The sequence below is a fragment of the Bubalus kerabau genome, chromosome 1 (assembly GCF_029407905.1).
Source record: "Bubalus kerabau isolate K-KA32 ecotype Philippines breed swamp buffalo chromosome 1, PCC_UOA_SB_1v2, whole genome shotgun sequence".
In the NCBI taxonomy this organism is placed as follows: Eukaryota; Metazoa; Chordata; class Mammalia; order Artiodactyla; family Bovidae; genus Bubalus; species Bubalus kerabau.
In genome coordinates, this window is record NC_073624.1 from 125,546,216 (window position 1) to 125,750,815 (window position 204,600).

Genomic DNA, 204,600 nt, shown 5'->3' on the forward strand with positions numbered 1-204,600 from the left:
CTGTCCACTGATCTCCAGTAGCATATTGGGCACCTATCGACCTGGGGAGTTCATCTTTCAGTGTCCTATCTTTTTGCCTTTTCATACTGTTCATGGGGTTCTCAAGGCAAGGATACTGAAGTGGTTTGCCATTCCCTTCTCCAGTGGACCTCATTTTGTCAGAACTCTCCACCATTACCCGTCTGTCTTGGGTGGCCCTACATGGCATGGCTCTTAGTTTCATTGAGTTAGACAAGGCTGTGGTCCATGTGATTAGATTGGTTACTTTTCTGTGACTGTGGTTTCATGCTGTCTGCCCCATGATGCCCTCTCTCAGCGCCTACCTTCTTATTGGGGTTTCTCTGACCTTGGACGTGGCATATCTCCTCTTTGCCACTGGCCACTCCAGTGCCAGGCAGCCACCACTCCGCTGCTCCAGTGCCTGAAATCAAGATTTCTGGGAGAAATATCAATAACCTCAGATATGCAAATGACACCACCCTTATGGCAGAAAGTGAAGAAGAACTAAAGAGCCTCTTGATGAAAATGAAAGAGGATAGTGAAAAAGTTGACTTAAAGCTCAACATTCAGAAAACTAAATCATGGCATCTGGTCCCATCACATCATGGGAAATATATGGGGAAACAGTGGAAGACTTTATTTTGGGGGGCTCCAAAATCACTGAAGATGGTGACTGCAGCCATGAAATTAAAAGATGCGCTTGCTCCTTGAAAGAAAATCTATGACCAACCTAGACAGCATATTAAAAAGCAGAGACATTAGTTTGCCAGCAAAGGTCTGTCTAGTCAAGGCTATGGTTTTTCCAGTAGTCATGTATGGATGTGAGGGTTGGACTATAAAGAAAACTGAGTGCTGAAGAATTGATGCTTCTGAACTGTGGTGTTGGAGAAGACTCTTGTGAGTCCCTTGGACTGCAAGGAGATCAAACCAGTCCATCCTAAAGGAGATCAATCCTACGTGTTCATTGGAAGGACTGATGTTGAAGCTGGAACTCCAATACTTTGGCCACCTGATGTGAAGAGCTGACTCATTGGAAAAGACCCTGATGCTGGGAAAGATTGAAGGTGGGGGGAGAAGGGGACGACAGAAGTTGCGATGGTTGAATGGCATCACCGACTCCACGGACATGAGTTTGAGTAAACTCTGGGAGTTGATGATGGACAGAGAGGCCTGGCATGCTGCAGTCTTTGGGGTCGCAAAGAGCCGGACACGACTGAATGACTGAACTGAACTGATGTTGTCATAGACTTGGTGTTAAAACACCTCTGTCCCTCAGGCTTCTTACAGTGAGAAGGATCAAAGGATGGTTCTTACAAGGCTGTCTGTAAAAGGCCAGGCACTTGGAAAACCACTCAGCAGACCTGAAACTAAGTAGAATGTCAGGTGCCTTCTAATTGTAGGAGAAAGAGAAGAGAATTACAAGGGGAAACACTCTTGTCAGGGGCCCCTTTGAATTTTCTGCAACTTCCCATTACTTCTCTATCTGCATTTGCAATAATCTTTTGTAAGCATTAATGTCAAAATTAATAATGCCTTTGGTTACAGTGAATGATTCAATTATCAAAAATACTTTAACATTTCTTCTAATTGCTAAAGCAGAAGAACTAACAGAATTTAGATTTTCAATAAGTTTTACACAAGAAGGATTTTTCACTTCATTCTAATTAGGCCAGCACAGATATCACTTTCCCATAGCATCCAAAGCTGTTGATATTTTTCAGAGATAACTTTGGTTCTTTTAGAAGGCTAAAGAAAATGGAGGTACATAAAAATGATAATCAACTCTGATGTGTGCCTTCTGTAAGCCAGGAACTGTGCTAAGGGGTTTGCCTGAGGATCTAATTTAATCCTCAGGACAAACCCTGTGAGGTCACCATTTTCATTTTTTATTAAAAAAATAATAGTTTACCCTTTAATGTACATTAAATGTACATTTACATGTACATTCCAGTTTATTAGCACAAAATAAGGCAGGCATTCTTTAGATGTTCAGTAATATTTAAAGTAGCACATTAATTCTATTTTTCTTACAAAATATCAGTACAGAGTATTTCTTTGAGTCACAAAATAATTTTTGTTATATCAGAAAAGACATATTGAATATATACAATGGAATATTATTCAACCATAAAAAGAAGGAAATCTTACCATTTGCAACAACATGAATGGATCCCAAAGGCACAGTCCTAACTGAAATAAGTCATATTGGGAAAGACAAATACTGTATGATCTCACTTATATGTGGAATCCTAAAAAACAAGCAACAAACAAAAAAAGCAAAAACAAAAACAGTAGCACCTGAATTTACAGAGACAGAGAACAGAGGCAGGGAGTTGGGAGTGGGTGAAACAGGTAAAGATGGAAGGTGGTCAAACGATGCTAACTTCCATTTATAAAGTAAATAAGTTCTGGAGACGCGATGTACAGCATGGTGACAGTAGTTAATAATACTATATTGTATATTTGAAAGTTTCCAAGAGAATAGTTCTTAAAATTTCTTGTAAAAATATTATAACTATGGAAGACACAGCTAATGCTAAGAGAGATGATTTTCCACAGCCATACAAGTAGTCTATCCATGATGAAATCAGAATTAGAACTCAGACCATCCAATTCCAGGCCAAACTAAGTTTTTTGACTGTCCCCTTCTTGAACCCCACTTCCATTTGGGGATAAGCAGCAGTATCTAAACCACAGTGGCTGTGCATGAGGGGGTGACTGCTGGCTTCAATTATTTATATCCAGGGCTGCCTCATATGTTCTGCTCAGCTCCTTTCTCTGCCCAGGAGAGTATCCATCCTCAAAACCATCAGTATCATTGTTCAGAAATGAATTAAGGTTTAGGGTCACACGCAGTGTACTGTGTCATCCATATTTCTTTCAGAAAACTTGAATAGTGTTTACTGTCAACAAGAGGAGTGATGAAAGGTAGGGAATGTTAAGGACTACTAGAGGGGCTACCGTAGTGGTCCAGTGACTAAGACCCCATGATCCCAATGCAGGGGGCCCTGGTTCAATCCCTCATTGGTAAACTAGATCCCACATGCCTCAACTAAGACCCTACACAGCCAAATAAATAAATAAGTTTTTAATAGAAGCACTCCCAGAAGTATTTCTGGACCAGTAAATGATCACTAGTCCTTATGTTATTCTTGTAGTCATTTTGCTGCTTCTTGAAATATATTAATTTTCACTTGGCCCCTCACAATAAAAGCTCTCAAGATGGATCAACATGTTAGCCCATATGCTGTGTTTCTGCAGCTTGAATGTATTTCTCAGGCCCTTTCCTGAACATACTGTTGTAAGAGTGACAACTGGGCAAACATGTGACAAGTGACAGTATGAGGTGGGAGGGCAACTAGGACACTGGCAGGAAGGAGAAGCCAGTGCTCCCTACCAACTCGAGCTTTTCCAAGGAATGACTGCACACTGCATGGCTGAGACCTCTGCTCTCAGACTCCTGACCAGCCAGGACCAACAGGGCTCTTTCTAAGGACCTTAAGTTTGGCCCAGGAAGAAACACCAGTCAAGACTACCCCTCTCTTCATCTTCTGGCTTTGTCTCCCTGGTCAGAGACTCACCCCAAGCACCCATCTGCACTTCTAGACTGAGGCAAGAGGCCATACACTGAGTGTATCATGTTAGGCAACTGATTGGACTTCACTGAACCTTGACTGTAACTTCTGAAAGATGGGGATGTATAAGGACTAATTAAGACAATGTCAAATTGTTATCATGGAGTTGAGAAAGATCTCTGGAATGCAGTGCATTCCATCTTATCAAAATAGAGGGAAAAATCATATTTTAAATGGAGCTTCCTGATGACTCAAGTGGTAAAGAATTTGCCTACAATTCAGGAGATGCAGGAGATGTGGGTTCAATCCCTGGGTTGGGAAGATCCTCTGGAGGAGGAAATGGCAACCCATTTCAGTATTCTTGCCTGGAAAATCCCTTCAACAGAGGAGCCTGGCAGGTTACAGTCCATAGGTCACAAATAGTCAGACATGACTGAACACACACATATTTTAAATAATATTTGTATTTTATATTTATATATGTAAATCATGAAATATGTATGGGGCTTCCCAGGTGGCATAAGTGGTAAAGAATCTGTCTGCCAATGCAGGAGACACAAGAGGCATGGGTTCAATCCCTGGGTCGGGAAGATCCCCTGGAGGAGGAAATGGCAACCCGCTCCAGTATTCTTGCCTGGAAAATACCAAGGACGGGGGAGCCTGGTGAGTTACAGTCCATGGGGTCACAAAGAGTCAGACACAACTGAGCGTGCACCCACCATAGTACTGTGTATATATGTAACTGAACATGTAAATATGCTATATATATATATATATATTTACCTTGAGATGCAGCGCTACCCTCTTGAGCAATGGAAGAGGGGTAGGCTTTTGTGGTGATTCACCAAACAGTTTGACTCAATAGAAAGCCAGCCTTACACCACATTTTAGGAGAAAGCCTGGGGGTTGGGAGGGCGCTGAAAACGCTTAGTGAAGAGAGTCAATGTGTTGGAAAAACACCACCGTAGCAGTAAAGCGTTAGGAAAACATTAGAAAAATACCAACCCACCAAAGCAGTAAAGCAGTAAAACATATTTCTTTAGTTCTGACTCTAGTCTGCAAAGCCTGAAGGTCCTTGGGGAGGGGCAACAGAGAGGAGGCAGCCTAGAATTCACAGTGGGAAATACTTGCGATTGCACATGGCCCCAGCTCCCAAAGACCCTATCCCCAGAAGGCCCCACCTTGGAAGACCCACCCTTGGAAGGGGCCGCACTAGACTCAGTGCTCTGCTGTCCCTTGAAATTCTTGGTAATTTTATTTTTGAACTTGTATTTTGTGAGTGAAGTGGATGGGACAGCAGAGCACATGCGTGAGCCACTGCCCTTGTTCTTGTCAGCGGTTACCTCATTAGCACAGAGTGGTCACCCTGCCCGTGAGCACAGCATTGAAGTGGACATGCCATGCTCAGTGAAACTCAAAGTGAGTCATGTCTATGAACACCCATGCTTTCCCTACCCTTACCCTGCAAACCAGAACTTTAAACACAGAAAGGAGACAAAGGCCTTCTTCGAACAACCAAGCACACTTCTCACTAGTGATATTCCTCTGGTGTTTGTGTTAGCCGCACAGTCATGTTAGACTCTTTGAGACCCCGTGGACAAGCCTGCCAGGCTCCTCTGTCCATGGAGTTCCCCAGGCAAGAGTACTGAAATGGGTAGCCATTCCCTTCTCCAGGGAATCTTTCCGATCCAGGGTTTGAACCTGTGATGCCCATGTTGCAGGCATATTCTTTACCATTTGAGCCAGCAGGGAAGCCCCAAGAATACTGGAGTGGGTAGCCACTATGGTAACCAACCACTAAAGCTGAAAACAGGGACCTGGTAGGAAAAGAAAAGAAAAGCAATCCCTTGTTCCTGACCATTCAGCTGCTCCTTATCCATCAGCAAGCTGAAGGTAGGAGGGTTGGTAGCAGATGTGTGTATCAAATGAAAACAATGGAGCTAGTCTTATGCAGAATTTCCACAGTTCTGAGAACAAGACACTTGTGCACCTACCAGGTATGAGATAGGAACCGTAAGTCCACATGCAAATGATTTAAAACTGGTATTACCCAATATAAAGATAAATAGTAAAACTCATGCTAATAATTAAATTTTTATTTATTTAGAATGACATTAAATAGCAAGAAACACCATCCACAACAAGTCAAGGAGAGACCATGAAGGACTGGAGCTTTATATTTTAGTAGTAGTATCTTTAACCAAAATCACTTTGGATGGTGACTGCAGCCATGAAATTAAAAGATGCTTGCTCCTTGGAAGAAAAGTTATGACCAACCTAGAGAGCATATTAAAAAGAAGAGACATTACTTTGTCAACAAAGGTCCATCTAGTCAAAGCTATGGTTTTTCCAGTAGTCATGTATGGATGTGAGTGTTGGACCATAAAGAAAGCTGAGCACCGAAGAATTGATGCTTTTGAACTGTGGTGTTGGAGAAGACTCTTGAGAGTCCCTAGGACTGCAAGGATATCAAACCATTCCATCCTAAAGGAAATCGGTCCTGAATATTCATTGGAAGGACTGATACTGAAACTGAAGCTCCAATACTTTGCCCACTTGATGCAAAGAACTGACTCACTGGAAAAGACCCTGATGCTGGGAAAGACTGAAGGCAGGAGGAGAAGGGGATGACAGAGGATGAGATGGTTGGATGGCAACACCAACTCGATGCACATGAGTTTGAGCAGACTCTGGGAGCTGCTGATGGGCTGGGAAGCCTGGCGTGCTGCAGTCCATGGGGTCGCAAAGAGTTGGACATGACTGAGTGACTGAACTGAACTGAACCTTTAACGAAGCTTTGTTTATGCTTTTGAATGAAAGAGCCAATATTTTCATGATGCACTGTGTCTGCAAATTATGTAGTCAGCCTTGGGAACAACTGTGCAGTGTCTGTAAAGGCACAGTGGGGAAATGTCATGAACTCCCTGCCCTGACACAAGCTCCCCAAAACTGAAGCCAAATTTTAGGGTAGGAAGGGGGAATCCTCAAATTGAAAGAGAGCATTTCTGAAACACAGCTGTATTTGTTTGCTCTGGCTCCCATAACAAAGACCAGAGACTGGGTGGCTTATATATTTATTTTCTCATAGCTCTGGAGGCCAGAATTCTAAGATGAAGGTGTGAGTAGGATTGATTTATTCTGAGGTTGCTCTCCTTGGCTGTTCCATGACCATCCTCTCACTGGGCTATCAGATGACTCTCTTGTGGACTATATTATCTGTATCCTAATATCTTCTTATCATATTGGATTAGGACCCACCCTAATGACTCCATTTTACATCAATCACCTCTTTAAAGGCCCTGTCTCCAAATGCAGTCACATTCTGAGCTCCTGGAGGTTAAGGCTTCAAACATGTGAAAGTGGAGTGACACAGCTGATCCCATGACAACTGGAAAAATTGGATTTAAAACAGAAATTTACACTTTTAAAAAGAAGCAAAATCATATTTTTTGTGCCCCTCGATTGATGGACTGAGATGTATTTGCAGCCTTGCAGGGTTCATACTTTGAATTGAACAATAGTGCTTTGATGTAATTCCACACATCTGCAGTTGAAACAGACCCAGAGGCTTCCTAATTTGGGATTTGGCCTCTTTCTGTTCAGTGGCAACAGAGACCTGGGGCTTTTCTTTTGTTCTAGCAGAAAATCAACAGGAAGAGGAATCGAGCACTGGTGTTTGTTTTTAATCAAACTCTGTTCAGCCGTCCAAACCTAATTAAGCTCTTGGCTTCATAGAGGAGGGATGACATGTCATTGGTCACAATGTGGTTTATTACTATTTGTGTTATTTTTAAACATAAGAGACAAGATTTATCTTAGCTCAGATTGGGTAGGTTAAACAACACACATATATTGCTGATAGTTTTGAAGACCGGGAAGTCCAAGATCAAGGTAGCAGCAGATTCCACGTCTGTCTGAAGGCTCGCAGCTGTTTCATAGTGGCCCTCTCCTTGCTGTAACCTCACCTGGTGGAAAAGGTGAGGGATATTTCTAGATTCTCTTTTATGAACACACTAATCCTTTGCAGGCAGGCTACACCCTCACGACACAAGCACCTCCCAAAAGTCCCCCTCCTAACACCATCACCTTGGGTGTTAGGTTTCAACTTAGGAATTCTAGTGGAACACAAGCATTCAATCTATAGAAGGATTAATACTACCTCATACTCTTTTAAACAGAGAGGATTTCTCTACTTTGTCTTCCTTGAGAACGTTTTTCCCAGGGAAAATCCTGAAAAATTTAGAAAGGATTCAGAAAAAACCCACTGACAACTGGCTGAATTTATCCTAAAACAGATTCATCTTGGGTATCTGGGCAGTAAGACTTTGTTTTAAAGTCATCTCAAATTATATTTTGTTATCATGAGTAATAACTGTTGTTTTTGTTTAGTTGCTCAGTCATATCCAACACTTTTGCAACTCCATGGACTGTAGCCCTCCAGGCTCCTCTGTCCATGGAATTTTTCAGGCAAGAATACTGGAGTGGGTTGTCATTTCCTTCTCCAGTGGATCATCCCCACCCAGGGAACCCGTGTCTTTTGCATTGCAGGGGGATTCTTTACTGTTGAGGCAGCAGGGAAGCCCAATAATGACTACAGTAGCAATATGGTACACCAGAGCCGCACAGTCTCAGCATCTTCATGGCAGCCCAGTGATGGTCTCAGTGTTCTCATCTACAGGCTAAGGATGAACTCTAAGTCCTGGGAGAAGTCACATGACTCTCCCTAAATCACATCCCTACCAAGGGACCTGCACTCACTTTAATTCCATAGCCTGTGTAAAGGGGGACAGCAAACCAGCAGGGCCACCCTTTCCCCCACACCGTGGCCATGAGTGCCTGAGTTAGGGATAAGGTCTGGATGTGGCATCAGGAGTGTTTAAGGAAACAAATATGGTGGCAAACGGGCTCAAATGACTCCAGAATGAACATAGGGAGCCAGGACTTCTACTGCTGCACTAAATTACTATGTGCATTATAAATAATATACAAAAGATAAACATTTAAAAGGATAACATGAAAATTAAGCACAAAATTTTAAAAACTTCTAATATTTTCTTCCTGCTGTGTACTAGACTATCTTTCAAACCTCACTTTGGAGAACACTTTGTAAAAGAGAGATAGGGCACTTTTATTTTTACCATAAAATCCAAGGATTAATATTGAAAGTCTGAAAAGAGCTTGCTTTTTAAAGAAACACACTGGTTGAATGTAGAGGGAAGCCAGTCAGTTCCTGGCCTGCCATTCATGATGCAGCATCCATCAGAGTCTCAAAGCTGCAGTTCTCTGACCAGACCGCTCCCTGCTGACTTGCCAACTCAAAGCTTTAAAAACTTATTTGGCCACAGCAATCAGAGCAGAAAAAGAAATAAAAGGAATCCAAATTGGAAAAGAAGAAGTAAAACTCTCACTGTTTGCAGATGACATGATCCTCTACATAGAAAACCCTAAAGACTCCATCAGAAAATTACTAGAGCTAATCAATGAACATAGTAAAGTTGCAGGATATAAAATCAACACACAGAAATCCCTTGCACTCCTATACACTAATAATGAGAAAATAGAAAGAGAAATTAAGGAAATAATCCCATTCACCATTGCAACAAAAAGAATAAAATACTTAGGAATATATCTACCTAAAGAAGCTAAAAACCTATATATAGAAAACTATAAAACACTGGTGAAATAAATCAAAGAGGACGCTAACAGATGGAGAAATATACCACGTTCATGGATTGGAAGAATCAATATAGTGAAAATGAGTATACTAACCAAAGCAATCTGTAGATCAATGCAATCCCTATCAAGCTACCAACAGTATTTTTCACAGAGCTAGAACAAATAATTTCACAATTTGTTTGGAAATACAAAAAACCTCAAATAGCCAAAGCAATCTTGAGAAAGAAGAATGGAACTGGAGGAATCAACCTACCTGACTTCAGGCTCTACTGCAAAGCCACAGTTATCAAAACAGTATGGTACTGGCACAAAGACAGAAATATAGATCAATGGAACAAAATAGAAAGCCCAGAGATAAACCCACGCACCTATGGACACCTTATCTTTGACAAAGGGGGCAAGAATATACAATGGAGAAAAGACAATCTCTTTAACAAATGGTGCTGGGAAAACTGGTCAACCAATTGTAAAAGAATGAAACTAGAACACTTTCTAACATCATACACAAAAATAAACTCAAAATGGATTAAAGATCTAAATGTAAGACCAGAAACTATAAAACTCTTAGAGAAGAACATAGGGAAAACACACTCCAACATAAATCACAGCAGGATCCTCTATGACCCACCTCCCAGAATATTGGAAATAAAAGCAAAAATAAACAAATGGGATCTAATTAAAATTAAAAACTTCTGCACAACAAAAGAAACTATAAGCAAGGTGAAAAGACAGCCTTCAGAATGGGAGGAAATAATAGCAAATGAAGCAACTGACAAAGAATTAATCTCAAAAATATACAAGCAACTCCTGCAGCTCAATTCCAGGAAAATAAACAACCCAATCAAAAAAATGGGCCAAAGAACCAAATAGACATTTCTCCAAAGAAGACATACAGATGGCTAACAAACAGGAAAATATGCTCAACATCACTCATTATCAGAGAAATGCAAATCAAAACCACAATGAGGTACCATTTCATGCCAGTCAGAATAACTGCAATTCAAAAGTCTACAAGCAATAAATGCTGGAGAGGATGTGGAGAAAAGGGAACCCTCTTACACTGTTGGTGGGAATGCAAACTAGTACAGCCACTATGGAGAACAGTGTGGAGATTCCTTTAAAAACTGGAAATAGAACTGCCATACAACCCAGCAATCCCACACCTGGGCATACACACCAAGGAAACCAGAATTGAAAGAGACTCATGTACCCCAGTGTCCACTGCAGCACTGTTTATAATAGCCAGGACATGGAAGCAACCTAGATGGCCATGAGCAGATGAATGGATAAGAAAGCTGTGGTACATATACACAATGGAGTATTACTCAGCCAAAGAATACATTTGAATCAGTTCTAATGAGGTAGATGAAACTGGAGCCTATTATACAGAGTGAAGTAAGCCAGAAAGAAAAACACCAATACAGTATATTAACACATATATATGGAATTTAGAAAGATGGTAACGATAACCCTGTATGCGAGACAGCAAAAGAGACACAGATGTATAGAACAGTCTTTTGGACTCTGTCGGGGGGCGGGGGATGATTTGGGAGAATGGCATTGAAACATGTATAATATCATATAAGAAACGAATCACCAGTCCAGGTTCGATGCAGGATACAAGATGCTTGGAGCTGGTGCACTGGAATGACCCAGAGGGATGGTATGGGGAGGGAGGTGGGAGAAGGGTTCAGGATTGGGAACACGTGTACACCCGTGGCAGATTCATGTTGATGTATGGCAAAACCAATACAATATTGTAAAGTAATTAACCTCTAATTAAAATAAATAAATTTATGAAGTGAGTTGCCAGTCCAGGTTCAATGCACGATACTGGATGCTTGGGGCTGGTGCACTGGGACGACCCAGAGGGATGGAATGGGGAGGGAGGAGGGAGGAGGGTTCAGGATGGGGAACACATGTATACCTGTGGCGGATTCATTTTGATATTTGGCAAAACTAATACAGTTATGTAAAGTTTAAAAATAAAATAAAATTAAAAAAAAATAATAATAATAAATTTAAATTAAAAAAAAAAAACAAAAACTTATTTCACTTAAAATCAATATCATCACAAAATTCTTTTAACCATAAGTGCTTCCAATATCAAAGTAAGTGTTTTTGTGCTCCTTCCAACAAAACAAAACTGACAAACCAACCTTCAGTAATTTTACATTACTTTGTAAAATTAAAACACTGTTAATATTAGATACTGGCTAAATTTAATGTTTTGAAGTAGATTTGTTGTTCATAGCTTCCAGAATTGGTTTGCAAAAAACAGAATGGTATTTTGAGTTCCCAATTTAAATCTGTAAGTATTTTTGTTGCAATACAAATAACTTTTAATAGCTAGTATTTGTTATAATTAAGAAGCCCCAAAATATTGCTTAAAATAAGAAATTATTACCAAATGGTCCACTAATTGTATTATAGCAGTTACTTTCAATGGTATGGAAATTTTGTTGGTCTATAAATTGCATATTTTTACATATATTAATATATTAAATAAATATATAAATAAATATATTATTATATAATAAGTATATTAAAAATATTAAACAATTATAAATATATTTTAACATATTTTACATATATTAATATATTAAATAAATTTATAAATATATTATTATATATTAAATATATTAATATAATAAATAACAATATATTAAATATACATTATATATTATACATTAATATATGTAAAAAATAGGCAACTTATAGACCAACAAAATTTCCATAGCATTGAAAGTAACTTCTATAATACAATAAGTGGACCATATGGTAATAATTTGGTCCACTAATTGTATTATAGCAGTTACTGTGGCCACAGGACTGGAAAAGGTCCATTTTCATTCCAATCCCAAAGAAAGGCAATGACAAAGAAAGCTCAAACTACCACACAATTGCACTCATCTCACACGCTAGTAAAGTAATGCTCAAAATTCTCCAAGCCAGGCTTCAGCAATATGTGAACCGTGAACTTCCTGATGTTCAAGATAGTTTTAGAAAAGGCAGAGGAACCAGAGATCAAATTGCCAACATCTTCTGGATCATCAAAAAAGCAAGAGTTCCAGAAAAACATCTATTTCTGCTTTATTGACTATGACAAAGCCTTTGACTGTGTGGATCAAAATAAACTGTGGAAAGTTCTGAAAGAGATGGAAATACCAGACCACCTGACCTGCCTCTTGAGAAACCTATATGAAGGTCAGGAAGCAACAGTTAGAAATGGACATGGAACAACAGACTGGTTCCAAATAGGAAAAGGAGTACGTCAAGGCTGTATATTGTCACCCTGCTTATTTAACTTACATGCAGAATACATCATGAGAAACGCTGGGCTGGAAGACACACAAGCTGGAATCAAGATTGCCAGGAGAAATATCAATAACCTCAGATATGCAGATGACACCATCCTTAAGGCAGAAAGTGAAGAGGAACTAAAAAGCCTCTTGATGAAAGTGAAAGTGGAGAGTGAAAAAGTTGGCTTAAAGCTCAACATTCAGAAAACGAAGATCATGGCATCTGGTCCCATCACTTCATGGCAAATAAATGGGGAAACAGTGGAAACAGTGTCAGACTTTATTTTTTTGGGCTCCAAAATTACTGCAGTTGGTGACTGCAGCCATGAAATTAAAAGATGCTTACTCCTTGGAAGGAAAGTTATGACCAACCTAGATAGCATTTTGAAAAGCAGAGACATTACTTGCCAACAAAGGTCCATCTAGTCAAGGCTATGGTTTTTCCTGTGGTCATGTATGGATGTGAGAGTTGGACTGTGAAGAAAGCTGAGTGCCGAAGAATTGATGCTTTTGAACTGTGGCATTGGAGAAGACTCCCGAGAGTCCCTTGGGCTACAAGGAGTTCCAACCAGTCCATTCTAAAGGAGATCAGCCCTGGGATTTCTTTGGAGGGAATGATGCTGAAGCTGAAACTCCAGTACTTTGGCCATCTCATGCAAATAGTTGACTCATTGGAAAAGACTCTGATGCTGGGAGGGATTGGGGGCAGGAGGAGAAGGGGATGACAGAGGATGAGATGGCTGGATGGCATCACCAACTCGATGGACGTGAGTTTGAGTGAACTCTGGGAGTTGGTGATGGACAGGGAGGCCTGGCGTGCTGTGATTCATGGGGTCGCAAAGAGTCGGACATGACTGAGCGACTGAACTGAACTGAACTGAATTGCTTTAAAGTTTTATGAACTCTAAGTTAACATGGTATCAAACACTTACAGAAGCCAAATCTAGGAAAAAATAAGGAGAAGGCAGTGGCATCCTACTCCAGTATTCTTACCTGGAAAATTCCTTGGACGGAGGAGCTGGTAGGCTACAGTCCATGGGGTCACAGAGTCGGACACGACTGAGCAACTTCACTTTCACTTTTCACTTTCATGCATTGGAGAAGGAAATGACAACCCACACCAGTGTTCTGGCCTGGAGAATCCCAGGGATGGTGGAGCCTGGTGGGCTGTTGTCTATGGGGTTGCACAGAGTCGGACACGACTGAAGTAATTTATCAGCAGCAGCAGCAGGAAAAAGTAACTTGAGCCAGGAATGCAATTATGCTGCAAATGTGCATGGAAAACACAATAATTTAAGGAAGCATACTTAAAATGTATTCTGGGACATTGCATATCCCTTCTGTACCTTATTTGTATTTTGAAACGGTACAAAAACTCAGGTAATCGCTAATCCATTTTCCGTAAACCATTTAAGAATTCATTGATGCACCATCAGTCTTGATGTACCATCACTTCTGAATACTTTATTATGTATTTCCTATAAATGAGAATATTGTCCCCCACAGCCACCACAAAAGCATCAAATTCAGGAAATTTGCATGGATACAAGACTACCATTTCATCCACAGACACCATTCATGCGTGTGTGCTCAGTCACTTCAGTCGTGTTCAACTCTTTGCAACCCTATGGACCATAGCCCACCAGACTCCTCTGTCCATGGGATTCTCCGGGCAAGAAGAGTGGAGTGGGCTGCCATGCCCTCCTCCAGGGGATCTTCCTAACCTAGGGATCGAACCTTCATCTCTTGCATCAGTTGTCCTGATAACCCACTACGGGATGCAGGTAGGTGTCAGTCTGTTTCCTTCAAACTGAAACAGTCCTCGGTCTTTCCTTCACTTTCAGGACCTTGATACTTCTGAAGTTTACAGGTCAGTTATGTCCTTGAATGTTCCTCAGTTTGGGTTTGTCTGATGTTTCCTCAAGATTGGATCCAGGTTATGTGTCTTTGGCAGGAATAACACAGAAGTGATGCTGTGCTTTTTCTCACTGCATCCTAGGAGGTGGCATAGGGTTTTGACTTGTCCCATTACAGGTAGTATCATCTTTGATCACTTGATTAAAGTAGAGCATACATTTTCCCCCTTTGGAATTCAGAATTATTTTAATATGATGAAAATATCTCATTCCTCATCAAGCATTTATTGTCTATTTTTTGTATTTGTATGGATGCACATTTTCCTGTTTGTTTAGTGGAATGCAATCTGTTACTATTTGATGTTCATGTTGTCCCCAATCTGACCAGCGGGGGGACCCTTCAAGCTGACTTCAGTGTTCTTTTGACATGTCCCATCATTCTTGCAGCATTTCTACACAGCAACATGTCCCAGGTTTGTACCTTCCCTGCCCAGTCTTAGAATCAGTTAACTTCTCCTGGAACCTTTAAATGGAGAAAGCAATAGAAGTCAAGATCTTCACCCTAGATGTGCTTGTTGGTATTGAGATGTCATTGTTTCTGAGCGATTTAGTGAACAGTTATATATGAAAGTGTTAGTCGCTGTGTCATGTGCGACTCTTTGCAACCCCATGGACTACAACCCTCCAGGCTCCTCTGTCCATGGAATTCTCCATGCAAGAATACTGGAGTGGGTTGCCATTTCTTTCTCCAAGGGATCTTCCCAACCTAGGGATAGAACTCAGGTCTCCTGCATTGCAGGCAGACTCTTTACCATCTGAGCCACAGGGGGCTCTGCTATGTACATATACGCATGTAAATATGTCAGTGTACACATGTTTCTCAGCATGCAAAAACATTTCCATTTGTAGCTACTTCTATATAGCTATACATTTTGAACTTGAGTTCATATAGTTCTTTCAATCCTGATTCGATACACAGGTTTAATTCTAGGTCTTTTTCCCTTTATGTATTTGTAACTACCTTCTCCAAATCTGAGAAATCTGAATTCCATTATTCTTAATATACTGACATGGTTTGATCAGTTCCCCTGTTAAGAGCCAATATTGCATCTCCCCTGCCTGACATCTTCCTCACCTTATGGTGGCTCACGTTCTCTGGGCTGTGCCTCCTCACTCACATGGACATCCTCTTTGGCCTATTCAGACTCTGAGAGCAGCCAGGCTTCCCTCCAAGGGGACTGTCTCTTTCCCTCGTGCACTGGGCTGCTACCCTGTCACACCCCATGTGGGTCAGAGGCCCCACGCCAGGCTGCCTCAACAGAGAGACACTGTCTTCACTCTGTTTGGGCTGCAATACCTCATGTCAGGTTCTCTACATTCTTTAAACTTGGTAGGAAATGCACATTTACCAAACATAAATTTGAAATATTGGATATGTGGTGGGAAAGTTGAGTTGATGCCTTCATGCCATGAAAAGTCAATTAGAAACTGTACATAATTTTGTTTTAGAAATTCTCAATATCCAATAAAGACTTAAACTCTGGATTTTAGCCAAAGGTATACTTTTTCAAACTACTTTTAAATTTATTTGTTTAGGACTAATTTGGTGTGGTGTCTGAAGAAAAATTAATGTAATTAGCATAGAGTTATAGGAACTAAAATTCCATGTACATTATGATCCTGAAAGCATTGCAGGAATTCAGAAATATTTTGAAGAAAAACAAAGAGGTGGCATTTATACATTTTTTTGAAGTATAGCTGATTTATGATTTACAATTTAGCAAGTTTATTCATATTTATGTATGTATGCACACACATAGATGCATATACTTTCCATTACATATACATGGATATATATATCATATATATATATCATTTCCATTTCATATTCTTTCCCATTATGCTTTATTATAAGATATTGAATATAGTTCCCTGTGCTATGTGGTAAGACCTTATTGCTTATCTCTTTTATATATAGTGGAGTGTATCTGCTAATCCCAAACTCCTAAATTATCTCTTCCCCACCCCCTTTCCCCTTTGCTAGTCATAATTTTTTTTTAATGTCTGTGAGTCTGTTTCATAAATATCAATAATTTATCTGTTTATCTGTTTCATAAATATCAATAATGTCATCTGTGTTATAGGTTATATTCCATATGTAAATAATATCATTTTTACTTAATAAAAATGATATTATTTTTTATTTAATATCAGTTTTCATTGTTCTCTTAATATGGTAATCTCTTGGTCCATCAATGTTGTTATAAATGGATTTTTTATGGCAGAGTATTATTCCATTGTATATATGTACCACATCTTTTTTTATTCATTCATCTGTCAATGGGCGTTAGGATTGCCTCCATGTTTGGATATTGTAAATAGTGCTGCTATGAACATATATCTTTTTGAAGTGTAGTTTTGTAGTTTTGTTTGGATATATGCCCAGGAGCAGAATTGCTAGATCATATGCAGCTCTATTTTTAGCTTTTTTGGGAACCTCCATACTGCTTTCCAAAGTGATTGCACCAATTTACATTCCCACCAACAGCATAGGAGGGTTCCTTTCTCTCCACACCTTCCCCAGCATTTATTATTTGTAGACTTTTTGATGGTGGCCATTCTGACTGATGTGAAGTGGTACCTCATTGTAGTTTTGATTTGCATTTCTCTAATAATTAATGATGTTGAACATCTTTTCATGTACCTGTTGGCCACCTGTGTATCTTCTTTGGAGAAATGTCTACTTAGGTTTTCTGCCAATTTTTTTATTTGGTTGTTTGGTTTTTCTTTGTTGTTGTTATTGAATCATATGAGATGTTTGTATATTTTGGAGATTAAGCCCTTGTCAGTCACATCATTTGGAAATATTTTCTCCCAGTCTATAGGTTGTTTTTTAATTTTGTTTATGGTTCCTTTTGCTGTACAGAAGTTTATAAGTTTGATTAGGTCCCACTTGTTTATTTTTTGGCTTCTATTTCTGTTGCCTTGGGAGACTGATCTAAGAAAACTTTGGTATGATTTATGTTGGAGAATGGTTAGCCTGTGTTTTCCTCTAAGAGTTTTATGGTGCATGTTTTTAAGCCATTTTTAGTTTGTTTTTGTGCATGATGTTAGGGTGTGTTCTAACTTCTTTGATTTACATGCAGCAGTCCAGCTTTTCCAGCACCACATGCTGAAGAGACTGTGTTACCTGCATTGTATATTCTTGCCTCCTTTGTCAAAGATTAATTGTCCGTAGGTATGTAGGTGTATTTCTGAACTTTCTCTTTTGATCCATTGATCCATGTGTATGTTTTTGGGTCAGTACCACAGTGTTTTGATTACTGTAGCTTTGTAGCATTGTCTGAAGTCTGGAAGGGTTATGCCTCCAATTTTGTTCATTTCCCTCAGGACTGCTTTGGCAGTTTTGGGTCTTTCATAGCTCCTTATAAAGTTCAGGATTATTTGTTCTTGTTATGTGAAAGATGTCATGGGTAATTTGGAACAGATAAAATTATATCTGTAGGTTGCTTTGGATAGTATTGTCATTTTAACAATATTAATTCTTCCAATCCAATACCATGGGATATCTTTTCATTTCTTTGAATCATTTTCAATTTCCTTTATCAATGTTTTATGGTTCTCAGCAAAAGGAGGTTTTCACCTCCTTGATAAGGTTTATTCCTCAGTATTTTTTAATATGATTTTAAGAGAAATTGTTTTTTCACTTTCTCTTTCTGATATTTCATTGTTAAGTGTAAAGAAATGCAACTGATTTCTGAATGTTAATCTTATATATTGTTACCTTGCTGAATTCATTTATCAGTTCTAGTAATTTTTGTATGGTGTCTTTAAGGTTTTCTATATATATGATATAATCTGCATATAATACAATTTTACCTCAAAGAGGTAGTATTTATAAAATATATATTATTTATGCTAAACAACTTACAGATCCCCTACACTGATGAAAGAAACATTAGAAAGGGTATAGTGAAAACTCATTTAATCACCAAATCCTGTAATCATCCCAACTATCAGTTCAGTTCAGTTCAGTTGCTCAGTAGTGTCCGATTCTTTGTGACCCCATAGACTGCAGCATGCCAGACCTCCATGTCTATCACCAACTCCCAGAGTGTACCCAAACTCATGTCCATTAAGTCGCTGATGCCATCCAACCATCTCATCCTCTGTTGTCCCCTTCTCCTCCTGCCTTCAATCTTTCCCAGCAACAGGGTCTTTTCAAATGAGTCAGTTCTTTGCATGAGGTGGCCAAAGTATTGGAGTTTCAGTTTCAACATCAGTCCTTCCAATGAACACTCAGGACTGATCTCCTTTAGGATGGACTGGTTGGATCTCCTTGCAGTCCAAGGGACTCTCAAGAATCCCAACTATATTATCCCCAACTATAATCCAAAATTAATTTGAAAGTGAAATTCTTTTTTTCCTATATTTACTACCACAGTGCTATCTTTCAAAGACAGGTTTACGACACTCAGTATCATGACCTTCTCAGTGATTCAGATGATATGTATTTGAGAATGATAGTGACTGTGTAGTACTGTACTATGTAATTTATGAAAAAATATGTTTGACATATATAAGCATTATGATATTGATGAATATCAACAAAAGAGCAGCTAAAAGCCTCAGGTTACTTTCTAAAATCTATATGGCATCTGTTAGTATATTTTAATATATTTGCAGCAATAGCTTATCAGATGCCTTTCTGCATGCTTCTGTAGCTTTCAGGATATATTTAACTCTGCCAATACAGTTTCTCAGAATTAAAGCTTATTTTAAAAGACTCAAAGCCTAAAATGTCACAAGACAGGCAGGCAAATGTAGCAACAATTTCCCCAGGTAACAAGGTATTGGGACAAGTAAGCATTACCATGAAAGCAAGATATTGAGTGTAATCATTTTATGGTCTGGTGACCTTGAGTTTCTAATCAACTATGATTACATTTTCCATAATTTTATATTCAATAAGTTTTTGTAACCATATAGGTTGACATTATTTCAATAATTATTAATACTGAGAAACTAATTTAGGAATTAGAAGTTTCTACCTATGAAAAAAAGCTCTTTTCTGATTTACTGAGAGGTGTCATGAGAGCCCACATCAGCCTGGTGGCCCCCAGCTCTGGATATTGTGACCTCCACAGGAGAGAGGGAACCTCCACTTCACCTCTTACTATCTTTAGGTCAGAGGGAGCTATATTTTGACCCCTGAGTTTCAATTTTCCCTCAGCTTATAGAAATTTCCCTCACCCACCTTAGCCTGGAAAATTACTGCTTAACCTGTGGGTCATGGATTCATGTGCTTCCCTTAGGGTCCTCCAAGACTTGGAGGCCAGTCTGCAGGTCTTGGTCTCTGCTCCCAGACCAACCTGTGCTTAGTTAGCAACTATAGGAGAACCTTCCCTAAATGTGCTCCAGGTCAGGGCTGTGGCCTGATACTTCTGAGGGCTGCTCAGAAGTATCTGAATTTCAGAAATGGAATGTAGTTATACCAACACACTGTTAATTGTGTATGTGGAATTCCAATTGAACTAGGCTCCCTCTTGTTTAGTTGCTGGTGTTTTTATTGTTGTTGTTTGCTAAATCTGGTGACTGGATTCTCCATGGCAGAGAGTAGTGTATGAGTGGCAGGGAGGCTTTGGAGATTCTTGGTAAACTTGCTAGATTCTGAGAGAACCTGCCTGAAAGATGGAAAAAAGATATGGAAATAATAAGGTGGTTTCCCCCTAACTCCTCGTAACAGGAAGCCTACTGTAATTTAGATGAAACCACTTTTAAATTAGTTTGGAGAGACCCCACCTCTTTTCTTCAGCCTTTAATTTCTTCATGTGTAAAATCAGGGGATTTGGGCTCTGTGGACCTCTCTCCACACACATGCACATAACAAAAACTAGGTACATTTTCAGTGGGTCACACTCCCTGCTTGAAGGCCTTCCTTGGCCCCTGGTCAGGGCTCCCCAGACCATCTGGACTAAACTCTATGGGCCTTCCAGCCATGAGATCATCATTCTGTGTCTCTCATCCTGCTTAAGGAATAAGAAACCAATGTGCAAAAACAGAAACCCATGAAGCTCCTTGCAGATGCCATCCTGGAATACTTTTGTCAGATGATGTCAAAGGTCTCACTAATGTTGACCTATTAGTTCCTGCACCTCTCCCCCTCTGATAGGTCAAAAGTGGTTCTCTGTAGGCTGCTTACAGATGAAACAGAGTCATCAGAGGAGAGGAGGACCTGTCGGGACTTCAGAAGAATTCTCTAAGCATCATATCCTACTGGACCCCTGTTTCCATCTCTTTTGAAGGGATATGAGACATAAGACAAAGCAAAATTCCCTGAAACAGTGGGCTCAGAAGTGTCTGTGCAAAATTCCCTTGGAGACAACTTGGCTGGACCATCCAACATGATATTGAAACTGGGAGAAAACACCGCCTGCAGACTCTCAGTGGGAGAGAGCAAGGTTGTGTGAAGTTGTTATGAGAGCAATGACACAGAGCAATAGTTGCTGCTTATTAAGCACTTGCTCTGAAGGCAATGTGCCAGGAACCAGCTTCATTTTTTCATTCAGTGAAGAAGACAACCTATCCTCACCCCCATTTGATGGAAGAGGAAGCTAAGGCTTAGAAAGAAAAACCTTTTTCAAGGCCACAGAGGCTTCATAATATTCACTTAAATCCATAAAATACTATATGTGGCACTGACGGGAAGGAGAGAAATTAGGGTCCTATATCTCTATTCTTTAATTCCAATAAGATTCCGTGATACCAAACCCCCAGGAAAACTTGAAGGCAAAAGGCAGATCTGGGGACCTGTCAGTTTCTGCAGGAGAGGGGACTCATCTCACAGCCTGAGACAGAGCTGCCATCCCACTAACCTGGCTGTGTCACCACGCCTCTCAGGGAAGTGAGTTGAGGGAGCCACATCAAAGATGTTTCAGCTACATAGGATCCCTGGAGCAATTCCCACTTCAGAGTGACAGAAATCATTACACAGGTCAATAATGCAGAATCAACCAAAAATTACTTTCATTTTTGACAATAGTAAAATGACAGCACCAACAAATTTCAAACCTTTAACAGACTTTGAAAATCAAAATGCCAGTTTTTAAAGGCTTTTGTCAATGAGCAGCTTCTATCATTCACCGCTTTAAGAAAAAATCTGAAGTTTAGGGAACAGATTTCAGAAATTAGTTTTAACCTTGCCATTATCTAAATCAATTTAATTTGACCCAGTTTTCCTTTGTGTCAAGGTCAAAAGCACTTGTGGTCTTATAGACTGAATTTTTCCATCTCTATTTTTCCTTCTGAACAGAGGTATGTTCAGAAAATTGCCAACAGACATAAAAGATGGCCAAAACCTTGCATGAGTTGGACAAAAGCAATTGGGATGAATAATTGTCTTATTTTTCATAGCAAGACAGAGAACTAAGATGCTGAGCATATTATATACTCTATCATACTTAATCTTGACAGAAATTTTGTCAGACAACCACTATGTTCTTTATATTGTGTATGTTTTTTTTTTAATTTTAGAAAAACAAACACCTCCAAATTGTTATACCATTGAATAAATATTAAGGCTCAATCAACAAATATTTATCAAGGACTACTAAATAGAACAAAATCTCTGCTGTTAGGAACAACTAGTTGGGGAAGACATAATAAACCAGTCAATAGTTAAATGCAAGATGTGAAATGATGATAAGAGCTGTAGAGAAAAATTAAGTTCCAAGGAGGGTTAAGAGCATCTGGCTTGTGCACAATTAATATTAACTATTCTCATTAAAATACAAAAAAAGCAACTGGGTTCTACTTCTTTTGTGACTCAGAAGACAGCTCTGTGGATTTTGCAACAGGGAGGTGGTTTAGTGGCCTCAACAACAAATCGAGTTTCAGTATCAGTGAGTCGTAAGACCTCTTAGTTATGAGTCATTCTGGCCAATGGACATAGAAAAAGTGTTATCAACCATCCCAGATGAGCTTTGGATTCTGGAGTCAGAGAGTCTGGGCTCAGATTCTGGCTTGTCCCTTACTGGGTGCTCTTGGATAAGTTATTACTTTCCAGTATCAATTTTCTTATTTGCAAATAAAGATGAGTGCTATCCTCACAGAATTATAAGGACAAAGGATACAATCTTGTCAATTGCTTGATACAAGACTGAGACATGGTAAACATTCAATTAACGTTGCTTGCCATTCATTTTAAAAAAGGTGATTTTTTGTTTCTTATGTACCTACTTGAGAATTTGATATATCCTATATTTCTCCAAAATGTCCAAATGTTCCCTGAAATTTGTATTTCTGTGTTCATGACTGGCTTTGAATCACTGCCTCTGTAGTAATTTGAGATCACTTCTGTTTTATCTCTTATGGTGTGTTTCTCTTCTCTGTGCTGACTCAGATATGAAATGCAGCCCCTATTTCTGGATTTCCCTCCAAAATCTTGATTTCACACAAAGCAATTAGGAATAGAAGATATAACTATTGGGATAGAAAAATGAAGTCAATTTATTTGCTAGCACCCAAAAGCCTTGAAATGGCCCAGACCACATGGAATTAGATATTTGGCTCTAGAGCATAGTCCCTCTGATGCATGCCATCTGCTCTGTCTTCTGTTTTCTTTTCCTTCCATTACTCTCCTCCCCTTTGTTCTTAGCATCCCTCCACCCCAAATCTCTGTTCATCTCTCCCCAGAGAAGTTTGATTGTCTCGTTTGTTTTCTGTTCTCTGAAACCCAGTCTCTTCCACCAAGCAGCTTTTCAATAGACTTTTCCCCCAGGAGAAAGTTTTATGGTAGTTGCACTTGGTAAACAACATTTGGCTAAAGGTATTTCATTCATGCTAGTTATCCTCAAGTGTGAGATGAGGTGTCTAATTTTTGATGGGGATTGGCACTTCCCCAGTCTGAGAGCCCATGCTTTCTCAGAAAAGGTGACTTCTCAGACCCTTGACTTGGCTTTCTGACCAGTGAAAGAGAGATTCAGGGTGTGTGGGGCCACACATGTACCTTTTCTTCCCTCTGTCTCCTCTTGCCTGGCTGGGGGCCATTCTCAGGGCATGGTGCAGGGCAGATGGTAAGGGCCCTGCTGGTTGTACAGTCTGTTCTGCAGAAAGCTGCTCCAGCCCTGAACTGTGTTCTTGGGCTCTCCTTGCAAATCTCAGCTTCTTTCCTGCATGTTCCTTTCAAAGGAAGACTTTGGGATTTTTTTCATGCCTTTTAGAAAATTGTATTCTGTTCTTTTGGTATTTTATAATTGGAATTAGGCCTTGCAGCTTAATTGTTCTTCTCTTACTTTAGTCCTCTGTAATTGCCATACTTTCTAATTTTATTTTCTTTTAAAATTACTTTTAAAAATTCTCTTTCCTTCAGTTCAGTTCAGTTCAGTCGCTCAGTCATGTCTGACTCTTTGTGACCCCATGAATCGCAGTACACCAGGCCTCCCTGTCCATTACCAACTCATGGAGTTCACTCAAACTCATGTCCATCGAGTCGGTGATGCCATCCAGCCATCTCATCCTCTGTCGTCCCCTTCTCCTCCTGCCCCCAATCCCTCCCAGCATCAGAGTCTTTTCCAATGAGTCAACTCTTCACATGAGGTGGCCAAAGTACTGGAGTTTCAGCTTCAGCATCATTCCCTTCAAAGAACACCCAGGGCTGATCTCCTTCAGAATGGACTGGTTGGATCTCCTTGAAGTCCAAGGGACTCTCAGGATTCCTCTCTAACACCACAGTTCAAAAGCATCAATTCTTCGGCTCTCAGCTTTCTTCACAGTCCAACTCTTATATCCATACATGACTACAGGAAAAACCATAGCCTTGACTGGATGGACCTTTCTGGCGAAGTAATGTCTCTGCTTTTGAATATGCTATCTAGGTTGGTCATAACTTTCCTTCCAAGGAGTAAGCGTCTTTTAATTTCATGGCTGCAGTCACCATCTGCAGTGATTTTTTAGCACCCCCCCCCCCAAAAAAAAACCTTAGTCACAAATATAACAAAATATGTACAAGATCTATATGGGGGAAGCTACAAAGCTCTGACAAAAGAAATCAAAGAATAACTAAATAAATGGAGAGACTCCATATAAGGTAACAAGGTGCCAGTTCTTCCCAAGTTGATCTATAAGCTCAATGCAATTCCAGTAAAAATTCCAGCAGGTTACTTTGTGGAAATCAACAAACTGATACTAACATTTAAAATTTACATGGAAAGGCAAACACCCAAAACAGCCAACACAGTATTAAAGGGGAGGAACAAAGTTGGAGGATTGACATTATTTGACTTCAAAACTCACTATAAGCTACAGTAGTCAAGACAGTATAGTACTGGCAAAAGAATAGGCAAATGGATCAATGGAACAGAAAAAAATAGCACAGAAATAGATCCACACAGGGATAGTCATTGATCTTTGACAAAAGAACAAAGCCAATTCAACAGATAAAGGATCATCTTTTCAACTAACAGTGCTGGAATAACAGGATATATATATACATGGAAATAAGTGAATTTAAACACAGATCTTATACCTTTCACAAAAATTAACTCAAAATGGATCACAGATTTAAATTTAAAATGAACAACTACGAAAGTCACAGAAGATAACACAGGAAAAAATGCAGTTGGCTTTGGGCTTGGCAATGTTTTTTAATATAAAAAAAGCCCTGTTGTGAATCAGTGAGCTAAAATGGATTGAAATGGGCAAATTTAATTCAGAGGACAATTATATCTACTACTGTGGGAAAGAATCCCTTAGAAGAAATGGAATAGCCCTCATAGTCAACAAGAGTCTGAAATGATGTACTTGGGTGCAGCCTCAAAAATGACAGAATGATCTCTATTCATTTCCAAGGCAAACCTTTCAATATCACAGTAATCCAAGTGTATGCCCCAACCTCTAATGCTGAAGAAGCTGAAGTTGAATGGTTCTATGATGATGCACAAGACCTTTAAGAACTAATACCCCAAAAAAGGTGTCCTTTTCCATCATAGGAATGCAAAAGTAGGAAGTCAAGAGATACCTGAAGTAACAGGGAAGTTTGGGCTTAGGGTACAAAATGAAGCAGGGCAAAGGCTAACAGAGTGTTGCCAAGATAATGCACTGGTCACAGCAAACACCCTCTTCCAACAACACAAGAGAAGACTCTACACATGGACATCACCAGATGGTCAACACTGAAATCAGATTGATTATATTCTTTGCAGCCGAAGATGCAGAAGCTCTATACAGTCAGCAAAAACAAGACTGGGAGCTGACTGTGGCTCAGATCATGAACTCCTTATTGCCATAGACTGAAATTGAAGAAAGTAGGGAAAACCACTAAACCATTCAGGTATGACCTAAATAAAATCCCTTACAATTATACAGTGGAAGTGACAAATAGATTCAAGGGATTAGATCTGATAGAATTCCTGAAGAACTATTGACAGAGGTTCGAGACATTGTACAGGAGGCAGTGATCAAGACCATCTCCAAGAGAAAGAAATGCAAAAAGGCAAAATGGTTGTCTGACAACACTTTACAAATAGCTGAGAAAAGAAGAGAAGCTAAAGGCAAAGGAGAAAAGGAAAGATATACCCATTTGAATGACAAGTTCCAAAGAATAGCAAGGAGAGAGAAGAAAGCCTCCTTAAGCGATCAATGCAAAGAAATAGAGGGAAAAAATAGAAAGGGAAAGACCAGAAATCTTTTCAAGAAAATTAGAGAGCAAGGGAAGATTTCATGCAAAGCTGGGCACAATAAAGGACAGAAACAGTATGACCTAACAGAAGTACACGATATTAAGAAAAGGTAGCAAGAATACATAGAAGAACTATATAAAAAAGATCTTCATGACCCAGATAAACATGATGGTGTCATCATTAACCTAGAGACAGATATCTTGGAGTGCAAAGTCAAGTGGGACTTAGGAAGCATCACTACAAACAAAGCTAGCAGAGGTGATGGAATTCCAGTGGAGCTATTTCAAATAGTAAAAGATGATGCAGTAAAAGTGCTGCGCTCAATATGCCAGCAAATTTGGAAAACTCTACAGTGGCCACAGGACTGGAAAATGTCAGTTTTCATTCCAATTCCAAAGAAAGGAAATGCCAAAGAATGCTCAAACTATCGCACAATTGCACTCATCTCACACACTAGCAAAGTATTGCTCAAAATTTTCCAAACAAGGCTTCAACAGCACATGAACTGAGAACTTCCTGATGTTCAATCTGGTTTTAAAATAGGCAGAAGAACCAGAGATCAAATTTCCAGCATCCATTGGATCATAGAAAAAGCAAGAGAGTTCCAGAAAAACATCTACTTCTGCTTTATTAAATACACCTAAACCTTGGATTGTGTGGATCACAACAAACTGGAAAATTTTTTTTTTAATTTTTAAGTTTTAAGTGGAGGCTAATTACTTTACAATATTGTGGTGGTTTTTGCCATGCATTCATATGAATCAGCCATGGGTGTAAATGTGTTCCCCATCCTGAACCCCCTCCCACCTCCCTCCCCATCCCATCCCTCTGGGTCATCCCAGTGCACCATCCCTGAGCACCCTGTCTCATGCATGGAACCTGGACTGGCAATCTACTTCACATATGATAATATACATGTTTCATTGCTATGCTCTCAAATCATCCCACCCTCGCCTTCTCCCACAGAGTTCAAAAGTCTGTTCTTTACATCTGTGTCTCTTTTGCTGTCTCGCATATAGGGTCATTGTTACCATCTTTCTCAATTCCATATATATGCGTTAATATATTGGTGTTTTTGGTGTTATTGGTGTATTGGTGTTTTTTGCTTACTTCACTCTGTATAATAGGCTCCAGTTTCATCCACCTCATTAGAACTGATTCAAATGCATTCTTTTTAATAGTTGAGTAATATTCCATTGTGTATATGTACCACAGATTTCTTATCCATTCATCTGCTGATGAACATCTAGGTTGCTTCCATGTCCTGGCTATTATAAACAGTGCTGCGATGAACACTGGGGTACATGTATCTCTTTAAATTCTGGTTTCCTCAGTGTGTATGCCCAGCAATGGGATTGCTGGGTCATATGGCAGTTCTATTTCCAGTTTTTTAAGGAATCTCCACACTGTTCTCCATAGTGGCTGTACTAGTTTGCATTCCCACCAACAGTGTAAGAGCGTTCCCTTTCTCCACACCCTCTCCAGCATTCATTGTTTGTAGACTTTTGGATAGCACTGATTCTGACTGGCAAGAGATGTACCTCATTGTGGTTTTGATTTGCATTTCTCTGAAAATGAGTGATGTTGAGCATCTTTTCATGTGCTTGTTAGCCATCTATATGTCTTCCTTGGAGAAATGTCTGTTTAGTTTTTTGGCCCATTTTTTGATTGGGTCACTTATTTTTCTGGAATTGAGCTGCGGGAGTTGCTTGTATATTTTTGAGATTAATTCTTTGTCAGTTGCTTCATTTGCTATTATTTTCTCCCATTCTGCAGGCTGTCTTTTCACCTTGCTTATAGTTTCCTTCGTTGTCTAAAAGCTTTTAAGTTTAATTAGGTCCCATTTGTTTATTTTTGCTTTTATTTCCATTACTCTGGGAGGTGGGTCATAGAGGATCCTGCTACAATTTACATCAGAGTGTGTTTTGCCTATGTTTTCCTCCAGGAGTTTTATAGTTTCTGGTCTTACATTTAGATCTTCAATCCATTTTGAGTTTATTTCTGTGTATGGTGTTAGAAAGTGTTTCTAGTTTCATTCTTTTGCAGGTGGTTGACCAGTTTTCCTAGCACCACTTGTTAAAGAGATTGTCTTTTCTCCATTGTATATTCTTGCCTCCTTTGTCAAAGATAAGGTGTCCATAGGTGCGTGGATTTATCTCTGGGCTTTCTATTTTGTTCCACTGATCTATGTTTCTGTCTTTGTGCCAGTACCATACCATCTTGATGACTGTAGCTTTGTAGTATAGCCTGAAGTCAGAATGGTTGATTCTTCCAGTTCCATTCTTCTTTCTCAAGATTGCTTTGGCTATTAGAGGCTTTTTATATTTCAATACAAATTGTGAAATTATTTGTTCTACTTCTCTGAAAAATACCATTGGTAGCTTGATAGGGATTGCATTGAAACCATAGATTGCTTTGGGTAGTATACTCATTTTCACTATATTGATTCTTCAGATCCATGAACATGGTATATTTCTCCATCTATTTGTGTCATCTTTGATTTCTTTCATCAGTGTTTTATAGTTTTCTATATTTAGGTCTTTTGTTTCTTTACGTACATTTATTCCTAAGTATTTTATTCTTTTCATTGCAATGGTAAATGGAATTTTTCCCCTAATTTCTCTTTCTGTTTTCTCACTGTTAGTGCATAGGAATGCAAGGGATTTCTCTGTGTTGATTTTATATCCTGCAACTTTACTGTATTCATTGATTCAGATTAGATGAGATCAGTCGCTCAGTCGTGTCCAACATTTTGCGACCCCATGAATCGCAGCACGCCAGGCCTCCCTGTCCATTACCAACTCCCAGAGTTCACCCAGACTCACGTCCATCAAGTCAGTGATGCCATCCAGCCATCTCATCCTCTGTCGTCCCCTTCTCCTCCTGCCCCCAATCCCTCCCAGCATCAGAGTCTTTTCCAATGAGTCAACTCTTAGCATGAGGTGGCCAAAGTACTGGAGTTTCAGCTTTAGCATCATTCCTTCCAAAGAAATCCCAGGGCTGATCTCCTTCAGAATGGACTGGTTGGATCTCCTTGCAGTCCAAGGGACTCTCAAGAGTCTTCTCCAACACCACAGTTCAAAAGCATCAATTCTTCGGCACTCAGCCTTCTTCACAATCCAACTCTCACATCCATACATGACCACAGGAAAAACCATAGCCTTGACTAGATGAACCTTTGTTGGCAAAGTAATGTCTCTGCTTTTGAATATGCTATCTAAGTTGGTCATAACTTTCCTTCCAAGGAGTAAGCGTCTTTTAATTTCATGGCTGCAGTCACCATCTGCAGTGATTTTGGAGCCCAGAAAAATAAAGTCTGACACTGTTTCCACTGTTTCCCCATCTATTTCCCATGCAGTGATGGGACCGGATGCCATGATCTTTGTTTTCTGAATGTTGAGCTTTAAGCCAACTTTTTCACTCTCCACTTTCACTTTCATCAAGAGGCTTTTTAGTTCCTCTTCACTTTCTGCCATAAAGATGGTGTCATCTGCATATCTGAGGTTATTGATATTTCTCCCGGCAATCTTGATTCCAGCTTGTGTTTCTTCCAGTCCAGCATTTCTCATGATGTACTCTGCATATAAGTTAAATAAACAGGGTGACAATATACAGCCTTGACGAACTCCTTTTCCTATTTGGAACCAGTCTGTTTTTCCATGTCCAGTTCTAACTGTTGCTTCCTGACCTGCATACAAATTTCTCAAGAGGCAGATCAGGTGGTCTGGTATTCCCATCTCTTTCAGAATTTTCCACAGTTTTTTTGTGATCCACAGAGCCAAAGGCTTTGGCAAAGTCAATAAAGCAGAAATAGATGGTTTTCTGGAACGCTCTTGCTTTTTCGATGATCCAGCGGATGTTGGCAATTTGATCTCTGGTTCGTCTGCCTTTTCTAAAACCAGCTTGAACATCAGGAAGTTCACGGTTCACATATTGCTGAAGCCTGGCTTGGAGAATATTGAGCATTACTTTACTAGTGTGTGAGATGAGTGCAATTGTGTGGTAGTTTGAGCATTCTTTGGCATTGCCTTTCTTTGGGATTGAAATGAAAACTTACCTTTTCCAGTCCTGTGGCCACAGCTGAGTTTTCCAAATTTGCTGGCATATTGAGTGCAGCACTTTCACAGCATCATCTTTCAGGATTTGAAATAGCTCAACTGGAATTCCATCACCTCCACTAGCTTTGTTCGTAGTGATGCTTTCTAAGGCCCACTTGATTAGCTCTAGTAATTTTCTGGTGGAGTCTTTAGCGTTTTCTATGTAGAAGATTATGTCATCTGCAAACAGTGAGTCTTCTTTTCCAACCTGGATTCCTTTTATTTCTTTTTCTGCTCTGATTGCTCTGGCCCAAACTCTCAAAACTATGTTGAATAGTAGTGGTGAAAATGGGCATGCTTATCTTGTTCCTGACTTTAGGGGAAATGCTTTCAATTTTTCACCATTGAGGATAATGTTTGCTGTGGGTTTGTCATATATACCTTTTATTATGTTGAGGTATGTTCCTTCTATGCCTGCTTTCTGGAGTGTTTTTATCATAAATAGATGTTGGATTTTGTCAAAAGCTTTCTCTGCATCTATTGAGATAATCATATGGCTTTTATCTTTCAATTTGTTAATGTGGTGTATCACATTGATTGATTTTTGAATATTGAAAAATCCTTGCATTCCTGGGGTAAAGCCCACTAGGTCATGATGTATGATCTTTTTAATATGTTGTTGGATTCTGTTTGCTAGAATTTTGTTAAGGATTTTTGCATCTATGTTCATCAGTGATATTGGCCTGTAGTTTTCTTTTTTTGTGGCATCTTTGTCAGGTTTTGGTATTAGGATGATGGTGGACTCATAGAATGAGTCTGGAATTTCCTGAAGAGTTTGAGTAAGGTAGGTGTTAGCTCTTCTCTAAATTTTCAATAGAATTCAGCTGTGAAACCAGCTGGTCCTGGGCTTTTGTTTGTTGGAAGATTTCTGATTACAGTTTCGATTTCTGTGCTTGTGATGGGTCTGTTAAGATTTTCTATTTCTTCCTGGTTCAGTTTTGGAAAGTTATACTTTTCTTAGAATTTGTCCACTTCTTCCAATTTGTTCATTTCATTGGGCATATAGTTGCTGAAGCTTAAACTCCAATACTTTGGCCACTTGATGTGAAGAACCGACTCATTGGGAAAGACCCTGATGCTGGGAAAGATTGAAGGCAGGAGTAGAAGGGGATGACAGAGGATGAGATGCTTTGAGTTTGAGCAAGCTACAGGAGTTGGTTATGGACAGGGAGGCCTAGTGTGCTGCAGTCTTTGGGGTCACAAATAGTCAGACATGACTGAGATACTGAACTGATTTGAACTCATTAAAATTAAAAACTGCTGTTTTTTGAAAGACCCTGTTAAGCAAATGAAAGACTACTGACTAGGAGAAAATATTTTCAAGATATGTATCTGAAATGGAATGGTATCCACAATACACAAACTGAACAGTAAGAAAACAATCCAACTTAAAAATGAGCAAAAGATCTAAGACTTTTGGAGTAGACTTCTGACAAAAGAATACATGCTTATGGCAGTATGCATATGGAAAGATGCTCCACATCTTATATCATATCCCAACAATGAGATACTGCTCAGTTCAATCGCTCAGACATGTCCGACTCTTTGCGACCCCATGGAGTGCAGCATGCCAGGCCTACCTGTCCATCACCAACTCCAGTAGTTTACTCAAACTCATGTCCATTGAGTCGGTGATGCCATCCAACCATCTCTACCTCCGTCAGACTGCCCCTAAATTACTCTGTTTTAAAGTCAATTAGAATAATCTTCTCTTTGTGGTTATGCCAACAGTTCAATATACAGTTAGACTTGAATTTCATTCTACTTTAGATTTTTAGGGATTCATATTTAAATTTGTTTCATAAAACATTAACATAGTTTCAAAATTCACTCTACAGAACAAGTTGTATTCAGAGAGGTGTAACTTTTATTTCTTTCTTTTCAATCCTATTTCTTTCTATCCCTTAGAAATAACCATTCTATTTTGTCTTTTAGTTTATCCTTTCATGTTTTATTTTAATATAAAGGGACATATTTAATATCCACCCAATGGTTACATAATATATAGATTTCCTTCACCTTGCTTTTAACAGGGTATGGGGACATATTTCACAGCAGGATACAAAGACATGTCTCATTCCTTTTTTAACTGAACTGCATGGATATATCATACACAATCACTGTATTCAATCAGTTTCCTGCTGTTGGACAACTGGGTTATTTCCATTCTTTTGGTATCACAAATAGTGCTACAGTGGATACTCCTGTGAGTTCTTCCTTTCATTTTGCTGTCTTTGAGATATATTAATAGGAACAGGATTGTTTTATCAAAGAGTAAGTGCACATGTAATTTTGCTTTCTTCCACTGGTGAATTTTGTATATTGATTTTATCTAGAAAGCTTGTTAAATTCTCTCATTAATTAAAATAACTTATTAAAATAACTTGTAACATTATAAAATTTCTATTTCTACAATAATATTGCTAGCAAATAATCACAGTTTTACTTCTCCTATTACATATTTATATCTTTTCTTTTTTGCTCATCCTAGCATATCCATTAAAATGTTGAATGGAATTGTTGAAAGCCAATTACTTTTGTTCTTAATTTTAAAATAAGTGCTTTCAATATTGTACCACTAGTTATGATGTGGTAAAAACTTTTAGATGCTCAACAATAAGTTATGGAACTTCCCTTCTCATTATAATTTGCTGAGATATTTTACCATGATTAGAAATGAAATTGTATCAACTGATTTTCTGTACTATCAAGATAATCATGTAGCTTTGTGTTCCTTAATTTATTATGATGAATCTAATAAATCAAATTTTCAATATTTTTAAAAATTTTGTTTATTTATTTTTATTTTCAGCTGTACTGGGTCTTCATTGCTTTTCTGTAGTTCCAGAGAGCAGGGGCTACTCCCTAGTTGCAGTGCACAGGCTTCTTATTAAGGTGGCTTCCATTGTTGTGGAGCATGGGCTCAGTAGTTTTGGCTCCTGACTCTAGAACACAGACTCAGTAATTGTGGTGCACAGGCTGAGTTGCTCTGCAGCATGTGGAATCTTCCCAGATCGGGGATCAAAGCCAGGTCTCCTGCACTGCAGGTGGATTCTCTACCACTGAGCCACCAGGAAAACTGCAATTTATTAATATTAAACTAACCTTTTACTCCCAAGATTAGACCTTTCTGGCCATTATTCTTATATATTGCTGAATTTCATTTGTTCTATTGAGGTTTTTTTGCATTTACACTTAGGAGTGAGATTGATCTACAGTTTTACTATCGAATATTATTCTTAATCAGGTTTTGGTACTAAAGTTGTGCCTCACAAGTGAATTGGGGATTTTTTTCCCCTCTTTATATTATATGGCAGTTTAAATAATTATTCCTGAATATTTGGTAAAACTGGTGGTGAAGCCAACTGGGACTGGTGTTTTCTTTGAGAGACTATCTTTAAGCCACTGATCCAATCATCTTAATCATTTTAAGACTGTTCATCTTTTCTATTTCTTTTTGATAAACTGCATTTTAAAGGAATTTATGCAATTCATTGATTTTTTAAAATATATTGGCATAAATTTTCTTATCTAGTTTATTTCAGCAACATGAATCCCCTTTTCTTTTCCAGTATAAATCCCTCAGGACTTTGTTCTCTCTTTCTTTTAGTAAATCTCAACAAGTGTTTTCTGTGCATTTAATTTTTTCAAAGAGGTAATCTTTGGTTTTATTGATCCTAAGGCAAGTTTGTTTACTTTATTGTTACCCTCTACTTTATGATTCCTCCCTTATACTTTCTCTGGATTAATTCTGTGTTCTTGAAGTTAAGTTGACTGTTTATCTCATTATTTTAGATACTTCCTTTGTTGTTGTTAACACCTAAGCTAATAGAGTACTATTTTGGCAGTCCCACAAATTTGGTATGGGCATTTTCATTATTTTTTTTTTTGTCTAAATATTCCTCATTTCCATTATAATTCTTCTTAGACCAATGAGTCATTAAAGTCTATTTTAAATGTCTAAATGTATAATTTTCTATAGATTTTTTGTTGTTACTATTGTTATTATTGTTCTTTAGCATACTGTCTGATGTCAACCCTTCTAAATTTGATGAAGGCAGCTTTATAACCTAGAAAAGTAAGTAAATTTTGTGAAGGCATTTTATATGTGCCTGAAAATATATATATTTTCAATAATTTTGAGATATAATATATTATTTACATCGGCTTCCCTGGTGGCTCAGATAGTAAAGAATTTGTGTGCAATGTAGGAGACCTGGGTTCAATCCCTGGGCCAGGAAGATTCCCTGGAAAAGGGAATGACTAACCATTCCAGTATTCTTGCCTAGAGAATTCCATGGACAGAGGAGCCTGGAGGGCTATAGTCCACGGGGTCACAAAGAGTAGGACATGATTGAATGACTAACATTGTCACTTTTTTCTTTATCTACATACTTATTAGTATTTGATTTGCTTAGTATATCAATTATAGCTTGTCAATTATGATTATCTACAGAGAGAAATATTAAAATCTCCCATTGTTAAGGGGCTTCCCTTGTGGCTCAGCTGGTAAAGAATCCACCTGCAATGTGGGAGACCTGGGTTTGATCCCTTCTGGGAAGATCCCCTGGAAAGGGGGAAAGGCTATCCACTCCAGTATTCTGGCCTGGAGAATTCCATGGACTGTATAGTCCATGGGCTCACAAAGAGTCAGACACAACTGAGCCCCTTTCACTTTGTCAAGATGAATTTTTATATTTGTTCTTTCAGGTAAGTCAATGTTTGATTTAGGTATTTTGATGTTAAATATGAATTTCATACAAATTCATTCTTAAGCATCGAAACTTTCAGCATCTTTAACACTAATAAATCTGTAGCAAAATTTATTTTTTTTAAGTCTACTTGTCAGCTTTTGGAGGGTTAATGTTTACCTGGTTCATGCTTTTTCACTCACAGACTATGAAACATTTAAATCCTTGTGTTTTAGGTATACCTGTTATAATCAGTATATGCATAGAGTTCTTTTTAACTCAGTCTCATACTCTCTGCTTCTCACTGCAGAGTTTAATCATTTTATCTTTATTACAGTTACTGATATACTAGACTTGGAGTCATTACTATAATCTTTTATGTGCTTTTATTAGTCTGCTTTTTCCTGTTTGTATTTTCCTCCATCTTTAAAAAAAATTTTTTGCCTTCTTTTGGAATGATGAAGGATTTTCTACCCTCTCATTCATTTTTTCTTTTTTTTTCCTGTCTACTTAATTTGCAAATTATATATTTTTATAGAACTCCACTGCATGGATGTATCATAGTTTATTCAACCAGTCAACACTGATGGTGACTTCAACCAGTCACCCACTGATGGGTTGTTTTCAGTCTTTTGCTTTTATATATAGTACTGCAATAAATAGCCTTTTACCATTTCTGTTTCTTTCTTTCTTTTTTTTAGAATGGTTTCTTGTCTTATGATAGCTGCCCTAGATCTTCAAATACATGTGCACAACTTACGAAGACTAAAATTAAACAGCATCTTTAACCTCCTCTTGAATAATACAAGGATTTTAAAAATCTTTAGTAACAATCAACATTCTTCCAAATTACATTTCATGTTATTCAGAACTTTAATACGCCACTGTTTTTGACCTATAAATCAAGTCTTATTAATATTATTTTGTATAATAAACACACATTAGATTTACCTACATATTCATCATTTTCTATACCATTTTTCCTTGTATAACAGCCCTACCATTTGCTTTTAAAACCCATTTCCATTTTAAAACCCATGAGTTTCCTTGAATTGAAATTTGGTGTCCTTCCACAATACTGGAAAATTTTTCATCCACAGTTTTTAAAAATATGGCCTAATTGCCTCTCTCTCATGCTGGCTCTCTGTTAAGACATGTTACACCCTATTAGCTTAGCCTGCCTATTTCCATCTCCTCTTCCAAATTTTGCTTCCTTTTCCCTACTAAGCTGCATTCTGGAAAGTGTCTTTAACCTATTTTCAAGTTCACTAAATTTCTCTATTTCAGTTCAGTTCAGTTCAGTTCACTTGCTCAGTCATGTCCGAATCTTTGCGACCCCCATGAATTGCAGCATGCCAGGCCTCCCTGTCCATCACCAACTTCCAGAGTTCACTCAAACTCATGTCCATCGAGTCGGTGATGCCATCCAGCCATCTCATCCTCTGTCATCCCCTTTTCCTCCTGCCCCCAATCCCTCCCAGCATCAGTCTTTTCCAATGAGTCAACTCTTCGCATGAGGTGGCCAACTATTGGAGTTTCAGCTTCAGCATCATTCCTTCCAAAGAACACCCAGGGATGATCTCCTTTAGAATGGACTGGTTGGATCTCCTTGCAGTCCAAGGGAATCTCAGGAGTTGTCTCCAACACCACAGTTCAAAAGCATCAATTCTTCAGCGCTCAGTTTTCTTCACAGTCCAAATCTCACATCCATACATGACCACTGGAAAAACCATAGCCTTGACTAGACGGACCTTTGTTGGCAAAGTAATGTCTCTGCTTTTCAATATGCTATCTAGGTTGGTCATAACTTTCCTTCCAAGGAGTAAGCATCTTTTAATTTCATGGCTGCGGTCACCATCTGCAGTGATTTTGGAGCCCAGAAAAATAAAGTCTGACACTGTTTCCACTGTTTCCCCATCTATTTCCCATGAAGTGATGGGACCAGATGCCATGATCTTCGTTTTCTGAATGTTGAGCTTTAAGCCAACCTTTTCACACTCCTCTTTCACTTTCATTAAGAGGCTTTTTAGTTCCTCTTCACTTTCTGCCATAAGGATGGTGTCATCTGCATTCTGAGGTTATTGATATTTCTCCTGGCAACCTTGATTCCAGCTTGTGCGTCTTCCAGTCAAGCGTTTCTCATGATGTACTCTGCATATAAGTTAAATAAGCAGGGTGACAATATACAACCTTGATGTACTCCTTTTCCTATTTGGAACCAGTCTGTTGTTCCATGTCCAGTTGTAACTGTTGCTTCCTGACCTGCACATAGGTTTCTCAAGAGGCAGATCAGGTGGTCTGGTATTCCCATCTCTTTCAGAATTTTCCAGTTTATTGCGATCCACACAGTCAAAGGCTTTGTCATAGTCAATAAAGCAGAAATAGATGTTTTTCTGGAACTCTCTTGCTTTTTTGATGATCCAGCAGATGTTTGCAATTTGATCTCTGGTTCCCCTGCCTTTTCTAAATCCAGCTTGCACATCTGGAAGTTTACGGTTCACGTATTGCTGAAGCCTGGCTTGGAGAATTTTGAGCATTACTTTACTAGCGTATGAGATGAGTGCAATTGTTCGGTAGTTTGAGCATTCTTTGGCATTGCCTTTCTTTGGGATTGGAATGAAAACTGACCTTTTCCAGTCCTGTGGCCACTAATGAGTTTTCCAAATTTGCTGGCATATTGAGTGCAGCACTTCCACAGCATCATCTTTCAGGATTTGAAATAGCTCCACTGGAATTCCATCACCTCCACTAGCTTTGTTCATAGAGATGCTTTCTAAGGCCCACTTGACTTCACATTCCAGGATGTCTGGCTCTAGGTGAGTGATCACACCATTGTGATTATCTTGGTCATGAAGCTCTTTTTTGTACAGTTCTTCTGTGTATTCTTGCCATCTCTTCTTAATATCTTCTGCTTCTGTTAGGTTCATACCATTTCTGTCCTTTATTGAGCCCATCTTCACATGAAATGGTCCCTTGGTATCTCTAATTTTCTTGAAGAGATCTCTAGTCTTTCCCATTCTGTTGTTTTCCTCTATTTCTTTGCATTGATTGCTGAGGAAGGCTTTCTTATCTCTTCTTGCTATTCTTTGGAACTCTGCATTCAGATGCTTATATCTTTCCTTTTCTCCTTTGCTTTTCACTTCTCTTCTTTTCACAGCTATTTGTAAGGCCTCCCCAGACAGCCATTTTGCTTTTTTTGCATTTCTTTTTTCTTCAGGATGGTCTTGATCCCTGTCTCCCATACAATGTCACGAACCTCATTCTATAGTTCATCAGGCACTCTGTCTATCAGATCTAGTCCCTTAAATCTAGTTGTCACTTCCACTGTATAATTATAAGGGATTTGATTTAGGTCATACCTGAATGGTCTAGTGGTTTTCCCCACTTTCTTCAATTTAAGTCTGAATTTGGCAATAAGGAGTTCATGATCTGAGCCACAGTCAGCTCCCAGTCTTGTTTTTGCTGACTGTATAGAGCTTCTCCATCTTTGGCTGCAAAGAATATAATCAATCTGATTTCAGTGTTGACCATCTGGTGATGTCCATGTGTAGAGTCTTCTCTTGTGTTGTTGGAAGAGGGTGTTTGCTATGACCAGTGCGTTCTCTTGATAAAACTCTATTAGCCTTTGCCCTGCTTCATTCTGTGTTCCAAGGCCAAATTTGCTTGTAACCCCAGGTGTTTCTTGACATCCTACTTTTGCATTCCAGTCCCCTATAATGAAAAGGACATCTTTTTTGGGTGTTAGTTCTAAAAGGTCTTGTAGGTCTTCATAGAACCGTTCAACTTCAGCTTCTTCAGCATTACTGGTTGGGGCATAGACTTGGATTACTGTGAGTGATATCAAATGGTTTGCCTTGGAAACGAACAGAGATCATTCTGTCATTTTTGAGATTGCATCCAAGTACTGCATTTCGGACTCTTTTGTTGACCATGATGGCTACTCCATATCTTCTAAGGGATTCCTGCCCACAGTAGTAGATATAATGGTCATCTGAGTTAAATTCACCCATTCCAGTCCATTTTAGTTCCCTGATTCCTAGAATGTCGACATTCACTCTTGTCATCTCCTGTTTGACCACTTCCAATTTGCCTTGATTCATGGACCTAACATTCCAGGTCCCTATGCAATATTTCTCTTTACAGCATTGGACCTTGCTTCTATCACCAGTCACATCCACAACTAGGTGTTGTTTTTTCTTTGGCTCCATCACTTCATTCTTTCTGGAGTTATTTCTCCACTGATCTCCAGTAGCATATTGGGCACCTACTGACCTGGGGAGTTCCTCTTTCAGTATCCTATCATTTTGCCTTTTTATACTGTTCATGGGGTTCTCAAGGCAAGAATACTGAAGTGATTAGCCATATCTAATCTTCTGGTTAATCCTACTTTGAGTTTTCCTTTCATTTACTGCTTTTTAATTTTGAGTGTTCTTTTAAAAAACAAACAAAAAAACTTATAGTCATTTTGTGTGATCTGTTGTTGTTAACTTGTATTTTCAAGTTTTCTTTGCATATTTTTTTCTACTGTTTCTTTTTTCAGCTGGCCTTCACACATATCATCTTATTTGTTGTAGATTTTGTGATTTTCGTTATGAGCAGCTTATTTCCTTGAACGGTTATATCTGGAAATTTTTTGAGTGCTTGGCTGATGTTAATCCCATCAAAGAGGATTTACATTTAGTTTTCACAGTAGGCTGAGGCTACTACCAACCTGGGACCACCTTAAATAAAATTATCTACTTATGATTTTTAATGGCTACCGAGCTTATTTGAATTTAGTAAGAAAACTTGTATAATATCTTAAAGTTATGTATTTCCAAGGGAGTGTCTTTCATTTTCCAGCTCTGTCTGGATAAGTAAGATCCTTTGCTTTACCTTTTAGGATTTATTTCTGTTTCACCCTAAAAGTTATAATCACAGGCCTTTTGGGTCCCAATCTTATGCAGATTTCTCTCTAGGTGTGGTCACCAGGATTTTCATCTGGCCTCACATCTATGTGCTCAACAATGAAGAAGCTCAATCACTTTCAACAGAAAACTTCAAAATGAAATCTAGCTTTGTTTTGAGTCTCTGTGGATTTCTTATTTTGGTTCTGTCAAGGGAGTGTGTGCTCCTTGGTTTTTGTCTCATCACAACAAAGATTTGTAGTGATGGACATTAAAGCCCCCTCAGCGTGTCACAGCTCTTGGGTCTTGTACAGACCATGTTACAGCTCTCAGGTCTCGAACAGACCATGTTTTAGCTCTTAGACAAATCAGTATTACAGCTCAGTGTTACAGCTCTATTTTATTTAAAAGATAGCAGGAAAATCCATCTTTGAGGCTTGAGGGCATGTCAATCCAAAGACATGAAGAGAAGAGCGCCCCAGTGCACAGGAGAGAGACAGAGAGAGAGAGCCCTTTGGCTCCTCTTTTTATGTTTTTTCTTCCCTCTGGGCCTGCCCTATGCAAATTGGGCTTAGTCAGGAGTGCTTTTCTACCTGAAGTCCTCACTCCGGTCCTTGGACCTTCGTTTGACCTTCCTCTGTTCTATTTTCATGGGCTTTTCCCTTTCTTTTCTTTTAGCCACTGCCATTTTGGACTCCTTTTCCCTATTCTAACTACCTAACAGTTCCATCCATCAATGCATTTAAAAGGAAAAATGTAATATTTATTCAACAATGTAGTCATTTCAATCAGAAGGGTTGGACAAGGTGCCCAAACTGCATGATTGCCAGAAACATGTTTGTTTTTGGTTTTGACAGAAACTCTTTGATGACTCTAGGGCTAAAGACAAATAACCCTAGGGTGACCCATAGAAAACTACTCACAGTCCACCTCTCCTCTGTGACAGGTCCCCTAGATGAAAGTCAGAACAATGAATTACCAATTTATAATAAATTACTAACAGTGGTATTCCTGCATGTTACCAGGCACTGATGAAGGTGCCTCTTCTAAGTGCTTCTCTTGAGGAAAGAGTGGATTGCTTTTGCATGAAAGTTAAGGAAATCTAATAAAACTCCTCCACCTCTAAGATGAATTTTTCAGGACCATTTCAAAATGTCCTAAAGAGAATGATATCCAGGTTTACAATGAGTCTTTAAAGCAATAGCTTAGCTGCCAAAAATAGCTCAGAGCATTTTGAATCCTAGTTACTGTCTCTCCTGAGACTTTGTGTTGTAGCTGTTTGCAACTTGAAGACCATGATTTATTCATTCCCCCAATATTGTGAGAACTAAAATGGACTGAGCTCATAAGAAATGCAGATGTCACTGCACTTTAATTACACTTGCCTCTGTGGTTTCTATTGGGAAGCACAAGCCCACAGATGGAGATTAGAAAGATCTGGGCAGTAGCAACAATGAAATACTGTGACCTAAGACTGAAGTGAGTTTTAAAACACACACAAAGAAAAGGGGGAAACATGATCAGAACAAACTTGGCTGACGTTATTTTTTTTTTCTCCCCTTGAAGAATCTTGCTTCAGACCCCATGGGGGATGTTCTTCACAACTGCAGGTGGAGGAAGGAAGGGTTGTGTTAATTATTCCACAGACAATGTGTCCTTCAAGAAACTAGAAGAAGCTGGTGAGTATTTCTAAAGACTTCTTAGAGGCACTAAGCTAGCTCCAATTCATGGAAAATGTCATTTGCTCTAGAGATGAGGCTGCATCACTTTTTTGGGGAAACACGGCTTATTTAAATGAGATACACAAAATGAGATTGCATCCAACTCACCCTTGATACTAACATCCATCTACAGACTACAGCTCACATTGCATGATTGTCAGAGATCATTTCTGAGCCACACACACACACACACAAGAAAACCAACAAATACCCAAAATAAAATCCACACAAACTATTAGAAATAACTTGAGGAGGCCACTACAGCACCACTTTACCCTGAGACCTTCCAGACCATAGTGGTTCAAATTTTGTGACACCTTGAACTAATTTTTTCTCATCAGTTAGCTCCTCTACATAATGGTACCTAAACATCACATAAGGTCTTGGAGCTGAACACATGCAAAGATAAAACCTGTACAAATGCTGGTTGAGATAAAGCATGTATATTTATAAAATCATGGCTAAGTGAATTTTAGAAACGGAATGTAGAATGCAGAACAGCAAGAATTCCATGCCTAGAATGAATAGACCCAAAGTGCACCCTTTTTTACTCTTGATTCCACTGGTATCTCCTTTTCAAGTTACAGTGTCCACATATCATCATGGTAAATAGTGGGAGGATGACAGCTTGAATCTCTTTGCTCTGTTGGAATAAGGGATCCTGGGATGGGCTGTGGCCTTTAAGGGAGGCACAGGCCCTCAAACCAGAAACTCACATTTATCAGACAGCCCTCTCCTTTAGAGATTCCTTTATTCAGATGTTAGTGTTTTGGAGGAGTATTTGTTAACAGGGATGGTGATGGGGAGAGGTTGCCCCTGGAGGAAACCTGACTAACTTTGCCACCAAACCCCAAACTAGTCTGTTTAAGCACTGTGCCCCCTTCTCAGAGTTAGGGGACCCTATCCTATGACTTCAGCACCTGGTCATGGACCGTGGTGGTTGCCTTTCCCAGAGCCAGTTATGGGCTGGCCTGTAACCTAATAGGTTAGGGGTCTCAAACAATTCAATGCACCTGGGTGATGGGAACTAGCTGAACCAATCATACGTTCTTTCAGGGCTTCCAAAAATGAGACAGACATTAGAAGAGGCCATTTACAAGCAGCATACGGAGCAGAAGAAACAGTGATGTGGAGGAGGTGATTCACAACTTCCTCTGTGAGGAAAAAGGAAACACGGAGGCCCGAGGTGTCCCCAGGGCCACTGGCCGGCTGTAAAAGCCACTGCTGATCTGGAATGGTGCCTCAATCTTGAACATTTGAAATTGCTTCTACTCCATTGTTATTTTTAGTAGAGTTGTTTCTTCAAGAAAATTACTCCCTGATCTTGTCTCTCCTTTGCTCTCAGACTATGTGCATGTTTTAACACATTTGGTCATGATAGTCTACTTTTCTTAATCATGTTGTTACTATACTGTGAAAAATGGAAAATTTGAGTATGTAGGTTGTATGATCTTACAATGTAAATTACTGAGACTTGCAATGCAACAGTTTATCAATCCTTGAAGATATTTTTATTTGATATCTTCTTATGGAATTCTTGTCTGCAAATCTTAAGCTGAAAAGTCACTAGAAATCTGTTTAGAAATGAATTAAAAATTACATGGCTTTTTTGTTGTTGTTGTTATGTGCACTAAGAATTGCTGTCAAATTGTCCATAAAGTCTGTGTACTGATTCTCAAAACAACTGATAAAATCTTTATTGTGAAAGGAAAAAAAAAAAAAAAAAAGGATCTGCACAGGCACCTCATGAAAGAAGGCATACAGATGACACATAAACTCGTGAAATGATTCTCAACACCATTTGTTACAGTACTGCAAATTAAAAAATGATGAGATACTACTTCACACCTATTACAAGGACTAAAAATCCAGAAAATTGACAACACTGGCAAGGTTGCAGAGAAATTTTCATCCATTGCTGATGGGAAGACAAAATGGTACAACCTTTAGATGACAGCTTCGTATTTTCCTATAAAACTAAACATAATTTTACCATATAATTTAGCAATCTCACTCCCAACTGAGCTGAAATTTTATGTCACACAAAAACCTGTACCTGAATATTTATAGCATCTTTATCCATAATTGTTAAAAACTAGAAGCAACCAAGATGTCTTTCAAGACAAATGTATGAATAAACTGTTACACCCTAAAATGGAATATTATTCAAAGATAAAAAGAAATGAGTTATCAAGCCCATGAGAAGACAGAGGAGACAAATTCATATCACTAACTGAAAGAAGTCAATCTGAAAAGCCTAGGTACTGCATGATTCCAACTATAGGACATCTGGAAAAGGCAAAGCTGTGGAGACAGTAAAAAGATCAGTGGTTGTCAGGGGTATAGGGTAGGAATTATAGCAAATGCCCCACACTAAAGTCAGAGGTTATTACTAGGGGCAACTGTGGGGTTCTCTTTCATAAGTGAAGTGAAGTGAAGTCGCTCAGTCGTGTCCAACTCTTTGCGACCCCATGGACTGTAGCCTATGAGGCTCCTCCGTCCATGGGATTCTCCAGGCAAGAATACTGCAGTGGGTTGCCATTTCCTTCTCCAGGAGATCTTTCCAACCCAGGGATTGAACCTGGGTCTCCCACATTGTAGGCAGACGCTTTACCATATAAGCCACCAGGGAAGCTCCTCTCTTTCATATACTGTAAGCAATTTAGTAGATGTCAATGCGAATGACTGCTGGCCACAGACAAGAGAAGGATTTTTTTTCCCCAATGGGAGTAAAATTGATTTCTTTTCACCACAAAAGAAGCCAATTTTGCATCTATGAAACAAATTAATGTTAATACTCTATATGTTGCCTCTATATATATCTGCCCTTGGACTTTTTCTTGTAATCAGCTGAAACCAATTTATGTTTCTCAGGTAGTAGCAAAATTAGCTCTCTGATATTTGTTCACTTTATATTAATATGAGGTCATGATTTAATATTTTTAAATGAACCCATTAACAATTCTATAATAATTTGATATACAAAAAATTGGCTTAATATAACTAAAACATAAAGTTTGCTCATGAAAACCTTTGTATGTTAAGCTGTAGGACTTAGATGTCATTACATGTGTGATAAAAAGAATTATTAAGAAGTTGGGGGCGGTCCTAAGATGGTGGAGGAATAGGACAGGGAGACCACTTTCTCCCCCACAAATTCATCAAAAGAACACTTGAACGCTGAGTAAATTCCACAAAACAACTTCTGAATGCCAGCAGAGGACATCAGGCACCCAGAAAAGCAGCCCATTGTCTTCGAAAGGAGAAGTCTTGAGGCTACTGTAAAAATAAGACTGAAAACCAGAAGCAGGAGGCTTAAGTCCAAATCCTGAGAACACCAGCGAACTCCTGACTCCAGGGAACATTAATCGACAGAAGCTCATCAAACGCCTCCATACATGAACTGAAACCAAGCACCACCCAAGGGCCAACAAGTTCCAGAGCAAGACATACCATGCAAATTCTCCAGCAACACAGGAACATAGCCCTGAGCTTCAATATACAGGCTGCCCACGGTCACTCCAAACCCACTAACATCTCATAACTTATTACTGGACACTTCATTGCACTCCAGAGAGAAGAAATCTAGCTCCACCCACCAGAATACTGACTTCCCTAACCAGGAAACCGTGACAAGCCATCTGTACAACCCTACCCACAGTGAGGAAACTCCACAATAAAGAGAACTCCACAAACTGCCAGAATACAGAAAGGTCACCCCAAACACAGCAATATAAACAAGATGAAGAGGCAGAGGAATACCCAGCAGGTAAAGGAACAGGATAAATGCCCACCAAACAAAAGAGGAAGAGATAGGGAATCTACCTGATAAAGAATTCTGAATAATGATAGTGAAAATGATCCAAAATCTTGAAAACAAAATGGAATCACAGATAAATAGCCTGGAGACAAGGATTGAGAAGATGCAAGAAAGGTTTAACACGGACCTAGAAGAAATAAAAAAGAGTCAATATACAATGAATAATGCAATAAATTATATCAGAAACACTCTGGAGGGGACAAATAGTAGAATAACGGAGGCAGAAGATAGGATTAGTGAGGTAGACGATAGAATGGTAGAAATAAATGAATCAGAGAGGAGAAAAGAAAAACAAATTAAAAGAAATGAGGACAACCTCAGATACCTCTGGAACAATGTTAAACACCTCAACATTCGAATCATAGGAGTCCCAGGAAAAGACGACAAAAAGAAAGACCATGAGAAAGTATTTGAGGAGATAATAGTTGAAAACTTCCCTCAAATGGGGAAGGAAATAGCCACCGAAGTCCAAGAATCTGACAAATTCCCAAACAGGATAAACCCAAGACAAAACACCCCAAGACACATATTAATCAAATTAACAAAGATCAAACACAAAGAAAAAAATATTAAAAGCAGCAAGGGAAAAACAACAAATAACACATAAGGGGATTCCCATAAAGATAACAGCTGATCTCTCAATAGAAACTCTTCAAGCCAGGAGGGAATGGCAGGACATACTTAAAATGATGAAAGAAAATAACCTACAGCCCAGATTATTGTACCTAGCAAGGATCTCATTCAAATATGAAGGAGAAATCAAAAGCTTTACAGACAAGCAAAAGCTGAGAGAATTCAGCACCACCAAACCAGCTCTCCAACAAATGCTAAAGGATCTCCTCTAGACAGGAAACACAGAAAGGGTGTATAAACTCAAACTCAAAACAACAAAGTAAATGGCAATGGGATCATACTTATCAATAATTACCTTAAACATAAATGGGTTGAATGCCCCAACCAAAAGACAAAGACTGGCTGAATGGATACAAAAGCAAGACCCCTATATAAGCTGTCTACAAGAGACCCACCTCAAAACAAGGGACACACACAGACTGAAAGTGAAGGGCTTGAAAAAGATGTTTCATGCAAATGAAGACCAAAAGAAAGCAGGAGTAGCAATACTCATGTTAGATAAAATAGACTTTGAAACAAAGGCTCTGAAAAGAGACAAAGAAGGACATTACATAATGATCAAAGGATCAATCCAAGAAAAAGATATAACAATGATGAATATATATGCACCCAACATAGGAGCACTACAATGCATAAGGCAAATGCTAACAAGTATGAAAGGGGAAATTAACAATAACACAATAATAGTGGGAGACTTTAATACCCCACTCACACTTATGGATAGATCAGAAATTTCTCTAAACAGAAAATTAACAAGGAAAGACAAACTTTAAAAGATACATTAGACCAGCTGGACCTAATTTATATCTATAGGCCATTTCACCTCAAAACAATGAAATTCACCTTTTTCTTAAGTGCACACGGAACCTTCTCCAGGATAGATCACATCCTGGGGCATGAATCTAGCCTTGGTAAATTCAAAAAAATTGAAATCATTCCAAGCATCTTTTCTGACCACAATGCAGTAAGATTAGATCTCAATTACAGGAGAAAAACTATTAAAAATTCCAACATATGGAGGCTGAACAACACGCTGCTGAATAACCAAGAAATCACAGAAGAAATAAAAAAATAAATCAAAATATGCATAGAAACAAGTGAAAATGAAAACACAGCAACCCAAAACCTGTGGGACACTGAAAAAGCAGTGCGAAGGGGAAGGTTCATAGCAATACAGGCATACCTCAAGAAACAAGAAAAAAGTCAAATCAATAACCTACCTTTACACCTAAAGCACCTAGAAAAGGAAGAAATGAAGAACCCCAGGGTTAGTAGAAGGAAAGAAATCTTAAAAATTAGGGCAGAAATAAATGCAAAAGAAACAAAAGAGACCATAGCAAAAATCAACAAAGCCAAAAGCTGGTTCTCTGAGAGGATAAATAAAATTGACAAACCATTAGCCAGACTCATCAAGAAACAAAGGGAGAAAAATCAAATCAATAAAATTAGAAATGAAAATGGAGAGATCACAACAGACAACACAGAAATACAAAGGATAAGAGACTACTATCAGCATCTATATGCCAATAAAATGGACAACTTGGAAGAAGTGGACAAATTCTTATAAAAGTATAACTTTCCAAAACTGAGCCAGGAAGAAATAGAAAATTTTAACAGACCCATCACAAGCACAGAAATTGAAACTGTGATCAGAAATCTTCCAGCAAACAAAACCCTAGGTTCAGATGGCTTCACAGCTGAATTCTACCAAAAATTTAGAGAAAAGCTAACACCTATCCTACTCAAACTCTTCCAGAAAATTGCAGAGGAAGGTAAACTTCCAAACTCATTCTATGAGGCAACCATCACCCTAATACCAAAAACCAGACAAAGATGCCACAAATAAAGAAAACTACAGGCCAATATCACTGATGAACATAGATGCAAAAATCCTTAACAAAATTCTAGCAATCAGAATTCAATAACACACTAAGAAGATCATACATCATGATGAAGTGGGCTTTATCTCAGGGATGTAAGGATTCTTCAATATCCGCAAATGAATCAATGTAATACACCACCTTAACAAATTGACAGATAAAAGCCATATGATTATCTCAATAGATTCAGAGAAAGCCTTTGACAAAATTCAACATCCATGATAAAAACTCTCCAGAAAGCAGGAATAGAAGGCACTTACCTCAACATAATAAAAGGTATATATGACAAACCCACAGCAAACATTATCTGCAATGGTGAAAAATTGAAAGCATTTCCCCTAAAGTCAGGAATAAGACAAGCATGCCCACTCTCAACACTACGATTCAACATAGTTTTGGAAGTTTGGGCCACAGCAATCAAAGCTGAAAAAGAAATAAAAGGAATCCAAATTGGAAAAGAAAAAGTAAAACTCTCACTGTTTGCAGATGACATGATCCTCTACATAGAAAACTCTAAAGACTCCACCAGAAAATTACTAGAGCTAATCAATGAATATAGTAAAGTTACAAGATATAAAATCAACACAGAGAAATCCCTTGCATTCTTATACACTAATAATGAGAAAATAGAAAGAGAAATTAAGGAAACAATTCCATTCACCATTGCAATGAAAAGAATAAAATACTTAGGAATATATCTACCTAAAGAAACAAAAGACCTATATATAGAAAACTATAAAACACTGGTGAAAGAAATCAAAGAGGACACTAACAGATGGAGAAATATACCATGTTCATGGATCGGAAGAATCAATATAGTGAAAAAGAGTATACAACCCAAAGCAATCTATAGATTCAATGCAATCCCTATCAAGCTACCAATGGTATTTTTCACAGAGCTAGAACAAATAATTTCACAATTTGTTTGGAAATACAAAAAACCTCGAATAGCCAAAGCAATCTTGAGAAAGAAGAATGGAACTGGAGGAATCAACCTGCCTGACTTCAGGCTCTACTACAAAGCCACAGTCATCAAGACAGTATGGTACTGGCACAAAGACAGAAATATAGATCAATGGAACAAAATAGAAAGCCCAGAGATAAACCCACGCACCTATGGACACCTTATCTTTGACAAAGGAGGAAAGGATATACAATGGAGAATAGACAATCTCTTTAACAAATGGTGCTGGGAAAGCTGGTCAACCACTTGTAAAAGAATGAAATTAGAACACTTTCTAACACCATACACAAAAACAAACTCAAAATGGATTAAAGATCTAAATGTAAGACCAGAAACTATAAAACTCCTTGAGGAGAACATAGGCAAAACACTCTGCGACATAAATCACAGCAGGATCCTCTATGACCCACCTCCCAGAATACTGGAAGTAAAAGCAAAAATAAACAAATGGGATCTAATTAAAATTAAAAGCTTCTGCACAAGAAAGGAAACTCTAAGCAAGGTGAAAAGGCAACCTTCAGAATGGGAGAAAATAATAGCAAATGAAGCAACTGATAAAGAATTCATCTCAAAAATATACAAGCAATTCCTGCAGCTCAATTCCAGAAAAATAAATGACCCAATCAAAAAAACAGTGTGAAGGTTCCTTAAAAAACTGGAAATAGAACTGCCATACGACCCAGCAATCCCACTGCTGGGCATACATACTGAGGAAACCAGAATTGAAAGAGACACCTGTACCCCAATGTTCATCGCAGCACTGTTTCTAATAGCCAGGACATGGAAGCAACCTAGAAGTCCATCAGCAGATGAATGGATAAGAAATCTGTAGTACATATACATAATGGAGTATTACTCAGCTATTAAAAAGAATACATTTGAATCAATTCTAATGAGGTGGATGAAACTGGAGCCTACTATACAGAGTGAAGTAAGCCAGAAAGAAAAACACCAATACAGTATACTAACATATATATATATATATATATATATATATATATATATATATGGAATTTAGAAAGATGGTAACGATAGCCCTGTATGCAAGACAGCAAAAGAGACACAGATATATAGAACAGTCTTTTGGACTCTGTGGGAGAGGGCAAGGGTAGGATGATTAGGGAGAATGGCATTGAAACATACAGGATGCTTGGGGCTGGTGCACTGGGATGACACCAGAGGGATGGTATGGGGAGGGAAGTGGGAGGGGATTTCAGGATGGGAAACATGTGTATACCCATGGCAGATTTATGCTGATGTATGGCAAAACCAATACAATATTGTAAAGTAATTATCCTCCAATTAAAATAATAAATTTATATTAAAAAATTAAAAATAAATAAAAAGAAGTTGGAATTCAGACAGTGACAGGACACACTCTGTGTCACCTCCATGGAGATGAGCCTGATGGGACCAGACTGGAAGCAGGACAGCCAGGTAAAAAACAACCTTCAGAGTTCAGGTGAGAGATGACAAGGGCTAAATTTGAGATGTTGTGTATATGGGGTGAGGATTATTTAGCAAGATTTGATAACTGATAGGGAAACAGTGTCAGACTTTATTTTTTTAGGCTCCAAAATCACTGCAGATGGTGATTGCAGCCATGAAATTAAAAGATGCTTACTCCTTGGAAGGAAACTTACGACCAACCTAGGTAGCATATTCAAAAGCAGAGACATTACTTTGCCAACAATGATCCATCTAGTCAAGGCTATGGTTTTTCCAGTAGTCACATATGGATGTGAGAGTTGGACTGTGAAGAAAGCTGAATGCCAAAGGATTAATGCTTTTGAACTGTGGTGTCGGAGAAGACTCTTGAGAGTCCCTTGGACTACAAGGATATCCAACCAGTCCATCCTAAAGGAGATCAGTCCTAGGTGTTCATTGGAAGGCCTGATGTTGAAGCTGAAACTCCAATACTTTGGCCACCTCATGTGAAGAGTTGACTCATTGGAAAAGACCCTGATGCTGGGAAGGATTGGGGGCAGGAGGAGAAGGGGACAACAGAGGATGAGATGGCTGGATGGTATCACCGACTTGATGGACATGACTTTGGGTAAACTCCAGGAATTGGTGATGGACAGGGAGGCCTGGCATGCTGCAATTCATGGGATCGCAAAGAATCAGACACGACTGAGCAACTGAACTGAACTGAACTGAGTGGGCTTCCCTGATAGCTCAGACAGTAAAGAATCCATCTACAATGTAAGAGACCTGAGTTCAATTCCTGGGTTGGGAAGTTCCCCTGGAGAAGGGCATGGCAACCCACTCCAGTATTCTTGCCTGCAGAATCCCCATGGACAGAGGAGCCTAGTGGGCTATAGTCCATGGAGTCATGAAGAATCAGACCAGACTGAGAGACTAATACAACCACACCAGGATGTGCAGAGTGAGGAAGAGAGGAAGATCTAGTGAACACCAAGCTCCTGAGTTCTGTAAGCAGGTGGAGTTTACATTGGAAATGTAGCAGAAGCAGTGTCTTGGGGCTATGCAGGTGATGAGTCCCATTTCACACAGGCCTCAGGTGAGGTGGTTTGGGACTCCCAGGTGGAGAGGTCCAGAAGGCAGCTGTGGACAGTGGTCTAAAGCTCAAGGGAGAGGTCAGAGCTGGGATCATATGAGACCAAGTGAATGGGAACAACAGCCCAGGGAGAATGAAGATGCTGGGCCAAGCCACCTCCCATTAAACACTAACATTTAAGAAGCAGATGGAGAAAAAGCTAGCTATGAAGGAAATAAAGAAGGGACAGTCAGAAAAGTAAGTAGGAGGAGGCAAGTAAGAGAGGATTTCCATAAGAATGGAGGGATCAGGAATGTCTAATCCTGCATATAAATGAAACAATTTAAAGAATAAACACATGCAGGCACTCCCACTGCTTTGGACAATATATGGGGCCACCAAGGGACCAGTTCTGTGAATGAGAGGTGAGGATTTGTAGGGTCATATTTGCAGGTCTTTGGAGGAAGCTTTAATTTGAGAACAAGAAACCAGTGAAAATGTGACTGAAGGTGCAGCCAGAGGAGAATTTATGGGTGGATAACCCACCAGAAGTAGGCAAAAGAGAATCCAGGACTCAAGAGTAAGAAAGGTCTTAGGACACATGTGCTCTGACCTGAAAGAGAGGATGGGCAGAGATGAACACAGCCTGTCCATCAGGAAGTGGGAAAAGAGGAAAGTTAGACACAATTACCTCAACTTTCTGGATGAAGTCAGGGGCAGGATGGGGCAGAGTTTGAACGTGTAAGGTAGAGCTCCTCAGGGAGCTTAAGGAGAGGGGAGTTGGAGCTGTCACAGAAGGATGCTGAGGAGGATGGATTGAGCATCAATAAAGGGGCTCATGGAGCATTTGCTGTGCAGTGGATGCAGAGCCTGACTACAAAGCAGAGGGACACAGATGACTCACAAGGGTTTACTGTCCAGGGTTGAGGCTTACTTGAGCAGGGACAGCTGGAAACCATCAGGGCCAAAAAGAACTGGAATTTAGAGGGAGGCTGGAAAGGAAAGGTAAACTGCGGGGACTCTGGGGTGAAGACTGGAGGCATCTTCCCTCTGTGATAAGTACTTCAGAGGGCAAACCACCCTCAGAGTATGAGTTTGTTTTATGAAAGAGTAGAAAGAGCACTTGGAGAAGGCAGTAGCAACCCACTCCAGTACTCTTGCCTGGAAAATCCCATGGACGGAGGAGCCTGGTAGGCTGGAGTCCATGGGTCACTAAGAGTTGGGCACGACTGAGCGACTTCACTTTCACTTTTCACTTTCATGCATTGGAGAAAGAAATGGCAACCCACTCTAGTGTTCTTGCCTGGAGAATCCCAGGGACAGGGGATCCTGGTGGACTGCTGTCTATGGGGTCGCATAGAGTCAGACAGCAGCAGCAGAAAGAGCACTAGACAGAGTCAGGAGGGCATGGGCCTCCAGTATAACTTTGGGAAAATCCCTTAAACTCTATCTCAGCTGTGTCCTCTGTCTCATGAGGGCACTGGACTAGACAGCGCCCATCCAAGGTTTCCCTGTGCTAGTTGTTCAGTCATGTTCAACCCTTTGTGACCCCGTAGACTGTAGCCCGCCAGGGTCCTCTGTCCATGGGTATTCTCCACGCAAGAATACTGGAGTGGGTTGCCATGCCCTCCTCCAGGGGGATCTTCCTAACTCAGGGACTGAACCCAGGTCTCCCACATTGCAGGCAGATTTTTTACTGTCTGAGCCACCATGGAAGCCCAAGAATACTGGAGTGGGTAGCTGATCCCTTCTCCAGGGGATCTTCCCAACTAGCAAATAGCAAGTAGCCTGGTATTTGTGTTCCACTGGGTATTTAGTGGTGAGTTTTCAGAATCTCACATCCTCTCTATGCTCTTTCTTACTGGAAAACAGACTTCTGCCCAGTCCTTGGTCTTCCCAACAAGTCTTATCTCCAGGCACCCTTCTATCCAGTGCTGTCTCTAGCTTGGCTTCAATAACCAAGTAGCTGTTCATTCCATGGTTTCCACTTGTGTTTCCAAAACCAGATCACCTGCATTGCGAGGGGAGGGGCGCAGAGCTTCCCCACGCAACACCTGCACCTTTGCAGTGGCTGACTTGGGTCAGCTAGTTAGATGCTCTCCCATAGGGTGATCAACTTTGTTTTGATCACAAAACATAATAACTCCTATCAATCTCATCTGTTTTTCTTCCCCTTAAACATTTTCTTAAATTTAAAAAGTTGTGGTTAAATATGCAAGACATGAAACTTACCATTTAAGTGTACATTTCAGTGACATGAAGTGTGGTCACACTGTTGTGCAGCCATCACCACCATCCATCCATAGAACCTTTTCATCTCGCCAAACTGAAGTTCTGTCCCCAGTAAACACTCCTTTTTCCTCCTGCCTCCAGGCCCTGACCATTCTACTTTCTGTCTCTGCGACTTTGTACCTCACATAGGTAGAATCACACAGCATTTATTCTTTTGTGACTGGCTTGTTTCACTTAGCTTCACACCTTCAAGCTTCATCCACGTTGTCTCATGGGTCACAATTCCTTCATTCTTAAGGCTGAATAATATTCCATTGTGTGCATGCATCACATTCTGTTTATCTATTCATCTGTTGATGGACATTTGGGTAGCATCTGCCTTTTGGCTATTGTGAATAATGCTGCCATGATCCTTAAGCCTGCTTTGCTTAAATTGAAAATGTAGGATAAAGGAAAGAGAAATACAGGAGTATATGTGAGTGTCAGTCAGACAGGAGCTGCTTACATCTCTGTGTAGCAAGAGGGCTTCTCAGGTCACACCACATCAATGATTGGCTTAGAAAAGCTCACTGCTTGGCTGAGGGACCATTTGCTGTATCCCCTCAGCCTTCTGGATTCTGAGAGGGTGGGTGGAAGGGCAGCCTGGCTGGCACTCATCCTGCATCTGTAGGAATTTGCTTCTTTCTGCATTTGTAGAGGTTGTGCAGAAATAGCATAAAGCAGAAATAATCCCTGTGCTTTCTGGCACATCCTTTCCTGCCCACAGAAATGTTGTGTCCACAAAGGGGGCTTTGTGTATAGTGGGTGCTTAGAAAATTTGTGAAGTGATTGACTGAACAACAAATATATTCTCTGACCAGGGAAACTGACCCATGTGGAGGAGTCAATGCATGAATATACAAGGTTGATTCTGTACTGAACCCCTTAGTTGACAGCCAGGAAGAGAAAAGGAAATACCTGATGGACAATTTACCACTCAGGTGATCCCTCCCCCAATTATTGATACTTATTATTGCTATCAGTGTTCTCTTTAATGCCTTTTTGAGAATAAGATGTTATGTGTATTTTCATTTCAAGTGTCTGAAGGGATCATAAGATGGCTTCTGTGAGAAGTGGTACTGAGATGTCTTGTAATAAGCATCTCCCTGCAGGAAAAGAAAGAACCAGCACTTACTGGGTGCTGTGTCCAGCATAGTGGGTGAGAAAGACCTGAAACGGAGGCAAGGTGTAATGAAAAGACAGATACATATAATTTGGCAAGCAGGGAATCAGGGGGTCCTCCTGCTCTCCATGGCAGGAAGACAAAATGACTCCTTTCAGCCTGCACTTTTATTGGCAGAAGTTATGTGGAATCATTAGGGAATAGCTATACTGGTGAGTTTGATCAGCACACCCTAAAGAGGGAGTAAAGTTAAAGCTCTGTTTTGATCAGGAACATCTTGTTTTGTTTCCATGTGGATGGACGCAGGGGCAGGCAGTGAAGTGGAGCAGAGAGCTTGCCCTGCCCCCAAGAATGTCCCTTCAGCATGCTTACAAAGAGAATCACAAGGGCACAGTTTTCCACACCCTCAAGTCATGGGGCGGGTTCTGGTCTCTGCTCTGCCAGGCTGCAACAACTGGGGTTCTGCAAGGTGAGAGGTACTGGCTTGGTTCACAGTGTTAACTTTTGTCACTGGGTACAATTCTGGGGCGTGGGTGTGAGCTACCCTTGAGGAAAACTGAGAACCAAAAGCAGATCTTTGAGAGACTGTGGAGCTGGGCTTTGCTCCTAAGGTCAGCTCAGAGTAGGTGTGGGAAAAAAAGCCAGCTGGCGTGACTGTGGGGGTGTGGAGCTTGATGCACTCGGCATATTCCGTAGCCTGGCCTCAGTGGCTGATGGATAGATTGCAGAGCACATACCTCTTCCTCCTCCTGGTAGGCAGGTGTGCAGCCTGTGGTTGGAAAGCCCTGATAATGGGCAGTCAGAGGCTGTGGTGCCATAGGGCCCATGGGCAGCACCAGACTCCAAAGTTAGTTGATGAATGTCATGAATTTGCATATGAACAAAGCCAAGGTCCTCACCATCTAGGTCAAAGGGATGTATTGGGACCAAAAATATTTCTAAAGCCCCAATCCTTTCTGTTGTCAAGTGGTGGAGTAGTATCACGAAAGATGGAGAAATGTCCTTCCCCCTGATTGTTCAGAGATTTTGTCTCATTCTGAGGCTTAGGCATCTTATGATTCATAAATCCTTCCCACGAGTACCAAATTTATTCCATAAAGTTTCATATTTTTCTTGACCTCTAGGAATCAATCATATTAAATAGATCTGCCCCAAATCCCATATTGATGGCTAAGAAATGGTAATAATTTCAGCCAATATTTACTATCCATCCACTTCTCTCCATCTCACCACTACCAGCCTAGGACCAGCTATACTGCTCTCTGAACTGTATCATGGCAGTGTCCTCTAACTAGAGTCACCATCCACTATGGAAACCTGCATTTGGCTCCAAACTGATGGTTGAATGATTTTCTAAAAATAAATGTCTGATTGTGTCTTTCTCCTCTGAAATCCCTTCATTGACTTTCCATTGCTCAAGAAGATAAAGACAAGTTCCTTGATGTGCCTGATGAAACCTGGCATGTTCTGGCCCCACCACCTGCTCCTGCCTCACTGCCCAATGGGGTTCTTTATGCTTTGAGGCCCAACACACTGGTCTTCTTTTATTCCTTTGTATTTACCAAGTTCTCGTCTGCCACAGGGACTTTGCGCATGCTATATTTCCTGTCTGGAACGATCTTCCTCTTTTTATCTAGTTAATTCCTAGTAATCTTGCCTTAATGATCACTTGCTCAAGGAAGATTTTTCTGATGTCTATAACAAGATCAAATCTCCCCATTATAGATTTTCATAGAACCATGAGCATTTATACTTAGAAATAGTTGCAATTATATATTTATTTGTATTTTTTTAAATTGGTGTTTGTCTCCCTTCCAAAGTTGGCTCCATAAGGGCAGAAATTATATTGCTTTTGCTCATCACTATATCCAAATGCATGCCATTCACTCAACAAATATTTACTGTGTACCTGTAATGTGCCAGGCACGGTTCACGTGCTAGAGACACTGGGATAAGCAAAATAGACAAGGTCCCTCTCCCCATAGAGTCTGATTTTTAGCACATCTTAGTCTACTAATACTTCAGTTGAGTTCAGTTCAGTTCAGTCGCTCAGTCGTGTCTGACTCTTTGTGACTCCATGAACCATAGCACTGCAGGCCTCCCTGTCCCTCGCCAACTGCTGGAGTCTACCCAAACCCGTATCCATTGAGTCAGTGATGCCATCCAACCATCTCATCCTCTGTCGTCCCCTTCTCCTCCCACCTTCAATCTTTCCCAGCATCAGAGTTTTTTCAAGTGAGTCAGCTCTTCACATGAGGTGGCCAAAGTACTGGAGTTTCAGCTTCAACATCAGGCCTTTCAATGAACTGATCTCCCAGGACTGATCTCCTTTAGGATGGACTGGTTAGATCTCCTTGCAGTTCAAGGGACTCTCAAGAGTCTTCTCCAACACCACAATTCAAAAGCATCAATTCTTCAGCGCTCAGCTTTCTTCACAGTCCAACTCTCACATCCATACGTGACTACAGGAAAAACCATAGCCTTGACTAGATGGGCCTTTGTTGGCGAAGTAATGTTTCTGCTTTTGAATATACTAAGTTGGTCATAACTTTCCTTCTAAGGAGTAAGCGTCTTTTAATTTCATGGCTGCAATCACCATCTTTAGTGATTTTGGAGCCAAAAAATAAAGTCAGCCATTGTTTCCACTGTTTCCCCATCTATTTGCCATGAAGTGATGGGACCAGATGCCATGATCTTAGTTTTCTAAATATTGAGCTTTAAGCCAACTTTTTCACTCTCCTCTTTCACTTTCATCAAGAGGCTCTTTAGTTCTTCACAGGGAGGCCTGCAGTGCCATAAGGGTGGTGTGATCTGCATATCTGAGGTTATTGATATTTCTCCCAGAAATCTTGATTCCAGCTTGTGCTTCCTCCAGCCTAGTGTTTCTCAAGATGTAGTCTGCATATAAGTTAAATAAGCAGGGTGACAATACACAGCCTTGACGTACTCCTTTTCCTATTTGGAACCACTCTGTTTTTCCATGTCCAGTTCTAACTGTTGCTGCCTGACCTGCATACAGGTTTCACAAGAGGCAGGTCAGGTGGTCTGGTATTCCCACCTCCTTCCGAATTTTCCACAGTTTATTGTGTTTCACACAGTTGAAGGCTTTGGGATAGTCAATACAGCAGAAATAAATGTTTTTCTGGAACTCTCTTGCTTTTTCCATGATCCAGCGGATGTTGGCAATTTGATCTCTGGTTCCTCTGCCTTTTCTAAAACCAGCTTGAACATCTGGAAATTCATGGTTCACTTATTGCTGAAGCCTGGCTTGGAGAATTTTGAGCATTACTTTACTAGTGTGTGAGATGAGTGCAATTGTGCAGTAGCTTGAGCATTCTTTGGCATTGCCTTTCTTTGGTATTGGAATGAAAACTGACCTTTTCCAGTCCTGTGGCCACTAATGAGTTTTCCAAATGTGCTGACATATTGAGTGCAACACTTTCACAGCATCATCTTTCAGGATTTGAAATAGCTCAACTGGAATTCCATCGCCTCCACTACCTTTGTTTCTAGTGATGTTTCTAAGGCCCACTTGACTTCACATTACAGCATGTATGGCTCTAGGTGAGTGTGAGTGATCACACCATCGTGATTATCTTAGTCATGAAGATCTTTTTTGTACAGTTCTTCTGTGTATTCTTGCCACCTCTTCTTAATATCTTCTGCTTCTGATAGGTCCATACCATTTCTGTCCTTTATCGAGCCCATCTTTGCATAAAATGTTCCTTTGGTATCTCTAATTTTCTTGAAGAGATCTCTAGTCTTTCCCATTCTATTGTTTTCCTCTCTTTCTTTGAATTGATCAGTGAGGAAGGCATTCTTATCTCTCCTTTCTATTCTTTGGAACTCTGCATTCAAATGGGTATATCGTTCCTTTTCTCCTTTGCCTTTCACTTCTCCTCTTTTCACAGCTATTTGTAAAGCCTCCTCAGACAACCATTTTGCCTTTTTACACTTCTTTTTCTTGGGGATGGTCTTGATCCCTGGCTCTTGTTCAGTGTCACGAACCTCCATCCATAGTTCTTCAGGCACTCTGTCTATCAGATCTAATGCTTTGAATCCTTTGTGATTTCCCCTGTAAGGGATTTGATTTAGTTCATACCTAAATGGTCTAGTGGTTTTCCTGCTTTCTTCAATTGAAGTCTGAATTTTGCGATAAGGAGTTCATGATCTGAGCCACAGTCAGCTCCCAGTCTTGTTTTTGCTGACTGTATAGAGCTTCTCCATCTTTGGCTGCAAATAATATAATCAATCTGATTTTGGTATTGATCATCTGGTGTTGCTTCAGGTTAGGGAATGGTATAGTGAATGGAAAGGTATATGAAGAGAGCTTTCTAGAGTGATGGAAATGTTCTATATCTTGCATATATAATTGCTAGAATTCATTGAACCGATCACTTAAGACTTTTAAATTTTATTGTATGCTAGCTAAATTAACTAGCTAGCATACAATAAGAGAAGGCAATGGCACCCCACTCCAGTACTCTTGCCTGGAAAATCCCATGGATGGAGGAGCCTGGTAGGTTGCAGTCCCTGGAGTTGCTAAGAGTTGGACACGACTGAGCGACTTCACTTTCACTTTTCACTTTTCACTTTCATGCATTGGAGAAGGAAATGGCAACCCACTCCAGTGTTCTTGCCTGGAGAATCCCAAGGACAGGGGAGCTTGGTGGGCTGCCGTCTATGGGGTCGCACAGAGTCGGACACGACTGAAGCGACTTAGCAGCAGCAGCAGCAGCAGCAGCTAATATAACAAGTAAACAGGGGGTGGAGGGCCTTCTTGGTGGTCCAGTGGTTAAGACTCTGCACTCCCAATGCAAGGAGTCTTACACAACTCTGTGCAACCCTAAGAACTGTAGCGTGCCAGGCTCCTCTCTCCATTAGATTCTTCAGGCAAGAATGCTGAAGTGAGTTGCCATGCCCTTCCTCGGGGGATCTTCCCAACCCAGTGATTGAACCTGCATCTCTTATGCCTCTTACACTGGCAGGCTGGTTCTTTACCACTAGTGCCACTTGGGAAGCACATGCTGCAAGTAAAGATCCCACATGCCACAACAAAGATTGAAGATCCCATATGCTGTAAATAAGACTCAGCACAGCCAGATACATAAATAAACATAAATATTTAAAAAGGAATTAGAAAAGAAGGGTGGGAGGGAGACAGGCAGGCAGGCAGGTGGTCTGGCCAGAGAATCTTGAGTAGCTGTGCATGCCTGGAACATTGGTCCAGTACAGGAAAGGGGAAGGAGGGGCATCCTGCCCCTGCTCATGAGGACGAAGATGACTGAATTTTTTCTTTTCATGGAGTCAGAGAGGTTGCCTGAGTGATCTTCAGTTCAGTTCAGTTCAGTCACTCTGTCGTGTCCGACTCTTTGCGATCCCATGAATCGCAGCACGCCAGGCCTCCCTCTCCATCACCAACTCCCGGAGTTCACTCAGACTCACGTCCATCGAGTCAGTGATGCCATCCAGCCATCTCATCCTCTGTCGTCCCCTTCTCCTCCTGCCCCCAATCCCTCCCAGCATCAGAGTCTTTTCCAATGAGTCAACTCTTCACATGAGGTGGCCAAAGTGCTGGCGTTTCAGCTTCAGCATCATTCCCTCCAAAGAAATCCCAGGGCTGATCTCCTTCAGAATGGACTGCTTGGATCTCCTTGCAGTCCAAGGGACTACAAAGGTGAATTCCCTTTGTACCTTGATAAACTTACCTTTGTAAGTTTCCCTTGATGATAGATGAGATTCAGGCAGTTCGGCATCTGCAACAACTGGGGGCTGCTACAGAAGAGAATTTGGAGATTCTAGTTGGTTACAGTGGCACATGCAATGTTATTTTTAACCCCTCAACAGGAGGGAGTAGCATTTTTCTGGTTGCTAGGGAAATTGTGTTCTTTGCAATTACTTATGCTAAGTGATTACTTAGGATACTGGTTCCTAATTTTAAAAGTCTTGTGGGAAAGAAAAGTCTTAGGGAAACTAGAAAGCTTTATAAGTCTGCACTAGTATGTCATGCTAGGACTGTACACCTGCTAAAATGTGGTTACTTTTCTCTTAATGTACTCATGATTGACTGTCATCATAGCAACAACAGTCCTAGACAGCACTGGGTCATTAATGGAGGACTCTTGCTGGTGAGGTGATGGAGGCCAGTTCAGGAAGCTTGGTTCAGGACTGCAGGCAAGTGTTAGAATGGATGGGGTGCAATAGTAGCCCCTGGAAGTGCCAGGACACAGGGTGGAGAAGTTGTGGACTGAGGGGTCATCTGACAAGAGCATAGGATTTCTGCCAGCCTGTAATTCCTACCTTGAAAAATTCTGCCTCCCTCTCAGCATTAGACCAAAGTGCAGTGTGGTTTCTTGGACATAGTGAACTAAAAGTGCATATTTGTCAGATGAAAGGCATTTCATGGTAGCAGTGAAAGAAGAACTCCGAACTGCGCCTGGCTCTATAGCCTGCAATTGGAACTCTAACTTCTCCATCCCCATCTCATAGCACAGGCAATTGGCCTAAATCTTTTGTGAAGTGCTACTAAGACACAGCTTAGCCCACCCTTCTCTCACATCCACCTCTAAAAATACACAGGACCATCTCTGGCAGAGCATAGGGCTGTGTCTTGGCATCCCTGATCCATTTCAATCCAAATATAGTGTTCTTTCCACTTCACTGCTGGAAAGCCATTTTAGGCAGCTTGTCAGAGGCCATTTGGGGCTTCCCTTTGTTTTGGCCTTCAACCTGTTTGTGTGAGTAGGAATGGGTGGCAAACCACCTCTCTCTCTCCATTCTGCTTCAGGCTGCCCCCCTTCCCCAATGCAGGTCAGAAGAGAGCCTTCAGAAATTATCCAGACCAGAAAGTTTCATTCTTTTTCCCTGTCAATATCACACATGATGGATGAATTCCACATGCTTGACAGAATTCAATGGATGCACTTAGATTTTGATGGAACAGCAAGAACATTGAGGGAAAAGTCCCTGCAATGATGCACAGTCAAGAGGACCATCCTGGGTACCACAGGGAAGGATGGTCACCTTGGTACCAGGCAGGGGCTGGAGGGTATGCTCCACTACTCCACTCCATCTCTCCCACTCTCCATGTACTTTAAATGGGGAAAGTTGGTGTAAATTTATCTTGAGGTAATCTGAAATCAATTCTAATTCCTTTTACAACATTAAATCATCCACAAATCTTACTGATAACCGAAAATCACTGAACCATCATCTGCTCTCACCCCCTGATACCCATGTGTTTGTTATTCCTGCCATCCTCTTGAGCCACTTTACTTTTCAGCTTTGTCCTCTTTTCCATCCATGCAAGCTTTGCACTGTTCAAAGATATGGAGGAGAGGCACCCAATCTACCCAGAGTTATGAAGCATTGATTTGCAGAGAGAGAGAGATTTAGTTGTTGGCCCCATCCCTTTCTGTAGAAAGTAGACTTTTGGTGCCCATCTCAACATCAGCTCAGAAGTATCAAGATGTGTGGACTTTGATTGCCTACACATTTTGCCCAGCATGTCCTAGAGTCTGAGCATGAGGGTCTCCACCACATGCATCCCTCACACCTGCAGAGTCCTCCCATGTCCCACTGCACCAAGGATGTGTGGGTCCTCCTTGGAACAGTGGCCAGAGCACTCATTTTTCAAGGAGACTGAGGGAGAGAGGTGCCCCAGGAGAGGATAACAAGAACCTTCTAGAAGGAAGGCAGGCCAGGGCTTCATATTTAATCAGAGGCAGCACTCTGTCCTCTCCACTTCATAATTTTGAGAGCCATAGCTCTGGAGACCAGGAGAGGTGCAATGAATTTATTTTTAAGTTTGGGTTTTTTTTCCCTGTTACTGTGTTCTTATCTGGAAAACTGTGAAACCCTGGATTACGTGGGAAACATCAACCAGGGTGGTTCCCAGTGAAAACCTGTTTTCCAAAGAGATTCAAGACTGCCTGACATTCAGGGGCAGGTGGGAAAAACATGACACTCTGGCCAGGATGACCTGTGTCAGCTGTGACCTTGCAGAGATGATTTTGACATTATGAATCTAGCTAGAGTGTACGTATTAGCACCTGTCCCTGGGGAGATTGTCCCTACCATCCCATGAGGGTCAGTGAAGTTCTCTGGAAGAGGGCTGGGTCCAGAGAAGAACTAAATTGGGTTTGATGCATCTAAGAAAATTTCCTTCAAGGCCCATGCAGAAAATAAGCCTTTATTTGTTCTTTTGTTTTGTTTTCCTCCTCTTTCTAGGGTTAAAATATCCTGGGTGCCCTCCTCCCAAGAGAAATAGAGAAAGTTCAAAGGGTGGAAAAAATGAGATTTGGAGGACCCTCCAGGCTTGGTGCTCCTCTAGACTGTATGGGTCCAATGAGACAGAAACATTTAGTTTGGATATTACATTAAGTGGAGAGGCAACCTTATAATGGGGGCAGAGGAATAAATCAAATAAAATAATAAGGCAAGCAGTTACCCAAGTGAAACAGGCTTCCAACCCTGGATATTAGTAAGGCTTTTAGTTTAAATGGATGTGTTTAATTGAGCAGTGTTGTTTCATATTGGGAGCTGGAGGAATTATGGTGATTGTATTGGGATCATGCCCAGATGATATTTGACTGTATTACCTTGTGCAAACAGAAGTGGCCAGCAGAGTGAAGGAAGCCCTGAGATGCGGTGAAGGATGCTGAGGGTAACAGCGGGGGAAATAAACTCAGGTCCCAGTTGTTTCACACTGTTGGTGAAAGTACAGGTCCTGGAACTAGATTGCTGCCTTTGCATCCAGAGATCCAGAAGAACAGACAGAGGAGGGGCTGGAAAAGCCTCAAGGGAGATAGAGAGGAGGAGCAGAGTGACAGGGACGCAGGTCACCTGAGCAGCAGGATGCTGTAGCATCAATCAGCATGTATTTGTCTGTCTCTTTCTATGAGACCTAAAGGTGGGGTGAGAGGGTGTGTGGATCCTTAAGAAGGAAGGAAACAGGAGTGAGAAGCTATACAAATTACACTGCTTGACACTGCCCCCTCCCTCGCCCCACCTACTATGGAAGGAACAGGCCTGTGTATGACAACACAGGGTGGATTTGTATACTTGTCACATTAGTGATATAGACAGTAAGTGCTTGCTGGCAGTGCTTTTCCAGAAGGAAAACATGCCTAAACAACTTTCTGGAATTTATCAGTAAAAGTAAGCTGGAATGGCATTTCAGAATCTTGTGTTTGACAGTATGATACAAATTAATAAAATACAATATTCAAATCAAATAATGAAATATGCTATTATTATGCATTTTATGTCACCTATCTAATAAAAGAAAATGTATTTTTCCAGGTGCTTTTTAAACATCAAAGGCTTCCACTTTCCTGGGTGTTCCCCCTCAGGGTCAGCACTACCAGGAAACTCAGGAAAATCAGACAAGGCAGGGCAGGATCCAGTGGACCATAGTCTCTGACACCAGGTAGCACACTCACCTTGGAGGATGGGGAAGTGCTTCAATATTCACTTGAAGAGTGGAGAGCCTTTTAACTGAACTGGGTAGTTGCATGGAGAACCTCAGAAGGGGACCTGGGAGGTCTCACTCTGATTAACTTAATGAGGGACTGGTGAGGGAGGCATTGTGGAAGGAGACCTTTGTGGTACTGAGAAGAATTTCAGAGATGAGAAGAGCTGGGAGTGGCGACCTTTGTGCTGTTACACCAATTCAGTTAGAACTATCTGGAAGAGATTTTTCTCCAGGCAAATCACAGGGATAGAGTTTGACAGAACCTTAAGATTTTTAAAGTCAAAATGAATTTTAAAGATCAACCATTTCAACCTGTTCATTTTACAGATGGTGAAACTGAGACCCCAAATGGTGGAGAATCCTGCATATATTTGGAAGGAATAAAATAAGGCATTTAGTTCCCAGTAAAGAGAGGTCAACCTCACTAATATCTGAATGTTCTCTCTTCAGTCCCCAAGCAAAGAGGGTAGCAGCCCTTCCCTTTTGGTGTCCTGATCCACATCTCCCTCATGCCCAAGGGTGTTGTGGTGATTTATGGCTGCAAATTCTTGGGCACTCCCCCCATGGTGAGTCAGAGTCTCTGTCCTCTCCTTGTAAATTTGAGCAAGCCTGTGACTATCTATCTACAGAATGGCAGGAGTGGCCAGATCATGAATGGTCATGCTGTTTCCACTTCACCAGGACACTTGGTTTTAGAGCCCAGGGGCTGCTCTGCTGTGGAAAACCTGGGCCCATGGGGAGTCCCCTGTCAGTTGCCACTGGCAACAGCACTCTCTGAGCCCAGCTTCCCTGTCTACCCAGCCGAGGGGAATGCCCAGCAGGGAAAACTTCAGTAAGAGAAGGCATTCAATGCACATCCCAGTCCCAGCTACAGAAGTCTCCCCTGCTGAGGCTGGTCCTCTGGGAGCAGAGACAAGCCATCCCATGGGCCTTGTCAGCATCCCCAACCCACAACATTGACAGCACTGAGAGCCCTGTGTTGGGCTAATCTGCTAGAGCATATGTGCGGCAGTAGCAGTGTAGCTTGGCTCAGTTCTGGAGGGGATTTTGGCAGCAGTTTGAAAAATCATAGATAAATTCTATACACAAAGATGTTTATGGGCAACAGCAGAGAGAAGGGATGTTCAGCCCTTGCCCTAAGTGCGTTAATCGCTTTACAAATATTTCATTTGGTCATCCTAATGGCCTCTGGAGAGGATGATTTTTACAGATGGAAACCGATTCTGAGATCAAGTCATAGTTGCCCAGGGTCCCATGGTGACAACTGCCAAAGTCCAGACTTACTCTGGCCTGGCAGTGCAATGCTCAATATTCCCACCACCATGCTGTCAGCCTTTAGCGGGCTCTGTGTTGGCTATGTCTCATATTTATGTTTGAGAAATTGGAAACAAACCCAAAGCCCAAGAGCATGTTGTAGTATTGTGCTGTGTGTGCTTAGTTGTGTCCAACTCTTTGCAACCCCATGGACTGTAGCCCACCAGGCTCCTCTGTCCATGGGGATTCTCCAGGCAAGAATACTGAAGTGGATTTCCATTTCCTGCACCACTTCCTTAAAAAATAATGCAGCTATAATGTTATGTGCTAGCCTGGATGGGAGGGGAGTTTGGGAGAGAATGGATACATGTGTATGCATGGCTGAGTCCCTTCACCTGAAAATATTACAGCATTGTTATTTGGCTATACCCCAATACAAAATGTTTTTCATGTTAAAAAAATTAAATTAAAAAAAAATGCAGCTAAACCAGCATAATTTTAGCAAACCTTCCTGGCTTGTCCTGTCCTATAAGTTAATATAAGTATGTTATGCTTTCCCTTGTGGCTCAGCAGGTAAAGAATCCACCTGCAATGTGGGAGACCTTGGTTCGATTCCTGGGTTGGGAAGATCCCAGGAAGGGAAAGGCAACCCACTCCAGTATTCTGGCCGGGAGAATTCCAGGGACTATACAGTCCATGGGGTCATAAAGAGTCGGACGTGACTGAGCAACTCACTTTCACTTTCACCCTTTCCTCTTAAGATTGTGGGTTTTTTGTTTGTTTGTTTAATATCTGTAGGTGGGATCCCACCTAGAATTGTGTATTATTCCTATGGGTAATATCTTTTCACTTATTATTTATCAAAGCATGAAGAAGTTGAGCATTCTATTTGTACCATTCAAGTTCTGAGCAGCAAGGGCTCATTATATAATTGAAGAAAAGATTTCTTAATAAATAACTAACAGTGAACATTCATCCAGCTAAACACAGAAAATCTTTCAAAAATTGTAATTAAAAGAGAGAAAACTGATGTTTACTTTGATCTTTTTTTAAGTTTATTTATTTTAATTATATAATTGAAGAAAAATTTCTTGATAAATAACTAAGGGTGAACATTCATCCAGCTAAACACAGAAAACCTTTCAAAAATTGTAATTAAAAGAGAGAAAAATGATGTTTACTTTGATCTTTTTTTTTAAAGTTTATTTAATTGGAGGCTAATTACTTTACAATATTGTAGCGGTTTTGCCATACATTCACATGAATCAGCCATGGGTGTACATGTGTTCCCCATCCTGAGCCCCCCTTCCACCTCCCTCTCCATCACATCCCTCTGGGTCATCCCAGTGCACCAGCCCTGAGCACCCGTTCTCATTCATTGAACCTGGACTGGCGGTCTGTTTCACATATGATAATATACATGTTTCAATGCTATTCTCTGGGATCATCCCACCCTCACCTTCTCCCACAGAGTCCAAAAGACTGTTCTATACATCTGTGTCTCTTTTGCTTTCTCATGTATAGGGCTATGGTTACCATCTTTCTAAATTCCATGTATATGCGTTAGTATACTGTATTGGTGTTTTTCTTTCTGGCTGACTTCACTCTGTATAATAGGCTCCAGTTTCATCCACCTCATTAGAACTGATTCAAATATATATTTTTTTAATGGCTGAGTAATATTCCATTGTGTATATGTGCCACAGAATTCTTATCCATTCATCTGCTGATGGACATCTAGGTTGCTTCCACGTCTTGGCTATTATAAACAGTGCTGCGATGAACACTGGGGTACATGTGTCTCTTTGAATTATTGTTTCCTCAGTGTGTATGCCCAGCAGTGGGATTGCTGGGTTGTATGGCAGTTCTATTTCCAATTTTTTAAGGAATTTCCGCACTGTTCCCCATAGTGGCTGTACTAGTTTGCATTCCCACCAACAGTGTAAGAAGGGTCACTCTTCTCTGCACCCTCTCCAGCATTTATTGTTTGTAGAGTTTTGGATAGCAGCCATTCTGACTGGCGTGAAATGGTACCTCATTGTGGTTTTGATTTGCATTGCTCTGATAATGAGTGATGTTGAGCATCTTTTCATATGTTTGTTAGCCATCTGTATGTCTTCTTTGGAGAAATGTCTATTTAGTTCTTTGCCCCTATTTTGATTGTGTCATTTATTTTTCTGGAATTGAGCTGCAGGAGTTGCTTGTATATTTTTGAGATTAATTCTTTGTCAGTTGCTTCATTTGCTATTATTTTCTTCCATTCTGAAGGCTGTCTTTTCACTTTGCTTGTAGATTCCTTTGTTGTGCAAAAGCTTTTAATTTTAATTAGGTCCCATTTGTTTATCTTTGCTTTTATGTCCATTACTCTGGGAGGTGGGTCATAGAGGATCCTGCTGTGATTTATGTTGCAGAGTGTTTTGCCTATGTTCTCCTCTAGGAGTTTTATAGTTTCTGGTCTTACATTTAGATCTGTAATCCATTTTGAGTTTATTTTTGTGTATGATGTTAGAAAGGGTTTCTAGTTTCATTCTTTTACAAGTGGTTGATCAGTTTTCCCAGCACCACTTGTTAAAGAGTTTGCCTTTCTCCATTGTATATTCTTACCCCCTTTTGAAAGATAAGGTGTCCATAGGTACATGGATTTATCTCTGGGCTTTCTATTTTGTTCCATTGATCTATATTTCTGTCTTTGTGCCAGTACTATACTGTCTTGATGACTTAGCTTTGTAGTATAGTCTGAAGTAAGGCAGGTTGATTCCCCCAGTTCCATTCTTTCTCAAGATTGCTTTGGCTATTTGAGGTTTTTTGTATTTCCATAAAATTGTGAAGTTATTTGTTCTAGGTCTCTGAAAAAGACCGTTGGTAGTTTATAGGGATTGCATTGAATCTATAGATTGATTTGGGTTTTCACTATATTTTCACTATATTGATTCTTCTAATCCATGAACATGGTATATTTCTCCATCTATTAGTGTCCTCTTTGATTTCCTTCACCAGGGTTTTATAGTTTTCTATATATAGGTCTTTTGTTTCTTTAGGTAGATATATTCCTAAGTATTTTATTCTTTTCATTGCAATGGTGAATGGAATTGCTTCCTTAATTTCTCTTTCTGTCTTCTCATTGTTAGTGTATAGGAATGCAAGGGATTTCTGTGTGTTGATTCTATATCCTGCAACTTTACTATATTCATTGATTAGCTCTAGTAATTTTCTGGTGCAGTCTATAGGGTTTTCTATGTAGAGGATCATGTCATCTGCAAACAGTGAGAGTTTTACTTCTTCTTTTCCAATTTGGATTCTTTTTATTTCTTTTTCTGCTCTGATTGCTGTGGCCAAAACTTTCAGAACTATGTTGACTAGTAGTGGTGAGAGTGGGAATGCTTGCCTTGTTCCTGACTTTAAGGGAAATGCTTCAATTTTTCACCATTGCAGATAATGTTTGCTGAGGGTTTCTCATATATAGCTTTTATTATGTTGAGGTATGTTCCTTCTATGCCTGGTTTCTGGACAGTTTTTTTTTTTTATCATAAATGAATGTTGAATTTTGTTAAAGGCTTTCTCTGCATCTATTGAGATAATCATATAGTTTTCATCTTTCGATTAGTTAATGTGGTGTATTACATTGATTGATTTGCAGAATTTGAAGAATCCTTCCATCCCTGGGATAAAGCCCACTTGGTCATGATGTAATATATTTTTAATAAGTTTTTGTATTCTGATTGCTAGACTTTTGTTAAGGATTTTTGCATCTATGTTCATCAGTGATATTGGCCTGTAATTTTCTTTTTTTGTGGCATCTTTGTCAGGTTTTGGTATTAGGGTGATAGTGGCCTCATAGAATGAGTTTGGAAGTTTACCTTCCTCTGCAATTTTCTGGAAGAGTTTGAGTAGGATAGGTGTTACTTCTCTAAATTTTTGGTAGAATTCAGCTAGAAGCCATCTGGACCTGGGCTTTTGTCTGCTGGAAGATTTCTGAATACAGTTTTGATTTCCATGCTGGTGATAGGTCTGTTAAGATTTTCTATTTCTTCCTGGTTCAGTTTTGGAAAGTTGTACTTTTCTAAGAATTTGTCCATTTCTTCCAAGTTATCCATTTTATTGGCATGTAGTTGCGGATAGTAGTCTCTTATCATCCTCTGTATTTCTGTGTTGTCTGTTGTGATTTCTCCACTTCCATTTCTAATTTTGTTGATCTGATTCTTCTCCCTTTGTTTCTTGATGAATCTGGATAATGGTTTGTCAATTTTATCTTCTCAAAAAACCAGCTTTTAGCTTTGTTGATTTTTGCTATGGTCTCTTTTGTTTCTTTTGAATTTATTTGTGCCTTAATTTTTAAGATTTCTTTCCTTCTACTAACCTGGGATTCTTCACTTCTTCCTTTTCTAGTTGCTTTAGGTGTAGAGGTAGGTTATTTATTTGACTTTTTTCTTGTTTCTTGAGGTAAGCCTGCATTGCTACGAACCTTCCCCTTAGCACTGCTTTTACAGTGTCCCATAGGTTTTGGGATGTTGTGTTTTCATTTTCATTCGTTTCTATGCATATTTTGATTTTTTTTTATTTCTTCTGTGATTTGTTGGTTATTCAGAAGCATGTTGTTCAGCCTCCATATGTTGGAATTTTTAATAGTTTTTCCCCTGTAATTGACATCTAATCTTATTGCACTGTGGTCAGAAAAGATGCTTGGAATGATTTCAATATTTTTGAATTTACCAAGGCTAGATTCATGGCCCAGAATGTGATCTATCCTGGAGAAGGTTCCATGTGCACTAGAGAAAAAGGTTGAATTCATTGTTTTCGAGTGAAACGTCCTATAGATACCAATTAGTTCTGACTGGTCCATTGTATCATTTAAAGTTTGAGTTTCCTTGTTAATTTTCTGTTTAATTGAGCTAACAATAGGTGTGAGTGGGGTATTAAAGTCTCCCACTATTATTGTGTTATTGTTAATTTCCCCTTTCATACTTGTTAGCATTTGTCTTCCATATTGCAGTGCTCCTATGTTGGGTGTATATATATTTATAATTGTTATATCTTCTTCTTGGATTGATCTTTTGATCATTATGTAGCATCATTCTTTGTCTCTTTTCACAGTCTTTGTTTTAAAGTCTATTTTATCTGATATGAGTATTGCTACTCCTGCTTTCTTTTGGTCTCTATTTGCGTGGAATATCTTTTTCCATCTCTTCACTTTCAGTCTGTATGTGTCCCCTGTTTTGAGATGGGTTTCTTGTAGACAACATATACAGGGGTCTTGTTTTTGTATCCATTCAGCCAGCCTTTGTCTTTTGGTTGGGACATTCAACCCATTTATGTTTAAGGTAATTATTGATAAGTATGATCCCGTTGCCATTTACTTTATTGTTTTGGGTTCGAGTTTATACACCCATTTTGTGTTTCCTGTCTAGAGTATATCCTTTAGCATTTGTAGGAGAGCTGGTTTGGTGGTGCTGAATTCTCTCACCTTTTGCTTGTCTGTGAAGCTTTTGATTTCTCCTTCATATTTGAATGAGATCCTTGCTGGGCACAGTAATCTGGGCTGTAGGTTATTTTCTTTCATCACTTTAAGTATGTCTTGCCATTCCCTCCTACCTGAAGAGTTTCTATGGAAAGATCAGCTGTTATCCTTATGGGAATCCCCTTGTGTGTTATTCGTTTTTTTCCTCTTGCTGTTTTTAATACTTGTTCTTTGTGTTTGATCTTTGTTAATTTGATTAATATGTGTCTTGGGGTGTTTCGCCTTGGGTTTATCCTGTTTGGGACTCTGGGTTTCTTGGACTTGGGTGATTATTTCCTTCCCCATTTTAGGGAAGTTTTCAACTATTATCTCCTCAAGTATTTTCTCATGGTCTTTCTTTTGGTCTTCTTGTTCTGGAACTCCTATGATTCGAATGTTGTAGCATTTAATATTGTCCTGGAGGTCTCTGAGATTGTCCTAATTTGTTTTAATTAGTTTTTCTTTTTTCTTCTCTAATTCATTTATTTCTATCATTCTATCTTCTAGTTCACTAATCCTATCTTCTGCCTCCATTAGTCTACTATTTGTTGCCTCCAGAGTGTTTTTGATCTCATTTATTGCATTATTCATTATATATTGAGTCTTTTTCATTTCTTCTAGCTCCTTGTTAAACCTTTCTTGCATCTTCTCAATCCTTGTCTCCAGGCTATTTATCTGTGAATCCAGTTTGATTTCAAGGTTTTGGATCATTTTCACTATTATTATTTGGAATTCTTTATCAGGTAGATTCCCTATCTCTTCCACTTTTGTTTGGTTTTGTGGGCATTTATCCTGTTCCTTTACCTGCTGGGTATTCCTCTGTCTCTTCATCTTGTTTATATTACTGAATTTGGGGTGGCATTTCTGTATTCTGGCAGTTTGTGGAGTTCTCTTTATTGTGGAGTTTCCTCGTTGTGGGTGGGGTTGTACGGGTGGCTTGTCAAGGTTTCTGGGTAGGGAAGCTTGTGTTGGTGTTCCGGTGGGTGGAGCTGGATTTCTCCTCTCTGGAGTGCAATGAAGTGTCCAGTAAGGGGTTATGAGATGTCAATGGGTTTGGAGTGATTTTCAGTTCAGTTCAGTTCAGTCACTCAGTCGTGTCCGATTCTTTGCGACCCCATGAATTGCAGCACACCAGGCCTCCCTGTCAATCACAAACTCCTGGAGTTCACTGAGACTCACGTCCATTGAGTCAGTGATGCCATCCAGCCATCTCATCCTCTTCTCCTCCTGCCCCCAATCCCTCCCAGCATCAGAGTCTTTTCCAATGAGTCAACTCTTCACATGAGGTGGCCAAAGTACTGGAGTTTCAGCTCTAGCATCATTCCTTCCAAAGAAATCCCAGGGCTGATCTCCTTCAGAATGGACTGGTTGGATCTCCTTGCAGTCCAAGGGACTCTTAAGAGTCTTCTCCAACACCACAGTTCAAAAGCATCAATTCTTCCACGCTCAGCCTTCTTCACAGTCCAACTCTCACATCCATACATGACCACAGGAAAAACCATAGCCTTAACTAGACGAACCTTTGTTGGCAAAGTAATGTCTCTGCTTTTGAATATGCTATCTAAGTTGGTCATAACTTTCCTTCCAAGGAGTAAGCGTCTTTTAATTTCATGGCTGCAGTCACCATCTGCAGTGATTTTGGAGCCCCCCAAAATAAAGCCTGATGCTGTTTCCACTGTTTCCCCATCTATTTCCCATGCAGTGATGGGACCCAATGCCATGATCTTCGTTTTCTGAATGTTGAGCTTTAAGCCAACTTTTTCACTCTCCACTTTCACTTTCATCAAGAGGCTTTTCAGTTCATCTTCACTTTCTGCCATAAGGGTGGTGTCATCTGCATATCTGAGGTTATTGATATTTCTCCTGGCAATCTTGTGGGCAGCCTGTATATTGAAGCTCAGGGCTGTGTTCCTGTGTTGCTGGAGAATTTGCGTGGTATATATTGCTCTGGAACTTGTTGGCCCTTGGGTGGTGCTTGATTTCAGTGTAGGTTGGAGGCGTTTGATGAGCTCATGTCGATTAATGTTCCCTGGAGTCAGGAGTTCTCTGGTGTTCTCAGGATTTGGACTTAAGCCTCCTGCTTCTGGTTTTCAGTCTTATTTTTATGGTAGTCTCAAGACTTCTCCTTCTATACAGCAATGTTGATAAAACATCTAGGATAAAGATGAAAAGTTTGTCCATAGTGAGGGACACCCAGAGAGGTTCACAGAGTTACATGGAGAAGAGAAGAGGGAGGAGGGAGTTTGAGGTGACCCGAATGAGATGAGGTGGAATCAAAAGAGGAGAGAGCAAGCTAGCCAGTAATCACTTCCTTATGTGTGCTCCACAGTCTGGACTGCTCAGAGATGTTCACGGAGTTATACAGAGAAGAGAAGAGGGATGAAGGAGACAGAAGTGGCCAGGAGGATAAAAGGGGGGAATGAAAAGGAGAGAGACAGATCCAGCCAGTAATCAGTTCCCTAAGTGTTCTCCACTGTCTGGAACACACAGAGATTCAGAGAGTTGGGTAGAGAAGAGAAGGGGGAGGGAGGAGACAGAGGCGACCTGGTGGAGAAAAAGGAGAGTCCATAGGGGGAGAGAGCAGTCAAGCCAGTAATCTTGCTCCCAAGTAAAAATGGGTACTGAAGATTGGGTTCTTAAAGGTACAAAATTGATAACAAATACCAAAAAACAAAGATTAAAAATCTAGAGTAGAGGTTGGATTTTCAGAAGTACATATTGAAGAAAAGAAAAAAAAAAACAGTCACAAAATTATATATATATATATATATAGTTTGCTTTAAAAAAAAATAGGGTCTTTTTTTTGCAAAGTAATAGTAGATTATAAAAATGAAAATTAAAGGAGTAATGGAGGACTTAAAATTTTAAAAAATTAAAGAATAAAAAAAAAGAATGATTGTAAAAATAGTAAAAATATATCTAGGACTTTCTCTGGTGTTGTGGGCAGTGTGGGGTCAGTTCATTTTCGGATAGTTCCTTGGTCCGGCTTATATTTCTCAAGATTGATAGGCCCCTTCCTATGTAGTCGGTACTAACTACAAGGTTTTAATCTATTACATCTGTCACTTCCAAGGCGGTTCCCTCTGTTTTAGCTTCTTCTGTTTGCTGGTCTCTTCAGTGTCTGATTTCCACCCTAACACAAGGGGGCGGTGGTGGACACTTTTTTTAGGCTCACTTATTCAGTCACGCACAGAAATTTGTATGCAGGTCAGGAAGCAACAGTTAGAACTGGACATGAAACAACAGACTGGTTCCAAATAGGAAAAGGAATTCATCAAGGCTGTATAATGTCACCCTGTTTATTTAACTTATATGCAGAGTACATCATGAGAAACACTGAACAGGAAGAAACACAAGCTGGAATCAAGATTGCCTGGAGAAATATCAATAACCTCAGATATGCAGATGACACCATCCTTATGGCAGAAAGTGAAGAGGAACTCAAAAGCCTCTTGATGAAAGTGAAAGTGGAGAGTGAAAAAGTTGGCTTAAAGCTCAACATTCAGAAAACGAAGATCATGGCATCCAGTGCCACCACTTCATGGCAAATAGATGGGGAAAGAGTGGAAACAGTGTCAGACTTTATTTTTGGGGGCTCCAAAATCACTGCAGATGGTGACTGCAGCCATGAAATTAAAAGATGCTTACTCCTTGGAAGGAAAGTTATGACCAACTTAGATAGCATATTCAAAAGCAGAGACATTACTTTGCCAACAAAGGTCCATCTAGTCAAGGCTATGGTTTTTCCTGTGGTCATGTATGGATGTGAGAGTTGGACTGTGAAGAAGGCTGAGCGTGGAAGAATTGATGCTTTTGAACTGCGGTGTTGGAGAAGACTCTTGAGAGTCCCTTGGACTGCAAGGAGATCCAACCAGTCCATTCTGAAGGAGATCAGCCCTGGGATTTCTTTGGAAGGAATGATGCTAAAGCTGAAACTCCAGTACTTTGGCCACCTCATGCGAAGAGTTGACTCATTAGAAAAGACTCTGATGCTGGGAGGGATTGGGGCAGGAGGAGAAGGGGACGACAGAGGATGAGATGGCTGGATGGCATCACTGACTCGATGGACGTGAGTCTGGGTGAACTCCGGGAGTTGGTGATGGACAGGGAGGCCTGGCGTGCTGCGATTCATGGGGTCGCAAAGAGTCGGACACGACTGAGCGACTGATCTGATCTGATCTGATTTAGTCGAGCTGTGAGGAGGGAGGGACGCTGCAAACAAATAACACTGGCGTGTGCTCACAGCCACACTGGACCTGCCCCCGCTCAGGGAGCATGTGCCCTCCCTGCCCACACTGCTCAGGCTCTAGGTTGCTCTGCCAGGAACCATCCGAGGCCGGCCCTGGGCTGCCTGCACCTTCTGGGTCTAAGCCTCTCAGGTTCAGGCTCTCGGGTAGTCCTCAGTGATGCAGACTCTGTTGGGCCTGCGTTTTGTGCCCTTCCAAGGTCCGAGCAGCTCAGGTGATGAGGTGTTTGGCGAGTGTGGTCGCTGCGACTTATCACCTCCCCCGTCCCTGACGCTCGGTTTTCTGGGTGTACAACTGGTGTACCTTCACAAGCAGATGTCCAGAAACCCAAGAAGTCTTAGTTAGCAAAGAAGCCTGCTTGCAGTTTGGTAGATAATGTCTCTCTGGGGCTGCAATTGCCCTCTTCAGGCTCTGGCTGCCTGTCACTGGGAGGGGGATGGTCTGCAGCGGGCTATCTCTGTTCAGTCCTTTGTTCTGTGAGCGGGCCTGGCAGTGTCTTAGGGCTTTGCACATGGTAGCTATCCCACAGTCTGGTTTGCTAGACCAAGTTAGTTCGGTCAGATTGCCCTCGGGGCATTCAGGCTCAGTCCTTACTCTAAGCAATGCAGCCCACGCCTCCCTGCCCAGCCCCCGCTTGCTAGTGGCAGGTACAGGGGTCTGCGCTGCTTCTCCGCTGGGGAAGTTACTGTTGGGCTCATAATCTGTGGGTTTTAATTATTTATTTATTTTTCCTCCCTGTTATGTTGCCCTCTGTGCTTCCAAGGCTCGCCACAGACTCAGCAGTGAGAGTGTTTCTTGGTGCTTGGAAACTTCTCTCTTTTATAAGTCTCCCTTCCTGGGATGGAGCTCCATCCCTACCTCTTTTGTCTCTTTTTTTGTCTTTTATATTTTTTCCTACCTCCTTTCGAAGACAATGGGCTGCTTTTCTGGGTGCCTGATGGCCTCTGCTGGTATTCAGAAGCTGTTTTGTGGAATTTACTCAGTGTTTAAATGTTCTTTTGATGAATTTGTTGGGGAGAAAGTGGTCTCCCAGTCCTATTCCTCCGCCATCTTAGGACTGCCTCGCCGGTCTCGTTTTTGCTGACTGTATAGAGCTTCTCCATCTTTGGCTGCAAAGAATATAATCAATCTGATTTCAGTGTTGACCATCTGGTGATGTCTATGTGTAGAGTCTTCTCTTGTGTTGTTGGAAGAGGGTGTTTGCTATGACCAGTGCATTCTCTTGGCAAAACTCTATTAGCCTTTGCCCTGCTTCATTCTGTATTCCAAGGCCAAATTTGCCTGTTACTCCAGGTGTTTCTTGACATCCTACTTTTGCATTCCAGTCCCCTATAATGAAAAGGACATCTTTTTTGGGTGTTAGTTCTAAAAGGTCTTGTAGGTCTTCATAGAACCGTTCAACTTCAGCTTCTTCAGCTTTACTGGTTGGGGCATAGACTTGGATTATTGTGATATTGAATGGTTTGCCTTGGAAACGAACAGAGATCATTCTGTCATTTTTGAGATTGCATCCAAGTACTGCATTTTGGACTCTTTTGTTGACCATGATGGCTACTCCATTTCTTCTGAGGGATTCCTGCCCACAGTAGTATATATAATGGTCATCTGAGTTAAATTCACCCATTCCAGTCCATTTTAGTTTGCTGATTCCTAGAATGTTGACATTCACTCTTGCCATCTCCTGTTTGACCACTTCTAATTTGCCTTGATTCATGGACCTGACATTCCAGCAGTATTGCACTTTACAGCATCAGACCTTGCTTCTATCACCAGTCACATCCACAACTGGGTATTGTTTTTGCTTTGGCTCCATCCCTTCATTCTTTCTGGAGTTATTTCTCCACTGATCTCCAGAAGCATACTGAGCACCTACTGACCTGGGGAGTTCCTCTTTCAGTATCCTATCACTTTGCCTTTTCATACTGTTCATGGGGTTCTCAATGCAAGAATACTGAAGTGGTTTGCCATTCCCTTCTCCAGTGGACCACATTCTGTCAGACCTCTCCACCATGACCCGCCTGTCCTGGGTGGCCCCACAGGGCATGGCTTAGTTTTATTGAGTTAGACAAGGCTGTGGTCCATGTGATTAGATTGACTAGTTTTCTGTGAGTATGGTTTCAGTGTGTCTGCCCTCTGATGCCCTCTTGCAACACCTACTGTCTTACTTGGGTTTCTCTTACCTTGGACGAGGGGTACCTCCTCACAGCCACCCCTCCTGACCTTGAACGTGGAGTAGCTCCTCTAGGCCCTCCTGTGCCTGCACAGCCATCGCTCCTTGGGCATGGGGTAGCTCCTTTTGGCTGCCACCCCTGACCTCAGACATGGGTAGCTCCTCCCAGCTGCCGCCCCTGACCTCGGATATGGGGTAGCTCCTCCCGGCCACTGCACCTGACCTCGGACGTAGGGCAGCTCCTCTCGGCTGTTCCTGTGCCATCACATCCTGGTACTCTCGGGCGCTGCCCCTGACCTCGGACGTGGGGTAGCTCTTCTCAGCCATGCTTGTGCGCGGTCGCAGCCACCTTACGTATTGCAGTGCTCCTATGTTGGGTGCATATATATTTATCATTGTTATATCTTCTTCTTGGATTGATCCTTTGATCATTGTGTAGTGTCCTTCTTTGTCTCTTTTCACAGCCTTTGTTTTAAAGTCTATTTTATCTGATATGAGTATTGCGTTTCCTGATTTCTTTTGGTCTCTGTTTGAATGGAATATCTTTTTCCAGCCCTTCACTTTCAGTCTGTGTGTGTCCCTTCTCTTGAGGTGGGTCTCTTGTAGACAAAATATATAGGGGTCTTCTTTTTTATCCATTCAGCAAATCTTTGTCTTTTGGTTGGGGCATTCAACCCATTTACATTTAAGGTAATTATTGATAAGTATGATCCCATTTTCATTTACTTTGTTGTTTTGGGTTCGAGTTTATACACCTTTTCTGTGTTTCCTGTTTAGAGAAGATCCTTTATTTTATTTTATTTTTTAAAGAGAAGATCCTTTAGCATTTGTTGGAGATCTGGGTTGGTGGTGCTGAATTCTCTCACCTTTTGCTTGTCTGTAAAGCTTTTGATTTCATCTACATATTTGAATGAGATTCTTGTTGGGCACAGTAATCTGGGTTGTAGGTTTTTCTCTTTCATCACTTTAAGTATGTCCTACCATTCCCTTCTGGCCTGAAGAGTTTCTATTGAAAGATCAGCTGTTATCCTTATGGGAATCTCCTTGTGTGTTATTTGTTGTTCTTCCCTTGCTGCTTTTAATATTTGTTCTTTGCGCTTGATCTTTGTTAATTTGATTAACATGTGTCTTGGGGTGTTTCGCCTTGGGTTTATCCTGTTTGGGACTCTCTGAGTTTCTTGGACTTGGGTGACTTTCAATATACAGGCTGCCCAAAGTCACATCAAACCCATAAACATCTCAAAACTCATTACTGGACACTTCATTGCACTCCAGACAGAAGAAATCCAGCTCCACCCACCAGAACACCAAAGGCCTGTATATTGAAGCTCAGGGCTATGTTCCTGCATTGCTGGAGAATTTGTGTGGTATATCTTGCTCTGGAACTTGTTGCCTCTTGGGTGGTACTTGGTTTTAGTGTAGGTATGGAGGCTTTTGGATGAGCTCCTATCAATTAATGTTCCCTGGATTCAGGAGTTCTCTGGTGTTCTCAGGTTTTGGACTTAAGCCTCCTGCTTCTGGTTTTAAGTCTTACTCTTACAGTAGCCTCAAGACTTCTCCATCTATACAGCACTGATGATAAAACATCTAGGTTAATGATGAAAAGTTTCTCCACAGTGAGGGACACCCAGAGAGCTACACAGAATTACATGGAGAAGAGAAGAGGGAGGAGGGAGATAGAGGTGACTAGGAGGAGAAGAGGGGGAATCAAAAGGGGAGAGAGCAAGCTAGCCAGTAATCAATTCCTTATGTGCTCTCCAAGTCTGGACTCCTCAGAGATGTTCACAGAGTTACACAGAGAAGAGAAGAGGGAGGAAGGAGGCAGAGGTGACCAGGAGAAGAAAAGGGGGAATCAAATGGAGAGAGACAGATCCAGCCAGTAATCAGTTCCCTAAGTGTTCTCCACATCCAGGAACACACAGAGATTCACAGGGTTAGGTAGAGAATAGAAGGGCAAGGAGAAGATAGAGGTGACCTCGTGGAGAAAAATGAGAGTCAAAAGGGGGAGAGAGCAATCAAGCCAGTAATCTCGCTCCCAAGTAAAAATGGGTACTGAAGATTGGGTTTTTAAAGGTACAAAATTTGATAACAAATACCAAAAACCAAAGATTAAAAATCTAGAGTAGAGGTTAGACTCTCAAAAATACAATATAAAAAAAAAACAAAGTCACAAAAATTATAAAATATATGTATATATGAAGTTTGCTTTAAAAATAGGGTCTTTTTTTTTTGCAAGGTAATAATAGGTTATAAAAATGAATAATTAAATGAGTAATAGAGGACTTAAAAATTTTTTTTAATTTAAAAATGATAATAGTAAAAATTTATCTAGGAGTTTCTCTGGAGGTGTTGAGGGCAGTGTGGGGTCAGTTCAGTTTCAGATAGTTCCTTGATCTGGCTTATACTTCTCAAGCTCTATAGGCCCCTTCCAATGTAGTTGGTGCTAATGACAGGGTTTTAATCTGTTGCACCTGTCACTTCCAAAGTGGTTCCCTCTGTTAATTTTAGCTTCTTCTGTTTGCTGGTCTCTTCAGTGTCTAATTTCCTCCCTGACACAAGGGGGTGAAGGTGGTCACTAATTAGGCTCACTTGTTCAGTCCTGCTGTGGGAAGGGAGGAACACTGCAAACAAATATCACTGTCATGTGTGGGGAGCACTAACAGTGTCTTGGCCACACTGGGTTTGCCCCCACTCATGGCATGTGTGCTTTCATGGTCTACACTGCTCAGGCTCCAGGTTGCTCTGCTGGGAACTGTCTGAGGTGGGCTTTGGGTTGCGTGCACTTCCCAGGTCTAAGCCACTCAGGTTCAGGTTCCTGGGTACTCCACAAAGGCACAGACTCGGTTGGGCCTGTGTTTTGTGCCGCTCCCAGGTCCGAGCAGCTCAGGCAACCAGGTGCTTGGCAAGCGCAGTCTCCCCCAGGTGCGGGGTGTGTCTTATCGACTCCCCCGTCCCAGCCACTCAGTTTTCTGAGTGGCTGCAGGCACATCCCTCTCAGACGTGCCATGTGTCTCTTCTGGGGAGCTGATCTCTGGCTGTGACCCTCCCAGCGGACTTCAACCATCCAGAATCCCAAGAAGTCTTGGTTAGCAACAGAGCCTGCTTGCAGTTTGGTAGAGGATGCCTCTCTGGGGCTGAGATTGCCCCTTTTCGGCTCTGGCTGCCCCCTGCCTGCCTGTCTCCAGCGGAGGATAGGCCAGTCCACAGCCTGCTGGCTCTTCTTTGGTATGCGCTCAGTCCTTGGTTCTGTGAGCGGCTGGCAGTGCCTTAAAGTGAAAGTGAAGTCGCTCAGTCATGTCCGACTCTTTGCGACCCCTTGGGGTGTAGCCTACCAGGCTTCTCCATCCATGGGATTCTCCAGGCAAGAATACTGGAGGGGGTTACCATTTCCTTCTCCAGGGGATCTTCCCGACCCAGGGATTGAACCCATGTCTCCCGCATTGGAGGCAGACGCTTTAACCTCTGAGTCACCAGGGAAGTCTTTAGGTTAGTGCCTTAGGTTAGGGCTTTTTCGCGGGATAGTTCTCTCTCACTCTCTTTGTTTTCCCTCTCTCTGGCTATCCCACAGTTTGGGTTTCTATCTCGTGTTACTTCCCTCACACTGCCCTCAGGGCTTTCGGCCCAGTCCTCACCCTAGGCAATGCAGCCCAGGCCTCCCTGTTTAGCTCCTGCTTGCTGGTGGCAGCTGCGAGTGCTGGGAGTTGCCATTAGGCACATAATCTGTGGGTTTTATTTATTTATTTTCCCTCCCAGTTATGTTGCCCTCTGAGATTCCAAAACTCCCCACAGACCTGCTGGTGAGAGTGTTTCCTGGTGTTTGGAAACGTCTCCTATTTTAAGATTCCCTTCCCGGGACAGCTATCCATCCCTACCTCTTTTGTCTCTCTTTTTATCTTTTATATTTTGTTCTACTTCCTTTTGAAGACAATGGGCTGCCTTTCTGGATGCCTGATGTCCTCTGCCAGCATTCAGAGGTTGTTTTGTGGAATTTGCTCAGCGTTCAAATGTTCTTTTGATGAATTTGTGGGGGAGAAAGTGGTATCCCTGTCTTATTCCTCTGCTATCTTAGGATCGCCTCCTACTTTGATCTTTAAAAATCTGTTACCCTTACCCTTTTAATGGCCTCTGGTATTTCTGTATTGCTCTAAAATTTTATAATAGATTAGAGATGTGAAATAGTCTTGACTTTTAAACCAAATATTTTTAAAGAATTTTTTTAGTGTAACCAACACAAAATTATCTTGTTACCTAAGAAGACTATTCTTTGCATTTCAAAAAAAAATTTTTTTAAGATTTTAATTTCCCATTTTATAAAATTTTGCATTCATATTTCTTGGAATTTCTAATTTTGTCATTTTGCCTACATAAAATTGTATGTATTAAAAACCAATATTAATAATATTGATATTATTAAAATGAATTTTGGTGCTAGATACTTGTAGCTAAAGCCTAGTGGAAGTCTAAAGTACAGGTAAAATATATTTCCAAAGAATGTCTGTCACTTCAAAGACCAAATAAATATTTTTTGTTTAAAAAATTTAACAGATTGTTAGAGATTTTAAGAATTATCTTGGTTGTTAAATTATAAATCCTAATTTTTTGAATGAAATAACCCACAACCCACTTGCTTTATGCAGCAGGTACCTTCTGGTTAAGTTACATGTATGGAGCTTTGTAAATTGGTTTTCCATTGACAGTATTGACATTTTTTCATTTAAAAAAGGGAGTCTGTGGTATGATGAAAATTATAAAAGTAAAAACGCCTTGATAAAATCTTAGCTGTGTTCTATTGTGTATTATATTTAATCTTTGCTGCCACTAAAATAAGATTAAACAATTTAAAAAATGCAACTGGGTTGCAAAAGATAAATTTGAAGTCCTTTCAGATGCAATAATAACAATACAGAAGAGAGTTGATGAAAATAGTGGAACAGAATTCTATATAGGCCTGTGTACGGACAGAGAAATCACTGTGGATGGTGACTGCAGCCATAAAACTAAAAGTTGCTTGCTCCTTGGAAGAAAAGCTATGACAAACCTAGACAGCATATTAAAAAGCACAGACATCACTTTGCTGACAAAGGTTCATGTCATCAAAGCTATGGTTTTTTCAATAGTCATGTACAGATGTGATAGTTGAACCATAAAGAAGGCTGAATGCTGAAGAATTCATGCTTTTGAACTGTAGGGCTGGAGAAGACTCCTGAGAATCCATTGAACAGCAAGGTGATCAATCCTAAAGGAAATAAACCCTGAGTACTCATTGGAAGGACTGGTGCTGAAGCTGAAGCTCCAATATTTTAGCCACCTGATGCGAGGAGCTGACTCATTGGAAAAGACCCTGATGCTGGGAAAAATTGAGGGCAGGAGGAGAAGGGGGTGAAGAGGATGAAATGGTTGGATGGCATCATCGACTCAATGGACATGATTTGAGCAAACTCCAGGAGATGGTGAAAGACAGGGAAGCCTGGCGTGCCTCACTCCACAAGGTCACAGAGTTGGACACGGCTGAGTGACTGGAACAACAACAACATGAAAGAGAGACATAGAACCTTTTATGTGAAAGGTAAGTTTTAGTTGCTTATATGGGCTGAATTGTCTCCCAAAGTACATATGTGGAAGTACTAGGCCTCAGGACCTCAGAATCTGTGTTTGAAGATAAGGTCTTTGAATAGGTGATTAAGTTAAATGGGTTCCTTAGGGTGGACCCTTGGACTTCCCAGGTGGTGCTAGTGGTAAAGAACCCAGCTGCCAATGCAGGAGATGTAAGAGATGCGAGTTTGATCCCTGGGTCGGGAAGATCCCTTAGAGGAGGGTATAGCAACCCACTCCAGTTTTCTTGCCTGGAGAATCCCATAGACAGAGGAGCCTGGCCAACTACAGTCCATAGGGTTGCAAAGAGTCAGACACAACTGAAGCGACTTTGCATGCACAGGGTGGACCCTTATCCAATAAGACCAGTGTCCATATAAGAAGAGATTTGGACACACAGAGGGCAGACCATGTGAGGACAGAGGGAGGAGATGGCTGTCTACACACCAAGGAGAGGGGTCCCAGGAAGAGCTAACACCTTAATCTTTTACTTCCAGCCTTCAGAATTGTGAGACAATAAGATTTTATTGTTGAAGCCATCTGTCTGTGTTATCTTGTTATGGCAGCCCTAGTAAAGCAATACAGCTAACACTGTAGAATGGTTTAGTTGTTTAAATTCAAATTGAACCAGGAATCTACCAAAACTCTTAGCCTCAGTGAAGAGCCTTTTTGTGACATCACAGGAAAGGATGGTCAATGCCTCTTCAGGTATTAGAATGATGTTATTGTTTATGAGTTCATTGCAGCAGCCCAGAAGTCACAGGGGTTAACTCTAGGGGGTGTTGAAAAATATGACAAGAAAGGCTCAGTTCAATTCAGTTCAGTTCAGTCACTCAGTCATGTCCGACTCTTTGCGACCCCATGAATCACAGCACGTCAGGCCTCCCTATCCATCACCATCTCCCGGAGTTCACTCAGACTCACGTCCATCGAGTCAGTGATGCCATCCAGCCATCTCATCCTCTGTCATCCCCTTCTTCTGCCCCCAATCCCTCCCAGCATCAGAGTCTTTTCCAATGAGTCAACTCTTTGCATGAGGTGGCCAAACTATTGGAGTTTCAGCTTTAGCATCATTCCTTCCGAAGAAATCCCAGGGCTGATCTCCTTCAGAATGGACTGGTTGGATCTCCTTGCAGTCCAAGGGACTCTCAAGAGTCTTCTCCAACACCACAGTTCAAAAGCGTCAATTCTTTGGCGCTCAGCTTTCTTTATAGTCCAACTCTCACATCCATACACGACCACTGGAAAAACCATAGCCTTGACTATATGGACCTTTGTTGGCAAAGTAATGTCTCTGCTTTTCAATATGCTATCTAAGTTGGTCATAACTTTCCTTCCAAGGAGTAAGTGTCTTTTAATTTCATGGCTGCAGTCACCATCTGCAGTGATTTTGGAGCCCAAAAAAATAAAGTCTGACACTGTTTCCACTGTTTCCCCATCTATTTCCCATGAAGTGATGGGACTGGATGCCACGATCTTCGTTTTCTGAATGTTGAGCTTTAAGCCAACTTTTTCGCTCTCCTCTTTCACTTTCATTAAGAGGCTTTTTAGTTCCTCTTCACTTTCTGCCATAAGGGTGGTGTCATCTGCATTCTGAGGTTATTGATATTTCTCCCGGCAATCTTGATTTCAGCTTGTGCTTCTTCCAGTCCAGCGTTTCTCATGATGTACTCTGCATAGAAGTTAAATAAGCAGGGTGACAATATACAGCCTTGATGTACTCCTTTTCCTATTTGGAACCAGTCTGTTGTTCCATGTCCAGTTCTAACTGTTGCTTCCTGACCTTCATATAGGTTTCTCAAGAGGCAGGTCAGGTGGTCTGGTATTCCCATCTCTTTCAGAATTTTCCAGTTTATTGTGATTCACACAGTCAAAGGCTTTGGGATAGTCAATAAAGCAGAAATAGATGTTTTTCTGGAACTCTCTTGCTTTTCCCATGATCCAGCAGATGTTGGCAATTTGATCTCTAGTTCCTCTGCCTTTTCTAAAACCAGCTTGAACATCTGGAAGTTCACGGTTCACATATTGCTGAAGCCTGGCTTGGAGAATTTGGAACATTACTTTACTAGCATGTGAGATGAGTGCAATTGTGCAGTAGCTTGAGCATTCTTTGGCATTGCCTTTCTTTGGGATTGGAATGAAAACTGACCTTTTCCAGTCCTGTGGCCACTGATGAGTTTTCCAAATTTGTTGGCAAATTGAGTGAAGCACTTTCACAGCATCATCTTTCAGGATTTGAAATAGCTCAACTGGAATTCCATCACCTCCACTAGCTCTGTTAGCAGTGATGCTTTCTAAGGCCCACTTGACTTCACATTCCAGGATGTCTGGCTCTAGGTGAATGATCACACTATCATGATTATCTTGGTCATGAAGATCTTTTTTGTACAGTTCTTCTGTGTATTCTTGCCACCTCTTCTTAATATCTTCTGCTTCTCTTAGGTCCATACCATTTCTGTCCTTTATCGAGCCCATCTTTGCATGAAATGTTCCCTTGGTATCTCTAATTTTCTTGAAGAGATCTCTAGTCTTTCCCATTCTGTTGTTTTCCTCTATTTCTTTGCATTGATCACTGAGGAAGGCTTTCTTATCTCTTCTTGCTATTCTTTGGAACTCTGCATTCAGATGTTTATGTCTTTCCTTTTCTCCTTTGCTTTTCACTTCTCTTCTTTTCACAGCTATTTGTAAGGCCTCCCCAGACAGCCATTTTGCTTTTTTGCCTTTCTTTTTCATGGGGGTGATCTTGATCCCTGTCTCTTATACAATGTCACGAACCTCCGTCCATAGTTCATCAGGCACTCTATCTATCAGACTTAGTCCCTTAAGTGTATTTCTCACTTCCACTGTATAATTATAAGGGATTTGATTTAGGTCATATCTGAATGGTCTAGTGATTTTCCCTACTTTCTTCAATTTCAGTCTGAATTTGGCCATAAGGAGCTCATGATCTGGGCCACAGTCAGCTCCCGGTCTTGTTTTTACTAACTGTATAGAGCGTCTCCATCTTCGGCTGCAAAGAATATAATCAATCTGATTTCGGTGTTGACCATCTGGTGATTTCCATGTGTAGAGTCTTCTCTTGTGTTGTTGGAAGAGGGTGTTTGCTATGACCAGTGCGTTCTCTTGGCAAAATTCTATTAGCCTTTGCCCTGCTTCATTCCGTATTCCAAGAAAGGCTACTTGCTATCAAAAGCACTCTATTATTTCTTCGTTTGAAAATCTGCAGAGATTTGTGAAATCTGTGAAAATTTCTATTTTGGGTGTTGTTGTTTCCAAAGGCTCAGCTGCTCTCCTTTAGCTGGTGTGTGTGTGTTGGGGAGGGGGGGTGGCCTGTAGGGAGAGGGATTGGACAGGAGATGTACCCAGCCAAACTACAGTGTTTTCTCCCTCTTCTAATCACCTTCCCCATGGCCTCAGTCTGTGTGTGATGTGTGAACTCAGCCGGTTATAGGTTCCCTTCTCTCAAGGGGAATGTAAATTTTACACTGATTTTTACCTTCTCTTCAATCTGATCTCAATCCCTCTAAGCACCCAGGTTCCTGCAGGGCCGTAGGTCCACAGAGCTTGGCCCTATGACAGGAAGAGAACAAATATTAATGCCAAAATGTCTTAAAATTCACCTACCTATGGAAATGGTCTCAACATGATGTGGAATTGTCCATTAAAATAAGCCAAAACAAAAAGTCTTTCTAAAAATGACATTGGAATCATTCTGGGGAGGGAAAGCAGGCTCGAGGAAATGACTGCAACCCAAACCTTTCCCTTTGCTCCTGTCTCAGCGGGCTCAGGGGACAAGGTCAACTAGTGGTGCGTTTTCCCTCCCAAGTGTCACTGTGGCTGCTTACCACACCAACTCACTAGGACCTGTGGGAGGAGAACTGTGGGCTCTCCACATGTATCCTCAGTACGATACTGGCAACAGTGGTCAGTGAATGAATGGACCATTGAATGTCCCTGACCCATATGCCAGCTTGCCCACTCTAAGAATACCACAGCCAGGGAGACTAGGCTTGCCTTCTAACCCAGCTTCCCTGCCAGGCTTGAGCTTGTTTTTGTGAGATACTGTGTGGTTTTCCCCAAAGCTCAGGGAGTTTCCAAAGTTCAAGGAGTGAACACTCTGTAAATGATACAGCTGCTGCCTGAGCCACACCACCAGTCCCTGGCCTCCAGAAGGTATTTCTCTATGTACCCTTTCTCTCCCCTCCCATCTGGTGTTATGTATCAGACTGCTCATGGTCCACTGTGGTGGGGAAAAGGGTCCTTGGGCAGAACTTACCTGAGTCAAAGGAGCAATAAAAACAAGGAAGCCATAGTGGAACTTCGCCATCAAGACATAAATGAGCTTATTTCTCATTTCAACAATTTATAATGGCTACTTTAATTAATCTGATAACAAATGCTCCACTGAGAAAGCTAACTACTTTAATTCTCAGAGCTTTGGCTTCCTTATTCATAAGAAGGAACAAACCTTGCCTTAGTTTTGTGGTGAGAATAAGAGAATAGGCTTGCAACTACTTTGTAAACTGCAGAACATTATGCAAATAGAAATAGCAATTATTATTATATGAAGAACTCACTGCTTTTGATCTTGAAAAAACCTAGGGTGCATATGAAGAAAACACCTTCATGTTTTTAATTAACTAATTTTTTAAAAACTAATTGAAATGCCTTGTTCTTTCTTACTTTTTAAGACTTGATTACTTGGAAAGGGGCGTTGGTGTCATTGCAGAAGCCGGAATGATGGAACTGAATTCCAAGAAGAGACTGACATGTGGTGGATGATGACAGATGGTTGCAAAGCTGTAGCCAATCTGAGTTCACTGCTTTGGCAGACCCTGCCAACGTGATGACAAGTATAGTGGTCAGGGTCAACAGCTCTTTAGGGTTGTGGGGACAGAGCAAGCCTTAGGCATCCATCTCGTGTTGATCAGTCAGGGAACAGGAAGAAAGTGGGAGCAAATGTTGTTGATAAAGCTGTGACCAATGGTCTGAAGGACTGAGGCCAAAGTTGAGGGGAGCATTCAGGAAATTAATACACTGTGAGTGTTTTAATAAAGGTTTTATTATCATTTCGGTAATATTAAGACCACAGATCAGAAGATGACTGCCATTGAAAAGATAATTTGTTGCTGATGATTCCCAAGAGGAGGGGGTGCACCATGCCATGAGAGAAGGGTACATGGAGAAGTTCAAGGGTGGTCAGGAGGCAGAGCAAGGAAGAAACATGGGCATGAGTCTTTGCTATGGTTTCTGGGGGAAGGAACAGATGAGGCAGGGTGAGCAGGGCAGAACTGGCTAGCTTGAATCATTTCAGGACTCTGGAGCATAGGCACTGCCCCTGGTCCTCTGGTACCTGGGGCAGAAAAAGAAAACATTAATACAGTGGGAGTATAACTTTTTATTAGAGAGGATAAGGAGAAATCCTGGAGAAAGTTGCAGAGAGGAAATGGCAGAGCAAGGGTTTCTGGGATGAAGTCACAGCCTAGCCACTGTATCTGCTCCCTATGACAAGGCTCAGGCACGTCCATGCAGCAACCAGCCCAGCTGCCTGTCATTTGTCCAGGACTGCTGTTTGGAAGCAGAATGGGCAGAAGCAGGACATTTCATGTGACCATTTTGATTAAGTGGCCCTTGACTCCTGAGAGTCCCTTGGACTGCAAGGAGATCCATCCAGTCCATTCTAAAGGAGATCAGTCCTGGGTGTTCTTTGGAGGAATGATGCTAAAGCTGAAACTCCAGTACTTTGGCCACCTCATGCAAAGAGTTGACTCATTGGAAAAGGCTCTGATGCTGGGAGGGATTGGGGGCAGGAGGAGAAGGGGACGACAGAGGATGAGATGGCTAGATGGCATCACCGACTTGATGGACGTGGGTTTGAGTGAACTTTGGGAGTTGGTGATGGACAGGGAGGCCTGGCGTGCTGCAATTCCTGGGGTCACAAAGAGTTGGACACGACTGAGCGACTGAACTGAATTGAACTGAACTAATAGAACATACACACATTTTTGTGTTTATTGCCAGTAAGACTTCAAACTCGTGCTAAGGCATATTTTGAATGCAAGTGAATTAAAATTGTGTGGCTGCAACAACTTCTACATTTTTAAGAACTAGAATCTGAATATAATTTATGGAATTTTAAAGCTAGAACTATCCTAAATATTGCATCATCCAAACCCGTCTTTTGTTACACGAGGAGACTAAGGCTCAGAATGGAATGCATGTGGAATGCACTAATGCATGTGGAATGCATTAAAATTTTCTACTAATAATTGCAGCAGACAAACTTGACACTTGCTTCAGCCCCATTTCATCTGACAAGGCTTGCAGGGTGAGGGGAGAGGATCACCAGAGGATGAGTAAAGACAACTACTCTTCCCACTATTTAATAAAAATAAACCTGAAAGTGTAGTGCTTTTAAAAATTATGTAACAATTCATTTATTTTATTTTTTGGCCACACTGTGTGGCTTTTTAAAAATTTATTTATTTTAATTGGAGGCTGATTACTTTACAATATTGTAGTGGTTTTTGCCATAAGTTGACATGAATCAGCCATGGTTTACATGTGTTTCCCATCCTGAACCCACCCCTCCTCCTTCCATCCCCATCCCATCCCTCTGGGTCATCCCAGTGCACCCAGCCCTGAGCACCCCGTCTCATGCATCGAACCTGGACTGGCAATCTGTTTCACACAATGGTATATTATTCAGCCATTAAAAAGAATACATTTGAATCAGTTCTAATGAGGTGGATGAAACTGGAGCCTATTATACAGGGTGAAGTAAGCCAGAAAGAAAAACACCAATACAGTATACTAATGCATATATATGAAATTTAGAAAGATGGTAACAATAACCCTATATGTGAGACAGCAAAAGAGACACAGATGTATAGAACAGTCTTTTGGACTCTGGGAGAAGGCGAGGGTGGGATGATCTGAGAGAATAGCATTGAAACATGTATATTATCATATGTAACAATTCATTTAGATGAATTACAGAAAATTTTAAAGTGAGGAAAACCTTTTTATGTATGTCACCAAAGTTTAGGGGAAAAGGTGATATATATGATGATGGAGATTTAACCACTGGAAGTAGGGAGTTGTCACCTTTATAGGTGCCCAGCATCCAAAGCCCCTTGTCTCAGGGGGAATCCTTTGTTGTGAGTGACTTAGTAGGAGGCTCTAGTTTTCACTATGAGAGCCAAAGTGAATCTCATCCTTTTCCCCACACCTTTGGAACCTGCTGCAGACACATCTCCCAGACATACCCCTCATTCTCTTTGGACCACTGGGCTGCTTAGTGATCACTGGGTGCCAAGACCATGGGTCTATTTGACCCCGAGTCACACAGGAGTGGCTCATTCAGTCAAGACTGGCTTCACAATAAAGCCAACCTTATGAGACTTGATTCTCCCATCATAGCAGGGAGTCTGTGCCTCCCCTTGGCTGGGAACATAGGTATAATTTGCTTGAAGAAGCTCACCGACTTCTGAGGTCAAGATGCTCCCAATTGGAAGATCATTCAGTGCCTTATTAGGGAATATTTTCCCTTGTGGCCTCAGGCCCTCACGGTCTGCCCTCAGGGCCTCACACAGAAGCCACTGGGAGGCACAGTGCCCATCAAAACTCTTTGGGACCTCTGGTCATCTCCAGGATAGCCAGCTCATGGTGCAAGGAGCAAAATGCAAAGTTTCATCACATCCATAAAGTAGCATGCAGAGTATAGTATTACTTTTTGTTTAACACATACACATATGTATTTACATAACCATAACCCTTGAAAGTCTATTGTAAGTTGAAGAAGATCTGTGTGTACATATATACGTATACATTTAGAAAAACAGAAAAGCATCTGGAAGTGTATATAAAATATATCTGTTAAAGAATCTATCACTACACTTCTTTATCCTTTTTAAATTTTGTCTCAAAATGTTGTTTGCAGGTATTAGTTTTATAAAATAAAAAAATGTATACATCTGTTTTCATCTGGGTGAAACACAAAAGTTTATTCTTAGCTTCCTTACACCCCAACCTTGCAACCCTTCTGGCCAACATGGGTGCCCCAGTGCTCATTGCCCACCTGAAGGAGGTGTCACTGAGGAAGGAGGTGGGAGCTGGTCACCTTTACACCCTTGACTCATCCCTTCAGTTTCTTCATGTGGTGAAGGTGTTTGAACACAGGCTGCCTGAAAAACTGAAGCTCTTGAAGAGGAAACCTGCATGAGCCCAGAGACACAGGTGCAACTCTGGATGTGCTCTGCATAGCCTGCTCCTGGCCATGGACATTGGTGCTGTCCAAGACAGCAGTGGAGCAGATGGAGCCATGGCCAGAGGTGGGTCATCATCGGTCAAATGCTAGCCACATGTGAGGAGCTTCCCTGTACATCTGTGAAATGAGGAGGACTTCATAGGATTATTGCAAAGTCAAATGAGACAATGTACACTTAGTATGGTTTATAGCATGTAAGTGATTAATAAAAGTGAGTTGTCTTTGGCTAACTTGAGAGAAGTGGAAAATACATAGCACTGGCCAGTATTTGAAGTATCAAATGCTCACGTGCTTCTAGGTGGAGTGCCAGTTGGCATAGCCACTTTGTAAGATTGATAACACTTACTGAAGCTGATGCATCTCCATGACCCAGAAATTCATTTATAGGTGCAGACCCAACAGAAATGCATACAAATGTGCACCACATAAGAATGTTCAAAACAGTATGATTCATAATGGCCCAAACCTGAAAACTATTTAAATGCCCATCAATAACAGAATGGATAAATAGTTTGTGATTTATTCCCATAATGGAATATCCCCGCAGTATCCAAGCTGAACAATCTATACCCACAGAGAACATGATGACTTGTACACATACTGAGTGAAAGAGCCAGACACGAATGGTCACATCACATACAAAAGTGGGTGAAGCAGGCCAGGTGTTCACAGGCCATCCCATGAGGGATGGGGGAGGTGCTAGGGATGAGGTAAGCCCAGGTGGGGGGCTTCTGTTTCTTGATGTAAGTGCTGGTTACACAGGTTGTAAAGTTTATCAATTTGTATGCTTATGGTATATGCACATTTCTAGATATATTGTAATTGTAATACAATTGTATATTGTGTTGTAATTCAATAAAAAAAAATTTTTTTTTAACTTCCCTGATAGCTCAGTTGGTAAAGAATCTGCCTGCAATGCGGGAGACCCCAGTTCAATTCCTGGGTCCAGAAGATCTCCTGGAGAAGGGATATGCTACCCACTTCAGTGTTCTTGGGCTTCCCTTGTGGTTCAGCTGGTAAAGAATCCACCTGTAATGTGGGAGACCTGGGTTCGCTCCCTGAGTTGGGAAGATCCCGTGGAGAAGGGAAAGGCAATCCACTGTAGTATTCTGGCCTGGAGAATTCCACGGACAATCCATGGGGTCACAAAGAGTCGGACATGACTGAGCAACTTTCACTTCACTTCACTTCACTTCACTTCATGGTTTAGAAGTTTTAAACAATCATTTAGTTATTACTATATTGCTACTGGTTGGAGTTCAAACTGAACTCAGATTCAGCTGCTCATCACTCAAAAGTCATCACTCTTTGTTCGAGAGAAACAGTTGGTGGAAAAAGAAACATGCTTTATTCAGGAAACTAGCAACCTGGGGAGATGGCAGATTAGTGTCCAAGTCATCAGCCAGAGGACAAGAGCTTTTAAAGGAAAGCTTGCAGGATGTGCAGGGGGCTGCATCCAGAGCAGCACAGTCAGCTCCAACAGTTATCTAGAACCTGACGTGCAGGGGTCTAGTCAGCACCGTCTTGATTTTTTTTCAGTGCAGTTAATCTTTGATTGCATGGTCAGTTTGTCCTCATTTTCTTGAGGCCAGTTCCTGGCATTGTACAGGCTAGAGATTCAGAACCACTCAAGATGGGGCAGCTTTTGTCATGACTACAGTCTGGTCATCATGCAGTTAGCTTTTCCCCTCTGGTGGTGGTTTTAATGTCTGCAAAACAACTCCGCAATGTGCACCACACACTGGTATCTATGTCTTCTGGGAGGGACTAAAGATTCTGTGCCTGCTCTATGGCCAATTCACTGTTTAGATTTTACCAGTTCTCCAGGCCTAACTGTACCTTTGTTACTCCATGTCAGTTCTTAATTCTTGAGCCAAGGTTTTGGGCAAGACCTAGGAGATGAAAACTTTTTCTGTGAACAAGAAACAGGGCACATGGAGTGACTTTTGTATTTGGGAAGTCTCCACAGGGTCCTGCTTGGTTTCATTACCAGTATTGAGGTAGAAATTGTAGGCAGTTAGTGTAGGAATTCTGAGACATCAGCCTGTTTCAATAAACACACTGTTCCATCAACCTAAAACTATACCCTTTGTCCTGAATTCCTGGCTCTCAGAGGAATGTGTCCTTAGTCTGATAACTACTAGCACTCAGATACAGGAAAGGGTAGTAATTAATTAAATTCTGTTCCATATGCCTGAGGGAAAAACATCGGGTGATCATTAACCTTTAGCCCATACATCGGGCCTGTTGTAAAATGGTTGGGGGTCATGAGAAAAGGTTGCAGAATGGTGACTTAATGTCTAAGAAAACTAAGAATCTGAGAATCAAAAGAAGCCATAAAGATGTCACATTAAACATTGTGACCTATAAGCTGATTGGTTAAAAATGACATATGTTAAAAGTAAGAACCAATCAAAAGTGTACAAATTATTACTAGTAAGGATATAAACTGCTGTAAGTCCTGCCTTTTCAGGCACTTCACCCCCTCTCAGTGTCTATGCTGATAGCTTTGTGCTTTCTTTCTCTCTGAAATAAATCCCATTTGCTTGTTACAGTGAGTGTTGGCATGTTTGCAAAGTTCATTCTTTGGCTCTACAAACAAGAACTCAGATTCCCATTTTAGTATCATCTGGCTCAGGGTAGGACAACAGGCTTTGTCCTGTGGAGACATTCTTTAGCAGTTCACCCAGTTCAGTTACATAGATGTCTTCCAAAGGAGACTAGCTGCTTTGGGGTGATAAGTACAGGTTATTTGAGGGAGACAAGAGCTGTCACATTTGGCCATCTGAACCCTGTGGCCCCAGGATACAGAAGCCCAGCCTGGGCAAGGAGACGGCTGAGTGGTTGGGTGCTTGCCCTGCCTTCCCTCAACCCCTCTGGCTGGGAAACACTCTTTAGGCAAATGGTGCTCCATATGGGGTCTGCAAAATGCTAGATTTCACCAAGTTTAACGGAAACCAGGAATTTAAGACTAACACGAAAGATGGGTGACCCCTGAAGTGACTCATCCCCTGAAACCCAGCATGAACTTGGTGGGCTGTCCCATGACTATGCTTTGGTTGAAGAAACTTAACTTAAAAAGGGAAGCTGATTTTCTGCTTTACAGAAGGCTGGCTTTTCTCTCCCCTCCCCATTCCTCTTCCCTCCCAACCCCCAGCTGGCTAAACAAATGGGGCAGCAGACCCTCAAATCATGGTAAAATCACATCATTCTAAATAATCCTCTTTTTTATTAAACTTTTTTCCTTTATATTTGTTTGGCATGTCAAAGTCTTTGGTAACATTTTTTGTGAAATTTCAGAAGATTTCAACTTATTAAAGGAAAAGAGAAATGCCCTATGTCTTGGTGATAACAGGACTCAAAGAGAAATGGTGGCTTGAAAAACCAAAGGGAAAATGTTGGAGATATTTTCTTATACAAACTTTTAAAAGCTCAAGAATAACATCAACAAGTAAAGTGCACAAATTAGAAGTATGTTTTGAGGAATTTCCACATAAACACCATCTGAATCAATTATTATCACCATAAGCCCCGCACAGATCCTGTAGTCCCATGCATACCCTTCAATATCATGGATTAATTTTGCTTTGTGTTAAAATTTAAATTAAAATTTGAATCATACAGAATATATTCTTGTGTGACTTTTTTTTTTTTTTTGCTCGATGTTATACTAGTGAGATTCATCCATATTGTTTCATGCAGCAATATTTTGTTCATTTTTATTGCAGGAAAAAGAGTGTATTTTAAACAATCACCCTTGTACACAGCCTCATTTGGAGAAATACTGCCCCAGACCCAGTCAACACAGATACACAGCCATCCTATTCCATTCCCACACTCTTGGAGTAAGAAGTACAGAAAAGTAAAAAGTAATCCCTCAAAAACCAGAGCCAGGTTCAAATTTTAAGTTAACTGAACTCAAGAGCAATTTTGTGACCCCTGGGTAGAGCATCTGAAGTAGTGACTACAGTTCAAAAACTGCTTTTTCTCCCACGGAGTCAGCAATACCAAAATCCTTGAGGAAAGACATATGTGTGTGTGTGTGTGTGTGTGTGTGTCTGTGTGTCTGTCTGTGTCTGTGCATGACTGTGGTATGGTCTAAATGTGTCTACCCCCCAGATTCTTATGTTGAAACCCTAACCCCCTGTATCTCAGAATGTGACTGTATTTGGAAATAGGGTCCTTAAAGAAGTAGTAAAGTTACAGTGAGGCCAACAGGGTGGACCCTGAATCAATGTGACTGATGTCTTTCTAAGAAGAGATTAGGATACAGAAACACAGAGGGAGGACAGTGCAAAGAGACACAACAAGAAGACGGCCATCTGCCAGCCAGGGACAATGACCTTAGGAAAAGCCACCCCTGCCCACAGGCTGATCTTGTACTCTGACCTCCAGAGCTGTGAGTAAATAAATGTGTGTTGTGTAAGCCCCCCAAGCCTAGTCTGTACTTTCTTATGGCAGCCCAAGCACACCAATACTCTGTGTGTGTGTGTGTGTGTGTGTGTGTGTGTGTGTGTGTGTGTGTGTGTATAGTGCTGTGTGTAGGAACAGGCAGCAGCAGGGTGACCACACTCCCGTGGCTCCCTTGGCTGAAGGCCCCCGAACAACCCCACCTTGTCACCTCCTTCCTTCATTGCCTGGACCAGGCTAGCCCAGCTGAGTCCATCTGAGTGGCAGCTGTAACAGACGCAAGGCCAGGGAGCCCCTCTGGGAGGATCTGAGAGGGAGGTCAGTCATGAAATAGCAGGAAAGCCTTATCCCTGCAGCTCAGAGCAGGCGGGGCAAGGCTACTAAAAACTAGGCTTAAAGGAAACAAAAGATGCTTAATGCACCTCCATTCAAAAAAAAAGAAACAAAACTTGGGCATTTTCCTCATCACCAAATCCTGTGATAAAGTGCATCAACCAATATAATTTTTATCCAAAATTTGAGTCCGTATAAGAATAGCCAGTGAGGAGAAGAGCAAGCGGACTCACATTGGAGGTGCTGAGCGTCAAAGATCCTGACTCATAAAGAGGGAGGAGCTAGGAGTAGGGGGAAAATTTGGCTTTCCTCTGACACCTTTATGTGGCCATGAACCACCCTGGTGCTTGTGACTGTGTGGGTCTACAGGAGCTTTGTGAAGCAGCCTGGGGATCCCTCCAGCAGCTCTGCTTTCTGAATAAGCAGCAGAAACCCCACTAGGCTCAGCCACTTGGGCTTGAGAAGCATCGTCTTTGTTTCCTGCTTAGGGTGGGCTTCAGATGGGTAAAACCCCCTGTAAGATTGGGATCTTATCTAATGTTGAGTATTATGAAGTGCGCTCTCCTCTGTACTCCCACAACCTCAGGATCATCTATACTTCCATATCTGACCATCAGGAAAGTTTTTGTGCTGCCTGTGTGTGCATTCTGTAAGGTCTCATGGAGTAGCAAGGTCTTTTAAAAGTAGTTGTGTGTTTTGAATTGATGCCCAGTCTAAACACCGACGACACCAAATGCCAGTGAAAATGTAGATCAACGGGAATTCTATTAAACTAAACATACATCTGTGCTTTGATCTAGTAGTCACTCACCCAATGAGTTGATAGTGTATGTCCACACAAATCCTGCACATAGTTGTTTGTAGTAACTTTATTCTTAATTGCCAAAACCTGGAAGCAACCAAGATGTCCTTCTGTAGGTGAATGGATGAACACACTGTTGGTACACACAGGCAAAGGAATCTATTTGGCACTAAAAAGAAATAAATCATCAAGCCATGAAAAGACACGGAGGAAGCTTAAATGTATATAATCAGGTGAAAGAAGTCAATCTTGAAAGGCTACACACTGTATAATTTCAACTATAATAATGACATTCTGAAAAATGCAAAAGTATGGAGACAATAAAAAAATCAGTGGTTGGCTGGTATTGGGGGGAAGGAGAGATAAATAAGCAGAGCACAGAGAATTTTTAGGGCACAGAAACTATCCTATATGATACTATAATGATGGATACACATCATTACACAATTATCAGACCCATACAACATATGTGATGAGGATGTGTCATTGCAGTTCATTGATTGCAGCACATGTACCACTCTGATGGGAGATGTTGGTACTGGAGAGTCAGGAGATGTGTAGGGTATATGGGAACTCTGTACTTTCTGCTCAATTTTACTGTGAACCTAAAACTATTGTAAGAAATAGTCTACATAAATAGATAAATAAAATTAAAAGGTGACAGGAGAAATCATACTTATGGAAGGAAATTACAGCCTAATTTTAGTCAAACTAGGGAATAAGCAAAGCTGTTGTGATCTGGTGGCAGTGACAGGGGGCAGTGGCAAGACAGGGTCCCTGGCTATAGAGATGATGGTCATCTGATTTGACGAGAAACCACAAAGGGAGAACATGAGGAACCCACCTCTGAGCAAATGAAACCCCCTAATTCTCATGAAGGTGTCCATGATGCTGTGTAGGCCAAGGAATGCATAAGCCTGACAAATTTGGTTCATTGAAAGAAATGTGACTTTCCTCTGAAATTACAGAGAAAAAGAGAGACAGTGAAGGGAAGAAGAGATTAGACAAACAGAAACACAAATGGGACTGGGTCCATTAGAATTATGCTAGAGAGCATAGAAGAGAGGGGCAAGAAAGTGTAGGGAAAGGCAGAGAGTAACATGGAGGAAATCCATTTTAAGTCTATAGTCCTACTCTTAGAAATTCTGAAGATAAGAATAGACTATATTGGTAAAGAGATTTAATTATCTAAGCAATCTTGTGAAGTGAGAAAGCTATTACTATATTTCATCAAATGAAAGATTACAGTAATTGAAAATGCTCATCATTTTAGTGCTATAAAGAAAGAAAAGAGTTGCCAGTTAAACCAAGACACTGTTTTGCTTATCTCTTGCTTCAAAACAAATGGGGAAATTACCCCAAAACTTAGTGGTTTATGACAATTACCACTTGGTGGTATTTCATAGTTCTATAGGCTGACTATACTCATCTGGGTAACTATCCCTTGGGATTCCCATGTGGTACACTCAGATGTCAACTGGGCTTAAGGTATCTGAAGGTTTGATGGGCTGAATATTTGAGATGGTTCCCTCACATGCCTGAAAGTTGATGTGGGCTGTGGGCAGGGAGCTCAGCTGGGCCTATTGACTGGAGCACTGTGTATGTCTCCACATGAGGCTTGAACCTCTTTGCAGCATGGTGGCTGTGCTCCCAGAGGGATCATCCCAAGAGTAGTGAAGAGACCTAGGAAGAAGTCAGAAGGTTCTCACTGTGTAACCTCAGAAGCCCCAGAACAACACTAATGATGCCTGCCATTGTTCCACAGACTGAAGACAAGAAGAATTAGACCTCCATCTTGATACAAGGAGTGACATGCATACAAAAAGGTGAAGGACTTGACCATCTCTAGCTACCATAGTCACTACCTTAAAGGTTGCTGTGGGGGAAACACACATGGATCACGCCAGACTCTCACTGCTGTGTGATATCAATCATATACTCAAAGGGATTTGGTAATTTCTTCCAATTCTCTTTGTACTTCTGATTGAGTGAAAGGAAAGACTGCTGAAACCATAGTATAAAATGTAACACAGCTTTTACTATGGGCATCTTCATTAGTTAGGATCTGTGGAATACTGGATTGTTGCTTTCAAAGTGTTAACTAAAAAAGATACACAACTTGAGAGTTGTGAGTTAAGTTTTAATGGGGCAAAATGAGGTGTGCAGCCAGGGAGGCAGCATCTCAGAGAGCTCTTAGAGACTGCGCTAAGTGGCAGTGGGGTGGGGGAGTTAAGTTCAGTCACTCAGTTCTGTCCGACTCTTTGTGAACCCATGGACTGCACCATGCCAGGCCTCCCTGTCCATCACCAATTCCCGGAGTTTATTCAAACTCATGTCTATTCAGTCGGTGATGCCATCCAACCATCTTATCCTCTGTCGTCCCCATCTCCCCCTGCCTTCAATCTTTCCCAGCATCAGAGTCTTTTCAAATGAGTCCGTCCTTTGCATCAGGTGGCCAAAGTATTGGAGTTTCAACTTCAGCATCAGTCCTTCCAGTGAATATTCAGGACCGATTTCCTTTAGGATGGAATGGTTTGATTTCCTTGCAGTCCAATGGACTCTCAAGAGTCTTTTCTAACACCACAGTTCAAAAGTGTCAATTCTTCAGCACTCAGCTTTCTTTATAGTCCAACTGTCACATCCATATATGAGTGCTGGAAAAACCATACCTTTGACTAGAAGGACCTTTGTTGGCAAAGTAATGTCTCTGCTTTTTAATATGCTGTCTAGGTTGGTCATAACTTTTCTTCCAAGGAGCAAGCATCTTTTAATTTCATGTCTGCAGTCACCATCTTCAGTGATTTTGGAGCCCAAAAAGATACAGTCTGCTACTGTTTGCACTGTTTCCCCATCTATTTGCCATGAAGTGATGGGACCAGATGCCATGATCTTAGTTATCTAAATGTTGAGTTTTAAGCCACATTTTTCACTCTCCGCTTTCATTTTCATCAAGGCTCTTTAATCTTCTCTGCTTTCTGCCGTAAGGGTGGTGTCATCTGCATATTTGAGGTTGTTGATATTTCTCCCGGCAATCTTGATTCCAGCTTGTGCTTCATCCAGCCAAGCGTTTCTCATGATGTACTCTGCAGATAAGTTAAATAAGCAAGGTGATAATATACAGCCTCAATTTAATCCTTTCCTGCTTTGGAACCAGTCTGTTGTTCCATGTCCAGTTCTAACTGTTGCTTCTTGACCTGCATGCAGATTTCTCAGGAGGCAGGTCAGGTGGTCTAGTATTCCCATCTCTTTCAGAATTTTCCACAGTTGATTGTGATCCACACAGTCAAAGGCTTTGGCATAGTCAATAAAGAGGAGGCAATGTTTTTCTAGAACTCTCTTGCTTTTTCAATGATCCAATGATGTTGGTAATTTGATCTCTGGTTCCTCTGCCTTTTCTAAAACCAGGTTGAACATCTGGAAGTTCTCAGTTCATGTACTGTTGAAGCCTGGCTTGGAGAATTTTGAGCATTACTTTACTAGCGTGTGAGATGAGTGCAATTGTGGAGAAGTTTGAGCATTCTTTGGCATTGACATTCTTTGGGATTGGAATGAAAACTGACCTTTTCCCATCCTGTGGCCACTGCTGAGTTTTCCAAATTTTCTGGCATATTGAGTGCATCACTTTCACAGCATCATCTTTAAGGATTTGAAATAGCTTAACTGGAATTCCATCACCTCCACTAGCTTTGTTCATAGTGATGCTTCCTAAGGCCCAGTTGACTTCACATTCCAGGATGTCTGGCTCTGGGTGAGTGATCATACCATCGTGATTATTTCGGTCTTTTTTGTATAGTTCTTCTCTGTATTCTTGCCACCCCTTCTTAATATCTTCTGCTTCTTTTAGGTCCATACCATTTCTGCCTTTTATTGAGCCCATCTTTGCATGAAATGTTCCCTTGGTGTCTCTAATTTTCTTGAAGAGATCTCTAGTCTTTCCCATTCTGTTGTTTTCCTCTATTTCTTTGCACTGTTCACTGATGAAGGTGTTCTTATCTCTCCTTGCTATTCTTTGGAACTCTGCATTCAAATGGGTATATCTTTCCTTTTTTCCTTTGCCTTTCACTTCTCCCCTTTTCACCACTATTTGTAAGGCTTCCTCAGACAATCATTTTGCCTTTTTGTATTTCTTTTTCTGGGGGATGATCTTGATCCCTGCCTCCTGTCCTATGTCACGAACCTCCATCCATAGTTCTTTAGGCACTCTATCCCATCTAATCCCTTAAATCTATTTGTCATTTCTACTGTATAATCATAAGGGATTTGATTTAGGTCATACCTCAATGGTCTAGTGGTTTTCCCTACTTTCTCCAATTTAAGTCCTGGTCTTGTTTTTGCTGACTGTATAGAGCTTCTCCATCTTTGGCTGCAAAGAATATAATCAATCCGATCTCGGTATTGACCATCTAGTGATGTCCATGTGTACAGTCTTCTCTAGTGTTGTTGAAAGAGATGTTTGCTATGACCAGTGTGTTCTCTTGGCAAAACTCTATTAGCCTTTACCCTACTTCATTCTGTACTCCAAGGCCAATTTTGCCTGTTATTTCAGGTATTTCTTGATTTCCTACTTTTGCATTCCAGTCCCCTATAATGAAAAGGACATCTTTTTTGGGTGTTATTTCTAGAAGGTCTTGTAGGTCTTCATAGAACTGTATAACTTCAGCTTGTTCAGAATTACTGGTCAGGACATAGGCTTGGATTACCATGATATTGAATGGTTTGCTTTGGAAATGAACAGAGATCATTCTGTCATTTTTGAGATTGCATCCAAGTACTGCATTTCGGACTCTTTTGTTGACCATGATAGCTACTCCATTTCTTCTAAGGGATTCCTGCCCACATTAGTAGATATAATGGTCATCTGAATTAAATTCACCCATTCCAGTCCATTTTAGTTCCCTGATTCCTAGAATGTGGATGTTCACTCTTGCCATCTCCTGTTTGACCATTTCCAATTTGCCTTGATTCATGGGCCTAACATTCCAGGTTCCTATGCAATATCACTCTTACAGCATTGGAGTTTACTTCTATCACCAGTCACATCCACTACTGGGTGTTGTTTTTGCTTTGACTCCGTCTCTTTGATTCTCCAGTGATCTCCAGTAACATATTGGGCACCTGCTGACCTGGAGATTTCATCTTTCAGGGTCCTATCTTTTTGCCTTTTCACACTGTTCATGGGGTTCTCAAGGCAAGAATACTGAAGTGGTTTGCCATTCCTTTCTCCAGTGGACCACGTTTTGTCAGAACTCTCCACCATGACCTGTCCATCTTGGGTGGCCCTACATGGCATGGCTCATTGTTTCATTGAGTTAGACAAGGCTATGGTCCATGTGATCAAATTGGTTAGTTTTCTGTGATTGTTTTTAGTTGTCTGCCCTCTGATGGAGAAGGATAAAAGGCTTGTGGAAGCTTCCTGATAGGAGAGACTGAGGGGCAATCAGGTCTTATTTTGATGGGTGAGGCCCTGCTCAGTAAATCTTTAATCCAGTTTTCTGTTGATGGGCGGGGCTGTGTTCCCTCCTGGTTATTTGACCTCAGGTAATGAAGATAATGGTGACCTCCTTCAAAAGTTCTCATGCAGGCATTGCCGCAGTCAGTACCCCCAATCCTGCAGCAGGCCACTGCTGACCCATACCTCCTCCAGAGGCTCCTGGACACTCTCAGGAAAGCCTGGGTCAGTGTCTTGTGGGGTCACTGCTCCCTTCTCCTGGGTCCTGGTGCACACAAGGTTGTGTTTGTGCCCTCCAAGAGTCTATTTCCCCAGTCCTGTGTAAGCTCTCCAGCTCTATGGCAGGGTTAATGGCGACCTCCTCCATGAGGGCTTATGCCATACCCAAGTCTGCTGCACCCAGCCCAAGTCTGCTGCACCCAGAGCACCTGCCCCTGTGGCCACCCACAGCTGACCAGTACCTCCACAGGAGATACTCAAACACAGTTCTGACTCAGTCTCTGTGGGGTCTCTGGGTCCTGGTATGCACAAGGTTTGTTTGAGCCCTCTGAGCATCCTGGCAACTATGGGGTTTGATTCTAAATGAGACTTTGCCCCTCCTACCATCTTGCTGGTGTTTCTCCTTTCCCCTTGGACGTGGGGTATTTCCCCAAAGTCGCTCCAGCGCCATGCAGTTGCCACTCCAGCACCTACTGTCTTGCTGGGGCTTCTCTTCCCTTGGACATGGGGTATCTCCTCACAGTCTCTCCATAACTGCACAGCTACCACTCCAGCTCCACACAGCTGCCACACATACACAGAAGAACTATACAAAAATGATCTTCACAACCCAGATAATCACGATGGTGTTGACCACTCACCTAGAGCCATATGTTCTGGAATGTGAAGTCAAGTGGGCCCTAGGAAACATCACTATGAACAAAGCCAGTAGAGGTGATGGAATTCCAGTTGAGCTATTTCAAATCCTAGAAGATGATGCTGTGAAAGTGATGCACTCAGTATGCCAGAAAATCTGGAAAACTCAGCAGTGGCCACAGGATGGGAAAAGGTCAGTTTTCATTCCAATCCCAAAGAATGTCAATGCCAAAGAATGCTCAAACTTCTCCAAAATTGCACTCATCTCACACGCTAGTAAAGTAATGCTCAAAATTCTCCAAGCCAGGCTTCAACAGTACATGAACCAAGAACTTCCAGATGTTCAACCTGGTTTTAGAAAAGGCAGAGGAACCAGAGATCAAATTACCAACATCATTGGATCATTGAAAAAGCAAGAGAGTTCCAGAAAAACATTGCCTCCTCTTTATTGACTATGCCAAAGCCTTTGACTGTGTGGATCACAATCAACTGTGGAAAATTCTGAAAGAGATGGGAATACTAGACCACCTGACCTGCCTCCTGAGAAATCTGCATGCAGGTCAAGAAGCAACAGTTAGAACTGGACATGGAACAACAGGCTGGTTCCAAATCAGAAAAGGATTAAGCCAAGGCTGTATATTGTCACTGTGCTTATTTAACTTATCTGCAGAGTACATCATGAGAAACGCTTGGCTGGATGAAGCACAAGCTGGAATCAAGATTGCCGGGAGAAATATCAATAACCTCAGATATGCAGATGACACCATCCTTATGGCAGAAAGTTAAGAAGAAGTAAAGAGCCTCTTGATGAATGTGAAAGAGAAGAGAGAAAAAGCTGGCTTAAAAGTCAACATTTAGAAAACCAAGATCATGGCATCTGGTCCCATCACTTCATGGCAAATAGATGGGGAAACAGTGCAAACAGTAGCAGACTGTATCTTTTTGGGCTCCAAAATCACTGAAGATGGTGACTGCAGACATGAAATTAAAAGATGCTTGCTCCTTGGAAGAAAAGTTATGACCAACCTAGACAGCATATTAAAAAGCAGAGACATTACTTTGCCAACAAAGGTCCTTCTAGTCAAAAGTATGGTTTTTCCAGCACTCATATATGGATGCGACAGTTGGACTATAAAGAAATCTAAGCACCAAAGAATTGATGCTTTTGAACTGTGGTGTTGTAGAAGACTCTTGAGAGTCCATTGGACTGCAAGAAGATCAAACCACTCCATCCTAAAGGAAATCAGTCCTGAATATTCACTGGAAGGGCTGATGCTGAAGTTGAAACTCCAATACTTTGGCCACCTGATGCAAAGGATGGACTCATTTGAAAAGACTCTGATGCTGGGAAAGATTGAAGGGGAGGAGATGGGGACGACAGAGGATAAGATGGTTGGATGGCATCACCCACTCAATGGACATGAGTTTGAGTAAACTTTGGAAGTTGGTGATGGACAGGGAGGCCTGGCATGCTGCAGTCCACAGGGTCACAAAGAGTCGGACATGACTGAGCAACTGAACTGAACTGAATGAAGCTTGCAATTTGGTCACAGAGTGGTAATGATATCTGTTTGCATCTGTCCTGTGATTATAAGCAGGAACCCAGAACTTCAATCTTGAAAGTTTCACCCACGGAGAGGAGTGCTGCCTGGGACCCTTTCCCAATTGGAACTCCAGATGTGCTGTGACACGGTATTTCCCAGCACTGTTTAAGTCTGGATATTGGTTAAAAACCCAAAATGGTGATGTATCCTCTGCTGTATTTCTCATTTCTTTTAATGTAAGTATATTGAAAGTAAGCTAGATAATCTCTAATAAATATTTGTATTATTTATTTGTATTCAATGAGTGGCTTGTTTTGTTAACAAATCCTTTGAACCTGAGAGGAAAGTGAAAACTTTAGGCAAGACACCTTTGCATAGTTACTGCTTCTTCAGGACCGAGATAAGTGTCTGGAGGTGGACTGGGGCTATTGTTGAACAATATTGCCAGGAGCAGAGACAAAAGACAGGAATGGGGCCAGGAAAGTAAAAAAAGGGCTGAAATCTGCAGCACCCCCAACAGTTGTCTCACTGCATTTGACCACAAGGGCCATCTCACAGTAATGGTATCTTCTTTGTTTCTGTATTTTAAATGTCATGCACACTCTTCTTTTGGTCATTTCTAATTTGAAGCCTCACTAGTTTAGAAACTCTATGAAACATGCTTTCAGCTTAACTTGATACAGCCCACTGCTCATACACTAATATAAAATTTACACTCCACTGGTTTTTTTCTGGGATTTTCTTCATTTATGATGATTTTCAGTTTCAATGTTAAAAGAAACTGTTTTATCTTCTGAAAAGTCTTTTTTTTTTTTTAATGGAAATTTAATTCAAAATGGATAGCTGCAATTTGGGCATTATCAACCAAAGTGATGCCTATGAACAGCTATGACCAAGTTTGCACAGGCACAAGTCACTCCATAATGTCACAACTGGCTGGCAGTGTTTATGAGATGCTACCAGCTGCAAGGAACACCTCACCTACAGAGACATTAAAATGTGAGAAATGGGCATCCTTGTAAGTTATTACCATTTCCATTATTTTCATTTACAGGTGAGAAAAATGAGAAACAGAGAGTCTAACAACTTTTGCATTAAGGAAAGTGACAGAAGGAAAGAAGACAAGGACATTATGGAACATTTTCTCCAAATTCTTCAACTTGTAGATAAACAAACACGTCAAAGAGCTTAAGCACTTTGTCCATTTTAACAACTCCGTCACACTGAGTCAGAATGTAAATATTTTATTCCAAGGCCAGGTACTGCATTTTCTTGTATTATACTGAATATATGGCACAGAACCTCAATTTTGGTATGGCTTACCATTAACATTTTTCAGCTTGTTTTAATGATGACTCATGCTAAGAGTCACATTTTACTTCTTAGTCTGATATATAATATATAAATATATAATTGAAACTAAGTTTTATGAAGCAATGCTAACACTTCTACACATTATACATTCTAATAATTTCTGATTTGAAGGTAATTCTTTTTAATTTTAAAAATATGCTGGGTACTTCCACTTCTGACAAAAGAAGAGAGCTTGTTTCAGACCAATCTCCCTATGGAAAAAGAACAAAAATCTGGAAAACTATTTTTTAAAGAGATTTGATTGCCAGAATGAAAGCTATAAAAGCAGTGAGAAGATAAGAGGTCAAAATTCGAGAGAGAAGGGAAGCCCAGAGAGATGACTCCTACATTTGGTACTGCTCCTACTGAAGCAATTGAGCTGAGCATACTCAGTCACTTCAGTTCAGTTCAGCCGCTCAGTATGTCCGACTCTTTGTGACCCCAGGAACTGCAGCACGACAGGCCTTCCTGTCCATCACCAACTCCCGAAGTTCACCCAAACTCATGTTCATCGAGGCGGTGATGCCATCCAGCCATCTCATCCTCTGTTGTCCCCTTTTCCTCCTGCCCCCAATCCCTCCCAGAATCAGAGTCTTCTCCAATGAGTCAACTCTTTGCACGAGGTGGCCAAAGTATTGGAGTTTCCAGCTTTAGCATCAGTCCCTCCAAAGAACACCCAAGATTGATTTCCTTTAGAATGGACTGGTTGGATCTCCTTGAAGTCCAAGGGACTCTCAAGAGTCTTCTCCAACATCACAGTTGAAAAGCATTAATTCTTCAGCGCTCAGCTTTCTTCACAGTCCAACTCTCACATTCATACATGACCACTAGAAAAACCATAGCCTTGACTAGATGCTCCTTTGTTGGCAAAGTAATGTCTCTGCTTTTCAATATGCTATCCAGGTTGGTCATAACTTTCATTCCAAAGAGTAAGCGTCTTTTAATTTCATGGCTGCAGTCACCATCTGCAGTGATTTTGGAGCCCCAAAAAATAAAATCTGACATTCTTTCCACTGTTTCCCCATCTAGTTCCCATGAAGTGATGGGACTGGATGCCATGATCTTGGTTTTCTGAATCTTGAGCTTTAAGCCAACTTTTTCACACTCCTCTTTCACTTTCATCAAGAGGCTTTTTAGTTCCTCTTCACTTTCTGCCATAAGGGTGGTGTCATCTGCATATCTGAGGTTATTGATATCTCTCCCGGCAATCTTGATTCCAGCTTGTGCTTCTTCTAGCCCAGCGTTTCTCATGATGTACACTGCAGATAAGTTACATAAGCAGGGTGACAATATACAACCTTGATGTACTCCTTTCCCTATTTGGAACCAGTCTGTTGTTCCATGTCCAGTTCTAACTGTTGCTTCCTGACCTGCATACAAGTTTCTCAAGAGGCAGGTCAGGTGGTCAGGTATTCCCATGTCTTTCAGAATTTTCCACAGTTTATTGTGATCCACACAGTCAAAGGCTTTGTCATAGTCAATAAAGCAGAAATAGATGTTTTTCTGGAACTCTCTTGCTTTTTCGATGATCAAGTGGATGTTGGCAATTTGATCTCTGGTTCCTCTGCCTTTTCTAAAACCAGCTTGAACATCTGGAAGTTCACAGTTCATGTACTGCTGAAGCCTGGCTTGGAGAATTTTGAGCATTACTTTACTAGCGTATGAGATGAGTGCAATTGTGCGGTAGTTTGAGCTTTCTTTGGCTTTGCCTTTCTTTGGGATTGGAATGAAAACTGACCTTTTCCAGTCCTGTGGCCACTGCTGAGTTTTCCAAATTTTCTGGCATATTGAGTGAAGCACTTTCACAGCATCATCTTTCAGGATTTGAAATAGCTCAACTGGAATTCCATCACCTCCACTAGCTTTGTTCATAGTGATGCTTTCTAAGGCCCACTTGACTTCACATTCCAGGATGTCTGGCTCTAGGTGAGTGATCACACCATCGTGATTATCTTGGTCATGAAGATCTTTTTTGTACAGTTCCGTATATTCTTGCCACTTCTTCTTCATATCTTCTGCTTCTGTTAGATCCATAACATTTCTGTCCTTTATCAAGCCCATCTTTGCATGAAATGTTCCCTTGGTATCTCTAATTTTCTTGAAGAGATCTCTAGTCTTTCCCATTCTGTTGTTTTCCTCTATTTCTTTGCACTGATCACTGAGGAAGGCTTTCTTATCTCTTCTTGCTATTCTTTGGAACTCTGCATTCAGATGCTTATATCTTTCCTTTTCTCCTTTGCTTTTTGCTTCTCGTCTTTTCACAGCCTTTTGTAAGGCCTCCCCAAACAGCCATTTTGCTTTTTTGCATTTCTTTTCCATGGGGATGGCTTTGATCCCTGTCTCCTGTACAATGTCACGAACCTCATTCCATAGTTCATCAGGCACTCTATCAGATCTAGTCCCTTAAATCTATTTCTCACTTCCATTGTATAATCATAAGGGATTTGATTTAGGTCATACCTCAATGGTCTAGTGGTTTTCCCTACTTTCTCCAATTTAAGTCTGAATTTGGCATTAAAGTGTTCATGATCTGAGCCACAGTCATCTCCCGGTCTTGTTTTTGCTGACTGTATAGAGCTTCTCTATCTTTGGCTGCAAAGAATATAATCAATCTAATTTTGGTGTTGACCATCTCGTGATGTCCATGTGTAGAGTCTTCTCTTGTGTTGTTGGAAGAGGGTTTTTGCTATGACCAGTGTGTTCTCTTGGCAAAACTCTATTAGCCTTTGCCCTGCTTCATTCTGTATTCCAAGGCCAAATTTGCCTGTTACCCCACGTGTTTCTTGACTTCCTACTTTTGCATTCCAGTCCCCTATAATGAAAAGGACATCTTTTTTGGGTGTTAGTTCTAAAAGGTCTTGTAGGTCTTCATAGAACCGTTCAACTTCAGCTTCTTCAGCATTACTGTTTGGAGCATAGGCTTGGATTACCGTGATATTGAATGGTTTGTCTTGTAAATGAACAGAGATCATTCTGTCATTTTTGAGATTGCATCCAAGTACTGCATTTCGGACTCTTTTGTTGACCATGATGGCTACTCCATTTCTTCCAAGGGATTTCTGCCCACAGTAGTAGATATAATGGTCGTCTGAGTTAAATTCACCCATTCCAGTCCATTTTAGTTCCCTGATTCCTAGTATGTGGATGTTCACTCTTGCCATCTCCTGTTTGACCACTTCCAATTTGCCTTGATTCATGGACCTAACATTCCAGGTCCTTATGCAATATTGCTTTTTACAGCACTGGACCTTTCTTCTATCACCAGTCACATCCACAACTGGGTATCATTTTTGCTTCATTTCCATCCTTTCATTCTTTCTGAAGTTATTTCTCCACTGATCTCCAGTAGCATATTGGGCACCTACCTACCTGGGGAGTTCCTCTTTCAGTATTCTACCTTTTTGCCTTTTCATCCTGTTCATGGGGTCCTCAAGGCAAGAATACTGAAGTTGTTTTCTCATTCCCTTCTCCAGTAGACCACATTCTGTCAGACCTCTCCACCATGTCCCACCCATCATGGGTGGCCTCACATGGCATGGCTAGTTTCATTGAGTTAGACAAGGCTGTGGTCCATGTGATTAGATTGACTAGTTTTCTGTGATTTTGGTTTCAGTGTGTCACTTCAGTTGTGTCCAACTCTATGTGACCCTATGGACTGTATGTAGTCTGCCAGGTTCCTCTGTCCATGGGATTCTCCAGGCAAGAATACTGGACTGGACTGCCATGCCCTTCTCCAGGAGATATTCCCAACTCAGGGTTGAACCCATGTCTTTTATGTCTCCTGCATTGGCAGGCAGGTTCTCTACCACTAGCATCACCTGGGAAGCCTGTTGTCACCAGGTAAAGTGGTGGCTCAGAGACTGAGAAGCTGAGCACATCCTTTGAGGCTGGGGCAAAATCTGATGTTAATAATGACCAAGGAAAATGGACAATGGTAAACATCCTAGATTTTCAGGTTAGACCCTGAAAAGAAGAGTGAATCAGAAAGAGACCAGGTCTCATAAATGCTAAAGTTCAAATCATCTCAGCCCTGAATTATTTTAAAGTCATACCCCTTACTCAACTGCTTGTTCCAAGCACAAATGAATGAAAGCTAGAATATCGAGCCTCAAAACAGTTTTCATACAAATTGCAAAAAGTACAAGAAGAGACCAAAAGGCAAGAGAAAAAAAAAATCACACAATAGAAACAATGACAAAGGAGATAAAGATATGGAAATAAGACTTTAATATAACAATGATTTATATGCTCAAGAAGTTTAAAAACAGTGTGGAATATTTAGTCCAGATAAATGCAAATACAAAGGATAAAATGAAAATTTTATAACTAAAAATAATAATTAAAATTAAGTATTCAATGAATATGTTTAACAGCAGATTAGACACGTGTTGGAGAAGACTCTTGAGAGTCCCCTGGACTGCAAGGAGATCCAACCAGTCCATTCTGAAGGAGATCAGCCCTGGGATTTCTTTGGAAGGAATGATGCTAAAGCTGAAACTTTAGTACTTTGGCCACCTCATGCGAAGAGTTGACTCATTGGAAAAGACTCTGATGCTGGGAGGGATTGGGGGCAAGAGGAGAAGGGGACGACAGAGGATGAGATGGCTGAATGGCATCACTGACTCAATGGACGTGAGTCTGAGTGAACTCTGGGAGTTGGTGATGGACAAGGAGGCCTGGCGTGCTGTGATTCATGGGGTCGCAAAGTTGGACACAACTGAGTGACTGAAGTGAACTAAACTGAACTGAAGAGAGAAATAGTGAATTGGAAGACAAGCCAGAATAAAAATAGCCATAGAGGATTATGAAAAGACAAGTCAGTTTTTAAAATACAGAAAAGGACATAAAAGTCATGTGATTTACAATACACAAATAAATTCAATCACAGAAGAAGGAGGATAAGGAGGAGCAGAAGGATGAATGGACCTATAAAAATATTTTAAGAGATAATAACCAAGGATTTTTCAAACCAAAGAATAACATCAAACCACCAAAGTAAGAAGCCCTATGTAACCTAAGCAAGATAAATACAAAGAAAGTCACATAGGCAATCACACTCAAATTACTGACAGCAAAAGACAAGGTCTTTAAAGACCTTTAAAGCATGTAGAAAAAACGAGATCTATTTCCTTGAAAGAGGTAATGGTAAGAATGACAGTTGATTTTTCACAAAAAATAATGGAAATAGAAGACAATGTCAAGAGACACATGTACCCCAATGTTCATCGCAGCACTGTTTACAATAGCTAGGACATGGAAGCAACCTAGATGTCCAACAGCAGATGAATGGATAAGGAAGTTGTGGTACATATACACAATGGAATATTACTCAGCTATTAAAAAGAATGCATTTGAATCAGTTCTAATGAAGTGGATGAAACAGGAGCCTATTATACAGAGTGAAGTAAGCCAGAAAGAGAAACACCAATGCAATATATTAACACAGATATATGGAATTTAGAAAGATGGTAGTGATGACCCTATGTGCAAAACAGCAAAAGAGACACAGATGTAAAGAACAGATTTTTGGACTATCTGAGAGAAGGCAAGAGTGGGATGAATGAGAGAATAGCATTGAAACATGTATATTACAATATGTAAAACAGATGACCAGTGCAAGTTCAATCCATGAAGCAGGACACTCAAAGCTGGTGTTCTGGGACAACCCAGAGGGATGGGGTGGGGAGGAAGGGTGGAGGGGGGTTCAGGATGGTGGGACACATGTACACCCATGGTTGATTCATGTTGATGTATGGCAAAAACCACCACAATATTGTAAAGTAAGTAGCCTCAAATTAAAATAAATAAAGGAATTTTAAAAAGAGAGAAGACAATGTCATTCAAATTGCTGAAAGAAAATACAGCCAAGCTAAAATTCTAATCTCAGTGAAATTAACTTTTAAAAATAAAAGTCAAATGAAGGTATTTTAAGACGTATTCATACACATACTAAAAGAATTAGCCAAAGCATATATTAAAGGGAGTCTTCAGGCCAAAGGCAAATGCTTTCTGATAGAAGTTAACTATGGAAAATGAATGAAGATAAATGAACACTTACTCTAACATTAATAATATATTGTAACATTTAAATATAAAGAGGTAGAAATAAGATACTCAACAACAATAGCATGAAACACAGAAAGATAAATGTTAGCATCATCCAGGAAGTGATGAAATTAACAAGTTAAAATACATTTTAATAAGTCAAGGGTGAATATTAATTTAAGATAATCACTAAAGGAAAATAAAAGAATGTATACACAACAAGCTGTTAAGTGAGGATCCATGGAATTGTAAAAGTGTGTAATCTAATGAAGCTAAGGAATATAATAAAAATCAAGGACCATGTACAGCAAGTATAAACTGTCTGAGGATTCACTAAGTAAAGAACTCACAAAACCTCTATAGGGAAAACTTTGACAAAAGGCAGAAAAAATTATGTGAATACACAGATAGATAGACCTTCTATGCTCTTGCAAATATGTAAAAGTTCAATTCTACTCCCCAAATCAGTAAATTCATTGCAATCTAATAAAAATGTAAGCTGATTTTTTTCATATATTTGGTAAACTTATTCTGAAATTTACATGGAAGAATACAGGACCATGAAAAATACAGTTGACTTTGAACAAGAAGAGAGGGGAGGCTTGCCCTGCTAGATATTGAAGCACATATTTTGGTGATAGAAATCGTCTGTTAAAGGTCCAAGAACAAACAAAAGGCATCAGTGAGGTGGAAAGAAGTGCTCAGAAACAGGCTCTAATACAATTATGTAAAGTTTAAAAATAAAATTAAAAAAAAAAAAGAAAGAAACAGGCTCTTGAGAGCTTAATACATTTCAGAAAAGCTGTCACAGATCAGTGAGAAAAAGACAGATTAACTCAGTAGCTCCATGAATAAAATAAAACCAAACTGAACCCTACCTGATATTATAAATAGGGACCCTTACAAATAAAGGGGCTTCCCAGGTGGCACAGTGGTAAAGAATTCACCTGCCAATGCAGGGAATGCAGGAGAAGGGGATTCACTCCGTGGATCAGTATGATTCCCCTGGAGAAGGAAATGACAACTCACTCCAGTATTCTTGACTGAAAAAGCCCATGGACAGAGAAGCACTATATGCTGTTTATAAGGGATCACTTTAAATAGCAGACTGGAGGCTCTTGTTAATCAGCTGAGCCATGATTCTGCAGCCCAAACCTCCAGGGCTCTCCTTTTCCTGACCATTTTCCAAATCTTGTCCTCTGGCCTCCTGTGGATTCTGTATTCCTGTCTTGCATTTCCAATAATCTCATTTTTATATAATATAGCCAGACTCGTCATCTGTTGTTTGCAATTAAAAAGAAAGAAAGAAAGAAACTCTATTAATGCGTTTCCAGAAGTCTGGTCTTTGATACACACACCACAACCACTTCCCCCTGCCACTCGCTACCATCCAGGAAAGATTGTACTGATTTCCTGTTCTTCTCAGCCTGGTATTAGAAAATTGAAGGGGTGGCCAGTGAAAGTCAAAGTCACTTAGTCGTGTCTGTTTGTGACACCATGGACTGTAGCCCTCCAGGCTCTTCTGTCCATGAATTTCTCCAGGCAATAATACTGGAGTGGGTTGCCATTCCCTTCTCCAGGTGATCTTCCTGACCCAGGGATCAAATCCAGGTCTCCTCCTGAATTGCAGGCAGATTCTTTACCACCTGAGCCACCAGGGATAACCTTTTTCTGATTTAAAAAATAAAGAAGTCCCTGTCCTTTTATTCCCAGGAGGTTCTGCTTCGGTTCAACACACTCCACAAAATGCCTGGACCTATTTACCTATCACTAGGGAAGAACTTCCCTCTCACTCTCAGGCATTCCACTCTCTGTGTCTCTGCTATAAACACTTTGTTCTATAGCATCTTCATCTTATTTGATTCCCCTTCACCCACTTATTTGATTTTGAACTGAGGAAAAAGCTGACAACTTCGGTTGCAAACCAAAAAGATGGTCCTATTGAGCAGTCACACTCAGTGCATGCTCCTTCTATGAGCTTGGTTCCTGAATGAAGTCTAGGGTGGGCAGGGACAGAGGGTGGGTGACAGTTTAATTGACAGTTTGCAAAAAGGATGTTCTGCAGACAGAAAATAACAGCCAGTGGTGATGCTGTTTGGACCATGTTTTGTTTTGTTTTAACTTAGCAAACAATTAAAAGCACATTTTAAAAATCCAGATTTTTGACATCATGAAAAACCAAGGCTGTAACAACACAAAGCCCACAGTCGGGCATGTCATTGCCAGTTTGCCTCAGTTCTCAGCACTCCCTGTTACCACCCTGCACTGGGGCAGGTGTCAGTTGGTATTCATCTGCTACTCCTGCTGTTCTTTCTGAATTAAAGGTGGAAAGGGTCATTTGTGTGAAAAAGAATGAGGGAGAATATATCAGCAGGGCTGTTTAGTGGTTGGAGAATCTGTGCTGCACACAGAGGGCAACAATCAAGCTGATAAAGGCCCTCACTTGGCCTGCCGTGCCATGCCCCAGTCAGGCACTGGGCTGCACCATCCCTAAGGGAAAACATTTTCTAATTTGCTCAAAGCCTTCATATAGGCTCCTAGAAGCAGGGCATATATTATCTGCAGTGTGTGTCTGTGCTGAAAGTATCAAATGTAACCAGCTTTGTCTATGTTGCCTGGCCAGTTCCTATAGACATTTGAATTTGCATTCTTGGTTTATTTCTTTTACTCCTACTGTTTCATGAGCTACAAATTTCACAGGATTTTCAAGACAACCTAGAATATGAGGAAAAATTTCCCAACTAGGCATTGACAAGATGATGCCTTTTCTCTTATTACAAATACTATAAACAGATTTTGTTTCCCCACCCCTCGCCCCTGTCCTTTGTATTCTCTGGATTATCTGCTTACTAGAATATTCCACATTCCCATTTCTTGGCCTTTGCCAGTGCTCTTTCCCCATCTGAAGTGAGCTTATCATCCACTACCCCATCCAGATCTTGTCCACTCTAAAGGTGTTTTGCCTGCAGAGCACGCTTCCATGGAGCAGCAGTATGGGGGATACTGTGGTTTCCACCTCAGACCCTCATTGCAGGGCCCATGTATCTATATCTTAGAGTCAGGAATGTCAGCAACTGACAGTTCACAGCTGCATCCTTCTCAGTCACAGGGAACAGCCTTGCCCATGGTCATGTCTCCTCCCAGAGCTGCCTTGCAGCAATGATTCACTGATACAGAATTTTCTAAAGTGTCACCTGAGACTTAAGTGCAACTGCAGGGTGGCGGCTTCTCCCTGTGCTAACCCTGCCTTTGTCACCTCCCAGGTATCTTTGCTGAGAGCACCTGCAGAAAATCTTCAGATAGTCTGGTTCTGAGTCTGTTTCCAGAGTGTTCCATCTATGGCCATTGGTACCAGATATGGCGTTAGGGAAGTAGATTTCTTAGAGTCATTTCAGTGGGACTGTAGACTTGGATCATTCAGAGCAGAGTTGGCCCCAAATCACGTCACCATTGGTAAGAAAAATGCTGCAGAGGTGCAGCTGTTACAATTCTCACCAGAGGCAAACTGGGCCGGGATCCACCAGGGTGAAAAAATGGTAACAATAAGGACTATGGAATTGGATGACCTTGTGACCTAAGTGACCTTGATTCGTTGATGAAAGATAATGACAGTCAGGGTGATTAACTACCAATTCAGAGCAAAATGTGAAAGACAAAGTTTCTTTGCAACATTTCAGGGAACTTTAATCAAAGGTGTGGCAGAGATGGTAGAGGAAGTTATCACAAGGCTCAGAGACATGGGCATTCTAGGGTGGACAGACTATGTAAGGCTAAGAATCCAGAACTGACTCTGTCCTGTGAAAGGCCTGGAGGACACCTGTTTACCAAAACTACAAGGATTTCCTGAAGAGGGTCCAGCATTGCTGAGCTCAGCAAAGGTGTCTTCTGTCAGCCAGAGTTGATGTCAGAAAAAGGAATGATAGGATCCTGAAATATGAGATATTTCATTATCACCATCAGAAGCAAGATGGGTACAATTATTACAATGAGACACAAGGCTGAAGACAGTAGTGGAGTTGCTATGCAGAGAGCTTAAGAGCTGATTCATAAAACATGATGTTCTCAGAGGTGAGACAAAGAGCCACCCAACAAGGGTGTGGCTTAACTTACGAAATGGAAAGAAATTAAGGATGGATGGTTGGAAGGCCAAGGCAGTTTTCCCAATACAAAGTCAAAATCCTTTGCCCAGTTTTTGGGCCTGAGCCAGTTCTCAGACCTGGAACCCAGTGATTGAAGGAGAGAACTCTTCAACAATGCAGCAAATGTATTGAATAGTAATTGCCCCAGTGTATCCATTCAGATTTTGAAGAAAAACAGAGAATATAACATAACATAATGTAGCACAATGGAGAGAGAGATTTCAAGGATTTCAGTCATTTCACTTGTACAATTAGGGTGACTGGCAAGTCTGAAATCGATAAGGCAGGCCAGCAAACTGAAAATTCAGGAAAGAGTCAATGTTGTAATTTTGAGGAAAATGTCTTTTTCTTTAGAAAATCTTGGTCTTTATTCTTAAGACCTGCAACTGATTGAATGAGTCCATCCACATTATGGACTCATATCTGCTTTACTCAAAGTCTACTGATCTAAATGGTTGTTGTTTAGTTGCTAAGCTATGTTCCAACTCCTTGAGACCCCATTGACTATAACCTGCCAAGCTCCTCTGTCCATGGGATTTCCCAGGCAAGAATACTGGAATGGTTTGCCATTTCCTTCTCCAGAGGATCTTCCCTACCTAGGGATTGAACCCACGTCTCCTGCTTGGCAGGCAGATTCTTCACCACTGAGCCACTTGAGAAATCTGATCTAAATGTTAATCACATCTAAAAAATACTTTCATTATTGTTTGACCAAGATATGGGCACCATAGCCTAGTCAAGTTGACAAGTGAGATTATCCACCACATCAGACCTTCTCCCATGGGATCTACTGTCATTCACTCAGAACACTGAGGAAAAAGGGAATTTCCAGCTCTTCCAAAGATCTGGATTGACATGGCTAGCTAGGGTCCTGGGCCTGGTATGTCTTACAGGGGGCCCATTGGGAAGTCATTTTCCTGGTTCCTAAAAGAAAAACTGGAATGGACATTCTTGGTAGGTGGCAGAACCATCAGATTAGTTCTTTGGCCTGTAGGCTGAAAGGTATTAAAGTAGGAAAGGCCAAGAAGAAGCTCTAACCATCCTCCCCCAGCCCAATGCAAGATAATAAGTAAAAAAATACATAAATAAAATGCTGTATTCCGTGAATTAGAGCTAAATTCAAAAACATAATGAACGCAGAAGTGATGGTTCTGTGATAAGCCAGAAACTCACCAGCCTGGCCTCGGCAAAAAATCAGTGGATCATGGCCAATGACAGTGGACAATCAGAAACCTAACCAAGGAGCAGCACCAAAGTGCAGTTGTTGTGTTAGATATGATGTCTCTGCTTGACGAACCTCCAGAATGTGATAGTGGCCATTGACCTGCTGAGTGAGTTCTTGTTCAATCTATTCAGGAGAAGGATTAGAAAAGGTTCATACTCCCATGGCACAGACAACAGTGTACATTTATAGTCTTGTCCAGAGTTATACTAACTTTCCTGTTTTTTGTCAGAATGTAGTCCAGAGGGCCATCTGGACATTCTATAGAGTATCACACCAGTCCACTATATCAATGGCATAATGTTAAGTAGACCAGATGAGCAAAAATTGGCATTGGAGGATGAGATGAAACATTCAGTCCAAAAAGTGGGAGAAAAATTGTAGGTGGATTTCAGTCCTCTTCCCCATTTCAGTGCCCTCCAAAGTAAAAGACAAATGATTACATTTCACACCTCCCACTATTAAGTAAGTGAAATGTCTGGTAGGCCCCTTGAACTTCTGAAGGCAGAATATTCCATTGTTGGAAAGATACTCTGACCCATTTACTGGGTAATAGGAAGAATATGGGCTTCCCTGGTGGCTTAGTGGTAAAGAATCTCTCTTGGCATGCAGGAGATGCAGGAGATGTGAGTTTGATCCCTGGGTCAGAAAGATCCCCTCAAGGAGAAAATGGCAACCCACTCAAGTATTCTTGCATGGAAAACCCCATGGACAGAGGGTACTTGTGGGTTCCATAGGGTAGCAAAGAGTTGGACATGACTGAGCAACTGAGCATGCACACAAGCAGCTTGTCAAAAATAGATGGCAGCTGCACTCTTTAGGGGTGGCTCTGAAGAAGCCACTGAATTTATGAAGGAAAAGTCTCCAAGGAGTAGGCATCCAGGCAGAATACCTGGTCATCCAATTGTGGGAAAAGAAGAGGATCAAAATTAGAATAGCCCGAGAATCATGGGTAATTGTGTGTGATCCTTCTGGTTGGTCAGGGCCTGGAGAGTTGGGAACAGGGACCTCTGGATGGAACTATAAGAGAACATCACATATTAATGCTCACTTAAGAGTGTGCACCATGGGTAAGTCTCCAAACAACAAGCTAGGTAGAATCAATCAGTAAGTTCATGTCAGCCACTCCAAAAGCTGGTACGAAGGGTTGTGTGAACAGAGTAGCTCCATGGCAGAGATGGAGGTTATACACAGGCCCAACAGCAAGAGCTTCCACTCACTAGGTCTCATCTAGATATTGATACTGTCAAATATACACCATGCCAGCAGTGGGGGCCAACACTGAACACCACCCCTTGAGAAGATCAACTGTCCACTTGGTACAATTGAGTTGACTGGAAGGACATGCAGTATCCTGGGTTTGCCTTTCCTGTCCATGGGAACTTGGTCATTATCTCATCCATTTACAAAAGATTCTGTAAACATTATTCCAAGCCAAGGGAATTACTCTACAGAAAAGAAAGTATGGCCATGGGCACAAAGAATCCACTGGTCCTGTTACATACTGCATCACCCAGAAACTGACAGCCTGAGAGTGAATGCTCTCAAAGACATACTCAAAGACATACCTTGTAGATGACACCCTGTGAGGATGGGTTGTCATCCTCCAGGATGCATATATAACCTAAATCAATGACCATATGGTGTTGTATCCTCTTGGGACTAAATAGAAGTGGCTACATTTTCCAATACTCTCAGTGACCACTTTGGGAGTTCGGGCTTCCCCTCTTCATTCCTTTAGGGTCTGAGGGCAAGGGAGTCACCATCCTGGCAGGGATTGTTGATCCTGGTCATCAGGAAGAGGTAAAGCTGGTGTTACACCAGAGAGCAGAGAAGAACACATTTAGCCTTCAGATGATTGATAAGTGTCTCTTGGTGTTTCTACATCTAGTTTTAATGGCAAATGGCCATCAGAAGCAGTGGTCTGAGGAAAGCATAGTAACCAGTATCTCAGTCCCTCAGGATTGAAGGTCTGGGTCATCATGACAGGACTCAGCCAAGGATGCATTAAATCTAGAATGGGTTGAGGATAATAATTGTCAGTTGTAACCTCAAGAGCAACCTACAACTGAAACGTTGTCGCTGAACGAAAAGAAGCCGGGATTCTTGGCCCCCGGAGGGGAAGAATTCAATCTGGGGCCAGAGACGAGGCTTGATCGCTCAGAGCTTTTGTGTAATAAAGTTTTATTAAAGTATAAAGGAGATAGAGAAAGCTTCTGACATATGCATCAGAAGGGGACAGAAAGAGTACCCCCCTGCTAGTCTTTAGCAGGATGTTATATAGTCACTGCTGCTGCTGCTGCTGCTAAGTCACTTCAGTCGTGTCCGACGCTGTGTGACCCCATAGACGGCAGCCCACCAGGCTCCCCCATCCCTGGGATTCTCCAGGCAAGCACACTGGAGTGGGTTGCCATTTCCTTCTCCAATGCATGAAAGTGAAAAGTGAAAGTCAAGTTGCTCAGTCGTATCTGACTCGTAGCGACCCCATGGACTGTAGCCTACCAGGCTCCTCTGTCCATGAGATTTTCCAAGCAGGAGTACTGGAGTGGGGTGCCATTGCCTTCTCCGATATAGTCACTAGCAGTCTGTTAATGAAAGAAAGGAATGTCTTAAAACTCAGAATAGCACCAGGCCCCTCACCCATAAAATGCATTTTGGGATAATCTTGGCACCAGATGATTCATCCCGGACTTGAATCTTGTAGAAGGGCAGATTACCATACAAATAGTTTCGTTTACATAGATTAGGGGAACAATATCTGAGTATAACATACTGGTTTATCAAGTAGGTTCTGAGCCATTAGGCAGAACCGACTTGAAGACAGAGTCTGGGGTAAATGCATAGTACATTAACATAGCTTAAGACAAACATTTCCATAAGAAAAAGGCATTGGTTAACTCAAGGTTTGAGAATAGTTAACTTCAGGTGAAACCATGTGTCATTATGGCAACTTAATATTTTAAGAGAAACCTCCTTTTAAATTTGTATAGAGAAGAAAAAAATACTGTAGTTTGTTTCCTCCTGCCGCTTAAGAGAGATAAAAATGTTTGACACTTGCAGCCTATTTCCTCCATTTGGAGACCCCTGGCCTTCCTGCCTGTTACCCTCTCACAACCTTCTCTTGTAAATTTCCATCAGTAAAAGACCAACCAAAATTCCGGAGCAGCTGTTCCCTTTATGGGACAAATTCATCAAAAGAAACAAGTAGGTCTGAGCTGTGCAAGGAATAGACAGTCCTATGTGCTCTGGTGCCCTCTTTCAGTATGGTGAACCTATCCCCTGATGTCTAAAAATATCAGGTGCTGATGGTTCATAGTTGTGTCCATCACTGAGCATGACCCTTGGCTTCAGAGATCTGAAGGTTACACCCTATCCTAGAGAAATGACCCAGAACAATGGGGACACAGGGGCCTGGCCCTTTTTTCTCAGCTCGAGACAACTCTTGTAACCAAATGAGGTCATGCGGACCCCTACTTGGGTCCTAGTCTGGCTGAGGCCCCCTGCCTTGGTGGGAAACATTCTTTTACTTTTGGCGTTTTTGCAACCAGAAGCAAAACCGAATCAAAGTAGAGCAAGCTTTATTAAATGGGCCAGTGGGAACTTAGCTCACAAATCAATTTCTCACTTGCAGAATAATTAAGGGTAAGATTTCAAGGGCAAAGGTAATGGAAGGGTGGTATATACATTGGTTTTCTAGAAATAGTTCCCAGTTCCTCTGGGAACTGGAGTTCCACCTCTTTTCTGCCCTTTTATGGTCCTTTAGCATATGGGTTTGAAGCAAGTTGAACCATTGTGGTGCAAACAGGCAGATATCTTACTCAACCTGATTGTTTGGTGGTAAGGTAATAGGGAACCAACATCATCAGCTGTCTGGTTTCAACGTGCTTTGGGTAGCAGTTAAGTAACTTCTTCCACTTAGTGGAAGGGGTTTCAGTGTCTGCAAAACAGCTCAAAGGACATGGCTCAGGAGGAGCTAAAGGTCCTTGGCTTTGCTTAATGATTGTTATTTTTATTTTGCCTTGCTTGACTGTTTTCCTTTATTTTTGCATTTTCTAATTTTTCTGATTAAATTGATTCTTTGGAACTAGGGGAAGGCTTTAGAGGCTAAAGTTTTTCTACAGACAAGAGGTAGATGGACAACATGGTTGGGGGAGAGGTCTATCCAGGAAGGCCCCATAGGGTTTTACACTCTCAGCTCCAGAGCTTCCTAGAGGATCAGTCAAGGCCTCAGTTTAAACCCCTGCCCAGTCCTGCTTTCTTTTCTTCCCATACATGTGTCCCAGGAGAGGTCCAATAAGACTTTGCATGCAGCTTCCTCTTGCAGGGTCCTATTCCAGGGAAGCTAACCTGCCACAAACAATCGCCTTCTTGGAAAGGAACCCTCACTGACACCACCCCGACCCAACCCCCACCTCCAGCTGCAGTCACAGGAGCCAGCAACCAACCACAGCACGCTGACCCTGCCACTCCAGGGCAAGGTCATTGCCTCCCATTGTGGAGAAAGACAGTCTGCAATAAATGAAGCAAAAATTAAAGAAAGAGTTTTGATTTAAGTCACTATTGGGGGTATCCCAGATGCTCTAGTTCCTTTTTTCCTTAGATATATTTGTTTAGTTTTCTTTGAATTCTTGTAAAAGGGTTGAGGGATTTGTGGTTGATCAAGGAAAAAAGTATGATTAGGAGAGGCAGTAATGCACAAGCTTTATTGGGTGGAGCTCAGACAGACAGAGTTGTGTGGGAGGGAGAGCATGAGACCAGAGATGAGAAGGGGAAAGGGGCAGAAAATTTTGGGAAAGAGTCAGATGGACTCACATATCTAGGTTGCATTGGTCAGCAGCCAAACAGGGTCTCTAGCTCAGTGAGGTCTGAAGGGCTTCACCAGCTTCTTATGATCAACGGTTCTTTTGTGCCAAAGGCAGTGATGTGGGATGAGATTTCAAGGGGGATGCAAAGCAAGCTGCTTCTAAATAGCTAAAAATATTCTCCTTTGGCTATCTTAAAATAACCAGATGTGTAAAAATTTGAGCTTGGTGTCGATGGACTTTGAGCTAACAGGTCTCAACTTGCAGTGAAGAAATAAACAACTTAGGGGACAACACACAGGGCATCTTTGACTCACAGAACAAGTAAGGTCTAATCTATCCTTTTTAAAACATAGTGGATTCATGTTGATGTATGGCAAAACCAATACAATATTGTAAAGTAATCAACCTCCAATTAAAATAAATAAATTTATATTAAAAAATAAATAATAAATTAATTAATTAAGACATAGCCCTTTGGTGCTTCAGCTGTCTTGAGTTGAAGCTCTGACAGTTGCAATCAACTATTAGGTCCCGTCTGATACAAAAGCCTAGTCTAATTATTCCTATATTTATGAAGCTCTGAGTGATGATAGATTCCCTTCCCTGGTTGCTGAGGGCCATGAGTGCACACTCCTTAGTGCACTGTTCTGTCATCATTATTCTTTCATGGTTTCATGTTTTGTCTTGCCTAGCCTCTCTAGCTGGTGAGCTCTCTGAGGTCGAGGCCTGGCCAGATGGCCTATTTTTCTCAGGACCCTGGTGCCTGGAGTTGCCTGGCAGCAGCACTTTTTCCCTTTTCCCACACTTAGGAGTGACCCCTTCCACCTCCCTCCCTCAGATTAGCCAGCCTGAGCATAGGCTTCATTCACAACAGGAGAAATGTGAGATCCTGAGCTGACCCCAAAGGCTGCCTCAATTGCCAAGGTCTTCCACAGTTCTCACCCCTTCATGTATTTTCTTATTGTCAGCTCCTGAGTGCTCATAGACGCCTGGGACTTTGGGCCACCTGCTTTGTTTAGCTCTCTTAAAGGAGATGCCTGGTACTGCAATCAATCATAAAAAATAAAGCCTGATTTGAGAATCAGGGGTCCTGATTCTGGTCCTGGCACTACGTGATCTCGGACAAGTCTCTTGGGTCCTCAATATCTCGGTTTCCCCATCTCAGCACTGCTAGTAATCATAAACACATGATCCATACTTCTACATGTCAGGCACAGGCACTGAAACTGTCTCGTGTGACACAACAATGTGATAAGAAGCCATGGGGACTCCTGGGCTTACAAGTCAGATGCAACTTGCCTGATATCACATGCCAATAGCTTCCTAAATCTGGGGCGAGGTGTTGGATGGCCTGTGCCTGGAACCCACACTGCCTCCTGAGAGCTCTACTCTCCCATCTTCTCCAGCTGGACTCACCCAGACCCCTGTCTCCAAACTCTGCACACAGTGACCGCTGCTCAGCTCCCAAAGGCCTGATTGTCTGAGAACCCTTTTGGACTCATGATATTCTCACGAGCATCAGACAGATTTGTGAGACTTTAGGCAAATCATTGTGTCTGAGCTTCCTCCCAGGAGACTCAAAACATTAAAGAGGTGATATTTAAAATGGGTTTGGCTACTTGCTTATTCTGTTGAGAAGAGTGTTATTTCAGGGAATGGATATGATAGACACTTTGTGATGCCTGTGGAGGCGTATTTAAAAACACATGTAATAAAGAAGGTTGAAAAAAAGTAATGAGTGAAATAAAATGGGTTTTGGAGGTGCTGTGGAGAATAGAGCTACAGAACATCCAGAATCACCCCATCATTTATTGTTATTTAGCTGTTTCTCTCGGCCCTACCCATTCCAGTTGGGTGGACCTGTGTACAGGGAGTGATCTGGGCTCTGGGTTAGGGGAAGGTGCTGGACAGGGGTTGAGCTTTCTCATTCTTCAGAGCACTGCCAGAGAGGCGTATTTTTGGAAGATGCATTGGGACAGCAACCTCCTGAGTCCGTGAGAGGACGTCTTTTCCTTTTGAAAACACTTCTTTAATGTCTCAGTGTTCTACTTTCCCTGGAACTGAGCAGCTGCTGCCTTTGAGAAGAGCTATAAATAGACCTTGCTTGTTTGAATAAATAATGCAGCAGAATGAGTGTGGGGAGGGCCAGGTGCGCTGGGCAGCCCGACGTGGCTGGGGGTGAACAAGGCCTGGGAGAGGAGAGGACATCCCAGGCCCAGCTCCCCAAAGCCAAGGGGGCCCATGGGGGGAATGTTAAACAGGAGCCCAGGACTCTGATGCCTCTCTGCCTGAGTGACAAGCGTCAGGCAGAGGGAGGGCATTGTCGCTGCCTCAGTGGCTGCCAGAGCTGCTGTTGAGGTCTCTCACCAGAGGGCCAGGTGTGCAGTGGGTTCTGTTGGCTCTCTGCCTCTGGGCTGTGCATGCACAGTGGCCACATTTGAAAGGTGCCTTCATGCATCCAATGGCTCATCTGGGGTTGTGATTCTGAGTGTTCTGAGCTGTAGGGATGAGTCCCTTCCTGGAAAAGATAAACAGGATTATCTGATTATCTCCTGGTTCCAGGATCCTGATCTGGAATGTCAACACTTCTGCAACCCCTCCTCCTTCTGGATCTCTGAGCTCCTGTCTCTGTTTCCATCAGCGCTTGAATGTTCTGTCCTCATCGTTTTCTCATCCATGATTTGAGAAGCTAACAACATGTGGAGAGCTTGCTTCTGGCTTGAGGTATCCTCAGCCTGGGACACAGAGCAGCCTTATGCTCTGAGGTTGGGTTGAGTCCTCAGGGACCTCAAGGACCTCCAGGCCAGGCTTCCTCCAGCCTGCCTCTGCTGGGGAGGCAGGGATGGCCTTCCCAGGTGGGCAGAGGCCTGGTGCAAGCTCCCTGTCCCCCAGGCATTCAGGGAAAGTATGATAGAACTCACGCTGCTACCAGCACTGCCCAGGACATATGAACGTTTTTGTCTTCTGTCTCCATAGAACTCCTGTACTGGACTTTCTGTCATCTGTGAGGGAAAGCAAACAAAAAGGTACTCAATATCCTTAGTCATCAGGGAGATGTAGATAAAAACTAAATGAGATGCTTCTTCACACCCACTAGGAGAGCTGGAATAGAAAACACAGACGATAACAAGTGTTAACAAGGTTGTCGAGAAATTAGAACTCTCAAACATTGCTGCTAGAAATGTAAAATGATGCAGCCACTTTGGGAAATGGTCTGGAATTTCCTCAAAAAATTAAACAGAGTGTTAACATATGGCCCATATAGTCCACTCCTAGGTATGTACCTAAGATTTGAAAACATACACACAAACACATGTACTTGAATGTTCATGACATAATGATTCATAATTGCCTCAAAGTGGAAACAACCCAAATGTCTATAAGCTGATGAATAAACAGAGTGGTATATTAGCCACAAAAAGGAAGAAATTCCTCACATATGCTGCAACATGAATGAATATTGAAAATGTTATTCTGAGTGAAATAAGCCAGTCACAGAAGAGTACATATTGTAATAATACCATTTATAGGAAATGTCCAGAATAGACTAGTAGCTGCCAGAGGCTGGAGAACGGGAAAAATGGGGAAAGACTGCAAGTGAGTATAGGGCTTCTTTTGGAGTGAGGAAAATGTTCTCAAATTAGATATGGTTGCACAACTTTGTAAACAAACTAAAGCCCATTGACTGGTACACTTTAAAAATATTAATTTTATGATATATGAATGCATCTCAGTGAAAAAATGTTTATGCTACTCGAATCACAGAATCATTCACCAAGCATTTTTTGAACATCTGTTATGTTCCTTGAATAGTGTGGCCAAAACCTAACACATAGTAGGCACTCCAAAATATTTGTTGACTGGGTGACTGAGCTTAACCCTAGGAATAAAGAGATAATTAAGATATGATTTCCCAAGAAACCGTAAAAAACTGTGTAGCATATTACATGTCATGCTATTTCATTTATATAAAATTATATGAAATGCAAATTGAACTATAGTGATACAAAGCAATGGAAATAGTCACAGACTTTATATTTTTGGGGTCCAAAATCACTGCAGATGGTGACTACAGTCATGAAATGAAAAGACACTGGCTCCTTGGAAGAAAAGTTATAACCAACCTATACAGAATATTGAAAAGCAGAGACATTACTTTGCCAACCAAAGGTCAAAGCTTTGGTTTTTCCAATAGTCATGTCTGTATGTGAGAGTTGGACTATAAAGAAAGCTGAGTGCTGAAGAATTGATGCTTTTGAACTGTGATGTTGGGGAAGACTCTTGAGAGTCCCTTGGACAGTGAGGAGATCAAACCAGTCCATCCTAAAGGAAATCAGTGTTGAATATTCATTGGAAGGACTGATGTTGAAGCTGAAACTCCAATACTTTGGCCACCTGATGCAAAGAACTGACTCATTGGAAAAGACCCTAATGCTGGGAATGATTGAAGGGGGGAAGAGAAGGGGCAACAGAGGTTGAGATGGTTGGATGGCATCACCGACTCAATGGACATGAGTTTGAGTAAGCTCCAGGAGTTGGTGATGGACAGGGAAGCCTGGCGTATTGCAGTCCATGGGGTTGCAGAGTCGGACACAACTGAGCAACTGAACTGAACTGATACAAAGCAGATCCGTAGTTGCCTGGGGATGAGGAAAAAGACTGAAGAGAAGTGTGAGGGATAGATTACAAAGACACACTAAGAAACTCTTAGTAATGTTTATTTACCTTGATTGTGGTGACTTTTGTGTGTGTGGAGAGAATACCTTTATTGCATCCTATAAGTTTTGGCACATGTTTTTTCATTTTCATTTGTTTTGAGATACTTTTAAAATTCCCTTTTGATTTCCTCTTTGACTCAACAAGTGTTCAAGAGTGTGTTGCTTAATTTCCCTATCTGTGAACTTTCTCATTTTCTTGCTGTTATGAATTTCTAGTTTCATTCTGTTATGGTCAGAAATGTACTTTGAGAGACATAGAACTTCTTAAATTTGTCAAGGTTTGTTTTGTCACCTAACACATGGTCTATCCTGGAGAATGTTTCATGTGTGCTTGAAAAGAATGTGTATTCTTCTACTGTTCTGTGGAAAGTTCTATATATGTCTGTTAGGTCCATTTGGTCTATAGCATTGTTCAAGTCAGTTGTTTCTTTACTGATTTTCTATCTGGGTGTTCTATCCATTATTATAAATGGGGTATAGAAATCCCTTATTATTATTGTACTGCTGTCAACTTCTGCCTTTGGATCTGTCTATATTTGCTTTATATATTTAGCCTATGAGTGCCTTTCAGCCTATGAGGGTCTTTAAATCTAAAGTGAGGACTTCCCTAGCAGTGCAGTGGACAAGAATCCTGCCAATGCAAGGGACACAGATTTGATCCCTGGTCTGGGAAGATTCCACAGGCCACGGAGCAACTAAGCTTATGGGCCACAACTATTAAGCACACACTCTAGAGCCCACAAGCCACAACTACTGAGCCTGCGTGCTGCAACTACTGAAGCCTGTGTGCCTAGAGCCTGTGCCCCACAACAGGAGGAGCCACTTCAATGAACAGTAGACTCCACTTGCCGCAACTAGAGAAAGCCCATACAAAGCAGTGAAGACCCAGCATGGCTAAAAAGAAATTAAAATTAAAAAAATCTAAAACAGTCTTCATTAGAAGGACTGATGCTGAAGCTGAAGGTCTAATACTTTGGCCACTTCATGTGGCCATTGGAAAAGACCCTAATGCTAGGAAAGATTGAAGGCAGGAGGAGAAGGGTGTGACAGAGGATAAGATGTCTGGATAGCACCACCAACTCATGAGTTGATGACAAACTCATGACATGAGTTTGAGCAAACTCTGGGAGATAGTGAAGGACAGGGAAGCCTGGCATACTGCACTCCATGAAGTCATAGAGTTGGACATGACTTAACAACTAAAAAACAATCAACAATAACAAAGTGAGTCTATTGTAAACAGCTTATTATTGGATCTTGGGTTTTTCTGCCTTTTTTTTTTTAATCCATTCAGTTACTCTGCCTTTTGATTGGGGAGTTTAATTGATTTATATATAAAGTAATTGCTGATAGATGAAGACATTATTGTCATTTTGTTCATTGTTTTCTCTCTCTTTTGGAGTTTTGTTCCTCTCTTTCTTGCCATATTCCTTTATTATTTGATAATGTTTTTTGTAGTGGTTTGCTTTGATTCTTTCCCCTTTATCTTTTGAGTATCTGTTTTAACTTTTTCCCCTTGTGGTTAGCTTGAGTCTTGCATAAAATATGATATAACCATTTATTTTTAATTGATAACAACTTAGCTTCAATTGCATACAAAAAACTTTCCACTTTCACTTCCTCTGCCCCAATTTTGTGTCCTTGTAGTCAGTTTGTTTCATTTGTATTGTGTATCTATTAACAAATTTTTATCTTTAACTGATATATTAGAATTAAAAGTAATTATGCCACTATTATAGTGTTATATTCATCTGTTTGTATATATTTTACCTTGACCTTTACCAATGAGATTTATGTTTTCATATGCTTTTGCATTGCCTTTTATCATGTTTTGATTTCAACTTGAAGAACTCCCCTAGACATTTCTTGTAAGGCAGGACTAGGGGTGACAAAATTTCTCAGTTTCTGTCTGTCTGGAAAAAAGTTGAACTCTTCTTCATTTCTGAAGATTAATTTTGCCAAGTATAGTATTCTTGTTTGGCAGTTTTTTTCTTTCAGTACTTTGAATATATCATCTTACTCTCTCCTGTCCTGCAAGATTGCTGTTGTGAAATGCTGATAGTCTTAACGGGGTACCCTTATATGTGACAAGTCACATCTCTTACTGCTTTCAAATTTCTCTCTTTATTCTTGACTTCTGACAGCTTGATTATATTAACAATGTGCCATGGTGTAGTCTCCTTTACTTGTTTGGGGCCATTTTAGCATCATGGGGGCTTCCCTGGTAGCTCAGACAGTAAAGCATCTGCCTGCAATGAGGGAGACATGGGTTTGATCCCCAGGTCGGGAAGATGCCCTGTAGAAGGAAATGGCAACCCACTCCAGTACTCTTGCCTGGAAAATTCCATGGATGGAGTAGCCTGGTAGGCTGCAGTCCATGGATCACAAAGAGTTGGACACGACTGAGCAATTTCACTGATTCACTCAAGTTCCCAGGTGGTGCTGATGCTGTGAATCAAGCAACTTCACTTTCACTTTCACTTTAGTATCATGAACCTGAATGTTCATTTCCCCCACAAGATGTGGGAAACTTAAGCTATTATTTCTTTAAATAAGCTTTCCCACTTTCTCTCTCTCTTCTCCTTCTGGGATTCCCAAATGTATATATTGGTTCTTTTGATGAAGTCCAATAAACCCCATTGGTTGTTTTTACTCTTTTAAGTCTTCTCTTTTCCTCTGACTGGACAATTCCCATAATTTCTCTTTAAATATGCTGATTGTTTCTTCTGCTTGACTGGGCCTACTGCTCTCTATTGCATTTTTTTATTTCATTCATTTTATTCTTTAGCTCCAGAATTTCTGTTCAGTTCTTTTTTATGATTATCATTTCTTTCTTCAACTTCTCATTTTGCTCATGTGTACTGTTTCCCTGACTTTTCTGAGTTGTCCAAGTTCTCTTGTAGCTTGCTGACCTTCTTTAAAACAAGTATTTTGAATTGTCAGGCATGTTATAGATCTCCATTTCTCTGGGATTGGTTGTTGGAAAATTATTTTGTTCTTTTGGCGGTGTAAGTTTCTCAGATTTTTTTTTATCTTACTGTATTCTTGCATTGCTGTCTGTGCATCTGAAAAAGCAGTTATGTCTTCCAGACTTTATGGTCTGGCTTCAATGGGGAAAAGATCTTTCATCTATGAGTGGGTTTGATGGCACCAGCTGGGTGGGGTACAGCAGTTCCAGCTAAAGTAGGTGCTGTTGTGGCTGTGGTTCCAGAGGAATGCAGCAGGAAAGATTTTGGGTAGCTCCAAAGCTGAGAACAGCATTGGGGAAGGCTGCAGGGGTCTTCAGTGTCCAAGGCTGGGAGTGTCTGCAGTGGTGGCAAGGCCTGCTGGAGTCCTCAGTGATGAAGGCCACTGGGATCCGTCTGCTCCTCTTTTCCTCTGCAAGTGGTAGTCACAGCCAAGAAGATCCCTCTTAGAGCTGGGATGTAGGGTGCATGTGCAAAGTAGCTGCTGAGGTCCAGGGAGTGGGCATGTGCAAACTGGCAGTGGCACCAGGGTCTGTACTCTTGAGTGTGAACTCTTTTTTCAGTCTACCTATCCTGCAGAGAAACGCTCATATAGGAAATTACTCACTTGACAGATGGAGAGATATCCATATTCTTTCCCCTTAACAACTTAAAGTCCTGATCAGCAATGTGCCTTGGAGGAGAGTTTCATCCTCATCACACAACATGGGCTCTGGATATACACATTTTTTGGCATTTTTGTGAGTCATGAACAAAGTTTCTAAAATAAGATTCTGAAATAAATAGGCCATTATAAATACTAAGATTAATTTTATGAAGCACGCTGGATTTGTTACTGTTCTGAAATCTGCTGATGGCACAAAGAGTGAAGCCTTTTGTTCTGCTTTCGGTTAAGAAAATCTTGTTATCCATTTATAATATGCTTCACTGAATAGAGTATGACTCAGGGCCTCCCAAGCTCACACTTCCCACGTGCAGCTCAGCATGACATTCAAAGTATTTAACAATCAGCAGGCACGAAGCAGTAACCAAGCACATGGACACTGACCAGCATGCCGCACTAGTATGTATCACTTGAGTGTCACTTCCACTTAGTACTAACCTGTGGCCTCACTTTTAGACTGAAAAGGTAAAACGATTTATAGATATCAAAAGGCCTTAACCCAGAAACTCTTATAACTTCAGTTTTGCATGTGAATTAAAACATAGCATCTCTAGAAACCTTTACCTAAGAGAAAGGATAAAGTAAGTGGGAAAGTCAAAGACATTTTTGTTACAAAAAATTATTTCACTACCAAGTAGCTTCCTAAAATAATGAGATAGATGATGGAAAATTTGTTGAAAGGAAGAGTAAAGATGAGTTGATGAAAATTACTTTTTATTCTATTTTAAATTCATCTTGTTTTAGTCAAATATATTTAAAGCATTCACAGGAAAAATAAGTGGTCTCTTTGGTTAGTTGCTTTTAAGAAGTTGTAAGTAGAAGCAGTTTGGTAAAATATGAGGCCCATAACCTAGTAAAGAAATCTTTCTGAATGCTAAAATAAGCATTATTTGACGGTAAGGGAAATAGAAAGACATGCAGAAGAGGTGACACAATAATTACAAAGTGGGGGGGGGGGTGGATAAAATATCCTACACACACCATCTGTGTGCTGTGTATAGCAAATACTGGGATGAGCACTGAAAGCAACCCACAGATTTCCATGTGCATCACTACAGAACCAGCCTAGTTTCACAGTGACTTCAAAGTGGGGGATAAAATGTCTGATCACAGCTGACTTGATGCCTCCCTGCCCCTCCTCAGCTCATCCCCACTCCAGGCACGATGAGTACATGGACGGTGAGGGGACCTGGCAGAAGTCACATGGCAGCTGTGATTGGTGTTTTGGAGGAGGAAGGAACTCTGATTCAAGCGTAAGACAGAACAAAATTTTGGAACTGATGATAACTATCTAGAACATACTTCCTCCTTTTATGATGAACATTCCTCTTAAATTTTTGATACTGACCATTCATGCTTGTGCAGTAAAGGGTTAAATCAGCAGCTTTGGAGTGTTCAAACCCTGCACATTCCAAATCTTCTAGCTCTTGACTGGCTCCTGGGAGATGAGATCCAGACTCTTGGAATATGCTCCCTGATAAGGCTATTTTTGTGTACCTGGAGTTTTGGGATCTTCCAGAATATCTATGCTAACAGCATGATGTATGGTGGGGTCCTTGAGCCATGCCATATCAGTTTGAGCCCTGGGGTAGCTAGACACTAAGAACTAAGGTCAGTTCTGTGGGCACTCCATGCTTATGTGACAAAATCCCAATAAGAACCCTGTACCCCAAGGCTGGGGAGCTCCTCTAGTTGGCAGCGCCCCTTACGCATAGTCACACATCATTGCTGAGAGAAGTAAGTGCTATCTACACAAATCCAGGGAGAGAGAACGCCTGGAAACATGAGCCTGGTTTCTCCTGGACCTTACCCCCTCAGTCTTTTTCCCTTTGCTGTTTGTAATCTGCATCCCTTCATTGTAATAAACTGTAACTGTGAGTATAACAGCTTTTCTGAGTTCTGTAAGTCCTTCTAGTGAATCATTGGCAAGCCTTCTTTCTGAAGGTGGTCTTTTTATTTAACTTGAGGATAGTCTTAGGGACCTCTGCCTGCAACGTGGTTCTCGCAGAAACTCAGACCATCTTCCTCCAAATAGCCTCAGACTGTAAAATACATTGCTTTCCACCCCTGTCAGTCAACTTACAGTCCTTCTAGATGGTCTCTGTGTCTTGAAAAATCCAAGATGAGCACCTTCCAGGCCCAGCAGATTTTGTACCTTGTCTCATGAGATCCTCGTCTCATTCCCAAGTATAATAGTGTGATGCCAGGGCACAATGTCCCCACTGTGTTCACCCAATGTGTCAGGCAGACAGCTTCTACTTTGATTTTCTGGTTTCACTGAAGTCTTACCTCTCCCACAAAATGGAACCCAGCCCTTATCATCAGTCAATGGTTAAAGCCCAAATCATGTTCTTACTTCTTGGCTCCCATCTTGGCTAGAGCTGAACCCTCTCCTCCTTGGCCCCAGGGGCCCCCACACCAGACAGACTGCCATGATCGAGGTTCTGGCCTAGTTCAGTGTCTCCAGGTCACTGCCATGGTTGAAACTTACCCAGAATCCCACCTTTGAAACATACTGAATCAGGAGCAGAAAAGAATAAATCTCAAAAACACATTTTCCAGCTGACTGTCATCTGTACCTTGGCCTCCATCTGTAGAAGACAAAGCACTGTACCCTTTGTTCCTGGAGGACTTGGAATTCTAAGCAGTAGGTGAGTGTTGTATCCAGTCTGTGTAGCTCACTTGCACAGCCATGTCAGGCCTCCCCTTCCCTTCCAACTGAGGCTTGTCTCCCACACATTGTTCAGGTCTGGGTTTGTGTGTTGTAATTCCTCAGGGAAAGCTTTCCTGTGCTTCATTCTAGGTCTGTGGCTCTTGATCTATGCTTCCATAAAATTATGATCTTTTTCTTCAAAGAGTTCAGCTGTGTTTGTAATTACTGGATTAATGTCTGTCCCCCTGCAGACTGTGGGCTCCATGGATGCTACCTCCCTTTGTGCTCACTATGTATCCAGGACCTAGTACCATGCCTGGGTCATAGTAGGGCACTTGAGACTAAGAATGAGGTGTATGAACCATGCCACAATCATCTTGTACTTAAAAAAGTATGACAATGTTTTCTTCCATATATGTAAACTCAGTCTTCATGAACTTTTGCTCTTGTAATTTGGTCACCTGTTCACCAAGATGGTTGCCAAGGTAACCCTTGCACAACCAGAAAAAAAGTAGCCTTGCAGGAAACAGATGTGCAGGCATGTGTGCATCAGTCATGCTCCTTCTCCACACTGACCATGGAAGGGAACAGAGCTAATTCTGAAGAGCAGTGCAGACAACCAGAGAAAATGAGCTTGGAAAAGTGGCTGGGAAAATTCTGACATGTGCTACAACAGGGATGGACCTGGAGTGAAATGAGCCAGACACAAAAGAACACACACCATAGCATTCTATTGATATGAGCTATTTGGAGGAGTCAAATTCATAGACACAGAAAGGCGTCTGTCTCATGGTGGTTGCTGGGGCTGGGAGGGGGATGGGGAGTTGTTGATGTGTAGTTACAGTGTGGGAAGATGAGAAAGTTCTGGAGATGGGTGGTGATGATGGTTACACAGCAATGTGAATGTACTTAACACCGCTGAATTTTACACAAAAGAGTAAATTGTGTACAAATTTTCTTTTTTTTTTTCAAGTAAAATTCTCCTTTATTAGAATTTGCACATACAAAAGGAAGATTAAAGAAAGTGGGAGCAAGTGAAAAAAAAAAATCTAGAAGAATCTTAGTGATTTTCAGCCACAACTCTCAAAGCAGGTGTGTACAAATTTTCTAATTGGAAAATTTTATGTTATATGTACTTGTTGCTAAGTCACTTCAGTCGTGTCCGACTCTATGCGACCTCGTAGACGGCAGCCCACCAGGCTCCTCAGTCCCTGGGATTCTCCAGGCAAGAACACTGGAGTGGGTTGCCATTTCCTTCTCCAATGCATGAAAGTGAAAACTGAAAGTGAAGCTGCTCAGCTGTGCCAACTCTTAGAGACCCCATGGACTGCAGCCTACCAGGTTCCTCTGTCCATGGATTTTCCAGGCAATAGTACTGGAGTGGGGTCCCATTGCCTTCTCCTATATGTACTTACCACCATAAGATAAAATGAAAAAAAAGATTAAGAGATTTTTCTAGTTAATCAGAAAGCAATTGATACATTCTTGTTTAAATACTGTAATCAAAGAAGTAGAAATTCCATAAAGACACACAGTGGGAAAATATGGCCCATGAGCAACAGTTAGGGGGCTGCCTGTGACAGGCTCGGGGACACCTTGGTCCAGTGCAGCAGTGGTTGAGGATCGAATGTTTATGTTTATTTAATCTTGTCCCATAAAGTGTGAGTGGAGAGTTCCTGCTTCTTTTGGAGCATCTCTGTCAGTGTTCTGCACAGAGCGTATATCAGGACAACCAGTCGACACTGTGAGGAACACTTTTCCAGATGCTGGAGGAAGGGAGCAGCACGTGCACAACACCTGTTCTGCACCTCAGTTTCTTTGCTCTTCACTGATCCTCTGACACAGGAAGCATGCCCGTGACCTATCTCAGGAAGTTAGGAGAAAGAACTGTCTGGAGATTACACTTTGCAAGAGGGAGAGACAGACAAATCTACCTAGTGCTACCAACTGCTACTGCTAAGTCACTTCAGTCGTGTCCAACTCTGTGTGACCCCATAGACGGTAGCCCACTAGGATACCCGGTCCCTGGGATTCTCCAGGCAAGAACACTGGAGTGGGTTGCCATTTCCTTCTCCAATGCATGAAAGTGAAAAGTGAAAGGGAAGTCGCTCAGTCATGTCTGACTCTTGACGACCCCATGGACTGCAGCCCAGCAGGCTCCTCCATCCACGGGATTTTCCAAGCAAGAGTACTGGAGTGGGGTGCCATTGCCTTCTCCAGGGCTACCAAGGGCAGCCCCAACCTGAAAAGGACAGCGCAAGTCTGCTTCACAGCTTTCCTTTACAAACACAGCTGAACCAAAGTGTGAGACAACTCCCTCAGCGCCCCTCCCACTCTGTGACTCCCAGATCCTCCTTCTGTGGAGGAGATCCACTCTTTCCTTGGTTGCTGATGTGGGATCCATGTGATTCTGGAGATTTCCTGTAAGAGGAGCTCCAGTGCCAAGATGTTGGGCTGAATATCCCCAGGAAAAAATGGTTCACTTTGAGAAGCTGGAAGGGAATCTCAGAAAACAAACATGTTTAAGCAAAAGGAAAATTCCCCATGTCACACCAAGCCCTACTGTCTCTCTGCCTAAACTTGTGGCCAGGTGTCAGGCCGTGCAAGTGGTCATGATGCTGCTCTTTGACGAGAAGAGAAGGTATGGCAGTTGGGAGAAGGGGGCCTGCTCTTTCCTACAGAACCTCCTTCAGGACACCACCTCTGGCAGCCAAATCCTAATCCAGTGATCTCCATCCTTACAAGTGACATCATACAATCCCCTCTGACTGCAGCCAGACTGGTCATTGAGTTCCCTAAGTTACTGCAAGACCCCACAGGGCCACAACTTCTGGCAGAGGGGACTTGATACAAGCTCCAGAACCTATGTATCTCCACCATCGCTCTCCAGAAACACTCATGCAGATGCTGTTTTTTCCAAGCAAGAAAAAGGAGCTGGTTTGACTAGACTAGGGACAAAGGTTGTCAAAACAAGTCAGGCAACTTTCTGTAACACAGAGACTGGACACTGCCAGCTACCACTGGCTGGTGGCAGCAGCCACAGTTCATGCTGCCATGGCAGCAACAAGGGCAGAAAGCAGCTGAGGAAGTTGGACCAGAGCCTTGGGCTGGGCGGCTGGGTGATGTGGGTAGGACCTGCAGAGAGCTGGCTCATCAGTGAAGGGCGGAGAGGGATCAGAAGTTTGGGCTGAGGCAGGGAGCTGGGCGCCTGAGGGAGAGGGGCAGGTGGTCTGTGGGACCAGGCAGCATGGTCGTGCTGAGGTGGGGTGACTTTGGATCATGCAGAACTGGGAAGCTCATTCATTGTAAAAAAAAAAAAAAAAAGTAAAAGATGTTCAATGTCAAAAATTCAAACAAGAAAGAGGTACAAGAGTGAGACTAAAAGTCCCCGCCTTTCTCTTCCAGCAGTATCTCCTCTCTCCCCAGGATGCCCACTATGTACACCACCTCTCTAATCTTTTCTCTGGGTATTTGGAAACATGCAGATTTCTTTCTTCCAAATCAGATGTCACATGAAATACTACATCCCTTTATTATTATTATTTTAGTCAAATTAAATCTGGATCCAAGCCCCAGGACTTTCCTACTTCCAGAGTGGCAAAAACTTCACAGAATCCTGTTCTGGCCATGGAGTTTACCAGCTGCTGTGTGAGGCCACAGGGTCCCTTGAGGTCTGCTGCCGCTGCAGATATTGGGTCTTGGAGGCAGAGACACTAGCATCTTTGACAACCAGATACCAGTTCCCTGGACCCAGCCCCACAGGACACATCAGGTTTTACCCTCACTGAGGTTTGCCACCATTGGGGCAATATCAAGTCTTCCTCTGGGCCAAAATCCCCACCTTATGCTACTACTGGAGGGAAATATCTGACTTGTTCTTGATAAGGCATTCCCTCTGTCTTACCTTCAAACCCTAGTATAATCTCTTCACCAAATGTGTTGACTTCTAAGGACCTCTATTTTCTACCCGCAAAAATCACTAAAGCAAGAAATTACTAACCATCTAAGTGCCCTGAAGTAGGGAGTAAACTGAGAACAATGCACAAAATATTGATAATATAACACACACATGGAAATATCACAGGATTACAGAAATGGGTCTCACTGTACATATTCTAAAGTTCCTTCTTTCACTGAAGAATATACGAGACATATTTCTTTGCCAGTATATTTAGATCAACATTCCCTTTTTTAAACTGAGCAGTATAGTATCCCATGATTTATTCAGCCATTTCACACTTAATGGAGATGTCAGTTTCCCTTCAAAATCCCTACACTATCAGCGCCACACTTGTACTCATATCTTTAAGTGCACATGTGCATATTTATGTAAAAGAGAACCTCAAAAGTGGAATTAATGGATTACTAGATTGCTAGATTGATGGCATATGCTCTTTATATTAAATAAATATTGCCAACTTCTTAAAGATACTGAACTAGTTTATACTTTCATAGGTTCTAAGCACACCAGTTTCTATACCTCCTCACCAATCTTGATCATTATCACTTTTTTTTCTAATCCATTTTGTGGGTGAACAATAGTGTTTCACATTATTTTGTTTTGTATTTCCCTGATTACTGGAGAAGTTGAGCCTCTTTTGAAGCTAATGGCCATGTCTATTTCTTCATGATCTTCTCCTAGCTTTAACCTAGTAGTTAAAAAAAAATTCTTTTCTTATTGATTCTAAAAAGAATGACTTTTCTGTTTCATGAAACTAAAACTTTGTCTTATGTAAGTTATAATTTTTTATTCCAGTTTGCCATTTACCTGTCAGCTTTATTTGTGGTCATAATTCTGAGTTACCTGATAAAGGGTGGGAAAAATCAGTAAATATTTCAAAGCTCCATCAGGTAATTTTAATCAGCTGAGAGCCACCAGTGAAAGAACAAAACACACAGGAACTGGGAACCAGAGAAAGGTTCCAGGTGTAGCTGAATTAGTGAGCAACCTCAAGTCACTGAACTGGAAAGGTAAGGCCATTTTTTTACCAGCCCTACAACCTCCCTAGTTTTATCTTACTTTCATTTTCAATCACCATACAGAGGCCAAAGGGAATTACAGGTTTCTCTCCAGCCAGACACCCTTCAGTGGGACACCATTACCCTTCTAATAAAATCGAAACTTTTTCACCTGACTCCATAGGTCTTGCCTGATCTAGTCCATGTCTATTCGACTTCATCCTAAGCCACCCCCCCCACCCCCTCCACTGTCCCCGCCCTGCATTGCCTTTGCTCACATCAGTCATTTCTTCCTGTTCATGCAGGGTCTTTGCCTCTGCTGCACCCTCCTCTCACCACCCCCTCCCACTCCTCACTGGCAAAGTGAGCTCCTTCTCTTCTCTCCTTCACAGCCCAGAAGAGATGTCTAAAAAGATTACCCCTGATTATTCTCCACTCTGCCCATCACAACTTGTCATTATTTAATGCACTTGTTTATTTTGTTTTGGAAGCAAGTATTCCCTCTGACCTATGTACTCCATGGGGGGGGGGGGGTGGCCACCAGGATATTCCACTGCCTGGCACATTTCTTAGCACATAGAGGTTATTTCATCACTATTTGTTGAATGATCCAGTTACAGATCGGCCCCACCAGTGTTTTCTCCAACTTCAACCCCTCCTCTTGGCCTAGAACAACAACTGAAGAGAAGAGGACAAGGCAGGCCCCTGACACTGTCCTCCCCTGTGGATCATGCCTCTTGGTCTCCCAGGTCACAGGAGACTCTCAAAACTGGTGGGACCCAGGGCCCCTGCTACTGCTTGGAAGTATTGCAGCCAGCCATCATTCTCTCTTCCCCTCAACTCCTATTCACAGCACCTGGACTCTGCTATCCAGGACAAATAGCTCCTCTTCCAGCTCAAATGGCCTCCTTTCACCGTCTGCATATCAGAATATAGGGAAGGAGGGGAGGCTGAGAACTTTCCCCAGAAGCATTTTGTCACCCTTCTGAAATTTTCTTAAAGCCCCAATAGAAGCCAGGCATAGTATCCCCTCAATTTTTCCATTTCAACCACTATTGGGTAGGAGAACTCTAGGCCAGTTTGGAGGGTCCAGATGCAAGACCTTTAATTTGGTCTTTTCAGCAGCCCTAGACTCATTGAAGGGAGTAACGGGGCGCCTGGTCTCAGAGAGAGACATCCCACGGTGCTTGGTTATGGGCAGGACGTCTGCCCAGCATCGGGGTGCAATTGCCCTGTCGCTTCAGGTTGTTTAACATGCCAGTCTTGCCTGTGACGAGTTGTCGCATCTTTTTACAGTGACAGCATGCAATCCATCCATCTGAAAAACAGGAATTTTACATCCAGAGGAATGCTGAGAAAATTGACCACCAAATCCTGCTGGCCACACCTAGTCCAGCAGAAATTCTTGGCTGGGAGATGGCATTGGCAGGTAAATCTACACATTGCCTCCAGAGGACCAGAAACAAAGTTGTAGACATGATAATTGGAAATTTGTCCATTGACCTGAGGCTTTTCCTATTAAATCCTGGGTCTTCTGAGAAGGACTTCCATATAAGAAAGCCAAGGTTTGCTTTTTAGGATGTAACCTCTGAAACACTAATCATTCCCCTTTTACTGAAGGCCAGTAGATTTCCTGGCATAATTCACAAGGTTCCCCAGTCCCCAGGAGATTAAATGTTAATTACCTGGAAAGGTCTTAGGAATATAGAGTTTGTACAGTAGTGATTCATACCAATAACCACTTCAGCTTATTTCCAAAACTGCCACACAGTCTTGGGGAAGCACAACACAAATGTCACCAACACATCCTCTCCCTCCTGCATGCCTATACCACCACCTGTTGAAACCTTCCTTAGATTAGCTACTCTACAGCCCTTTGGTGGGGTTCTGGAGAGGGTCCCAGCTAGACCTTGGGTTATCCTGTGCCCCACTGTGGATAATGTCATCACTCTCAGGACCCTGCCCCCAAACTCCTGGGCTCCAGTTGGTCATGGAATTTTCTGCTTTAAACCTAGATCCAGTGCTTTGGCTAAAGAAAAATAACTTTACTGAGGCCCATAAAATGCTTTTTTTTTTCATTTGAATTACTTATGTTATTGAATAAAAGGATTGAAGGAGAAATCTGGGAATGCTTATTCACCACTAAAATGTCAAAGTTCTGCTTCCTGTGAGAAGCAATAATGAGAAAGCAGTTTTCAGGGTTTCATACTGAAATTAGGTCTGGACTCTCCCAGCATTGGGCTGACTGGTCATAGCCTTTTCCAGCTTTCCCTGTGTCTGTGCTTAGTCGCTCTGTCATGTCAGACTCTTTACAATCTGATGGACTGTAGCCTGCCAGGCTCCTCTGTCCATGCAGTTTTCCATGCAAGAATACTGGAGTGGGTTGCCATTTCCCCTCCAGAGGCTTGTCTTGACCCAGGGATTGAACCCATATCTCCTGCATTGGCAGGCAGATTCTTTACCACTGAGCCATCTGGGAAGCCCTACTGCTTCCCCTTATTCTTTTGGTAATCATATCCACCCACCCTTGGAGTCAACCATTACCTGAAGAAGATGGTTATTATGACTCAAGCTCTTTATTTTCAGCCCAAACCTTTCTAGATCTCTACCTAGATGTCCTGTGGAAACATCTCAGCAAGTCCAAATGACCTCATCACCTAAGCCTTTGGGATCTGCCACCACTACAATCATTGCCTGAATTCAGACCCTTCACATGGGCTCGTTTTTCTGTCTCCATTACCACCCCCCAGCACCCTCCCTATCTCTCTTACTGTACCCTGCCATGGTGCAGCATCCTAGCCCCTTGATTTCATGACAGGTGGGATCTGTGTCTTCCCTATTACCCTTCTCTTCTGCTGGGAGCCCTGCCAGGCATTCTGTGGCTGCCTGGGACATGCATACTCCCATGTCCCTCCCCTGGGTCAGAGGTCACTCATATAGAATGGGCACACAAAGCTAGCTGGGCTACCTGGATGCCTAACCAGGATCCAAATTGGGCCACAGAAAGATGATTCATGGTGGCGGGAAGTGTAAGGATGAAACTCTAGAGAATTTCCCTGCCATGAAGAGGACATGAGGACAACATGTAGAGTCAGGAGACAGAATATCATCTTGGGAATATTTACATTTTTGAGACTCAGATATGTTTCTGCCCTTCCTCTGACTTGCTTGCTGAGCTTGTCCCTAGAATCTGTGAGCCTAAGCTACTTGTAGTGGTTTTTTGTAGGTTTGTGTGTTTGCTTGCTTTAGGGAGGACAGTTTGTTGTAGAAAGAGATGGGAATACCAGACCACCTGACATGCTTCTTGAGAAACCTATATGCAGGTCAGGAAGCAGCAGTTAGAACTGGACATGGAACAACAGACTGGTTCCAAATAGGAAAAGGAATACGTCAAGGCTGTATATTGTCACCCTGCTTATTTAACTTATATATGCAGAGTACATCATGAGAAACGCTGGAATGGAAGAAGCACAAGCTGGGATCAAGATTGCCGGGAGAAATATCAATAACCTCAGATATGCAGATGACACCACCCTTATGGCAGAAAGTGAAGAGGAACTAAAAAGCCTCTTGATGAAAATGAAAGAGGAGCGTGAAAAAGTTGGCTTAAAGCTCAACATTCAGAAAACGAAGATCATAGCATCCAGTCCCACCACTTCATGGGAAATAGATGGGGAAACAGTGGAAACAGTGTCAGACTTTATTTTTGGGGCCTCCAAAATCACTGCAGATGGTGACTGCAGCCATGAAATTAAAAGACGCTTACTCCTTGGAAGGAAAGTTATGACCAACCTAGATAGTATTGAAAAGCAGAGACATTACTTTGCCAATAAAGGTCCGTCTAGTCAAGGCTATGGTTTTTCCCGTGGTCATGTATAGATGTGAGAGTTGGACTGTGAAGAAAGCTGAGCACCGAAGAACTGATGCTTTTGAACTGTGGTGTTGGAGAAGACTCTTGAGAGTCCCTTGGACTGCAAGGAGATCCAACCAGTCCATTCTGAAGGAGATCAGCCCTGGGATTTCTTTGGAAGGACTGATGCTAAAGCTGAAACTCCAGTACTTTGGCCACCTTATGCGAAGGGTTGACTCATTGGAAAAGACTCTGATGCTGGGAGGGATTGGGGGCAGGAGGAGAAGGGGATGACAGAGGATGAGATGGCTGGATGGTATCACTGACTTGATGGATGTGAGTTTGAGTGAACTCCGGGAGTTGGTGATGGACAGGGAGGCCTGGCGTGCTGCAATTCATGGGGTCACAAAGAGTTGGCCACAACTGAACGACTGAAATGAACAGCCAAAAGAGGAGAGAAATGTTTGATTTGTCCCCCATCTGCTCCCTATCCTGCCCCAGCACGTACATAGTGCCTGGCATATATTAAGTACTAAGTATCCTTCCCAAGTGCTTGTTTTTCCCTCTGGAATAGTACTTTGAAGGCATAAAGCCATGTCTCATTTGTATACCACATGCTTCCCAGGTGGTGGTAGTAAAGATCTCGCCTGCCAGTGCAGGAGACATAAGAAATGCAGGTTCGATCCCTGGGTTTGAGCAGCTCTTTGCATTATGCTGGCTTCCCTTGTAGCTCAGATGTTAAAGAATCTGCCTGCAGTGCAGGACACCCAGGTTCAATCCCTGAGTTGGGAAGATCCCCTGGACAAGGAAATGGCAACCCACTCCAGTGTCCTTGCCTGGAAAGTCCCATGGACAGAGGAGCCTGGTGGGCTGCAGTCCATGGGGTCACAAAGAGTCGGGCATGACTGAGCGACTAACACTTGCATTATGCTTAAAATCTTGTACATGTTTTCATATAAAGTGTTTACTATTTTTCATTCCTGAAATGCATATTAAACATGCAAGCTACAAAAGTGAGAAAGAATGTTAAAGTAGTATTCCTGGGATGGGAAGATCCCCTGGAGGAGAGCATGGCAACCCACTCCAGTATTCTTGCCTGGAGACACTAATGGACAGAGGAGCCTGGTGGGTTACAGTCCATCGGGTCACAAAAAGCCAGACATGACTGGAGGTACTTAGCCCATAGCACAGAGTACCAAAGACACTGCTTGATACTGGTCAAGAATGCTTACTACTCTTGTCTTAAAGAAAGGAAAAGAGCTAATGTGGAGTAGCGGGTCAGTGATAGAAAAGAGGATTGACTCAGAGCAGTATTTGATGGTAGAATCAACCAACTCAGTGAGTCATTATGTGTGGTACAAACAGAAAAATCAGCAGACCTTCTGATTTCTGGCTGCCTGGCTTAGGTAGCTGTATGGATAGTGGTGGCCTGAACTGTGTAGAGAGCACAGGAGAGAAGCATGTTTCTTCTCTTTCTCTCAAGATCCCCTGTGCTTCTCTTTGAGCCCAAGGAATTTTCCACTACCCCCCACTGTACCCTAGGAATATAACTGCAGCCATCCTCAGGAACAAGCACCTGTGAACACCTGCTCTGTTTAAAACAAGAGTAGCTATTTTTGAATTCCTATTAATTAAAAATCAACTCACACATTTCAAATTATTAAAATTCTAAAAATGAACAAAGGTTTCTTATTTAACTAAAATTTGACTAGGAAATGGTGGTTTTAAATGTGAATGTTCAAGCTTTTATCAAATGAACAATGATAAATTAATTTCATGTACTTAAGATGCAGACTCAGTCCCTGAGATATGGGGCTAGAAATGGGGCTGCTGGCAAGTGAGGGTGTGGACAGGTTCCTGCCATGGTGTGGCTATGACTGAAACCCATAATTTCCCCATTTTTAGAAAATATGAATCTTCCTGGGTGTGTTATCTATCTTTGTTTCCATCTGTCATTTGAGGTCCTTTGTAGATAAGTCAAGCTGTCTCATATGAACAGTGCATGAGTGCTCAGTCGCTAAGTCATGGCTGATGCTTTTTGACCCCAGGGACTATAGCCCGCCAGGCTCCTCTGTCTATGCGATTTTCCAGGCAAAATACTGGGGTGGGTTGCCATTTCCTTCTCCACATATGAACAGTATCAATGCTAAAATAACCATAGGCTGAAAGGAAATTAAGGCTGTGTCAAGGTGTGTGTGTGTTTGTGTGTGTGTGTGTGTGATGAGAAAGGGTGGACCAAGAAGAGACTCCCTTTTCCCAGTCATTTGTGGAAATCTATTTCAGGTCAACTGGAACAAACTGTGAGTTCTTGCCTTGGGCAAAATCTCTATTTGCAGTCAGCAAATTAATGGGTGGTACCTTAAAATGGGTTGGCCTTAGCTGAATCAATGTCTGATGGGCAATCTTTCCTCAGATCAATTTCCCACTGAGGATCCTAGGTAGAACTTTTCAGTCCTTTCACGCATTCATTAAACGTTCATTTAGTTAAAGAAAAGGCAATATTCTCCTTCCTCCCTCCCTGTACCATCCCTCTGGGGTTCAGGATTGGGAACACTTGTATACCTATGACAGATTCATGTTGATGTATGGCAAAACCAATACAATATTGTAAAGTTATTAACCTCCAAATAAAATAAATTTATATTTTAAAAAATTAAAAAAGAAAGAAATATATGGAATAACAGGCAAGTTTGGGCTTGGAGTACAAAAGGCAGCAGGGTAGTACAAAAGGAAGTACAAAAGGAAGGCTAATAGAGTTTTGCCAAGAGAATACACTGATCATAGCAAACACCCTCTTCCAACAACACAAGAGAAGACTCTACACATAGGCATCACCAGATGGTCAACACTAAAATCAGATTGACCCCTGGAGGAGAGCATGGAAACCAACTCCAGTATTCTTACCTGGAGAATCCCCATGGACAGAGGAGCCTGGTAGGTTGCTGTCCATGGGGTCACAAAGAATCAGACATGACTAAGCGACTAAGCACAAAGCACAGGTGTGTTTAGAAAATACAAACCTTGTGAAAAGGCAGCTTTCAGAATGGGAGAAAATAATAGCAAACAAAGCAACTGACAAAGAATTAGTCTCAAAAATATACAAACAGCTCATGCAGCTCAATACCAGAAAAATAAATGACCCAATCAAAAAAATGGGCCAAAGAACTAAACAGACATTTTTCCAAAGAAGATATATAGATGGCTAACAAACACATGAAAAGATGCTCAACATCACTCATTATCGGAGAAATGCAAATCAAAAGCACAATGATGTACCATCTCATGCCAGTTAGAATGCCTGCTATCAAAAAGTCTACAAACAATAAGTGCTGGAGAGGGTATGGAGAAAAGGGAACCCTCTTACACTGTTGGTGGGAATGCAAACTAGTACAATCACTATGGAGAATAGTGTGGAGATTCCTTAAAAAACTGGAAATAGAACTGCCATACGACCCAGCAAACCCACTGCTGGGCATACACACTGAGGAAACCAGAGTGGAAAGAGACACATGTACCCCAATGTTCATCACAGCACTGTTTACAATAGCCAGGACATGGAAGGAACCTATATGTCCATTGGCAGATGAATGGATAAGAAAGCTGTGGTACATATAAACAATGGAATATTACTCAGCTATTAAAAAGAACGCATTTGAGTCAGTTCTATTGAGGGGAACGAAACTGGAGCCTATTATACAGAGTGAAGTAAGTCAGAAAGAAAAACACTAATATAGTATATTAACACATATATGTAGAATTTAGAAAGACAAGAATGATAACCCTATATGCAACACAGCAAAAGAGACTCAGATGTAAAGAACAGACTTTTGGACTCTGGGAGAAGGTGAGGGTGGGTGATTTGACAGAATAGCTTTGAAACATGTATATTACCATATGTGAAATAGATCGCCAGTCCAGGTTTGATGCATGAGACAGAGTGATCAGGGCCGGTGCACTGAGACGACTCTGAGGGATGGGATGGGAAGGGAGTTGGGAGGGGGGTTCAGGATGGGGGGCATATGTATACCCATGGCTGATTGATGACAATGTATGGCAAAAACCACTACAATATTGTAAAATAATTAGCCTCCAATTAAAATAAATAAATAAAATTTTTTTAAATGTAAAAAAATAAAATCAGATTGATTATATTCTTTGCAGTCAAAGAAGGAAAAGCTGTATATAGTCAGCAAAAACAAGACCGGGAGCCAACTGTGACTCAGGTCATGAACTCCTTATTGCAAAATTCAGACTTCAATTGAAGAAAGTAAGGAAAACCACAGGGCATTAAAGTATGACCAAAATCAAATCCCTTATGATTATACAGTGGAAGTGACAAATGGAGTCAAGAGATTATATCCGACTGACAGAGTGCCTGAAGAACTATGGTTAGAGGTTCATAACACTGTACAGGAGTCCGTGATCAAAACCATCCCCAAGAAGAAGAAATGCAAAAAGGTAAAATAGTTGTCTGAGGAGGCCTTACAAATAGCTGAAAAAAGAAGAGACACTAAAGACAAAGGAGAAAAGGAAAGATATACCCATCTGAATGCAGAGTTCCAAAGAATAGCAAGGAGAGAGAATGGGAAAGACTAGAGATCTCTTCAAGAAAATTAGAGATACCAAGGGAACATTTCATGCAAAGATGAGCACAATAAAGGACAGAAATGGTATGAACCTAACAGAAGCAGAAGATATTAAGAAGAGGTGGCAAGAATACACAGAAGAGGGGGAGAACAAGATGGAGGAGGAGTAGGTGGATGTGGAATACATCTCTCTCCACAGATACATCAGAAATACACCTTCAGACACAGAAGTGCTTGCAGAACACCAGCTGAGAGCAGACAGGGGTACCTGACTACTGGAAAAGAATATGTAGAACCACACAAAACTCAGTAGGACCAAGGAGCTAGGGGGAAAAAACAGGAGTGTCAGTAGGACCAGACCTGCCCTCAGCGGGTGGGGGAACTGAAGCAGGGGTCTCATTCCCACTTTGGGGCAATTGTCTGGGTCAGAGGAGAAACATTTAAAGCTAAGAGTGAAACAACTGATCTATGGCAGCCTAAATGGAATGAGAATCAGTCCTTGCCATAGCCATAGGTACCCCTGATAGGGACACAGTTCCCCTTGAAGGGGCAGCAGCTGGGAGGTGGAGCGTAGGGATTGTGGAGCAATCCCAGGGTGAGGGCTGCTGTTGACTGCAGAGAGACAGACCAAGGGAAGTGAGGGAGGAGATTGTGGTGGGAAATGCCTGTGGAGGAAAGCCAGGCAGCCATGGAAGCAAGGCGATACTGCTGAGTCATGTGTAGAGGGTGAAGCCATCACCATAGCCTCTCTCTCCCCACACACCAACATTGGCAGCTGAACATTAGAGAGGCTGGCCCATCAAATGCCTGACACGCCGAACTACAGAGTAGGACCCCCATCCAGGGTGCCCCTTTAAGTCTCTGATGCGTGGATCTAGAGTAGGGCCCCAATCAGGGGAGACCCCTCTATATGCCTGATGTGCCAGACAATAGAGAAGGACTCCGCTCCCCTACCTCAGGCAAGGGAGCCCTCTAAGTGCCTGAATGGGCAGAGCAACAGAGGAAGACTAGCCAAAGAGGCCTTCTGACCACCAGCTACCAGAGGCTTGAAAAAAGACTATGATAGGGCCATAACTCCTGTGGTTGAGGCAATCTGTGTTCCTGCAGCCTTGGTACCACCAGGGTCCCCACAACCCAAGCAGCTGCTCCACTTCATGCTCAACCCTCAGTGGGGCAGAACTGCCATAGGCAAAAAATGTCTTGTATCTATGCACGAGGGTTGCTTCAGTCGTGTCCAACTCTTTGCAACCCTGGGGGCTGTGGCCTGACAGGCTTCTCTGTCAGTGGGGTTTTCCAAGCAAGAATACTGAAGTGTATTGGCCAATACTGGTTGCCATACTCTTCTAGAGCATTATATTTCCTGCTACCCTAGCCACCAACTCCCCTGAGTACCTGGTCTGCCAGACCCCTGTGACCCAAGCAGCTGCACCACCTCTACACCTGGCCCTCACTGGGGCAGACCCATGTCCTCCAGGACAGCCTCAGGAGCAAACCGCAGTGGATGACCCACAGGCAGAGATGGAAATAAAACCAGAATTAAAACCCAGGCACAATGTGGCTAAAGAAGAAGACCCAAAACCTTCCCACCAGCTGTACAAGCTGCGGATTAAATCCACATGATCAACTAGGCAGACTCTGTGTCTGCAGAATATATAAAAGGACATGGAAAATAAATACATTCGTTCTGATAGCTGTGAACATTGGAGGCAAGAATACACAGGAGTAGGACCAGATTAGGGTCTAGCTGCCCTCACAGCAGGTCCAGAGACCAGCGCAGTTTTGGAAGGCACCCTAGGGGGACGAAGTGGACTGTGACTCCCAGCAAGGGAAAGGATGCTGACAGCAGTGACTCAAGAAAAATATTTACTATTCTTGTATTTTGACTAGTTCTGCAGTTTCTTTTGGATTTTTTGTTTTGGTTTTTTTTCCTTCTATTATAGTTGTTGATTTTATTAGCACTGAGTGAGTGAGTGAGTGAAGTCGCTCAGTCGTGTCTGGCTCTTTGCAACCACATGAACTGTAGCCTACAAGGCTCCTCTGTACATGGAATTTTCCAGGCAAGAGTACTGGAGTGGTTTGCCATTTCCTTCTCCAGGGGATCTTCCTGACCCAGGGATCGAACCCAAGTCTCCCACATTGCAGGCAGACGCTTTAGCATCTGAGCCACCAGGGAAGTCTTATTAAGCACTATGGAATCTAATTAAGCTTTTGAGTTTTATTTTTTTTTAATCAGACTTTTTATTGTTATAAACCTCTGCCTGTATGTTGGCCTTTTGCAGTTCAGTGGAGTTTTCCTTTTATTTTTTTAATTTTAATTTTTAAAACATATTATTTTTTTCTACAGTTATTCCTTTGCTTGCTTTTCCTACTGTTCTTTTCCCTTTTCAGTTAGTCTTTAACATATATAAATCTTCCTTATCTACCTCTGTTTAACTTTGCATATCTATTCTTTCTTTCTTTCCTTTCCTCTCACCGTATTTGTTTTGTTTTCATTGCTTTATTCCCCATTTGTCACTTTACTTTAGTTTTGTTTTACAGTTTGTGCTTAGTTTTGTTTTTAACTGGTAGATATCATTTTTGGTTTCCTTTGTTCACTGGGTCAACCTATTGTACTATATTTTTGTTGGACTGTTTTGATTTTGCTTATGGTATATATGTATATGTGTATATTCCATTATTTTTTATTATTATTTGCCTGATTTTGTAACTGCTATTTGTCTGGGGTTCATCTTTGGTTCCTCATTTTGGGGTATTTGTTTTAATCTCACTTAATGCCATAACAAACCACTTGTGGAATCTTCGTTCCTGACGAGAGATCAAGCCCTGAACCTTTGGATTGGGAGCACTGACTCCAAGATCCTAGACTACCAGAGAACTAACCCTAGGGAGTATCAAATAGTGAGAACATCCACAAAAGAAACCAACTGAGTATAAGACCATGCAACACCAATCACCAGTAGCACCCTGTGAAGGATGCCTCATCCAAACAACAAACAAGACAAAAATACAAACCAAATCATCAGCTGACAGGATTACCACCTCTCAGCCCTGCACATCATAGGAAGAAAAATAGATCTCAGCACAAATCTCACCCTATAGGAAGCTTACACAAACCACTGGACCAACCTTAGGAGGACAGAAACCAAAAGGAAGAAAGAATTCAACCCTGAAGCCTGGGAAAAGGAAATCTCAAACAATGTTTTAAAAAAAAATAATGAAAAGGCAGAGAAATACTGCACAAATGAAGGGACAAGCAAGAAACACAGAAGTCCAAATAAATAGAGAAAACAGGCAAACTACCTGAGAAAAGAATTCAGAATAATGATAGTAAAGATGATAAAAAAAAAAAAAAACCCTTGAAAACAGATTAGAGAAAATGCAAGACTCAATTAACAAAGACCTGGAAGAATTAAAGAATAAACACACAGAGACAAACAACATAATTATTGAAATTAAAAATACTCTAGAAGGAATCAATAAGAGAATATCTGAAGCAGAATAATGGATCAGTGAGCTGAAAGATAAAATAGTGGAAATACAGCTGAAGAGTAGAATAAAGTAAACAGAATGAAAAGAGCTGAGGGTAGTCTCAGAGACCTCTGGGACAATATTAAATATACCAACATTTGAATTATAGGGGTCCCAGAAGAAAAAGAGAAAAAGAAAGGATATGAGAGAATTTTTGAAGAGATTATAGTGAAAATTTCCCCAACATGGAAAAGGAAATAGTCAATCCAGTCCAAGAGGTGCAAAGAGGATAAACCCAAGGATACAGGATAAACTCAAGGAGAAATGCACCAAAACACATCCTAACCAAACTATCAAAGATTAAACACAAAGAAAGACTATTAAACGTAACAAGGGAAAATCAACAAGTAACATACAGCATGTTAAACATAGATTTAACAGCTGATCTTTCAGCAGAAACTCTGCAGGCCAGAAGGGAATGGCAGGATATATTTAAAGTACTGAAGGGAGAAATATACAGCCAAGATTACTCTACCCAGCAAGGATCTCATTCAAAATTGACGAGAAATCAAAAGCTTTTCAGACAAGCAAAAGTTAAGAGAATTTAGAGCCTCCAAACCAGCATTACAACAAATGATAAAGGGACTTACATAGTCAGGAAACACGAGAAGAAAAAGATCTACAAAAACAAACCCCAAGCAATTAGCAAAATGGAAATAGGAACATATATATCAATAATTACTTTATATGTAAATGGATTCAATGCTCCAACCAAAAGACACAGACTGGCTGAATGGATACAAAAACAAGACCCATATATATGCTGCCAACAAGAAACCCACTTCAGACCTACAGACACATATAGACTGAAAGTGAGAGGATGGAAAAATATATTCCATGCAAATAGAAAGAAAAAAAAAAAAAAAAGCTGGAGAAGCAATCCTCATATCAGACAAACTAGACCTTAAAATATAGAATATTACGAGAGATAAGGAAGAGCACTACATAATGATCAAGGGATCAATCCAAGAGGAAGATATAACAATTGTAAATATCTATGTACCAAATATAGAAGCACCTCAATAAGACAAACAGTAACAGACTTAAAAGGAGAAACTGACAGTAACACAATAATAGTAGGAGACTTTAACACCCCACTCACACCAATGGACAGATCATCAAGACAGAAAACTAATAAGGAAACACAAGCCTTAAATGATACATTAGATGAGATGGCTCTAATTGATATCTTCAGAACATTCCATCCAAAAGCAGAAGAATACACCTTCTTCTCAAGTGCACATGGAACATTCTCCAGAATAGACCACATCTTGTGTCACAAATCAAACATCAGCAAATTTAAGGAAACTGAAATCGTGTCAAGTGTCTTTTCCAACCACAACGCTATGAGACTAGATATCAATTACAATTTAAAAAAAACTATAAAAAACACAAACACATGGAGAATAAGCAACACATTCCTAAATAATAAACAGGTTACTGAGGAAATCAAACAATTCCTAGAAACAAATGACAATGAAAACACAGCAATTCAAAACCTATGGAATGCAGAAAACCAGTTCTAAGGAGGAACTTGATAGCAATACAATCCTAACTCAATAAACAAGAAAAATATCAAATAGACAGCCTAACTTTACACCTAAAACAACTGGAAAAAGAATAACAACCCCCCCCCCCAAATTAGCAGAAGGAAAGAAATCATGAAGATCAGAACAGAAATAAATGAAAAAGAAATGAAAGGAACAATAGTAAAGATTAATAAAACTAAAAGCTGGTTCTTTGAGAACATTAACAAAATTGACAAAACTTTATCCAGACTCATAAAAAAGAGAGAGAAGAATCAAGTCAACAAAATTAGAAATGAAAAAGGAGAGGTTACAATGGACAATGCAGAAATAGAAAGGATTATAAGAGATTATTATGAACAACTATATGGCAATACAATGGATAACCTTGAAGAAAAGGACAGATACTTAGAAAAGTTCAATCTTCAAGGACTGAGCCAGGAAGAAATAGAAATTATGAACAACCCAATTACAAGCACTGAAATCGAAGCTGTGATCAAAAATTTCCCCAAAAAACAAAAGCCCAGGACCAGATGGCTTCACAGGTGAATTCTACCAAACATTTAGAGAAGAGCTAATGCCTATCCTTCTAAAAGTCTTTCAAAAAATTGCAGAGGAAGGACCACTTCCAAACTCAATCTACAAGGCTACCATCACCCTTATACTAAAACCAGACAAAGACAACACAAAAAAAGAAAACTATAGGCCAGTATCACTGATGAACATAGATGCAAAAATTCTCAGCAAATTTTTAGCAAACAGAATTCAGCAACATATCAAAAAGCTAATACACCATGATCAAATTGGGCTTATTCCAGGGATGCAAGGATTCTTCAATATATGCAAATCAATCAATGTGATACACCATCTTTAAAAAATTGAAAGATAAAAACCATACAATCATCTCAATAGATGTAGAAAAAGCCTTTGACAAAATTCAGCACCAATTTATGATTAAAACTCTTCAAAAAATGGGCATAAAAGGAACCTACCTCAACATAGTAAAGGCCATGTATGATAAACCCACAGCAAACATGATTCTCAATGGTGAAATTTGGGCATTCCCCCAAAGATCAGGGACAAGACAAATGTGTCCACTTTCACCACTACTATTTAACATAGTTTTGGAAGTCCTAGCTACAAAAATCAGAGAAGAAAAAGAAATAAAAGGAATCCAGATCAGAAAAGAAGAAGTAAAGCTCTCACTGTTTGCAGATGACATGATCCTCTACATAGAAAACCCTAAAAATACTATCAGAAAATTACTAGAGCTAATCAGTGAATTTAGCAAAGTTCAAGGATACAAAATCAATACACAGAAATCACTTGCATTCCTATATACTAACGATGAAAAATTAGAAAGAGCAATCAAGGAATCAATCCCATTCATCATTGCAACAGAAAGAATATAATATCTAGGAATAAACTTACCTAAGGAAACAAAAGAGCTGCATACTGAAAATTATAAGATGCTGATGAAAGAAATCAAAGATGACATAAACAGATGGAGAGATATTCCATGTTCCTGGGTAGGAAGAATCAATACTGTGAAAATGACTATATTACCAAATGGAATCTACAAATTCAATGAGATCCCTATCAAATTACCAATGGCATTTTTCACAGAACTAGAACAAAAAATTCCACAATTCATATAGAAACACAAAAGACCCCGAATAGCCAAAGCTATTGAGAAAGAAGAATGGAGCTGGAGGAATCAACCTTCCTGACTTAAGATTATACCACAAAACTACAGTAATAGTACTGGCACAAAAACAAAAATATAGACCAATGGCACAAGATAGAAAGCCCAGAAATAAACCCATGCACCTATGGGTACCTTATTTTTGACAAAGGAGGCAAGAATATACAATGGAGCAAAGAAAACCTCTTTAATAAGAGGTGCAGGGTAAACTAGACAGCTACATGTAAAAGAATGAAATTAGAACACTTCCTAACACCATATACAAAAACAAACTCAAAATGGGTTAAAGACCTAAATGTAAGACCAGAAACTATAAAACTCTTAGAGGAAAACATAGGCAGAAAACTCAATGACATAAATCAAAGCAAGATCTTCTATGATCCACCTCCTAGAGTAATGGAAATAAAAACACAAGTAAACAAGTGGGACCTGATTTAAACAATCTTTTGCACAACAAAGGAAACTATAAGCAAGGTGAAAAGACAACCCTCAGAATAGGAGAAAATAATAACAAATGAAACAGCTGAAAAGGGATTAATTTACAAAATATACAAGCAGCTCATACAACTCAATACCAGAAAAACAAACAACCCAATCAAAAAGTGGGATAAAGACCTAAACAGACATTTCTCCCAAGAAGACATACAGATGGCTAACAAACACAAGAAAAGATGTTCAACATCATTCACTATTAGAGAAATGCAAATCAAAACTACAATGAGATATCACCTCACACTGGCCATAATGGCCATCATCAAAAAGTCTACAAACAATAAATGCTGGAGAGGATATGGAGAAAAGGGAACCCTTTTGCACTGTTGGTGGGAATGTAAATTGATACAGCCACTATGGAAGATGGTATGGAGATTCCTTTAAAAACTAGGAATAAAACCACCATATGACCCAACAATCCCACTCCTAGGCATATACCCAGAGGAAATAAAAATAGAAAAAGACACATGTATCCCATTGTTCATTGCAGCACTACTTACAATAGCTAGAACCTAGATGTCCATCAATAGATGAATGGATAAAGAAGTTGTGGTACATATACACAATGGAATATTACTCAGCCATAAAAAGGAATGCATTTGAGTCAGTTCTAATGAGATGGATGAACCTAGAGCCTATTATACAGAGTGAAGTAAGAGAGAAAGAGAAAGATAAATATTGTTTACTAACGCATATATACAGAATCTAGAAAGATGGTACTGAAGAATTTATTTGCAAGGCAACACTGGAGAAACAGACATAGAGAACAGACTTATGGACATAGGGAGAGGAGAGGAGAAGGTGAAATGCATGGAGAGAGTAACGTGGAAACTTACATCACCATATGTAAAATAGATAGCCACAGGAATTTGCTATATGTCTCAGGAAACTCAACAGGGGCTCTGTATCAACCTAGAGGGCTGAGATGGAGTGGGAGATGGGAAGAAGGTTCAAGAGGGAGGGGATATATGTATACTTATGGCTGATTCATGTTGAAGTTTGACAGAAAACAACAAAATTCTGTAAAGCAATTTTCCTTCGATTAAAAAATAAATAAATTTAAAAGAAAAAGATTACACAGAAGATGTACACAGAAAAGAGCTTAATGACCTGGATAACCACGATGGTGTGGTCACTCACCTAGAGCCAGACATCCTGGAGTGTGAAGTAAAGTGGGCCTTAGGAAGCATCACTATGAACAAATCTAGTGGAGGTGATGGAATTCCAGCTGAAGCAATTCAAATCCTAAAAGATGATACTGTTAAAGTGCTGCTCTCAATATGTCAGCAAATTTGGAAAACTCTGCAATGGTCACAGGACTGGAAAAGGTCAGTTTTCATTCTGGTCCCAAAGAAGGACAATGCCAAAGAATGTTCAAACTACTGCACAATCGCAATCATTTCACTAATTGTTAAGAAAATGTAAATCAACCCTGCAATAAGATACCACTTTACACCCATTAGGATGGCTACCATCAAAACAAAACAAAACAAAAAACAGAAAATGAGTGTTGACCAGTACATGGAGAAATTGGAGCACATGTAACGTTGTTGGTGGGAAGATAAAATGGTGCAGCCACTATGGAAAACAGCATGGCAGTTCCTCAAAAAATAAAAAATATAATTACCACATGATCCAATAACTTCATTCCTGAGTATATACCTGAAAAATTCAAAGCAGCATTCCAAAGTGATAATTGTACATCCATGTTCATAGCAGCATTATTCACAACAACTAAAATGTGGACATGTAAGTATTCATCAATAATTGATGAGATATGCAAAATGTGGGGTATATATACAGTGAAATATTTTTAAAACTTAAAAAGAAAGTAAACTCTGACACATGCTATAGCATGAAAGAACCTAGAGGATATTCAGTTCAGTCACTCAGTCGTGTCCGACTCTTTGAGACCCCATGAATCACAGCACGCCAGGCCTCCCTGTCCATCACCAACTTCCGGAGTTTACCCAAACTCATGTCCATCCAGCTATCTCATCCTCTGTTGTCCCCTTTTCCTCCTGCCCCCAATCCCTCCCAGCATCAGAGTCTTTTCCAATGAGTCAACTCTTCGCATAAGGTGGCCAAATTATTGGAGTTTCAGCTTCAACAACAGTCCCTCCAGTGAACACCCAGGACTGATCTCCTTTAGGATGGACTGGTTGGATCTCCTTGCAGTCCAAGGGACTCTCAAGAGTCTCCTCCAACACCACAATTCAAAAGCATCAATTCTTCAGTGCTCAGCTTTCTTCACAGTCCAACTCTCACATCCATACATGACCACTGGATAAACCATAGCCTTGACTAGATGGACCTTTGTTGGCAAAGTAATGTCTCTGCTTTTCAATATGCTGTCTAGGTGGGTCATAACTTTCCTTCCAAGGAGTAAGCGTCTTTTAATTTCATGGCTGCAATCACCATCTGCAGTGATTTGGGAGCCCAAAAAAATAAAGTCTGACACTGTTTCCACTGTTTCCCCATCTATTTGCCATGAAGTGATGGGACCAGATGCCATGATCTTCGTTTTCTGAATATTGAGCTTTCAGCCAACTTTTTCACTCTCCTCTTTCACTTTTATCAAGAGGCTTTTTAGTTCCTCTTCATTTTCTGCCATAAGGGTGGTGTCATCTGCATATCTGAGGTTATTGATATTTCTCCCAGCAATCTTGATTCCAGCTTGTGCTTCTTCCAGCCCAGCGTTTCTCATGATGTACTCTGCATATATAAGCTAAATAAGCAGGGTGACAATATACGGCCTTGATGTACTCCTTTTCCTATTTGGAACCAGTCTGTTGTTCCATGTCCAGTTCTAATTGTTGCTTCCTGACCTGCATACAGGTTTCTCAAAATATAGGTCAGGTCGTCTGGTATTCCTATCTCTTTCAGAATTTTCCACAGCTCATTGTGATCCACACAGTAAAAGGCTTTGGCATAGTCAATAAAGCAGAAATAGATGTTTTTCTGGAATTCTCTTGCTTTTTCAATGATCCAGTGGATGTTGGCAATTTGATTTCTGGTTGCCAGTGGCACAATCAAATACTGTATGATTTCACTTATATGAGGTGCTTAGAGTGGTCAAAATTATACAGACAGTGTAGAGTGATGGTTTCCAGGGTCTGGACTTGAAGAGGGATGGGATTTATTATTTAGTAGGTATATGGTTTCAGTTTTACAAGATGAAAAGAATTATAGAGATGGATGGTGATGATGGTTGCATAACTGTATGAATACATTTGTTTTTCAGTCGCTAACTCATGTCCAACTCTTTTTGACCCCAGGGACTGCAGTATACCAGGCTTCCCTGTCCTTCACTATTCACTGAAGTCATCCAACTATCTCTTTCTCTGTCACCCCCTTCTCCTCCTGCCCTCAGTGTTTCCCAATGAGTCTTTTCCAATGAGTCGGCTTTTCGCACCAGGTGGCCAAACTATTGGACCTTCAGCTTCAACATCAGTCCTTCGAATGAATATTCAGGGTTGATTTCCTTTAGGATTGACTGGCTTGATCTCCTTGCTGTCCAAGGGACTCTTAAGGGAGTTCTTCAGCACCACAGTTGAAAAGCGTCAGTTCTTCAACACTCAGCCTTCTTTATGGTCCAGCTCTCACATCCAACATGACTACTGGAAAACCATAGCTTTGACTATATGGACCTTTGTTGGTACAGTGATATCTCTGCTTTTTATTTATTTATGAAGAAAATGGGTTTTTTTAAATTATTTATTTTACTTGGAGGCTAATTATGTTACAATATTGTATTGGTTTTGCCACCATCAACATGAATCCGCCACGGGTGTACACATGCTCCCCATCCTGAACTCCCCCTCACACCTCCCTCCCCATACCATCCCTCTGGGTCATCCCAATGCACCAGCTCCGAGCATCCTGTATCATGCATCAAACCTGGATGGGCGATTCGTTTCACATATAATATACATATTTCAATGCCATTATCACAAATCATCCCACCCTCGCCCTCTCCCACAGAGTCCAAAAGACTGTTCTATACATCTGTGCCTCTTTTGTGGTCTCGCATACAGGGTTATGGTTACCATCTTTCTAAATTCCATATATGCATTCAGTTCAGTTCAGTCGCTCAGCCGCATCTGACTCTTTGCGACACCATGAATCGCAGCACGCCAGGCCTCCCTGTCCATCACCAACTCCCGGAGTTCACTCAGACTCACGTCCATCGAGTCAGTGATGCCATCCAGCCATCTCATCCTCTGTCGTCCCCTTCTCCTCCTGCCCCCAATTCCTCCCAGCATCAGAGTCTTTTCCAATGAGTCAACTCTTCACATGAGGTGGCCAAAGTACTGGAGTTTCAGCTTTAGTATCATTCCTTCCAAAGAACTCCCAGGGCTGATCTCCTTCAGAATGGACTGGTTGGATCTCCTTGCAGTCCAAGGGATCCTCAAGAGTCTTCTCCAACACCACAGTTCAAAAGCATCAATTCTTTGGCACTCAGCCTTCTTCACAGTCCAACTCTCACATCCATACACGACCACTGGAAAAACCATAGCCTTGACTAGACGGACTTTTGTTGGCAAAGTAGTGTCTCTACTTTTGAATATGCTATCTAGGTTGGTCATAACTTTCCTCCCAATAGTTAAGCGTCTTTTAATTTCATGATGCAGTCACCATCTGCAGTGATTTTGGAGCCCAAAAAAATAAAGTCTGACGTTTCCACTGTTTCCCCATCTATTTGCCATGAAGTGATGGCACCGGATGCCATGTTCTTCGTTTTCTAAATGTTGAGCTTTAAGCCAACTTTTTCGCTCTCCTCTTTCACTTTTGTCAAGAGGCTTTTTAGTTCCTCTTCACTTTCTGCCATAAGGGTGGTGTCATCTGCATATCTGAGGTTACTGATATTTCTCCCAGCAATCTTGATTCCAGTTTGTTCTTCTTCCAGCCCAGCATTTCTCATGATGTACTCTGCATAGAAGTTAAATAAGCAGGGTGACAATAGACAGCCTTGACGAACTCCTTTTCCTATTTGGAACCAGTCTGTTGTTCCATGTCCAGTTCTAGTTGTTGCTTCCTGACCTGCGTACAGATTTCTCTAGAGGCAGGTCAGGTGGTCTGGTATTCCCATCTCTTTCAGAATTTTCCACAGTTTATTGTGATCCACACAGTCAAAGGCTTTGGCATAGTCGATAAAGCAGAAATAGATGTTTTTCTGGAACTCTCTTGCTTTTTCCATGATCCAGCAGATGTTGGCAATTTGATCTCTGGTTCCTCTGCCTTTTCTAAAACCAGCTTGAACATCTGGAAGTTCACGGTTCATGTATTGCTGAAGCCTGGCTTGGAGAATTTTGAGCATTACTTTACTAGCGAGTGAGATGAGTGCAATTGTGCGGTAGTTTGAGCATTCTTTGGCATTGCCTTTCTTTGGGACTGGAATGAAAACTGACCTTTTCCAATCCTGTGGCCACTGCTGAGTTTTCCAAATTTGCTGGCATATTGAGTGCAGCACTTTCACAGAATCATCTTTCAGGATTTGAAAGAGCTCAACTGGAATTCCATCACCTCCACTAGCTTTGTTAGCAGTGATTGTTTCTAAGGCCCACTTGACTTCACATTCCAGGATGTCTGGCTCTAGGTCAGTGATCACAACATCGTAATTATCTGGATCGTGAAGATCTTTTTTGTATAGTTCTTCTGTGTATTCTTGCCACCTCTTCTTAATATCTTCTGCTTCTATTAGGTCCATACCATTTCTGTCCTTTATCGAGCCCATCTTTGCATGAAATGTTCCCTTGGTATCTCTAATTTTCTTGAAGAGATCTCTAGTCTTTCCCATTCTGTTGTTTTCCTCTATTTCTTTGCATTGATCGCTGAGGAAGGCTTTCTTATCTCTTCTTGCTATTCTTTGGAACTCTGCATTCAGATGCTTATATCTTTCTTTTACTCCTTTGCTTTTTGCTTCTCTTCTTTTCACAGCTATTTGTAAGGCCTCCCCAGACAGCCATTTTGCTATTTTGCATTTCTTTACCATGGAGATGGTCTTGATCCCTGTCTCCCATACAATGTCACGAACCTCATTCCATAGTTCATCAGGCACTCTATCTAACAGATCTAGGCCCTTAAATCTATTTCTCACTTCCACTGTATAATCACAAGGGATTTTATTTAGGTCATACCTGAATGGTCTAGTTGTTTTCCCTACTTTCTTCAATTTCTCTGAATTTGGTAATAAGGAGTTCATGATCTGAGCCACAGTCAGCTCCCGGTCTTGTTTTTGTTGACTGTATAGAGCTTCTTCATCTTTGGCTGCAAAGAACATAATCAGTCTGATTTCAGTGTTGACCATCTGGTGATGTCCATGTATAGAGTCTTCTCTTGTGTTGTTAGAAGAGGGTGTTTGCTATGACCAGTGCGTTTTCTTGGCAAAACTCTATTAGTCTTTGCCCTGCTTCATTCCGTATTCCAAGGCCAAATTTGCCCGTTGCTCCAGGTGTTTCTTGACTTCCTACTTTTGCATTCCAGTCCCCTATAATGAAAAGGACATCTTTTTTGGGTGTTAGTTCTATAAGGTCTTGTAAGTCTTTATAGAACTGTTGAACTTCAGCTTCTTCAGCATTACTGGTTGGGGCATAGACTTGGATTACCGTGATATTGAATGATTTGCCTTGGAAACAGAGATCATTCTGTCGTTTTTGAGATTGCATCCAAGTACTACATTGTGGACTCTTGCTGACCATGATGGCTACTCCATTTCTTCTGAGGGATTCCTGTCCGCAGTAGTAGACATAATGGTCATCTGAGTTAAATTCACCCATTCCAGTCCATTTCAGTTTGCTGATTCCTAGAATGTCGACATTCACTCTTGCCATCTCTTGTTTGACCACTTCCAATTTGCCTTGATTCATGGACCTGACATTCCAGGTTCCTACGCAATATTGCTGTTTACAGCATTGGACCTTGCTTCTATCACCAGTCACATCCACAGCTGGGTATTCTTTTTTCTTTGGCTCCATCCCTTCGTTCTTTCTGGAGTTATTTCTCCACTGATCTCCAGTAGCATATTGGGCACCTAACGACCTGGGGAGTTCTCTTTCAGTATCCTATCATTTTGCCTTTTCATACTGTTCATGGGGTTCTCAAGGCAAGAATACTGAAGTGGTTTGCCATTTCCTTCTACAGTGGACCATATTCTGTCGGATCTCTCCACCATGACTCGCCCGTCTTGGGTTGCCCCACGGGCATGGCTTAGTTTCATTGAGTTAGACAAGGCTGTGGTCCTAGTGTGATTAGATTGACTAGTTTCCTGTGAGTATGGTTTCAATGTGTCTGCCCTCTGATGTCCTCTTGCAACACTTACTTGGTTTCCTTACTTGGGTTTCTCTTACCTTGGGCATTAGTACACTGTATTGGTGTTTTTCTTTCTGGCTTACTTCACTCTGTATAATAGGCTCCAGTTTCATCCACCTCATTAGAACTGATTCAAATGCATTTTTTTAATAGCTGAATAACAGCTTTCTTATCCATTCATCTGCTGATGGACATCTAGGTTGCTTCCATGTCCTGGCTATTATAAACAGTGCTGCAATGACCATTAGGGTACACGTGTCTCTCTCAAATCTGGTTTCCTTGGTGTGTATGCCCAGCAGTGGGATTGTTGAGTCATATGGCAGTTCTATTTCCAGTTTTTTAAGGAATCTCCACACTGTTCTCCATAGTGGCTGTACTAGTTTGCATTCCCACCAACAGTGTCAGAGGGTTCCCTTTTCTCCACACCCTCTCCAGCATTTATTGCTTGTAGACTTTTGGATCGCTGCCATTCTGACTGGTGTGAAATGGTACCTCACTGTGGTTTTGATTTGCATTTCTCTGATAATTACTGATGTTGAGCATCTTTTCATGTGTTTGTTAGTTATCTGTATGTCTTCCTTGGAAAAATGTCTGTTTAATTATTTGACCCATTTTTTGATTGGGTCATTTATTTTTCTGGAATTGAGCTGCAGGAGTTGCTTGTATATTTTTGAGATTAATTCTTTGTCAGTTGCTTTGTTTGCTATTATTTTCTCCCATTCTTAAGGCTGTCTTTTCACCTTGCTTAGAGTTTCCTTTGTTGTGTAGAAGCTTTTAATTTTAATTAGGTCCCATTTGTTTATTTTTGCTTTTATTTTTTTATTTTATTCTGGGAGGTGGGTCATAGAGGAGCCTGCTGTGATTTATGTCAGAGAGTGTTTTGCCTGTGTTCTCCTCTAGGAGTTTTCTAGTTTCTGGTCTTACGTTTAGATCTTTAATTCATTTTGAGTTTATTTTTGTGTATGGTGTTAGAAAGTGTTCTAGTTTCATTATTTAACAAGTGGTTGACCAGTTTTCCCAGGACCACTTGTTAAAGAGATTGTCTTTTCTCCATTGTATATTCTTGCCTCCTTTGTCAAAGATAAGGTGTCCATATGTGTGTGGGTGTATCTCTGGGCTTTCTATTTTGTTCCATTGATCTATATTTCTGTCTTTGTGCCAGTACCATACTGTCTTGATGACTGTGGCTTTGTAGTAGAGCCTGGAGTCAGGCAGGTTGATTCCTCCAGTTCCATTCTTCTTTCTCAAGATTGCTTTGGCTATTCGAGGTTTTTAGAATTTCCATAAAAATTGTGAAATTATTTGTTCTAGCTCTGTGAAAAATACCGTTGGTAGCTTGATAGGGATTGCATTGAATCTATAGATTGCTTTGGGTTGTATACTCATTTTCACTATATTGATTCTTCTGATCCATGAACACGGTATATTTCTCCATCTATTAATGTTGTCTTTGATTTCTTTCACCAGTGTTTTATAGTGTTCTATATATAGGTCTTTTGTTTCTTTAGGTAGATATATTCCTAAGTATTTTACTCTTTTCGTTGCAATGGTGAATGGAATTGTTTCCTTAATTTTTCTTTCTGTCTTCTCATTGTTAGTGTATAGGAATGCAAGGGATTTCGTGTGTTGATTTTATATCCTACAACTTTACTCTATTCATTGATTAGCTCTAGTAGTTTTCTGGTGGAGTCATTAGGGTTTTCTATGTAGAGGATCATGTCATCTGCAAACAATGAGTGTTTTACTTCTTTTTTTCTAATTTGGATTCCTTTTATTTCTTTTTCTTCTCTGATTGCTGTGGCCCAAACTTCCAAAACTATATTGAATAGAAGTGGTGAAAGTGGACACCCTTGTCTTGTTCCTGACTTTAGGGGAAATGCTTTCAATTTTTCTCCATTGAGGATAATGTTTGCTGTGGGCTTGTCATATATACCTTTTATTATGTTGAGGTATGTTCCTTTACTTCCTGCTTTCTGGAGGGTTTTGATCATAAATGGATGTTGAAATTTGTCAAAGGCTTTCTCTACATCTATTGAGATAATCATATGGCTTTTATTTTTCAATTTGTTAATGTGGTTATTACACTGATTCATTTGCGGATATTGAAGAATCCTTCCATCCATGGGATAAAGCCCCCTTGGTCATGATGTATGATCTTTTTAATGTGTTGTTGGGTTCTGATTGCTAGATTTTTGTTAAGGATTTTTACATCTATGTTCATCAGTGATATTGGCCTGTAGTTTCTTTCTTTGTGGCATCTTTGTCAGGTTTTGGTATTAGGGTGATGGTGGCCTCATAGAATGAGTTTGGAAGTTTACATTCCTCTGCAATTTCCTGGAAGAGTTTGAGTTGAGAAGCGTTAAGCTCTTCTCTAAATTTTTGGTAGAATTCAGCTGTGAAGCCGTCTGGACCTGGGCTTTTGTTTGCTGGAAGATTTCTGATTACAGTTTCAATTTCCATGCTGGTGATGGGTCTGTTAAGATTTTCTATTTCTTCCTGGTTCAGTTTTGGAAAGTTGTACTTTTCTAAGAATTTGTCCATTTCTTCCAAGTTGTCCATTTTATTGGCATATAATTGCTGATAACAGTCTCTGATGATCCTTTGTATTTCTGTGTTGTCTGTTGTGATCACTCCATTTTCATTTCTAATGTTTTTGATTTGATTTTTCTCCCTTTGTTTCTTGATGAATCTGGCTGTCTGTCAATTTTATTTATCCTCTCAAAGAACCAGCTTTTGGCTTTGTTGATTTTTGCTATGATCTCTTTTGTTCCTTTTGCATTTATTTCTGCCCTAATTTTTAAGATTTATTTCCTTCTACTAACCCTGGGGTTCTTCATTTCTAGTTGCTTTAGGTGTACAGGTAGGTTATTTATTTGACTTTTTTCTTGTTTCTTGAGGTATGCCTGTATTGCTATGAACCTTCCCCTTAGCACTGCTTTTCCAGTGTCCCAGAGGTTTTGGGTTGTTTTATTTTCATTTTCATTCATTTCTATGCATATTTTGATTTCTTCTGTGATTTCTTGGTTATTCAGCAGCCTGTTGTGCAGCCTCCATATGTTGGAATTTTTAATAGTTTTTCTCCTGTAATTGAGATCTAATCTTACTGCATTGTGGTCAGAAAAGATGCTTGGAATGATTTCAATTTTTTTGAATTTACCAAGGCTAGATTTATGGCCCAGGATGTGATCTATCCTGGAGAAGGTTCCGTGTGCACTTGAGAAAAAGGTGAAATTCATTGTTTTGGGGTGAAATGTCCTATAGACATCAATTAGGTCTAACTGGTCTATTGTATCATTTAAAGTTTGTGTTTTTTGTTAATTTTCTGTTAAGTTGATCTATCCATAGGTGTGAGTTGGGTATTAAAGTCTCCCACTATTATTGTGTTATTGCTAATTTCCCCTTTTGTACTTGTTAGCATTTGTCAAACATATTGCGATGCTCCTATGTTGGATGCATATGTATTTATCATTGTTGTATCTTTTTCTTGGATTGATCCTTTGGTCATTATGTAGTGTCCTTTTTTGTCTCTTTTCACAGCCTTTGTTTTAAAGTCTATTTTATCTGATATGAGTATTTCTACTCCTGCTTTCTTTTGGTCTCTATTTGCGAGGAATACCTTTTTCCAGCCCTTCACTTTCAGTCTGTATGTGTCCCTTGTTTTGAGGTGAGTCTCTTTTAGACAGCATATATAGGGGTCTTGTTTTTGTATCCATTCAGCCAGTCTTTGTCTTTTGGTTGGGGCATTCAACCCGTTTACATTTAAGGTAATTATTGATAAGTATGATCTCATTGCCATTTACTTTCTTCTTTTGGGTTCGAGTTTATACACCGTTTCTATGTTTCCTGTTTAGAGAAGATCCTTCAGCATTTGTTGAAGAGCTGGTTTGGTGGTGCTGAATTCTCTCACCTTTTGCTTGTCTGTAAAGCTTTTGATTTCTCCTTCATATTTGAATGAGATCCTTGCTGGGTACAGTAATCTGGGCTGTAGGTTATTTTCTTTCATCACTTTAAGTACGTCCTGCCATTCCCTTCTGGCCTGAAAGATCAGCTGTTATCCTTATGTGAATCCCCTTGTGTGTTATTTGTTGTTTTTCCCTTGCTGCTTTTAATATTTGTTATTTGTGTTTGATCTTTGTTAATTTTATTAATATGTGTCTTGGGGTGTTTTGCCTTGGGTTTATCCTGTTTGGGACTCTCTGGGTTCTTGGACTTGGGTGATTATTTCCTTCCTCATTTTAGGGAAGTTTTCAATTATTAGCTCCTCAAATATTTTCTCATGGTCTGTCTTTTTGTTGCCTTCTTCTGGGATTCCTATGATTCGAATGTTGAGGCTTTTAACACTGTTCCATAAGTCTCTGAGATTGTCCTCATTTCTTTTAATTCGTTTTTCTTTTTCACTCTCTGTTTCATTTATTCTACCATTCTATCTTCTACCACACTTATCCTATCTTCTGCCTCCGTTATTCTACTGCTCATTCCCTCTAGAGTGTTTTTGATCTCATTTAATGCATTATTCATTATATATTGACTCTTTTTTATTTCTTCTAGGTCGTTGTTAAACCTTTCTTGCATCTTCTCAATCCTTGTCTCCAGGCTATTTATCTGTGATTCCATTTTGATTTCAAGATTTTGGATCATTTTCACTATCATTTTTTTGAATTCTTGATCAGGTAGATTCCCTATCTCTTCCTGTTTTGTTTGGTTTGGTGGGCATTTATCCTCTTCCTTTACCTGCTGGGTATTCCTCTGCCTCTTCATCTTGTTTGTATTGCTGTGTTTGGGGTGGCCTTTCCGTATTCTGGCAGTTTGTGGATTTCTCTTTATTGTGGAGTTTCCTCACTGTGGGTGGGGTTGGACGGGTGGCTTGGCAAGGTTTCCTGGTTAGGGAAGCTTGTGTTGGTGTTCTGGTGGGTGGAGCTGGATTTCTTCTCTCTGGAGTGCAATTAAGTGTCCAGTAATGAGTTATGAGATGTCAATGGGTTTGGAGTGACTTTGGGCCGACTGCATATTGAAGCTCAGGGCTATGTTCCTGTGTTGCTGGAGAATTCGCGTGGTATGTCTTGCTCTGGAACTAGTTGGCCCTTGGGTGGTGCTTGGTTTCAGTGTAGGTATGGAGGCATTTGACGAGCTCCTGTCAATTAATGTTCCCTGGAGTCAGAGGTTCTCTGGTGTCCTCAGGATTTGGACTTACACCTCCTGCCTCTGGTTTTCAGTCTTATTTTTACAGTAGCCTCTAGACTTCTCCATCTATACAGCACTGTTGATAATACATCTAGGTTGAAGATGAAAAGTTTCTCCACAGTGAGGGACACCCAGAGAGGCTCACAGAGTTACATGGAGAAGAGAAGAGGGAAGTGGGAGACAGAGGTGACCAGGATGAGACAAGGGGGAATCAAAAGAGGAGAGAGCAAGCTAGCCAGTAATCACTTCCTTATGTGTGCTCCACAGTCTGGACTGCTCAGAGATGTTCACGGAGTTATACAGAGAAGAGAAGAGGGAGGAAGGAGACAGAGGTGGCCAGGAAGATAAAGAGGGGAATCAACAGGAGAGAGACAGATCCAGCTAGTAATCAGTTCCCTAAGTGTTCTCCACAGTCCGGAACACACAAAGAGATTCACAGAGTTGGGTAGAGAGGAGAAGGGGGAGGGAGGAGATAGAAGCAACCTGGTGGAGAAAAATGAGAGTCCAAATGGGGAGAGAGCAGTCAAGCCAGTAATCTCACTCCCAAGTGAAAATGGGTCCTGAAGATTGGGTTCTTAAAGGCACAAAACTGGCAACAAATACCAAAAAGTCAAGATTAAAAATCTAGAGTAGAGGTTGGATTTTCAAAAATACAATATTAAAGAAAAAAGTCACAAAAATTATAAAATATATATATATATGAAGTTTGCTTTTAAAAAAAAAGGGTCTTTTTTTTTGCAAAGTAATAGTAGGTTATAAAAATGAAAATTAAAGGAGTAATAGAGGACTTAAAATTTTTTTTTAATTTTAAAAATTAAAGAATGATAATAGTAAAAATATATCTAGGACTTTCTCTGGTGTTTTTGTGGACAGTGTGGGGTCAGTTTATTTTCAGATAGTTCCGTGGTCCAGCTTATATTTCTCAAGATCTATAGGCCCCTTCCTATGTAGTTGGTACTAACTACAGGGTTTTAATCTATTGCACCTGTCACTTCCAAGGTGGTTCCCTCTGTTTTAGCTTCTTCTGTTTGCTGGTCTCTTCGGTGTCTAATTTCCACCCTGAGACAAGGGGGCGGTGGTGGACACTTTTTTTAGGCTCCCTTGTTCAGTTGTGCTGTGGGGAGGGAGGAACGCTGCAAAGAAATAACACTGGGGTCTGTGGGGAGTGCTCCCATTGTCTTGGCCACACTGGGTTTGCCCCCATTCACGGCGTGTGCTCTTTCTCTGTCTACACTGCTTAGTCTCTAGGTTGCTCTGCTGGGAACTGTCTGAGGCTGGCCCTGAGTTGTATGCACTTCCCAGGTCTAAGAGCTCAGGTTCAGGTTGTCGGGTACTCCTCAGAGGCACAGACTCGGTTGGGCCTGAATTTTGTGCCCTTTCCAGGTCCGAGCAGCTCAGGTGACCAGGTGTTTGGCGAGCACGGTTGCTGCGACTTATCGCCTCCCCTGTCCCTGCCACTCAGTTTTCTGGGTGTACAACCGGCAGACCTTCTCAGGCAGATGTTGACCATCCAGAATCCCAAGAAGTCTTGGTTAGCAACAAGCCTGCTTGCAATTTGGTAGATAATGCCTTTTTGGGGCCATGATTGCTTCTGGCTCTGGCTACCCTCACCTGCCTGTCTCCGGAGGGGGATGGGCTGGTCTGCAGCTGGCTAGCTCTGCTCAGTCCTTTGTTCTGTGAGGGGCCTGGCGGTGTGTTAGGTTAGGGCTTTTCTCAGGGTAGCTATCCCATAGTCTGATTTGCTCTCTCAGGTTAGTTCCCTCAGATTGACCTCAGGGCATTCAGGCCTGGTCCTTACTCTAAGCAATGCAGCCCATGCCTCCCTGCCCAGCCCCTGCTTGCTAGTGGCGGATGCAGGCGTTTGTGCTGCTTCTCCACTGGGAGTTACCGTTGGGCATGTAATCTGTGGGTTTTAATTATTTATTTATTTTTCCTCCCAGTTATGTTGCCCTCTGTGGTTCCAAGGCTCGCCAAAGAGTCGCCAGTGAGAGGGTTTCCTGGTGTTTGGAAACTTCTCTCTTTTTTAAGACTCCCTTTCTGGGACATATCTCCATCGCTACCTCTTTTGTCTCTCTTTTTATCTTTTATATTTTTTTCCTATCTCCTTTCGAAGACAATGGGCTGCTTTTCTGGGTGCCTGATGTCCTCTGCCGGCATTCAGAAGTTGTTTTGTGGAATTTATTCAGCGTTCAATGTTCTTATGATGAATTTGTGGGGGAGAAAGTGGTCTCCCCGTCCCATTCCTCTGCCATCTTAGGACTGCCTCCATAGCTCTGCTTTTTAATATGCTGTCTAGGTTTGTGTTTAATATCACTGAAAGTGAAAGTGTTAGTTGCTCTGTTGTGTCCAACTCTTTGAGATCCCATGGACTGTAGCCCATCAGACTCCTCTGTCTATGGAACTCTTTAGGCAAGAATATTGGAGTAGGTAGCCATTTCCTTCTCCAGGAGATCTTCCCAAACCAGGGACTGAACCCTCATCTCCCACATTGCAGGCAGATTTTTTTTTTTTTTTTTTTTTTACCATCTGAGCCACCAGGGAAGCCCCAGAACTATACATTTTAAAATGATTGAGATAGTAAAATTTATAACAAAATTTTAAAAACTGATAAGGCAATATGTTCTTTTTGCTAAAACCTGTTTGGTTGTCACTAGCAACCAAATGTACAACTAATATACAGTGTATATCACTCCTGATATACACTGCCTGCATCTAGGTTTATGTCAATCATGAGTAGTAATGATGAACATGAAAGACCTGCCCACAGGGTTTTGGAAGCCTTCCTCTAAGTCAACATCAGTCAATTAATCAAAACATTTTGAGGATGGTTATTAAACTAGTGGCTACTCCTCTTAATTGTAATTAGCATGTAATCCATATTTCTTTACACAGTCCACAAGCATCTTATGAAAAACTGCCAAAGTCCTAGTGCACTTTCCAGACCTACCTGTCTACCAGTCATCAGAGGGAGAAGAGACGCTTCCAAAGTAATTCTTGGTAACTGACCTGGCCATGCTCACTGACAGTACTGCTGCTGGGCTGGCCTGTTCTTCTGCAGCTCCACAGGCCTCTTTTTCCCTGACACTACAGTCTGTGTAAAGATTCTTGCTGGTTTCTCAGCTTTCTTAGGTGCCTTCTCTGCTCACAAGACTAGATTCTCTAGGGTTTGGGCACATACAGGCCAGTCTTCCCTCAACACTGTGTGAGAACCAGCCCCGTGTGAACTGTACATTCATGATTCCTAGACTCTGGCCCTTCCCAGTCAATTCATCATGCTATTTATTTTAAAGTTTCAAGGCCAAATTGAGTGACTTTCACTCTTGCTACTCAGAAGATAGCATCATCTGGGAGCTTGTTAGAAAATCAGGATCTCTGGGTGCCTCTCAGACTTATGAAATCTGCATTTTAAGAAGATATAAGGTGAGGTGCACATTAATATTTCCAACACTTAGACTGAGTCCTTCCACTGTGGAGGCCCCTTGCCTGTGTTCTCTCAAATGCCTGGGTACGTGGTGTTCTGTGTTGTCTCCATCCAACCTCTCTACGTAATGTGTCCTCTTGAATGATCTCTCTTAGTTGAAGAATCATTTTACATTGTTTAAGTTATTAAACTAAACAAAACAAGCTTCAAAATCCTTTGAGTTTTCTTTAGTTTTTTCTTTAATTAACAAGCCCAGCTAACTGTGACCTTTTCTGTACTGCTGTTTTTCTTGTGTGTCTGGACTGTCCTTTCTCTTTGTGCTTGCTGCCAACCTGTTTGCATCATTTCCACATCACCTTTAGAACTCCTGGTTCAGAGCTCTGCTTTCTGGGCATCTATACTTGTTCTTTAGGTACCAGTCCCTTTTCTTCCAAGATCAATTGCACAAGTATTGTTAGTATTACATTCAGGGATCTTTCAAACCTCTAGGATTGCCTCCCATTCACTGTCTCTTAGCCTAAGAATCTTATCTTTCCACTGAAATAAATATTTTCCCAGAAACAATTTTATATAATGCATGAACATAGTTAAAATATTGATTAAATGTCAAATTGTAACAAAAAAGTATTAGATCCCTCTGCATATAATTATTACTCCATCTTACTTGTGTTTTTTGATGCTTAGCTTTTATGTTCTTACTTTTATGCTAGATTGAAATTTTTCTTATTGATTTTGAATATTATCTATTGAATTTTTAATTACATTAGATGAAAGATTTGGCTTCTAATACCACTCTGTCCCCACTTTGTTTCCCATCTCCTATGAAGGGGATGACAGAGGATGAGATGGTTGGATGGTATCACCAACTCAATGGACATGAGTTTGAGTAAACGATGGGAGTTGGTGATGGACAGGAAGGCCTGACGTGCTGCAATACATGGGGTTGCAGAGTTGGACACAACTGAGCAACTGAACTGAACCTTTTAATCACAGGCATATCACAGTTTTTATTAAACTATTATAATTATTACTTCATAAATGTTAACTTCATATCCAAGAATCATATTGTGATTGTATTTCCTTTCTTTTATAATTAATTGTTAGTTTGGATTTAACAATTATATCATTTTAATTTTCTTAGGCTTTTTTGTACCTATACCCAGTTCTTCTCACTTTCTCCACAGCCTCACAATATAAGTTTCCAAATGACCAAATACATTTTCATTTTCTTAAGATTCTATACATGTGTATGTAAAATTTCCCAATGCCCTCCACAAGACTTTCAATTAAATTTTCCACATGGTGAGATCTAGCCACTACAGTTCTGTTCAGTCCCATCCCTCCTGGAGCACACTGGCTCTATTCCACTTTGGGTAAACTGGTGGACAGACCCAGTGCCCAGCTAACATCTGGGGCTCCCCAACATGATTTCTCTCCCCCACATGATCAGTGTGGGTCCAATCAGGAGACAGAAACCACAGAGTAACCCCCAAACAGGAAGTTTAATAGAAAGAATTATTCAATGTATATAGGAGAATAACTGTAAAGATGCAAAAAAAATGAAAGAGTGTGTCCTAGGGTTGAGGAAGCGTCCCCTGAGAAGGACAACTTGGAAGGGCTCTCCTCACTGGAGGTTTGGTTGCAGCCTCTTGAATGGCAGAGAAGTGTGCTGGGCTGCTGGGCCCGAGAGAGTCTCTGGTCACCCAGTGAGCAAGAAACAGGCCTCTGGGGGTACAAGTGACCCAAGGCTGGAGGTGGGCACCGAGAGGGGGTGGAGACCCACTGCAATCTGAAGGCCTGAAGTGCAGTGTCTGTGTCAGGAGGACCAAAGAGATGGTCCTTGGGCCCCAACCAGGATTTCAGAGTCTCCAAGGGGCTCACATGCTGGGTGTGCGTTGGGGCAGAGCACTGCTCATGTCTCTGAAGAGGTGCACTGATAGTTAGAGCAGCAGGAGCAAGAAAAGGCAAAACACAGCAACCATAACCAAGAACAGAGGCTTCCCTCCAGCATCCTCTACTGATGGAGAGGGAACCTTAGGGAGCCTGGTCCATGGCTGCAGAGCAGGCACTGGTAGCGCCTAGGGAGCAGAGAGGTGGTGCAGATGTCTGGACACCCACCCCTCAGCTTCCCCAGGCACCTTCTGCACACATTCAACTCTAAGTATTTCTACCTAACATACATAACAAGACAGAGCCATCCTTCATACAAGAGAAATTCTCACCCTTCCCCCAAATGAGGAGATACACAGTTCTAACAGTTATTGTATTCATTGCCAGCTTCATTAATTAATCTTCAAATTCAGTCCCAATCCCCATGAAATAGCCTGTTACCTCAACTACATTACAAAGTTAACTTCTAACAACTTATATAGAAAAAGCAAAAATGGGAAGGAGATAAAGAATAAAATGGTTAGTAACTGCCAATAGACACAGGTATACAATAAGAAAGGAAAACAAATGCAGTTTATACTGTCTTTTAGCAGTTTTTCGAGTGCCATGAGTTATATTGATTTGCTCCAGTAAAAATACTACACTGGTGCCAGCAGCTGTAACTGGAGTTTCACACTTGATTGAGCTTAGGATGGCCCACAGTGATTATCTAGGATCCATCTGGCTTCAGTACAGGCTAAATAGGTGAGTTAAGTGAGGATATGATAGGTATCACCCCCTTTCAAGTCTTTGATGGTGGTACTAAGCTTGGCAGTTCCACCAGGGATACTGCTTCCGGTTTACTATTTAAGTAATGAGGGGAATTTCTGTGACTACAGAGAAGGTACTGGAAGCACCTAGGGAGAAGGGGTGCCTTAGCATTTCCTATTGTAATGGTCCTTGTTGCTAAGTATTCAAACACTGGAGGAACAACCACAGAGTGGATCTGCTGTAAGTTAAGACTGCAATTACCACTGGCCCTGGGAACGTCTACCTTGTCTAGTAAGACACAGTATCGCTTTAAGACAGCCAACATTGGGCACTACTTTGCCTCTGGTGCCATGTGTTGGTTCTAATGCTACACCTAAAGGCTGAGAAACTAAAAGAAAAAACAACTTTTAGCTGAGAAGCTGAGCAGGGCTTTCATCACTTTCTCAGGGACAAGAAAGACAATTATTAGGACTCACCAAAGAGGAAAACAATAGAATGGGAAAGACTAGAGATCTCTTCAAGAAGATTAGAGATAATAAGGGAACATTTCATTCAAAGATGGACACAATAAAATACAGAAATGGTATGGACCTCTCGAAGTAGAAGATATTAAGAAGAAGTGGTGAGAATACACAGAGGAACTATACAAAAAAGATCTTCATGACCCATATAACCACAATGGTGTGATCACTCACCTAGAGCCAGACATCCTGGAGAAGTCAAGTGGGCCTTAGGAAGCACCACTATGAACAAAGCTAGTGGAGGTGATGGAATTCCAGTTCAGCTATTTCAAATCCTGAAAGATGATGCTGTGAAAGTGCTACACTCAATGTACACTCCTGTGGCCACACAGGACTGGAAAAGGTCAATTTTCATCCCAATCACAAAGAAAGTCAATGCCAGAGAATGTTCAAACTGCTGTACGATTGCACACGCTAGCTCAAAATTCTCCAAGCCAAACTTCAACAGTACATGAACTGAGAACTTCCAGATGTTCAAGCTGGATTTAGAAAAGGCAGAGGAACTAGAGATCAAATTGCCAACATCTGTTGGATCACTGAAAAAGCAAGAGACTTCCAGAAAAACATCTCCTTCTGCTTAATTGACTACACCAAAGACTTTGACTGTGTGGATCACAACAAACTGTGGAAAATTCTTCTGCAACTAAGTAACTGAACTGAACTGACTGACTGACCAAAGAGGAGAGGCCCTAATTAAACTCAATGCCCTGCAATTGGGACTACAAAAATGATACCATGGAAGGAAGGGAAATCTGGAAATAAACCTGCCTTCACCAGATTAAGGCAGCCCAGCTTCCAATCAACTCAGTCCCTAACCGTTTTAATATGAGATCTACTCCAATGTGTCTGCAGCATAAAATCTAATCCTCTCTGGGAAAAGATAACATTATTCAAGGCCTCAAATTTTCTCTCAAGTTTTTTATATTCAATGCCTCAGTTCAGTTCTGTTGCTCAGTCCTGTCCGACTCTTTGTGACCCGATGGACTGCCACATGCCAGGCTTCCCTGTCCATCACCAAATCTCAGAGCTTGCTAAAACTCATGTCCATCGAGTTGGTGATGCCATCCAACCATCCCATCCTCTGTCGTCCCCTTCTCCTCCTGCCTTCAATCTTTCCCAGAATCACAGTCTTTTCCAGTGAGTCACATTCTTTGCATCAGATGGCCACAGTATTGGAGCTTCATATTTTTAAAAATGCAGCTCCTTAATCTCCAAAAGATTTACGTTTTGAAGATATTAGCTATTCCATGGGAGAAAGAAGGAGAGTGGTTGTAATGACTCGAGTGTACAGAGAATAAGTCACTTGTCCATGGTTGCCCAGTGGTCAGTAGCTCCCAGGGTGTTAAAAATTAAAGCTGCATTCAGACTGTCCTATAATAATGTGGAGGGGATGGGGAGGTAAGTACACAAATAAACAGCTTGCCTGCTGAAACTTAACATTAAAGTCACTGAAACAGGTAGTTCTAAAGACAACATTTATAGCTTAGGTGAACCCAACAGAGTGATCAAGACTTCCCACCATGACAGTCTTGATCCCACCCCCTATTCTCTGATCTTTCCTGGTGGACTTTAGTTTTCTGTGCTTTCTACCACTGGTCCCAGGGAGACACTTTAGGAGTTAGTGAACTAAAATGGACTGGAATGGGTGAATTTAACTAAGAGGACCGTTATATCTACTACTGTGGGTAAGAATCTCTTAGAAGAAATGGAGTAGCCCACATAGTCAACAAGAGTCCGAAATGCAGTACTTGGATGCAATATCAAAAATGATGGAATGATCTCTGTTCATTTCCAAGGCAAACCTTTCAATATCACAGTAATACAAGTCCTTGCCCCAACCCCTAATGCTAGAGAAGCTGAAGCTGAAAAGTTCTATGAAGATCTACAGGATCTTCTAGAACTAACATCCAAAACAGATGTCCTTTTCATTATAGGCAACGGGAATGCAAAAGAAGGAAATCAAAAGCTACCTGGAGTAACAGGGATATTTGGCCTTGGGGTACACAATGAAGCGGGTCAAAGACTAACAGAGTTTTGCCAAGAGAACATGCTGGTCAGAGCAAACACCCTTTTCCAACAACACAAGAGAAGACTACATATGGACATGACCAGATGGTCAATACCTAAATCAGATTGATTATATTCTTTGCAGCCAAAGATGGAGAAGCTCTATACAGTCAGCAAAAACAAGACTGGGAGCTGACTGTGGCTCAGATCATGAACTCCTTGTTGCCAAATTCAGACTTAAATTGAACAAAGTAGGGAAAACCACTAGACCATTCAGGTATGACCTAAATCAAATCCCTTATGATTATACAGTGGAAGTGACAAATAGATTCAAGGGATTAGATCTTATAGACAGTGTGCCTGAAGAACTATGGACAGAGGTTCATGACATTGCACAGGAAGCAGCGATCAAGACCATCCCCAAGAAAAAGAAATGCAAAAATGCAAAATGGTTGTCTGATGCCGCTGCTGCTGCTGCTAAGTCGCTTCAGTTGTGTCTGACTCTGAGCAACCCCATAGACAGCAGCCCACCAGGCTCCTCTGTCCCTGGGATTCTCCAGGCAAGAATCCTGGAGTGGGTTGCCATTTCCTTCTCCAATGCATGCATGCATGCTAAATCACTTCAGTCTTGTCCGACTCTGTGTGACCCTATGGACAGCAGCCCACCAGTCTCCCTCCAATGTCCATGGGATTCTCTAGGCAAGAATACTGGAGTGGGTTGTCATTTCCTTCTCCAGTTGTCTGCCGAGGCCTTACAAATAGCTGAGAAAAGAAGAGAAGCTAAAGGCAAAGGAGAACAGGAAAGGTATACCCATTTGAATGCAGAGTTCCAAAGAATAGCAAGGAGAGATAAGAAAGTCCTCCTCAGTGATAAATACAATGAAATAAAGGAAAACAATAGAATGGGAAAGACTAGAGATCACTTCAAGAAAATTAGAGATACCAAGGGAACATTTTATGCAAAGATGAGCACAATAAAGGACAAAAATAGTATGGATCTAACAGAAGCAGGGTTTCCCAGGTGGTTCAGTGGTAAAGAATCTACCTGCCAATGCAAGAGATGCAGGTTCAATCTCTGGGTTAGGAAGATCCCCTGGAAAAGGAAATGGCAATGTACTCCAGTATTCTTGTCTGGAAAATTCCATGGACACAGGAGCCTGATGGGCTACAGTCCACGGGGTGGCAAAGAGTCAGACATGACTGAGCACACACAACTTGTAATCAACAGAAGCAGAAGATATTAAGAAGAGGTGACAAGAATACACAAAAGAACTATACAAAAAAGATCTTCATGACCCAGATAACCACGGTGGTGAGATCACTCACCTAAAGTCAGACATCCTGGAATGCGAAGCTAGTGGAGGTGATGGAATTCCAGTTGAGCTGTTTCAAATCCTAAAAGATGATGCTGTGAAAGTGCTACACTCAATATGTCAGAAAATCCGGAAAACGCAGCAGTGGACACAGGACTGGAAAAGGTCAGTTTTCATTCCAATCTCCAAGAAAGTCAATGCCAAAGCCTGTCCAAACTACCACACAATTGCACTCATCTCACACGCTAGTAAAGTAATGCTCAAAATTCTCCAAGCCAGGCTTCAATAGTACATGAACGGTGAACTTCCAGAAGTTCAAGCTGGTTTTAGAAAAGACAGCGGAACCAGAGATCAAATTGTCAACATCCACTGGATCGTGGAAAAAGCAAGAGAGCTCCAGAAAAACATCTATTTCTGCTTTATTGACGATGCCAAAGTCTTCAACAGTGTGGTGCCGGGAGCCGGCGAGAGGCACTCCACTCGTGACAAAGGTCATGAGGAAGGAGGCTTGGCATACGCAAAGGCGGGATCGAGCCTCAGGAGTCCCCCCGGATATTCTTGAGCATCTACCCCCAAAAAACCAGAGTCTGCCTACTTTATTGCTTTGTGCTTTCACCTCTGACTTTACTGGGGGCTGTCCCCCACCACCATCTCACTCTCTCTGTCAAAGTGTTAACTTACAGCTCCAATTAATAAAGTTCCTGGGCATTAGGAGTGTTTAAATCTAAACCCCTCAGATAGCTCTCTAACTCGCCTGACAAGTTTATCCGGACTCCTACAGCTATGCATATGATTGTTTACAGTCTCCCAGCCTCGAGAGGCACGGGAAGCTTAAGATATTCAAATAGCTTAGAGCCTCTCAGAGAATTAGAAACTGTCAGAATAAAACTAGTAAAAGATTTCATTGATGAGCCAATGCTTGCTGCCAAGTTTCCACATCCCCTGTATTGTATCCTTGAATGTGTATTAATTAATATAGTTGGTATGTAGAAAAGATAAGTAGTGGCCTTGGTGTTGGCAACTTTAGACCCTTAAGGTAATAAATTTTTTCCTTTGTTGTAAACCCATTACGCCTCTGCCCTATAGGAATGCAATTTTATCTAACACCTTCGGAAGATGGCGCCAAACCTTAGAATAATTACTCTTAGAGAAAATAAGTCTTACGGTTGACAAACCTTTGTCAACAGTCATAAAATGTTAATAGGCCTTCTGGCCAGAAGATGATGTAAATCACCTAAACCATTTGTATACGATAAATTTGCAGGAAAGAAACCCTGGTTTTTGATAAGGATCAAACACTGCTGACTTTGCATCCCCTATTATCCTCTATGTGTAACTTAGGGTATAAAAACCCCTGTTGAAAATAAAGCTACGGGCCTTGCTCACCAAAGCTTGGTCTCCCCATGTCATTCTTTCTTCTCAATTTCTGGCTGAGTCTCCATCTGGAGCGTGGAGGTCCTCTGCGACCATTTATTTGCCTGGGCTTCTAAGACCCACTCGAGAAGGTGTCTAAGGTGGGGCACCTTCCGCTATTCAAGAGGGCGCCTGCGGCCTCCGTGGTCAGAGCTAACCTGGTGTCACAGGTTATATTGATTTTCTGCATAAACCAAGTTACTCAGCCTCTTTTCTCCACTGAATTTTCCTACTGAGCTATCCTCATTCTATTACTCTTTATATCTTTGATGAATATTTAAATTAAGTCGCCGACGCCATCTCTCCTTCGAATACCCTGGATCAGCCAGGGCTGGACCTCGGCAGTGTGGATCACAACAAATTGTGGAAGATTCTGAAAGAGATGGGAATACCAGACCACCTGACCTGTCTCTTGAGAAACCTATAGGCAGGTCAGGAAGCAACAGTTAGAACTGGACATGGAACAACAGATTGGTTCCAAATGCGGAAAGGAGTACATCAAGGAGTACATAAGTCAACCTGCTTATTTAACTTATATGCAGAGGATATCATGCAAAATGCCAGGCTGGATGAAGCACAAGCTCGAATCAAGATTGCCTGGAGAAATATCAATAATCTCAGATATGCAGATGACACAAATCTTATGGCAGAAAGTGAAGAAGAACTAAAGAGCCTCATGATGAAAGTGAAGGAGGAGAGTGAAAAAGTTGGCTTAAAACTCAACATTCAGAGAACTAAGATCATGGCATCTGGTCTCATCACTTTATGGCAAATAGACAGGGAAACAATGGAAACAGTGAAAAACTTTATTTTTCCAGGCTCCAAAATCACTGCAGATGATGACTGTAGCCATGAAATGAAAAGATGCTTGCTCCTTGGAAGAAAAGCTATGACCAACCTAGACAGCATATTAAAAAGTAAAGACATTACTTTACCAACAAAGGTCTGTCTAGTCAAAGGTATGTTTTTTCTAGTAGTCATGCAGGGATGTGAGAGATGGACCATAAAGAAGGTTGAGTGCTGAAGAATTGATGCTTTTGTACCATGGTGCTGGAGAAGACTCCTGAGAGTCCCTTGGGCTGCAAGGAGATCCAACCAGTCCATCCTAATGGAAATCAGTTCTGAATATTCATTGGAAGGACTGATGCTGAAGTTGAAACTCCAATATTTTGGCCACCTGATGCCAAAATTGATTTTGGCATAAACTTTTGGCGTAAACTCATTAGAAAAGACTCTGATGCTTGGAAGGATTGAAGGCAGGAGGAGAAGGGGACGGCAGAGGATGAGATGGTTGCATGGCATCACCGGCTCAATGGACATGAGTTTGAGTAGGTTCTGGGAGTTGGTGATGGACAGAGAAGCATGGCATGCTGCAGTCCATGGGGTTGCAAACAGTTGGACACAACTGAGTGACTGAACTGAACTGAATTGAATGATAGAAATTGGATGGAAGCAAGGTATTTTGTCCCCTTAAGCACTTCCAGGCTGACCTTTACCTTTCTGTTTTATATAGTTGTTTTATATAGTCCTTTCTTTCCCAACCCATCTGCCCATCATAAGGAGCTCCCAATCTGCAATCCTTTTATCATCATGGAGAGATGAAGATTATTGTGTAGTCCATTCTAAGCATAAAATTAGAAGCCCAGTCACATAATTAATGAGGTATTGAACAGGTAGAATAATAAAAGAAAAATTTACCTTTTGCCACTCTGCTTATACAAGATACATGACTCCAGGTATTGTCTTATTGTAGTAAAAGAATTTAACTCCACTCTGTTGATGGAGAAGTCTGTGTTTACTATGTCCAGAGAGTAGGACAGGACAAGGCCTTGGTCCCAGGGACGCAGCATATAATGGAAAAATTTTGCCAGTTCCTTGAATGGTGAGAAGTCATGAGCTCACAATATGTTAGGGAACCAAGAGTTCAGGACCAGTTCTATCAGAAAATAAATAAATAAATATTCCAAGGCAAAAGAATGCATTCACACTTGCATTTCAGACAAAAATTTGTCTTGGTTGTCAGGGTTTGGAAAGAGGCCCACATCCTTCCTTTGTTCTCCCACCTCCTCTTTTTGACAGCAAGGAGTGGGGAGACAAGAGATGCTCTCCCACTCTTGGAACAACACCTGACCATCTGGCGCCAGTTAGTTCAGTGCCTTGGCAACATTAGCTCAACTCAGGGTCCATATCTGGCCTCTGTATTGATATGGTTATCCCAGTTCTGCTCAAGTGGAACCACCTGAGTAATTCCTAAGTGGTCCTATCCAAGGACTGACAGAGAACCCAGAGCCTGGGATAAATGACACTGATATCACATTAGGCCCTTGCTACAATGATGTTAGATACTGAGTATGTGGACTTCCTTCCTGCTTTACACCTGCAGATAACGCTATGGCTGTGTCAGGCCATACCTACCCAACCTCAACCTGCTTAGCAACCCATCCTCATACTCTCAGTGTGAACTTTGGTATCAGCCAGTCTAGTTCTACATCCCCCTTGCTTTTGTGACTCAATGATCTAACTCACAGTATTAGGAACTCCCTCATAAGATCATTTCATACTGTGGGGAAAAAATGAAGTAACCTTGTGAGGGAGTTCCTAATACCAACTTCTTTCACTGGTGAGAAAACTAAGGTTTGGTTGAGTTAGATAATTAACTAACAAGTGCAAGGGAGATGTATGACTATACTGACTGATATCAAAGTTCACACTGACAGTCATGGGGCTGCACAGGTGGAGGTGATGAAATTCCAGTTGAGCTATTTCAAATCCTAAAAGATGATGCTATCAAAGTGCTGCACTCACATGTTGCAAATTTGGAAAACTCAGCAGTGGCCAGCGGACTGGAAAAGTTCAGTTTTCATTCCAATCCTAAAGAGGAGCAGTACCAAAGAATGTTCAAACTACTAGACAACTACACTCATTTCACATGCTAGCAGTAATGCTCAAAAACCTTCAAGCTAGGCTTCAACAGTATGTGAATCAAGAACTTCCAGAGGTACAAGCTGGTTGTAGCAAAGGCAGAAGAACCAGAGGTCAAATTGCTGGTGCACTGAGGTGACCCAGAGGGATGGTAGGGGGAGGGAGGAGGGACAGGGGTTCAGGATGGGGAACATGTGTATACCTGTGGCGGATTCATGTTGATGTATGGCAAAACCAATACAATATTGTAAAGTTATTAACCTCCAATTAAAATAAATAAATGTATATTTAAAAAAAAGAAAAAGAAAAAAAATTGCCAACATTCACTGAATCATAGAGAAAGCAAGGGAATTTCAAACAAAATTTACTTCTGCTTCATTGACTATACTAAAGCCTTTGACTGTGATCACTGCTGAGTTTTCCAAATGTGAAATGCTGCATATTGAGTGCAGCACTTTCACAGCATCATCTTTTAGGATTTGAAATAGCTCTACTGGAATTCCATTATCTCCACTATTTTGTTCATAGTGATGCTTCCTAAGGCCCACTTGACTTCACATTCCAGGATGTCTGGGTCTAGGTGAATGATCACACCATCATGATTATCTTGGTCATGAAGATCTTTTTTGTACAGTTCTTCTGTGTATTCTTGCCACCTCTTCTTAATACCTCTGCTTCTGTTAGGTCCCTAACATTTCTATCCTTTACTGAGCCCATCTTTGCATGAAATCTTCCCTTGGTATCTCCAATTTTCTTGAAGAGATCTCTAGTCTTTCCCATTTTATTGTTTTCCTCTATTTCTTTGCACTGATCACTGAGGAAGGCTTTCTTATCTCTCCTTGCTATTTTTTGGAACTCTGCATTCAAATGGGTATATCTTTCCTTTTCTCCTTTGCTTTTTACTTCTCTTCTTTTCACAGCTATTTGTAAAGCCTCCACAGATAGCCATTTTGATTTTCTGCATTTCTTTTTTCTTCACGATGTTCTTGATCCCTGTCTTCTGGACAATGTCACAAACCTCTGTCCATAGTTCATCAGGCACTCTGTCAATCAGATCTAGTCCCTTAAATCTAGTTGTCACTTCCACTGTATAATCGTAAGGGATTTGATTTAGGTCATACTCGAATGGTCTAGTGGTTTTCCCTACTTTCTTTAAGTAAGACTTAATTTAAGTCTGAATTTGGCAACAAGGAGTTCATGATCTGAGCCACAGTCAGATTTTGGTCTTATTTTTGCTGACTGTATAGAGCTTCTCCATCTTTGGCTGCAAAGAATATATCAATCTGATTTCTGCATTGGCTATCTGGTGATGGCCATGTGTAGAGTCTTCTCTTCTGTTGTTGGAAGAGGGTGTTTGTTATGACCAGTGTGTTCTCTTGGCAAAACTCTATTAGCCTTTACCCTCCTTCATTCTGTACTGCAAGGCCAAATTTGGCTGTTATTCCAGGTGTTTCTTGACTTCCTACTTTTACATTCCAGTCCCCCATAATGAAAAGGACATCATTTTGGGGTGTTAGTTCTAGAAGGTCTTGTAGGTCTTCGTACAACTGTTCAGCTTCAGCTTCTTCAACATTAGTTATTGGGGCATAGACTTGGATTACTGTGATATTGAATGGTTTGCCTTGGAAGTGAATACAGATCATTCTGTCATTTTTGAGATTGCATCCAAGTACTGCATTTCTTGCCCACAGTAGTAGGTATAACAGTCATCTGAGTTAAATCCACCCATTCCAGTCCATTTTAGTTAGCTGATTCCTAGAATGTCAATGATCACTCTTGCCATCTCCTGTTTGACCACTTCCAATTTACCTTGATTCATGGACCTAACATTCCAGGTTCCTATGCAATATTGCTCTTTACAGCATTGGACTTTGCTTCTATTACCAGTCACATCCACAACTGGCTGTTGTTTTTGCATCAGCTCTCTTTCTTCATTTTTTCTGAAGTTATTTCTCCATTGATCTCCAGTAGCATATTGAGCATCTAACTATCTGGGGAGTTCATCTTTCAGTGTCTTATCTTTTTGCCTTTTCATACTGTTCATGGGGTTCTCAAGGCAAGAATACTGAAGTGGTTTGCCATTCCCTTCTCCAGTGACCACGTTTTGTCAGAACTCTCCACCTTAACACATCTGTCCTGGGTGGCCCTACACAGTATGGCTTAGTTTCACTGAGTTAGACAAGGCTGTGGTCCATGTGAGTAGATTGGCTAGTTTTCTGTGATTGTGGGTTCAGCCTGTCTGTCCTCTGATGCCTTCTCTCAGCACCTACGGTCTTACTGGGATTTCTCTTACCTTGGATGTGGGGTATCTCTTCATGGCTGCTCCAGTAAAGCACAGCTCCTGCTCCTTACCTTGGACGTGGGGTATCTCTTGGCCACTTGCTGCTTCAGTGCCATGCATGGACTGCTTCAAAATTGGGAAAGGAGTGCTTCAAAATTGGGAAAGGAGTACATCAAGGCTGTATATTGTCATCCTGCTTGTTTAACTTATATACAGAGTACATCATGCAAAATGCTGAGCTGGATAAGTCACAATCTGGGAGAAATATCAGCGACCTCAGACATGCAAATGCTACCACTCTAAAGGCAGAAAGTGAAGAGGAACTAAAGAGCCTCTTGATAAGGGTAAAAGAGGAGAATGAAAAAGCTGGGTTAAAACTCAGCATTCAAAAAAAAAAAGATCATGGCATCCGGTCCCATCACTTTATGGCAAGTAGATGAGGAAAAAGTGGAAGCAGTGACAGATTTTATTTTGTAGGCTCCAAAATCACTGCAGACAGTGACTGCAGCCATGAAATTAAAAGACTTGCATCTTGGAAGAAAACCTGCAGCAAACATAAACGGTGTATTAAAAAGCAGAGACATTACTTTGCTGACAACGGTCCATCTAGTCAAAGCTATGGTTTTTCCAGTAGTCGTGTATGGATGTGAGAGGTGGACCATAAAGAAAGCTGAGTGCCAAAGAATTGATGGTTTCAAGTGGCAATGTTGAAGAAGCCTTGTGAGAGTCCCTTGGACAACAAGGAGATCAAGCCAGTCAATCCTAAAGGAAATCAGTCCTGAGTATTCGTTGGAAGGACTGATGCTGAAGTTCCAATACTTTGGCCACCTAATGTGAAGTGTCAATTCATTGGAAAAGACCTGGATGCTGGGAAAGATTGCGGGCAGGAGGAGAATGGGGCAACAGAGGATGAGTTGGTTGGATGGCATCTCAGACTCAATGTACATGAGTTTGAGCAAACTCCGGGAGACAGCAAAGGACAGGGAAGCCTGGCATCCTGCAGTTCATGGGGTCACAAAGAGTCGTACATGACTTACCGACTTAACAATAACAATAACAACATAAGGTAATTTAGGAGACTGAACCAAATAACCAGTGTAAAGGGATTTTAGCACTTTGCCTCATTAGTGATGGCCATTTATTACTGGCCAAGGGACTATAGGGCAAAGTGAAAGTAAGTGCCCTTCCTGTTAGATAGAGCCCTTCCTGATGGGCACATGAAACAATGCTTAAAATCAAAACCACAGTGAGATACCATCTTGCACTCATTGGATGGCTATTATAAAAACAAAGTGAGTAGAAAATAACATGCATTGGTGATGATGTGAAGAAATGGAAACCCTTATGTATTATTGGTGGAAATGTAAAATGGTGTGGCCACTATGGAAAAGGGTGTGTAGTTCCTCAAAAACTTAAAAACAGAATTACCATACAACCCAGCAATCCCACTTCTGGTTATTTACCTCCCACAATTGAGAGTGAGACCTTAAGAAGATATTTGTATATTAATATTCATAGCAGCATTATTCACAATACCTAGTAGGCACTGAGTAGGTAAAAACCACCCAAATGTCCTCAATAAGATGAATGGTGTTATAAAATACAGAATTCAACTGAGTAAATTTTAAAGACCTTATTGATTTCACTCAATGGTCCATGACTTCTGCAGCATCCAGATAGGAAGGAGTTCTGTGGAGCTGTAGAAAATGAAAGACTCTTTCAGGCAGAAGGGAACAGGAACAAAGTTATACTAGCAAAATCAGACTTGTTTTGGCAACATCACTCTCCTTTAGGGGAGGGCAGGGGTCTAAGGGGCAGATGACCTCACTAGTGCTGCTCAGGCGATTCCTGATTTTGCTATTGAACAGATTGTTGTAAATGGCTTGTAAATGATTTGGCTTCTCTAACATTAGGTTAATTTTTTAGTTTTTTCTTTTAAACCTGTTTTGAAATGTTTATGTTTAAATATACTATAAAGGAGGCCCTTGTTATATATGTGTTTTAACTATTGCAGTAAATGGTATTCTTTAAGTCTTTATTAATATTATAATTTCAGGATCCTTTGGCTGGTATAATTCCACATACTCTTCATCAGATTTTTGAGAAACTTACTGATAATGGTACTGAATTTTCAGTGAAAGTCTCACTATTGGAAATCTATAATGAAGAGTTCTTTGATCTCCTTAATCTATCTTCTGATGTTTCTGAGAGATTGCAGATGTTAGATGATCCCTGTAACAAGGTAACTTGAGTCTTTTACAATGAAATGTCTCCAAAGGTTAATGTGTGATATTTTGAGAATTTATATATATATTTGTATATATATATATCTCTTTTTAACCAACTTAATGGATGTTCTTCTGATATTTGGTCAAAGGGGAGTGATAATCAAGGGTTTAGAAGAAATTACAGTACACAACAAGGATGAAGTCTATCAAATTTTGGAGAAGGGGCAGCAAAAAGGACAGCTGCAGCAACTTTGATGAATGCCTACTCTAGGTAAGAAAGCCCTCCCCCCCCCCCCATGCTCTATTTTGTTTTCAAGAAGAATATCCAAACTTGGGAAATCAAATTGGGGCGTGTCAAGGTATGTGAGTCACACACCTGGATTGTGTGCTGAATTGCTTGCCTTAGCAATTGGCTTGAGATTTATAAGGAGAGCACCAATATTGGGAGAATGTTGAAAGGAGGACAAAGACAAGTTGAACTTGAGCAGAATTATTAATTTTTAAGTAGAAGATTTCTTTTCCCAAATGAAATTATACATGGGAGCCCTGATTAAAATGTGGCTGGGGTAGTTGATTTGGCAGTGGGATACTCAGGGGCTTACCTCCTCAGCTTTCAGGAGATTTGCCCTGAGTACTTTTCTGGAGCCCCTAAGGATACTTAAAATACAGTTTGAAAATCCCTTATTTGAGTAAAGATTAGAAGAAAACCAGATGGCCTGTGTTTCTCCCCCTACCCCAAGCTTAATCGAGGAATAAATGACAAAATTTTATATATTCAGGTTGTACAACATGACTTTTTTCTTCCCAATGGCTTAATTTTAATGTAGGAAGACACATGATGACTAACAGAATACACATGATCACTAATACAGGCTTTCAAGGGGAGAAAGAGGCATAAGAATCCCTTATAAGATGAATCCCAGACTCTACAAATGCACTTACCAAATCAGAAGTGATTTTTTTTTTCGCTCGTCTTTGAAGGAAACATCAGAACGTAATTGAAAGAGTTGTAGATTAGGAGTTAGATATTTGTGCTTAGTTCCAGTTCTGCAGTTAACTAAATATGTTACTTCAGGTAGTTAAACTTACCTGAACATCATTTTCCCCGAACTGCAAAATGATTTTGAGGTCTTACTCTCTTATAGTTGGACATTTCCACAATATGCTATAGCAGTTATAATTGTAGCTTTATATAAACATATGTGTATTTAAAGAAAGAAGAAAAATAGCATAACATGAAAGTAACCAGTATCATGGAATTATGGGTGATTTTATAATTTAATTTCCTATAATAGCTTTCCATTAAAAATGGAATTATAAACAAATCATAGAATGAAGTTTCCATTTGAATTAAATGTTTGGTTTATAACTTGACTTGATTTAGACTTTGGAAGAATGAATTTAAGAAAATTTTTTCTCTAAATAGTTTTCTCTGAAATATAAAATTCCCATTATTCTGTAAATTTGAATAATTTAAAATTTCCTAATTTTCATTGAAGACTGGAGTAAAGATATCTTCTTATCAATGTATGTGATAAAGAAAAGGAACATGATTCAGTTTTCCAAAATCAGAGTTGACTTTTATGCTTAATAGCATTAATTCTATTATCTTGAGTTAGGAATGGGCAAATAATGGTAGAAAAACATGAGATATATTTTATAATTCAAATCAATAGTTTATATTTTTCCCTGTGTCCCTCCCCTTTTCTGTTATTTAAAATAACTCAAATAATTTTGTAAAAATGATACTTATAAAATTTTCCAAGTCACATAAAAGTACAAATAAGAAAATTAGAAATTACCATATTCCAACCATCAATGACATTAACAAACAGAATGTTCTTCATCAGATATTGATACAGAAAGGAATGCTGTCTTTGGTTGTCTGCATTGTTTTTTATATCACTAAGATAAAAGTTGAGTGTCAGTATACAGCATAAGAAGGGCTTTGGAAAACCTTATAGTCTAGCAGTGATTACTTGTGGTGTTTCAGTGAACACTGCTATTTACTATTTGTGCTGTTCAGAGGAAGGACCTACCTGTCTCTGGTGACCTTCTCAAGGCAGAGCAATGTACTTTTAGGACAATTGACACTGAGGGGGAGTGATCTGGTGGCTTGCCTGATGCTGTTTGAGTTTAAGGTAATGATGTATTTCAAGTGGTTCTTATAAATAGATCAATTGCAAGCCATCTCTTCTGACACACCAGGCAGCTGTTCAAACACTATTCCACATCCAGCTTTTGGAGGTGTCGGAGGATTCTAAGTCATTTAAGCTGTTTTCAGGTAAATTATTATTGGGTTCTTCTGTGCAGACAGCAGGAGCAAGAAAGCCAAAACCTAGCATCGTTCTATCCACTGTCTTCCAAAATTTTACTGATATCCTGTCTGATAATATCTTTCTCTACCCTGATGGATTTAGATCTTTCTTTGCTGTTTTCATTATGTTATAGAAAGAAAACAAATAATGGTTTGCATTATAACGATTGGGCAACTTGGTCTTGTTTTCTAGTCGACCCCACTCAGTTTTCTATGTTACAATACATATGAAAGAAACTACAGTTGATGGAGGGGAGCTTGTTAAAATTGGAAAGCTGAACTTGGTAAGCATCAACTGTAATACTACTGTTCATTCTTTCAGTTTTTTTTTTTTTTGGTAGTTTTATTGAAGTATAATTGACAAATCAGATCAGATCAGATCAGTCGCTCAGTCGTGTCCAACTCTTTGCGACCCCATGAATCGCAGCACGCCAGGCCTCCCTGTCCATCACCAACTCCTGGAGTTCACTGAGACTCACGTCCATCGAGTCAGTGATGCCATCCAATAAAATTATGTATTTAAAATGTACAGTGTAGCAGGATATCCTATCTCATGGCTGAATAATATTCGAGTGTGTGTGTGTGCATGCACATCATGTCACATCTTTATTCATTCATCAGTGGGTACTTAGGTTGTTTCCATACCTTGTTTATCATTAACAATGCAGGGAACGTTGGAGTGCAGACATTTCTTTGAGACAGTGATTTCATTTTCTTTGCATACATACCCAGAAGTGGGATTGCTAGGTCAAATGGTGGTTCTGTTCCACTGTTTCTTCTTTATCACCTCATAGAGCAGTTTGAAAATTGTGTATTTAGAGACAGTGCTTTTGCAGTCACTGTGTTATTGGTTTTGTAGTGGATTGTTATTTGTAGAAAATTATTTTACTGGCTATTTAATATCTTTATGTACAATATGAGAATGAAAGTCTTCTATTCCAAATCCATAGACTGAGGACTTATTTTTATTTTTAAAATTCAAGGTTGATCTTGCAGGCAGTGAGAACATTGGCCATTCTGGAGCTGTTGGCAAGAGGGCTCGGGAAGCTGGAAATATCAATCAGTCCCTGTTGACTCTGGGAAGGGTTATTACTGCTCTTGTAGAAAGAACACCTCATGTTCCTTATTGAGAATCTAAACTGACTAGAATCCTCCAGGACTCTCTTGGGGGACGTACAAGAACATGTATCATTGCAACAGTTTCTCCTGCATCTCTCAATCTGGAGGTAAGGTCTTAACTATCACTTTTTTTTTTTTTTTTTTTTTTTGGCTGTGCTGTGTGGCTTGTGGGATCTTAGTTTTCAACAAGGGATTGAACCTGGGACCTCAGCAGTGAACATTTGGAGTCCTAAACACTAGACTGCCAGAGAATTCCCTAACTATCATGTATAATATTTTTAGAGTTAACTAATTGGCTTCATTCATTCTATACTGCAGTAAAAATAATCTGGACATTGAACGTGGTGGACATACAGAGGAGAACACCACTGAAAAATTGTCTTTCTCCTTGCTGGCAGTTTTCAATCTTAAAAAGCTAGTTACTTAGTTGTATTTTTCCAGTCTTCAAAGATAATTGCTGTGGTCATTAGCAGTGGATGGTTTAATTGAGGCCTTAGAAGTAGGTTAAGAGACTGCTACTGCTTTGGGGGCTGCTTGGAGATCCCTAAAGATAGGGCTGGATGTGGGGGTACAAGTAAGAAAACCAGGAGGAACAATAAAGATGGTAAAATCTGCTTTAATTTTACTGGATTATCTTCTTTAAACGGAATTAGAAAAGCTTTTGTAAAGTCTCTTAACTCCTCTTTCATTTTCAAAACTGTCTTTGTTGAGAAATGATTTGTATACTATAAAACTCACCCATTAAAAGTATATAATTAGGTGATTTAAAGACGCTTACTCCTTGGAAGGAAAGTTATCACCAACCTAGATAGCATATTCGAAAGTAGAGACATTACTTTGCCAACAAAGGTTCATCTAGTCAAGGCTATGGTTTTTCCTGTGGTCATGTATGGATGTGAGAGTTGGACTGTGAAGAAGGCTGAGCGCCGAAGAATTGATGCGTTTGAACTGTGGTGTTGGAGAAGACTTTTGAGAGTCCCTTGGACTGCAAGGAGATCCAACCAGTCCATTCTGATGGAGATCAGCCCTGAGATTTCTTTGGAAGGAATGATGCTAAAGCTGAAACTCCAGTACTTTGGCCACCTCATGCGAAGAGTTGACTCATTGGAAAAGACTGATGCTGGGAGGGATTGGGGGCAGGAGGAGAAGGGGACGGCAGAGGATGAGATGGCTGGATGGCATCACTGACTCGATGGATGTGAGTCTCAGTGAACTCCGGGAGTTGGTGATGGAGAGGGAGGCCTGGCGTGCTGCGATTCATGGGGTCGCAGAGTCAGACACGACTGAGCGACTGAACTGAACTGAACTGAACTGACTATATTCATCGAGCTATGCAACTGTCACCAAAAATCTAAACATTTTTATCCTAGAAAGAAACCCTGTAACCTATTAGCAGTCACTCCACATCAGTTTCCATTTCCAGCCCTAGGTCACTATTAATCTACTTTCTTTAATCTATACCTTTGCCTGTTCTGAATATTTTGTATAAATAGAATCACACAATAAGTGTTCTTTCGTGACTGGCTTCTTTCACTTGGCGTAATGTGTTCAGTGTTCATCCACATTGCAGCAGGTATCAGAACTCATTCTTTTTGTGAGTGAATGATATGGATATAGTACAATTTGTTTATTCATCAGTTGATGAAATTCTTTGAGTTTTTTTTTTAAGAGTTTAAGACTAAAGCAAAAAAAATTATTGGATTAAATGATAGTAAAGTTAAAGACCCTGAAACTTGAAGAGTGAAAAATAAGGATGTTTTAAACAGTCCTCTATCGTATTTATTTGCTTAATTGGAGTATAGTTGCCTTAAGAACATTCCTTGTTTGGAAAGGTTGTGTATAGTAGTAATAGTGGGTAAATGTTTATATTAGATATTACCAGAAATTATTATGTTATTGTATAGTACATTTTGGGTAACAGAACTGCATTATTCTCATTTATCCTCATATCTTCAGTAATTGGCCTTTTCTTTTTATCACAGGAAACTCTGAGTTCATTGGAATATGCTCATAGAGCAAAGAACATATGCAATAAGCCTAAGGTTAACCGGAAACTCGCCAAGAAAGCTCCGATTAAAGTAATTGTGAATTTTTATGGAGTATTATAAATTTGTTTGACAAATGTGAAAATGAGGAACTGAAATAGATCATTGTTTTTAAAAATTTATTAAATTACCTTTGTGATAAGGCTTTTCATTTAATGGTTTGAACAGAATACTCTGTGTGTTAAAATGCTTTTTCTAATACGAATAGATGACCTTACAAGCTCTATCCACTCAGTAAAAATTAAGCATATAATGGTACTTCAGTGCAGTTTTAATTAGTATTTCCTTAATGAATAGTGATATTCAGTATCTTTTTACATGCTTATTATCCATATGCATATCTTCATTTGTGAAATGTCTATTTAAATTCTTTGCCAGTTTTTAATTGGGTTGTCTTTTTATGAAGTTGTAAAGGATTTTTCATATTTTCTAGACACGATCCTTTATGAAATAGTTTTTAAATATTTCCTCCCAGTCTGGCTTGTCCTTTCCTTTTATTGGTAGTGTTTTTTTGTTGTTGTTGTTTGTTTGTTTGTTTCTATTGAGACAACTATAGGTTCACAAGCAGTTGAAAGAATACAGAGAGATCCTTTGTACTTTTTATTAAACTATACAGTAAAATCACTGCAGGGACAGCATTAATAGCAATTCATTGGTCTTATTCCTCAGTTTTCCTGGCACTCAGGTGTGTGTGTTTAGCTAGCTCTGTACACTTTTGTTCTGGGTAGGTTCATAGAGCCACTGCCAGAGTCAAGATACTGAACAGTTCCATCTCAGCAAGGACTCCTCTTTGGCCTTTTATAATCACTTCCTTCCCATTCTGACCTCCCTTCCATAATCTTTGCTATCCAATGGTCTGTCCTCTGTTTCTAAACCTTGTCATTTAAGAGTGTTATTGAATGGAATCATGCAGTATGTAAACTTTGGGGATTGCTTTTATCACTCAACATAATTCCCTGGAGGTTAACCTGAGTGGTGCATATCAATAGATCTTTACTTTTTAAGGCTGAGGAATATTCCATATGTATATACCACCCGCCTGCAATGCAGGAGACCCCAGTTCAATTCCTGGGTCAGGAAAATCCCCTGGAGAAGGGATAGGCTACCTACTCCAGTATTCTTGGGCTTCCCTGATGGCTCAGACTAAAGAGTTCACCTGAAATGCGGGAGACCTGGGTTCGATGCCTGGGCTGGGAAGATCCCCTGGAGGAGAGCATGGCAACCTATTCCAGTATTCTTGCCTGGAGAATCCCCAAGGACAGAGGAGCCTGATGGGCTACAGTCCACGGGGTAGCAAAGAGTCAGATGCAACTGAGTGACTAAGCACAGCACAGCACGGCACATGTATATACCACACATAGCTTGTTGTCAGATTCACCTGTGAAAGATATACGGGCTAATTTCATTTTTTCGTGACTGAAAATAAAACTGCTTTGATCATATTTGTTTATAGTAATTTGTGTACATGTAAATTTTCGTTTTTCTGAGATAATTGCCAAAGAGTACAATTGTTGTGTTGTATGGTAATTAAAATTAAGTTTTCTTTTTTTTTTTTTTTTAAATTTTATGTTATTTTTAAACTTAACATAACTGTATTAGATTTGCCAAATATCAAAATGAATCCGCCACAGGTATACATGTGTTCCCCATCCTGAACCCTCCTCCCTCCTCCCTCCCCATTCTATCCCTCTGGGTCGTCCCAGTGCACCAGCCCCAAGCATCCAGTATCGTGCATCGAAGTTTTCTTTTTTTTTAAGCAACTGCCAAGTTGTTTTCCAAAATGGCTGGGCTTTCTCTTCTGTTGCTATGATTTATGTCTGTCCCTCACTCATACCACAGTTTTAATTACTGTCGCTTTATAATAACTCTTGGAATCAGACTGTTTAAAAGGAAGCTTATATGAGCAAACCTCTCTTTATAGAGGGTGTCAAAATCATCAGGATCTGAGAAAAACTACAGTGATTTTTATATTCATTATTTTTTAAAGGCCATGCTCTTTTATAAGCATTCATTTTATTTTAGACACTTGAATTTTTGAACCCTATTGCTATTATTCAATCTAAAAATATTTAACAGTAATTTATTATGATAAAATATTCAGTCATTGTTTAAAATTCCAGTTGTTTCAGTGTAGACTTTTAATAATTTGTTTTAGGATCCAAATAAGTTTTACCATAAATTAGTAGTTGGATTTTGAGGCTTGATAGAGTCAGGCTTCATCTTATTTATATATTTTTGACCAAAATACTTCATAAATGGTGGTATATTCTCCCACTTGGAAGCACATAATGTCTGGTTCTTTCCCTTTTTTTTTTTTTTTTTTTTTGGTAAGGGATTGATTATATTCAAATGACCTGATCCACTAGTTGTTTAAGGGTTGCAAAATAATAATTTTTGAATTGTTCTTCCTTAGTTGACTGCTGGACGAACTCTATAAGGAGGAACATTCCCTCAGCTCCCCAAGGTTGTAGTTCTTATAGGAAAGACAGGACAAATGCTTGATCCATTTCGTTTGACAGTTTGGAGAATAACGGGTTGTTTTCCCAGCTTTCTTAATGTCATTATAAACTCATGGATTTAGAATATTTGTGCTAACAATTGTAGTTAATAACCTCACTGACGTTCCAATTGTTCCTTCTCTGGCCATTGGGTACTTTTTCAGTGGGTTCTTGAGTCTTTTTTGTTGATCTAGGCTTCCTTTGCTTCCTTCCTATTTTGTTTTACAAGATGTTCCAGGTTTATCTTGAATGTTTCTTGCCCCAATCCTGGAGTCAGACACCTCCCTAAGAAACCCTAGTTCGTTTTCATGTGAGATGAGATTTGGAGATCAACCTGGCTACTGGGGGTTGTTTTTTTCTTCAGAAGCCTGTATTTTTACAATGAATGAAAGCTATTGACTTTATTCTAACTATATTAATATTGAATGAAAAGTAAGGTTGTGACTTTTTAATCACATATTTTTATGCTTTAAAAAAGATAAGAGGGCTAACTTTATTTTATTTATTATAAATCTTCCCTAAACTGAATGAAAAAAAAGGGAAGTGCTAAACTGACACAACATTCTTCTTGCATAGGAATATACAGAAGAGATACTGCATCTGAAACGGGATCATGTTGCAGCTCATGAAAAAAATGGAGGGTACAATTCTGAAGAAAATTTTGGTAAGCCCTTGGTTATGGAAATTAATTTCTAAGAATAGGGAGTGTAGTCAGTAGTATTGTACTACCTTTGTGTGGCGACAGTTGGTAACTAGACTTCTTGTGGTGATCATTTTGTAATGTGTAAGAGTATCAAATCACTATGTTGTACACCCAAAACTAATGTGATATTGTAAGTTGATTATGCTTCAATTAAAAATTATTTACCTAGACTATATCATTCATTTAATAACAATGTTGCATCCCTCTTGTACATTTAATATAGGAAAGCATTTCAAATATCTCATCTACTTTGAAGAGCTATTTGCAATAAAGAACTGATATAGTTATCAAAAGACTGTTAGAATGAACTTTCTTCTTATACCATCTCAACTTTATCTTTTCCTTTGATCAATAGCTCCAGCAAATAGTTTGAGGAAATCTACATTCTTAAAATTCTTTGTCATTTAAGCACAACGTGGAATACAAGATGGTTGGTAGTTACGAAGGAACTAGAAGAATGCAAAGGACAGCACTCACTTCTGACACTTGCTAATCGAACAAGAAATCAGAGAGGCTCATTAAAGCAGATCAGAATTGTCTGGTGCAAAATGTCAGCAGTGTTAAAGCTGAGAAGCTGTGCTCTAGAGAAGAATCATTTATCTCATGAAGACTTTTGTGGTGGTGTGATAGTGATATGTGTTGGGGTGTGTATTGGGGCCTGTGTGCTGGGGGCAGGAGATTCAGTTGCTCTGTATACATACTTTAGTTTTCCAGGTTTTAGCCCCTTATCTTTACCTCTTCCTCCTATGACACCTGATGCTTTCACACCACAAGCCCCTTCAGGATTCTGCCTGTCTTGTTTATTATTCTTCATGTTCTTGATTATAGACACCTAGTTGTATCCCCTACCTCTGGGTTATAGTCCTCTGTCACCTTTGTAGCTTCTCAAATTTTATATACATACATGTTTTTTCCCCCTGTAATCGGTAGGGATTCTCAGTTTCAAAATGGAGAAAACAAGAAAAACAGTCTGTTTATAAACCGAAGACAAAGAATACATTTGTTTTTTGCACTTTGTATCTATTGCTTATTGATACTAAAGCATCATTATCATGATAGTGATAAACAGTAGAGATGATATGTAACTGCCTCAATTGTGTTAGAGTAAATTTTCTAAGCATTAGGAAACAATATTCACTGTTAAAATCTTTTTAAATTTTATTTTAGAGCTATGAGTGGAAAACCAACTGTTCAAGAGGAAGAAATTGTAGAATTGGTTGAAAAAATTGCTGCTGTTTAGGAAGAGCTAAATAGGGTAAGCATTCAAAACTGTATTGACTGTCATGTAAAAAGCAAATATTAAAAGGCAATTTCAGAATGTGAGGGACCAGATATTTTTTCTTTTTCTTTTTTCTTGCTGACCTCTAAACTAAAATTAAGTTGTATCACAGTTTTTATTTTAAATTATCTTTAATGATAATGAAGAAATGAGTCTTTTTTGAAGAAGTTATTCTATTTGACACATACTAACGCAGCATTTTAAGAAATTAACGAAATTGTGTAATTTAATATGAAAGCTGTATAGTGAATGCTGAGACATTTTCATCAACATGTTTATCAGGTGAGGAAAGCCAGATGTTGGGAGAAGCCAGATGTTAAATAACTAAGGCTGAGAGACCTGACCCTTCAGTGCCACCCTCACACTGGCAGTGTCGAAAGGAATCTGAAGAATTAACACCATTTCATTAGACCTGTTATTTGTTTTTGTTTGGTTGGCTGTGCCCCACGATTTGCGGAATCCTAATTCCCTGACCAGCGATCAAACCTGTGCCCATAGCACTGGACACGCAGAGTCCTAACCACTGGACCACCAGTACTAGTAGCCGTTATAGGAAGATACCAGTTACCATATGAAGTGCTCTAACCTACCGGGTAACTTGTTACAACTTTTATATGGAAATAATTTGTTTGGTTCTTTTAGTGTTATGAACTAGTCAGGTGTGTCAACAACCACTTCAGCATTTTTAAATTCTAAACCAAAAATGTTTCATGTGTTATATGTAGGTTACAGAATTGTTTATGGATAGTAAAAATGAACTTAACCAGTTCAAATCTGACCTGCAAAATAAGACACAGGAACTTGAAACCACTCAAAGGCATTTGCAGGAAATGAAATTACAGCTTCTTGAAGAAGAATATATCACCTTGGCTTTGGAAAGTACTGAGGAGAGACTTCATGATGCTGCCAACAGGGTTTGTCTTTTGCTTTTATTTGTAGTCGTGTTAAAGTTAAAGAATGGCTAGAAGTATTGACAAAGGAGGCAAGAATATACAATGGAGAAAAGACAATCTCTTTAACAAATGGTGCTGGGAAAACTGGTCAACCACTTGTAAAAGAATGAAACTAGAACACTTTTTAACACCATACACAAAAATAAACTCAAAATGGATTAAAGATCTAAATGTAAGACCAGAAACTATAGAGGAGAACATAGGCAAAACACTCTCCAACATAAATCACAGCAGGATCCTCTGTGACCCACCTCCCAGAATACTGGAAATAAAAGCAAAAATAAACAAATGGGACCTAATTAAAATTAAAGGCTTCTGCACAACAAAGGAAACTATAAGCAAGGTGAAACAGCCTTCAGAATGGGAGAAAATAATAGCGTATGAAGCAACTGGCAAAGAATTAATCTCAAAAATATACAAGCAACTCCTACACCTCAATTCCAGAAAAATAAACGACCCAATAAAAAAAATGGGCCAAAGACCTAAACAGACATTTCTCCAAAAAGACATACAGATGGCTAACAAACTCATGAAAAGATGCTCAACATCACTCATTATCAGAGAAATGAAAATCAAAATCACAGTGAGGTACCATTTCACGCCAGTCACAATGGCTGCGATCCAAAAGTCTACAAGCAATAAATGTGGAGGGTGTGGAGAAAAGGGAACCCTCTTACACTGTTGGTGGGAAAGCAAACTAGTACAGTCACTATGGAGAACAGTGTGGAGATTCCTTAAAAAACTGCAAATAGAACTGCCGTACGACTCAGCAATCCCACTGCTGGGCATACACACCGAGGAAACCAGAACTGAAAGAGACACATGTACCCCAATGTTCATCACAGCACTGTTTATAATAGCCAAGACATGGAAGCAACCTAGATGTCCATCAGCAGATGAATGGATAAGAAATCTGTGGTACATATACAGAATGGAGTACTACTCAGCTATTTAAAAGAATGCATTTGAATCAGTTCTAATGAGGTGGATGAAACTGGAGCCTATTATACAGAGCAAAATAAGTCAGAAAGAAAAACACCAATACAGTATACTAATGCATATATATGGAATTTAGAAAGATGGTAATGATAACCCTGTATGTGAGACAGCAAAATAGATACAGGTGTATAGAACAGTTTTATGGACTCTGTGGGAGAGGGCGAGGGTGGGATGATTTGGAAGAATGGCATTGAAACATGTATAATATCATGTGAAATGAATCACCAGTCCAGGCTCAAAGCATGATACAGGATGTTCAGGGCTGGTGCACTGGGATGACCCAGAGGGATGGTATGGGGAGGGAGGTGGGAGGGGGGTCAGGATGGGGAACATGTGTACACCCATGGCGGATTCATGTTGATGTATGGCAAAACCAATACAATATTGTAAAGTAATTAGCCTCCAATTAAAATAAATAAATTTATATTTTTAAAATTGGTCAAATTTAGAATGACACCACTTTATTTACAATCTTCATTTTTAAATTTGTATTTTATTTTTTAAAACAGTTTCAGAGATACACTGAAGTTGCAAGTCACTATGACGGACTATTCTTTTTCTGTATCGGTTGCAAATACATTGTCAACATTATGTCTGATTGTCCCTGAATACTTTAGTGTGTATTTCCTACAATATAGCAGACACTTAATCATAATACAACCAGCAATATCATGAAATTGGCATCGATATATTAGTGTCATCTAATCCTCAGAGCCCGTTATTTTGATGGTTGTTCCCATAACATCCCTTATGACATCTTTTCTGTCTTCTTTTTCTTGGTCACATGCTTCTTTTTGATTTATATTATCATTTGTGTACATATGTCTTATCTTTCAATTTAACTATAAATTCCTTCAGTTCAGTTCAGTTGCTCAGTCATGTCTGACTCTTTGCGACCCCATGGACCACAGCATGCCAGGTCTCTGTGTCCATCACCAACTCCTGGAGTTTACCCAAACTCACGTCCATCGAGTCTGTGATGCCATCCAACCATCTCATCCTCTGTTGTCCCCTTCTCCTCCTGCCTTCAATCTTTCCCAGCATCAGGGTCTTTTCCAATGAGTCTGCTCTTCACATCAGGTGGTCAAAGTATTGGAGTTTCAGCTTCAACGTTAGTCCTTCCAATGAACACTCAGGACTGATATCCTTTAGGGTGGACTGATTGGATCTCCTTGCAGTCCAAGGGACTCTCGAGTCTTCTTCAACACCACAGTTCAAAAGCATCAATTCTTCGGTGCTCAGCTTTCTTTATAGTCCAATTCTCACATCCATACGTGACTACTGGAAAAACCATAGCCTTGACTAGATGGACCTTTGTTGGCAAAGTAATGTCTCTGCTTTTTAATTATTTTAATAATTAAAATGACATATTTTAATATGTTGGTCACAACTTCCCTTCCAAGGAGCAAGAGTCTTAATTTCATGGCTACAGTCATCATCTTCAGTGATTTTGGAGCCCCCAAAAATAAAGTTAGCCAGTGTTTCCACTGTTTCCCCATAAATTTCTTACTAGTAGGATTTTCATATTCCATGCTTAGCATGATGGTTTATGTATAATATAATAATTACTAGTTAATTAAAGAACAATCTGAGAGTTGTACTATTTTTTGCTCTTGGTGTGGTTTTATCAATGAAAGAGATGAAAATGGTGAATGTCACCATTTCATATACTGTAGTTTTTGGAAAGTTCAGTGTAAAAAGTAATGCTGCTTTCTTAAATGTAATTTCAGAAATATGTATTCAAAGATTCAGAACTGATAACTACCTGAATAGAAGTTAATCATTACTATCCCAGAAATAGTTCATCGGATTTTTGTGTGATTTTTTTCAAACAATATTTTAAATTTAGTAAGTGACGTTTTGTCTTAGGCAGCCTCAATATGTTCGTTTCTTTCTTGTTAATGCAGTTTCAGAGGCTTTTGCCTCAGAAGCTGTTGGAGCTGCTGAAGCAAGTTTTCCCTTTCCCCAGGTCGCCTTGACCTTTGAATGCCCGGTGGATTGACTGGATGTGTGAACTTTCTTGTCCCAGTTCATTGATACCCAGGTGAACCCAAGACTTGGACCCAGTTGTAGTTTATGTATTTTGTGTGCAATGCAGAACACAGTTCTCCATGTTTTTCAGTTGTTAAAGCCTCTGTGTTTACCTGTGACTCACAGAAATGAGGTGGCAGCCATGTGACCACGTGTCTGTGTGGACCTCTGGGGCCCTTCCCATGTCCCTCCCCCCTCCAGCCTTTACAGCTGGAGCAGAGCTGCATTAAATAGGCTGAAGTTGTGTTTCTGCCTGAGATGAGGTAACTTTCCTGAACCTACCCTCCTTTCCTGCCCTTACATACAAGGCACAGCAGAGGGTGTGGTTCCAGCCACGCGAAACCAGTATGTGTGCCAGTCCCCAGGGGATGGGGCTCCAGCTGCACTTCTCATTCATCGTGTGTTATGAGGGGCAGCACCCCAACCCAGTGGACTGCAGTGGACATTGCATGTCTCCTCTGCGCTATTGAAGGTGTGGGGAGAGCGAGTGGACAGGCTAGGCAAGGCCAGCTCAGTGACACGTCCTGGCCCTTTGCAGTGTGCCCCCACCCCCGCCTTTCCTGGAGCACGCCCAACCCATCGCAGCTGCATCACCACCACTTCCTCTTTATCTGGAAAATCCTGTACTCAGCCGTAAAGAAGAACAGATAGTACACAAGTTATATGCTTTTGAAAATACTACTGTGGTGCAGGTGAAATAAACCCAGGCTTTCAGAAATTTATCTGTTATAAAATGTCAAGGCAAGTGTCTATTATATAAGTATAAATTAATATTGTTAGTCTTTACCTATTACAAAATAATTAAACATATAGATTTTAAAGTGTCTTTTTCCAGTTATGTTTCTTTTTACCAAGACTATGTGAAAATGTCATCTTAATGATGTCCAGTATCAGAGTGGCGTGAGATGATCTCTGTTTCTTTCCCCTTCGATATATAATCAATAAAACATCCATAACTCAACAAAGATACCTCTGCTCAGCACATCAGGTCTCTGGAGAGTTCCTCGGATCTGTGCATCTGAAGGCAGGTAGGCAGGACACGTAGAGAAAGCGGAGCCTGAGACAGTGAAGGTGGTGCCTGTGACCCTGGACTGGCTGTGGGCTCAGCCCGCATCCCCGGGGAGCCTGGCAGCACTGGTCAGGCAGCTTGCATAGGAATTCAGCTTCCTGGCCACTGAAAGGCCTGGGCCATGGGAGCTGGGCATCAGGGACTCCAGCCGCCTGCCTCCTCATCCACCAGGATTCTGTCTGTGGACCCCAAACCCTGGACATACAGGAGGCCCCAGAACGTGGTGGAAGTGACCCACATCCCAGTAACACCAGGAGCAGTACCCAGGTCACCTGCAACACCTGCAGAGGCCATGCAGGTGGAGACACACAAATGTATGCCACAGCTCCACCTACTGGAAGTAGAAGAAAGCGCTCTAATTCAGTTCAGTGCAGTTCAGTCGCTCAGTCCTGCCCCACTGTCAGTGACCCCATGAATTGCAGCACGCCAGGCCTCCCTGTCCATCACCATCTCCTGGAGTTCACTCAAACTCACCTCCATCGAGTAGGTGATGCCATCCAGTCATCTCATCCTCTGTCGTCCCCTTCTCCTCCTGCCCCCAATCCCTCCCAGCATCAGAGTCTTTTCCAATAAGTCAACTCTTTGCATGAGGTGGCCAAAGTACTGGAGTTTCAGCTTTAGCATCAGTCCTTCCAATGAACACTCAGGACTGATATCCTTTAGGGTGGACTGATTGGATCTCCTTGCAGTCCAAGGGACTTTCAAGAGTCTTCTCCAACACCACAGTTCAAAAGCATCAATTCTTCGGCGCTCAGCTTTCTTCACAGTTCAACTCTCACATCCATACATGACCACAGGAAAAACCATAGCCTTGACTAGATGAACCTTTGTTGGCAAAGTAATGTCTCTGCTTTTGAATATGCTATCTAGGTTGGTCATAACTTTCCTTCCAACAAGTAAGCATTTTTTAATTTCCTGGCTGCAGTCACCATCTGCAGTGATTTTGGAGCCCAGAAAAATTAAGTCAGCCACTGTTTCCACTGTTTCCCCATCTATTTCCCATGAAGTGATGGGACCGGATGTCATGATCTTCCTTTTCTGAATGTTGAGCTTTAAGCCAACTTTTTCATTCTCCACTTTCACTTTCATCAAGAGGCTTTTGAGTTCCTCTTCATTTTTTCTGCCATAAGGATGGTGTCATCTGCATATCTGAGGTTATTGATATTTCTCCCGGCAATCTTGATTCCACCTTGTGCTTCTTCCAGCACAGCATTTCTCATGATGTACTCTGCATATAAGTTAAATAAGCAGGGTGACAATAGACAGCCTTGACGTACTCCTTTTCCTATTTGGAACCAGTCTGTTGTTCCATGTCCATTTCTAACTGTTGCTTCCTGACCTCCATACAGGTTTCTCAAGAGGAAGGTCAGGTGGTCTGGTATTCCCATCTCTTTCAGAATTTCCCACAGTTTATTGTAATCCACACAGTCAAAGGCTTTGACATAGTAAGTAAAGCAGAAATAGATGTTTTTTTCTGGAACTCTCTTGCTTTTTCCATGATCCAGCAGATGTTGGCAATTTGATCTCTGGTTCCTCTGCTTTTTCTCAATCCAGCTTAAACATATGGAAGTTCATGGTTCATGTATTGCTGAAGCCTGGCTTGGAGAATTTTGAGCATTACTTTACTAGCGAGTGAGATAAGTGCAATTGTGCAGTACTTTGAGCATTCTTTGGCATTGCCTTTCTTTGGGATTGGAATGAAAACTGACCTTTTCCAGTCCTGTGGCCACTGCTGAGTTTTCCAGATTTGCTGACATATTGAGTGAAGCACTTTCACAGCATCATCTTTCAGGATTTGAAATAGCTCAACTGGAATTCCATCACCTCCACTAGCTTTATTCATAGTGATGCTTTCTAAGGCCCACTTGACTTCACATTCCAGGATGTCTGGCTCTAGGTGAGTGATCACACCATCATGATTATTTTGGTCATGAAGATCTTTTTTGTACAGTTCTTCTGTGTATTCTTGCCACCTCTTCTTAATATCTTCTGCTTCTATTAGGTGCATACCATTTCTGTCCTTTATTGTGCCCATCTTTGCATGAAATATTCCCTTGGTATCTCTAATTTTTTTTAAGAGATCTCTAGTCTTTCCTGGAGAAGGCAATGGCATCCCACTCCAGTACTCTTGCCTGGAAAATCCCATGGACGGAGGAGCCTGGTAGGCTGCAGTCCATGGCATCACGAAGAGTCGGACATGACTGAGCGACTTCACTTTCACTTTTCACTTTCATGCATTGGAGAAGGAAATGGCAATCCATTCCAGTGTTCTTGCCTGGAGAATCCCAGGGACGGGGGAGCCTGGTGGGCTGCCGTCTATGGGGTCACGCAGAGTTGGACACAACTGAAGTGACTTAGCAGCAGCAGCTAGTCTTTCCCATTCTGTTGTTTTCCTCTATTTCTTTGCATTGATAGCTGACGAAGGCTTTCTTATCTCTCCTTGCTATTCTTTGGAACTCTGCATTCAGATGCTTATATCTTTCATTTTCTCCTTTGCTTTTCTCTTCTCTTCTTTTCACAGCTATTTGTAAGGCCTCCCCAGAGAGCCATTTTCCTTTTTTTTTTTTTTTTTTGCATTTCTTTTCCATTGGGATGGTCTTGATCCCTGTCTCCTGTACAGTGTCACCAACCTCCGTCCATAGTTCATCAGGCACTCTATCTGTCAGATCTAGGCCCTTAAATCTATTTCTCACTTCCACTGTATAATCATAAGGGATTTGATTTAGGTCATACCTAAATGCTCTAGGGGTTTTCCCTACTTTCCTCAATTTAAGTCTGAATTTGGCAATAAGGAGTTCATGATCTGAGCCACAGTCAGCTCCTGGTCTTGTTTTTACTGACTGTATAGAGCTTCTCCATCTTTGGCTGCAAGGAATATAATCAGTCTGACTTCAGTGTTGACCATCTGGTGATGTCCATGTGTAGCGTCTTCTCTTGTGTTGTTGGAAGAGGGTGTTTGCTATGATCAGTGGGTTCTCTTGGCAAAACTCTATTAGCCTTTGCCCTGCTTCATTCCGTACTCCAAGGCCAAATTTTCCTGTTACTCTAGGTGTTTCTTGACTTCCTACTTTTGCATTCCAGTCCCCTATAATGAAAAGGACATCTTTTTGGGGTGTTAGTTCTAAAAGACCTTGTGGGTCTTCATAGAACCATTCAACTTCAGCTTCTTCAGTGTTACTGGTTGGGGCATAGGCTTGGATTACCGTGATAATGAATGGTTTGCCTTGGAAACAAACAGAAATCATTCTGTCATTTTTGAGATTGCATCCAAGTACTACATTTCAGACTCTTTTGTTGACCATGATGGCTACTCCATCTCTTCTAAGGGATTTCTGCCCACAGTAGTAGATATAAATGGTCATCTGAGTTAAATTCACCCATTCCAGTCCATTTTAGTTCGCTGATTCCTAGAATGTTAACGTTCACACTTGCCATCTCCTGTTTGACCACTTCCAATTTGCCTTGATTCATGGACCTAACATTCCAGGTTCCTATGCAATATTGCTCTTTACAGCATCGGACCTTGCTTCTATCACCAGTCACATCCACAACTGGGTATTGTTTTTGCTTTGGCTCCATCCCTTCATTCTTTCTGGAGTTATTTCTCCACTGATCTCCTATAGCACCTACTGACCTGGGGAGTTCCTCTTCCAGTATCCTGTCATTTTGCCTTTTCATACTGTTCATGGGGTTCTCAAGGCAAGAATACTGAAGTGGTTTGCCATTCCCTTCTCCAGTGGACCACATTCTGTCAGATCTCTCCACCATGACCCACCCGTCTTGGGTGGCCCACAGGCATGGCTTAGTTTCATTGAGTTAGACAAGGCTGTGGTCCATGTGATTAGATTGACTAGTTTTCTGTGATTATGGTTTCAGCGTGTCTGCCCTCTGATGCCCACTCACAACACCTACCATCTTACTTGGGTTTCTCTTACCTCGGACGTGGGGTATCTCTTCACAGCTGCTCCAGCAAAGCACAGCCGCTACTCTTTACCTTGGACGAGGGGTATCTCCTCACGGGCTCCCCTCCTGACCTTGAATGTGGAGTAGCTCCTCTCAGCCCTCCTGTGCTCGCGCAGCCACAGCTCTTTGGACATGGGGTTGCTCCTCCCAGCTGCCGGCCCTGACCTTCGGCTAGGGGTAGCTCCTCTCAGCCACGCTTCTGTGCAGTCTGTCGTCTAAATGGCAGCAGGTCTAAACCAAATGGTGGCCAGACAAAGCAAAATGGCCATCAAAAAATCACAACACAGAACACAGTGTTAAAACACACACATATAAACCTGGCAGTCCTCATCAGACACTCCCTTAAATACAAGAGTACAGTCTCTCAGAAAACCTCCTATAGAGACACAGAACTTCAGATCCAAGTACTAACAGAGTAAAGGAAAATATCTCAGGTACTCAAAGATTTTAAAAGGAGGAAAGGAAGCCAGGTTGAAAGAAGAAGGGGGAGGAGGCAGGAGAGGGGAGCAAAAGGGGTGGCCTGACAGACGTCTCTTGCCACCTGCAGATACCCAGGCGTTATGGGACTTTACTCTGGGCCTCCAGAGAAGGGAGGACTGGAACTTGGC

At 41.0% G+C, this 204,600-nt stretch overlaps 1 pseudogene; it reads left to right on the forward strand.

Annotated features, from left to right (window-relative positions):
* Positions 1–14,331: 14,331 nt before the first annotated feature.
* Positions 14,332–198,908, forward strand: LOC129654643 (kinesin-like protein KIF11; annotated as a pseudogene).
* The last annotated feature ends 5,692 nt before the right edge of the window (positions 198,909–204,600 follow it).